At 48.3% G+C, this 242,024-nt stretch overlaps 9 protein-coding genes across 12 annotated transcripts; 5 read left to right on the top strand and 4 right to left on the bottom strand.

Annotated features, from left to right (window-relative positions):
- Window positions 1–8,567: 8,567 nt before the first annotated feature.
- On the bottom strand, window positions 8,568–13,511 carry LOC112301708 (RIMS-binding protein 3C-like). Its single transcript, XM_024557187.2, has one exon. The coding sequence runs from the start codon at window positions 13,509–13,511 to the stop codon at window positions 8,568–8,570; it is 4,944 nt and encodes a 1,647-aa protein (XP_024412955.2).
- Window positions 13,512–22,801: 9,290 nt separating this feature from the next.
- Window positions 22,802–62,938, top strand: UBE2L3 (ubiquitin conjugating enzyme E2 L3). Of its 2 annotated transcripts, XM_053927979.1 has the most exons (4): window positions 22,802–22,858; window positions 38,873–38,968; window positions 55,640–55,826; window positions 61,502–62,938. In XM_053927979.1, exons 1-4 carry the CDS (start codon window positions 22,832–22,834, stop codon window positions 61,654–61,656), a joined length of 465 nt encoding a protein of 154 aa, XP_053783954.1. In that variant the 5' UTR covers window positions 22,802–22,831; the 3' UTR covers window positions 61,657–62,938. The 2 variants fall into 2 exon arrangements, with proteins under 2 accessions (XP_053783954.1, XP_053783955.1); XM_053927980.1 differs by lacking the exon at window positions 38,873–38,968 and having other exon boundaries at window positions 22,817–22,858.
- A 3,464-nt stretch (window positions 62,939–66,402) lies between these two features.
- YDJC (YdjC chitooligosaccharide deacetylase homolog) lies at window positions 66,403–68,413 on the bottom strand. The gene is made up of 5 exons (XM_024557188.3): window positions 68,221–68,413; window positions 67,972–68,131; window positions 67,675–67,774; window positions 67,396–67,573; window positions 66,403–67,174 (listed from the first exon to the last, which is right to left on the bottom strand). The coding sequence occupies exons 1-5, from the start codon at window positions 68,382–68,384 to the stop codon at window positions 66,805–66,807; spliced, it is 972 nt and encodes a 323-aa protein (XP_024412956.1). The 5' UTR covers window positions 68,385–68,413; the 3' UTR covers window positions 66,403–66,804.
- Window positions 68,414–71,210: 2,797 nt separating this feature from the next.
- On the top strand, window positions 71,211–75,394 carry CCDC116 (coiled-coil domain containing 116). Its single transcript, XM_053928175.1, has 5 exons — window positions 71,211–71,380; window positions 72,166–72,729; window positions 72,845–73,387; window positions 74,524–74,544; window positions 74,603–75,394. Exons 1-5 carry the CDS (start codon window positions 71,309–71,311, stop codon window positions 75,392–75,394), a joined length of 1,992 nt encoding a protein of 663 aa, XP_053784150.1. The 5' UTR covers window positions 71,211–71,308.
- A 3,438-nt stretch (window positions 75,395–78,832) lies between these two features.
- On the top strand, window positions 78,833–80,924 carry SDF2L1 (stromal cell derived factor 2 like 1). Its single transcript, XM_024557349.4, has 3 exons — window positions 78,833–79,090; window positions 79,476–79,672; window positions 80,523–80,924. Exons 1-3 carry the CDS (start codon window positions 78,904–78,906, stop codon window positions 80,802–80,804), a joined length of 666 nt encoding a protein of 221 aa, XP_024413117.1. The 5' UTR covers window positions 78,833–78,903; the 3' UTR covers window positions 80,805–80,924.
- Window positions 80,925–88,704: 7,780 nt separating this feature from the next.
- On the top strand, window positions 88,705–95,917 carry LOC123479424 (uncharacterized). Its single transcript, XM_053928174.1, has 7 exons — window positions 88,705–88,910; window positions 89,161–89,572; window positions 89,785–89,908; window positions 91,825–92,039; window positions 92,673–92,743; window positions 92,987–93,091; window positions 95,743–95,917. Exons 2-7 carry the CDS (start codon window positions 89,351–89,353, stop codon window positions 95,915–95,917), a joined length of 912 nt encoding a protein of 303 aa, XP_053784149.1. The 5' UTR covers window positions 88,705–88,910; window positions 89,161–89,350.
- A 1,617-nt stretch (window positions 95,918–97,534) lies between these two features.
- PPIL2 (peptidylprolyl isomerase like 2) lies at window positions 97,535–120,958 on the top strand. 2 transcript variants are annotated; one of them, XM_024557338.3, is made up of 21 exons: window positions 97,535–97,669; window positions 99,851–99,900; window positions 103,912–103,957; window positions 106,246–106,308; window positions 107,496–107,547; window positions 109,277–109,328; window positions 110,007–110,098; window positions 110,895–110,984; window positions 111,971–112,046; window positions 112,813–112,973; window positions 114,073–114,148; window positions 114,730–114,836; window positions 115,231–115,320; window positions 115,630–115,663; window positions 116,227–116,344; window positions 117,937–117,993; window positions 118,619–118,691; window positions 118,802–118,864; window positions 118,960–119,099; window positions 119,318–119,440; window positions 120,231–120,958. In XM_024557338.3, exons 1-20 carry the CDS (start codon window positions 97,638–97,640, stop codon window positions 119,412–119,414), a joined length of 1,569 nt encoding a protein of 522 aa, XP_024413106.1. In that variant the 5' UTR covers window positions 97,535–97,637; the 3' UTR covers window positions 119,415–119,440; window positions 120,231–120,958. The 2 variants fall into 2 exon arrangements, with proteins under 2 accessions (XP_024413106.1, XP_024413105.1); XM_024557337.3 differs by lacking the exon at window positions 120,231–120,958 and having other exon boundaries at window positions 119,318–120,191.
- A 1,202-nt stretch (window positions 120,959–122,160) lies between these two features.
- On the bottom strand, window positions 122,161–141,933 carry YPEL1 (yippee like 1). 2 transcript variants are annotated; one of them, XM_053928238.1, is made up of 5 exons: window positions 141,715–141,933; window positions 128,019–128,301; window positions 126,219–126,262; window positions 125,579–125,687; window positions 122,161–124,288 (listed from the first exon to the last, which is right to left on the bottom strand). In XM_053928238.1, exons 2-5 carry the CDS (start codon window positions 128,223–128,225, stop codon window positions 124,199–124,201), a joined length of 450 nt encoding a protein of 149 aa, XP_053784213.1. In that variant the 5' UTR covers window positions 128,226–128,301; window positions 141,715–141,933; the 3' UTR covers window positions 122,161–124,198. The 2 variants fall into 2 exon arrangements, with proteins under 2 accessions (XP_053784213.1, XP_053784214.1); XM_053928239.1 differs by having other exon boundaries at window positions 128,019–128,275; window positions 141,715–141,913.
- Window positions 141,934–157,861: 15,928 nt separating this feature from the next.
- On the bottom strand, window positions 157,862–233,319 carry MAPK1 (mitogen-activated protein kinase 1). Its single transcript, XM_053927713.1, has 9 exons — window positions 232,964–233,319; window positions 199,300–199,482; window positions 196,915–197,104; window positions 186,689–186,805; window positions 180,143–180,257; window positions 177,551–177,682; window positions 166,606–166,715; window positions 164,489–164,614; window positions 157,862–159,510 (listed from the first exon to the last, which is right to left on the bottom strand). The coding sequence occupies exons 1-8, from the start codon at window positions 233,080–233,082 to the stop codon at window positions 164,498–164,500; spliced, it is 1,083 nt and encodes a 360-aa protein (XP_053783688.1). The 5' UTR covers window positions 233,083–233,319; the 3' UTR covers window positions 157,862–159,510; window positions 164,489–164,497.
- Window positions 233,320–242,024: the final 8,705 nt, after the last annotated feature.

Here is a 242,024-nt window from a genome sequence, read left to right as displayed (position 1 = left end):
CCAACATGCATATTCCCTAGAGTGAAGGCTGTGCCTTGTGATGAGGTCCCCTCCCTTAGTACCCGCCTTCCATCTCTTTGCCCATCCCATGGCCACAGGCAGAGCAAAGCCCCCTGTGCCCAAGGGAGGATGCACACTCCATTGTCGTTCAGTCAACATTTGCTGAGAACGGAAGGCGAAGAAGGGGGCACCAGGCTAGTAAACAGCACAGCAGTAGTCTCTGGCCCCTGGAAAACCACTGTCAAGGGGAGAGAGAAGAGAATACTCACAGTGGGGCTGCAGCTGGCCAGGGAGAGGTGCAGGCTAGTCTGTGGGGCCGTAACAGGATAACTGACTGCCCTGGTGTGTGGGGCCAAGGAGAGGGGCTTTGGCCATGCTGTGCTTTCTGCTTGGCATGCCATCCTTCAGCATCAGCTCCCGTGTCACTTCTGGAGTGGTTTTCTTTGACCACTCTTTCTAAGACAGCCCCCCTTCACTCTCCGTCATCACTCCCTAGTCCCGCAGTCCTTGCACCATTCTTATAGACGTACGGGTATCTGCTTCCTTGCTCACCGTCTCGCCCTCACCAGAACATGAACTCTGTCAGAGCCAGGATCATCCACTGCTCACCACTGCAGCCAGTGTCTGGGACCAGGCCGGACACCTGCATTGTCAATAGGGATTTGGTACATGCGTGAATCAGGAGGTGAGACCTGAAGGCCAAACTCAAGTGCAAGGTAAAATGAGGCCAGGCAGGGGAGCAGCATATGTAAGTTCATTCCTGAAGGGAGTTGGGGCTTTTGAGGCACCCAAAGAAAACAGGGCAGGTGCCATGCACGTGGGACCATGAGGTGTGATGAGAACCAAGGGGATGGGGGAGCACTGTCAGCCCAGGCCAGCATTGGGGCCATGTGAGGGAGCCCTGTCCACCAGGAACCCCAGAAAAGGCCTCAGGAAACACGGCTGAAGGTGGAAGCACTGTCACCAGGCAGACAGGTGAGGAAGGGTATGAACGGATTTACTGTTAGTTCAGCCCAGACGTTCTTCTAAATGGAAGAAGCGAGATGCAGAACATTATGCACAAGGTAACTCACTTATGGTGTTTAGAAATTACATCTGTTTCCATTCCTGTATCTGCTTATAGATCCCTATAAAAGGCTGAGACAGGAAGAGGGGACATGGAGAAGAGGCGAGGAGGGACTCTTCACATTCAACTATTCTTTTATTGTTGGAGTTGTTGTGTCTTTGTATTATTTTTGGTATTTTTTAGAAAAACAATTTATGAAATGAAGAAAAAACACCCTGGCACTCAATTGGTTAGAACATCATTGTAATACACCAAAGTTGTGGGTTCCATCCCTGTCAGGGCTCCCTAGCTCTCTCTTTCTCTCTCTCTCTCATTTCCTTCCTCTCTCTCTCTAAAAATCAATAAATTAAAAAAAAGAAAAAGAAAAAGAAAGGAAAGAAATCTCAGTGAGGCCTCCCTTTCTCAGGAAGCTTTGCCTGCCTCCAGTGCACTTGAAAACTCTCCCAATCCCTCCACCTTCTGCTCCTGATCAGCCCTCCACTCTCCCTTTGGTTTCCTGGCTGCCTCCACCATTACACTGGCGGAGTCTGTTCTAGGGTCTGTCTGCAGGGAGCTGCTCCTGCCCCTGCGCCAGCACAGCACCTGGCTCAGGGAAACGGGTGGATGATGGATAATGGGGGTGTCCAGCAGTGCCTCTGAGATGGGCAAGGTGGGCCTGTGTTTCTGGGGGAAGCCATGGAGAGGCCCCTGGATCTGGATCCTGGCTGTGCCGCTGACCAGCCAGCTGCCCTAGAACTGAGCTCTGTCAGCCTTAGTTTTCCCACCTGCAAAATGGGGCCAATAGCCTAACCTTCAGACCCCTCCTCATGTCTGCTTGGCGGACAGGGTCCCGGGCCACGGAAACCTCTGGAGGCTCCACTCCTGCAGTCAGAGGGTGGGAGCGGCCCCTGTGCAGCCTTGTATTTTCCAAATTCCAGTTTTCCAGTTTTCTTCCCGGAGCCTTCCCCCACCGCCAGGGCCCAGTGGGGCTTCCTGTGGCAGTGGGGGAGGGCACCGGCTCCCACATGGCCAGGATACCAGGAAGCCCCTGGGCTGAGGCAGAAGCTTCTGGCAACAGTCACGAGGGAGGCTGAGCCCAGCGGCCCTTATCTTGCCTGACCTTGTGGAGGCTGACCACTCCCTTCTTCTGGAAAATGTGACCCCCCTGTCCTTTCTGAGATCTCTTTCTCCTTAAATCCCCATGGTCCTGGGGTAGGGTCTCGGCACCCAACTCAACCCCTTGTCCACCATGCTGGGACCCTTCCACTGGCCTCAGTGCAGGGCCACCTTCCCGATGCCTCCCCTGGAGACCCTGACCCCTGACACACCCCTGACTCAGCAGGGCTATGCCCGCCCCACTCTGCCCCTCCGCCCAGCGAAGCTCCACAGAGCAGCCTGTTGCCCAAGCCCTCATTGCTAGCCACTCCCAAACCTCCCACCCTCCCCCTACCAGCTCTCCCAATTTAAATTCCTGACTCTCCCTCCCTCTGGCCTCCTCCCGAGGCCCAGGCCCTGCCTCCAGGCTAGGGCAGGGATGCTTCAGATAAGGGTGAGGGGCAAAGGGACACGCCTGGGTTCCCACCCAGCTCTGCCACCTACTTGGCTGAAAGACCTTGAATGACCTCCCCTTTCTAAGCCTGAGTTTCTCCATCTGTGCAAGGGGGAAAGAGTTACACCATCTGGGTCGGGTTGCCCTGGGCGGTACGTGAGCTAAGGCACATGCTGAGGCCTTGCAAAGGTCAGCTCTCAGTGGAAAATGCAGCCACCTAGAGCTCCAGGCCAACCCTTTCTGGGATCTTGGTCACAAGCCAGTTGGTGCCTTCCTAAGTTAGGAACAAATGTGCTGGGGCACAAACCCCAGTGCCTGCTCCACACATGGTCCACACCAAGTCCAGATACCTGCACTGAGGGTACCATGTGGAGTAAGACCCAGTATGCTGGGGGAGGCAACGCAATATGTGAGTAATTCCAGGGCCCAGGGATCATGCCTGGGGCTTGTCCTTGCACTGGAGAGAAGCTAAATCCAGAGAGGGTGGATTGGAATGGGGAAAGCTGCCCAAGACAGAAGGAAGGCACTTTTATTTATTAATCTTTTTTAAGAGAGAGAGAGAAACATCAATCGGTTGTTCCATTTATTTATGCATTCATCAGTTGCTTCTTGTATGTGCCCTGATCCCTAAACAGGAATTGAACCCCAAACCTTGGCACATTCGAACGACACTCTAACCAAATGAGCTACCCAGCCGGGCCCAAAAGGAGGGCACTTTTGAAGGACACCTTGGAGTGAGCAGGCTGAAGGGGCAGGGCATCCAACGGCCATTATCCCATTATCAGAGGAAAAAGAGATTGAGGCTGAGGGTCAAGGGACTCCCTGAGATTGCCCAACCAGGAAGTGGGTGGTCCAGGATTTGGACCCGCCCCACTCCTGCTGAGCAGGAGGGACCAAGCCTTTAGAAGGGCAACTTCTGGCCAAAGACCCTAACCAAGGGGCTGTGGCCAGTGTGGTCCCCCAAGCTGAGGTCGATGTCCTGGAGGTTCAGCTGCCAGGTGGGCACAACCAGTCAGGAGGTCAATTACTGAAGGATATAAAGGGAGTTATTCTGAAGGTCCAAGGCATAGCCAGGCACACAGTGGTAGCCAGGTATCAGTGGCCAGGAATTTTGAGAGAAGGGACCTCCAAATATAGGACATTCCAGCCCTAAACAGACCCGTTGCAGACCCCTAAGTCAGGGATAAACAGGACTGAGCCCAGAAGCTGGCTGGATGTGTAAGTGAAGCCACCATGGCCCCAGGTTCCTAGAGCTGGCTCTACGTGGCAATGCATTTGGTTTCACACACCCAGGGTTGCCCAATGTGTTCTACCTTAGGTGGAACCCCGACTTCCCACATTCCCCTACCAAGCCTTCAAATGCGGCCTCTATGGGACTGAGACAGGGAGAGGAGGTGTGACCAAAAGGTGGAATCTGAGCTTTTTATATTGGGTTTCTTGTTGTGTTCTTGTGAACACAATTCATGTAATGACTCTGAAATTCATCAGTTAACTTTATGTTTTGAAAATACACAGTGGCAGAGGTGAAGGGGGATGGAGGGGCTAGTCCCAGGGGGCTCTGGCAAGACTGGGGGGTTCCCACAGCTAAGGCCTATGGGAAGGACTAAAAGGAGCCACTTGTCTGTCTTCGTTCTGCTTTTGTGGCAGAACTTCTTCTCCTGCCACTGGGTCTCAGTGACCTGGTTCGTGAGACACGTAACGCACATCCAACGTGTGGGGAGAGAACAGAAAACAATGAGAAATGCCTGAAGCCTCTCCTCTGCTGGGGGGAGGGCTGGCGAGGTACTGAGACCTGCTTTGAGCAGAGGCCCGTGGGCAGAAGTGGACAGTGCCAGGTCAGTCTCCGTGACCCTTACTCCAGAACTCTCCAGACTCCTCGGACACCGCCCCTTCCACCACCCTTGTAGGCTCCTCTGGCCAGCTGGGCCTTCCATCCCCCTTTCTCCTGCTGGGCAGGCCTGGACAGGCTTTGGGCCTCCAGGTCATCTGGTCAGCTGGGAAGGGGCCCGTGCAGGCCGTGACCAGGCATTCACTCCTTCCCAGACTGCCCACCTTACTACACCCACGTGGGCTCTCCTTGCCCATGACCAAAGTCTTCAGCTTCTCAGGGCTCTTGGGGGTGCCCATTGGACCCAGAGCCAGCTGCTCCTGTCCCAGACTCCTGCTGCCTTCGCCCTCACCAGCTTTGTTGGTCTTGACTCCTTTGGTTCCTGACTCTGAACCAAATGCTCTACAAGTAGAATCTGCTCAAAACATCCCCCCACCCCCCCAACCCCCCACGGGTAAGGAAACTAAGGCCAGTGGCCCTGCCTTCCATAGCTCACTTGGCCTTGAGCTTCTTTATCCATTCATTCAGACTTCCCGTGGCCTCAGGGAAAGTAGGTTTTGCAGGAGTGGAGCTGCAAGAAAAATGAAGAGGGAAGCTTTCCTGTGGCTGGGACACTGCTTCTGGGTCCTCTGGGAGAACATTCCCTGGGGTACTTTGGGGAGAGGGGAGGGAGAGAACAGGGTGGGCGTGGCCTGCATCCTAAGCTTGCAGGGTCAAAGAGACATTTCCAGCTCATCTTGACACTGGGGTCAGGGCCTGAGTAAGGTAGGTGTGGGCCCAAGCTGCTCTGGCTCAGCCCAGGTACAGTCCCTAGAGAGCAACCATCAGTGTACCCAGGCTGCCCCCTAGTGGCAGGATGAGGAAAGCTCTTGAGGACTTTGGAACCCTTCCAGAAGAGGGGACCCTATCAGCTGATGGGCACCTGTCACCAATTCGTTTCTCTCTTCCTGTGCCTCTACTCCCCCAACTTCTCAAATGTGCAATCACTCATTCGCATGCCTGGGGCTTTTGCTTCTGCTATTCCCGATGCCTAGGATGCCCTCCTCCTCACCTGTTCCAGTGCCCATGGTCAGAATTAGCAAAGCCTTCCTCTGCTGCATAGGGGTCATGTCTGATTCTATTCCAGTGGATGGAGCGGCCTATGCACGGTGTGAACGACTGCAGCACAGGCCAGTGTCTGGGCCCAGCACAGGGGCCACGCACAGGGGGTAGTCAAAAACTGCTTCTTCCTTCATTCAGCAGATATTTATGGGCCAAGCCAAAGAGGCTACTTCCTTCATGGGGCTTACATTCTGATTAGGGCATGGCTATGCAGGTGGAACACAGGCAATAGAAAAACCGTTGGTAACAACCAGGTGCGGGTGAGTTCTGTGGAGAAACATATAGCAGGATTGGGGCCAAACTGGGGTCTGCAGGTGCCACTGTATAGTCGTCGATATGGACTATCTGCAGCTATTGGGAAAAAAGAGAGTGGTCTTGACCGACAGTCGGGGAAGGATGTGAAGTTAAGTCAGGGAAGGATGTAAAGTTAAGTTAAAGTGATGGAATAATGTAGCTGGCATACTTCTTGTTGGGTTGTATTTGTGGTTCTTATGGAATTAGTTACTGTATTTAACTTTGAAAGTGCACGGGTTAAAGTTTCTATTCTATTGTTAAACTGTTGTTGCTCTTCCAGCATATTTGTCTCCACCCCTTAGCCCATGGGCACCAAGACCTCCAACCCAGTGTCCAGGAGGGTTGCTCCTCATTCACAGGTTCCATTCTGGGTTGTGAGCTCAAAGGGAGATGGAAGTTGGCAAAACTGTGAAAGCTGAGGAGATGCGTGTACACCCACATTCTCAGCAGCACTATTCACAATGGCCGAAAAAGGGGAAGCCACCCAAGTCCACTGACAGGTGAATGGATGAACAGAATACGGTCCATCCACACAGTGGAATATTACTCAGCCTTGAAAAGAAATGAAAGTCTGACACGTGCTACAACATGGGTGAACCTTGAGGACATTATACTCAGTGACATGAGCCAGACATAAAAAGACAGATTCACTATAGCCGGCCCACTTACATGAGGTCTCTAGAGTAGTCAAATTCATAGAGGCAGAAAAGAGATTAGAAGCGACCAGGGGCCGAGGGGGAGGGGAAGCGGTGGTTGTTTAGTAGGTACAGAGTTTCAGTTTTGCAAGGAAGTGAAAAGAGCTCTGGAGATTGCTTGTGCAACAATGCGAGTTATGGAATTGTACACAAAAACAGTTGAGATTGTAAATATTATGTTATGTGTATTTTATCACAATTTTTTAAAAGATTGTGAGCTGGTCTGTGTCGCTTCCCCAGACCAACTACTGAGACTACTTTTTCACTATAAAAACAGGTGGTTGTGGCCCTGTGGCTCAGTGGGTTGGGCATCGTCCCGCAAAGTGAAAGGTTGAGGGTTTGATTCCCAGGCACGGCCCACGCCTGGGTTGTAGGTTCAGTCCCTCCTCCGGGTGCGTAGAGGAGGCGACTGATCAATGTTTCTCTCTCACATTGATGTTTCTCTCCCTCTCTTTCTTTATTCCTCCCTTCTCCTCTCTAAAATAAATAAATAACATAAAAAGAAAAAAAATGGATGGTTGTGAGCTTGGGAGGGGATGATTATGGCCCTCAGTGGATGGGGCGAAGTGTTTCCTTCCCGAGTCCAGCTGCGAAACATTGTGTTCACAGGTGGCGAGTGTGCACAGCACAGCTGCATCCGTTCCTGTGTTCTCTGAGGTTAAGGCAGCGGTAAGCGTGTCAGGTTGAGGCAGACCCTGGGCCTTCCCTTTCTCTGTTCCCACCTTCAGCCCAGGAACAGCGTGGTGGTGGAATCCTCTGGACCCAACTCCCGGAAGAACCTGCCCGTGCCTCCAATGCTCCTGCCCAGGACATGCTTCCGGTAATTTCCTCCTGCACTCAGGAAGGCAGTGGCCTTCCTCAGACAGCATTATTGGACTTAGGGAAAGAAAGGGTCATCAAACAGAAGCAGCCCTGTCTGGTGTGGCTCAGTGAATTGAGTGTCAGCCTGAGAACCAAATGGTTGCTGGTTCAAATCCTGATCAGGGCATGTGCCTGGGTTGCGCGGGGCAGGTCCCCTGTTGGGGGTGTGCGAGAGGCAACCAATCCACGTTTTTCTTGCACATCATTGATGTTTCTCAACCTCTTTTTCTCTCCCTTCCCCTCTCTCTAAAAGTAAAAACATAAAGTCTTAAAAAAAAGAGAGAGAGAGAGAGACGCAGGGACAGATAAAGATGACCCCTCATCCTTACTCTCCTGGAGGGGGAGCCCCAGAAGACCATGGGAGGAAGCAGCTCTCAAACCATGGGGCCTGTGGGGACTCCTTGAGCCTCATCAGCTCTTCTGTGAAGTGGAGTAAATGTGGACACGCCTTCCCAGGGAGGTTCCTCCAGAAGCAGCTGGGAAACACTTCCCACCCTCCACAAAGGGACACAAAGCCCCCAGACAGGGGTGCTCGTGGGAAAGGCTGGCTGTGCTGAGCTTTGGGGGCCCTGCTTCTCAGTACTGGCTCCTTGGCAGCCCTGCCAGAGGACTCTGAGTGGTGACCCCCTAAAGATCAAGGAGGTGCTCCCCACCTCTCCAGCTGGGAATACATGTTTGAAGTCCTTGTGCACCCCCTGAACAGAACAGAGGGAGGAGAAACAGCCTCTGTTTCCCTTGGTTGTGCTTTCACTTGTAAAATATGCTTTTTCTTTTTTCTATCAACATTTTAATAAGGGGTTGAACATCAGATAGAAAAATAACATTCTGGTCACTTTTTTTTTTTTTTAAGAGGCAGGCTTTTCTTGAGACTTTCATACACAGCAATGGATGGATAATGTTAACCTCCTAAAGGAAAGCATAATGAGCACAGAAAGGCACTTCTCCAAGTACCTGTCGTAGTTAATGACAACTCTGAACCAGCCTGCCACACTCTAGGGAATGCTTGTCCTGTTTTCTTTTGGAAACAGCTGAGTTCAGACTTCAGCTCTGCTGCTCTCAGAGGCTAGGGGACGCTAAGGAACTGCCATCGGCGCTCACGGGGGCGAGGAGGGGTGGTGGTGGAAGGGTCTGTGTGCTTGCTTCTCTGGCGGGGAGTGGGTGGCCAGAGCTCACTACCGCACTGGGTAGCCTTGCTCACTTTCCACGGAGGGACACACGATCCAGCAGGTGGGCTGGGACAAGGCCTCTGCGGCCGCCTGACTCCCCATAATAGAATCCCTTGTCATCCATTGGCCCGTAGATTGTGACCAGGTCCCCAGCCTTCAGTGACAGCTTGTCCTTCATCTTTCCATCCACTTGCCCGTCCTTGGGGTCATAGTCCACAGCTGCCACCATGGTCATTGAAGTCCACAGTGAGGGTCTCCTGGGGTTCCCTCGGGGCAGGAGAAAGGAGTCCTGGGGTCTGATGAGCCCCCCAAAGTCATCAAGGTGGGCCACAGAGGACAGGTGTCCTTGCACTGACAAATGCCACCTCCTATCAGTCCTCTCCGTGACCACTTCCACCTCAGCCACCAGGTGCCCAGGGACGTTCCCCACTCGACCATTGCACTCCCCGCAGTAGAAGCCATGGGAATCCTTAGAGCCCCACACTATCAGCAACTGCCCTTTCTGGAAGGCCAGCTCCTCCTCTGCAGCCTCAGGGTTTCTAGACATCACCAGGGGGTCATAGTCAAAGAGTGCCACAAAGACCCTCACTGGAATGTCCACTCTCGCCCCCAGCAGTGGGGGGCCTCCACTGGATATCTTAAAGACTTTGCTCGATGGAAGTAGACCAAGTGCAGAGCTGGGCTCCTGGTGCTGGTTCTCTCTCTTGTCTCCCAAAGCCTGACCTTGTCTACTCTGGGTCCTAAGCTCCCTCCTCTGCGCTCTCCTCTCTATGGCCCATGGACCAAAGCGCACTGCCTCCTCCTCCTCCTGCAAAATGTCATGGGAGTCAGACACATATCGATGGCTGGTGCCCATCTGGGGACAGGTGAACACTTGGGCATCTTGCTTTTGCCCAAGGACCTTCTCAAGGGCAGGCTTTTCCTGGCACGCTTCTTTCCTGGGCCCACACTCAGGAGACAGAGGGACAACTCCCGGGGCAGGGCTTTGGCTGTTGACCAGGTGCCGGCAGCGGTCTTCTTCCCCTTCAGACTGGCCACTGGGCAGAGGCTGCTTGTGGCTCTGGGAACTCTTCTGAAAGATCAGGTCTTTTCTGCAGACCTCCCAGGCCTCTGCAGGCCCTTGGGTTTGGATGCCAGCCCCTGCACTAAGACATTCTCCTTCTGAACTCAGATTGGGCACTGGGGAGCACCTCCTTGGGGGTCCTTCAGGAAATGCTTCAAGGAACTCGGCCAAGGGCTCTTCACAGCTCCTGGAGATGTGGGAAGTGGCCTTGGCACCCAGTGGAACTAGTGCTAGCCTCTGAGGGTAGGTGGGGAAGATGACTCTGCAGGGGGACAGGTCACCACAGGTGCAGCTAAAGGGAGAGGTCTCTGGCAATCTGTTACAGTCCAAACAGTCCTCAGGGATCTGAGCTGGCACGGAATCCAGCGACTCGCCACAAAGTGAAATGGTTCTCACCGAGACCTTCTGGCACATCAGGGGCAACTGGAGCTGGGCCAATTCCAACAGGGTGCTCCCAGCAGTGGCATCAGTGGTCTCTGCAACCTTGAGCCCATCAGCATACACAGCATAGCCAGTAACCTGCACTCCATTGGAGGACCCGGCTGAGTGGATAGTCACTGGCAGCCAGCTGACCACCAGGAAGCCTGGTGAGGTGTGATGCTCTACCAGCACGTCCAGTGGAGGGTCAGGGGGTCCTGCCAAGGGTGTGTCGAAGGTGATAGTGGAAGACATGGTTTCCCAGCGCACCTGCAGTGAGTCCCATGGCAGTTGCACCTCCACCTGTACCTGGTACCGTGTGCCAGGATGCAAGCTGTGGAAGGTGTAGCCACTCACACCCGCTGGGGTCAGGGCATGCTTATGGTCATTGAGGTATACCACGTGTGGGTGGCTGCTGCTGCTGTCGACCCAGGTGATCTCGGCTGATGTGGCTGCAATGTTCTGAAGGTGTAGTTGCTTGGGAGCTATACAAAGGACCCCTTTAGCCCCTAGAAGGGGGTTGGAGAAGTCCTGCTCCTCTGCACTCTGCAGTGAGCCCAGCCAGCCATCTTCTGTCTTGGCATCTGAGATTTCTATCGCCACTTCTGTCTCTGAGCCTGACCTCACCATCTGGCATGTCTCTGTGTCCACAGTTTGCTGAGCTTTCCCAGGCAATAAGCTGCGACCAGTGTCTTCCTTTGAAGCTTTGTCCTGTCCAGCTGGGAGCTGAGTGGGGCCAAGGTCAGGGGATTCTGGGGTCAGGCAGCCAAAGATGTCGCTGTCTAGAATCTGCTCCACCAGGTTGGAGGGTACCAGGCCCCGCCGGCCATCCTCAAGCTCCCCTTCATAGAAGCCATCCTCATCCATATCCCCAAAGATATACACATAATCCCCAGCCGTGAGGGGCAGCTCATTCTCAGGGTGCTCATTGGGCCCCTCAAATGGGTTGTAGCTATATCGAACCAGGAAGATCTTGAGCTTGGGAGTGGCAGAGGTCTCTAAGTCCTCCATTTCCAGGGTCAAGGACACACTGTCAGAATCCAGATCCTCCACCTCACTGGCTGTGTCCACATCCAGAGAAAGGCAAGATGGCACAGTGGCCCACATGGATTCCACCTCAGAGGAGGAGTTTGACTGGGAGCTGGTTTTCTTGGCCTGAGGTATGGAGTCCAGAGGCTGGCTGGCTGGGACTCTGTCTGGCACTTGGGGGACACTGGATGGATCCCCGAGGGCAAGTGGGCTCTCTCGCTGAGAGGCTTCCTTCGCCTCCTGTTTGTCTCTGCTGGGCTGTGGAGATGCTTGGTCTTCAGGCCCTGGCTGGAACTTGGTCCTTATGCTATTCCTGCCTTGGGCATCTGGGGCTGGGGGGGCCTCCCGGGGTTCCTGGGGAGGGTGACAAGGCTGACACTGCAGCACTCCCATCTCCTTCTGGGCAGCCTGGGGATCACACAAGGCCTTCCGCAGGTCATGCTGCAGCTGTTGCTGCCTGTCCTGCCCGTGCGCCGCTTGCTGCAGCAGCTGTTCTGCTTGCAAGCCGGCGGCGTCGCGCTCCTGGCACGCGCGGCCCAGCTGCCCGCGCCCGTCGTCATTCTTTGCTGCCACCTTTCGCATCCAGTCGGCTTGGGCCTGCAGCCGCGCGTTCTCCTTGGCCAGCCAGGCGCCTTCACGTAGCGCGATCTGCAGCTGTGCCTCTGCCTCCTCGCCCCGCCGCCGTGCCGCCGCCGCCTCTGCTTTCAGCTCCTCGCACTCGCGTCTCCGCGCGCCGAGCTCGAGCTCCAGAGTCTGCACCTGGCACCGCGCCTCCTCGCAGGGTACGCTCTGGCAGCCCGACTCCTTCTGGGCGCCGCCGGTGGCCTGCTGCTGCGTCAGCTGCTTCTGCAGACGCAGCACCTCCCTCTGGGACTCGCGCTGTAGCCGGTCCAAGTCGCTGACTTTGAGCCACTGGGCGCTGTCCGCGCCCCTACTAGGGTGCTGGGTGCTGCCGAGGCCCGAGGCGACGTGAGCCTGCAGCAAGTGACACTCCTGCTGCAGCTCTTCGATCTGCTTGTCCTTGGCCAACAGCGCTCTCGCCTGCTCCGATAAGTCTCGGGCGCGCTGGCGGGCAAAGGCCTGGCACAGCTCCAAGCCAACGCGGCTCTCCCCAGGCACAGGCGCGCTCACAGCCCGCAGGTTGGTTTCTTGAAGCTTGCGGGCCCGGTCCTCTAGGCGCCGAGCCAGGCCGGTTAACTCCGCGTGCTTCACCTTGAGTCGCTTCACTTTCTCCTCCGCCTTGCCCGGAAAGCCTGCGCGCCGCAATTGCATATTCTCTTCCTGCAGGCCAGAGCAGCGGCGCACTAGCACCTGCAACGCCTCGGACAGTTCTGAGTTCTGCTTCACAAGCTCATGGTAGTCCAGGCACAGCGGTGGGAGAGTCGTGGCCTCGCAGGGCTGGTTCTTGGAGTCTTCTGCTCGCCGGTCGCTAGGTCCTCTGTGCCCCGATGGTGGAGGTGGTGGCAGCAGGGGTGCTGGGGGACTCGGGGAGCCCAGGATGAAAGTGTCTGGTGAGGAGGAGTCCTGCTCCTCGGATTCGAGGGCCTTGGGACGACTCAGGGTGCTGTCGAGCAAGCAGGAACTCGCTGGTGCCAAGGAATCGAGGGAGCTTGCGCGCGTGCGGAACAGGCTGGCAGGGGAGTTGGAGCACATTGCGGGCACCACATCGAGAGAACGGGAGCGCACGGGAACGTGGGCGCTCAGGCCGTCAAGGGTTTCGAGTCGAAAGACGAACTTTGGGGGATGGCGAGAGTCACCAGAGGTGTCGGGGTGCGACTCTTTTGAAGAATGCACAGCTTGGGTATCGGGGGTACTGGACAAAACCGGGTGCCAGCGGAAGTGATCCAGGATGTACTTGAGGAAGAGCTGGCGCTCCACGTCTAGCGCCGCCTGCAGGTGGCGGATGCGCGAGGCCTGTTCGCCGTCGGTCTCCCAGCGAAGTTGCGCCAGCACTTCTTGCAGGCGACAGCGACACTGCGCGGCGGCGACTTCTGGCACCCCTGCGCGGCCGCAGTAGCCGCGGTTCACCAGCTCTGCAGCCAGCTGGCGTTGCAACTCCCGCGCCTGGCGAACGACGCCGTCGCGATCGCGGTGCAGCAGCTGCTGCAGCTGCCGCATCTCAGCTTCCTTCCAACGCAGCAGCTGCCGGATCTCGGCCTCACGCTCCCTCAGCATCTCCTCCTGCAGCTGCCGCAGCTCTCGACAGCTCTGTGCCTCCCACTTGGAGCGCAGATGGTCAACCAGTTGCTGCCGCTCCGTCTCCGCTGCCTCCCGGAGCTGGCGCGCCTGGGCCGCTGAGCGCCGCCGCTCCGTCCGCCCGCGCGCTCGCTCCGCCTCCAGCTCGACCCGCAGCTTCTCCAGCTCCCGCCTCTGCTCCTCCAGTGCCGCAGTCGTTAGGGTTGGGCCCAACTTCTTGGGTGTCGCGCGGCCGCCACCCGAAGAGTTGGGCGAGTCCTTGGTCATGGTGGCTGCTGCCCGACCAGGGACGTCCCCTGGCCGAGGCCTCTGCTCACCAACGGCTGCTGCCCCAGCAGGCCAACCGCCCCGCGCGCCCCTTCCGGCGCCCCTAAGGGGTCTCCGCGCGCCCCTTCCGCCTCTGGGTGTGTTCTCTCACCCCCATGTTACAGATGCCTAGGCCAGGGATGGGCTCTCAACATCCCTGCTCAACCCAGCCTATGTTCTTCCCGGGATTCCCCAGGGATCTCTCTGGCTCCAGGCCTCTCCCAGTTCTTAGTATGCCATGCCCTTTGTGACTGACCCGGGCGCTGTCCCAGGCTCCTTTCAGGCCAATGAGCTGGTGGAAAGTCAGGCTGCTCCTCTGGACCTGGAGAAAGGGACTCCGTGTATGAGTTAAAATCACGGATAGGGAGCAAGCAGACCCTGCCTGACCCTGCCATGGGTTTAGGTGTTTAAAAACTGCAACAGGATATCCCCAAACATTTGGGTGGGCGCTGCCCCCCCCCGCCCCCCCTCCCCCGCTAGGATAGGGTGTGTGGTGCCTGCATCCCAAATGTGCCTACCCTTTCAAGGCCCCTTGTGGTGCTAAGCACTTGCATACATTACATATTTAAAGCTCCTGTGCTTCCAGATGGGAAGTTTTGAGCTCATAGTCTGGGCACCGCACTAGCTGAGACCAAAGTCCTGACCTGGAAAATTCTGTTTCCCGTGTCCACGAGCACTCTGACTCTATCCTCCCAGCTCAGTGTTGCAGGTGTGAAGACCCTTCTTCAGCCTTGCTCCCAGGGGGGCCACATTCTGCATCTACAGAAGGAGGGAGGGTCAAGTTGAACCTAGTTCTAGAGGAAGAGTGGGAAGTGAGACAATGAGGCTGCTATAGGGGTCCAGCCTGCCCTTTGGTTTAGCCCAGGAGTGCCCAGGGCTACCTGCTTCTACAAAAGGTAAAGCCAGAGGCCACTATAGGTCCCCTACACCACCTCCTTGGAAACAGCAAGGCCAGAGAACTTTCCGTGGCTCTCCAAGGGTAGTGTGATCGATCACCTGGTTAGGGCTGGAGGACCTCAGGGGTCAAATAGTTCTTCAGTTTCTTGTGCTACTTCCATGTCCTCATCTGTAAAATTGGCCAATAATGCAGTCCCCTACTGGGCTGTGTGACCTCCCAGAGTTCCCTGACCTCTCTGAGCACCTCTTTCCTCTGATTGTGAGGTTTCAATCAGCTGAGAGCACACAGTGCCCAGTACAGAGCAAAGCTTTTGTCAGCAGCTCAGTAGTTGTCATTCAAGTCCCTTTTCAGCACTTAGAGGGCTGAGGACTGCAAGGCAGGGATTTGGCTGAGGCTGGGCAAGGCTGCCATGGTGGAAGCCGTACGTGTACTCTCTGTGCTCCCTGGGCTCACTCTGGATGCCACCTGGCAGGTGGGAACCCTCAGAGGCCTGGGTTTCCATCTAGGCTCTGCCACTTTTTGGCTGAGTAACCATGGCTGGTTACTTCACCTCTTCCAGCTTCTACACCATGGGTGTGAAAGCACCAGGGCTCTCTCAGCTGAGGGTGTACGGTAGGAACAGCCCTGAAGTTCAGGTAAGTTCTCATCTTCCCACCCAAGGCTGGGCCTGGACCCTCACGAGTTTCTCCCAGGAGTCTGAAGAGTACCCCTGGCTCAAAGACCTCTGGGCCTTTGCATATGTTCTTCCCTCTGCCTAGGATGCCAACCTTGCCTGATAAAAAAATAACAACAATATCTGTGGCAGATCAAGAACCTACTAGGTGTAATGCTAAGTAATTGTCATACATTATTTAAACCACCCAATTTATAGATGAGGAGTCTCAAGCTCCAGTGGATTAAGAGTTCTGCTCACGATAATCCAGCTGCTTGGTGGATCCCACACAACCGCTGGTTTTGTCCACTCACCTACTGCTAACCTTGTCCTGTCCTCAGCTTACTAGTTCTCCCTCCAGGAAGCCTTCCCTGACTTTGCAAGCTTGGCCTGGGCTCCCTGGGACTGTACAGCCCTCATTGCCCCACCTGGCACATCTGCTTTTGGAGCAGGGACAGGTGTGATACACGTCTGTGTCCCTGCCCAGGCTGGGCTTAGAGGAAGAGTAAGGGAAAAGTCCCTCCCCAGAAAGAATGGGTGGCAGCCCCGGGCCAGGCAGGCAGGAAGGGCATGAAGGCACTGTCTGACCCGGCCACCTCACCTGACCGGCTCCCATATCCAGGTGCTATCTGTCAGCAAGGGCTGGGGCCCCAGACTCCGTCCTAATTAATCATCAGGAGCTTGAACAGAGGACTCAGGCTGGGCGGGGAGTGAGGGCCTGGCCTCAGCAGAGATATCGGCCAGGTCCTGAGCTGCAGAACATACACACACATGCACACCCCTTCTCTTGGCCTGGCCACCTGTGGGTTGAGGTGCCCTGCTTAAATCTGGTTCCTCCCTGTCCTTCCTGCCCCAGCACCCAGTGGCTCCCAAGAATTGGAAGGATGTGGTACCTGGCCATTTGCATTTAGGCTGTAATGTCGTGGTCACATTAGAGAGCCTTTTGCTTCTCAGTCTGTGGTGTAGGCCTGGACGAGGCAGCACCTAGGGCCTCTCAAAAACTCCGGCCCTGCGGCTCTGAGGATGGCTGCCTGGCCCAAGCCTCCCACACAACCCTTCTGAGTGAATCTTCCCTCCCCCAACAGCTTCTCTTCTGTGACTAATCCTCCTGACTTGCTCTCCGGTGTAGGACAGACAGACAGGCCGCTCACTTCCACAGTCATCTCCACAGCTAGGTGGGCAGATGGTCTTGGCCCCATGTCCCAGGTGGGAAGCAAAACCCAGGCTCTGAGAAGTGGGTGCTGTGTTCATTCAGCACGTGGCCTTGTGGGCTCCCCGCTTTTTGCTGTATTCGTATTTTCCAGCCTGGTTTCCTTGAACCACTGGTGTGCCTCAGGAGATGCCTTTGGGCAGTGGTGAGCAACAAGAACACAGGGCATTAGGGCTCCAGATGTTCTCTTTGGGAGGTGAAGTGAATATGTTGTAGGGGGGTGGTAGGCAAGATGCCAGGATGGCCTTAGCTTTGAACTGGTGCTGGGCCGCTGGACGTGGTAGCTATGGAGAGGGTTCCTTCATGGAATCCTCATTACAGCTCTGACAGAGGAGGACCCGAGCCTCAGCGGGGGCAAGTGGCTCACCAGGGAACATAGGCAGCCATGGCAGAGCTGGATTGTCATTTCAGGGTGGTGGGTAGGGCTCCACAACCCAATGTCCTACCACAGCCTAGAGTGGAGCCTCCAACAGGTCAAGAGGGCAGGCTACCACCAAGGAAGAGGACTCTGGGGTGAGTCCCTGGGAGCCGCACAGTCACCATCCAGCAGCTGCTTGTGCCGGCACCACCCACGGCACGGCAGAGGCATTCTGAACATGGTCCAGCGGATGAGTAAAACCGGGGCTTCCCCAGGGCCGGGCTTCTGCCATCCCCACACTCATCGGGTTATGACATGCCTGTGACCCCAGGCCTCGGAGCTGGGGAGAACAGAAACTGGCATTAGTTCACCATGTTGCTGTGTTCTCTGGGTCGTGGGTTTTTTTTAAAAAAAGATTTTATTTACTTATTCTTAGAGATAGGGGAAGGGAGGGAGGGAGGGAGAGAGGGAGGGAGAGAGAGAAAGATAGAAAGGTCAGGCTACAACCCAGGCAGGAATCAAACTGGTGACTTTTTGCTTTGTGGGATGACACCCAGCAAGCTGAGCTACACCGGTCAGGGCAAGGCGTTGGCTTTCTTGCCTATACCACGAAAGAGATGGATTACATGGGTGGTTTTCTTTCTTTCTTTCTTTATTATCATTCAAGTCCAGTTGTCTCCATTTCCCCCCACCCCTCCCCTCCACCCCACCCATCCCCACCTCCTACCTTCAATCCTACCCGCTTTTGGCTTTGTCCATATGTCCTTTACACATGTTCCATGAGGACCCTTCCCCTTTTTTACCCCATTACCCTCTCCCCTCTGTTTATTGTCAGTTTGTTCTTTATTTCAGTGTCTCTAGTTATATTTTGCTTGCTGATTAGGTTCCACTTATAGGTGAGATCACATGGTGTCTGTCTTTCAGCCTGGCTTACTTAGCATAATGCTCTCCAGTTCCATCCATGCTGTCACGAAGGATAGGAGCTCCTTCTTTCTCTCTGCTGCATAGTATTCCATCGTGTAAATGCACCAGTTTTTTGATCCACTCATCTACTGATGGGCACTTAGGTTGCTTCCAGCACTTGGCTATGGGCAATTGTGCTGCTGTGAACATTGGTGCACCAGTGGTTTTCAAACTGGATTCCTTAGGGCTCCAGGTTCCTGGAAAATACTACAGGATTTCCAGGGTTGGAGAGGGTAACGCCAGGAGTTGGAGGGGAGACACTGTCGCTACTGCTTCAATAGTGTCCTTTATCAAATTCTAAGGAAGACTTTGGTTTAATATTGTCTTTTAAAAAAGACTTTATTTTATTAATTTTAGACAGAGAGAGAGAGGGAGAGAAATGCTGATGTGCAAGAGAAACAGATCAGTTGCCTTTCGCACGCCCCCAACCGGGGGCCTGGCCCACCGCCCAGACGTGTGTTCTGACTGGGAATCGAACCAGCAACCTTTCAGTTTGTGGGACGATGCCCAGCCCACCGAGCCACACCAATCAGGTCGACTTTGGTTCAATACTGTCCTAAAGAGATTGGCTGCTAGAAACAAATGTGCAAACCTCTGGGTTAGAGATCCTCCTGTATATTATTGGCACACCCACATGCTACCCTAACCGTCTGTGATTCCGCTGACCCTGAGAGAAGGCACATGCCCCCTTCACGTCTTGGTTCGCCCATGTCACCAGCCCTGTATCCCATGCTGCCTCTCCCCAGAGCCCCAGCTCATGACCTTTGGGCGATGTGGTCATAGGGTTTGGAATCCTTGGTAAGCTGGTTCACAGTCTCCTGTGCCAGCCTGGCTTGGCCCCATTTCAGCTCTGCCACCCAATCATCGAGCTTTGCAGAGTTTGCTTGGCCTTATGAGGGCTGTGGGCTGCATTCTGAGGGCCCATGAAAAAGATTTTTAAATTTCCTAACTTCTGCAGTTGTAGTAGTCCCAGCTGTCCACTCCGCTCCCCATCTTTTGGGGTCCATGTATTTTCTGTCTATTCTCTGGTGTTACCTCAGCATCTGCAACAGGGCTTGGCTCATGGTAGCTGCTCAATAAACACGTGACTGAAGAAGACAGAGGCAGACAGGCTAGACGTGACCTCTGTCCTCATGGAGTTCACAGTCTAAGGGAGGACACAGAGGTCAAACACAAATATAGCAAAGGAATGTGGTGAACTCAGAGCTTGGGCAAGTGCTGGGAGTGAGGGGTGTGGTGCTATTGGGGAGCAAAAGCCCACGGAGCAGGCTCCCCGAGAGAACTGAGATAACAGGGTGTGTGAGGTCTGCCCCGAGCGGAGATCAGATTTCAGGCAGAGGGACCTGCAAAGCTCTGTGTTCTGGCTGCCTGCCCTGGCCCTCTCCCATGCCCACCCCGCCCAGGTCAGGCCTACACCCCTCCGGCATGACTCTTCACAATTCCGTCATGATTCTCCTTTGCCCGAGGAGAATCTGGAGCTCAGAGAGGAAGCATCACTCAGCTGGATCCCAACCAGGCCTTCTTTCTTCAGGTCATGGGGAAGCCTGGCACCCCCAGCACTGTCCCTTCCTGGACAGGGCTGGGTACCTAGGGAAGGACTGTGCTGCTCTCTGCCTCCACTTCCTGGGCCCTGCAGCCTGCTCTGGATGGTCCACATCCTCTGGGCAGGGAGGGGCACTGTACGCCAGCTTCCAGCGCTCTGGCTGGGGCCCCTGGCCTGCTGGACTGGCCTCTCACTCTGGCAGCCCTAGCCTAGCTCTTCAGGCATGTGCCTCTGTGGGTGGCCAGCCTGCCCCCACCTGTACTTTACATACCTTGTCCCTGAGTCCTCACCGCAGCCAGGGAGGCCCGCACTCTCCTCTGCAGATAAGGAAACTGCTCAGGGTCATGCAAGGCCTTGTGCCCAGGCCTATGTGACCCTAGCCTGGGCTCTGAATTGGTGCCAGAGAACCTGGCCCACTGGCTCTGGCAGCTGGAGTGTAACTGTCCTCCCCAAGCCCACAGACAAATGGCCGCTGCTTCCCAAGGACCCTGTCGCTATTGGCAGCATCATAGTTCTCCCGCTACCAGGCTGTCAGTTTTCCGGGATGGACCTATCTTCCATCTTCTGCCATCTCCGCTTCTCTCCTCTCTGGACCTATTCTAATCACCCTCCTTTCTCTGCAGCCTGAAGCAGGAGGCCTTGCCTACCTCCCCACTAATGCCTGTGGCAATATCGTTTGTCCAGTCATTTGACCATTGTTGTGGGGCAGGAGACAGTCCTTTATCAAATGTTTGTTGAGTGCCCCACCTAATCCGGGCGGGGTGGGGCCCAGCACCACATTAACACACAGAGAACCTCCAGTGGGGTTTGCTGATGGGATTAAGGAATGAGGAAGCAAGGAAGATCGGAGAGAATTTTAGGAGGGAGAACAGGAGGATAGGAGGGAGGGAGGGAGCCTTTCCGGTCATCTGAGCCTCCCAGATCTTGGTCTACCCCTCAGAGTTCAGCTGCAGACTTGGGCTCAAGCCTCTGACCAGCTGGGTGACTGAGAAAAAGTTGATTGGTCCCTTGAGCCGTAGTTTGTTCCTCTGTAAATGGGACTGACAGCAGTTCTGACCTCAGGGGCACTGGGGTATTTGATGCTTGTGCGTTTACACTCAGCGCACCCAGGCTGTCCATTTCCCCAGGTGAGCGTGGTAAATTGAGTCCTTAAGAATGACTAGCACTTGCCAGATGGATCAGGGGGTGGTAGGGGGAGGGAATGACAAAGGCATCACAAGCTAGAGAGCAGCATGGTCAGAGGCAGAGGGTGTGGTACGCCTGCAGGACCGGTTTTGGGAAGGGAGGGATACAGGACATGAAGCTTTGGGCGAGCAGAGGGAAGTCAAGGCAGAGCCTCACCAGCATGGACCAGATTAGGGGTCTACCTCCTGGAGCCCCACTTCCAAGCTGGGTGATGCCAGCCAGGCAAGCCATTTTATCAGACCTCATCTAGGAAATGGACTATCTTAGCATTGGTCTGTGGCACCAATGTACTCAGTGGTGGGTGCAAATGTCCAGGGCCCGGGGCCAGGCACACAGTCAGGCTTATCAAGTGTGAGTGCCCATTGCCAATTTCCTGCCTTAGCAGAGGCACTTTCTTTCCCCTGCCATGTCTCTTGGCCTCTCTCTGGCTGTAAAATTCCTTCCATCCCTGGGCCCTTCACTGGCCTCTGTCAGGCCCCTCCTCTGAGCTCTACAACTCACCAAATCCTCTCACCTTCTGTTGTTTTCCTCGGTGCCTCCACAGGATGCTGCCAGCCCCTACAGGGCAAGTAGCAGCTTTGTATCCTCCTCTCTGAATCTAGCAGATGAGAGCCCAGGACCTGTGCTGATTGGAGAAAGGAGGAGCATGTGATAAGTTTGAGCAGAAGGGCCTGGAATCCAGGAGGAGGAAGACGCCACTTTTGATGGGAGGCTCTGGAGGTGGCATAAAAAGGTCATGTCTGAATGACCAAGGTTAGGTCAGTGGAGGGTGGGGTATAGCTGGTCTGACCAGAAGCCAGAGCAGGGGAGGGGCCCCAAAGACCAGGCAGCTTTCCAGGGGGACTGGATACATTTCCTGGGTGCTTATTTAACAAGGGCACTCTGCTACTCAGGGCCTCGGTTCCCCACCTGCAAAGTGGGGTACCAGGGAGCCATCTTGCAGGGCATTGGTGAGGATGCAGGAAGATGCCACAGCAAAAAGTAGTTCTCTGCACTTGGCCTCTCCTGATTGTAGCCTCTATTCCCAGTTTAGCATGTCGAGGTCAAGAGTATGCATTGTGCTTCCTCAGCTGGCTTGGAATTCTTCAGGGCAAGGATCCCATTCATTCTGCGGTTCTCCATAGGGGAAACCAGTTCCCAATGAAGCTGTGTTCTTTCTTTGACCTGGGCCAGGTAAGAACCAGGCCCAGTACACAATAGGACCATGGAGTCAGTCCCCAGGCCAGACTTCCAAGTCCCCCATGGCTCCAGGGAAGGAGCTGACAGAGTCCCTCCTACACTTGTCAAATGTTTTTTGAGGCCCCACTGTGTGCTGGCCCTGGGGGAGATAAAAGGCAGACAGAGTGCATGAGGCTTGTCATTTAGTCTCTCCCCAGCTCCCTCCCAATGTCAAGCCTGGGCTCCCAGACACTGTGTAGGAGGCCAGTCCTAATCCAGGCCATATATTTCCAGTGCCCTTTTCTTCTCTTCTTTCCTGGGAGGGAAACTGATTGCTTTTAGAATGGACAAAAGCTCCTTTACAAGGCCAAACTGTGTTCTGAAGCTGGTGCCTTCTCTTCGCCTGTTCTGCCACCTGAGGTCCAAACCACCATCATCTCTGCCTGGATGGCAGCAAGAATCTTCTAAGGGCCCCTCATCCCTTTCTTATCCTCTTACCTACTTCTGTTTTCCATTATCCAATCAGGGTACTCTCCTTAAACACCTGTACCTGACTGTTTGGTTGCTACCCACACCCATTAAAGGGCTCTCACAGCATTCAGGAGAAAAGTCAAGTCCTTCCCTTTCCTACAAGGCCCTCCACAGACCGTCACTGGCCTCCTTCCCTCGCTCTAATCCTTACTCCATTCTGGCCACCCACCGCTCAGACAGTCTCCTGGTCTTTGCCAGTGCCATTTCCCCTCCTTGAAACATTCTCCATCCCGGCCTCCCAGCTGCTCCTTCCTATCCCTCACGTCCCAGGAACAGGGAGACGTGACCTTGGGCAAATCACTGGGCTTCTCCACGCTTCTGTTTCCCGTGAAATGGGGCTGTTAATGGTAACCAATGTTAGCTATCACTACTCTTTCCTCAGTGAGGCTTTTCTGACTTCTCAATGAAAAGGAGGTCCCCACAGTCACTTTCTCATCACCCAGTTTTCTTTTTCTTTTTTAATCATTCAGTTTCCTTCTCTTCACAGCCCTTAGCAGTGTCTGAAATCATCCTTTAATGATTTTGTGCAACCAGTATTTATTGTGCACCTACTATATGCCAGGCACTGTTTGTAACTACCATCGGATCGGACACCCCACAAAGACAGGGTCTCCACTAGTCCCGTTCACCCGGGCCTACCGTGCTGCGGCCGGCACACAGTAGGCGATTTGCACCGGCGGCGCCCCGCCGCGGCCGCCCCTCCCCCGCTCCAGGAAGTGCGGGGGCTCGGGCCGCCCGGCCGGCCGTGGTGCACTCTGGGAAGGCAGCAGTACCAGATCCAAGATGGCGGCCAGCAGGAGGCTGATGAAGGTAAAAGCCATTCTCCGGCGCCGGCCGGGCGGGGGGCGGCGTCGCCGGCCCTGGGCCCCCGTGGCGGGCCGGGGCTCCTTGGGCCGCCGCCGCCTGGCCTCCCACCCTCCGTGGCCCCGCCGCCCCCCTGGGCCGTTCGCGGACTGAAGGAACTAACGGGGCCGCCTAGGCCTCAGCCTGGGCGGGAGCGCCAGGCCGCGCCGGGAGCCGTCGCTGGCCGCTCAGCCCGGCCCGGTGTGTCCACGCTCCCCTCCGCCCGCAGCCCAGCCGGTGACCCCTTCTCGCGGCGGCCGCCTCCCAGACCGGGAGCGGTGTTGATGTGGGGGCTCGGCTGGGAGGCCCCAGTCCGGTGCCTGCGGGTAAGGCCGGGGCGCTGGAGCCCCGGCCGGGAGCCCGCGCCGCGGAGCCGCCCCACCCTGGGCCCCAGCGCGCCGGCTCCGAGCCCGGCTCCTCTGGGCCGCAGCTCCGGCGGCCGCGGGGTTTAGGCTGGGGAATAAAGGAGGATGCGGGGCGACGAAAGTTAGGGCAGTTCTGGTGGGTCGCTTGAAATTGCGTTGGGTTCTAGCGAACTGTCGCCTTGTGACTGCAGAGTCACACAGCGGCAAGTTCCAACTCCGGGAAGGTCGGCCCCGACCGCGGCGCCTTCTCCTTCCCCGTCTCCTTTCCTACCCACCACTTAGTCATTCCGATCTCTTTTTCCCCGATGAGGCCAAGTGCCATTTTGGGGGTGGGGGTGGGGGCTGGCTTCAGTCGTTCGAATCAAAACCAAGCAAAGTTTATAAAAATAACTTGGTACTTTGTATCTTGAATGCAGCGGGGCGCTCTCTTGCTCATTGGCGCATTTGGGGAAGAACACAGATGCTAAACTGGCTTAATTCTTTCGCGAATGTGTTTGCCGGCGTCCTCCAGAGCAGATCTCGCCCGCGTTTGTGAGTCGGGAGCCGGGCACTGCTGCGGAGCTGCACCGGGCCGGAAAGAAGAAAGGCCCAGGAGCTGGTTTCCTGAGGGGGCACGGAGATCGGGGTTCCTCCTGGGCGGAGCGGTGCTTGGGAGAACGGGCCGTTGAATTTGGAGTCACAGCCTCTGGGCCCTCCCTCACTGAGAACGTTTCCTTTCTTTTGTTCATTACGGTCTGGACGCGACATTTAACTTAATAAAACTCGATTGGAAGTGGGCGCGCTACCACTCATCCACCCAGTCGTCCAGGAGAGAGGACTGTTATTCACTCATTTCCCTGCTCAGCTCCCCAGGTGCGGTCACCTGGTTACTGTAGAAAGATTTCTCGAGCGCCTGCTTTCCTTCCTAATCTTACTGAAATTATTTGAATTCATGCCCTTATCTCTCAGGTGCCCTCCCGAGTGCTTTCCTCTGATTACCCCTCAGGGACACCAGAGTTTTGCTTTGGTTTTTTTTCTTTCTTTTTTTCTTCTTCTAAAGCAAATGTTTGATGCTTTCACTCCTATTGAAAACCTCTGGGGCCTTATTGTCCTCAGCAGTTAATCCTAACTTCTTACTTGGCGTGCAGTGTCATTCTTAGGTTGACTGAAAGTCACTGTTTAGTCCCCCCTCCTGCCCCTTGGCTTCCCTCTACCCTTTCACCTTCACGGTCGCTACTTTCTTTTTTAAGCGTTTACTCTGCGCAGCCAGCTCTGTACTTCATATTCATGATCATGTTTAATCCCTAGGGAAATAGACAGTATTATTCCCGTTTTGTAGGTGAGATTCATTGGCTGCACAGGTTTTTCTCTTAGGAAGAAGAGAGTGAGCCGTGATCTCAGTTCTGACAGCAGAGGCCCCTGCTCTTACGCGTTGCGTCGTCTCCCTTTGCACACTGTTTACTCTCCCTGAGAAAGGCTGCCTTCCTCTTGCCTGTCCGCTTCCAGGGAAGTCCCAGGTTCCACTCCAATCCCAGCTCCCCTGTGAGGTGTGCATGGTCCCCCTTCAGCGTGAGTTGTTTCCTCTTTCCTGTGACTACAGCACTTTCTTGTTAGAGAATTTTTACGAGGTTATTTGAGCCCAAACTGACAGTTGTCAGGAAGCAAGATCTAAAAGCTCCTGCCCTACGGTTCTTCCTTTATGTCTCTGTTCACCACAGTGTGATTTGTGTCAGACTTGTCGTTCCTACTGGGTTCTGACTTCCTCAGGGGCAGGGACCTTGACCTAATTCATCCTGGTATCCCCTAGTCTAGCCCAATTGACCCAATTTGGGGATCTCGGGTTCCTAGTAGACTGAGAGGGGAGTTACTGTGGTTTTTTGTGTGTGTTTAAACAAATTGGAGCTTAGAAAAAAAATATGTAACATTAACTGAGTACCTATTAGGTGCTAGATCATTCATGTAAGTTCTTTCTTTTCAGTAACAAAGTTAGTGTATTGTCGTCTTTATTCTACAAATGAGAAAATTGTGAGGCTTAGATAGAGGTTGAGTGTTGCTTAAGGTGGAGTAGCAGACCTGAGTGGGAAGAGATGAGATGCTCAACCTCCCTCGCTCCAAATCCCAAGTTCCACGTTCCTTCTCACACTTCCTTATTTCAAGGATACATGGAGGGTGTGTTGTTTCTGGAGTTGCGGATGGAAATTCATTCAGTGTAGTAGGGGGAGTGATGGTTTCATAGTGTTGATCATTGTCTCTGAGAGTCAGTATTTAAGCCTGGTTAGTTTAAAAAAAAAAAAAAAGATTGATGCAGGTTGGGGGAAGAAATAAAAGGGACTTTCAGTGGTGAAAAAGTAAACATGTTGAGTAATCAAGTGGAGTACATCTTAAAGAACTTCAGGTTTCCTCACAAACTTCCAGGACACTCAGAATCAGGGGTTTCTTTGTAGCAATGACCGTCTGCAGATAGTGTTAAAGATAGAGTGATTTGCGTATGTATATGGAGCTGAGAAGTTATTTTAGGCAAAGTGAGTATGATAAAGTCGTGATTTAAAAAAATTTGCCTAGAGCAGCGATTTTTCAATGGGTATACCACAAGAATTTTTAAAATATGCAATGTTTGAGTATTTAGTCAGGGGCACTGACCTCTTTTCCCTTAGATTGTCAGATTTAAAAGTGACAACAGCCAATACAACCATAGCTATCCAGTGTGAATGAATCAAAATTTCACCTTTTTTTTTTGTCAGATTGGCAAAAAACATTTTTTGCTGTGCTGCAGAATTTTAGTACTTAGTTTATATGTGCCATGACATGAAAAAGGTTAAAATCGCTGGCCAAAAGGATTAGCCTTTTTTCAGAACCCTTTTTAGAAATTACAATGTTAATAAAACATAAAATACGTTTTAATTTGCAGGAAGCTAATTCAGCATTAATGGCAATAACTAGATTGTAACCATTGCTTCAGTCAGGAGGGAAATGGCTACAAAAGTGAAACCTGAAGGTGTGGCTAAGGAAATTGATTGCAGTCTCATAATTTCTTTTCAGACTCAATTGCACACAGTTCCCCTAAGCTGAGTATCTTCCCAGAAGGGCTTTCTCAGTGGGAAAATTTGTGAATTTAAGAGAGGAGCGATATTTTATTAGTTGTTGTGGTGTAACTGTTGAGAAGTGTTTGAGATTTGTTAGTAATGTTTTAGTCCTGGGTAAATGATTTTTACTCAGGACTCCATATTGGTATGCTTTCGATCCATAATCACTTGCGAATGAGTAGGAAGAGTCACTAAATTACGGTTCATTCCTTGGAATTAGTTGTACTCGGCAGTAAACTGGCTTTCTTTTGAGTACAGGTTTATAATCTGTGATACCGGGGAACTAACAATAGAGCAATGAGTGTGTCTAGTGCTGGTGTGCTGTGTGTGTCAGGGGGTGAAGGGAGTTTTACAAATGATGTTCTGTCAGTGTAAGTGTCCTGAATCCACTCGGGGTTTGGGGGAATTGAAAAAAGCTTTGCACTTTTTATCCGGAATTCATGCATCCCAGTAAATTGGGATAATTTCCGCCTCCTTTAATGATATACTTTGTAAATGTTTCTCTATTAGAAGATAATATGGACAGGCCCTGGGAAAGAATATACTAAGTTACTGCAACATTTGGACCTTTTTTTTAACGTTTATACTAGAACAAAAACATTTGTCTCCTGGTTCTTGGATCTTTTCTGATCTTGTTACAACCCTAAAGAGGCTGTTGATTGCACATTTTATTCTACCAGCACATTTGAAAATATTCTCAATTCCACTGAAAAGTATCGCTGAATGTTCGAGATATTTGTTGTGTATGTGTGTTTTGTTTTTTTAAGATTTTATTTATTTCTAGAGAGGGGGGAAGGAGGGGAGAAAGAGGGAGAGAAACGTCATGTGCCAGAGAACCATCTGTCATTTGCCCCTCACAAGCCTCCAACCTGGGACCTGGCCAGTGGCCCAGGCAGGTGCCCTGATGGGGAGTCGAACTGACAGCCTTTCCCAACCTTTCTGTTTGTGGGACAACACCCAACCTACTGAGCCACACCAGTCAGGGCAAGAGATTCTTGTTTTCTTTGCTGCGACAGGAAGGTGGGAATTCAAGCTTAGAGAACCATGAAGCCATCCATCCTGAGCTCACACTCGTTATCCAGCCGTCTTGAGAGTTTTCCTTTGAATGGTACATAGACCTGTAAGCAGTTATATTTAAACTCATCCTGCGCCCTGCACTTCTTTCTTGCTTAGGTATTGATCTACTGGTCTATTCATTCACCCAAGGAAGAACCTGAGGGAGCCTGCACGCCCTTCCCTCCCACATCTAGCTGCTTGCCAGATTCTGCTGAACTACGTGCGTCTGTTCACTGCCTGTCTTGTCCGCATCCCCACTACCACTCCCTTAGGTCAGGCTATCCCCGTTTGTGGCGGGACACCTGTATTCGATTCTTTGTTTCCTTGTATTCCACACCAGTCAGTCTGTCCTCAGTCCCGCATGATCTCTAACCAGCAGCTTGTCTGAGAGAAGCAAATGCACATGTCCAGGCCCTGCCCTCAGAGGTTGCAACCAAACTGAGTAGGTCAGGACTCTACTAAAAGTCTGCCTTCCTTACCATATTCCTTTGAGGTCAGATCTTGCCAGTCTTCTCTCCCGCTACGTGCCTGTGGAATCCCCTCACACGGCATGCTCTGCGCACCCTAGGTCTCTTGGTGGGTGTTGCTGTCTCTTCTCTGCATCAGGGTGACTTCTTATATTTTAAGACGCAGCACAATGGACACCTCTGGGCTCTGTCCTTGAGGAGCTTGGTAAGGGAGAAGAAGAGCGTGGACCCGGCACAAAGAAGTCCTGGTATATGCTCGCTGAATAATGGAGTGCAGCTGAGGGAAAGACCCGCTGACATGGAGGAGGTGGGACTCGGGCTGGCCTTTCAGAATGAGTAGGTTTCAGTAGTTGAAGAGGAGAGGGGCTGGGCAGCCGGTGAGATTGAACGGCCTCATCCCTCAGAATGGATGTGGACTGTGGCGATGAGAGATGCCCTGAGAAACTGAGTAACAATCTGCCTCCTCCCCAATACGGCTGCATACTTCTGACCTTGTGCTGTCCCCTCCTTGGGTTTTAGTTAGGCCAGCCCCTGAGGTGCTTTCCAGAAGCACTGGGGAACTGGCCTGGTTTTACCAAGGCTGACGTGTCCAGCGTCCTTGGCCCTCCAGAACCAGGCGCCCTCCCTCCTTCTGCCTTGGCAGGGATGGCTTCGCCGGCCAGCCCCTGGAAGAGCTGCCTCTCCGTGAAGGAGCATCACGGACGGGTTTAAGGACGGGTGGCAGAGAGATGCCGCAGCTTTTCTGTTGAGGGATCAGGTACATCGCCTCCTGCGACATCCGTGAGAAGCAGCAGGCCTCTCATTCGTGAGGGCTTTTGCCTACGTGTGTCTCCTCTGGCCAGCCTCGTCCTGCCTGTTCTTAAGGGCATAGAAAATTAATCCTCTTCCTAATTAGAAAAAGGGGGAGGAAAGGGTCTTTCATCCTGGGCAAACCTGTTGAGGGAGAATACAGCTCAGCGGTTAGGAGCTCGGTTCCAGAGTTTGAGTCCTGGGCCTGCAGCATCATACTCAGCGAACCTGGGCAAGTTACTTAACCTCTGTATGATTAGTCCTTTGTGTGTGAAGGTTAAATGAGTTAGTAGGTATCAAGTGCTTAGAAAGGTACTGGCACGTGTGAAGTGTGAGACACATGTGGATATTATTGGGAGTGAGGAAGACACATTCCAGGGCAGTGAGGAGAGCAACTTGGCAGGAGGGGAGGGTCTAGGGGAATGGTGGAGTGGCGCTGAGGCCAGGTAGGGGCAGGCCAACTTGACCATGACCCCACCACCGAGGCAGAGCCCATTCTCTTACCTGCGGTGCTCTCCTGCCTCTTGAAGGAACCTGTTCTTAGGGTTAGTGAAAGGGTTACCAAGACAGCTGTGTGAATATCTTTGTTTTAAAATGTTTACTTTTTCCAACAAGATCAGAAAGCTCTGGACTTCAAAATGTGTCTTTCCAGCATCTCGGAATCTCCCCCTGTGTACTTTCTCTCCCTGTTCTGGATGCGCACACAGTGCAGCGACAGTCACTGTGTCCAAAGACGGGTCCAGGCGCTGTGGAGGGCGGCAGCAGGTGCTCAGCTGGGCGTGCGGCTGGGGGGTTTGAAGGAAACTTCTGAATAAGGAGGTGCAGTCCCAGAAATACTAGTGTTGTCTTTTGTCTTCTCTTTCAGCCTTGAAGCAGAAAAGTTGAGAAAGGTTGCTTCTGGGGGCCGTTCCATTTCTCCTCCCCGTGCTCCACAGTCTCTTTAGAATTCCAGAGCTTCCAGAGGCCCCTTGGCAGGCAGGAGGCTTACAGGGGGCCACCCAGGGCTAGCACTGGAGCCAGACACACTCACTGCCCAGCTCTCCCTGCTCTCTGGTCTTGCTCCTTCTCTTCATGTGGCTGCTTCGGTGTTTAAGGAGGGACGAGGTGGAGACTAGGATTCGTTTGGGTCAGGTGGTGGTTAGGCTTTTCTATTTTTAACAGTTCGAGACTGTGTCAATTACAGCTTTCTGTGCTTCATTATCCTGTCAGATTTTGCTTCCGCTTCTTACTGGCGTAGTTCAGCAGAGGGGTGAAACGGGGGGTGTTACCCGAGTCCGTCATGGGATGAGGGAGAGGGCATAACTCAGAAGCTGATAGCCCCTGAGCCCTTTCTGTAAATGTTTACTTCATACTAGTGCACCAGTTAAGAAAAATCGGCATGTGTGAGCTGAACTTACAGAAGGATCCGCCATGTGTTTACACAAGCAGTTGCCATTCTCACTTGTCCTGTTTCAGGCTCTGTGCCACTGGGTCTGGGTCTGTTGGTAGACAGACATGAAAAGGTTGTGTCCCAGTCCCCGAGGAGCTCGCAGCCTGGTGCAGGGTGCCGGACTCCAGAGTGAGTGATGTAGGTCAAGAATGCCAGGCACACCCATGTTCAGATGGAGCCAGAAATACATTCCAGGAGAGAGGCTGATGGCTAGAGGCTGACTAGCTGGCGTGAGATCCCACCAGCTGAGGCCTGGGCGACGCTTGCCTGGAGGTGTGTGGGCAGTGCCTTCCTTGAAGCCTGTGCTGAAGTGTCATGTTCTCTTAGAATGACCTCTTGACAAGTAGCCTGCCTCCCTGGGGCGGCGTGCTGTGGTCGAGTAACAGGGACCTGAGCCCAGATCTTTATTTCTGCCTTGGACTCGTTCGCGTCTTCTCCACTCGTTCGCGTCTTCTCCTTGAGCCCGAGATCCTGGTTTCTCCAAAGGGGATAAAGAAACCTCACAGAGCTGTGAGCATAATGAAGTATATTAGTTGTGATGATAACAAAGTGTATGATCTCTAGTGTACCACCGTGGAAAGGGAAATGCGTTGGTGTGGGTCCCACCCCCTTTGCTGAGTATGAATTGGAATGGGAGGATCGCGTTTGGGGGCTCTGAAGCCTGGTGCTTAGATTTACAGTATTGAATTACCTGGAAGTTATGAGTTAGTGTCACTGATACTGGTTGCTTTGTGCAAGCTTGGAAAGTGCGTTTCTCTCAAAATTAGTCGCTTTTCTACAGTCATACAAAAGCAAGGAGTGGCTCTTGCAAATTACTAATGTCCTACCAGTTGTGTAGCTGGTATTTTGACAGTGGTCCTGTACTTAGATTTAAGGCAGATTTGTGTTATTTTTCCTTCAGACATCTGGCTCCACCCACCAGGTTTCGATGTGCCTGGCCAGAGGAGCCTAGAAGTGTCCCTCACACAACACAAGCACTTGATGGCTAACTGTGAAGGGCTAGGGCAAATACTGTGTGCGTTCATGCTTTTGTCATGAAGTCGTGGAAAGTGCTATTCCAGAGCAATCTGGGCCCTCCCAGGGGCCTGCTTCAGAAATAGGAGCCCCTGCACTGCTCGTTTCTGTGGAAGTGTTCACCACCCTAACTGCCTTGTGGCTGAGATATTTCCGAAGGAGTGATTTCTGGCTCTGGCTCTCATCTGGTCCTGCCCTGTACAAGGTTTGGGACTGGGGCTTCTCTGAACCTTGGCTTTACCATCTGTAAAATGAGGCTGATGTGCCTGATTTGCCTGTCTCAGGGGTGTTGCAAGCTTCCAATCGTACCCTGTGGGCTGGCTGTTCAGTGTAAACATCGCAGGGCGCTGTTGCAACCAACAGCTGCTTCTCACCTTTCTCTTCTTTTAGTAGTTTTTAAAAAATCTTATTTATTCATTTATATGTTTTTAAAGATTTTATTTATTCTTGGAAGAAGAGAGAGAGAGAGAGAGGGAGAGAAATATCAATGTGTGGTTGCCTGTCGCATGCCCCTCCACTGGGGACCTGGCCCACAACTCAGACCATGTGCCCTGACCGGGAATCAAACCAGTGACCCTTTGGTTCACAGGCCGGCACTCAATCCACTGAGCCACACCAGCCAGGGCAAAATTTTTATTTATTTTATCAGGAGAAAGAGAGAAACATCTATTTTTGTTCCAGTTACTTATGTATTCATTGGTTGATTCTTGTACGTGCCCTTACTGGAGATGGAACCCTCGCCCATGGCATATTGGGATGACACTCTCACCAACTGAGCCACCTGGCCAGGGCTCTTTCTCAGCGTTTTGCTGCTGCTTTTCACGTGGCTACAGGTGCGTGCCCTTGTACCAAAGGCATGAGCCTTCCCTTGCATCTCTCCATTTCTGTTCTTTGTTGGGATTTTGGAGGTGATGGCACCCTAAGCTGATGCCCTGCAGAGAGAGTGATGGTGATGTGCTGTTCGCAAGCCTCCACCTTACGTTTTGTTTTCCTTTTCTTTTTAAATTAAGATATAATCAGTCAGGCATTTCTCAAAGCTTTGCGTGACCATAAACATATTCATTTCTAATTTAAGACCCCATGAGTTCTGGTCATAGGCTGTTGATGCTCTATTATGTAGAATAGGGGATGTACAAGGTCTGTCAAGAAGGTATCCAGCCATGTACTATGAAAACCAGACATGTATTGAAGAAAATACAAGAAGCACTGTACACAGGACAATGACGTCCCCTTCAAAGTAGGCACCTTGGGACCTAACACAGTTCTCCCAGTCACCATCAGCTGCCCCACCATATTTTCCTGAATATCAGTGGTCTGAGATCTCTTCCCTTTAAAGGTGATTTTAGCTCTGGGAAAAGCCAGGAGTTGTAGGGCACCACATCTGGGCTGTAGAGGGCCCTAGTCTTCTGGGTGATTTGTTGTTTTGCCAAAAAACTGCACGGGACGTGATGCGTCAGTGGATGCGTTGTCATAATGAAGCTGCCAATCACCAGCCCATAGCTGCAGCCTTCTGGATCATCTGAATAGTTGCCACAGGGGAATGTTCAAGCTTAATGCCAAATTTGATGCAGATTCGTTGCTGTACTTTCTCAGTCATTTTGAATGCAACGGCCACATAGTACAACATGCTCAGTCAGTGGCGTGTACCACCCCCACAGACGAGTACAATGAAGTTGTCATTGTTCACACATGCATATTCTAGTCCACTCTCCTTGGCTGCCAGGTTACATCAGTGTCTCCCAAACCCTTTTCGTTATATCAACGGTGGCTGGACTTTTTTCAGACAGACCTCATATCTTGGTGCCTTGGCACCGTCTTAGGTATTAAGTGCGGTGATACAATTACAAAGGGAAGTGAAACTACCATTAATTGAGTGCCTACTGAGGTGTTAAGTGTTAAGCATTACATAATAGTTCTTGTAATTCTCATTAAGGTCCCGTGAAGTTGGTTTTCTGCATTTCTTTTTTTCTGGTAAGACTGTAGACTCCTTGAAGCTTCAGGTTGATGTGGAGGGAGGGGCCGGGAGGGTTGAGCCCAGGCCTGGCTGACCCAGAGGCGTTTGCTCTTTCTAGACCACTGAGGATTTGGCAGCTGTTGAAGCAACCATTTGCCAAATCAAAATATTTCTATTGTAATATAGAAAATAAATGTTGAAGAGAATGGTTTGGGATTGGAATATTCTGATTCTGTTGCCTAACTTAGGCCCTACGGGAATCTGCAGAACAGAGAACAAGGCTCTGGCCGGGTAGCTCACTTGGTAAGAGCACCGTCCCGTTACTCCAAGTTTGCAGGTTTGATCCTCCTGTCGGGGCACATGCAAGAATCAACCAATGTGAACGTATAAGTATGTAGAACAGCAAATAAATGTCTCTCTTTCAAAAAAAGAAAGGAAGGAAGGAAGGAAGAGAAAAGAGAAAGGGGGAAAAGTATACAGGAAAATGAGCACTATAAGCCATAATCAGCTTTCACTTAAAAAAAAAAATTCAGAACTTGCTTTGCTTCCGTGTGCCTAGTTCAGTGAGAGGTGTTAGTTATTTTAGAGCTTATTTCTCGCTGTGGAAATGACACTAAATTAATCAGGCCCTCCATGTCTTCCTCACTGGGAAGGACCAGGTTGGATGAGTATGGTGGTTCCTAAGCAGGGGTGCACCTCTTTGTCACCTGGGCATCCCCAGGCACCAGTGCTCAGCTGAGCTCAGGAGCTTCTGATTCTGCAGGTGTAGTGTGGGACCTGGGCACGAGATGGTCTTTCAGTTAGCTCTACCCTTTCTGCCCCAACTCACCCCCACCTCTCCGTGAGTGTTCACTCTCCCAGGGGCTTGGGCACATGACCCTAGTGGAGTCCCCAACCTTAGTAATCACTAATCACTCCAGCCAAACTGGGTTCCCAGCTGCTTTCCTGATGCCTCCCCCCGTGATTTCCTGTGTCTTTGTTTCCCACTCATGGACGCCTGTTCTTCCTAGAGGTTCTACATTCAAGGCCCGCCTCAGAGCCTGTCTTCCATGAAGCTGTTACCCTCTGCCTGATAGGCCTCCCCTGCTCTGACCTCAGGCTCCTCCGAGAACAGAGCTGCTCTCTCCTAACCCAGCCTCAGTGGACAGGAAGGTGGTGTTCAGCTTCACTTCCTATAGTTCTTTAGGAGCACTACACACCTTTTTCCACTATGCAAATAAAAGTTGCAGGATGATATGGAATATGCTTTTGAAAACTATAAGCACCCTTAATACTTGATGGTCCAGAGCACTGATTTGACACCTGAAGCAGCCCTGGCTTGCACAGCTGATTTTTTTTCCTCTTAAATCTGTCTGGATTTCTTAAAGAGGACCATGTCCACAAGCTAGTTAAGAATCACTAGATCCTGCCCTGGCTGCTTTGGTGCAGTGGGTTGAGCACCATGCTGTGAACTGAAAAGTCACCAGTTCGATTCCTGGTCAGGGCACATGCCTGGATTGCAGGCTGGGTCCCTGGTTGGGGGTGTACAAGAGACAGCCTATCGATGTTTCTCTTCCTCTCTTTGCCCCTCCCTTTCCCTTTCTCAAAAAACTAAATAACATCTTTTAAAGAAACAAAAAGAATCACTGGCTCTCAGGCCATGTGCAACAATTACTCTGAGAGATTTTGAACAGTTTTCCAGGCCCCATCATAGACCTCTAAAGAGGAAGAAAAGAGACTTTGTTAAATACTTTGCCTACTCCAATGGGTTGAGGCCGGCCTTCTGTGCAGGACTTGGAGCAGTGCACTCCTGCTGGGGGGAGGGCCTAGGGGAGCAGTGCACTCCTGCTGGGGCCGGGGCCATCGCACTGTTAGTGCCTGCAGAGCTGTTAGGCAGTGGTTCATTTCTGCCGCATGCCACTCTTTGGCTTGGAGTGGCATCCAGCGCTCTGCAGGTAGGGGAATGAGCTTTTTCCCCTTTGAAGAGCTGAGAAGTACACCCAGGCTCCTTCATGTTCTGCAGTACCCTGGGATCCAAGTCCGGGCTCGGAAGTAGGCCTCGTTGTGAGTGGCATTGCTCCTTCTCCCTCATCACTTACCCTGTGTTTCGGAAGTCTGCTTTCCCTCACTGGGAGAGGGAACGTGTGAGCTGCCTACTTCTGCTTTCCTTTGAGCTCTTCTCTCTTGGTTTGTCACCATTGCACCATCAGCCCAGAGCAGCTGACCAGGGACTGCTTCTTGCTGTGAGCAGAACTGAAACAAACCTTTCTGGGGTGTATTTTGTAAGTTTCCGTCATTGTTGGCTTCGGTCGTCCTAACTTGGTTCTTCTCAAGTGGGGCCTCTCACTGTTTTTTTTGTCAGGTGTTTTCCTCCAACATTTGAAATTTTAAATTTGAAGTCTGAGTTTACATTGATTTTTTTTTTTAACATTCCTTCCCCAGTTCTTCATTTTTAGGATCATCCCCAGTTGCAGAGGTGCAGTTTTGCTTGAGGGTTTGCCAGTCCTCTTGAGTCATGGTGCCCTTTTCCAGTTTCATACCTTCAGATGAACCTGTGGTTTCTCTGAATGACTTGAATCTATCTTCTCCACGTTGTTCTTGGTAGAGGTGTGATGGGCATTTTGGTTGAACAGTTCTTGTCTGTAGGACCATCTTGTGCAATACAGGACTTTCAGCGTCCTGGCCCCTGTTATTGCCAATGGTTCTCAGCAGCTGGGCTCTCAGGGACATTGGGAAATAGGGGTGGGGTGGTATCACAATGCCTGGCATCTAGTGGGTGGGGCTGGGGGTGCAGAGTCCTGCTGGATGCTGGCACCACCCTATTGTGGAACATGCTTTTAGGGGGCTGCCCAGCATTGCCTGGAGGCTGTGGACTTGCTTGCTTGTTTGTTTGTCTTGATTTCTTTCACCTTTGTCTTATAATCAGTTCTTCCTTGATGGTTAGAATGAATTATGCAAAGGAGGCTGCCTCTTCCCTCTTTGGTGAGCTAACCTGACAGTAAGGTAAGCTGACAGTTTCTCCAGTAGCTGCACTTCTGAGCCTCCCAGCCCTGCCACCATTAGTTCCTCCCTCTCTTTGGCCCCGGGGGCCTCCTCCTCCCACAGTATGGCTTTTGTCTTTGCTCATGTATCTCTTGCTATCAAAGCACCAATAAATGCCCTCCATGCACACAGTGCCCCCTCGGTCCCTTTGTCTTGAGTAAGATGCAGTGTTTTTTTTAAAGGGTTTTCTTTATTTTAAAGATTTTATTTATTTATTTATTTTTAGAGAGGGGGGAAGGGAAGGAGAAAGAGAGGGAGAGAAACATCAATATGTGGTTGCGTCTGGCACGTCCCATACTGGGGACCTGGTCTGCAACCCAGGCATGTGCCCCCAGTGGGAATCGAACCAGCAACCCCTTGATTGGCAGGCCCGCACTCAATCCACTGAGCTATACCAGCCAGGGCTTAAGATGCAGCTTTTCACAGCCATGTTACGGGAGACCCCCATCTTGCCATGTTTTTGTAATTCTTTTGGAATATATTTTCTTGTGTTTATCACCCATACTTCATGTTGTTAGTATATGGATTTCTGAAGCCATAAAATATAGTTTCGTGTTATTTTAAAATGTATTTTCTTCCATGAATATTGAATATATTCTGTAATTTCTGTTTTTGATTGTCTAATTTCAAAGTTCTATCTGGAATTTTTTCCTTGTTTGCATTTTTGATAACTTGGTAAGACTTGGCCCTTAAGGACATGATATCTTGTGTCTATTGCCAGGAATCTTTTTTTTCTTTTTCTTTTTTTAATTTTTATTATTTTGGGAATCTTTTTGTCATAATTTCCATTTTATTTATTTATTTATTTATTTATTGTTTTTTCTTATCTAGCCGGGAATCTTAACTCCAGTATCTTGAGCCAAGGACCAGAAAATTAAAATATATAGAGACCCCTTCCTATCCCAGAGCTCTTTTCCTTCCCCAAGCCCCGGCTTCCCATCTACTTATTAACTTGTCATTAAGCAAGTGTTGGACAAAGCACAACCATGAGCTTCTGAGGTTTCCCCATCTCTGTCCTCATACCTACCCTCATGGGCCAAGGTGGAGGTATGGGTGTGAGGGCTGTTCCCCTTCCTGAGTCTGCCCAGACTGTACACTCCCCAGGTGAGCGTTTCTGATGAGTCCCAGTCATTAACAGGAGGACCAAATGGCAGTTAGCAGGGTGAGTGGTCTCTCAGGTTCCATGCTTTCCCTCCTGCAGGCTCAAGTGGTGGGACGAGGCCATGTTCTACTGCAGGGGTCACAGCCATTGCTGCTGGCATCTTCCCTCACTGAAACTGAACATTGCTGGGAACTCAGTCCCTCAGTGGCAGCAGCTCTCTCATCTCACTGTAGCTTGTTAGAAATCCACGTTTTCTACTCCACCGCACGCTTGCTGGACCAGAATTTCCCAGGCTGCGGCCCAGACCTAGACAGTTGCGGTAGGCAGCTGGAGTTAACAATCAGCAGGACCCTGTGGGAAGAAGAACTTGGGCCTGTTGCCTGCCATGAAGTGCCAGTGTGTCCCAACTGCCTCTGGCATGTTCATTCGATGTGCTGTCCTCTGCCTACTCCACGCCAGACGTATTGCACATTCTCCGACCCAGAACCTGTATCACTGGCTCAGTTCCCCTTCCTTGGGAATTGTGTCCCCAGGGTGCCGTTTACACTGTCAGCTGTGTGATGGGAATGGGGGTATGGAGATCTTTTGGGGTTGATGTGGGGGCTGATTCAGAGCTTCTCTGCCATTTGTGAGCCAGAGCACCAAACAAGGAGAGGCCTCCCGGTTGTGGAGGGGTTCATGGGCTGAACCACCAAGGATGAAGCCAAGCCAGTGAGGAAGCTGTCCTTCCAGCCCAGCAGGGGAGTCAGGGCTCAGCTGGGTGGTGTTCCAGGGTTGCTAAAGAGAAGTCACTCAAAAGATGTGGAGGAGGCTGTTGTGCTGTGGATGAGAGGCCAGACGGGATCTGGGGGCAGCACGTCACTCCAGGTGTCTGAGGGTGGAGAATGGAGGGGATGTGGGCAGGCACACGATGATGGCTTGGAGTGTTAACACCTACTGGGTGTTCACTCGAGTTGTTGGGAAAGCAGCAGGAAGTGTCAGGCTGGTGCACAGCTGAAAGACAACTGAGAGATGGTTCTAGACTAAACACATCTAAGGCAGGGTCTTGAAGTAGTCAGGGCAGTCTTGCTTTTTGAATGAAGTGGATTTGCTGTGTTGACTGTGATGATAACCCCTCATATCTGCAGGGGGCTCTGCTGCTTACAGTGTGGTTTCCTCCTCGTTACCTACAGCTCTGGGTCTCACTGTCCCTGCTTTGCAGCTGAGGAAGCCGAGGCTCAGTGAAGGTTTTCTGTCCCCCTCCCATCCCAGACTGGATAGTTGTTCTCTTCGCTGTGTGCCCTCGTGGAGTCCTGAACTCGCACTTACAGTGTTGGGCAGAAAACTTTGTGGGTACGTGTGCTCTCCTGGTCCCACTTTATCTTTATGTCCTCGCCGTCTGACACAGTGCTTAGTAAGTCTGGGTTGGAAGAAGTCAGGTCTCCAGTGCCTTTCTTGTGACAGCCCATAGAGAAGATGGTGCTTCTGCAGGTGCAGTTATTGTTTCCCCCGCTGAGTACCATGGGTTCACCGGAGGTGGGGGCTTGTTTTGGTCTGGGACATGGGTTAAGGGGACCGCTGTGGCTCTGGGCCTCTTACCCAGACCAGGAATTGTCTAGCCCACACTCTGAACTTTTACCATCGGTGGTGTCGGCACTTAGTTTAATTTGAGGGAGTCAGGAGGGATCTTAATATGTGGTGCTTTCCCCTATTGACACCCCTTTATGCTTTGTCAATCAACAGGAGCTTGAAGAAATCCGCAAATGTGGGATGAAAAACTTCCGTAACATCCAGGTTGATGAAGCTAATTTATTGACTTGGCAAGGGCTTATTGTTCCTGTGAGTATTGAACACTTCGCTTCTTATCAGATTAATCTCAAGGTGATGTGTGTGCTGTTGGGCGGATCTCTGTTCCCAAGGAGACTTTGTAGTATAGGCAAACACCAGATGCACAGAGGCGGCTGTCACTCTAGGGTAATAAGGTAGGGGCCATAACCTCAGTTTCCTGAGTAGAACCCCCACTTTGTGCTGGTTTTGTAACATTCCGGGGGGTCCTGAGCTTTCCAGGTCTGTTGTTACTGACCCGGGAAAGGAGTGGCGTGTGTGTGCTCCTGGCTTCCCTGGCTTCTCTTGGCCTGGCCTCGTGCGTCTGGATGGGGCCACCTTCTCTGACCTCTCTAGGGAGATGGCAGGTGTTCCCGTCTAGATCTTCTCTTTGCTGTCACGCTTGGGCTTGCTTCTGTGTCTCTAACCCTCTGGACACCTGTGTCCTAGGCTTTATTCCTGGTGCCCTTCAGTATGTGCCTCCCATTTGTCTCAAATCCCTTTGCTTCATGGGCCACCTATTCCCTTCACCCGCTATCATTTCTGGAGCTTGTGCCTCCAGTGCCTGCCCCCCACGGCTCTACCTCCCTGTTTCACTGACTTCTGCCTTCAGACAGGCTCCAGCCTCCTCCTAAGGGCCGCTTTCCTGTGAGCTTACTGCCTTCTTGATTTACTGTCTGTTCTTTCTCCATCCTTTTGTCTCCTCACCCCTCAAGAGACTTGTTCTGCACTACCTCCAGTTTGTGCTCCCAGTTTCTCCCGCCCTCCTGAAACTGCTTCATGCCAAGCACAGGAGCTCCCCTAAGTCCTTACACCTCTGGCTCAGCAGCCCTGGGGCCGTGCACCCCACTTACCTCCTGAACCCTTGGAGCCCCCTGTGTCCCAGCCTCCTGTTCTGTAACCAGTGTGCCATTTGCTCCTGTCCTCCTGCTTCCTCTTAACTCTTAGACATGGGTCTAATTAAGTCTCTTACCTTCCTCTCATTCTGTGTTGTTTCTTGGGATCCCTGCCTCCTCCAGCATCATTGGTTACTGGCAGTTTTTACTGTGCATGAAGAAATCCCGTCCCTGCCTCCGTTCCTGCCTTCTCCCCAGAGCTATACCACCTGTCCACAAGGGGGCCTGACTTCACATTGTCTGCCTTCTAGTCTCCGCTTTCACTACTGGGACCTTCTTCTGCGTGTTCCCTTTCCTTCCTGTTCTCAAGTCCCTGGAACTTGAATGGCAAATACTGGATTTGTAGTTTATTTTCATAATCATTTGGGTAACTAAGGAAAGCTATACTTGGTAGTCTTCCAGTAAACATTCAAAAATTTTAAGTCTGGGAGTGTCCACTCTGGTTTTGAAGATGGAGTCCTTTAGATTTCTCCAGGCTTGGGAGTGGTGGGGCTGAGGCCACAGGGTGTGGATAGTGGAGAAGCCCCTGACTGGGGGGATCAGCGCTTCCCTGCCGCAGGCACCTGTTAGGTGTTGGAAGGAGGGATGGCCAGGACCATCTGACTACCTGGCCCTTTTCTTTTTTTTAAATTAATTAATTAATTGATTAATTATTTTAGAGAGAGAAAGGGTAAGAGAAAGAGAGAGAGAGAAACATGGATCATTTGCCTCTTACATGCACCCTGATGGGACAAAACCCGAAACCCAGGCATGTGCCCTGATTGGGAATTGAACCGGCGACATTTCACTTTGTGGGACAACACCCAACCAACTGAGCCATGCTGGGCAGGACCCACTTGTCCCTTTTCTTTCTTTTTTTAATTTTTTTTTCCCCGTAGAAAGCCTGTTTTCCCTCCCTCCCTCCCTTCCCTTTGATTTAGTCATCATTGTATTTTTTTTTCTCATTACCATTTCAGTCCCCTTATATCCCCCTTCCCCTGGCAATCACCATACTTGTCCATGTCCATGAGTCTTTTTTGCTTTGGCCCTTTCCTAATTGAGATTTTGTATCCTACTGATAGAAGAAGGAAACAGGCAATCCAGACCATTTGAAAACTGATAAGAATGAATGGGAAGGCATTAGGCAGTCAGGCTTGGCCGGTGATGAGCTCAGTGGCCTGAAAGACCGCAGGCTGGCTCCAAGAGTAGATGGATGTCAGGCAGGCTCTAACCCGAGTGTACGTACGCCAGGGCCTCACTCTGGTGTTATCGGTAGAGCCTGTGGAACGGTCTGAGGCCCAAGGTGGTGACTAGTTGGTAGAATCCCAGAATGCGTGAACCAAGGCTATAGGAGCCACCTTCCACTTGGGGACGCTGTGCCCAGGGACAGGCGATGGCCGGGGCTACCCTCACCCCTGCTCACACTGCCTCTTTCCATTCCTCCCTCCCTTCTCCCTGAAATCACTGCTCAGGGTCCCTGGGTTGGTGTGAGGAGAGTTTTAAGGAAGCAGTTAACCGTTGATCCCTCCAGGGTCTCCACTAGTACCTCCCACCGGGCCGCAGGTCTTCGGCCTGGCCCCAGCTCTGGAGGGGCTGGGTCAGTGTGGGGAATCTTCTGCCTGCACTCACCTGGGGTCTACCAGGCTGATACAGTCATGACACCCTAGAGCGTACCCTTAGATCCTCCTTTACATCCTCAGGGAGCTGCTTGGTAAACACACCCTAGCCGGAGTTCAGAGAGAGGGCAGAACCAGACCCCCAGGACAGGGAAGATGGGAGGTGAGGCTGGAGAGGCACTTTTTAGAGATACTTCATTTTGGCCATGGCAGTTTCGGTTTTAACCTTTAAACACGTGTTTTTATATATAATTTTTTTATTAGAAATTCAGGTGTGATGTCTCAGGAAGAAAATAATCCCATAATCCCTTCATGAAGAAATCACTCAAGCAGAAACTCTGTACCCAATTTAACAATAACTTCCCATTGCCCTGCCCCCATTCCCTGGTAACCCCAATCTTCTGTCTCTGTGAATTTGCCTATTGTAGGGAGTTTATTAAAATTAGTCATATGCGATTTGTCTTTTTTTTTATTTCAAGGTTTTATTTTTTAATTTCTAGGGAGAGAGAGAGGGAGAGAAACATCAATGTGTGGTTTCCTCTCATGTGGCCCCCATTGGGGACCTGGCTTGCAACCCAGGCGTGTGGTGTCGGTGGTGTTGACACTTGGTTTAATTTGAGGGAGTCAGGAGGGATCTTAATATGTGGTGCTTAATATGCGTGTGCCCTGGTTGGGAATTGAGCCAGCAACCCCTTGCTTTACAGGCCGGCACTCAGTCCACTGAGTCACACTGCCAGGGCTGAATTTTTTTTTTTTAAGCATATCATTTTGATTCCCTTTTTCTGTATACATAATAGTCATTTTCTTAAAGGTCACCTTGGGGATTATAATTGACATCTTAATCTTTTAACTACCTGGTTGGAATAATACCAAGTTAATTTCAGTATTGTACGAATACTCTGCTCCCATACATCTCCATTACCCACTCCCCCCTTTATATGGTTACTGTCATAAAGAGGCGTTACAAACCCAGAGTACAATAATCAATAGTACTGGTTGCTCTAGGGTCCAGCAGAAGTAACGCCTGCTTGAGCGTGGTTGGTAGGGTAATAATATGGGTTTAATAATGTGAACATTTCACCTAAAGTGACATATGGTGTGCCTGAGTGTTATGTTGCAGAATTACATGCTTATGATTTTGTCATAAAAGGGGCGTTATTTGTGCCAGACCCTGTATATTCTCCTGTGTAGTTACTTTTAACATTGCTTTTCTATTTCCTTTTTGTTTTTTAGATTTTTTTTTTAAATTTATTTTTATAGAGAGGGGAAGGAAGGGAGAGAGGGACAGAAACATCAGTGTGTGGTTACCACCAGGGACCTGGCCCACAACCCAGGCACGTGGCCTGACAGTGAATGGAACCGGCGGCCCTTTGGTGCTCAGGCCAGTGCTCAGTCCACTGAGCCACACCAGCTGGGGCTTCTCTCTCTTTCTTCATGTGGCTTCCAGTCAGTGTACAGTGTCCTTTCATTTAGCCTGAAGGACTCCCTTTTGTGTTTCTTTTAGACAAGGTCTGCTAGTGCTAGAGTCTCTCCTTTTTTGTTTATCTGGGTGTATCTTAATTTGTCCTTCATTTTTGAAGGATAGTTTTTGCTGACAGTATTTTCCTTTCAGCACTTTGAATATATCATCCCACTGCTTTCTGGTCTTCGTGGTGTAGTGAGAAATCAGTTGTTGGTCTTACTGAGGATCCTGTCCGCGTGACAAGTCATTTCTCTCCTCTTAGTGCTTTCGAGATCATTTGTTTGTCTTCCAGTGATTTGACCGTCTTGGTATAATCCGGCTTGGAGTTCGTTGAGCTTCTTGGATGTTCACCGAGTTTTTTGGATGTATAGATTCATATCTTTCATGGAATTTGGAAGTTTTTGGTCATTGTTTATTCAGATGTTCTTTCTGCCTCTTTTCTCTTCCTTCTCCTGTAGGCTGCTGCGATGTTCGCTGGTTAGCTCCAGGGTGCCCCTACGCTCCTAAGCTCTAATCGCTTTTCTTCCCTCTTTTTTCTTTCGGTTCCTTTGATCGAATCATTTTACTTGTCCTACCTTCAGGTTCACTGATGCTCTTGCTTGCTCACATCCACTGCTGAGTTGTTCTCGTGAGTTTTTCACTTCAGTGTACCGTACAGTTTGGTTCCTTTTTATAATTTCTGTCTTTTTATTGATATCTTATTTTGTTGAGACATCATTTTTCTGGTTTTGTTTAGTTCTTTGTCCATGACTTCCTTATATCTTTGAGCATGTTTGTGACAGTTGATTTTAATCTTCTGCCTAGTAAGTTGAGCGTCAGGGTTTCTGTGATTTGTTTTGTTCCTTTACGTGGGCCATGCTTTTCTGTATCTTTGTATGTTTTGTGATTTTTGTTGTTATTGAAAACTGGACATCTGAATATTGCAATATGGAAGTTAGATTTGCCCTACCCCAGGGGTTGCTGTTCCTGACTGTTGAAGGTGTTGCTTGTGTTCCACCAGTGTTTTGTTTGAAATTTTCTTGAATTCCAGGAACTTAAAAGAGGCTCAGTCTTTGCAGATTGGCTCTGTGCTGCAGAACTATAACATGTAGCCGGTCGGTTGTCGTTCCTCCTCAGCCTTCGCTTTCGGCTTGTGGCGAGCCTACAGCTAGCCAGCCAGTGGTGGAGGCTTCAGGTCTTCCCAGGTCTTTTCTGAACGTGAACCCTGTCGGAGACGTGTGTATGGCTTGCGTACGGCTTTCTCAGTTCCCCTCTATGCCTGCACAACCCTCCCCGCTTTTTTGAGGACTCACGGCTGTTCGGTGATGTCTGAAGAAGTGGTGGTCCCAGCCTTCAAGGCTAAGTAAGACAAGGAGCAAAGAAGCTGCTCTCCCCAGGTTCAATACCAGTAGACTTTCTTATGTCTCTGAGTCTCCTGGGTCCCCATCGCCTCCATCACTTCCTCTCCCAGTGTCTTCAGAAGGGGCCCACAGGTTCTTTTTAGAGCATCTGCCCACTGATGTGTCTTTGGGGCCATCAGTCCATGTTTCAGGGACAGCACCGTGTGTTAGTTCTTCGGGTACCCCAGATAGGCTAGACACACAGGCACAGTAGCGTGCATAACGTCTGCTCTGCTCCCTCTGGGAGGAAGGACCAGGGTCCCACGCTGGGAACGATGCCATCATCTTCAAGATGTGTGCTGCCCGGCCAGGAACGGGGTGGTAAAAGTGCCAAAGGTTCCCTACCATTTTTTAGTTGCCTTTCACTTGATTCTGTATTCATTTGGGTGCTGTAAACCTTTGACTGTTTTCTAGAGTTCTGACAAAGTTGGTCTGACAGTTTCTGAAATATTACTTTTTAATGTTTTTGTGGAGGAATGGGATTTTGGAGCTGCCTGCTTTGCCATTTTGCTGATGTCACTCCCTAATTTTTTTCTCCTAATCAGGAATTAGTGGATTTCATGAAAGGGCATATTACTGTCATTTCCTGCGTATCGACATTTCAGTCAGACAGTCCACATAATGAGATGTGGTCTCTAAGATTATAATGGATTTGAAACATTTTTACAGCTGAGTGAGGTCAGTCTGGGGCTCTTCCCCGTATATAGAGTGTGTCTAGAGCCCCTACCAGCAAATGGCCACTAAACTTACTATTAATAAAGTTCGGGCCCTCTGTTAACCATGGGGAGTACATTTCAGCAGATAAATTTCTTTTGGGGGGTTCACAGGTTTTTCAAGTGGCCTGTTTATTAAATCTTTCTTTTCCGGACTGACCCCTCCTCTGTCACAGTGGACACACTGTAGGCAAACCTTGTTCCATTGCGCCGTGCGCTTCACTGCAGTTTACAGATGTGCATTTGTTACAACGTGAAGGCAAGTCCCTTCACCATCAAAAAAAAAAAAAGATGACTCACTGTATTGCAATATTTGCTTTATTGCAGTGGTCTGGACCCGAACCCATAACATCTCAGAGATATGCCTGTATTTTTAAAATAATCCATTGTATTACATTTAATGGTGTTAAAACAGAAAATTTAACTTGGTAAATTTGAAGATGATTGTCTGTATTAAGCAATTCATGAATCGGTAGCATTCAGTCTAGTAACTAGAAGGGGTGTTCTGAGGACTTGTACCAAATGCAGATTGTGAGGTCCTTATAGAAAGAAGGGTGGGGCAAGGGAGCTATTAACAACAGGAAAGACAGGATTATTGTTGTAGACTGGGACACCTTTTTGGGGGGAGTGGAATGGCGAGGGCTTTTACGGTGCAGGTTGCCTCTTTCTTTGCGGGTTGTGATGATGGAGAGGGCCCGTATCACAGGTTACCTTCCTGATGCTTGACCAGAAAATTTCACGTTGCTTGATTAAGACTACATTTCTGGCCCTGGCTGGTGTGGCTCAGTGGAGTGAGTGCTGGCCTTAGAACCAAGAGGTCGCTGGTTCAATTCCCAGGCAGGGCACATGCCTGGGTTGCGGGACAGGCCCTCAGTTAGGGGCGTGCAGCCATCATTGCCGTGTCTCTGACACATCAGTGTTTCCCTCCCTCTCTTCCCCCCTCCTTTCCCCCCTCTCTAAAAGTAAATAAAAAATAAAGTCTTTTTTAGAGAAAGGGGAAGGGAGGAAGAAGGAGAGGGAGAAAAACATCGATGTGTGAGAGACACATCAATCAGTCTCCTGTTGCACGTCCCCAACTGGGAACCTGTGGGCCTGTGGTTTTTAATGTTCCTCTATATTCATAAGTGAATTTGAGTTGTGTTTTCTGTGTTAGTGGGTTTTGGTAGGTGATCATATTGGCTACATGTATCATGAAGTAGAAATTTCATTTTCTTTCTGTGTTCTGATTTGCTAATTTTTGCTTTCATGATAATCTCTGCTTTTTTAATATGCTGTCTTCTATTACCCCTGGAGTTGGATGTCTCCTGCTTTCCTTGGTGTTTCTTTGTTCTTTTCTAACTTCATGATTTAAATGCTCAGTTCTTTAAGGGGGGAACCCATCCTAGCTTGAGTTCCTTTCTTGCCTGGGCTGCCCTGGCCTATGTTACTGTCACCCTGAACTTGTGCTGCTGCTGCTGCTTTTACCTTTTTTGAGAAGGTAAGACATGTATAGGTGAACACATTCCAACAATGACAGTAAGTCTTCCTTCCACCTGCCTGTGCCTCAGTTTCTCGTTTGCAGAATGGAACTAATAAGCACCTGCCTCTTGCAGTGGTCAGGAGAACTAAATGAGTTGACGGTGCTCTGGACCTAGAGCAGAACGAGTGCAGCGTCGAGGTAATGCCCTAGTCAGCCTGCCCCTGAATTTCTTGTCTTTGGGCTTCGGAACACAGACCTGTGAGTTATCTTTGTATCCCGGGCTTTGCATGTTAGAAGCTGCCTCAATAATTGTTTTTAAAATCGACCGGAGGTTCTCTGAAAGGCCTGTGCTTCCCTGGTGTTCACCCCACCAGCCTGTTGGGGATGAAGTGGAGTCTCTGATGTTGCCACTTTCTCCGACCTCCATGCTGGCTCCTAGTGCCCCCTTCAGTGCCCGCATGCCAGGTTCTCGTGAGCCCTGTCAGAATATTTTGGGGGTGGCATTGGGTACACTAATAACATCTCATTTCAAAAACAGCAACTACCTTGGCCTCTGCGCAGGCTTTTCTGTCTCTGAGGTTCTTGGCAGCACCTCACAGAGTCGTCCTCCGGTCTCCCCTCCTGGGCTCAGGTTCCTGACTCTTGAGGAGCTCTACTCTCTCGTTCCAGGCGAATAAATACCTGTTTACTCACTGTCAGAGAGAGCTGTGCCTTTTCAGGGGCCATCACGCCTTTTCCTGCTCATGAAGCCATGTGTAAGCCTTCCACTTAGGGGCCCCGTCCCGTCCTCCCGAGTGCTGTGACGCTCCCCACCCCCTGTTCTCAGTGAGCCGTGCCCTCTCTGTGTTCTCTGAAGTCTCTCTTGACTGCAAGTAAGGAAACTCCCAACTCAGGTGAGCTTCGGACGGGGAGAGTGCCTAGATTCTGCCTGTCTCTGGTCTCTTGTCCGCAGCTCCATTCTGTTGGCTTTCTGTCCAGCTGTCAGCTGCTGCAGGAGAGGAAGCTCGAGCAGGGCAGGGTGTCCAGGGTGGGAATAGGACCTCCATTCCCCTTCCCAGCATTATTGTGTCCCCTCCATTTGGGCACTTCTAGCAGTGTGACTTTTGCTTTGCCAGATGCGTCATGGAATGTCTACCTCAATGAGTTCTAGTTTAAGCAGAGGCCTTTTTCTCTTTTCACGCCACTTCCTGTGCCTAGCACTGTGTTACACATAGTGGGTACCCCACAAATCGTTTATAAATTGAATTTGTAGTTCTAGAGCAGTGATTCTCAATTGGATTGCATTTCAAACTGCATTTTGGTGTGTGTGCGGATTATTTGTGTGGGATTGTCCCTGTTTCTTGTCCACTAGATGCCAGTAGCCACCCTTTACATTGGGACAACGTAAGGACACCCTCAGGTACTTCTGAACTTCTCCAGTAGGAACGACACTGTCCTTGGTTGAGAATCAGTGTTCCTGAGTTAGCTTTAATTTTTTTAATATAATTTTTTATAATATATATATATATATTTTTTGAAATTCACAAACCATGCATTTAAAGTGTACAGTTCAGTGGCTTTCAGTGTATTCACAGAGTTGTGCAACTATCCCCATATTTGTAGAACGTTTTTTAATATTCTCGAAAGAATCTGCCCTCAGCCATCACCCTGCATAGATTCAGCTATTTTGCAAAGTTCATGTAAGTAGATCATACAACATATGACCCTTTGTATCTGGCAGCTTGGCTGTTTTCAGGGGTCGCCCATGTTGTAGTGTATGTCAGTACTTACTCCTTTTTATTGCCAGGTAACATCCCATCGTAATGGCCGTGTCACCGTTTTCTTACTCAGTCATCAGTTCATGGTATTTCAATTAGTTCCACTTTTTGTCTATTGTAAATAATGCTGCCGTTAACATTCGTGTGCAGGTCTTTATGTGGACGTATGTTTTCATTTCTTTGGGGTATTTACTTAGGAGTGGGATTGCTGGGTCATATGGTAACCTCGTTTGACCATTTGAGGAATGCCGGACTATTGTACCAGTTACATTTCTGCCAGCAGCGCAGGAGGGTTCCGCTTTCTCCACGTGCTTGCCGAACAGTGGATGTTGTCCCTCTTTTTGATTGCAGCCCTCCTAATAGGTGCAGAGTGGCTCTTCATTGCAGTTTTGATTTCCATTTCCTTGATGGCTGAGGTGGTGAACATCTTTTCATGTGCTTCTTGGCCACTTGTGTATATTTTTTAAGGTTTATTTTCATTCGAGAGAGAGAGATGTGGGGGAAGGGAGACAGAGAAACACGATTGGCTGCATTCTGCACACGCTCCAACAGGGGACCGAGCCCGCAACCCAGGCATGTGCCCTGACCGGGAATCCAACCAGCAACCTTTTGGTTATTGGACAATGCTTCAACCAACTGAGCCACCCTGGCCAGGGCTGTATATATTTTTTGGATACCTATTCAGGTACTCTGCCCATTTTTTAACTGGCTTATTTTTTAAATTATTAAGTTGTAATTAGCTTTGATTTTTAAAAGCAGTAAGATCAGTTTTTCTTATGTAATGAAAAGTTGTTTTATTTCCATAAATGTCGTGGAAGTGAGTCCCTACGGCCTAGATTAGTGATGAGGGTCTCACACCTCCTACTTCATTGGTGGCTGTCAGCTCTGACTTATGACTGGGATACAGAGATGTGGAAACGTTTTCTCTTCTGTGTAACAACTTGCAGCCTAGTCCTAGGTCCTGGGGTCATTGTGTTCCCAGTATGCTAAGCCATTCTTCTGAGAGCCGACATCCTTGGTCATGTTCAAAAGAATAACATATGCACTGGTGTTGATGCTTTTATCATCAAGAAGAGAATCTGAGGCCCTGGCTGGGTAGCTCACTTGGTTAGAGCATTGCCCTGATGCACCACGGTTGCGGTTCAGTCCCTGTCAGGGCACGTACAAGAAGCAACCAGTGAATGCATAAATAAGTGGAACAACAAATCAGTGTTCCTCTCTCCCCCTCTCCCGCTTCCCCACCCTCCCCACCTCTCCTTCTCCCCCACTGCTGCTCTCTGTCTCTAAAATCAATAAATAAAAATGTTAAAAAAGAAAAATCTGATAGGTTGGCAATTCAGTTAGCAAATGTTTGAGGGCTGCTTTTGAGGACACCGCAGGCCCCTGCTCTCAGGCGTGTCCTGTATTAATGGAGAAGATAGGTAATCAAAATCCAGCCACCAGAATGCTGTAAGAATCCCACCAGAACGGCAAGAGACCCTTGCCGCCGTCTCACAGTACGTGTAAATCAGACCGTCGCGCTGTGCTCCTTGAACTTACACAGTGTGTGTGTCAGCTACGTCTCAACAAAACTGGGCGTAAAAAGTCTTGAAGTTAGAGGTGGTTGCACAACATTGTCAATTCACTAAATGCCACTGAATTGTACACATTAAAATAGTTAATTGTATGTTTGTGAATTTCACGTCAATTTAAAACCTTTTTCCCACTTGTAACAAAACCTGAAAAATTGCTGGAGCTAGTAGGATGTTGGAATATCTGTGAGGCAGTTTTGGTTCTCCCTCCCCACTTTTCTGTTGGCCCTGGTTATGGTGCGGTGTTCTTGACAGAAGCACTTAGCACAGTCCCAGGCACAATATAGAAGCTCCTTCAATGTTAGAGGTTATTTTTTTAGGCAAGGAAGATTTGCCTCAACTTTAGCCCAGCCTTCAGGAGTGCGTTTGAGGTTTGATTGCCTTCTTTCAACTTCTGTAGCTACATTTGTAACTCAGATCTCTCACCTTCCTTTCTGTGTTCTTCCTCATTTGTCTAGCCCATCACACCCGAAGCCCTCACTCACAAGACTCCTTCCTTCCTTCCGTGCTGCCCTTCTGGCCTTAAGGTGGAGCCACGTCCCTCTCTTGGGCCCAACACTGGCCTGGCCTGTGTTTCCTGCTTTTTGTTCATTCTTCTGAAGCTTCTTCCTTCTCCCTTTCTGTAGCTGTAATGGTTGAGGCCAAATAAGGGGAGCCCTGTTTTCTGACACAGGGCCACGTATAAAAATAATTCTTCTGCCAACCTTAGGGTACTGGGATTGTGCCTTCCTGTTGGGGGAGGCTACTGAGCTTTCACAAACCAGGCACAGGCTTTGTGAACGAAGGCCGCGAGCCACTGTGGCCTAGCAGAAGAGGGCACATCTGCATTGCAGACTGGAGGACAGTGTACCAGCAGCAATAGCAAAGTCACGAGAGAATGTAGATGGCACGCCTAGTTTTGTAGCTACCTAGGAGGAGCATGTGTAGACAGCTAGAATGAAAAGCCTTTGTGTGTGCTATCTGTGCATAGAGAACATGCATGGCCGTGCAGCGAGGGGGCTAACAGCCGTTATCCAAAGGATGGAAGGGTTAACCCTATGTTTTTGGTGTAGATGTTAATTTCTATGAAAAATAACAATAAACTAATTCAGTTCTTGAGGGGAAAGTGAATTATGCTGTGAAAGGTGCATGAGTTCAGAGGAGGGAAAGTTCCTTGTTGAATTCAGTTAATGGAGATTGTTATTTTTAAATTAGATACAATATACCCCGACTAATGTGGCTTGGTTGGTTGGGCATCGTCCCGTCTCACAAAGCTGGTTCGATTCCTTGTTAGGGCGCGTGCCTTGGTTGTGGGTTCAGTCCCTGGTTGGGGTACATATGAGAGGCAACTGATGATGTTTCTCTCCTTCTCTTTCTTCCTTCCTCTCTCTCTAAAAATAAATAAATAAAATATTTTAAAAAATAAAATTAGATATAATTCAGAGAGTAGTTTGGTCGTAAAAGGTTGGCAAACCAGTTCTAGAAATACTTATCCCTACTAATACTTACTTGCAAAGGGAATATGATGGAATTTCTTAATGTTGGAGTATTCATTGACTGTACTATGGAAAGTCCTGTGGAGCAGATTATTGAAAACAGTACAAAGAAGTCATCTTCAGAAAGCAAAATTAGCATAAGATGAATCTGCTAATTGAGCAGATTTTGTGATTCAGGCAGTCAGGAAGCTTGCTTTCTGAAAAGATAGATTATATAAATATTTAACAATTTACGAAGGGTTAGGAGATACAGTCTGTGTTCAGAAGACTCACGTGCTTGTCTCGGCTTTTGTCAAGACCCTGGAGTGGACTAGGAAGGTTTCAGAACATAAAAACCAGTCAGGGGCGACTCAGTAGGCCACCTCCCCTTGTTCCTCTGTAATGAAATGGCTGAACTCGAGGATGAGCATCCGGCTGGGCGGGCCTGTGGTAGCCTAGGTTTTGTTAACTTGCTGGGTTAAAAAGGATTAGTCGTGGGGAAGGATGCTGCCACGAAGTCGGACAGAAGTGGCACAGAGGCAGAGCTTTGTATTTATGAGTGTTGAGAATGTTTAAGATCTGTAGTGGATTTTGAAAAAGGAGTGGTGCAGAGCCTTCAGTTTGGTGCTTGGAATGAAGAAGGGACAGCATGCTCAGTAGATCCGACCAGGAGCCACCTGTCATCGTCAGCCACGAGTCTGGAACGTGATGTCAGTCACTTGTGCACGCACCATGGCACAGTTTTCCCCTCATTCTTCCCCTTCCCCCCCCCAACTGAGAACCCTCCAAATGATCTCCATATCTATGATTCTGTTCTTGTTCTGCTTGTTTGCTTAGTTTTTAAGATTTAATTGTTGATAGCTGTGAATTTATTGCCATTTTAATGTTCATAGTTTTGGTCTTTTTCTTAAATGTCCCTTTAACATTTCATGTAATAATTACTTGGTAATGGTGAACTCCTTTAGCTTTACCTTGTCTGGGAAGCACTTTGTCTGCCCTTCCGTTCTAAATGGTAGCTTTGCTGGATAGAGTCATCTTGGATGGAGGTCCTTGCGTTTTCCTCACTTTGAATACTTCTTGCCTGTCCCTTCTAGCCTGCAAAGTTTCTTTTGAGAAAACAGCTAACAGTCTTATGGGCACTCCTTTGTAAGTAACTCTCTGCTTTTCTCTTGCTGTTTTTAAGATTTTCTCTTTATCTTTAACCTTTGGCATTTTAATTATAATGTGTCTCAGCGTGGTCCTCTTTGGGTGCATCTTGTTTGGGATTCTCTGTGCTTCCTGAACTTGTATGTCTATTTCCATCACCAAATTATGGAAGTTTTCTGTCATTTTTTCAAATAAGTTTTCAATTTCTTGATCTTCTCCTTTTGGAATCCCTATGATTCAGCTGTTGGTATGTTTGGAGATGTCCCAGAGGCACCTTATACTACCTTCATTTATGTGAATTCTTTTTTTCTTCTTCTTTGTCTCCTCATTTTGGCAGCCTCCCTGTGTTTGTTTCTGTGTATTAGGTAAAGCTGCTTTGATTCCCTGTCTTAGTAGCGTGGCCTATTGTAGAAAAGTGCACCAGTAAGTTGGGTGGAACAGAGCCTTAGGTATTCACCAGGGCAGGGCAACCCATGTCACCGCCCTGTGGCTGTATGTAGGGGAGGGCTCAGAAAGGGGACAGTGCCTCTGCCTGACCTCTGTAGTTTTGTCCAAAAGGAAGCTGTCTCTCAGCACTCGCCCTGATGCCAGACACTTCAGTTTCTCCCCATATGCTAACTGTGCCCTTCAAGCTATTGCCCCGGTGCTGAAGCCCAGAGGGAGGGAGTCTGCCTAAGTCCTAAGTCTGTTGCAGGCCCGTTAAGAGGATACTCCTGAGAATCCTTCAGTTTCTTCCACCATCCCAACCCCCACTGGTGTTTACAGCCAGAAGTTACAGGGACTTATCTTCCTGGCATTGGCACCCTGGGCTGGGCGGTCTGGTGTGGGGGCAGAATTCCTTGCTCCTGGGCTTTCCTTCCTGATTTTTCTACCATACACATGGGTGTGGGACCACCAGTTCTACCTCTCCAGACATCTCTGCCCTCTGCCCCTCCTACCCGCATGGATAAATGTGGCTTCTTTAATCCCTTGGTGATTGGACTTCCATACAGCTCTATCTTCTGGCAATTCTGGGTGATACGTGTTTTGTAGTCTAGTTGTAATTTTTGCTGTGGTTGTGCTAGGAGGTGGGCCATGTTTACCTGTGCCTCCGTCTTGACCAGAGTCCCACTTCCCCTGCACCACAGCTTTTTGATCCACTCATCTTTTGGGTTGCTTGGGTTGCTTCTATGGCTTCCCTGTTGTAAATAATGCTGCAGTGAACATAGGGATGCATATATTCTTTCCAATTAGTGTTTTGGATTCTGCAGATAAATCCTCAGAAGTGGAATTGCTGAATCCTAAAGCAGTTCTATTTTTAATTTTTAGGAAGCCCCCTCACAATACTATTTTCCATAGTAGCTGCACCAAATTGCAGTCCCACCACTAGTGCATGATCCTTGCCAACACTTGTCATTTGTGGATTCATTGATGGTAGTCATTTTGATGTGTGTGAGGTGATACCTCATTGTGATTTTTATTTGCACAGGCTCTTTTTTCTTGAGGCATCTCTCAGAGGCTCTTGGGCCATTTGAGTGTCCAGGCCCTGGGAGCTAGATCTTTGAGTGGTCCTTGGGACAAAGGGATAGGGCGCGGTTCTGAACCTGCCTGGAAACCAGCTAGGGGCCAAGCTATCCAGCTGTCTGGCCCTGACGAGACCAGGCTGGCCAGGGTCTGGAGTCTGTCGGCACTCAGTGCGGTCGGGCTGGGTTGTTACCACTGGCGTGACTCTTCACATCTTGAAAAAGAGAGTTTTGTAAAGGATATTCAGTACAAGGCTGTTACCTAGAATACAGAAAGAACTCTTAAAATTCCACAATAAAACAAAGGCCGTGGTTTTTATATTATATTTCTTTATTTTTAGAGAGAGGGGAAGGGAGGGAGAAATAGAGGGAGAGAAACATCGATGTGAGAGAGAAATATTGATTGGTTGCCTCTCACACACACACCCCAACCGGGGACTACAGCGTGAGTGGAATCAAACCTATGACCCTTCACTTTGTGGATGACGCCCAAACAACTGAGCCACACCAGTCAGGGCAAAAACACCTGATTTTTAAATAGGCAAAAAAGTAAATTCCGAACAGACATCTTACCAAAGAAGATGTACAGGTGGCATATAAGCATTTGAATAGAAATTTAACATCATGTCATTAGGGAACAACCAGATACCACGACATACTTCTTAGAAGAGCAAAAGCCAGCCCTGGCTCCTGTGGCTCAGTTGGTTGGAGCATTGGTTTTCCCGTATCCCCAGTCCAGGCGTCTATGATACTGGCGCTTAGGGGAAGCAACCAATCAGTGTTTCTCTCTCCCTTCCTCTCTCTCTAAAAGCAATGAAAAAAAATGTCCTCAGTTAAGGATTTGAAAAGACGACGAAGGGAGAAACCCTAAAGCACTAACAGCACCAGAGTCTGGGAGGATGTGTCAGTGAACAACTTTCATTGCTGTTGGGAATGCAGAGTGATGCAGCTACCTGGGAAGGCAGTGGGCGGCATCTTACAAAACTAAACACACTGTCACCCTGTGACCCAGCAGTCACGTTCTTTGTATTTACCCCAAAGGAGTTGGAAGCTTATGTCCACATAGATACCCTTCTACGGATATTTATAGGAGCTTTTTCTCGTAATGGCCAAAAACTGAAAGCAACCAAGATACCTTTTAGTAGGTGAACGGATAATTAGACTATGGTACCTCCAGACAATGGTGTATTATTTAATACTAAAGGGGAATGAGCTCTCAAGCCATGAAAAGACATGGAGTAACCTTAATGCAAATTGCTAAGTAAAAGAAGCCACTCTGAAAAAGCTACATACTATATGATTCCAATTATAGTGTATGATACCTTACAAAACCTGTACGTGCAGCATCAGCAATGAACCCTAACGTAAATTACAGAGTCTGGGTGATCCGGATGTGTTACTGTGGGTTGATCGGTTGCAGCAAATACGCCTGCTGCTGCAAGACGTTGATAGTGGGGGAGGTTGTATGTGTGCAGGCCAGGGCGGTTTTGCTGTGAAACTAAAACTACTCTTAAAAATAAAGTCGGTTTAAATAAAATGCACCAGAACATCAGTCTCAGACCTTTTTGCAGCTTAGCAGACATCTTGCTCTAGAAATACTGATTGATTGTTGGTTACCCTAAAAGTGACAAAGCTTCAGTGCATATACCACTTGGAAATAAATTACTTTTCCAGTAAACCGAACACTCCTGTCTGAGCTGCAGATGGGTTCACCGTGGTGTATTCATTGTGATCTCTCCTCTTCCCCTGCAGGACAACCCTCCATATGATAAGGGGGCCTTCAGAATCGAAATCAACTTTCCAGCAGAGTACCCATTCAAACCACCGAAGATCACATTTAAAACAAAGATCTATCACCCCAACATCGATGAAAAGGGGCAGGTCTGTCTGCCAGTAATTAGTGCTGAAAACTGGAAGCCAGCAACCAAAACCGACCAAGGTAAGGCATGTTCCTATGTCCTCCTCTGACGGTGCTCTTCTGGGGAGGCTGCTGTGGGCCAGGGGTTCCTCGGTGCCTTCTAATAGCATGTCACACACAGGTCAGAGACATCCTACCTTACCACCTCCTGTACACACTCATGTGCAGCTGAGGTCCCCCCAGTCCTGTGGGCACGGCACGTCTCTGTCAAACTGGTGGCCGGCGCAGCTGTTTGAGGAGGCCCTGCCTGTGCTCACAGCCCCCTGGGGACACATGTAGACAGACCAGCCCGGTACTTGCTGCCTGAGCAGTGAGGGATGTAGGCACTGCCCGTGGCGGTTTTCATGAAGGATTATGGGGTTGCCTCAAGGGGTGGGGGAGTGGTGTTTCAGGTTCATCACTCAGCAGTCAGCGTGTGTACTCAGACACGAAGGAACAGGAGAGGTTGGAGAGCGCCTTCCAGACTACAAGAAGGGCACAAGCCAAATCGACTTGGTGGGCATCAGCAGAAAGCCAGTGCCTCAGAGTGGGTGGTGAGGGGCCGGGGGCACGGTCAGACTCAAGGGCCCAAATGAAAGTATAGTTGGTTTTAGTGGGCCTGGAACTGCCTGGCATTGGATGTTGCCCTGTGTGTCCATGTGTCTGTGTGTGTCTGTATAACATGTACGTGCTCATTTAGTGGTGGGGGGGTACTTAATTCTAATATTGATGTTGGCCTCCCTCTTGTCCCCTAGAATTTACTAGATTTTTCTAGTTTGTTTTGTTTTTTTAAAGATTTCCTTTTTTTATTATTATGATTTTTTAGAGAGAGGGGAAGGAAGGGAGAACAAGAGGGAAAGAAACATCGATGCGTGAGAGAGAAACATCGATTGGTTGCCTCTTACACACCCCCAGCTGGGGACTTGGCCTGTAACCCAGGCAGGTGCCTTGACTGGGAATCGAACTGGCGACCTTTAGGTTCACAGGCTGACAGTCAATCCACTGAGCGACACCAGCCAGGACTGATTTTGTATAATTTTTATTTCCTAATTCCAGAACTTTCTTTTGAAGTCCTCATATCTCATATTTTGGGTGGCTTTCTTGTAAGTAACCAGCCAAACCACTATAAAGTCTTTCTGTTTTATTTTATTTTTTGATTTAATCTTTGTTATATTTTTTTCCATTACCATTTAGTCCCCTTATACCCCCCTCCCCCCATAAGGTCTTTTTAGATTAAAGATAGTGGTTAAGGCTGGAATTTGCGAGGCGGCAGGTGAATGATGTAAATAGTCATTTTTCATCGGAACCCCTGAAAGATGGAGTTGAAAGGCTTTCACATTGAATGTTCAGCCTCAGGCTCAACACAGCTGAGTAACAGAAAGGAGTCAGTACCAAATGCTGAGTCAAAATAGAAAGATCCCCAGTGGACTTGGCACTTGGTTGTGTACATAGAGAGGGAGGACGGGAAAGAGAAACATCAATCTCTTGTTCCACTTATGTATTCATCGGTTGGTTTGTGCACGTGCCCTGTGGAGGATCCAGCCCCCCACATTGGCATAGTGGGACGACACTCTAACTGAGCTACCAGCTGGGGCCGACAAAGTGCACGAGCCTGAGTTTGTTTTTTCCTACACAGATTCCTAGCCCTGCCTTCCGGAATGCCTTGTCAGCCCCGCACACAACTTAGGAGCCCTTGCCGAGTTGTGTGTATTAAACACGGTGTCTGGGGAGGGGAGTCCTTCCAGGCTAGGCTACCCGGGCAGACCCCGCCCCTCAGACTTCTGGGCCACAGAGACTGCAGGGTCTCCCCCCTTCCCGAGGACTGGGGCGGTGGGGGGGGGGGTGGACTGCACAGGATGTGTCGTGACATGACCAGGCACGAAGGAGTTTGTTTTTTGGTATGTGAGTTATACCTCAATTTTTAAAAAGAAAGAAAAGCATTAAAAATTGACCAAGAATAGCATGAAAAGTCAAGAAACAAGGCACAGTTGTGTCAAACAGAAAGGCGGTAGGAGTTAGCAATAACAGTACCAGAAGAATATGATAATAAAGTCGTTCAGCCGTGTGTCTGGTTCTAGTAGGTATTTTAGCAGCAGAGCTAGATCCTAGTTTTGTGGTTTAATGGGATTTGTCATATAAAATACAGCCAGTAACAAAGCCAGCATAAGGCCAATTCTGTGTGTATTAAACATTGTAACAACAAAATTATATGGAGAAAAATAAAACAGTTATCCCCCATACACTATTATACCAGATGAAGTAGATGAAATTTATAAAAAGGACTCAAGAAGTACAGCAAACGGGAAGATTAGGTTCACGTTTTTATAATGCCTTCCATGGAAGCCGCCGTTCACATTTTGCTCTGAGAGAGTGGAGCACCCTGGATCTCCAAGAAAAGGGGGAAATTACAGACAGTGTTAACGTCCTCAGTTACAAAGTAACAGTCAACAAGAACAAAAATGAGGCAGTTCTGTAGGCTTTGTTCTCTGATCATATGCAGAGTGGGGCAAAAGTAGGTGTCCAGTTCGTATGGAAAATAATACAGTAATTAATAATACAAGAATAATCTGTGTTTTACAGATGATTCTGTGTTTCAACTGTAAACCTATGTTTGCCCCACCCCGTACAGTGAGAGAATAGGACGTAAATTTTTATTGTATTTTAGCCCCTATTTTTTTGAGATAAAAGGTACTTCTGGGGAGCATTTGGGTCAGGAAACCAGAGCCAGACACTTATGAAATAAAATGAGTGTGCTGTTCTCTATATAAGAAATGGTGGGACGAGGCCTTAGTTGGAGCTTGGCAAGCAGTCACAGCTCTCAGTGTTCGCACTATCAGGACAGGCTCGGTTGGCTTGTATTAATTACAGTTTAGCTGAGGAGATAGAAATCTGCCCAAAGGAACAGAAAAAGAACGAAATACTCATCAGAACCACTAACTAAATTTGAAAATATTTAAAGTTGATCAAATAGGTAAAAAAGCAGGTTCTTGGGAAAGAATTAATAAACATCAGACTTCCAAAGTGAATATCTTTTTAAAGACATGTCATAACAATTATCAGATGGTTTTATACTAATACATTGGGTATTAAGATCTCCACAGTAAGAAGCCAAAAAGCCTGAGTCTCCATAACGGAGAGTGAGCAGGAAAACTTGAAAACTCCTCGGGGCCCCGCCCCCACATCCGCCGGGAAGCATTCAATCCTGTGGGGTTCCTGAAATGCTAATGAAGTAGCAGTTTGCTAGGGAACCGTTTCTGACCTTGGAAAAAGACTAGAAGCCACCTGTTTATGCCTTCGAATCCAAAAAGAGTAAGATCTTTGCTAGAGGATGTATTTAAGCTCCTTATAGTCTGCAAACTGGAAACACAGCTGGGCAAAATATAGAAGTGTTTCGAGGGAGAAAGGGAAGCTGGGGCTTCTTAAAGCAAAGAGTTTGTTTCTGAGAAGAGTCAGTCCTGCATCTTAGGGTCAAGATTGGTCCAAAAAAGTGATCTTTAGATGTCTGATGCTCCAGACAATGGGACAACTTCTTCCTGAAGTTACTTGGATGGTCACCTGAAGGTTTGATGTACCTCCAGGCGTTGACACAGCAATTGATGGGCATCCAGGTGTGGGCAGAGTTCAGAAGTTTAAGCCTGGTCAAGGGGAGCCTCACACCGCAGCGTACTTTACTTTAACAATTGAGCGACGTGAGCACAGGCACTCCGTTTTGTTTCTTCGCTGTACTCTTCAGTGCTGTGAGTAGCGTGTAAGGAAAGTGGAGGAGTCTTACATCTGGATGAGGAGTGGAGAATCTTGGCGTGCTGATACACAGCGTGGCCCGTGTAGCGAGGGCAGTCAGTGTTTTGGAGAAGCTGTGAAGGTGCTGCTGGGAAGGGTGTGTGTTCAGGTGTGGTCTCTCCCCCCGGCTGGACGGGAGGCAGCCTTAGGTGCCTGTTTTACTGTCTGTCTGAGACCATCCCGCCTGGGGTGCTGTGTTCTTTTGTTGGAGCTTGCCTTCTGTCTGTGGCACGGAAAAGTTATTTTCCGGTTGAGTTACTAATGTTCACTTTCCTTTAAAATATATATTAAAAAGTGAAATTTCAAAAACTGTGTTAAGTAAATTATCGTTTTGGCTATATGTGGATATGTGATGAACAGTGGAATACCCAGTGGTTGAAGTTGAGGAAGTAGGAATAAACAAAATAGCTTTATCATCATTTCTTCTTAGGTATGTAAGAATCAAATATAGAAGGGATACATTTTGAGATAAAAGAGACAAAAATGCACTTCCACGGTGTGCTGTCTCTTAGAGATAATACAGATGGTACGCCAGGGGAGGTGGGATTGTCCGCCCCTGAGGTTAGCAGAGGTTGCGGATGGCCCTGGCCGGCAGAGACACTTCCAGGCCTTTCACCCCCGGTTGCTGCTCACAGTCCACCCTCCTTGCCCAGCCATCCTTCCTCCTTCCTCAGCCCTGCAGAGCCACCCTTCCTTGCCTTTACCCCATTGCCTCACTTGTGCCCACTGTGGTTGCAGGGACCCTTGATTGCCTCTGTCTTGCCTGGTAGCATCGGGGCGGGGGGGGGGGGGGGCACATGGTGTTTGGCCACCTGGATAGGAGCACTTTGTGCTGTTCCCCTCACTCAGCGTGGTGCTGTTCACTGGCTTTGTCTTTGTCCATGACTGAGCCAACACTGGCATTTGAATCCATTCCTCGTAATGTTGGCCTGGAAAACACGGGTCCCTGATAAAGTAATCCGTGATGTTGGCAGTCCAGAGGAGAGATGCCTTTTTACTAGGAATGTGCCAGTGGGGAGGAGTGCAGCATGCTAGAGGTACTGGTCCTGATGGGGCCAGGGGGTAAGAGGAAGTGTGTGTGAGAAGGGGTGTTGGCTGCCTGCACCCCACTTTTGAGGAGGTCTAGGACTCCGGGACCTTCCACACTTCCCTCTTTCTCCCTGCAAGGCCACACCTTCGGTTCCCTCGTGGTTCTTCTGTCCCAGGGCTCGCCTTTCAGTACATCTAGGGCTTACTGCTCTTTAGAGGATCATTGTAGAGCCCCCTCATGCCATCGGTGTGATCCGGTGTGACCTCTGCCTCTGGAATGGACAGCGTGATGCCACTGTGGGGGGGTGAACTCCCAATGGTTAGACAGGGTGGTCACATGAACCCTTCTCAGCTGGTTCAGAAACTCCTCAGGGTCTTCCAGGGTGGACTCACTGTGCACTTACACGGTGCAGGCCTGTCGCGCACCTTCATTCTCGCACTCACTGAAACTGCCCTGAACTGAGTGCAGTTGTGGGACACACCACTCAGCCCTTGCCCTGGGGAAGCTTTGGGGAAGCTTTGTGCACGCATGCGTGAGAGAGAGAGAGAGAGAGACAGAGAGACAGAGAGACAGAGACAGACACACACTGTGTGTCAGGCCCGAAGTCTCCAAAGTTCGGGGGGAGGGAGGGGAGTGACTGGGGACTGGGGTTCCCCAGGGTGTTGATTTGGGAAGGGTCGAGGAGGAGGGGGGGGGGGCATCACTCTGAGCAGTTATCCACTGTTGACTGTTTGCTGTCCGTCACTTTCTCCTGATTGTGAGTGCCGGTGGTTGGAATTCTGGGTGCATCGGAGCCCGCTTTGTCTTAGAAGCACTTAGCTGTAAACGGTGTTGGCGGCGGTGCCTGTGTTGCCCGGGCGCTCTCTGGGACTACTGTAACAGCAGTGCCTTCTCCTTTTCTTGGCAGTCATCCAGTCCCTCATAGCGCTGGTGAACGACCCCCAGCCCGAGCACCCCCTTCGGGCTGACCTAGCTGAAGAATACTCTAAGGACCGTAAAAAATTCTGTAAGAACGCTGAAGAGTTTACAAAGAAATATGGGGAAAAGCGACCTGTGGACTAAAACCTGCCGCGATTGACTCCAGCGAGTGTGAGCAGAGACCCGGGCAGTGCATTCAGACGCCTTGCAAAGCAGGGCTCTGTGGAGAATTGACACGTGCCACCGCCTGGCGTTCGCTTGTGGCAGTTACTAACTTTCTACAGTTTTCTTAATCAAAAGTGACATAGGTAACCTGTAAAGAAAGGATTAAAAATTTAAGATGTTCTAGTTCTGCTCTCTTTGTTTTAAAAATCACTGCTTCAATCTACTCTAAAAGAATGGTGTTTCTTTTCTTGGTCCAAATTTATCCAAAATCTTCAATTTACATTTAGACCTTAAGGTTTAACACAAAACGTGGTTCCCTTTCTGCCCTGCCCTTGCAACTCTCACTTTCTTGCCTTCAGTTTATTTTTCACTTACTTCCCCAGACCCCGGCCCTGTCTCCTCCACAGAGGAGGAGAGACAGCTCTGTCCAGTCTGGTGGCTTCTCTTCTCCCATGTTGCACTGCCCAGTGCGGGAGTTTGTTCAAATTCTACCGGTTCCAATTTATAACATCCTTTTTTAAAAAATTTAAAAACAAGCAAACTATCACCACCACCACCCCCCCCAAAAAAAAGCTGTGAAAAGGGAGGCCCAGCTCTTATGTAAAAACCTGGCCAATGTTCCCACAGTATCGTGGATTAAATGGCAACCCATGTCTGCGTGTGTGACTGAACTCCAGCCTGGCCCGGCCTGCCTGGGACACCCTGCAGTATCAGGTTGGCCGCCACCCAGGGGAGAGCCTGTCGGCCAGAGGGCGCTGCACTTGTGCGAGGAATTTCTCATCAGAGAGGCTCCTGAGGTCAAAGGTTGGCGCTCCTCCCTGCAGTCATTTTAGAAGATGTGTTGGTCATTGCAGACAACGCTAAAGCCAGAATGTCATTTGAAATTCCACGGTCACCTGCCAGCAAGCTCCATCCGAACGTGCCACAGAGCTCGCTCTCCAACTCCTCAGTGCAGCAGCCCCACCTCAGCCCGCCCTCAACACGGTTGGACTCTGCGGGGTCGGAACTGGCAGGACTTGGCTGTAGCCAGCAACAGTCTGGGGTCACTGGATCCCTGCTGGCCTCTTCTTTCAGAGCAGCGGGCAGGGCCAGCCCCGCCCAACCCAGGAACGAGACGGCCCTCCCTCTCCCTCGGACTCACAGCCTTTGCAGAGTCAAGCTCCACTTGAAGCTCACTCAGTGATATCCTTTACATGTGTTTTATATTGTTTTGACTGCCTTTTTTTGTAGAAATAAAAATTGACCTTAGAATTTATCCTCAGATGAACTTGTCAGGATTTGAATGTTAATGTCTTTTTCAAAGGAAGTGGGTTTGTCCCTGAAATAGTGGAGATTACATGTCACTGACACCCAGAGGGAGTCACCAGCTGCGCTTCGGCCACTGGTGGCTTCCCTTCATGGCTCTCCAGGGTACTAGATTCAGTGGAGAAATGACTAAAAGCAACTTCGCTCTGTTTTAATTTTAGTTCTAAAACTTGAGATCTCTCCAGGGCTTATGACCTGTAAGACAGCTTGGTTTTTTACCTGTGCAGAAATGGGGATGATGGGTAGGTTAGGCAGCATAACGTTGCTTAGTTTGTCCAGGTGTGTGGCCCCTGCAGCGTGTCCGTGAATTCAGCTTCTTTAGTCCTTCAAACTTGGGACAGGTTCTGGAGACTCCTGTATGCCCAGGAGAGCGGGGCCAGCATTTCCACATCTGTCTCTTCATTAGCAGAAAGGTGATGATGGACTTCATTTCACTTACACACAGATTTGTAATAAAATGCCAAATTCTATCAGAAGCTGTCCATGTAAGCCGCCATCGTTGCTTCTTTGAATCCAGAGTTATCGCCATTCTTGGAAACTGTCCCGCTGCTTCGTGTGTCTACCAGCATAGTTCTGCCTGCCTGTCCCCCTCACTTCTCTGTTCACCGCCGGAGGCACCTCTGTCAAACCGGCAGCCCTTCAGGGTACTCTCAGCCCTGGCATCGTAGCCCACCGTTTGCCCCGTTCAGGACAGGCCTGGCCCTGGGAGAGCAAGGCCATGTAGGTGGTCCCTCCCTCAGGCCTGGGTGGCTTGCTCCATCCAACCTGAAGCAGTTCGGTGGTCGCCAAGCCCTCAGGGCAGGCTTTGAGCACGCTGGCACCCTGGCAGCTCCACAGCCAACCAGTTGGGTCCTCTGGAGAAGGGGAGAGCTGTCACCACTGACCTGAGCCCACTCAGGAACTTATTCCTGCAAACCGAACCAAAGTGGGCCAGGTCCTCCCCCTCCTCCCTGCCCCCAATGGCAGAGAATAGGCTTTCTAAGATGCTGCGATCCCGTTCTGCTGCCCTTAATAAAAATGCTCTCCAACACTGATTTGGTTGTGTGGGTTTCTTCCTTGCTGGCAGTGGCAGTGCCAGGGGCCTGTGCTCTCAGAGGTGTGGGAGGGGTAGCGGGGGCCTCTGGTCTCCCACAGTTTCTGCCTGTTTCTCTCCGCACGCCCTGCCGCCAAAATTGGCGCACAGAGGCCTTCCCCGAGGGGAGCAGAAAAGGCTAAAGAGTCCCGATTTTGGGAGTCTGCAGAGGGACCCTTGGGTGTCTCAGGAGGGGCCAGCACCTCTAGGTATGTACATCACTTCAGTCCTGTCAGCTCCAAGAGAGTGATGTTGCCACACTTAGCGGAGGAGCAAACTGGCCAGTCCTGGGACTGCTGAGGGTGGTGCTAGGCCATTTTCTGGAAGGGCTCCACCCACAAACCCCGTGAGTCCCAGGAGAGCGGGCTGCTGAGGCACTGATTCAGCCCAGGACCATGATGCTATTTTTGATCTGCCAAGTTCCTTGCCTGTAAATGAAACCAGCTGAGACCAGGCCTGCAGGTTTGGGGGGGGGGGGGGGAAGGTTTTACCTGGGGTGTCCTGTTACCGGGAAGCAAGGAGCAGGCCTGGTGTCCTCTGCCCCGTCCCAGCACGATCCTCTGTAAAGCTCAGGACAACCCCACGGACACCATTATTCCTATTTTTACAGAGGAGGGAACTGGGCCTCCACGACAGCCAAGGGTACGTGGCCTGTGGTTTTACAGTCCAGCGCCCGCTGCGTTCCACCATTGGTCCCGTTGAGCCCAGGCACAGCCACATTTTGCCCTCTGCGAAGCCAGAGGCCTGCAAGACTCATTTTCCTGAACCTTGGAGCCTCCATTTTCTTGCTTTCAGTTTTAATTGTTCAGCTTGAAATATGTGCCTACTTCATCACTCCAGTGACCATTGCAGCCTGGCTTCTGTCACTCTCCAGCCCCCTGAGGTTCCTCTGGCAAGGGCCTCAGGACTTCCTCGGGGTCAGGTCATAGTCCGGTGGCCTCAGTCCTGTTCTTTGTACACTTGGCAGCACCTCCATGCCCCACCCTGCAGGGCAGCCACCTGACCCAGGGGAAGGCAAAGCCAGAGCTCTTGCAAATTCTTCCTGCCCCATCTAAATTGGCTTCTCACTTCCCTCATGCAACAAGGGGGAGTGGCAGCTACCTGAGTACCAGAGCTGAAGCTGGGACTTCAGCATAGTGCCTGGCTCAGGTGGTACTTGGTAACAGCCAGTCCTGGGTGATTGGAAGTGTTTTTGCTTGCAGACTGCTCCTGGTGTCACGGCGTGGGCTTCAAGACAATCAGACTAAAACTGACTACCAATACTGCAGAAGCCATAACCAAGGCCCAGGAAGGGGAGTCTTAAACACTGAGGGTCCATAGCACTGGACTGGACCCTCATCTGTGCTCATGCTCCTCTTCCCTCCCACGGTTTCATCTAGCGTCTACAGATTCCCAAGTATCCCTCCTGCCCACCTACGTCTGTCCTGAGCCTGAGAGCCCCACAGCCAGCTGCCTCTCCGAACAGCAGAATCCCCCTTGAGGACGGTGCTCCTCTGCCAACAGGGTATCTTCAGGTCACCCCTCCTAGCTCCAGCCAGCAGCCTGCAAGAGTGTGGCCAGACCCCAGTGGACTGAGGCAAAAAGGTGAGGGCAAGACAACAGGAGGGACCAAACTCCCAGTGACTCCAGTTTATAGCTGTGGAGGGAAGGGGCTGTACCTAGAAGAGTCAGTCTAGGAAAGGTTAAGATGGAAGATGGAGCCAGAAAAGAGGGGGCTGAAGCCACAATCAAGGATGGGGTCATGGGTGGGCGGAGGCAGAAAAGACGGAGATCCCCCCTTGAGAAAGCTGCATGAGCGTCAAGGCTGCCCAGCCCAGGGGAGAGCTCTGTTGGCACCAGATGCCATGCCTGACACAGTGCATGGCAAACACACGAACAGGTAGCTTCAAAGCCCTGCTCTGCCACTCCCACCACTAGGTCTGTTACGTGGGGACATTAGTTCCTGCACTTAAGCGGTTCTACATGAGACACGTGGTGTTCCATCTGCCTGTCCATCCCCAGAGCGGTCAGGACTCCCTGTGCTTCCAAGAACTTCCTTCCCCTTCCCTACCTGCTCCCTCCATCTGGTGCGGTCACAGGGCAACCACACATTGCCAGGTCCAGTTGGGAGCCTGACATCCTATTCCCACCGAAGACTGTCCCTCCTGGAAAAATTTAAATGAACACCGTTGAGCTTGCAGGACCTCCTCAGGCCTGTCCCCTAGGACAGCAGAGAGCTGCTGACTTGGAACAAGTGACTTATTTTTAAATAAAAATCGAGATAATATACCTCTCTAAAAATAACCAGATGAGACATTCTTCTCCCCCTACACTCCCCAAAGAAGAATAAAACTTAAGCATGAGCAAAATGAGACTGTGGAGCTTGTTTTATATATTTTTTTCTGGAATAGCGACCAGGTTTGGGCCCTGAAGTTGTTTTGCCCATTTGTTTGTCTGTAAAGGTTTTCTGGGCAATAGTAATCTCTCACCACTATACCTAAGCAAAGAAAATGTTTACATGGAAATGTGAAGAGCCCAAAATGCTTAGCAAGCCCCAGGCCAAGATGTCACAGGCTGACCTTCCTGCAGCCAAGAGGGCTTGGCAAAGCTTTGGCTGCACTCTACGAGTCACGAGGACCTGGGCATAGAGGTGGCATCGCTCTGCCCAGGGAAGTCAGAGAACCCACTCTAGGGCTTGGTTGTGGGCGGTGCCAAAGCTCAGCTTTTGCCCCCTTCCTGAGCACTAGGTCATTAGCTCTTGGCTGTCAGCGTCACAGTTGAGAGGACTCCAGGAAGGTTTCCAGAGTGGCTTCGCCAGGGACCCCTTCCCTGGGTCTCTTGGAGTCTAGGTCATGGAGGGCACAGAGCTGCACGCCGTCCTGGGCAAGCCGGCTCTGCAGTGTGGGTTCGGTGAGGACACGCAGCTCATGCAGCCGCTCCCAAGAGCATGAAAAGGCGTCAGGGCCCTCGCCGCAACCTCCAGCCGGCGGCACACTGGGGTAGCCTGGGTGGGTCATCAGCTCGGCTGTCAGACAGTGGCCTGTGGGTGTACCTTCCAGGGCCCGAGCCAGTGCCCCTGACACGCGATGAGCCGACATATGCCGGCCGCAGGTGCTCAGGCCCACAAAGATATCGGTCCACCTGTGGATACCCAGGCATCAGAGCAGGAAACCGGCAGGACAGCAATGGGCAAGGCTAGGCGGAGGGCGGACGGATCGAAGGTGGGGCCACCGCTGATGGAAGCCTGGCTCCCTTCCATGTTGATAAACAGACTCAGCTGGCCAATTGCACAGCCAGCTGGGCACCCTGGGACCTGGGCCAGGCAGGAAACAGGGCACGGCTGTGGGGGAGGGGAGGCTCACCTTAGGCCTCTGCGAGAAAAGGGACCCACAGCCGCCCGAGCATCACGCTCCACCGCGCAGGCAAAGGCACGCGCCGGCGCCTCGAGCCAAGTACAGCTGCCCAATCCGCGCTCCAGAGGCAGCCGAGTGAAGAGCACCCCGTGTGCCTGCAGCGCCTCTGCAAACACCTGGCACACGCCTGCGGGCGGGCGGGGTGCAGTCAGGGAGAAGCACGTCTCCCTGCCTGGGAGCACCTCCCACCCCACCTGGGCACGCAGCCCCCTGCCTGGGATCACCAACCTGGGAGCACGTGCACGTGCTGGTGCCCGTCCACGTGAGTGGGTTTCCTGCCCAGTAATTCCTGGAAGCGGCTCAGCTGGGCCTCCAGCTCTTCCCGCACCTGGAAAGTGAGGGCAATAGGCACCTTAAATGTCCAGAAGCAGAACTGAAGAGAACCCCTCCCTATGCCACGTGTGACTGCTCCAGAGTTGGACCCCCAAGCATCCAGCGTCCGCTCCTGCCCCTGATTGCGTCAGGGTACCCTCGGGGCGGAGCCTCGTTGAGAGGGGTCCTCCTCCTGCAGCCGCGCTTCCGCACCTGGGACAGGGCCACATCTCCCGCCGCTACAGCCTCCCGAAATCCCATCTTGCCAAGGAAGAAGCCTTCGGGCCCGAGCAGCGAGGAGGCGCTGTGGCGAGCCGGGCCCACGGGGCGGCCCTCGGACAGGTTGGCGTGGAGTCCAATGGGGATTTGGTGCCTGAGGGTGGAAGGCGAGCGGGAGTACTGGCGTCAGCGGAGCGGCGATGACCCAGGCCCTTCCTGACTCTGTAGGGGACCACTCCTCACCTGCGGGCCAGTTCCGCAGCGCTGTCCGCCGCCGCGCCGTTAACCAGTAGGGACACGCTGGTCACAGCCCCGGATAGGAAGGCTTCTACGATGCCCTCATCCCGCCGTGGGCAGTAACCAAAGTCGTCCGCGGTGACCACAAGCTGCACGCGTGGCCAGGACATCCTTTCGCTCTGCCCGCGGCTGGGGAAGTGAGGGGAGTGGACTAAACAGCCCAGGCTCCGCCCCTAAACGCTCACACAGGACACGCCAGCACTTCACCTTTGTTCTTGCCACCTAGTGGTCCCGCCGTGGCCCTGCAACGACCTCCCACCTCCACCCAGTGTGCTGGATCCAACCTAACTAGACCACGGCGCGATTTATTGCAACGCAGAACTTTCAGTGACTACAAAAATGACACTTAATATGAAAAATACAAGAAAGATAACTTGAAGAACGAAATCTCAACCTCCCCAGAGATTAGGGCTGTTAACTGTCTGGGAATAGAGTCCTTCCAGTATTTTCACTAAGCAATTAGACACACCCAATTCCTCTTCTCTCCCACCCCAGAATTTTGAGAAATAATGATTGAATCAATGTTATCTCATTCTTGTATTGTTTCATTTTTTATAGTGACTATAAACTTTTTCATGTTTTTTGTCCTCTCCCAAGGACATTTTTCCCCCCCATTACTTTTAGAGAAAGAGGAAGGGAGAGAGAGAAACATCGATTGGTTGCCTCTCATATGCACCTGGACCGGGCGGGATCAAACCTGCCACCCAGGCGCATGCCGAGGCCCGAATCAAACCCTCAAATTTGCAGCTACCAGAGGATGCTCCAACGAACTGAGCCACACTGGTCAGCGTTTTATTAGCTCTTTATGTTTCTTTTTCAAATTGCCCATCTGTCTTTTACTGATTTTTCTTTTTAATTTTTTAAAAAGATTTTATTTATTTATTTATAGAGAGATGGGGAGGGAGAGAAACATCGATGTGTGGTTGCCGCTCATGTGCCCCTTACTGAGGCCCAGGCCCACAACCCAGGCATGTGCTCTGACTGGGAATCGAGCTCGTCACCCTTTGGTTCACAGGTGGGCACTCAATCCACTGAGCCAGACCAGCCAGGGCTGTCTTTTACTGATTTTTCTAAGAGGAGTCTTTTTTTTTTTTTTTTTTTTGGTTTGTAAAAGCTCTAAACAAGAAGAAAATGAAAGAAAACATGTAATACCCATCTCTTCATTTGCAAAAGCACTAACCCCTGCTTCCATCTCTTAATTTTTACATTCAGAGACCCCTTTTTTTTCTCTGTGGGCCAGAGAAGCTTTCCCTACCTATGACTATAGAAATAGTCCCATGGTTGCCATGATGTAGCTGTCCTGATTTTCCCAAGGGACGTGCAGTATTTGTGTTCAGCCTACCACATCGGTAATGCCATTTCTGTCTACCAATCTGTTTTACAGATGAAAAAACTAAGCTGGAGAAGAGAGGTTTCTTGCCCGAAGTGACCCTGCCAGGAGTAGTGCAGCTGGGACTAGATCTGAAGCCCTGAGGCTGCATGTGGGTCTGTTCTGGTCCTTTAGGCCCTGGCTGCCCCCTAGGTCAAGGGCAGAGATGACAAAGCCAAGCTTAAGAATAACAAATAATAGCCACTCCCATGAGGGCGGTATAAGAATTGCAGGCCTCAAAGAGTACTCCAAGCTCTTGGCATAAGAATTGTTATGTTCAAACATGATTATTACATCATCGGACTTTAATCAACCATCATTCTCCGCTAGGAAGCTGATCGTGGAAAGGCCAAAGGTCCTGTCTGAAGATTGGAAGGAGAGGGTTGACGTTTATTGAGTATCTATTCTAATACTACTAGTGGTATTAGAAATATTAGAGATTAGGGGTGAGTGCCTCAGTTCCCACCCCCAAGGTGCTCCATTTGGTAGACAAATAAGTAACAACAAACGTGTGGCAGAATCTGGGATGGGATTTGAGATTGTTCTGTATGGGAAGGAGGGGTGAGCCTTTTGGGAAGGCTTCTCTGAAGAGGTGACACCTGGGAGGAGGGCTGCATGAGTTTACCAGGCAGAGGGGGAGAGGACATGCAGATATGCCGGGACGTTGTGGGGTGCTGGTGTGTGGTATGAAAGTGTAACCTTCATACTTCCACGTGGAACGACATTCAGCTCCATTTATAGAGGAGGATTAGAGAGGTTGAGTCACACAGGAGGGGAATAGAGCTAGGAATTTAAGCTAGGGCTGTGGCTTAGAGTTGGGACTCTCCACTGGGCTCAGGGAGAATGCAGAATGGGGAGGGCTCAAGACAGACCCTGGGGTTGTCCACACTGGGCGAGGGGAGGCTACTGGAAAGAAGACAGAAAGCAAGAGGCCCAGGACAACACAGAGACCAGAGAGAAGCCGACGAAGGTGCCCGTGTCTCTAGAGGAGACTGTGGCTTTGTCCCTTAGGCCCCCCTCAGGGCAGATGTGGAGGGAGGACCAGAACCTCTCCCTCTGGGCTCCGAATGTTGCGAGGCCTGAGGAAATAGGGGAGGAGCCAAAATTGGACCCGCCCACCACCTTTGTGTCGAGGGCGCTAGAGAATGAGCTCCCGTTGAGAGCCAATCAGGATGCCGCATGCAAACAAGCACGCAGGGAAGATTTGGGGCGACCCCAAGGCAAAGTGTCCCTGCCCTCTAGAGGGCGCAGATTGCACTGGCTGGCACCAAGTGATGTGCAGACTCTGGTGAGCGATGGTCTCTGGGCCAGGGGACAGATGCCAGGACGACCGGGGTCTGGGAAGGGAGAAGGTCTGAGATGGTCAGAGACAGGATGCAGACGTCCTCGGGGATCTCACCCCGACAACTCTGGACACGGATGTGTGGGCAGATGTCCAGAGGACTCTGAGCAGAAAAAGGGTCAGCCGCATGGGGCACATGGGACGGGGGGAGCAAGGAACCTGGGGACCCCCGGGCCACTGGCGCAGTGTCCAGCAGGCGGACGGAGAGTTGAACCCTGCGGAAATTCTCGCTCCATCTCCCCACCCGGCGCAGAGAGGAATCCGCAGCTGCACGCAGAACTAAAGAGAGAGGAGGCTGGCAGCGGACCTTGGGTACCCACATCATGACCAGCTGTCGCCACCACTCAGGATACCTGGCGGACGATGAAGCCGGCCACAACCCGTACCTGGCCCGGGTATGTGCCCGACAGGACCTGACTCTGGGGCCCGACCAACCCCATCGTGTTCCTCACCAGCTCCAGTGCCCCAGATTACAACCATCCCTTTATTCTTCTTTTTCTTTCTTTCTTCTTCTTCTTTTTTTTTTTTACAACATCACTTTCTCATTTCCTAGCGACTTCCTCTCTGGGCCTCTTACTGATGTCCTTACCACTCTGACCCTGGCTGGGCCCTCCACAACCTCAAATTCATCAAATGTCCCCTGACTTCCAGTGGCCTGGGAGGGGCTTAATAGACTGGGCCCCCAAGTGGGATCACGGCATCTACTCAGGGCTCGGGACTCAAGGCACAGAAGCAGCCGTGGAGTGTGCAGGGCTCAGGACTGCCGGTGGCCTGTGCAGCCCAGCAGCGCAGCAGGCTCGCCTGCTCTCCAGACAGATGAGGATCCCAAGCAGGACTCAGAGGTGTTTGTGATTACCTACTCACACCCTGAGGACAGAAGTGGGCTTGCAGGCTCCTAGGCCAGGGCTTGTGTGTGTGAAATGTACATACCAGGGAAGCTTCAGAGCAACCCCAAATGGACTCCCACTCTGCAGGCCAGGGAAAGACCTCAGGATGGGCCATTGTGCCCACAGTCACACAGGTGACAGAACCAGGGTCCAAACACAGGGCTGCCTGACTCCAAAACACATTTCCTTCCACTGCCCACTCCCAGCCCAGCTCCTGGAGCTTTAGGAGGACCCCAGGGATCCCATCCTCCTCTGGAGCATTCCTGCCCACTGTCACATCCCTGTCTACTCAGGTGCCACCACCTAAGAAGCCAGCATTCCCGAAGATGGGGCAGACCTCCAGGCTGGGCCACATGCCACACCCACCATCGACGTGTGGCCCATTGGGTAGCTCAGGGCTTCGCAGCCACCATCAGAAGTTGAGGGGCCCTCGTCCCTTTGGTAGCTTCTTGGATTTCCTCGTTGAGGGCCAGGTGCTGGACAGCCTGCAGAGGGTGGTGGAGGAAGCAACTGAACGCATGGCCACCATGAAGACAGAGACTGGGGTGCCACTAGTGGAGGTGCAGGACCCAGTGGAGGTGCCAAAGGGTGGGCGGCGGGTGCGTGCCCGGCCCAGCCTCAGCACTGTGCACCGGCACCGTGTCCGGCCCAGCCTGTGCACTGGACACCCCAACAACTACCCATCCTGCTCCAGCTCCATGTCTGACTCCCACAGCAGCATCACAGCTGGCTGTTTGGGCTCCCATAGCCAGGACAGCAACCTGAGCTACCATGGCGTGGGCCCACTGCCACCCATGAGGGACAGACTTTTGCAGGAAAAGAGTCTCAAACGGCTGCTGCGGCTGGAGAACAGAGGGGTGAGCTGTGGGGCCGTGGCCTGGGGGAGGTAGGATGGAGCCCACCCCAGAGCCCAGGTTCAAGCCTGGCTTGGCTGTTCCTGGACACCTCTGAGAATCCCCCCTCTCTCTTCAGAAAAGCCTGGGGCGGTCCTGCTCCCAGGGGGACTCCCAGCTGTGGGACTCGCTGGGCTCAAGCTCGGGCATTCCTGCAGCATCAGAGCTGGGTCCTGGAGAGAGAGAGCCGATCTTCCTCCAGAGAGAGTTCAACAAGGAGATCCAGTCCTTGCTGAGCCAGCCGGAGTCCTTCAACTTGCCTGGCTACTCTGCGCTCCGTGAGCCCCATCTGACCCTAGACTTCCTGGCCAAGAACCACCTCTTCCCTGCCCTGCAGAGTGTGGTCAATGAGGCTGTGGACAAGCTCAGTGGCGCCCGCCGCCACAACGGCTACCCTCTCTTCCCGTCAGAATGGGAGCCCAGCACAGAGCCCAATTTGGAAACTTCCAAGGAGGCCATACCCACCGAAGGGGAGCAGGAGCCCTATGTTTCTCCTCCCACCACAGCCTCCAGCTACAAGATGTTTCGAAAAAAGAGCGCCAAGTCCAGAGGATGGGGCAAGCTGAAGGAATGTGGTTCTCCTGTGTCTAGTGCCCAAGGTGTCACCCAATTCAGGCTTCAAGTGATACCCACAGAAGAGGCCAAGGTCCGCTCACCCTACCCCAGGCAGGAGGCACCTGACCAGGGCCCCAAAGAACAGATACAACCCATGTTCGCTTCTGGGCCCCTGAGCTCCAGCCAAAGGGCCCAGCCCTGGCGGAGGCTACACCTCACCCTTCCCGCCCCCGGGATCAAGGTGGAAGTGCCCAGCCAGGCCCGCCTCACCCAGGTCGCAGCTCCGCTTGCCTCCCCCTGCCCTTTCTCCTCCCACCGCGTCTCTCCGTCCACCACCTCCCCGTGTTCTCGCCACTTACCTCCTTGGAAAGAAGCTTCTCCCCATCACTCACTTCACTGTCACCGCAGACGACATCCTCACGGGTGGGATTGGGGGCATTAGGGGCAGGGATGTAAGAGAAGGGCCCCTTCAGCCACCATTCCTTGTAGCCACTTGTCATTGGCAGGTAGGTACCCATGGTTCGGGTCTCTTGCCCTGCACCGTGGAAACCACCTGAGCCACAAGGGACAAGTTGATGGGGCCCAGGAACCGTGGCCGAGTTACTGCTAGGTGTTGTCGAAGATAAATAAAGGCTACTGTTAATTCTGGGTAATTTTTTTAACATTTGCACATGAATCTTGGAGACCCTCCCATGTGGGGACAGTCCTATCGCTTGTGGACAGCAGCCTGAGCCCAGAATGCAGCCCGGCGTCCTAGGTCTAGTACCCTCTGATCCTGCTGCCGTGGCCAGGACTCCCGTGTATCCAGCCTGATGACAGGGAGTTGGCAAGGAAGGGTACAGGAGAGATGTAGGTGGCTTCACCCTGGTGGGGGTCCAGCACAGCCCCTGACCCTCTTCTCACCCAACAAGCTACAGGCACACTTCCTTTCTCTGAACCCTGGGCTGGGCAAGAACCTGCTGGAACCTAGATTGTCCAGGCTCCAGTTGGGCTCACACTGTGACTAGTTACCGGCCTCATCCTGGGCCTGACTGGTGTGGCCAGTGTGGTGGTGATAGTGTGGTAAGGGTGAGGGTTGGCTGACATGCAGAACCTGTGCTCAGCTGTTTAGGGGGACAGCAGAGCAGATGTGTCGAGGCCATACCCTTAGTGGGACGGGCGTGGTGTCCATGTGGGTGGCATGAAGGGCGCTCTGGGTGTGAGGGGCCCTGCAGGGCAGCGAGAGTGGCATGACATGTCCCCCTTTCCCTCCCTGGCTGCTGCACAGAGCCCCAATTACGAGTCCATGAAGAAGACGACACTGCCCTCCATCTCGTCCAAGTCCACGGCCCACCTGTCCAACCCCTGCTATGAGGAGCTTGTCAACTATTTGATGGAGCAGGCTGTCTCTTTGCTTGTTTGCAAGTACAAGTTTGAGACGAACCTCGCCAAGCAGCTGGGCTTCATCTCCTTTCCCATCACTGAAACGCTCATGGACCTCTTGCTGGGCTTCAAGAAGGTGAAAGGCTCCCACATCTGCCTGTCCTCGGCGGTCGACTGGAGCTGCCTGCTGCAAAAGCTGGAGGAGGCCCAGTGGGAGCGGCAGGTGTCCCAGCAAGTGCCCCAGCAGGAGTCCCAGCAGGTGCCCCAGCAAGTGCCCCAGCAGGCATCCCAGCAGGTGTCCCAGCAAGTACCCCAGCAGGCATCCCGGCAGGTGTCCCAGCAAGTGTCCCGGCAGGCATCTCAGAATGACACCTCCCATCACACTGCCTCCCGCAGGAGCACTTCCCAACACAGCAGAGGGTCCTACATCCCCTTGCTCAAGCCAGCCATCGTCATGGATCAGGAGGTAGCCAAGGGGGAGCACCTCCACTCTGAGTTGCTGAGTCCCCAGCTGCTCACCCCTCAGGAGAACAATACAGCTGATGAGCAGGAGCCCAGGAACCTCTCGGAGCCCAACTTCTCCATGTCCTACCGTGCTGGCGTGGGCTCCAAGCAGTATGAGCAAGTAGTGGCCATGGGGGAGAGCCAGAGCAGTGAGGAGGAGGAGGAAGACAAGGACGAAGAATTTGGGGGTGACGAGAGTGAGACCTAGAGAACCCTCAAGCCTCAAGTGGAGGCAGAGATCAGCCACTCCACAGATGGCCCTGGAGATTCCCCCCAAGTCCTGCTAAGCTGAACCCAGTTCTAGATTTCCTGCTCTTCCTCCCTCCTTCCTGCTTCAGGAAAACGCTGCCCCCCCAGCCAGCCCCTGCCCTGAGTGGAGGTCAGAATGGGCTAAATGCTCACAAGGAACTCTGCTCAGCCTCTCCAGAGAGCCAACAGGAAAAATAAAGCTTCCGTTGATGGAGCAGTTTTCTTGTCTGGAACTTTCAGCCTGCCTTCCATGCGCCTGCTTACCTGCCCTTGAAGAGCCCCTCTAGTGGGCCAGGTCTGGCTGCTGCTGACCTTCATGACAGCTGGCAGTCCTCTGGCCCCTGTGACCTCACATGCTCTGTTGAACACAAATCCCTGTTCAAGGCTTTTCTCTACTGTCTACTGCATCTTCCTGGCTCTTCAAGCCATCGGGATTCGTGGTTGCCCTCCATCACAGCCCCTGTGCATCAGGGCTCCTGCCTCCAGAGGGCTGCTCCTCTGCCAGGGTGGCTCCCTCCTCCCTTTGACGTGTCACACCTCACGTTGTGACTGAGGGAACACGCTTTCCTGCTGCTCCCACAGCTACCTGACTTCCTAATTTGTATTTCTCACCTCCAACTTCTGAATCTGGAGGTTCCATGCCAAGCCACGTGGGGGCTGCTGGTTGGTCAAGCACAGGATTGGCTGTCCCAGGTTGGTCACATGACTACCATTTTTGCAGTGGCCCTGGGCAGGACCACTCTCTCCAGAAGGGCCTGTGGGCACAGCAGGTATCATCTCCAAGGTTCTCCTGGGGCTTCTGGCCTTCCTGTGCCACAGCTCAGCACTCTCCTCCTGTCTGCCTTCCTAGGGGAGTCTGTTTTCTCCCCTGCTAAGGCATCTTTGCCCAGGGACCAGCTCAACCTACTCCCTCACCACCCTTTTCCCATGGCTGAGAGAACGTGGAAACACTCTACTCTGACTCACCACGTAAAAGGTAGGTCTCTCATGCCTCCCCCTGAAGCCCCCCAGGGGCAGAGAGCCCAGGACTGCTCAACCCAGCCTGAGTATGCTCAGTGGCCCACGCCTAAGGACACAGCAACTGTAGAGCTTCCTCTGGAGCCAGGCAGGGTGGACCTTCCACATAACACCCAGTCCTGCGATTCAGGGCGGAGGACTTGCTCCATTGTAAGTCAGAGGGACCAGAGTCTTAAGGTGGGGGGTCAGGGACCCATTTTTCTTCACAGAGCTTTCTTGGTAAGGCTCTTTTAGGGAACACGCTCAGCCCATAAGACCCACTGCCTGAGGACACCCACTGCTACCACCACCATAGTGTGGGGCCAGGACAGCCATTTTCATTCCCTATTGTCGTACCACTTGGCCATAGTTGCTTGGCCGTACTGGAACATCCCTAGTCCCAGCTAAGCCAGTTGGGTTCTGTCCCAGGAGCCTGCAATTGGGATGCGCAATTGGGTTCAGTTTGCACTGGGATGCATTGGGTTCAGTTTGGGACGGTGAGGAGCAGCCACTTTCCACCCCTCTTCAGAGAAACCAGAAATCTTGGTGGCAAGAGGGAGCCAAGAAAGGGAGTCCCAAGATTCTGAGAGACAGCAGCTGCTATGATACTCACCAACTTCCCAGGTCCCACTGCTAAGTCCTCAAGGGAGAACTGAATATATCCTCAGCCCAGCCTCAGAGGCACATGGTACTAGAGACACCTGACCTTAGCTCCTGTTTCAGGTGTCTGTTGCCGTGTAAGAAACCACTCTGAGACTTAAGTGACTTCAAACCATTTGTCACGATGCTGGGTTTTATTTTTTATAATCCACTTCTAGAATGGGGTATTTATTATAAACTCGCTCAGTAAAAGAACCAGAGTGCACTTTGTCTATGAGATTGCAAAACCCCCAGAAGCAGGAAAATCAGGCAGGCTGCGGTGGTAGATATATGGAGGGGAGACGGAGCGGCTTGGATTAGGGTGGTGGTGAGGGATGAAGGAGAGATGACTTACAATTGTCCTGGAGTCATAGCATTGGGCTAGATGTGAGGTAAAGAGAGGAATCAAAGATGAATCCCAAGTTCTTGGCTTCAGCAAATGGCGACTGGAGGTGCCATTCCTGGGATGTGGAAACCTGGGGGTGGGTGGTGGGGAGAGCATTTTGAGGGAAGAGAGCAGGAATTCTGTTTTGGACATATTAAGTTTGAGATGTTTGTTGGTATGTCCAACAGGAAACATCCATCGCTTCTCAGACTGTACTCTAGCCTCTCCACCCTGGATGGGAGGCCCCTCAAATGTAGGATTTGTCAAATCCAGGGCAGACTGTTAGCAATTTAGACACTCTAAGTACTGGAAAGATCAAGGTGCCCTATCCCATACGTAATTCAAAATAAAAACAATGTTAAACACAAAAACTCCAAAATAGCATGTTGCTGTAATTTAAAATGGCTCTGTTCTGAACTTTCTAAACGCAAAATTCTGGAAAAGTTCATTAACCATGAACTGTTCTGGCTTTGCTGGTGCCCCAAGTGCATGGGTATCCAGCCTGTTGGTTAATGTATCCCAGAGCCAGTTCTCCTGTGGCCTCAGCACAGGGCCTGGAGTGAAGTCAACGTGAGAACGTTCCACTAATGGATAAATAGGGATGTAAATTTTCCACCCTTGAAGACAAAACTGACAGCCCTCTGAGAAGGCGGTGAGACTGGGACCCGTGCTTGTCAGAAACCTGGGACACACAGCCACCCAGTCTTGGTTCCTACCGTCACTCGCTTGGTCTACCAAGGCTCTGGTTTCCTAAGACAGTTTTGGGGCTTTCCGGTGAGAACGTACCGTTATCCCCTACACCGCAGCTCCCTGCTGCCCTCTGCTGCCCAGTGGCAATAGTGTAATGAAAGGAGTAGGTGAGAGGTCACGTGAATTCAGAAATTCCAGGGTCTAGAGACTGAGGTGACCCAATGTCAGAGAGGGGGCAATGGCCTAGTGACGAGGGGATTATTTAATTCCAGGGTCTGGGAACTGCATGACCTGAGATCTGTCGACCACAAAACCTAGAGGTCGAGCAACCTCAAGACCTGGCAGCGGCGGATCCAGGGTCTGAGAGGAGCTGTGATTGAGGGCTCGCGGATCTAGGATGAAGCAGCTTCATGAATAGTGGGGTCAGAGGCTGCTGGGTGGGGCACCCTCAACCTAGAACTGCACCCGGGTTGCTCTCCCACCGCTTGGAACCGCACCAGCCTCACTTTGGTTTTCATTGGTGAGTCCTCGGAAGCGTGGACCAATTAAAACCCTCCTCGTGTCTCCAGTCCCCACCCTAGCGGTCGCTCTGGAAAGCTGGGGGAGGGTCCCTTCCACCGAGACCGAATGGTAGGCCAGGCGGAGCGCCGAGAAGACCGGCGACTGGCTGCCGCGCCGGTCCCTGTCAAAGCCGGATTGGCCGGCTGGGGAGAAGGAAGCGGCTCTAGGGCCCGAGCTGGCGGAGCCGGGCTGGGGCGATGTGGATCGCGAGCAGTGGACGAGCTGCGGAAGCGGCGCTTCTGGGGCTACTGCTGGCGTTCTTGGTGCCGGCCAGCGGTGCCGCCAAGACCGGCGCGGGGCTCGTGACCTGCGGGTCTGTCCTGAAGCTGTTCAACACGCAGCACAGGGTGCGGCTGCACTCGCACGACATCAAATACGGATCCGGTGCGCGGGGCTCAGGACTAGGGCATCGCTAGGGGGCATCGCTAGGGGGCGAGGCCTGGGGCTGGGAGTTTGAGGTCTGGGTGATCTTGGGCGTCTGCGGGCCAGGGGTCTGGAGGTTATCTGGCTGGAATTACTGGGGGACCTAGGGGGACAAGGATGGGAGGTTGAAGTGGGTACTCGGGATATCGGGGACAAGTATGGTCGTCTGGGAGATGTGGGCCAAAGAACTTGGAGTTCAGCGGGGGGCCAGGGGTGCGGGTTTGGGGGGAGTCGTTGGGGTCCCAGGGTTGAGGTTGTCCGGGGAAGTTCATGGTGTTCGAGCCGAGGCTCGCAAGTTCTCGGATTGACGGTGACCCCGGGGGTGGGGGTGGGGTGTCGCCGTCAGGCAGCGGCCAACAGTCTGTGACCGGCGTGGAGGCTTCTGACGACGCCAACAGCTACTGGAGGATCCGCGGCGGCCCCGAGGGCGGGTGCCCGCGAGGGTCTCCCGTGCGTTGCGGGCAGGCCGTGAGGCTGACGCACGTGCTCACTGGCAAGAACCTGCACACGCACCATTTCCCGTCTCCGCTGTCCAATAACCAGGTGAGCCCCCTCTCCCAGCCCCAGGAGAGGCTTCTGGCGTGTGTGAGGGGCTGGAGCAGAACCCACCCTTCTTCTCACCTACTCTGAGCCTCAGCTTCCTCTGTGAAAGAGGAATTTCAATTCAGTGTTTACTGAGGCCCCCTCTGGAGACACAGGTGACTCTCCAGGGCCCCTCTCAGGCCAGCGGAAAGGCGGACAAGAAAAAGGGATCTGAGCTTGCTGGATGGCTCCACTCCTGCGGGCGAGTTGGACCCAGGAGGGGGATCCATATGGCCTTGGCCTGGGAAACCTGCAAGGGAAGAGGAACTAAGGCTGAGTAGGAGTCCTGTAGGCCCCAGAGAGGAGGAGAGCATCTTTTCAGGCCTGGGGAAGAGCTAGTGCATGGAGTTCACTGGAACTGGATAGGGGAGGAAGGGTGGGAGGTTAGGGAAGGAGTAAGGTGGAACAGAGGGTGCTTTTGGAGGGTTGTCAGAAGAAAAAGCATGAGCTAAGTAGAGACCTTGACTGTCAGCCTGAGGGATTGGACTTTATATTGAAAGTCAGAGGGGTTAGGATGGGAAGAACATGGAGGGAGAGAGAGGAGGGGGCCTCGGCTCTGTGGGGGCCAGTGGTCACCACCCAGACAAGTGAGATAGGATTTGCATGCGTTTGAAGAGCCTCTGTTGGGGAGGCCCCACCCAGGACTGGGGCTGGGGCTTGTGTTGTCCCAGTTTGCAGCTGTGGAAGCTGAGGCTGAGAGACACAGGGAAGAACCGGAGGCCCAGTGCCCTAGGTGGGAGTGCTGCTGCCAGGTAAGTGACCACAGGGAAGTCAGTGTGCCCTCTGTCCCTTCTCCCCCCTGTATCCATAGGAGGTGAGCGCCTTTGGGGAAGATGGTGAGGGCGACGACCTCGACCTGTGGACGGTGCGCTGCTCAGGGCAGCACTGGGAGCGGGAGGCTACCGTGCGCTTCCAGCACGTGGGCACCTCTGTGTTCCTGTCCGTCACTGGTGACCAGTATGGCAACCCCATCCGTGGGCAGCATGAGGTGCACGGCATGCCCAGCGCCAACACACACAATACGTGGAAGGCCATGGAAGGTGTCTTCATCAAGCCCAGCGTGGACCCCTCTGCCGGTCATGATGAACTCTGAGTGCCGTGGCTGGGTGGATGGAGGGTGGCAGGATGGGGTGTCTGCATGGCCACTCTTGGAGACTTTGGGTTTGTAGGGGTTCTCAAGTGCCTTTGTTGATTAAAGAATGTTGGTCTGTGATTATTTTGGACTGAGCCTGGGGGCGATCAGGAGATGCTAGCTCACCCTGACCCCCAGTTCACCGTCTCCTTACTGCAGAGCTGCTATCTCCCACACAGCTGAGCAATTGAACCCATCCAAATCTTTTTTTTTTTTTTTAAGATTTTATTCATTTATTTTTGGAGAGGGGGAAAGGGAGGGAGAAAGAGAGGGAGAGAAACATCAATGTGTGGTTGCCTCTAGTGCACCCCCAACTGGGGACCTTGCCCACAACCCAGGCATGTGTCCTGACTGGGAATGGAAACCCCTTTGGCTTGCAGGCTGGCACTCAATCCACTAAGCCACACCAGCCAGGACCCAAATCTTTTTTTTTTTTTTAAGAGTTATTTACTTATTTTTAGAGAGGGGGAGGGAGGGAGAAAGAGAGGGAGAGAAACATCAATCAGTTGCCTCTCTTATGTCCCCAACTGGGGACCTGGGTTGCAACCAACACATGTGCCCTAATCAGGAATCAAACCAGCGACCTTTCGGTTTGTGGGAGGATGCCCAATCCACTGAGTCACACCAATCAGGGCTGACCAAGTCTTTCTGATGCTTTTCCATGCATCCCAACACTGCCCTGTCACCCTTAGACAGCCTGATGGTGACTGACCCTTGTTCTCTGACCCCTGAGCTTCATAAATCTTCCTGTTAAGGGCTGGGGCCAGGGCCTCAGCAGGATGAGTGGGGGTCCCACTGTTTCAGCAGGGATGAAGCACAAGCTCTTCAGACCGCTTACCCCTTGAGGTAGGCCCCCCATTCTCCTGGCTTCCCTCCCCTAGCAGTTGTGAAAGTCTTTACACTTGTTTTTGAGCAAGCACCAGGCCAGAACTGTGCCACCTGCCAGATATTAGCATCACAGGTTCCCTCCCTTAACATGCAAGTGGTACCCCATACACCCCAGTCTGCCCTGGCATGTGGCATCTCAGGGCCCAACTACAACTTTCCAAGGTCCCAAGGAGGTAATAAAACTTCAAAAGATATTGCATGGGAAGGTAACCTCAAAGAACTGCTCCCTGCAGAGATCTGAAAAGGCTTTCTAGAAGAAGAGGCATAATTTAGTCAGGCAAAGCATTAACTTAAAGGCAGGTACAATAGGAGGGTGCTATCGAAGGCAACAGTTAGTTCTGCTGAGTGTGGTGACCTCTAGAGGCTGTGGAAGAGATAACAGGCTTCTTGGATTTTCTAAAGACCCAGGTGGGGCTGTATAGGAGGGTAGGGGCTTAAGGTCGCTGGTAGGGGAAGAGAGTGCCATTTTCCTGAATGAGAGTAAAAGAGTCCCAGAAGAGGGGGGTAGCAACTGGTTGGAAGGAGGCTTGGAGGAGTGTGGGCAGAGCACCTTACATCTGAGAAATCAATTGACCTTATAGGGGTAGGAGAAAAGCTGTAGAAAAGCTCTAGAGGCCTGAGGGGAGGAGGGTCCTATGTAGGTGCACTGCACCCTGCCTTCTCCCCCATTAGCTCCCGCTCTGCTCAAACAGACCTCTTCCTGATCTCTCCACTGCCGAACCTCTTGGGCCTTGTGTACAAGTCCACATTCCTCTCCCATCGATCACCTGACCTGAGGCAGGAATGGAGTACAGAATGTTGGGAGGTGATCCCAGAAAACACTGGGGTAGAGGAGTGGGGCTGTGAGAGGGGAAGGGAAGGCAGCCGGTGAGGGTCGTATTGTTGAGCAAGTAACCCCTGTGGGAATGGGGAGTTCTGGGACCCAGTAATAGAACAAGCACCTAAGTATTCCCAACCAAGGGGCAGGGAGAGGGTGTTATCCAGCCAAAGCATCTGCCCTCATTGGCTGAGAGCTGATTGGTGGGTGGGGGAATTATTCTGTAGCACTTCCCACTTCCCCTGGACATTGGAAGTGTACGTGAGGGCTTTATTTTGACTAGAATAAAGCAAGTCCTCAGGAAGAGCTGCAGGTGCTGGCAGGGAGCATCCTTTCAGCAGTGTTGATTGCCAAGGGGCTGTGGGTGGGACACCAATCATGTGGACCCCACTGCCCATCCAAGGGGGGACACTCTGATCCATCCCTGGCCCCTCCTGGCTGTAAGAGTCCCCTCTGCCTCTGCCTATTACCTCCTTACCACCGTAAGTGCAGAGTGTTAATGAAGAGCAGAATCAAACAGTGCACACACGTATTATTAGAGTAGCCCTTGGGAGACCAAGGTGGGAGCAGGTAAGATGGCTCCGGGCAGAATTCAGGACAGGACCAAAAATTAAAACCGCAGCAGCAACAGAGCTCTCATTTATTGAACACGAAGTGCCTGATGCTGGGCCAACGATTTACACAGCCTCTCATTTGCTCCTGGCAGTAACCCTGTAAAGTAGGTCCAGTCATCGTCTTAATTTTGCAGAGGAGGCAACCCTGGTTCGTAAAGATTCAAACCTAGCTCTGCCTGCCTCAAAAACATTTGCTCTCAGCCATCGGGTTGAGAGAATAAAACAGGAGGGGCCCTAAGCACCCCACTCCCGGCCCCCCAACACACACATACACACACTGCAGCTATGTGAGGGCCAGTCGGTGTATATCTTTCCAGGTCATCAGCCGAGGGTAGCGCTTAATGAATGCAATCACGCAGGGGTCCAAGCCGACACTCCGTTCCCGGTACCTCTCTCAGATCCACAGGGCTCCACGGGCTCCGGGACTCGGTCCCCACAGCCGACGCCTACCCAGGTGGCTTCCAGCAAATTCCACTTGGGTCGAAGCGGTCGATGCGAGGGGGTGGTGGGTGGGTGGCGGTGAGGGCTACTGCAGGCAGAAAGCCCGCCGCAGGTGAATATCGCGTCTGGGAGGTACAGGGAGAAACATCAGCAAGGAAAACGAAGCAGACCTGCAGCTCTGCTCCACCGCGGGCTGTACCGCGTGGGTTCGGGCATTTTCCAAAGGTCTCAACCCCATCCTCCGTGGGCTCAGCCGCGCGGCTGGGGCCCCCCACCGGACTTCCAAGTGCTCTCGTCCTCGCAGCTAGAAAACTCCCCGACACCGGAGCAGAGAAAAGGCGGCAAAGTTTCTTTTGATAAGTTATGAATGGGGAGAAAGTGTTTGTAGAACTCATTGTTAAAACCACCGAGCCCTAGACTGGGCCGCAGCACCACCAATCCCAGCCCGGAGGCTATTTTGAAATCGCTCCGGTCTTAGCCAATAGCTGTGAAGGAGGCAAAGCACCGCGCCGGTGCCGGCCAATGAACGCGGCGTTATGCTAAGGTACTGGGGGTCCGGCCCCGCCGACTGTCAGCGGGTTAAAGATGGAGCCGGCGGGCAAGAGGACGCCACGAGGTGCGGGGTCGTCCTGGTGGAGACTACGGAGGCGAACGACTACCGGGACCTCTCTCCCGCTAACCTCCCGCGTCATGCATGGGCCAGAGTAGGAAGGGGTGTCCCGTCGCGTGAGTAGAAGGGTCGTACGTCGCCCGGAGCTGGCAGGGCGGCACTAACTGGCAGGTCTGTGTGGAGGGGCTCAGCCCGGACCCCAGACACCCTCTCCAGGCAGGGGACTCCAGAAGGGCGGGACTCCCCACCCCCACCCCACCCCGTTCCTCTGCCGCGCTCTGGGCCTCCGGATAGCAAATCTGTTAGGACAGAACGCGGAGTCCAAGTTGGGGGCCAGGGGCCAGGGATGGGGGCCTGGGCCGGCAGAAGAGCGTCGTCCCCAAGTGGAGCCAGCCTTCTCCCGGGAGCCGCGGGGCCAGGTCAGGGCATAGGATTATTGGGTTGTATCCACCCCCGCTTCAGGCGCGAGTGGGCGTCGGACTGCGGTGGAGCTCGGGCCCCTCTCCTTTGTGTTGTGCGCCCCTTCCTCCCCTTCGCTCCCCGCTCCTGGATTGGAGCTACCCCTCAGTTTGGGGTCTCTCGTTCACCTCTGGCTGGAGCGGGCTGAGTTAGGTCTGGGTGCCCTGGGGTCCTGAGGGCCCTGAGGACCCTGAGCACTGCAGCCTCGGTGAAATCACCCCTTCCGGCCCCGATGGGCCTCTAGCCCCATCCACCCACACTTGAGCTCCCCACGCTATGTGTATTGCTGTGGGGGGTCCCCCCCTGCTGGCCGCAGGTGCTCTGACGAGGTTGCACTACTGTGCTCTGAGAAGCAGTGCAATGATATTGTCAAAGCATCTGGGACCAACCTTGGGGACCCCCCTCCCCCACACTTCCATCTCCTCCTCCCCAGGCGGAGCCCCTGGGGCCTGCAGGTTCTCCCCTCCCCCCTGCCCTGCTGGCTCCCTTCTCCATGGAAACTTGAGATCCTGGCCAGGCCTGGGCCTCTGGGGTCAGAGGGCACCCTTCCCCCAGGCAGAAGCCCCGCCCCATTGGGCCTGCATTCCTGGTCTGAGATCCCCACCCACCGACCACCGGGACGGAGGCACTGGCAGGCCTGCCTGACACTCTTTCCCTGTTGCACTACTGTGGGCTGCTGGGAAGCAGTGCAATGATGAAAGGGCATCAGTCAGGTCCAGCCCACCACACGCCACACGCCACACCGCACCAGGGTGAGGGGGTTTTGCTGCCTCACTCCGCCTTCCAGCAGTTGGGTACAGGGGCAGAGCTGGGCTGGACTCTATCAGAGGATTGGGTGAGTGCAGAGCTGGGGGATTGCCCCTTACACTCTCCACCTGGGTCATGGCTGGACAGGCACAGGGTCAGAGGCCCTGGATTCAGAAAAGCTCTGTTTTGAAGAGGATCTTTCATACCAGCACCCTGGGTAAGACTGGAAACTCCAGGTTTGGTCAGGGTCTTGTGGAGAAATATGGGCCCACTGCTCTGCATGGAGGGTCTGTCTGAGGCAGGCTCAGACCCAGCTCACCCTTGACCACGTGGAGGTGAAATGGACCAAGCCCTCCAGAGCCTGAAGAGAATGTTTTCCTGTGTTCTCAGCAGGAGCAGCGCTATTTGGAGTGGGCAGGTGGCCTTGGGATATGAAGCCTGCAGGTGATACCCACCAACTGCACCATCTTGTTCTCTTACAGGGAGATACGCTGCCCTGAGCCTGCAGGGGGGACTATGAGGTGTCTGGCATGTCCACCCTCTCAGCCGGAATTGGGGGGATTGGTGCTGAGCTGCCAAGGAGCCTGGCCCCTGGCTCCAGGTCCACCATCAGGACCTGACGCAATGCACAAGGTTTTTACGTGGCCAATGACAGTCATTCAATCCTGTCTCCTTGAGAGGAAGCCCAGGTTCTAGTTGGGCATTTGGCTATACCCCTCAACCCTGGCTGATACCAGTTGCACCTCCACCCTGGAGGTAGAAGCCCTGGTGTCCATGCGGAGGATGAGGGGCAATGGCACATGCTTCCATGCCTCCCAGGCCTCATCTCTTGGGGTTCCTCCATCCCGAGGCCACCTGGCCTCGGCCGCCTGTCCACCGAGGGGCTACGGCCGGAGGTGGCCACCCTTACTCCTATGCAGATTCTGTACCCATCGGCAGGAGCCCTTGATGGTGGACTCCGGGGTCTGCATAAATGTTGCCTTCCAGCGGAAGCCTTATCTGGTTTCAACAGCATCCAATGTCCTTCCAGCAGAGCCTGTTAGATGGAAATATCCTCCCCATGGCTGAAGTCCTCATTAGATTGGGAACCCCTGAGGGCAGGGACCGTGTATTTATTTTGTTTTTAATCTCTTGGCAGTGCCCAGCCCAGAGAGTGCCCCGTACACCTTTTAAAAATACAAATAAACATATAGAGTGTGAAGTGATATTAGCAGAACATGGTCAGAAGGTTAATCAGTGGTCTGCTTGACCCCTCAGAGGATGCTTGTCCTGTTTATAAAAAGGCACATGTTATATATTTTATTTTTTTAAAATATGTTATTTATTTAATTTTAGAGAGAGGGTAAGGGAGGGAGAAAGAGAGGGAGAGAAACATTGACATGTGAGAGAAACATTGATCGGTTGCCTACCACGTGCCCCTAACCCAGGGACCTGGCCTGCAACCCAGGTGTGTGCCCTGACAGGGAATCATGCCGGCTCTCAATTCACTGAGCCACACCAGCCAAGGCAACGCACACTATATATTTGAAAGTAAAGTCTCATTTTGTAAGTCACAGGGGTCGGGAAGCAGAATGGATCTTTGATCCGAGGTGTATCTGCCTGCACCCCTCGGCAAATACACAGGCCAGATCTCCCTCCTTGGTTGTCTCTAAAGCAGGAGAAAGTGAGTCTTGCCGCCCGTGAGGAGAGCTGAGGCTTAGAGGGCTGGGGGTTTGGCGGTAGGAGGTGAAAAATCTCATTAGATTCTCTGGTGTGCTGGATGGTTTTCAGGGCTGATTTGGGGGCGGGGGTAGGAGGGAGATGTGCAGAGGAGACAGGGAGGCAACAGACCAGGGTGCACACCCCATGTTCGTGGCTGGGGTGGATGGTGGTGTCAGCCACTGACTAAGTAGGAGAGGGGGAAAAATAGGGTGTGCCGATCTGGACGTGTTCAGCATGAGGTGCCGAAGAAACGCCCCCAGCAGACGCTGGACATGGGTCTGGAGCCCAAGGAAGGCCTGAGTCTGAGACGCAGGTTAGGGCTGCTAAGTCGGTTCTGGGTTAGGACCAAGAAGTGAATGAGATCGTCCAGGTGGTACGGTGGAGGCAGGACCTTCTGCAATGCATGCGTTGCAGCTTGAAATGCCGGAGAAGGAACAGTGAGTATACAGCAAAGAAGTGGTTATGAAGGGGTGTGAATATCAAAACAGCACCAGACATGAGACCTCGGCTGAGTTTGACTAAGAAAGTATTCAGAGTCAAGACTCGAAAACGAGCAAAAGTTTATTTAGAAAGTCACAGGGGTAGAAGAAGTGAGCCAGCTGAGCTGTGTGGGCTCAGGAAGCAAGTTACAGAGGCAAACAAAGGGCCCTCGGAGGTTAGGAAAAAGGCAGGCAAAGAAAACGCGCCCAGTGGTAGGAGAGAGGAGAAGACACTGGCATGCTCTAGAGAGTGTGAGCACACTGGGTCCTTAGTGTAAGACCTTTTATCTGGAGGTCTGGGGCAGGTCTCAACAGAATATTTATGAGCTTTCCAGGTGTGTCTCCTCGGCGCCAAGGCCTCCAATGACTGGTCACCGAGTTGTGCTGACTTTCTGTTCCTGGAGCTGAAACGCAACTGAGGCCTGGACATTGTCTCCAGTTTGATTGAAACTGTCTGTGGTCAACAGATCCAAGTTTATTCATCGGGTTATTTGATGCGGGCTCGATGCTTAGAGGAGTAGTCGTGCAAGGGCTTGCATGGGAGTCGAACGAGGCCATTCTCCAACCCCCTTGTCCCTCTTCGAAGGGAGTCTACCACATGACTTGCAACATGCCAGGGGAGGGTCCCAGCTGCAGGGCCAGTGATGTTCTGGGAGAGGAAAGGCCACTCCGGGGGGAGGGGGGCAAGGTCCCACCCACAAATGTCCATTGCTAGGCATCCAGGACTTTCCTTCCTGGTGACCTTATGTACCTGGCTTACCATTCCTACTCTGCTCGCGTCTGCATAACTGCCTTCTATGTCAGGGGGAGAGAGGACAAGCCTGGGAAGCGTGGTTTTGATGCCAGAGAGTAAGAGGATGTTATGCAAAGAGCGGAGGTCTGAGAAAACCTTGCCCAATTCCAAAGAAATAAACAGAGGAAGCCAAAACACGTGGCTGTGAAAGACTCGGATTTGTCCTTACTGCGCACCAGGGCGGGGGGGGGGGGGGGGGGGGTTCCTAAGTACAGAAAACAAAGCAAACGGCACGCGGCGGGGTGGGGGGGAACGGGCTCCGAGGGCACAAGCCGTGTGAGATCTAAACGCTAGCTGTCCTCTGCAGTCGTTTCCAGCTCTGGCTCACCTCGAGTAGCTGCTTCTCTTTGGCGCTTTCTTGACCGAGGAGCTGGCCCGGCCCCCCAGGTCTCACAGTGCTGCCTTACAGATCCTTCATCGTATTCCCACAGGACGGGAAGGCGAGTCGGGGCTTGGGAATGGGCTCCTGCTCTCGCACACCACACAGGAAGAAGGCAAAAAGTCCCGGGCTGGAAAAGGTGGGCAGAGTAAAGTCCTTTGGCCGTTGTCTGGGAGAGAAGCAGGGCTCTGGCTGGAAGGCTGGGGGGCTACAGGCCATGAGGAGCTGGGGTACAGCTGGAATGGGGAGGGGCTGGAGGAAGCTGGGAGGTTCCGGCGCTGGCCGTGTTCTTGGGGTGGCCCTGGGCTGGGCCCGGATCAAAGCCCTGCCGCACTCTGTCGGGATCTGGCCCAGCGCGGCGGCCAGTGGCATCCGCCCTCCCCATCCAGGGCAAGAGAGCGTCCCCCCAGAGCCAGGGGCATTGTCACGTGCGGCCGGCTCTCCGGATTGGCTCGTCCGAGGAAGGGGGGCGGTGGCGTGGCGGCTGCAGGGAACAAACGCCCACCGCCCGAGACCAGCACGCAGGCCTTCCGAGGGGTCCCAATCCCCACAGCCGCTCCGCCCCGCAGCCACACCTGCATGGAGGTCCTGGACGAGTTCGACCGCGAGTTCCCTCAGAGCGTGACCTTCTGCCAGCTCATCTCCGAGGAGGACTTCGAGAGGCAGGCGACGACTTACACGGAGCGCGCACTGCGCCGCCTCTTCCGCAGCCTCGACCGCAACCCAGCGCTGGCGGAGAGGGTGGTGCGCAAGAGCAAGCAGACGGAGTGCGAGCAGCGCGGGCTTCTCTCCTTCCTCTGGGTGCGGGGCGCGGGAGCTGCTGGGGACCGGGTGGGGATCGCAGGGGCCTTTGCCGGCCCTCTAGCGCGGGGCTTGGGGATGGGGGAGGAGGGACTAGCTGGAGTTGCTGGGCTGGGCTGGGCCTTCCAGAAGCCTGAAGCGACCCAGCTTGGGGAGTGCAGTGCTGAGGGGGCTCACCGTCCAGCTCCCCGCTGACCCACCTGTTGTCGCAGGCCAAGTTCTTCTGTGCAGTCCAGGGGGAGCTGAACTGTTGCAACAGCATGGGCGCCCAAGAGATGCACCAGCGCCTGCAGCACCTGAAGAGGAGCATCCACCGCGTGCACCTCTACTCCCAGGGTGAGGCTCAACCTCTGCCTGGCCCAAGTGACCCAGCACACCCGACCCGGGACCGCATGTCCTGAAATCTTCATTATGAAAATGAACATGCACAACACTAGAGGCTACAGTGAGTGCTCACGTAGCCTGGGCAACTACCTCCATCCTGCCCTGCTTGCTGCTCTCTCTAGACCCCCCTGTGCTTTTTCTGGAGCACTTTAGGGAAACCTCAGACATCAGTGTCTTCCTGAACACTTTCAAAAGCTTCTTAATAATAATAATAATAATAATATAAAAAACAGTTTCTGACATAATCACAGTGTTAAACCTGACGTAATTGACACTAGTTCCCTAACATTTGCTGATACTTAGGCCATAATCAGACTTCCCAGAAGGTCCACAAACGTCTTTCTACCCTTGACCTGTCACGTCAGGGCCCAAGAAGGTGCCTTTTCACTAGGTGACCGTGTAATTTGTGTCCACATTGGGGCACTTGTGAGGGTGACATGAAAGGGGGCCATATTGTGACCACACAGGGATGGCAAATGAGGACATGTGGCCACTCTGCTGCTGGAGTCCCCTTTGAGGTGGGAACTCTTACTTCTTCCCACCCCCACCCCGGCTATGGACTTGAAGAACGATATGGTCCTTCGGGGAATCCCACTGTTCGGACTTGTATCTGTTGTTTTGGTCACTGGTGTGGTCTGTCTCCCTCTGCCTCTGTTTCTTGGACAGTTGCTCTAACACCTCGATTAGATTTGGGTTCAGTTTGTTTGATGTGTTTGTGTCCAGTGGGGGACTATGCTGGTCGGGCGGCCTGGATCTTGTTGGGAGGCCCAGCTCCCCTGGGTGTCACTTCCCATAATGCTGAGTGTGAGTGGCCCGAGTCACCATTTCATCTGGCAGCAGGATGCCCAGCACCTGTACCTTTTACCGCAGCCTCCTGAGGTAGCATTGATGTTATTTATCCTTGTTTTGCAGAAGAGGAAGCAGGCCCAGGGGGTCTTGGTCACACAGTAAGTCATGGGGCCCAGAGCTGAGCTCAGGTCTGGGTTGCTCAGGGGTGCAGGCTCAACCTCCAGGACAGTGCTCCCTGGCATCGGTTATCGTCATTCCAGATGAGCTGTCCTGATAGGCTGTATGAGGAGCTTGTTAACACCCTCTTCACCTTCAATTTTGAACAGTAAAAATAGGAAGATCTAACATGGAGAGAGGAGAGGGGACAGGTCCCAGGGTCCTTTCCCTCAAAATTCCCTCCTTGAGGGGAGGTGCAAGCCCACCTCCATGTGGGTTTTCTCATAGAAGGGCCCTTTGCACAACCCTAGGACAGCCCCGGGGCTGGTAATAGTCAGCGGACTCACTGTCCAGGGCCTGGATACCCAAGAGTGCTGGCAGATTCAAGAGATTTCCCTGATGCCTTGCGGCAGAGGCAGCAGACCGGCCTGCCCAGGCCAAGCCCAGCCCTCCGTAGCAGTGACACTCAATCACTTCCCATGGAATTCTGCCCTTGAAATCGGACAGCCTGGTTGTGGGTCCTGCCTATGCCTGTACAGTCGGAGTTTCCGGTTCTGCTTGTAGAGACAAAAGTGCCCTTCCCACGTGGGGCAGTTGCGGGGTCAGTGAGGTGGTGTGTGCCTGTCAACAGTGGTTCTAGGCATTGCTATGTTCACTAATGGGGACAATTTTGTAAAATAAAAATTGTATTTATTTATTTTTAGAGAGAGGGGAAGGGAGGGAGAAAAGAGAGGTGGAGAAACATCGATCTGTTGCTTCTTGCACACACCCCAACTAGGGACCGAAGCCACAGCTCAAGCACAAAGAGGGGACTGCCTCCCCTCTTTGTTGGGAAGACCGACTACCCCACACTATCATGTTTGGCTCCCACTCTACCCTGTTCTGGCTGAAGGGCAGGCACTCACTTCCACCTTTTGTCACAGATGCCAAGAAGAAGAGAAGGAAGCCTAAAATGAAGAAACCGGAACCCGTCCTCTTGCGGGACCAGTCAGCCTCCCCATGCCTGCCACCAACACTGCTGCCACCTCCGCCCTTGCCACCACCTGCCGCCACCACAGCCTCTGCGGCGGCCCCATCACCCCCTGTCTACGCTATGCCAAGGGTCTTTGGCCCCTTTCCTCCACTGCCTAGCAAGTCGGTCAGTGGGTGCATCTCCCCTCCATACAGCCCAGGGAGGGGCAGCCTCTGGCACCCTGCTGGGAACCAACAACTTTCCTGGGCCGCAGCAGTGACTCTCAGAACATTGTTTTTAAGCAGCAGAGCCCTTTTTAAGACTGCGGGCAAAGTCTTGAGTGGAACAGCAATGGATAAAGTGATGAAAGGGGGGCTGCTCTGATTGAAGTGTCGGGGAGGGGGCAAAGGCATAGAGCTCTACCTGCTTGGCCTCAGTCGAGCAAGGCACCAGCAGCATCCTGGGGCCTCCAAAGGACAGGTGGAGAACCACAGGCCCCCTTGCTGAGTCTCTCCCTGAGGGTGTCATTCTCCTGTAGTGTTCTTCCTAACCTCCTGCCCTTCCTGACTCCCACTGATCCTACAGGCTCACTCCAGCCAGTCTCCCATCCCCCAGGCTGAGTTAGGAACTTCTCATTTGGCTTCCAGCCCCCACCCTGTCCCCTATCTCCCTAATACCAAGCTCAAGATGGGCACAGAGGATGAGCCTGATATATTTGCTGAGTGAAAGTCATATCGTTCTCATAGTCCTTGTATCATGATTTAATTTTTCACGGTGAGGCCCCCAAACTTGTCCTGAGGTGACGTTTGTTTCCTGCAGATGGAGAAAATGGAAGTTTCCAGTTCTGAGGTGAAAATAAACTGGACTGGCCTGTCATCAAATCGAAAGAGGTAAAAGGAATTTATCTGGGTGTGAGGCAAGTGAAAAGGGAGCCTTTTGGGGAGCATGCTTGGTGCTCAAATCAGCGGCTATTTCCTCCCCATCTCTTAATTAATCCTCACCACAGTCCCGAGTGGTTGATCTCATTGTCCAGGGCAGGAGGCTCAAAGGTCTGTGTCCCCATGTCAGAGTGGGACTCACCGAGACTGGGGAGGCCCCCGGAGCTGACGATCCCCCTCTGCCCTGTCTTGCAGCCACATGGTTGATCTGACCCCCTTGGTCCTCAACCCTGGAGGCTTCCAGTTCTCATACGTGCCTGGAAACAGTGCCCACACACTCCATCACCCTGGCTTCCCCTGGTAAGTGTGCTTCCAAGCCTCCCCGGGGCCCAGCCCAGGCTTCGCCTCTGGCCAGCACTGTGGTGGTGTGGCCAAGGGCTGGACAAGTGTGCTTTCTGCTGGTGCCTTCCACTTCCAGGAAGGACCCTTGTGTAGTCAGGAGGGCTGGAAAAGTCACTCCCTAGTGTGTGTTAGGGGTTGTCTTTTTTTATTTTTGAGTTGTAAGACATTGATACATTGTAGACACAAGACCTTTGTATGATTTGCCAATATTTCCTCCCATTCTGTGGGTTGTTTTCCACTTTCTTGATGGTATCCTTTTAAGTACAAAAGTGTAAGGCTTAGTTCTTCTGAAAAGCAATCTGTTGCCCTGACTGGTGTGTCTCAGTTGGTTGTTCCGCAAAGCGAAAGGTTGCTGCTTTGATTCCCAGTAAGGGAACCTGCCTGGGTGGCAGGTTGCAGCTTCCGTGCTGGTTGAGGCATGTAGGAGAGGCAGCCAATCAACGTTTCTCTTTCTCTCTTCCTCCCTCCTCCTGTCTCTAAAAATTAAAAAAAAAAAAAAGCAATCTGTTAAAATATATCAGAAGCCATAGAAGTTCTCAAATTCTTTGATCTAGTCTTTTCAATCCCGGAAAATGACCCCAAGGAGATGAGTAGAGGGGGAACGTGATTGTGTATAAAAATGTTTACAGCAGCATCAGTTTGATTGTGTAGATCATGAGTTACATCTAAGTGGAAGCGTAATGGGCCATCCAGTCAGATCAGAAGGAGGTGGGGGGAGGAGGCAGGAAGGCACTGGCTGCTGGGTCACAGAGGAGGGGCGGTCAGCAAACACCATTGTCATGTTGTTACAAAGCAAAGTGAAAAAGGAAAGCATTGCTGAGCGCCATCAGGTCCTCACAGAATAGCGGAGCCGCACAGCAGGGCTGGGTCATCCACAGGGCATTCTGTCCAGGTATCTTCTAGCTTTCTCTAGGCATAGTTTTAAAAGGCTGTGGTTCAATTAGACAGTGCCTTTTAATTTATCCTGCCTTTTTCTCGTCACACGGAGGCCCTGGTGAGTTCTTCACAGCCTTTTGAACTCAGGCTTCACTGGTTGTGTAGTGAGCACGCAGTGCACGTAGGGCCGTCACTTAGGGAGATGTGGAAGGTGCTTCCAGTGTTTCCTAGGTTACTGCTGGGATGGACCCCTTTAGGTGCTAGCTGTTCCCGAGTTTCAGAGTAAGTTTCTGAAATAGAATTGCAAGAGAAAGGGTATGAAAAGGGTACCTTTTTTCAGATTCTAAAACCATATGTAAAAGAATATGGCAAATAGACAATTTGAACACTGCACAAAAAAAGACACCAATCACTCTGACGCCCACCACCAGAAATAACTGCTGTTACCATACATTCGTCCTTTGGTGTAGGCCTTTTCCGGTGGATACACGCGTTTGTATACATGCAGTAACTTGTTACATAATTGGGAACATCCTGCCTGGAAGTTTTGTAGCCAGCTCTCGAATATGTTTCCTCTCATATCATTAAAAATACCTTGAAATTCACCAATAATAATAGATGCAAAATAGTCCATTGTATGGATGAAACATCATTTACTCAATCATTTTTTAAAAGATGTTATTTATTTATTTTCAGAGAGATGGGAAGGGAGGGAGAGAAACATTGACGTGTGAGAGATACACCAACTGGTTGCCTCTCACACCCCCCCAACCAGGGACCTGGCCTGCAACCCAGGCATGTGCTCTGCCTGGGAGTCGAACTGGCAACCCTTTGGGTCACAGGCCAGCGCTCAATCCACTGAGCCACACCAGCCAGGGATGCTCAACCATACTTGTTTGTTGAAATATTTCACTAATGGGGACAATTTTGTAAAATAAAAATTGTATTTATTTATTTTTAGAGAGAGGGGAAGGGAGGGAGAAAAGAGAGGTGGAGAAACATCGATCTGTTGCTTCTTGCACACACCCCAACTAGGGACCGAAGCCACAGCTCAAGCACATGTTCTGACCGAGAATTGAACTGGCGACCTTTCACTTTGCAGGACAAAGCCCAGCCAACTGAGCCACACCGGTCAGGGCAACGGGACCAATTTTCAGGCTCCCGTTACATATTGATTTCTGAGTGAGCGGTGCTCTCAGGATGCCATCACCAAAGATGGGTTATTGTAAACTAGTTTTTAAAAACTGACAAGAGCAGAACACATTCCATGGGGAAAACTTCGCAGTACAGGAAAGCGTGCGTAAAGAGTCCCACCGCCAAGAGTTTCGTGTGGACTCTTCCAACACGCACACGCACATGTTAACTTTCTAACCAAAGCAGGATCATATTGCATGTACCTCTCAGCAACTTGCTTTTTTGCATGACTGTATCATTGGGGTGTCTTTACTTGTTGGGGTATACAGACCTCCCTCATTCCTTAAACAGCTCTAGAATAGTCCACTGCATGGCTACACTTCGGTTCCTGATAGACGTTTAGATGTTTCCAGGTTTTCACAATCACAACATTGCTACAGTGAGCATTTCCAACAAACCTCCTTGGGGGAGATTTCTGGGAATATAAATGCATCTGGAGCCATCCCACAGCCCCGGGGCGGGCTTGTCATGAGTATCTCGGAGGGCCCTGTGTGCTGGTGTCTGACTTCATGGACATGTCTTGGCTGTCTTCTGCACAGGACCTCCTCCTGTAGCGACCCCCCCAACACCGAGGAGACACCAGCCCCTCCTGTGAAGGCCTCCATTTTCACTCCACCTGTCCTGCTCAAGTTCCAGCCTGTGTCCAGACGTAAAGATGACTCAGAGAATGACCGTGGCAGTGCAGAGTCTGTGCCCCCAAAGAAGGGCCCATAACCTCTTCCGTACACACCATTGCGGAGGCGTGAATAAAGTTCTCTTAGAGGTGCCTTTCTCCTTCTGGGGTCCCTAGGGCTGTGCAATCCCATGGGCTCCCTGTAGCCCGAAGAGGTTGTCAGTCTAGGGCCATCCTGAGGCCCTGAGGCCTGAGCTTGCATATAGCAGGAGGTTAGGTCAGGGCTACTGTGAAGTCCCCTTACTTGCAATCTAACACGGGGATCCAGCCCTGCGCACTTTGAAAGAGAAATGAGTGAGGAGACAGTGCCGCCCTTTCCTTCAGGGACTGTGTTTCCCCTACATGACCCCACTGAGCTGTAAGTGTACCTTTTTTTTCTACACCCGGCCCCTAAACGCAAGACTCATCTGGGTGCAAGTTTACAAACAGTGATCTGTTCCCTCCTTAGAGGAAAATGAGCTGGTGTGTCAGTTTTCAACTTGGCACTTCCCTAAGGAATTTCAAAGATAGTGACTCAAGTTGTTGCCTCACACACTGACCTTAGAATCAAACCTGCGTGTGAGATGTGAGTCCTCAGAAAATACTTGATGACTGCTGGACATTAGCAGACATTCACTGAGCCACTGCGTATGCCCCACGATTTACTCGGGACTGGAGATAGTAAACCAAGCCGTGGGGCCCCTTCCCTTAAGGACCTCACATCCCATCCTCGTGTGTGTGTGTGTGTGTGTGTGTGTGTGGGGGGGTAAACCAGTATATAGCTCAAATTAATATAGGATTACAAGATGTGAAAAGCCTTACGGAGCTGAAATGGGGATGTACAGGGTGGATGGGTGGTCAGGGAAAGTGTCTCAGAGGAGATGACATTTATATTGAAACCTAGAAATGAGAAGGAGCCAGCGTGAGATGAGATGAGAAAGGCAAGGACATCTGGCTTTGGGTGACTAGGTAGGTCGTGTTATAGTGGAGGAGAGCGGAGGGAGGCTGGGGGTTGGGGGGTGAGAGATGGAGAATTCTGCGTTGAGATATGTTAAACTTGAGATCAGCGGATACCCAAGGAGAGATCAGGAGTCTGGAGCACTGGCAATTTAGTGTTGGGAGTCAGGGGTTACAAGTGGTACTTAAAGCCATGATCACCCAGTGCTCGAGTGTTGACCGAAGTCCAGGGTTTAGGCTGGGACACACGAACGGGAGTTGGTCGAGGAAGAGACCAGAGGGATCAGTGAGGGCTTTGGACTTTCAGGTTTAGGCCACTCAGAAGAGGGTCCAGGATGCCGTGGGGACCAAATGGGTGGAGCAAATGGGAAGTGAACGCGTACACAGCAAATATGGACGTCGCTTTGGAGGCATCTGTCACTGAGGGGGAGCAGAGATGGGGCAGAGGCTGGTGGGACCTTAGGTTCCCGGCAGACTATTTAAAAGGCCTGAGAACACAGGTCAAACCAGGACGGGTTTGAGTAGGAAGGCACTGAGTCGAGGCTGGGCGGGGAGGCGAGGTGCTCCGGAGAAGAGTGGGACTCGAGGCAGAGGCAGCTCAGCTCCGATAGAACCGATCTGTACTGACAACTCGGCCTGCCCACCAGCTGCGCCCAAGGACTGACGTGCTTGCCTCGGGTGACCACAGTTCCCGGCAAGCCCAGCGCCCACTTCCGGGGGCGGGACCCGGAAGTAGTTACAGGGGTGGGCCGAGACGCGGTGGTCCGGGTTGTATGTTGAAGATCTTTCGCGCTCGCTAGTCCTGCCACTGCCACCTCTGCCACTATGGGGAAGCGACAGCACCAGAAGGACAAGATGTAAGTTGAGCCGCAGCCAGGAGTTCTGGGCTCTGCTTGAGCCCCGCCCTGCCTCAGTCCCCCGCCTGTCCCACACGCTGCCGGTTTCCCCTTCCGGTTTTTCAGAGCTGGTCCCCAGATCCCCTTTCGGAAGTCGCTTCTTCCCAGAAATTTCCGCCGCCCTCCCCGGGCGGGGTAATCCCCCCCCCCCCCCCCCCCCACCAGCCACCAAGCCCTCCCGGAATCCCGCCTTTGGAGGCGTTTGCCCTAATAGACGATAGGTGCCATCCCCTGGGCGCGGCCTTCCCACCGCCCCAGCGCCGCTCAGACACAGCCCCTTCGACTTCGCTTTTGCCCTGGGCCGCCCCCCTGTCCACTCGCGGGCTCTGCTTGTGGCTTAGCCCTTCTCTCTTCTGCATCTCCTGTCTTTCCCAGTGTGCTGGTTTATGCCCATCAGCCGACACAGATGCTACAGAATCAATTTAAAACCAACCTCGTCCGTGTCCCTCTCCAGGTGACACGGTGTATCTAACGTGGAAGCGCTGTGCCTGCTCGCTGTTTTCTGCTGCCTCTTGAAAGCACTGCCTGAGGGTTTTGACCTTCAGCACTGCTCTTGTCAGGGTCCCAGTAACTCCCTCGTTGCTAAATCTAGTGGTCAATTCTCAGCCCTCACTTTTTGGGCTTCTCAGCAGCGTAGGACACAATCGACCACGTCTCTCCTTCTGAAGCCCTTCTTTGGTATTTGGGACACCACATGCTATTTATTTTCCGTCTACCTCATTGGCTTCTCTTTTCTCATCTTTTCTCAGCCTCTTTTGTTGGATCCTCCTCCCCATCTTCCAGGCCTCATAGGTTGACATCCCCTAGGTTTCTGCTTGTTTACATTCTCCGTGGGTGACCGCTTGCAATAGCCAGCTGCTTACTCGGAGCTCCACTTGGAGGTCCAGTAGACATCTCAAAGTTAATACACCCCAGACGGAACGCTTCTTTTTCAGTGCCTGAGCTACTCCTCCTCCGTTTTCCCTATCTCAGTTTGCTCAGGTCAGAAGCCTGGGAGTTAGCCTTGGTGCTTCTTTCCCCTCCAGTTCACCAGGAAGTCCTGTTAACTCTTCCAGGGACTGACCACTGTCTGTCGCCCACCAACTCCCTCTCTCCCCACCAACTCCCACATAGGCAGGGGTTGTTTTTTGTTTTTAAAGATTTTATTTATTTTTAGACAGAGGGGAAGGGAGAGAAACATCAATGTGTGGTTGCCTCTCGCGCCCCCTACTGGGGACCTGGCCCACAACCCAGGCATGTGCCCTGACTGGGAATTGAACCAGTGACCCATTGGTTCTCAGGCACTGAGCCACACCAGCCAGGGCTAGGCAGAGTTTGTTTCAACTCCTTCTTGGACCTTTGTAGTCATCTCCTGATTGGATTTCTGCTCCCTCTCTTATTTTATTTTTAAAGGTTTTATTTATTTTTAGAGAGAGGGGAAGGGAGGGAGAAAGACAGGGAGAGAATCATTGGCCTGCAACCCAGCATGCACCCTGACTGGGAATTGAACCTGTGACCTTTTGGTTTGCAGGTTAATGCTCAATCCACTGAGCCACACCAGCCAGGGATCTGCTCCCTCTCTTGCTTGTCCCTCTACACGCAGCAGCCAGAGTGGTGCTGTGAGGACTTATATTACATCACGTCAGGCCCTGCCTGCTCCAAACCTTCCAACAACTTTCCATCCAGCTTACAGCAAATCCAGGTCCTCACGTGGCCTGCAGGGCCTCTCACGATCTCACCACCATTTGTGTCTCCTTCCTCTCCTGTCACATGCCCCCACCCACACTGTTTATCAGTGACTTCACCCTTCTTTGGTAACACAACAGCTTTTCGTGCCTCATGGCTTTTATATATGACACATCTGCTTCACCCTTCTGCCTGGAGAGCCCGTGCCCCACATAATTCACATGGCAAGCTCCTGCTCATCATCAAGCCTTCTGCTAAATTCAGTTCATTTTCTCCAGATCAAAGCTGAACTGTTTATATTTGCTTACTTATTTGTCTGTCGCCTGCCTATTGTGTTTATCATTATGTGCCTGCCACAGAGTAGGTGTTTAGTAAACACTTGCTGAATGAGTGAAATGATTCAGTCAGCCATTACTTCCGGAGACTCTGCCCTCTTTACAGAGGGGGCGGAAGTAAGACTCTCTCTCTCTCCCTCAGGTACATTACGTGTGCTGAGTACACGCACTTCTATGGTGGCAAGAAACCAGGTAAGGCATGAAATCCTTCTGTTCCCCTTGGTGTGTGTGGGGTGTAATTAAGGGATGATGTCTTCACTGTACGAGCCTGTTAAAATGAACAATTAGCCCTGGTCGGATAGCTCAGTTATGCCAAGGTTGTGGGTTCGATTCCCAGTCAGGGCACACACAAGAACCCGTCAGTGAGTGCATAAATAAGTGAAGCAACAAATCAATGTTTCTCTCCCTTTGTCTCCCCTCCTTCCTCTCTCTCTAAAAATCAATAAATGAAAATCAAAAAAGTTAACAACAAGAACATGGAAGCTACAGTAGACAAATGGGCTGAGGACAGGCCGTTCAGAAAAGAGAAAGTACACTAAAAATGTGGGAAAATGTTTAGTCTTGGTTTCGTTTTTTAAATGTAGGTTAAAATAATATTCCCTAGCAAGTTAACAGAGGCAGGCACACCTCGTTTTGCTGTACTTTGCTTGGCTGCGCTTTGCAGGTGTCGTGGTTTGAGCAGGTCTAGGTGCGGTTTCCCAACAGCATTTGCGAGCCGTGTGTGTGTGTGTGTGTGTGTGTGTGTGTGTGTCCATCGGGTTGCTCTCACAGCACTTCCGGCTTTTCATCGTCATGTGTGTTTGGTGGTCTGTGTGTGGTCTTTGATGCTGCTATTGTAATTGTTTTGAGGCATCGTGAACCATGCCCGGGGAAGACAGCACACTCAAGCAATAAATGTGTATTCTGACTACTCCATTGACTGGCTAGTCCCTATCTCCCGCCCTCTCCCTGGGCCTCCCTATTCCCTGAGATACAACAATACAGGAATTAGGCCAGTTAATAACCCTACAGTGGCCTCTAAGAGTTCACGTGAAAGGAAGAGCTGCCGGTCTTGCACTTTAAATCAAAAGCTAGACATAATTAAGTTAGAAAGGCACGTGGAAAGCTGAGCTAGGCTGAAAGCTAGGTAGACCTCTTGCACCAGTTAGCCAAGTTGTGAATGCAGCAAATAGTTCTTGAAGGAAATTAAAAGTGCTACTCCAGTGAACACACACATGATGTGAAAGCAAAACAGCCTATTGCTGATGTGGAGAAAGTTTCAGTGGCCTGGCTGGAAGATCAAACCAGCCACAACGTTACTTAAGCCGAAGCCTAATTCAGAGCGAGGCCCTAACTCTATTCAGTGCTATGAAGGCTGGGAGAAGCGCGGAGGCTACAGAAGAAGAGCTTGAAGGTAGCAGATGTCCGTTCATGAGATTTAAGGAAAGAAGCCCTCTCCATAACGTGGAAGTGCAAGGTGAAGCAGCAATTGCTGATGTAGAAGCTGCAGCAAATTATCCAGAAGATCTAGCTAAGATAATGAAGGTGGCAACAGTAAACAGAAGATTTTTGATGTAGATGTAACAGGCTTAGATTGGAAAAAGCTGCCATGTAGGACTTGCACAGCTAGAGAGGTGACGTCAGTGCTGGGCTTCACACTTCAGAGGACAGGCTGACTCCTTTGTTAGGGACTAATGCAGCTGGTGACTTGAAGTTGAAGCCGGTGCTCACCTACCATTCTGAAAATCCTAGGGTCCTTAAGAATTATGCTACATTGACATCTGAGCTTCTGGCCAAGATGGAGGCGTAGGTAGACACACTGTGCCTCCTCGCACAACCAAAAGAAGGACAACAACAATTTAAAAGTAAAAAACAACCAGAACTGACAGAAAAATCGAACTCTATGGAAGTCCCACAACCAAGGAGATAAAGAAGAAACATTTGTCCAGACCTGTAGGAGGGTGGAGACGACTTGCGGCAAGGCGGCGGCTAGCGGGGAACAGGGCAGGCAGTGCGGCAGCTAGCAGACCCCGTGGCCCCACATTTGCACACAGTTAAACCAGGAGGAACAGAGGGAGAGCGAAACAGACCGCGCAACCCAGGGCTCCAGCTCAGGGAAATAAAGCCTCAAACCTCTGATTGAAAACACCCGTGGGAGTTGAGGCGGCAGTGGGAGAAACTCCCAGCCTCACAGGAGAGTTCACTGGGGAGACCCACAGGGGCCTAGAGCGTGCACAGGCCCACCCACTCGGGAATCAGCACCAGAGGAGCCCAGTTTCGTTGTGGGTAGTGGAGGGAGTGACTGAAAACCAGCAGAGAACGGAGCAAGCACCATTGCTCCCTCTCGGCCCCTCCCCCACATATAGCATCACCCCGTTCCAGTGAACACCTAAGGCTCTGCCACTTGACATAACAGGCGAGCCAAGACAAAAAAAATGGCCCAAATGAAAGAACAGATCAAAGCTCCAGAAATAATACAACTAAGCAACAAAGAGATAGCCAACCTATCAGATGCACAGTTCAAAACACTGGTAATCAGGATGCTCACAGAATTGGTTGAATTTGGTTGCAAATTAGATGAAAAAATGAAGACTATGCTAAGAGAAACAAAGGAAAGTGTACAGGGAACCAATAATGATGGGAAGGAAACTGGGACTCAAATCAATGGTGTGGACCAGGAGGAAGAAAGAAACATCCAACCAGAAAAGAATGAAGAAACAAGAATTCAAAACAATGAGGAGAGGCTTAGGAACCTCCAGGACTTCTTTAAACGTCCCAACATCCGAATTATAGGGGTGCCAGAAGGAGAAGAGGAAGAGCAAAAAATTGAAAACTTATTTGAACAAATAATGAAGGAGAACTTCCCTAATCTGGCAAAGGAAATAGACTTCCAGGAAGTCCAGGAAGCTCAAGAGAGTCCCAAAGAAGCTGGACCCCAGGAAGAACACACCAAGGCACATCATCATTACATTAGCCAAGATTACATAGAAGGAGAGAATCTTAGAAGCAGCAGAGAAAAGGACACAGTTACCTACAAAGAAGTTCCCATAAGACTGTCAGCTGATTTCTCAAAAGAGACCTTACAGGCAAGAAGGGGCTGGAAAGAAGTATTCCAAGTCATGCAAGGCAAGGACCTACATCCAAGATTGCTCTGTCCAGCAAAACTTTCACTTAGAATGGAAGGTCAGATAAGTGCTTCCCAGATAAGGTCAAGTTAAAGGAGTTCATCATCACCAAACCCTTATTATATGAAATGTTAAAGGGATTTATCTAAGAAAAAGAAGATAAAAACTATGAACAGTAAAAATGACAGCAAACTCACAGTATTAACAACCACACCTAAAACAAAACCAAAAGCAAACTAAGCAAACAAGTAGAACAGTAACAGAACCATGGAAATGGAGATCACATGGAGGGTTATCAACAGGGGAGGGGGAGGGGAAGAGAGGGGGAAAGGTACAGAGAATAAGTAGCATAAATGGTAGGTAGAAAATAGACAGGGGAGGGTAGTATAGGAAATGTAGAAGCCAAAGAACTTATATGTATGACCCATGGACATGAACTATAGGGGGGGAATGTGGGAGGGAGGGGGTGGGCAGGATGGATTGAAGGGGGGGAAATGGGACAACTGTAATAGCGTAATCAATAAATATATTTAAAAAAAAAAGAATTGTGCTACATCTACCCTGCCTGTGCTGGTAAATGGCTCAGTGAGGCCGTGATGACGGCCATCTGTTTACACAACGGTGTGCTGACTATTTAAAGCCCGCTGTTGTGATCCACCGCTCAGAAAAAAAATGCCTTTCAAAATATTACTGCTCATTGACAATGACCCTGGTTACTCAGGAGGTCTGATGGAGATGTACAATGGAGTTAATGTTATTTTATTTTATTTTCATTTTTTTAAAAGATGTTATTTATTTTTAGAGAGAGGGGAAGGGATGGAGAAGGAGAGGGCGAGAAACATCTGTGTGTAAGAAATACATCGATCAGTTGCCTCTCACACACCCCCAACTAGGGTCTGGCCCACAACCCAGACATGTGCCCTGGCTGGGAATCGAACCAACGACCTTTAAGTTCACAGGCCGGCACTCAATCCACTGAGCCACACCAGCCAGGGCACATGAATTTTTTCTTAAAATGTAATTGAATTGTTGGTAGGAATACATACGTGAAATTTTTTACAGAAAAAAATGTTCTGTCTCTTATTTTTGTTTTAAACAGATATCCCACAAACAAATTTTCGTCGTTTACCTTTTGACCACTGCAGGTAAGAGAGTCGAAGGTTTGATCTTCCCATAGTAATCGCGCTCTGATGCGCAGTTGTCCGGTAGCGAGTCTGATCCTGGGAGGTGCAGATAGGGGCCTGTGTGTGCTCCTCCACCCAGATCTTCCCGGGAGTGGGAGAAGATGACCCAGTCAGAACCAGTGATTATTTCCTTCTTATTCTGTGTCTGTGTTTGCGAGTTTGCTCTCTGCAGCTCATTCCAAGGTGGGTAGACTCTGTCATTAAGCCTGTTTCACTTCGCTTGGAGGAGCGAAGTCCCTCGCCTCGCATCCTGGACGTGTCGCCACTGAGGCGCGAAGCCCGTGGTCTGCTGCGGGCGGGTGCCTTTCCCGCTTTACTTTCCGTCAGAGTCTGAGTAGCAATAGCAGCAGCAATAGTCTGATGCCGTGAGCCCCTTCCCTGGGAACGCAGGCCACCTGTGGGGGTGGGAAGGAACCCACTTTGAAGCCCCTCAAATGCTTCTTCCCACCCCTGTCGGTATGTGTATAAACAGAAGCCGCGTCTGCTGGAAAAGTGGGACTAGGACTCTTGAACCTCAGGACACTGGGGGCTGTGGGGTGCGCGGGTCTGGTGGTCCCCTTGGGCCTGATATTCCTACATTTGAGCCAGGGTCGCCTCTGCCCTGTACACATGCGTGTCTGCACAGCACTCCTCCCCACCCCCAAGTTCTGACTCCATAGGTCAGGGTGAGCCTTGAGAGCTGACAGAACTCTCCTGCTGACCCCAGTACCCCAGCCAAGGCAGGTCAGCTGCATACCGCAGGGTGGCGAGGGGGCAGGGAAGGCCACTGGATCTGCCCGGGGCGTCCAGGAGGCTCCGTGCAGCAGTGGCGAGTGAGGGCTTTCCCTGCTCGTAGCACTCACTGCGGGGGTTTGGGGGGGTGGTGAACAAATGAGACACAGGCGTCTTTGGCTGGGTTTCTCCCCACCCCCATCAGGTCTTATCATCAGCCTTGTGAGAACATCTCACTCAGGTTGGGTAGGAATAGATCGTATGGAGATACTTCACCTTTGGTTCCCATTTTCTCCAAGAAGTCTCTGATCTGCTTCTCACCCATTTTTTAACTACACTGGGTTCTGGGTCAAAATGTGCTTTGAGAATGTGCCCTTTAGGTCCCGTTTGGGGGAAGGTATGAACATGTCTTGCTGCTTGGAGCTTGACTTGGCTGCGGGCTGGTTGGTCCCCAGCAGCACTAGCGGCACCGCTGGGTTAGCGTAGACTTTCGGGCCAGAGAGAGGGCTTCCTGGGGCAGCATCCAGGGAGGGGCCCCCCATGCTGCCAGGCTTTCTGGGTTCCAGGGACTGACCTGTGCTGACCAGACTCAGGTATCCGATGTATAAACAAGCCAGGTCAGCCCGGGCTCTTGATGGCTAGTGACAGAAATACCACACGAGAAAAAAGGGTGCTGGTGCAAGGAAGTCCAGCAGGAAGCCCTCCTGTGTAGGCTCTGCTTTTCTTTTTCTTTAAATGATTTTAGAGAGAGGGGAAACATTGATTTGTTGCTCTACTTAGTCATGCATTCATTGGTTGATTCTTGTATGTGTCCTGACCAGGGATTGAACCCACAACCTTGGCGTATTGGGACGACACTCTAACCACCTGAGCCACCTGGGCAGGCTCTGCTTTTCCGAAGGAGACCCTTCATGAGGTGGCCAATGACCTGTGGTGGTCTGGGCCTCTGTAGGTCCCTCCGCCCCCACACCCATGTATGAGAACTTACCCTGGGCTCCTGGGCCCTCGGGTCTTGCCTGAGTCATGTGTTTGCCCCAGGGACACGTGGGGAGAACTGTGTGCCCACTCTGTGGGCAGAAGCCCCACCAGAGTTTCTTGGGATGGGCGAGGGCAGTTCTCAGTACAAAACCGCGGCCTGCCTGTGCTTGCTGAGTGAGGCGTCGGAGGGTGTATTCCAGTCCTGCCTGTCCCAGGCCACCTCCAGGGTCCTCTTTGGGGATTGACTGTGATCCCATGTGTATTGTATGTCACAGCGCAGGGTGTGGAGAGGTTGTCCCTAAGCCCCCTCACCACCTCCTGGAACCCTTGCCTTGTACTTACCGGTTTGTGCTGGGTGCTGCTGAGGGGCAGGGGTGTGGGGGTCACCGCTGTGCCGGCACCCCTCCCAGGCTGTGCAGGGTGCACCAGAATTGTTGGAGGACTGGCTGAAGGAGGGAGGGGCAGAGGGACAAATCATAGGAGGCACGTGGCAGCGGCCTGGCCAGTCCGTGGCGTGGCCAGGAGTGACCGTGTCCAGGAGTGACCGTGTCCTTTTTCAGTCTCTCTCTGCAGCCCTTCAGCTACCCGGTCTGCACTCCTGAAGGCGTCGTCTTCGACTTGCTGTGAGTTTTGTCTTGACTTCTGAGCTAACAGCCAGGGTGAGATCGGTGACACCCACTCAGGAAGGGGACGTGGGGCCAGCTGGAGGGCTTGTGGTTCCAGGCAGTGCCAAGCTAGGCCACGCTGAGGTCCTGGCGGCCTTGGGAGCCCGGGGGGGCCTCTTGGGGACCCAGGAGGGACTGCCAGAGCCTCCGAGATGAAGCCACAGTGCTGCTGTGCCCCTGGCAGGCAGCTTTGCTGGCAGGTGCTAGTGTCTCTTTTTGGAGTGGCACTGACCTCCCCCAGGTGGGCCCTCCCCCAGGTGTTCTTGTTTTGGGATGTTAATGAACTAAATATTTTTCACTTAATGAAAGAGTCACGATTGGGTGCGTACTCTTCCAGTGCTGTAGTTTGAAGCATTGTGCTGTTTTGCGTTCCCACATAAGCCAGCTTACATAATTTTCTCACGTTTCAGACTTATTTTAGAGAAATTGGAAGATATCCCAAAGGGAAAATTTACCATAATCACACTATCTGGGAGAACCACTTCAATATTTGTACTTGTCTTTTTCTGGGAGCTTATTGGTGGTAGCGTGACTGAGATAATACCATGAAGATGGTTCTGGATCCATTCTTTGTTTTCTTTTTTTAAAGATTTTATTTATTTATTTTTAGAGAGAGAGGAAGGGAGGGAGAAAGAGAGGGAGAGAGACATCAGTGTGTGGCTGCCTCTCATGCACCCCCACTGGGGACCGGGCCCACAACCCAGGCGCGTGTCCCCACGGTACTCGAACCAGCGACCCCTTGGTTCACAGCCCCCGCTCAATCCACTGAGCCACGCCAGCCAGGGCCGGATCCTTTCTTTATTCAGTCGATGAGAGCTTTCCCCGTGTTATTCAGAATTCTCTGGAAGTTAACATTTTGATGATGGTCCGTAATCTCATTTTATGGATATGTCAACACTTGTGTACGTCTTATTTTGCTAGTTTTTGTTGTTTATACATAACTGTAACAGGAACCCAGAACATACTTTGAAACCACGTTTCCAGAAACGTCCTGCGCTTCCTCTTGTGAGGCAAGGCGCTCCTCTCTTGGCTTCTGCCAGCTGAAGTGAAGCGGAACAACGCCCTCCACAGCTGTCCCCAGAAGCAGCCTCTGGGACTGTGCTGCCCTGCCCCCCACCTGATGCTGTCTGTCCTCTCCCCTTCAGGAACATCCTCCCTTGGCTTAAGAAGTATGGGACCAACCCCAGCAACGGCGAGGTAGGGGCTGCGCCGGAGTTCAGGTGCTGCGGGTGGATGCTGCCCTGTTGCCTGTCCTTTGCTCTGTGGTTTCCGTGTACACTCAGGAGTGGTAGGGGACCATTCGTGGGGCACAGTGAGGGGGCTGTTTTCTCTGCACGCATTCCTTTCCAGAAATGTTTCTGGAGTGCGCACGTGTGTGTGCACGGCCTACATCTTTCCTTGGGCCGTGGGCGTGAGCACTTGCCGGAATTCCTCTGTGCCTCGCTTTTGCATCCCGCAGTGTGTCGGGGATCTGAGCGTGTCATGCCTAAAGCCCTGCCTTGTCCTCTGGTGGCTGTGTGTGCCCTCGTGCGGGGGCACCGCAGAGGATTTGAAGTCGCCTGCTGTTGCGAGCAGTGGTCTGGGACACGCGTGTGCTCGCCTGCTTGGGCTCCCCCGAGAGCGTGCCGGGAGCACTGGGTCTCGCGGTGGGTGCGCTTTCTGTGTTGGCAGCTGCTGGCGAATTTCCTTCTCGAGTCGCACCACTTTAAACTCCGAACAGCGGTGTGTGGGAGAAAATGCCCATTTCCCTGCACCCTCAGCAGCACTGGATGTCATGTTTCTTTGATTGTGTTTGCTACATAAGGGCAAAGGTCTTTTTGATTTGGACTTCTGTTGTGAGGTAGCGCCTGACGCGTCGCATGCGCAGGCCCACTGTCGTGAACCCCGTGCGCTGGGAAGGGACTCCCCAGGGTCAGGTGCCAGCTCATTCTCCTCCGCCGCACCCACCGCGTACCTTCTTCGTAACCCACGGTGTGTCCACATCCTAGTCACCCTCTCTGTTCTCCTGGTCCCTTATCTCTCAGAGAACTCTCGCTGCCCCCACGCAGCTGGCGCCCATTTCTTCATTTATTCAGTTGCCTTCTTTCAGCAGGAAGGTGTTAGCCTGTGCGTGTGCGGGGCTGGAGCTGTGAGCAGAGCAGAGGCAGCGGGAGGTGGAGATGCTCACAGAGAGGGGACAGAGAGGGGCGTGAGACAGGAGGGAGGGCACGTGGGCTTGGGGAGGGTCTCTGGAACAGTGCCGTTTAAACTAAGACCTGGGGATAAAGGGAGATGGGGGCAGATGGGTCCATATCTGGGGCACCTCGAAGGCCCTGGAGGGAGCTGGGTTTGTCCTGGGTGGGCTAGAAGTCTGGCGTGTATTAACCTCTGTTTGATTTATTTTTTAAAGATTGTATTTATTTTAGAGAGATAGAAAGGGAGGGAGAAAGAGAGGGAGAGAAACATCAATGTATGGTTGCCTCTCATGCACCCCCACTGGGGACCTGGCCTGCAACCCAGGCATGTGCCCTAACTAGGAATCGAACCAGTGACCCTTGGTTCACAGCCCACGCTCAACCCACTGAGCTACACCAGCTAGGGCTACATTCACTTTTTAATTTCAGAAATAATCAGTGCTTGCCACAAAACTGCCTGAACGTCACAGAGCATAAGCAAGCCTCCCCCTCGGCCTCCACCCTGGATGTCAACCCCTGTGCTTGGGGTCGACTTGCTGGCTCAGAGGCTGGGGTTCCACTGTGCAGTGCCCTGTCTGGATTAAGTGCTGTGTCCTGGGTTCCCCGGGTCAGCACCCATGCCTGTGCCCGCTGTGAAGGTGTGGACCGTCAGAGACTTCTCTAGTCTGCCTGTGTCGCCCAGCTGCCGCATTATCAGCCTTCACGTCAGCCACTTAGTCTTTATTATTAATTCCGGATTCTACTTCTTTCAGAAACTGGACGGGCGGTCCCTGCTCAAGCTGAACTTTGCGAAGAACAGCGAAGGTAAGGGGCCACTTTTACAGCCGACTCTGGGGCCGGCCCGCAGGGCACAGCCGCCTCTCCCCAAGTCTCTGCAGAACTGGTCGCTCCTCTCTGGTCAGCTGGCTCTTGCTCTTTATTTCTCAGAGATGCAACATAATTCCTTCTTAAAGATCCCGGTAGTTTTTAAAGCTGAGATGGAGGGCTGCAACTTTGGGTTTTGGTTATTTCTTCCCACAAAGGCAGTCGGGCCCTGTGGGCCTCTGGTGGGTGGCCTTTGTGGCACAGCTGGGCCATGTGGCTCTGGTCTGCCATAGCAGGAGGCAGAAGCCGTGGAGACTGGGCAGTGATGAGGGAGTCTAACAGACTGGCTGGGTGGCTCTTGTGCTGGGCTTCTCTGCACCACTGGTCATAAAGCCCAAGCCCAGCTGGGGTCCTCCTGCTTTATATCCCTGCCCACCCTGTCACTGGCCAGATGCCCTATCTGAGGCATCTGGAGGAGGCTGGGGGCTGATGGAGCAGACACCTCCGAGGAAGGCCATGTGGGGCTGGGTCTTGCAGGATGCACAGGAGTTTCCTGGTGGCGTTGGAGGAGGGGCTGGAGTAGCTGGCTATGCCTCTGGGCCCGGTCTGGGCATGCTGATGCAGGGTTCTGCCCCCCACCTTTCTCTGACTGGTCTGCCTGTGCACGCCTCTCCCCAGGCAAGTACCACTGCCCGGTGCTGTTCACCGTGTTCACCAACAACAGCCACATCGTGGCCGTCAGGACCACCGGCAACGTCTATGCCTATGAGGTAGGTTCTCAGGAACTGTGGCACCTACAGGCTCTCCAGGTGTGTGCTCCTGGGAACCCTCGTCTGGGCTCTGGGGTTGCCCTGGGCACAGCGTGTCCCTGTGGGGCCACCAGCACAGCCAAGGAAAGTCCGGGCCTCCCTGCAGCCTCTGGGCCCGAAACCCAGGTGGTTCTTTTGTACCCAGGGGTCCTCCCCACAGTCGTCTTCAGGGAAGACTCTCAGGCCCTGGAGGGGCCCTGTGCTCTGAGGGGAGTCTTCAGAGCTTTGAGGAGAGTCCGGAGCCCCCCAGTTCCTGGCGGAATCCCTGAGAGGGGTAGATGTGGACTGGTGGGTGGGGGTGGGAAGGGGAGACCCTGGTTTCCACACAGGTCCTTCTCTGGGTGTGCCATCAGAGGTGTGGGCCCCTCGCTGTGGGGCAGCCCTCTCTGAGCTGTTTTCACACCTGTCCCTGGCCATTGGCAGCATCCAGGTGGCCAGCGCTGCCCCCGGGACTCTGGGGATGACACCTTGCCCAAGTGTGTATGGATGTGGGGGACTTGGTACAGATGGGTGCCTTGTTGAGCCTGTCTGCTGATGTGTGAGACGTGGGTCACAGAGCGCCCTGTGAGGAACCTTGCTTAGGGGTTTCTGGGGCTCAACAAGTCTCCCTCGGGGTGGCAGGGCCATGGCCGTGAGCTCACGGTGGGCACATGGTAGTCCTGTCCTTTGTCTCTCTGCTGGAACGGTGCCGGGCTGTAAGCTCCCAGTGCCAGGCTGGGGCCAAGCACCGTTGCAGCTGCATTCCTCCTGGCTGCAGGCCGTGGAGCAGCTAAACATCAAGGCCAAGAACTTCCGAGACCTGCTGACCGATGAGCCCTTCTCCCGGCAGGACATCATTACCCTCCAGGTGTGTGTCCCTTCCCCCTGTTGTTCTCAGGAGGGACCACCCGAGAGCCTTGGCTCGGCTCCCCTCGGCCACCCCACCTCTCCACCCAGCCTCGGGGGCTTTCTCCCTGCCACCTATCTGGTTGCGGTGCCCCAGCTGTTACCGACAGTGCTCCTGCCTCCTGCCTCCTTCCACTGGGTCGCATGGGCCTTTGCACACACTGCTTCCCCAGCCTGGTCCTCGCATATCCCCCTTTGCAGCCTGTCCCTGCTGTGTCAGGGCCCCTCCTCTCTGTCCCTGGAGCCATCTCGGCATCTGAGTGGCCTCTTTTCAGGCCTGGCTCTCCTCCCACCCTCTTGAGAGTGGGAGTGGGTGTGTGCTCTGCACCCCAGTGTTGGGCACAGGACACCCCTGAAGGTGTCAGAGAACCCTGGGTGAGTTAATAAAAACACAGACTTAGAAAATGAGTGACTTACACGGGGACAGTCCTTCTGTGCCTTGTCCCTAATTGGAGGTTAGTACTCCCTCCAAGGGGGCGGGCTGGCTGTCCCCAGGACTTGAGAACCTGTGGGGTCTGTATCTGGTCACCAGGCTGAAGGGAGGGGGTACGGGGCAGCCTGTGGGAGGCCTGGAGGTGGGCACGCTGTGTCTGCCCACATTCCCTCAAGAATACTCTATCTGTCCTGTGACTGCCGAACAGCAAGGGACGCTGGTCAACCGTGTGCCGGGGAGGTGGCTGCGGCTTGGTGAGCAGCCAGCCATCTGAGCCGGTCTCCACGCCACCCCTGCTTGTGGCCCTACCTGGGGCGGTGCCCTCTCCCAGTCCTGGCGCCCCTGTTCCATGCTCCACCCGCCAGGCCTCCCTGCAGCCGCCAGCATGTCCCCTCCTGGCCCCAGGACCCTCGTACCACCCAACCCTCCTTTGCAGCAGGGGCAGGCACGTGGCCACAGCCTGGGGCCTGGCTGCCGTGCTGGGCGCTCGGCTGCACGTGTTCTTTTTGCCACAGGACCCCACCAATTTGGACAAATTCAACGTCTCCAACTTCTTTCACGTTAAGAACAACATGAAAATGACAGACCCAGGTACGAGCAGCCAGGGGTGGTCTGGATGCTGGGGGCTGTTGGGGAATGGGAGGGAGCACCCTGGGCAGAGCCCCTGCCTCCTGGGGCCAGAGTTGTGATCAAGCTGAGACAGGCCTGGCACTTCCCGAGGTGACGTTCAGCTTCTCCTGTGCGGAGACCAGCAGGACGGCCCTGGCCTACGCTGCCCTTAGGGGGCCCGATGTGGAGGGTGCCAGCCAGGCCCTTATGTCTTAGTGCCCACAGCCTCATGTGGGACAGGTCCGGACACCTTGTCCTCCCCAGTCCGGACTGCTCCAGGGCCCCTCAGGGCTGCTTCCTCGGCCAGGCCCTCAGGTCCTGCGTGGGGCCCTGCCTGCTCCTTAGAGACCGCATCTGCTATCGCTGCAGGTACAGGTGGTTAGGCAGGCTGGTGGGTCCTGTGGGGGCTGGTGAGTGTGGGGACTGCTCAGCTGGCCGGGCACCACCCCCGGGGCTGTTGGTGAACACCGTCGGGGTCAGGGTCGGGCTGGGGACAGAGACCAAAGCTGACTCCAGCCGAAGCCTTGGCGGGTAAACCACTGCCCTTCTGGACTGTTCCCTCATCCTCTCCCCACACACGCCTTCCTAGGTTTGTGGCTGCTACAAAGTGTCACCCTGGTGGAGGCTCGGCCTATGTTCTAGTCTGGGCTTCCGCTGGTATTGTCACCTCTGGCCTCTTGTCCTTGGCATGTGCATCTGGGGACATTCCTGGGAGCTCAGCTGCTCAGGCCGCCTTGCTGTTCTGCAGATGAAGAAAAGGCCAAGCAGGACCCATCTTACTATTTGAAAAACACGAACGCCGAGACCCGGGAGACACTGCAGGAGCTCTACAAGGAGTTCAAAGGGGACGAGGTCCTGGCGGCCACCATGAAAGCCCCAGAGAAGAAGAAAGTGGACAAGCTGAATGCTGTGAGTAGGCGGAGGGCCACCGAGCTGCCAGCTTAAGCACCGCCCCGGTCATAGCCCCTTGGAGTGGGATACATTTGGAGGGGAAGCAGCTGGATCCCAGAGCTGAGGTGCCCTTGGGGGCCCAGAGGACAGCTGCACTGAGGAGGCCGGGGTGACGTGGGTGTGCTGGGTCCTCGCAGGGAAGGAAGGCAGCCTCCAGCCATGAAGGGCCTACATCATGCTCTGGTCCAGGCTGGGGAGGCTGGGACAGACGTGCTAGGTGGCTAGCTGCCAGGTGGCTTTGGTGGTACTGCGTGACACAGTGGCCTCAGGCTTGCAGGTCTGTGGGAGGGGGTGTCCCATGGGGTGTGGAGTCACCGCTCTACACAGCTAGTCATGTGGTGCCCAGAGCAAAGCCAGGGAGAGGTGGTGGGGCGTTTTGGGGTGCTGTGGTGTGGAGGGGAGGGAGCAGTGGTGCTTGGTGGCCGCCCCTCCTGGGTGGTCAGGCTCACCTCTCACAGCACCCGCAGTTGGCCCTGAGGCCCTCAGTCAGCAGCGATGCGCCAGGACCCATGCCCTGGTCTGCCGGGCCCAGAGCTGGCCCTTCCCTGCTTCGGCCTGGCGAGCTGGGCGGTGGGGATGGGCGGTGGGGCTCTGAGGCTCCCTCCTCAGAGAAGTATTCAGGAAGATTTGCAAAAGGAAACAAGTTTGTTGTTCTTCATTCCATCACTCTAACACGAGCTCTTAGCATGTTGGTGTTCTTGCTTGTGATGGGGCCGAATCCTTTTATTTTTTCCCTCTGCCAAGGATGAAGAAATATTTCTATTGCTCATGTCCCTGATTAAAAATGTACTGTGCTTAATTGTAGAAACCAAAAATTTTCAAAAAAACCCCCTAGAGTCCCTCCTTCCTTGGGGCCTTAGGGAAAGCCAATTTGGGCTGGGCCATCCTGTCCCCAAGGAGGTAGTTCCTGGTGGTATCTTTGTGTGGTGGTCAGGGACGCTATCCTAGAGGGGAGGCGTTGAGGAGGGGCCTGAACATGGGAACAGCTGGGTCCCGTGTCCCTGGTCCACCAGCCTCCCAGGGCGCAGCTGACGTGCCTACGTGGTTCTCTTGGCAGGCCCACTACTCCACTGGGAAGGTTAGCGCCTCCTTCACCTCCACTGCCATGGTGCCAGAGACCACACATGAAGCAGGTAGCTGCCTCCGCTCCTCCGTCGCCAGGGTGTTGCTGAATGGCGGCCCAGGCGGGTGCCTTGCCCCCGTCCTCACACGGCTGCCTTGTGTCTGGGCTTTGTGGGCTCTTAGCTCAGAAAGAGTCGGGGAGGGGGGGGCCCTTTTGGAGCTGTGATCGTGTCTGCAATGGGGGAGGCTGTAGCAAGGGCTAGGCAAGGGGCAGGAGGCCCTCCCCGTGCCACGTCCTGCCTGCTGGGGTCCCCCGCTCTGGCCTCTTCCCAGGCTGCCCATGGGCACCTTAGCCCTGCACGAAGGCTGCTATTATCATCGTCCCCAAGCCCGCTTCCTCTTGGGTTTTAGGCCTGTCAGGTCCCCAACTCTCCCTTCCCCACTCCCCGCCCCTCTCCACCCCGCTCCCATCCTGGTTGGGCCTTCCCAGCACCCCACCTTAGCTGCTGAGCCCTCTGTGCCCTGTCCTGTGCTCAGCCAGGGTGGGCCCCTGGGCTTCCCTGGGGCTGGGGCCCGAGTTCAGGCCTTCATGGAGTGGGGTGTGGCTGTCTTTGGCTTGAGGGAAGGCACAGAGCTCCGTCTCTGCTTGCAGCCGCCATTGACGAGGATGTGCTGCGCTATCGGTTTGTGAAGAAGAAGGGCTACGTGCGGCTGCACACCAGCAAGGGCGACCTCAACCTGGAGCTGCACTGTGACATGGTGGGTGTGGCGGCCGGGCCATCCCCAGCCCAGAGTAGTTTCCAGGGCCTTAAAACAAGGAGCAGCACTCAGGATGGGCTTGCAGTAGAAAATCAGTACGTCCTCTAGGGGGCGTGGAGGCCCCCACGTCGCCCTCAGAAGTGATCCTGCCAGCCTCAAGCTGTGTTTCCTCCGTCTGCGTCAGGGGAACGAATGTACATGGGACTCACACCCACTGCCCTGCAGCCCTTGCCCGTGGGCTTGGCGGCTACAAGTTTGTGTAGCGTCATGGGTGCTTACCGTGGCACCCACGGGAAGCTCATCCTCTCCCGCTGCACGATCGGGGCTTGGGTGGCATTTGTGACCCTCCCTCGGCTGCTTCACGCCTCACAGAAGTGTCTGGGTTATTTTGCAGACACCGAAAACCTGCGAGAACTTCATCAAGCTCTGCAAGAAGCAGTACTACGATGGCACCGTCTTCCACAGGTCCATTCGGAACTTCGTGGTGAGTGACGTGGGCCAGCACCGGCCTCACAGGGCTACACGGATCCTGGAGGGGACCACTGTCACTCGCGGGAGCCTCTTCTCCCCAGGCAGGGAACCTGTCCCTTGAATATGCAGCCTGGCTGCACAGGGGTTATGCAGAGACGGGGCTGGGAGGGCGTCTGTCCTCATCAAGAGCTCAGACGCCTTGGGGCCCATCTGGCAGGAGGGGAATTGCTTCCGCCAGTGGGCATCGGGTAGCTGCCAAAGGGCCTGCAGGGCCTCGGGCTCACAGGGCGTGGCTTCTCACTGGCTTTGGTTTTTCCTGCAGATCCAGGGCGGTGACCCCACTGGCACAGGCACAGGTAGGTACTGGTGCCGGGGCTCCCTGGGCAGCCATGGCCGCCCCAAAAGCCGTGAGGGGGTAGGTGGGCAGGGGCAGGGCTGAGAGTTCCACATGTGGGCACGGGTAGACCAGCTAGCAGGGTGCTGTGTGACCTTGGGCACGTCTGTTTCCTCGCTGTGAAACGGCCATAAGGCCTAGACGATAGATGAAAGTGGGAGCATGTTGCCTGCACAGGGCTCCAGGGTGCCCACCTTTGTCAGTGGGCCAAGGGATGCTTCAGGCAGCCCACAGCAGAGGGAGGCTGCGCACTGGGCCAGATGTCTGGCTGTCCTCCCACTGCCTCCCAAAGCCCCCCCGCCCCCCCAACTTGCCTGCTGCTTGGGCCCGGGCCTACACCCTCACCCACGTGGGTAAGCAATAATGTGTGACCTTCACCCTTCACTCCGTCCTCAGGGCCAGGGCTGCCTTCCAAGTGCCCCTCGAGACTCGGTGTAGGTTTCTGGAGCCAGGCTGCATCCTGCTGGCTGCACCCAGCTAGGACCCGGTGGTCCTCGCTGCCAGCCGTACTCCTTTCTGTTCCAGGTGGGGAGTCGTACTGGGGAAAACCCTTCAGAGATGAGTTCCGGCCTAACCTCTCACACACGGGCCGAGGCATCCTCAGCATGGCCAACTCGGGGCCCAACACCAACAAGTCTCAGTTGTGAGTTGCTGGGCAGCTGTGGGATGGGCCTGGGGAGGAGGCGCAGGGCTTCGTGCAGGGTCCCCGTCAGCCTTGCAGCGAAGGCTGTGCTCGACCCGAACCCAGTCAAAGCATGCAGCACCCCTGGAGAGGTGGGTGACTCAACAGGTGACACAGCCCAGACCTGCCGAGCGCAGGCACGTGCACTTACGTGTAGAGGTCAGCAGGCAGCACTGCAGCCTGGGGCACGTGCCCGTGAAGGACCAGGTGGCAGGAGTCCCCAGGAGATTCGGAAAGGACTCCTGGAGAAGGCACCCCATGAAGCGCATGTGGGCGTGGGCACGGGTGCTCAGGCAGGGAGGGGCAGCCTGAGTGTGGGAGAGGCTGGCGTCGAGGTCTGGCCTGAGCAGCCATTGGCTGGGGCACATCTATGGCAGCTCAGGTGCCTGGTGAGGGGATGAGATTCTGCTGTGAACGCTTTGTCCGTGCCCGGGGCACCCACCTTGTTCTCAGTGGGTGTAAGTGTTGGTGCCGAGAGGGCGCAGATGGGCCAGAAGTACAGGCCTGGGGGGGCCCACCAGGAGCAATAGTGGGGAGAGGGGCAGTTGGACCCAACCTGGTGCAGGTGGACCCAGCCTGGTGCAGGTGGAGGGGTGTCTTCGAGGCCAAGAGAGGCTCCTGGCTCCTTCCCTCCCCCTCCGCAGTCACATATTCCATTTCTGTGTGAACTGGGGTCTCATTCTGGACTCTGTGCTGCTCTCTGCTTGTTATTCCTGCACCGACATTACCCTCACTTGGTTCCGAAGAAGCCACAGGCTGTGGACTGAGGGGGGCAGGGGAGATTGGTTTGGGAGCCGAGGCGGCCCAGGCTGGCGCCACCAGGGTGGTTTGGGTGGCGGCTTTCTGGGATGTTTGACGGGGTTCACTGACTCGGCTTTCTGGGAGGACTTTGTGGGGAGGGCTCCGTGTAGTTGGGGGTCTGTTTCTCTCAGTTGGCACTCGTCACCCTTCCCTAGGCGCTTCAGGGTTTATGCACTTCATTATTTACAGTTTTAAAACCCTTAACTCCTACTTTTGTGAACTCTGTGCTCACTTTTTATTAGGTGGTTTGTATTTTTCTGGCTAAGATCTTTTTAGATGTCACCTATATTCCAAATGACATTTTAAAATATTATGTATTTAAATTTCTTTGGAGGCAGGCAGGTTTTGTTTTTTGTATTACATATTTGTTATTTTTGTATGTGAATGTGCACAAAGCAAGTTCATTTTCTCCCAGTTGCGCTAGCATCACTTACAGAGAAACCCTTCCTTCTTCTGGCTAAATGGCCGCCTTGCTGTCGACTGCAGGGAGAGCACTCATCTGAGCTCTCACCTCTGTCCAGTGTGACTGGCCAGCCCCCAGCCTCATGGGCACAGGGCAAAAGCAAGGAGGGGCTGGGACAGCTTGGGGCTCCGGGCCTCTCCCTTGGGGCATCCCTACAGGGCAGAACCCTTTTATACCAAGGGTCCCCTAGCTTAGAGGTGACTAGTTTGTGCCCAGCTGTCTTGGAGGACAAGGCAGGCCGGGGTGGGGTAAGTTCTCATGCCCTTCCTAACCCTCCTGTCCTCCCCAGCTTCATCACCTTCCGCTCCTGTGCGTACCTTGACAAGAAGCACACCATCTTCGGACGGTAAGAGAAGCCGCTGCACGAGGCCCAGGGTCTCAGCAAGGGCAGGCTCCTGCCCCGGCAGGGGCCTCTCACTACCTCTTCCCTAGGCCTGGCCCTACATAAGCAGGGACTTGGTCCTTCTCTGTTGGGGCAGGGGACCTTTGGCTAAGTCTAGTGGGTGTCCTCCAGCCCTGCCTGGTGGGTGTCCTGCTCAGAGTCAGCCAGCCCCTCAGTTTGCCTTTGGATGATCCCAAATCACCTGTCTGGGCCACCTCCTTTCTCCCCATTCTCCCATTCTGGGGTCAGCAGACCTTCCCTGTGAAGGCCCAGGGGTGTTTCCAGCTTTGTGGCTTCATGGCCCGTGCCTCACTCCTTAGCTCTGTGGCTGTGCGTAAAAGCAGCTGCAGACAGTGCAGGAGCAATGGGCCGCCGGCCCGGCCTCTCAGGTTGCCCTTCTCCCGGCCTGCGGTCCTGCCCTGGCCCATGGGCCTCTCTGAACCCAGTCCGTCTGCACCCTTGTCTGTGTGGGGCCTTCATGGGCCCTCAGCTCAGACTGTTCCCAGCCCTTCTTCCTGCCACGCCAGGACCTGGCCTCTGGGGGTGCCCTGAGCCGGGCTTATTAGGAGGCTGCCCCCCTCTGCTACAGGGTTGTCGGGGGCTTTGACACACTGACTGCCATGGAGAATGTGGAGAGCGACCCAAAAACCGACCGCCCCAAGGTACATGCCCTGGGAGAACAGAGGGGCCACTCTGTAGGCTCGGACAGGCAGGCATTGGGGCCCTGGTGCCTCCTGCCAGCCCTGCTCACTGGCCCCCCACCCTGCTGCAGGAGGAGATCCGCATTGACTCCACCACGGTGTTTGTGGACCCCTACGAGGAGGCAGACGTCCAGGTGTGGAGGGTGCAGCTGCCACACGGGGAGGGACTTGGGGGAGCCCTGTCCAGCCCAAGGGGCTGTGGGCCAGCCATGACCATGCTCCACCACAGATCGCCGAGGAGCGGAAGAAGACACAGCTGGAGGAGGCAGCCCCAGAGAGCACAGTGAAGAAAAGCCAGCCCAAGTCGGGGAGCCAGGGCCCCCCGACGTACCGCCAGGGGGTGGGCAAGTACATCAACCCAGCAGCCACGTGAGTGCGGTGGGAGCCAGCGTCTATTCCCATTCTACTCTACATGCTCACTGCCGCCACAGGCCGGAGCCTGCTGGGGGCGAGCTGGTGCAGGGAGGCCTCTGGCAGGCTGAAGGGATCTCACTGGGGGGGCGGGGGAGCGGTGATGTGGAGACACGTGGCTCACACCTCGGGGCCTGGCCCCCACAGCAGCCGGAGTTTGGCTGTTCTCTTCCCAGGAAACGTGTAGCAGATGAGGAACCATCAACCAGTGCAGCTGTCCCTGTGGCCAAGAAAAAGCCCAGCCGAGGTTTCACGGACTTCAGCTCATGGTAGCGGCAGGCCTGCTGCTCTGGATCCCGGTAGGGACGCAGCACTGGGGCTCCTGTTCCGTGTCCTCGAGGTTTCCGTCCTCATGGGCCTGCCCTTTGAGCTGCGGCTCAGTGGAGCTCTTGCCTATTGCCTGGGTCTCCTCTCATGGCCCCGGGAGCCCCTGGGCCTCCTCCCCTCTCACCCAGGGCTGTGCCCTGGCTGTTTGCAGGCCTGTTGTCTTTTGACCCCAGTTTTCTTACTGCCATTACTACCACCCACGTCCATCCCCTTGTGGGGGATGTTGGCTCCGTGTGGTCCCCAACCAGTGGCGTCAACTGGAATCTTGTCAGATTCTCAGACCCCAGGCCTTAGGACCCAGAGGCTACGGTGGGGGTTTGAGGACCCTGGACTAGAACCTTGATGTTATTTCCAAAAAGCTTTTCTGCCACCTCTTGCTTGGGTTTGTTGAGTCCACCCCAGCAAGGCCCATGGGAGGTCACAGCCTGGCTCTGCTGCCCGCGCCTGCACTGGCCCGCCCGGCTCCAGGTTCTACCTCAGGAGCCCTTGCCCACCTCTGTGCCTCAGGACGGTGAGGGGACCACATGTGGTGAAGACAGCTGGCTCCTGCTGCTCCCAATGGACTTGCAGAAGGCCCCGGGGAGCCCCCCTCACCCCACCCTCAGGGCCCACCCTGTGCTCAACACTGAGTCTCAGCCATGGCTCTTAGGGCTATCGGGCCAGCTGTACCAGCATTTGCTAACTTAAAGATCCCTGATCTTATAAATGTCTTCAAAACACTGACTCCTGCCTGCCTGTCCTTGTTTTCCCTTCACTCTGCAGCCTGCTTTCCCTTCTCCTGCCCCTGCTACCTCAGCTCTCCTGAAGTGCCTCTGCAGAAGCGTGGCGACAGCTGCCTCCTCCCAGGCCCACGTCTCTAGCACGTCTCTAGCCCTGGGGCTCCCAAAGGGTCACTGCTCGTCTCTCATGCCCTCAATGCATGTGGCACAGGCCACCACCCCACCCTGTTCGTCACACTGAAACTGACTCGGCTCCACTCCTACGTTTTCTTTTCCCTCCTCATCCAAAACCTCAGCTCCACCAGTAAGTTTCAACCACTTACTTCCAGAATGCACCTTGGTCCTTTCCCAGCCCTCATGCTGAACACCAGGTCTGAGGGCTCTCAGCAGCCTGTCTCGGCCCCTCGTCCACATCCACACAGGTGCCGAGCCGCCTTCCCAGAGCTCACCGGCCTCGTCTTGCCTCAGGACAGAGACCGGCTCTACCCTGTGCTGAGAACAAGTTCTGTGCCCCACCTAGGGCCCGTCCCTCTGCAGTCTCCCTGCCCCCCAACGCCCGGACGGGCAACAGGGGAGCTGGACTCTGCAGAGTGAGTGCCTAGCGCCTCTGCAACTTTAGCCAGACACGACCCCTCTCAAGACTACAGACAGACAGACAGCTAGCTGAGCTCTCACTTGTGAGAGGCTGTCTGCACCAGCTCTGGCCCCAGGAGCCTGGCTCACACAGGAAGAGGGCAGGCAGGATGGGGTGAAGACACGGGGGGGGGGGGGGGGGGGTTGGTGACCCGCGTGGTACAGCACACCAGCGTCTCCTGGACTCCTTGGGGGAGGCGGCTAGCCCTTCTACAGTTAAGAAGCAAGTGCTGAGTGCGGCTTAGCCGAAGCCCTGTAACTACGTAGTGAGGCTTTCTCAGGCCCTGCTCACAGGCCCCGAACAGGTGGTGAGCCCGGCAGCCAGCACCCCAAAGGCTCTCTCTGCATGTGACAGCACAGGACGGGACCTGCCTACGGAAAGGACACCAGGCCCCTTTGCTCGGCGGGAGCTGCACAGCACCAAAGCCGTGTCCCTCAGCATCAGAGCAGAGCACCCAGGACACACGTGCTACTGAGAAGGAGACACGGGACGCGGGAGCTTTATTTTTCAACCTCACAGACACAGAGGACCGAGGGCTGGACACAGGGAGGCTGGGAGGGGCGGGGGGGCTTGTGTGCTCAGGCTCGGCAGTCCTGCTCCAAGGGGCCGACCTGGGGGCTAGCTGGGCCGCAGCCCCATGGCGCCACCCCACAGCGGGGGGACAGGCCGGCCCAGGACTCTTCACTTTAGGCTTTCCATTTCTGTAGGTGGTTTTGGAGCTGACGTTGTAGTCCAGAAATTAAAACCACTTGGATTTTTTAAGTACCTGGTGAGGTCACCAGGTAAATTAAAGGACTTTTGAAAAATTCCTATTTCTGATCCTTGCTAATAATATCTGACAGATGCCATCAAGATTAAGTGTTAAGGTATAAAAATACTATATTTATGTATATATAAAATGGCAACAAAACTAAACCACATTTCTAAAGCAAGTGTACTGTGCCAGAGGACATGGCATAGTTTTATGTTAAATGCATTTATAATCTTAGCATCACCTCCCACTCTTCTCAATATTTTAAATAACTTAAATAAAAGTCAGGGATGATGTTTAGGATTTTAAGAGGGTGGAACATTCCAGCACTTCACCAGCATGTCTAGTTGTGGTTTCGTGGGTGTCCTTCCCTGAAGCCAGCTCATGGTCAGTTCATTTGGTTTCAAAAGGAGCTTGGATTTTGTAGAAGACAGACAAAAAAAGTGGTAAGAGTATTTGTATCAATTGCGAAAAAGAAGACACCAATGTCATAACTCCACTGGGAAAAAGGGCTCGGTGCCATCACGAGACACGGTACAAAAACCAAAGTGTGCAAATGGAAGGGGCAGGAAATTCGCCCAGAACATATAAAAGCTTCAGATACAAGTTTAGTATGTACAAAACCGATCGGAAGAACTTCAGAAAGAGTCTTCAGTCTGAGTGAAGACCTCGTGGAGAAGCGCTCAGGAGCAGCGCCCTCGGGCCCGCGGTGGGGTGTCAGCCCCTGCCCTGCTTCCCTGGTCCGAGGTGGCTCCAGGGGCAGCACGCAGGCTCGGAGAGGGACCAGACCAAGCAGGGGAACGTCAGTGTAGGCCAAGTTTTCAACAGTTAGTACTCACTCCTCAAGGAAGGCTTCCTCCGCGTTTCACCGAGGACCCAGCCGCAGGTGTGGGGCGTTTCCCGTGCCAGTGCAGCAGGGAGGCATCTTCGGGTTTCGGATCAGGGCCGCGATGGGAGGGACCATGCCCTGGAGGCCTCATGGGAAGCGCCAGGACAGCCCAGATCTTTGGGGACAGCAGTTTGGGGAAGCAGCAGCCAGCGGGAGCGCCAGCTAGTGCAGAGACCCCCACAGCTGTACAAAGATCTTCCTTCACAGCCGAAGATGTGCATCAGAGGCTCCTCCGTGCGCCGACTCGCCCGGAGGTCCCCGCGCCCAGGGCCGCAGCATTTCCCGTGTTGCACGGCGTTGAGACTCAGGCAGAGGTGGTGCCGAAAGGGAAGCTCCAGGTGAGCAGCTGAACCAGAACCGGGCAGGGAGCCCAGAGCCCGTGCGGGCCATGGCTCGGGGCTCAGGGGGGCTGTAGGCGGGGAAGGGGCGCAGGCTTGCTGCCCCTGGACTAACCTCATCTGAGGGCAGGTTCGGAGCCGTCTTACAGGCTGAGAAACATCGGGGCACACTGCTCTCCTCTCTCCCTGCCTCCCCTGGGCCCTTTTCGGGTTCAAACAGTAAAAAACCAAAACTTATTTGGGAATGTTTTCTGGCCCCCATTTTCTGCAAATTGGACCAAACCCCTGCATAGTGCCCGTTCCCTGCAGAAGCATGGCTGTGCAGGGTCTCACCACAGACAGCGGCAAGTCAGGGCTTAGGAGACAGCCCAGGTCCCTCTGTGTCACCCACAGGACAGAACCAGACAAGCAGGGTGACCCGGCAAGCGAACCAACACCTCGTTCATAAAGTTTACACCTGTCTTGCAACTTTAACCTTTTCTGAAAACATTAAAACGACCTACCAAATCTCAAGTTTGAAAGTTTATCCTGTTAGTTCTGGCCTCTTTCCTATGCAAAAATAATTAGTTTTCTTCAAGTACATCAGAGTAGAAGGGAAATCCAATTCACTCAGTCCAGTGTGTTGAACTATTATTACTCCATGGACCGGCCACCCCGGGCCTGACTCACATGTGAACCCCACCTCGGGAGCCCTGTGTCCAGGACTGTGCCCCTGGGACAGTCTTTGCTAGCGACTAGTGCGCTTGCTTTCTAGATGAGAAAGCGACTGGCTTAAATAAACAAGATGTTCCATCAGACACTTCTCCCTCTTTATAACTGCTCTGAAACGTTATCAGTGGAGCCCTCTGTCTCTGAACAAGGCTGAAGAACAAAAGCGCTCTTGGTGCGTACAATACATCAGTTGACTGCCTCTGGGAAACTCTGAAACGAATGCGATGACTTAACAGCTCCTTCACAAGCAAAGTAACCAACCTGTAATCTTGCAAATTTGGAAAACGGTGGGCTAAAAAACCTTCCCTCTGAACGACAGGGGTCGTGACCCTGCTCTCTGAGGAGACCCTGCCCCTGTGGTCCGCAGAGGTCTGGTTTGGTTTCCCGCGTGGGAGAGCACAGCCTAGCTCTACCTTAAAGGCATAGGTCAGACAAGGTATTAACTAGACAGCTAAGCCATCAGTTGGTTAATTCTTTTTCTAGAACTTGAGACATTAGAAACATTTCCGAAACGACCATGTACATGAAGAGGATGCAGACCGGATGGAGCCTTACCCATGCGGACAGCCAGGAGAGGCTGGCCAGCAAGGTTCAAGAAAATATTGTCATCCAGGATGCTCTTACGTTCTCATTACGATACGGTCTCTTTCACAACGTGGTGTCCGGAAGGAAACAGGAAGTCTTCACTTCACTCCCAGCCGTTGTCTTTGATCATATGGGCCAGCTCGATGATAAATTTTCCCTCCTTGTATTTCTGACTGCTCTCAAACGCATGCTCCTTGGGGTAAAAAAAAAAGGAGAGACAGAGAAGGTTTCAGGACAAACGGTTTCATTTTTCAACTGTATTGCACTCTGAGCAAAGAAAATGAGCCTGTATGTACATGTTTCCCCAGATGTTCCCCACACCAGGCTCGTGGCCAGGAGGGGTCTGTCGGGGGTGACAAGCCCACTGAGGGCGGTGCAGGCCTACCGTGCACCTGTTGTCAAGTTATGGTTAAACTTACAGGGAAATACGATTTCAAATTTGTTACTGAGCACTGACCATGCGCAGGGCAACTTGGGAGGTAGGACGAGGAGCATCTTGCTCCTCCTCGGGACTGCAGATAAAGGAAAATGGCGGGGACTTCACCGAGAGCCCCAGGCACAGTTCAAAGATGCTGCGGGGAGGGGAGGCCCTTCGTCGGGCAGCATTCAGGGGTGGTATGGAAGTGGGCCAGGCCAGCAAAGGCCTGGGGAAGCAAGCAGACCTCACTAAGGCTGTCTCCGTGCTGGGGACTGTGTCCCCTTACATCTGATGGGGACATGGGACACCAGCAACGATCAAGAATTCGAGGAGGGAGAGCGAGTGGCCCTGACAAAGAAAACCAGAACGGCTGCAGAAGGCAACCACCAGGAAGGCCGACGCCACACCAGACGGGACTGCCAAGTCGGGGTGGGAGCGCACATGAGATGGCCGGGGCACGGGCTGGGGCAGGAGGACAAGTTTGGGAGTTGTCAACAGAAAAGAGGTCAAAACAAGCTGAGATCAGAGAGAACAGGGAGGGAAGAGGAGAGATTTGCCAAAGCCAAACCCTTAGAGAACAGAGACAGGCCAGGCCTCTGTGGGGAAGGCGCCGCCTGTGCCTTCAGGAAGCTCAGGCGGAGCGGAGGGGCGGAGAGAAGCCGACAGAGTTTGGCTGGAGATGCGGCAAGTGGGCGCTGTGCAGCTCGGGTGCCGGGAGAAAGAAGGGGCTGAAAATAAGAGCAGTGGGCAGAGGGGATTCTAGGTATACAAGGCGCCAAGTAGGGCAGAGGGGTTGCTGTAACCCCCACCAGCCAGTGAGTGTCCGCCAGTGAACAGCCACCCTCCGCGTGTCTCGTGGGACACCAGACAGCATGGGGTCTGTACGCCCAGACATCTTTAACAGGCTCGAAGGGAATTCTCTCAAAGCACGAACCCCCTGACCGACAGGGTCGCACTTCCGGGGGCGGGCACACGCCTCTGCGGGTTTTGTTTTCCTGTGTAAACGTTTTATCTGTTAGGGTAAGTCTGCGTGTCTCTGAGGTGTCCAAACGAGGCGGCACTCACGTATTTCCACCCGAGTGTGGTCTTGCAGTTCTCGCAGTAGATGTCCGCCACGGCATGCAGGCCAGTGAGGAGGACTCTCTCCTCTGCGGGACCGCAGCCCACGTTCACCCTGCGGGGGAGAGGAAGCAGGTGCTGGAGACCCCGTCCCCTGGGGGTCCCCGGGCTGGCAGTGCACGTCCACCCCCGCCTGGCTCCCATCCTGGGTGGTAACTTCTTGAGGCAAATGGTCACCAGAAACGTGGCATTGTTTCTTCTTAACTCCCTGCCTCCCCCAGGGCCTGCCCACCACCACCTCTTACGAGAAGGAACGACTTTTTATTTTCCCATGAGAACCCCGGGAACGGCTCTGGGGTGGTGACCACAGTTCTGCGGCAGCAAAAAGCAAAACTGACCACAAATGGCAAACAGACCATGGCGCGTGTGCGGGGCCAATTCCTCGGTTACGAGCCTCATGCTTCCCCAAACTCTCAAGACCATAGGGGGGAATTCTTTTAAGATCACGTGAGAGACGCTGGGTAATTTCAGACCACGGTGAACATGACTTATCTATCCCAGCTTTGAGGAGTCACATGGACGGAGCGACAGATATGGCCTAAGAGCGACCACGGCGTCTGCGAGGCTGTGCGGCAGCGGTACTCACACAGAATTGAAGAGGTAGGCGCGCCCCTGACTTCCCTGAAAGGACTGCAAAGAAGAAAAAAAGTTTCAGAAGGTTTGCTGTGAGAGGGCAAAAAGTGGCGTGAGTTTGGCAGTTTGGAATGGAAGTGGAGAAGCCGAGTCTCGGGTCACGCGGGCACCTGGCGGAGCGCGAGGGGTGGCGCCCAGGGCCTCAGAGAGGACGCCCAGGCGTTCTCACCCGCTCCGCCAGCACAGGATGCCCCTGACTGTCAGATGTTAGGAGCAAGGGGATGTTTTCCTGCTTTTCCATTGAAATAAAAACAAAGTCACAGCCCAAGGTGGCCCCTTCCCTGCAGCAAAGGACAGCTCGCCCCAGGAAAGTGTTATAAAGCTAAGAGTTAGCTCGTAGCGTGTTTATATATTCTAAGATACAGACTTAGGAGGCAGAATGGGGTATTAGGGGCCCTGACACAATCGGGTCACTCCCAGCCTGAGCTCCCACAACCCTCACCTCCTGGGCACAAGGGGACACCGGTGGGGGGTGCTGGCGCCGGGCTCCAGGGACCAGCTGGAACAGACGACTGCAAAGTCACCAGTGAAACGCAAACCAGATCAAGAACACTGGCTTGGTTTCTCTGCCTGTCGCGTAGCCCAAATTCAGAAGGCCACGAGGAAGGGCGAGGGGAGCTCAGGCTGACAATACCAACAACCTGTGCAAGGTACACGCTGAACGGCCCAGCAACCCCACGTCTAAGAACCGAGTGTAAAGAACAAACCGGCGTGCACACCCAAGGAAATGTGACAAGTGGCCGTTAGTGTCTGTAATCACGGAAAACATGACAGACCCGCCAAGAAGCGAGCAGACAAGTGGAGCCATTTCCCCTCGGGACTCATGCGGACACTGAAAGGGACACAGGGACAGATCGCTGTGAGTGCGTGTGGAAAGACAGGCGTAACGTGATGTTCGGTGAAGAACGCTAGCTGCAAAATGACAAGTCGTGAGCCGTTTATCTAAAGTGAAAATGGCCCTGGCTTGTGTGGCTCAGTGGATTGAGCGCTGGCCTAAGAACCGAAGGGTCGCTGGTTCGATGCCCAGTCGGGGCACATGCCTGGGTTGCGGGCCAGGTCCCCAGTTGGGGGCAGGCGCGAGGAAACTGATCAATGTGTCTCTTACACATCAATGTTTTCCTTTCTTTCTCCCTCCCTTTTCCTCTCTCTAAAAATAAATGAATAAAATCTTAAAAAAAAAAAAAAAAAAAAAGCCCACAAGAGGGTGATTCTAAGCATTACATCCTGCTAATAAAGAGTTCTTCCCAGTAAGAAAGGAAAGGGCTATTCTCGTCACACCTACCAGGCAGCAAAGAGGGCCCAGCGCTTCCCTCCTGGGCATCTTCCTGAAAGATCCCATTCTCTAGCCTCTTTTCTTAACCATTCTAAGTTGTAAAAAAGTCTTAATTCCCTTCTCCTTACACTATTTCCCCACATTTTCTAGACCACCTCTGTTCCTTCTGTGGGTCTGGTTTCACATGACCTTTTCTGCTCGGGCAGATAACCTACTCGGCTTGCTCCTCGGGACCGTGGGCATCCCATCGCCCCGGCCTGCCAAACCCAGCCACCCCAGAAAGATCACGACCGCGCGGTGTAGCCACACGTAATCACGCACAGAACTTTCATCAGCGCTGCCCAGGAGGCTCTGGACTTTCAGGACACAGCAAACCCAGGCGGCCATGTGATGCTTCACTACCTGTCTCCTCCACCTGCTAACCAGGGACGATGATCATTGTTAAGGAATCTCATCCATTTCTAAGCACAAACCACTTGCCTTGGAGATCAGCTCGTCGTGATTGGCCAGGTGGGCTCTGCAGTGGACACAGCTGTACGTTCGGTGACAGTCTGGCAGATAAGCTTGGAAGGTTTTGGATTTTGTCATCTTCACCATCTCCGCCGGGCACGCGTCGCTCAGCTCAGGGCTGGCACCGGAAGAACCGCGGCTGTGCTGGGCTCTCTGCCAGAAGCAGCACTGGAGCATGCACGCAAGAGCCGTCGCCGCTCCGAGGGCGTGTGGCGCCGTCCACACAGCTGGGGCGAGAGAAAAGCGTCACAACCTGTCGATAAGTCAAGACGAACAGTGAGTCACGGAGAGAAGGAAACACACCGAGAAGGCGTGTCTAGGATGCATGCAGGTGAGGGATGGCGGCCAGGTGGGACTCTGGTGAAAGAGCCAGTCCTTTCACATTAACTGCACACAAAAAAACACTTAACCACTGTTTAACCATCCTAAGCGCAGTTGAACGTGGCAGATGAACTACTTTTACATTCAAATAACTTGAGAAAAACATCTGATCAAATATGCCTGACACGGTGTGTGGCTTCGGAAAACAGCGGCCACCCCATCTCAGTGGGGTCGACGGCAGCACGAGATTCCACTTGTCCCAAGTCACGTAATTAACGACTCAAAGCACCATGACATGTATGAATACAAATGATGGACCCACTATTAATTAATCTTCAAGAAATTGTGTAGCAGTACAGAGATAAACCCTTGGATACGGTCAAATGATTTTTGAGAAGGGTGTCTGGGGCCACTTGGTGGGGGAAGGACGCTCCTCGAACGCCGCCGGGACCGCGGGATGTCCACGTGCAAATGGACAGAGGTGGACCCCTACCCACGCCATAAACCAAAACAACTCAGACTGGACCACAGACCTAGATGTAAGAGCTAAAAGTGCAAAACTTTTAGAATAAAACATAACAAAAATTTATGACACTGGACTTGGCAGTGACTTCCTGGATGGCACCCAAAGTACAGACACGCGCAGATTCACAGAACAAGAAGTGCGGAGAAAATGGGGCAGAGGCGATACAAGTGTGAGGATTTTCCACAATCAAAGACAGACACCAATCCACAGGCCTCAGACGTCCAGTAATTACAAGTAGAAAAAATAAAAATAAAGTCACACCCGGCCACTTAAAACTGCAGAAAACCAAAGAAAAAGGAAAAAAAAAGCCTTATAAGTATCCAGAAGGGAAGGAAAAATTACCTTTCAACAGAAAAACTTCCCAAGGAAAACAAGAGGCAGCAGTGAAGGAACCTTTAAGGTTCTGAAAGATAGTAACTGCTATCCCAGAACTCCATATCCAGAGAAAATATCTTTTGAGGATTTGGGAAATGATATCTTCAGGCAACTAGAAAGTGTGACCTCAGAAAAATATCACCAAAGAAGCTCAAGGATGTGCTTCGGACAGAAGAAAAACACCACTAGATAAAGTCCAAACTTCAGACTCTAAAAGGAATAGTGAACAAAGAAAATGGTACATACATGGGTAGTAAACAGAACCTGTAGAGCTTTAAAAAGATACAATTAGCCCTGGCTGGTTTGGCTCAGTGGATTGAGCACCGGCCTGGGAACCAAGGGGTCAGGTTGCCAGTTTGATTCCCAGCCAGGGCACATGCCTGGGTTGCGGGCTGGGTCCCCACTAGGGGGCGGGCGAGAGGGTAGGAGTGTTGTCTTGGGCCACACATTCAATACACAAACACTACCGAAAACTGATGAGAAAAAAAAAAATGTTTTAAGTAAATTTACAATTTTGTGTTGGGCCGCGTTCATGGCCTGTGGGCCAAGGGCTGGACACCCCTGCAAGGGAGGCAAGAAAGGAGAGGGAAAGAAGTAGGACAGAAACAGGAAGCACGGAGGCAGGAGGACTTACACCGAATGGAGCGCTGCTTATGTGAAATGTACATGGACTAAATGTTAGAGTTCAAGGTTCCAGACTGAGCAGAGAACAAAACTCCTCTAGATGCTACTTACAGGAGACACATCCTAAACACGAAGACCTTTGTGAAAGGGTTGCCAAGGCCAGGACGCGGGGTGGCGCCCCGCACAGGCATGGTCTGCAGTTGTTTGCTGGCAGTCCATTTTCCAAGAGTATTTCTCGTGTCTGTGTGATTCACAATAAAGAAGCTGGAGCAGGCAAAGCAGAGGAAAGATCCACGGGGTGGGGCAAAGCAGGGTTACAGTCGTGAGTACATAAAGCAGTTTATTCTTGTATTATTTAGTGTACTATTTTCTATACGAACAACTGTAAACCCACTTTTGCCCCACCCTGTCACATGCAGATAATAAAGCTTTACTAGACAGGGAGATGGGTTACTTCATAGTGAAAACAGCAGGAGATAGACAGCAAGTGCATATAGTGACAGCCTCAAAATACAGAATTCAAAAATCGGCAGAACTACCAGCCTCTTGCACTGTTCTGTCTCCCAAATAAACTACTGAAATCGAACTGCAAAAAAACCCCAAAAAAAACAAAAAACAAAACAAAAAAAAACTACCAAAAGAAATACGTAACTCAGTAATCGGAACAGAATTACTATAGTATACAAAGTATACTAAAGTATGTTTCATGTACTTAGCGTGTATTTATAGCATACACACTCAGTATACACAAGTATACAGCACATGTTAATGTGTATGTATGTATATAGGACATGCTATGTAAACACACACTATGAAATACATTTACATTTCACTGTATCTTTTCAGTAGCTGACAGAGCAGACAAACAGATGAGCGCAGGTCTGCAGAGCCTGCACAGCGCCGGAGAAACGGCACCTGAAGGCCCCGAGGAAGACTGAACAGCAAAACCCACACTTGTTCAAAGCACACTCGCACGTACAAACCCGACCCCACAGTAAGTCTCCGCAGGTCCCCAAGGACCGAACTCACAGTATATTCTCTGACCACAATACAATCACGGTAGAAATCAGTAATGAAATAGAACTAGAAAAATACTCGTGTTCAGAAATTAAGAAATGTACTTTTTACATACCCATGGGTCTAAGAATAATGGAAATCAGAAGTTATGTTGGACAATAAAATAATTACTTCCTGCTACTCAAAAGGAAATGTATGACCTTACAGGGTGTGTATTAGACAGTAAGAGATGAAATTAAGGAGCTCAACACACATCTTTAAAAAAAATCCTCACCGGAGAATACATTAATTTTAGAGAGAGAAAGAGCCCTAGCTGGTGGCTCAGTGGATTCAGTGCCCGCCTGTGAACTGGAAGTTCACTGGTTCAATCCCCAGTCAGGGCACGTGCCTGGGATTCGGCCAGGTCTCCAGCTAGGAGCACGTGAGAGGCGACTGGCCATCGTCTCTCTCCCACACTGGTGTTTCTCTCCCTCCCTTCTCCTCTCTCTAAATATAAATTTTAAAAATCTTAAAAAACAAAGAACAAAACTTGAACACACTAGGGAGGTAACAGAGCCAAAGTCCTTGCAAAAACCAAGTAAAATTGACAAACCTCTGGTGAGACTTATCAGGGAGAGATGGGGAGAGATCAAATAGAAATGGAAATGGGATGTCACACTTTTGGATAAGATTCATGGATAATAGGATCAATTATAGGGTCAATTGATAACAGGATCAATTGATAATAGGATCAATTTAAGTCAATATAATTAAAATGGAAACCACGGACTTCCGTCATGATGGCAGCGCAGGCAGACATGGTCGCCTCTTGGCAACCACAGCAAAATTACAACTAAAATAGAGAACCACCATCACTCAGAACCAAAAATTGGGGTGAATGGAAGTCTGATAACTACGAAATTAAAGAAACCACATCCATCCAAACTGGTAGGAGGGGCACAGATGTGGAACAGGCTGGTCCCACATCCACGTGTGGTGGATACAAATTCGGGGGGACATCTCAGGAGTGAGGAGTCCCAGACCCACACCAAGCCCCTCAGCCCAGCGTTCCAGTGCCAGGAAGATAAATCCCCACAACTTCTGGCTGCAAAAACCAGCAGGGATTGAGTCGGAGGAAGAAACTGCTGGAGTCACAAGCATTTCCCCTTGAAGAACCCGCACACTGACTCACCTACTCAGACTCACTCGCTCTGGGCTCCAGCACCTGGGAGAAACTGAAGTGTCTGGCATCAAGGTGAGCAGAGGCTACTGTCTCTTTTCTAAACCCTTCACCCACAGCTTGGCTAATACTATTTTGACCTGCCTGGGAGATCCCCAGAGACTCCGCCCCACCCAATTTACTGGCCCACCCAAGCTGCTTTTCCATATGAATGGCTGGACTTGGCCCCTCCTGAACAACTACCTAAATCTTATCAAACAAGCAGCAGCCAGCCTAGATTTACAGCTTGGCTTTGCCTGGGAATCTCCAAGCCCAGCATAAGCAGCAGCCATCTCAGATTGCTCAGGCAGGGTGGCCCCGGGCAAAATACAGGTTGGGTCTGACCTTGGCCTGCGAGGCCTGGGAAACCCCAGGGCCAGAGCACCAGTGGACAGCTACAGACCATGTAGGAGCGCCACCATCCTGCCCCCGCACAGCTGACTCTCCACAGAGGGTGGAGGCTGGTGGTCAGTGGTTACAGCCAGTCCTTGCAGCTGACTGGCCTGGGTAAGTCCCTCCCATTCATCTGGCAACAGCAACCAAGGCTCAACTACAAGAGGAGGGTGTACTCAGCCCACACAAACGGCACACCTCGAGTACCCAGCGTGGGTGATAGGGGACACTGTGCCACTGGACCCTATAGGACACCTATTAGAATTAGTCCATACTACCAAGACACAGAGTCAAAGCAGCTCTACCTAATACCCAGAAGCAAACACAGGGAGGCTGCCAAAACAAGAAGAAAGAGAAACATGGCCCAAATGAAAAGACAGATCAAAACTCCAGAAATAGAGCTGAACGAAATGGAGATAAGCAATCCATCAGATGCAGAGTTCAAATCACTGGCTTCAAGAAGCTCAAGGAACTCAGGGAGGACCTCAGCAGCACAAACAAGACCCAGTCAGAAACGAAGGATACACTCATTGAAACAAAGAACAATTTACAGGGAAACAATAGTAGAGTGGATGAAGCCAAGAATCAAATCAATGATTTGGAACATAAGGAAGCAAAACATAACCAATCAGAACAACAAGAAAAGAGAACCCCCCAAAAACAACGAGGACAGGGTGAGCTGCCTGTGGGAGAATGTGATCAATCCCACATCTGCTTCACGGGGCCGGAAGGAGTGGAGAAACAGCAAAATACTGGAAGTCTGTTTGAAAAAAATGAAAGAAACTTCCCTAATCTGGTGAAGGAAGTAGACATGCAAGTCCAGGACGCACAGAGAGTCCCCAGCAATATGGACACAAAGAGGCCCACCCCAGGCCACATTGTCATTAAAATGCCAAAGGTTGAAGGAAATGCAATGGGAGGGGGGTGGGGGCGAATGGGTGAGAGGTGAGGGGATCAGGAAGTACGAATTGGTAGTTACAGAATAGCGGTGGGGATGTAAAATACAGTATAGGAAAGGGAGAAGCCAAAGAACTTATATGCATGACCCATGGACATGAACAAGGGTGTGGGGATTGCCTGAGGGAGTGGGAGGTGCTGGGTGGAGCTGGGTGGAGGGAGGCAAAGGGGGGAAAATTAGGACAAATAGCAAAATTAATAAAATATAATTAAAAAATAAAATGGAGCCCTGGCTGGTGTGGCTCAGTGAACTGAGCACAGGCTACGAAGCAAAGCATCACCGGTTCAATTCCCAGTCAGGGCACATGCCTAAGTTGCGGGCCAAATTCCCAGTAGGGGGCGTGCAAGAGGCAACCACACATTGATATTTCCCTCCCTCTCCCTTTCTCCTTCCCTTCCTCTGTCTAAAAATAAATGAATAAAATCTTTAAAAAAAAAATAAAATGGAAACCACAAAGACAAATCTTTAGAAAAAATACAACTTTTCAAAATGGACTCAAGAATAATCCTATTAACTAAAAGAAGAGGAATCACCGCTAAAACCGCCCCTCCCCCAGCACACGCACACAGAAATAAAAACACCCTGAAAGGCCTAGAGGACATCACGGATAATTCTACCGAGTAACCCTGACCTGCCACAAACTCTTCTAGAAAATGAAGGTTAACCTGCTACCAACCTCAATCACAGCAGTACAAGAATAAAGTTCACTATAACTTTCTTTCTTTTCTTAAATAAGGATTTTATTTATTTATTTGTAGAGAGAGGGGGAGGGAGAAAGAGAGGGAGAGAAACATCAGTGTGTGGTTGCCTCTTGCATGCCCCCTACTGGGGACCTGGCCCACAACCCAGGCATGTGCCCTGTGAATCAAACCAGCGACCCTTCGCTTGGCAGGCTGGCACTGAATCCACTGAGGGACACCAGCCAGGACCAAAGTAATTTTTAAGTTAAATGTAATTCAAATCAAAATCCAGGAAGGTGTGTTGGTGTGTGTGAACCAGGGACTCCAAGAAAGGAAAAGAGAGGCAGAGAGACAGACAGTCACTTGGTTCTAAAACTTACCCTGTAAGTGTCTGTAGGGAAGGAAAAAGTCTTCCTTGACCCTCTAAGGGTCCCTGGCTGGGTGTGAAAGTTAAACCAACAGAGACAGGGGGACAGGAGGAAAGCATACACATTTCACTGAACTTACACCACAGGGGCTTTCGCAAAAGAATGAAGCCCTACAGAAGTAACCGGAGCAGGAACCTTTTACACGTTTTAGACAAAGAATCCACACATTTGTGAAGAACTGACCGGGAAGAGGGGTTGGGACTGGGGTTGGGCTAGTCCATGGCGAAGAAATAACTAGAAAAATAAAGGTTAGCTTAACTGGATTTGCGTACACCGACTTCTTGGCCCCAGATTCCCTGTCCCTGGTGATAAGAACGTCTTTGCCCCTCCTGGCACAGGGGGGCACCCCCACAGGAGAGGTTGACGGACTGTTTGAGGATGTAAGAGCCAGGCGGAGAGGTCACACTGACCGTCGGCTTCTGCTGTGTTCTCACACTCTGTCGGCCTAAGATCTTCCGTCTCAGGCCCCACATTCTGAGGTAGCGAGTCCCGAACCCCACCGTGTCAAAGGCCCAAACTGGAGAGGAGCCAGATGGGAGCGTGTTCTCTTCCAGAGTTTGCCGGAGAGCCGGTCCTGTCACTCTCCACCAGTCATGCAGAGTGTGACACTGGCTCAGGACAAAAACAGGCCCGTGTGACATGAAAGCGGCCCGCAAACAGACCTACGCCCATCACAGATGGACACCAGCTATAGCAAAAGTGACACTGTGGCCCGCTGGGAACGAGCGGTTTAAACAAACACTGTCTAGGAGGAGAAAAAGTCGGCTCCCACTTCACCCCGTAAACAGAAATTTATAGCCCTTATCACACTTCCCAACAGAGAGAACCAGCAGCCAGCCTGCAGCGTCCGCACACGCCCGTGTGCCCACAGCCACACATCCGCCCTCTCCAACGAAGCCCCTCTCCTTCCCCAGTCCGGGGTCTTTACAAGCGTCAGGGTATTTCTCAGCAAGCCTGACTGCATTGGGTAATCGCAGTTACTGGTTCCCAAAACACACCTCCTTCCCCATTAGCTACCATTAAATCATGTGTCCATCCGCAATTTTTCCCTTGGGGTTCTTTGGAATCAAGGACAACTTGTTACCAAATTCAAGGGGTTCATTGCTTGGGGTGCTCTGTCAAGAAGGAGACCTGGTTGTCGCAATGTAGTTTCATTTACTCAGAGCAAGTAAAGGGCACAGAATTCATATCCCAAGCTGTGTCCCCAAGGGAGGCCTAGCCATTGCTTCTGTAACCTATTTGGTTAACTACACATTGATTTCTTAGTTGCAGTTGCTACATTAATCTGCTGGGTTCCTGTCAAGCTGATCCTGTCTTACGGCTGGTCTGCAAAATACTCTGCTACATTAAAATACTGTGCTACATTTTAACACTTAGCAAGAGTAACGTTTAGTAGTAACATTCAGAACTGCCCCCACCGAGACCCTTACCCTCTCTAACAAAGCTTGACCCCTAAAACATTTAATCAGACTTTACCTGTTGTTCCAGCCTGCTGGGCCCTTTATGAATTTGAACCCTGGCCTCCCTCCCATCTTCGATAAGCTCACTGACATGCCCCAGGGAGGTCACAAAAGTGTCAACTCGGACACCACGTGCCTCAGCCCAGCTGGCGATGCCCAAGCCCTTGCCCTTCCCCAGCTTCGTCTCGTCTCCACTCCCCTCCCTCCCATCCCACACGCTCCACTGGTCAGTAATGACCGATAAGGAAGGAGTAAACTTGTTCTGACTTCACTTCGCACTGAACTCAAGTCGAGTCTGTTTTAGTATCTTCACCCAACCTTTTTTTCTTTAATTGAAAGGAGCCTTAAATTAGTAACTTCTGTTTTATCCCTTCTCTCCTTTCTCTGAACTGCCTTCTAAACTAAGGCATCCTGTAAGCAGCCGAGAGGCATCCTGGATTATACGAAGGCTGGTTGTTCAGGTCTTCAGAGGTCTCGGTCCCCTTCAGCGGCGAAAGCGCTGCTCCCTGCGACCTGAGTGGAAACCTGTGGAAAGTGCCCCATGTTTTGGTCATGGCTTTTACACAAGGGGTCATCATTTGTATTCATAATTAGAATGGGGGGCACGCCTCACTTTTTATTTCAAAAAGATTTTGTTTATTCCTTTTTAGAAAGGGGGAGGGAGAAAGAGGGAGAGAAACATCAATGTGTGGGTGTCTCTCTAGTGCCCCCTACTGGGGACTTGGCCTGCAACCCAGGAATGTGCCCTGACTGGAAATCAAACCGGAGACCCTTTGGTTCACAGGCCCACACTCAATCCACCGAAGTATACCAGCCAGGGCAACCAGGGTTCATTCTTTAAACTTTGAATGGGACAACATCTTTAAAAGTGGCAACTTGCCAAGGATTTATTTTCAATTTCTCAATGCCACGTATGCCTGCCAGTTTACTGAGGCCTCCAATGGACAGCGCCCCCCGCCCCCCCCCCCCCCCCCCCCCCGGCATCTTCTACCTGAGGAGCCACCAGTGGTCCGGACGGCTCCTTCCCTCAGGGTGGCCCTGCTCACGGCTCTGTCATGCCTAGGAGCCCGGTCCATTCTCTGCGTTCATGGTCAGCCCTCCCAAGGCCGTGTGGGCTGTTTTGTCATCCCCACCCTGGTCCCACCTCGAAGGGGGTCCAGCAGAGCAGTGGTCAGGCTTGGTTTGGAACCGCCTTTGAGTGACTAAAAAGCAAATGTATCAAGCGAACCACGTCCTCTACTGGACGTTAGGTCTCCAGGCGGGGGCGGGGGGAGGTGCAGCTACCATCCCCCTAAAAGAGATGAGTGTGAGGTAATTTTTAGAGCAAAAACAGTACCCTGGATTCCAGAAGATTCTCTCCTGAAATAGGCACGCACACTTATTTTAGGAGCGCGCGAACCAGGCCTTCATCCATATGGCACCATTACCGCGCTTCTAAAGACAGAAGCGGGGGAAACGCGCCTTGAAGACTTCTGACACTCACAGAGCAGAAGGAGGCCGTCCAAGGGCCGAGGCCCCTCCCTCTCTCTACAGCACCCTGCTGGGTCCTCACTCCCCCCCCCCCCCCAGATCCTAGACTCCCCTTGCTCTCTGCTCCCCACACCATTTGCTTTTCCTCCCAGCCTTCCCACTACCTGGCAGGTGAGCCCCAGTCCCAGGCCTCCACCTCGCCATGGAGAGGAAGGAGGCGCCAGGCAGCCAAGCAGCGGGCTTGTCAGTGTGGGAGCGAACTGGGCTCCCCCTGTCACGGGGTGCTGGTGAACAGAGCTCCAGGGGAGCTTGGGAAGAAACACAGCTCAAAACGACGCGGTAGGTACGCGCTCACATGGCCTGCTGTGTCCAGCGGAGTTCACAGAGAAAGCAGGACCCCAGGCCGGCAGCGTGCGCAGGGACGTCTCAGACGTCATGGTCACGGACACGCAGACTCTCCCAGGGCCGCACGGCCAAAGCCAGCATTTGAAGCAGCTGACTATGAAAATCAAATGAATTAAGAGCAGCCTTAAGAGATGCGTGCTCTTATCAGTCCCACTCTGCAGACAGGGAAACTGAGGCCCAGAGAGGCTCACCAATCTGCCAGTGTTACACAGTAACATTGGGCTGGATTCGAAGTCAGGGGGTCTGCACTCTGGACCACAGTGCCTGTAGACAGATAGACAGGCGTGAACTTTACTATTATACTCATCTACGCAAGTTCAAGGCACACCGATACCTGCCTTACAATCTAGCAGGTTGGCAAGATTCTGAGAAAGTCGGTACCACCACTGCGGAGAGCAGGCTGCGATGCAGTCATATGCTAAGACCCATCAGGGCTCGCGGACCAGGGTCCACGCCAGGCACTTAGCTGCCGACTCACTTGCACAGCAAGGTAACTGCATACTGGTTGTTACAACGTTGCCTATACTAACAAAAGAGTAGAAAGCTCCTCAAGTCTAACCCAGAGACTGGACAAACACTTCCATACACATGAAGCAGTGTGACCTCAGGCTGGGGACAGGAAGGACAGGGAAGGTGACTAAAAGCAGTGTGTTTGCCTTCTTGGTAACTTTTGATTTTGATACCAAGTGTATGTACTGACAATTCACACTCACACGGGCATGGAAAGGCCTGGAAGGGTTTACTTACATCAGAGGGTGGCGGCAGGGTACTGTGGGCCGTTGGCAGTACCAGATCCCCTCACACCCACAAAATCCCTTCCTACGCCAGTTAGAGGAAGAAAAGCTTTTCTCCACATTTCAGAACCTGCAGCCTCTGCGGACCCCTGAGCCAATGGGAGGGGAGAGAAGACAGTCCTCCCCCTGCATGGCTATCCTCAGACAAAGCGCCCTCAGCTCTCTATGCACCCCACCGCCCTGCCTCTCTGGGCTCTGGGTTCCTGCATCACCTGGTGGCTGGGGCACCTCTGTCCCCAGCTCTCCTCCCACTAGTGGTCAGGTCCTGTTTCCTCATCTCCCGCGAGACTACTGATTAATGCATTTTCACTGATCCTTTCTTTCGGAAGAAAGGTCAACACGTTCTTCTTTAATTCTCCCACTAGTAACAAAGTTTCTCATCATGGCCTTGAGACATTCTAGCAAAGGTTGCTTGCTCCCTTGCTAACAGCGGGAAAGACACAGAACTACAATGCACCCCCAAAGCCGCCCTTCTCTCCAGGTGAGACGGGGGGACTAGACTTAGAAGACTGAATTGAAGCAAGAGGAAAGAAGTTGGTCATCTTAAACTATTGGTCACATGCTAAATAAAACATAAGCAAACATTCAAAGTCCTGTGTTGTGCAAGGGAAGGGAAAAAACCCAAAACGCAAAGAGGAATGGAAAAGGGGGCCAGTGTGCTCGAGGAAGTGGGGGCGGGGAGTATGCTGGGGCTGGGAAGACAGGTGGCTGCATGAGGAGCCAGCAGGTGAGGTCTGGCAAGAGACAGGCTGCCCAGGGTGGGGGGTGGGGACAAGGGTGAAAGAAGGCTCCACTCAAACTGCCATGGACTTGGTGGCCACGCTGTCACCTTATCTGTAAAACGGGGGGTAATGTGCAGTGTACACGGTGGTCCAGGGGACCATACAAGAGGACATGTCGCTGTAGTACGGCCGAGTTAGCAAGCTCGTCTCAACACCTCACAAGACCCACGGGGCACCCCGGTCCTGGCTCCTCGGCTCGGCAGGCGCCAGAGTAGGGGTCCCTTTCCGGGGCGCGGGGCCGGCTGGCTGCAGGACTTCTACTCTGCTCTCAGCAGCACAGGTTTTCTGCAGCACCCTGACTCTGTCACAGTGCCACCCCGCTGGCCAAGTCCATCTCATCCTCTTGACTTCTCTCCAGAAATTAACTCACACTGCCCTTCCCACAACCCTTGGCCTCCAGTGACTTGGCTGTTTGTTACTTTCTCCAACCTCTGCTGAGATCTCTTGTCAAAATCCCCACTCCCTGGAGGTTTTGCTGATGAACAGATCGAACTCCTTTTCTAAAAATTCAAAGCCAAACGAATGAGCAATGCAAAGTGTCAGAGAACGGCTTCAAAGCAGGCAGACTTCTATCGCTGCTTCATGTTCCCGACTACGCTCCTTTCATCAGTCCTCTGGGGAGGAACATGCGTGACAACGACATTCTAGTCCCTTGCCCTCTGTACTCCCGCCCCTGTCCCTTGTCCCAGGGTCCGAGTGGAACTCAGTGAGGACTGGTGGAACCACAGACAGACACTGAATGTTCTCCACATACAAGAGCTTTATACATTTTAGTGCTTCAAAACAGCAAGACTGTGTGTCTAGAACTCACTTAAAGGAATGTACCCGTGTCAGCTGCTAATTCTGGCACGTGAACCATGGCAATGTAGGGTGGGAACAAAGAGAAAGGTAATACTGAGCATAGGGCATATTGGGATGGCCTGTACTATGTTCTGCAATTTGTATGTAAACTTACAATTATTCCAAAATAAGGGCTTCATTTAAAAAGCAGAAAGACTGTTGCTCAGATTAGTATTTAAGACCAGTCATTTTTTTAAGTGTCCCAAACAGGCCAGACCCTGTGCTGCGTGGTTGTTTTAAGACTTGAGTTTGCCCTGGTCCTGGCTCTGAGGGTTCCCACCAGCAGAACACACTCGCACCCTGACCCTGCGAACTGCGAGGGGAGGGCACAGGAAGGCCTAGGAGGGCCTCGCTTCAGCCCTCTTCACATGTGCCACTGCTGCCACTCAATAGCCCACAGCCGGGGTAGGGAGACCAGCGCGGGACTGTGAAACCGCACAACAGTGGGGTGGAGCAGAGCTCCTGGCACAGGGCACTCTCCTCCACTAGAACTGAGCAGAGGCGGAAGGGTGCGCAGGTGACGGGAGAGGGGCGGCTTGCTCATGGGAAGCACCTGAAAGGGTTTCCCAGAGGAGGCAAGCCTTGTCTTGAGGCTTGGGTAATTGAGGAGAGTGAGGGACTCTGGTTGGTGGGAAAAAATAACATTCTTGGCAAAGAAATGGACAGGTTAAGGTGTGTATGTGTTGGATACAAAGAGAAGGAAGAAATGCAACAGAACAGAAAAGGCTTGGGGGTGGGGAAATTGGTATCATCCAAGGCCGCTATCTACCTAAAACAGAATTCAGCATTCTTTCTATCCTAAAGCCCAGCACACAATTTGGACATCAAATATGCCAATCACAGGCAAGGCTGGGGGAGGGGGACCCTGCTCAGCAGGTTTCCAAAGCGAAGGCATTTGCAAGCTCTGCTTTAATTGAGCCAGTTGCCACAAGTGGGGAACTAACACGGAGGGCGGAGGGCAATTCATTTGAGTCACGATCTTCACGTGGGCAACTTGAAAACGTTTCCCCCTTTTCTTAATTATTCCTAGGAGACCTTTTTTGGCCTAATTTCCCTCCCCCAAGGCGAGTTATTTTTTTTAAAGAGGGAAAACCCTATATTATGTAGTTCATTCCCTCTGTACATTTTTTTCATGGCGTGGGTGGGAGGAGGAGGGAGGGAAGGGGGGGGACAAATGTTAGGCTTTCTGGTCTGCTCCAAACGGAGGGAACCAAATACCAACAAATCAAAGAAGCAAATCAGAAGGAAAACATCGACAGGTGCGGCCCGCTCGCGCCCCGCCCGCCCGCTTGGACGCCCAACAGGTGCCTCCGGACCCCGCCCGCAGCCGCAGGCTCCTTGGGTCGCGACAAAGTAGCCGCCCGCGCAACAGTGTCCAGGCCCGCCCGTACTCACGGCCGCTCGGCGGTCCGCGCCCCGGCCCGCAGCGCCCATCCGTCCCGGGCCTCGGTCAGCGCGGGCTCGGTTCTCAAGCGGCCCGGGCGCGACCCGGGACGCGCTGCGGCCGTTGTCGCCTCCGCAGGGCGCGAGGCATCCTCCCGCCGCCGCCCCGCGGGCCGCCAGCCCTTTGTTTTGGAGCCGCGGCCCCGCCGCGCCGCCGTTAACGGCCTCGGAACGCAGTGCCGGCCAATCAGCATCCAGCACTGCCCGCGCCCCGCCCGCGCCCCGCCCGCGCCCCGCCTCGCCCGCGCGCCCCCGCCCTGCGCGCTCCGCGCCCGGGAGCTCGGCCGGCACGCACTCGGCCCGGCTGGGCAGGGGCGCACGTGCCGCGGGGCCGCGCCGCGCTTCCATTGGCCGGCCCTCTGAGCGCGGCCTCGGAGCCAGCCAGTGCGGGCCGAGGGGCGCAGGGGCGGGGCCGCGCGGGGTTGGGGCCGTGCTCGGTGCAGAGGGCCGCGCGCAGGCGCGGGTTGGTCCGGGCTGGTCACTTTCCACGCACGATTCTCTTGAGGGGAACCAGCGCCCCGAGAAGGCCGCGGGGCACCTACTCTCTCCGCACACGTGGATTGGCCGTGGATATGCTGGGCTCACAGTCCTGTGGCGGAGGTGGGGCGTGCGGGTTTACCTGGCCAGACCCTCCTTGACCCTGCCCGCAGAGTACCGGGTCTTGTGCGCTCACCCACTCCGCCCACCCTCCCTGAGCTCTCCAAGCCGTTCCGAGAACCTCTGGATCTGCCCCTGGCCACCGGCTCCGCTCTGGAAGCCCCAAATCGGGCCGATGGCGCGCCCGGCCCCCCCCAGGCAGCCCGCCCCCTTTCGTTGGCCACACTTTGTGCCCCACTCGTCTCCTGTCATCATTTTGTTGGTTCCATAGCCTTTCTCTATAGATTGTTTTTTTTTTTAATTACATAATTTTTAAAACCCATAAAGTTGAGGTTACATTGTATGTAATGTTTCTATAGGTTAGCATTCTTCAGGTCTCGTCTCTTTCGTGCAATGCACTGTACAGGTCTCCGCGTCTTCGGGTGTCACCCGACTTACTACTTAGAAAGCAGCTGGCTGTTGCCTCTTAAATATCTGTGGGAGCTTGGCCATTCTCCTAGCTCTGTCTCCAGCTCTCTGCTCCCACGAACCTGGTTGCAAAGTGGGAACTCAGGATGATTTTAAGATGCCTTTTTCAGATGTGTTAGCCTCTCTTCCTTAACTGTTAAGCCTTTCAGGGATTTTTCAATTTCTTAAATTTCTTAAACATTACACTTTTGTTGTTTTTGCTATTGCAAGTATCTTTTCTCAACCACTGCTTTGTTGAAAACAAATTGTACTTCTGGTATGATCCACAATTTATATAATTTTGTATTCTGCTTTTTGGTGGGGCATTTTTGTTATTGCAGCTTTTTTAATGCTCACTGGAGGACACGCCCATTGCTTTTAGAGAGGAAGGGAGACAGAGAAGGAGAGAAACATCTATTGGTTGCCTTTTCATAAGCACCCAGGCTGGCAATGGAACCTGCGACCCAGGCATGGGTTCTGACTGGCGATCGAACCAGCAACCTCTTTTTACGGGATGTCGCTCCAACCAACCCAGCCACCGGCACGGCTATTATTGCAGCTTCTTACAAATGTTTTTAGTGGCTGCACAATATTAAACTTAACAGATACCTACCTACATATTTAACTATGTATGGTGGTTGGGCACTTCGATGATTTCTGCTCTATGTATGCAGACCCCTTTGTTCTTTGAAAATTGGCACCGGACTCACTATTGTTCTTTGCAACAGTTCCCAGCTTCATTCTTGGAGGCGCAGCTTTCTGTTAGAATCTGAGCGACTGCAGTGTGTGTGTGTGAGTTGTAGGTCATCCTCCCGGCACCCTGACCATCAGCTCGCTGGCCCCTCTCCCGCAAGGACCTTGTCCTCCGCATGGCCCGAATACAACCCCCATGCTGACCACTCGCCAGGGCCTTTTGAACGTTGTTAACTGTGACCACAGTGAGACGTTTCATGGATATGAAGTTTCTGTTTGGGATAACGGTAACTTTGGGGACGGTGGGGACGGCTGCACAGCAATGTGAGTACCTAATGCCACTGAATCACACACTTAAAAATGGCTTAAATGGCAAGTTTTGTTATTGTTTCACCACAGTAAAAATAGTAAAAGTACAGATGCCTCATTATGACCCAGTACACACACACGTGAGGCAAAGTTTCACCATTTACTACGTACTTATTCTGTGCAGTGCCCTAACACTTTCTATACTTTTCCATGTTTGTTAACGACTCTGTGATTTCACAAGGCACCCGTGGGCCACAGCCACGGCCTGGTCTGCCACCCATCCCGTCATTACCACCCTCCCACCTCAATTTTGGGTGGCTCACCCTAGGACACTGCCATGCTCTCTGGACCCCTCCCGTCAGTGGTGTGGTCACAGCCACCTACATTAGGGGCCACAGTGCCCTGTCCCGTCCACCCACCTGCTGGCTGCCCTCTTCCCTTATGTGCTCGCCTCCTCCCTTAGCCCTTTCTCACACCACACACTTGCCCCGCAGACCCGTCCTAGAGAAAGGAGACTGCGTGGCTGGAGCAATGCTTTCCTCACGGAGACTAGTTTGTAGGGCAGTGCAGTCCGCCTGGCAACCCTATACCCGCTCTGCCTTTCGGGTCCATTCAGGCTCCCACGTTCCTGGGAGATGATCCTACACCTCCTGCTCCCACCACTGACCTTCCTGCAGCAACCGCCCCACCGCGAGTAGGTCACCTATGTCCTCTCCAAGACCTCGCAAGTAGCACTAGTCCACTCGGTCCGCCCCGTGCATGCTGAAGGGCCAGCTCAGCCACCATACCCTCTTCCTCTGGCTTCCTCAATCCCCTTTACCAGGTTGTTCCATTGGAAGGAGGCAGCTGTCATTTCCACATCCCCGTCACTGCCACCCTGCTTCCTACAACTGTTCTGAGCAAGATCACTCAGGGGCAGTGAAGCCAGGCTCCTCCATTCTCAGGTTTTGCTCCCAACCACTTGACCTGTGATCTAGTGCCAAACCTCACGTCTGGCCTCAGCCAAGCCTCACTGGACGGTCCAAGCAGCATCTCGCTCCTCCACCTCTCACTTCCTACTCCTGTCCCTGCACGCAGTCAGTCAGCGTCTAGGGGACCCCCTCGCTTCTGACGCCAACTGCAGGTTTGAGGCTCCCCACGATAGCTCTTCAGCTGCGTAATTTCCTAGAAGAACCATGGAAAGCAGTTACACTCACCGTTGTAGTTTACGAGAGAGAGAGAGGATACGGGTTAGAATCAGCCACTGGGAAACACAAACACTAAAAGGTCTAGGGAACTTCCAAACACGGAGCCTCCGGGTGTCCTCGCCCCATGGAGTCACCAACAGCCGCCTCTCCTGGCTTCGAGGAGTGACGACACGCACAGAGTCCAGCCAAGCAGGGGAGCTCGCAGAGCCTGGGGGTTCAGAGCTTTTACTGGGGCTCCTTCACACAGGCAGGATGGATCCATTGATTGAGTGCTCCCGGATCCCACGGTACATGTGACCCAAAACACCCACCCCAAATCCCGTGGTGGGTGTTCCCACTTGAAACCACAGTTAGACCATCCGAGAGGACACAGCCCCCGGGCATTCATTCATTCCTATCAGGGCTTACAGACTGCCTCCCAGAGCAGAGGGCAAGGCCAGACTCCTGAGGATGGGCTGAAATCTGTCCTATGCAGTCCCCTTGCTTACCTCTCTCCAGACACCTGGCTGCTCCTCCTCAGCAACCCTGTACTTGCTGTCCCCTCCCCTGGAAGGCCCCTCTTGCTTCAGGATTGTCCCTTGAATGTGTCCCCCGCACAGAAGCCACCTGCTCTGGGCTCCAGGGACCAGCAGCCCTCACCCATCTCTCACTCTCTGCCCCCAACCAGCTTTTCTTTTTCTCCTTACACCCTTCCCCATCCCAGAGTCTGCATTTTCATTTGTTTGGTGTATCATCTGGGTCCCTTCACCAGGATGCGAGTCTCCTGATGGCCCAGGCTTGGTTTGCTCTCAGCTGTGTCCCCACCACTTAGAAAATTGGCTGAATGAGTGAGTCCTGCAGGACCGAAGATTCAATGAGCTCCAAGACGCCGGCCCAGGCAACATCAGCATCCCCCCAGCTCTTTCCTCGCAGGACGCCCAGAGCACTGGGAGCAGCGGGTGCCAGTGTTCAGTGGTGTCATAAAACAGCGACCAGCGAGCCTTCCTTGTGACGGGTACTCAAGCCCAGCGCAGGGGGATGGATTTTGAAAGTGGACGAGAATGTGGAGCCCACGACATTGCAGGTGCCCTGTGGGGTGGGGACCGTCCAGCACATGCACAGCCTATGGCACGTGCTGGTTGGGTGGGACGGGCTGAGTTGTGTTTCCCCGAATGTGGCTGTTTTGGAGATGGTGGTCTTTATTTATTTCATTAAAATTGACTGATTGGTTGGTTGATTTTATAGGGAGAGGAAGGGAGAAAGAAAGGTGTTGCCCCACCCACCCACACATTTATTCTTGTTCATTCTTGCGTGCACACGCTCTGACCGGGGATCCAACCTGCAACCTCGGACAATGCTCTAGCCGACTGAGCTACCCGGCCAGGGCTGGAGAAGGTGGGGTGGTCTTTAAAGGGGGTGATTAACTTAAAAGGAGGCTGGTAGCGTGGGCCCTAATCCAGTCTGACTGGTGTCCTCATGAGAAAAGACACACAGAGAGATGGCCATGTGAGGACCCAGGGAGAAGGTGGGTGCTGCAAGCCGAGGAGAGAGGCCTCAGGAGAAATCAAACCTGCTGATGTCGTGATCTTGGACTCTCGGCCCGCAGCACTGTAAGGAAAAACATCTGTTAAGCTACCCAGCTTGGGATACTTTGTTATGAAAGGCCTGGCAAGCTAATACTCTGGGCTTTAGTTTAGGTTGAGAATCACATCAAAGATATGGAACATAAGGAAAAAAAAAAAAAACCCAACCACCAATCAGCCCTGGCTGGTGTGGTTCAGTGGATTGAGCGCTGGTCTGTGAACCAAAGGGTCACCGGTTTGATTCCCAGTCAGGGCGCATGCCTGGGTTGTAGGCCAGGTCCCCAGTGGGAGGACACATGAGAGGCAACCACACATTGATGTTTCTCTCTCTCTTTCTCCCATCCTTCCCCTCTTAAAAACAACAACAACAAAAACCAAAAAAACAAACCACCAATCAGAACAAGAAGAAAAAAGAATAAAAAAATACCTGGGGACAATGTCAAGAAGTCCAACATTCATATCATATCATAGGGGTGCCAGAAGAAGAAAGAGCAAGAAATTGCAAACCTATTTGAAAGAATAATGAAATAAAACTTCCCTAATTTGGCGAAGGAAACAGACATGCAAGTCCAGGAAGCACAGAGAGTCCCAAACAAGATGGATGCAAAGAGGCCCACTCCAAGACACATCATAATTAAAATGCCAAAGGTTAAAGAGAGAGAGAAACAGCAAGAGAAATGCAGCAAGAGAAAAAAAGTTCCCCACAGGGGAGTTCCCATAAGACTGTCAGCTGATTTCTCAAAAGAAACTTGCAGGCTATAAGGGATCGGCAAGAAATATTCAAAGTCATGAAAAGCAGGGACCTACAGCCAAGGTTGCTGCTCTACCCAGCAAAACTATCACTTAGAATCAAAGTGCAGATAAAGAGCTTCCCAGTCAAGAAAAAACTGAAGGAGTCCATCATCATCAAACCATTATTATATGAAATGTTAAAGGGACTTATTTAAGGAAGAGAAGATGAAAACTATGAATAAAAAGGCAAACATCCTTATCAACAACTGAATCTAAAAAACAAATTAAGCGAACAAGGAGAGACAGAATCACGGACACAGAGAGCACTGTGATGGCTGCCAGATGGGAGGGGCACAGGGGGGAACGGGTGAAGAGGTGAGGGGATCGGGAAGTACAAATAGAGTAGCCGTGGGGATGCGAAGTACAGTACAGGAAATGGAGAAGCCAAAGAACTCACATGCGTGAGCCATGGACATGAACGATGGTGAGGGGATTGTCTGAGGGAGTGGGGGGTGCTGGGTGGGGGTGGGGCAAAGGGGGGATATCAGGCCAACTATAATAGCATAATAAATAAAATGTAATAAAAGAAAATTTCCAGCTTCAGGATTAAGGAGGGAAAGATGTAAAAGCAGAGATGAAATTGAGTTACTGACAGAAGTGGTTGCCATGGCATCATACTGTCCTTGCAGCCTGCCAGCTGCCACTGTGATTTCTTCCTGCTTCCTACAAACGAAGGGCTCCATGAGGAAAAAATGGGGAGAAAAATAAAATGTGTCTGAATTAGGAATAGCCACCAATGACAGGAATTTATGTTTTAAGAGTATATATCAACACACAGGGTTTCTCAAAATTTAAACAGGTCACTTGACATCTTGTTAAAGTGCTCATGTTGAATGTAGTATGTCTGGGTGGGCGCCTGAGATTCTGCATTTTTTTAATTGTGAAAAAGTTTACATAAAACGTACCACCTCGAACCACAGACGCCATGTTTTTAATGGGCTCTGGGGTGATGCTGGTGCAGGGGGTCCACGGTCCACATTCTGTGCATCAGGCTTTAATAGAGCCTTTCTTTGTACTGCAGCCCAAGGTCGGTGGCAGGCAAACCAAAATGAGCCAGCCACACAGTGTGCTTTCCAGGAAGTCCCTGGCAGGGAGACAAGAGAAGGGGCAATGTCACTTCAGAGTGGCCAGAAAGCTGCCTGACTTAGAAGTGAGGCTGGGATTTGCATGTTGGGAGGATCAGAGCCTGGAGGAGGTCACTTGAAGACACTTCAAATTCGGTCTTTGTGCCCTGGCTGGTGTGGCTCAGTGGACTGAGCACCACCCTGTGAACTGGGGGGGTTGGTTTGATTCCCAGTCAGGACACATGCCTGGGTTGCAGGACAGGTCCCCTTTCGGGGGGCACACAAGAAGGAACCACACATTGATGTTTCTGCCCCTCCCTTTCCCCTCTCTAAAAACAAATAAAACTTAAAAAATCTTAAAAAAAATGCTGTCATTGCCGTACTGACTTGCAAGGTAGCCCGGCCATGCCCTAATGCTGGGTATTGGAGACTGCTTACTTTCTCTTCTTCTTCATCCTCATCCAAGGACGTATTTATTGATATTTTAGAGAGAGAAAAATCGATTTGCCTCTTGTATGTCCCCCAACCATGGATCAAACCTGCAACCTAGGTATGTACCCTGCGCGGAGATCAAACTCTCGACCTTGTGGTGTATGGGATGACGCTCCAACCAACTGAGCAAACTGGCCCGGGCTGCTTTACCTTCTTCTTGCCATTACAAGTAATGCTGGTGCCAATGCCTTTGTGCATGTGACTGTTTTCTCTACAATTACTGTCTAGGGAAGAAAAAACCCCAGTAATGGAATTACTGAGTCCAAACACACCTTTCCCTTCTAATTGGCTCCAGTCTCTGCCAGATTCCACCGTGTTCATTCTCAGTACTGTTAGCAATGTCAAAGTTTACATACTCCTTACAACTTCACCTCTGGCTTTTATAATTTTTCCTTTCCTGAAAAACCAGAAAGTAGGATGTGCACAAAATGCCCCCAAATCATCAGTTTAATTTGCATTTCCTGTTTACTAAAGGCCCTGAATGTTCTTCCTCACGTAAGCAGACAACATTCTTTAATTGGCTATTAGTTGGGAACAAGGCAAATCTGTACTCTCGTGACTCATTTTGTGTTTTGGAAAATAGACTTTTATTATTGGCCGCCATGGCAGGTGTGCCGCTGGCTCCTGTGCCTGCCCCTCACTCCCCGGGTGCCCATGCTGGTCTGTGTTGAAAGCAGACGCGGAGACAGTTCTCTCCAGCTCTCCAGTGTGTCCAAGTCACCGGACGTACTGGTTTTCTCCAACCACTAGTACCGAAGGAGCGCCCTGCTCTCCCAGACGCATTTGGTAGGAGAGGTACGGGCAGACGGTGCGACTTATTTTAGTGCCAAGATGTAGAGCTTCAAAGTCTTCACTCCTGCCCCCCCACAAAAAAGCCCAAATGAAAATCAGTGATGTCCCGGACCCATCAGAGAAGGGAGGTCCCAGGACACCCTCACCCCCACCCCCCAAAACTGTAGAGACATGCAGACAGAAAACCACACGGCTCACCCGCAGCAGAAGTCACTGGTGCCAGGAACTTGAAGGACACTCAAAATGGCCCCTTAAATGGTAAGGTTGATGAAAGTTGGATGCTGAGTGTGGACTAATTTGAGAGTTCAAAACTCACGGGGACCCAGTCTAGGGGGCCCCACAGTTTCATGGGTTTACCTTCAGGGAGCGCCAACAGGTGCTCACAGGGAAGACTGGAGCAACGTCCCCTTGGTTTTGATTACGGGGAAGGCAGAGCATCCATTTGAAATATGCCCAGTTGTCTGTTCTCCATCACGAAGGCCAGCCAGCAAGGGAGATGGCTTTCTCAGAGCCTCAGCCGACAGGGGAAAGGGATCCACCTAACTCCAGCCCCTCTACCCAGGGAGGCAGAAAGTCCCTGAGGAGCACCCATAGAGGCCACAGCCCAGGGTCATATGCCCACCAGAAGACTGAGATCCATCCGTCTGATTACCAAGGCTGTCCACTCCCCCAAGCCTTTGCATCCCATTGACAGAGCTCTGGTCCACTCCAAAGGGCTGCAGCTGAAAGAATGGCAAGTCGCTGGTTCTATTTGAGGAGGAGTCTCTTGCGGTAAACCCAAACACAACAGGGAGACAAAAGCAAGGGTGCCAGAGAAATTTCAGCCTCTGACACCTACGGCCGAGCAAGCTCAGCCTAATTCCTAGCCAGACAAACATAACTTCACACTTAGGGCCTGTCTACCTCAGTTCCATGACCCAGTATGTCTGGCTTTCAACAGAAAAATCATCATCGTCCTAGAAGAAAAGAAAAAACACAGTCTGAAGAGCAAAGCACGCACTAGGACCAGACTCAGAGACGGCAGAGATATCGGAACGACTGCACTGGGAACTTAAAACAACTGTGAGTAATATGCCAAAGCTCTAAAGGGAAGAGTGGACATCATGCAAGAACAGATGGGTAATGTAAGCAGAGACATGGAAACTCTAAGAAAGTATCAAAAGAAAATGCTAGAAAAACAAAACAAAGCTATAAGTGGAGAATGCCGATGACGGGTTCATCAAAAGACTGGGCACCACCGAGGGAAGAATCAGTGAGCCAGAACGTGTTGTCGGTGACCTCTGTACTGCTGACCCGTGCCCAGGTCCTCCGTGGAGGTGTTCAGTCACCTGTGGCTTGGTGATCTTTCGCCTGCTCTTTGGCGGCTGGCACTTGCTCTTCTGTGATCATTCCTGGGTTCTTCTAGGGCAGAAGCATCACGCTGTTCTGTGGGAGGAGATAGGTGGGGTCCTGGGCTGCCCCACCCCCGTTTATGCAGAGCACGTGAACTTCTACTGATTTCATTTCATAAAAGGGCCTCGGCGATAAAAATATTTGAAAACTTGAAAACCACTGTTGTGTGGGAACTGTACATGCAGCAAACACTTTCAGAGGCAATTAAAAAAAACAATTATTTAAAAGGATCAGCATTGGCTTTCCAGTGCCGTCTTCACTTGTCCTCATCATGGGCCTCTTCCTGTGGTTCTGCATCTCCACCTCCACCTCCCTGGGGAGTTGGCTCAATCTCAGAATGCCCACATTTTTCCTGCCTATGAAGTCAGTCAGTTCCTGATGCTCACAGAATGGGAATTCTTGAGTGTGGAAGTCAGGGCAACTCTGGGAAGGAAGTAAAAGGGCTGTTTGGGCCTCAGAGGGAACAAAGAAGGGGACACAGATTACTGGCAAAGATGATGTGGCCACTGGTCCTTGCCTGACTCCCCAAACTGCCTCAGGGTCAGCTCAGCGGCCCTCTGCAAGCAGACAGCCAGCTCCTGTGCCTGCACTTGCTGTCTGCAGACCTCCCTCCGGTGCTGGCGCGTGAAACCTTTGGCCCTGGTGCCCCAGGTCCCTGCACACCCCCTGCCCACTGAGCAATGTGCCTCCCCCATCCTCCCGCCATCTCCACAGCTGACAGCAGGTTTCTGTTACCTTTTGGTCTTACTAAAAAAAAAAAGAGGCATTGGCTTCCCTGCTCCTCTGGTCAAGAAGTTCAAGAGTAATCTTTCCTAACTCCTACCCAAGTAGGTGCTCCCCTTCCCTAATGTTTTTATTCCCCATTTCTTTCTCTAGCCAGTGAGCCACAGCATGGTCGTTCAGGGTTTATCAAGCTTGACTAGCTGGGCTTTCTGCCCTCGGACACAGCCCAGCTCATCATGGGCTGCTGTCCTAAACCAGTTGTCGGGTCACAGCACCTCACTCTGGTCAGCCGAGTCGAAAAGCATCTCTACAGCCAGCACATGAATGCAGGACATCGTTACATAGAGACTTCTCTCTAGACTCAGTTTTAGAAATTAGGAAATGGATGATGGAGGGGAAGAAAGAAATAGGATATAATTCTTCCAGGCACTGGTGATTTAAAATGCCTTTCATTTCAAAACGAAGAGATCCTTGCCTGTTTCCTATGTGTACCCACAGCGCTGTGGAGGCTCACGAGGCCCACGTGAGGGGGTGACAATGTTTTATAGGGTCTTTCCGATCCTTTCAGAAAGAGATAAAACTTTGCTTCTAAATGAGAACTACTTTTCCGTATCTCTGTTGTAATCATTCACCTTTTGAGTCCACACCCTTACGGACCTCACACAGACTTACTGCAAAACCAGCGGACGTAGCTCTTGGCTTTTTACAGTTGTAAGGTTTCCTCCCCTCCTTCAGAGATCTGAAGATCAGGGATTCCCTGAAGGACAGCGGAGGGCTGGCTCTGCAGCAGCACACAGCAGGCACATATGCTGAGATGCCCTGGGAGCTGACTTAGTAAGTCAGCATCAAGTCAAGTTATAGGAAACCCACACAACTGCTTCCTTCCACTGGGGACTGGCAACTGAAAGCAGACAAGGTCTCTTCCTTCCCCGCTGCTACTGACGTCTCATGTCACAGGAAAAACCAACAGCATGATGAAGCCCACTGCGGGCAGCACAGTTGTCACCCTACTCCGGGGACTTTCTGCTCCCCACAGGTTAACCCCCAGCTTGTCATGTTGGGAGTGCATGTGTGATAATAGAAAAACTTGTATTGATCTCTGCCCCTGGTTCCTGACATAGGGCTTTTGAAACCCCTGTCATTTCCTGGGCAACAGGGCACCAGGAGCATCTTCTGTTCTAATTGGTCTTTGACCTGGTTCCTGACGCTGGGCTTCTGCAAACCTTACGGTTTCCTGAGTGAGGGCTGGTCACTGGAAACCCATAATCAGAAGCTTGGAAATTTCAGTCCCGCCCCTCATTCTCTTGAGAAGGGCAAGGGCTGAAAATGGAGTTAATGATCTCTCACACCTATGTGAAGCCTCCATAAAGTCCCAAAGTACGGGGTTCAAGGAACTTCCACACTTTGGGAGGTTAATGCACCCCAACTCAATGAGGACAGAAACTCCTATGCTTGCTGGGGACCCTCCCAGACCTTGCTCTACGCATCTTATCTGGCTGTTCATCAGTCGTCATATCCATTAATAAACTGGCAAACCAAGCTCTGTGAGATGCTCTAGTAAATTAACTGACCCCAAGGAGAGTGTTGTGGGAACCTCCAATCTATAGCTAGTTGGTCAGAAGCCCAGGTCACAACCTGGGCCTGTGACTGGCATCTGAAGTAGACAGGGGTGGGAGGTAGGAAGAAAGTAGTCTCATGGGATTGAGCCCTTAACCTGTGGGATCTGATGCTATATCTCTGGGTAGAGGGCGTCATAATAAAGTTGAATTCTTGGATATCCAGTTGTCCTAAGAATTGCTTCGTATTGTATGGAAAACCCCATACCAGCGCTGGAAACTTGGGTACCAGAACCCATACAGCTTCATTTTCAAAGAACAGGATGGGAATCTGAACACTGCTTTCTACATTTCCACATCTCCCACCACATCCCCTGCATGCCAGGCTCCCCTCTCACAACTGCATGCTAGTCCTCGTGCTCAGTCACCTCTCCCTGTCCCTGTAGTCCCCTCAGGCCACTGCTTTATATCCAGCTAATGACATCGCTGCCAGAGAAAACCCTGTGGCTCCACAGGTCTACTTCACTCCATACAGACTCAGGAGTGTTGCCTCAGTCAGGCCCCCACAGTGCTGAGCATCCCTATTTCTGATTCTCTTGGTGGCGCTTCCTCATTCTCCATAGACTGTTGCCCACCTCACCTGAAAAAAAACATGTCATGGGGTACAACCTCACTCCATTTCTTCCTCTCCACCTAGAAAATAACCTTTTGTTTTCAGCCCCCTCACCCCACACTAGATTCAGAAAGATCCCCCCCATCCCATGCCCACCTAGGCCCTCCCTTTACCTGCCCTCAGTCCTGCAAGGCCCAGCTCCATCGTCCCCTCTGTCCTTCCTCACTTAAGACTTAAGACAGTCAAGCCTGTCCACCATGAAAACCCATCCTTTCTCTGCTCCCCTGTAGACATACACACCCTCTCTTCCACCTACTTCGAAAGCCCCAAGGTCTGGGTGTGGCTTCTGCACTTGTCAGAGGACTGCTCTACAGTCACGAGTCAGCTCTGAGCAGCCTGGTTCTGATTAAACCCAACAAACTGGACTTCCCAGGGCGCTGGTCCACCACCGATTAGAATGTCTGCGTTCGTGCCCAGGCAAAGAGCTCATTGCAATTACAGTGGGAAAGAATGATTATTAGATTTCTGTGTGGAATAAGGAAGATGACTGTTTTAATCACCATCTATAGGATTTAGACAACAAAGTGTTAATCTGTCAAAGGGGAATCTGTACAAATGCCATACTCCCATGGCTGTTTCAAAAAGTCATTACAAACTCCCAGTTTAGGGGAGATCAGCTCAGTTTCCTGCACGAAGTTGTAGACAGGTTTTCCTCTCTCAGACTAGCAGAAAGCAGTTAGTTAGATTAGCAGACATTTTAGCATCACCTTAACAATAAAATTTTAAAAAGCGTTTAGGAAGATTTGCTACTTACTGAGCACTTGTTTTGAAATTTTTATGTTTTGATTTTTTGAGAGAGAGGAAGAGAGAGAGAGACACTGATTTGTTGTTGCACTTGTTTACGCATTCATTGGTTGATTCTTTTTACGCGCTCTGACGGATCGACCCCACAGCTGTGGAGAATGGGATGATGCTCTAACCAGCTGAGCTCCCTGGCTAGGGTCCGAGTACTTACTTGTTCTGAGGCCCTGTACTAGACAGCTGACATTCATCTTCACAACCCTCACCACAGCCAAGAGAAGGATCCTGGTTCCGTTTTACAGGGAGGGACCAAAGCTCAGAGCAGCACAACAATCTGCTGAGAGACAGCTGCAGCTGTAAGCACAGGGCTGGTTTTGAACCCAGTTTTATGGGCCCCAAACCTGTGCTCTTTCTATACTACCACACAAGAAACATTTCCAATATTTTGTCTTGTAAATACCTCACCGTATGATGCCCAGTACCGACAAGAACCACGTGTCCCAGAGTCCCCAGTACAGTCATGATTTCTTGGTCTGACAGAGGCTGCCAATGCCACCAGCCCTGGTGGCAGAGTTGCTGGAGTTCGGGAAAGTAAGTAAGAGATGCACGTGAGCACTGCCTCACGACTCCCAGCACCGCCTCCCTCCCTCCCCTCAGCCAGCGTGTCTAAAGAACCAACTGGAAGACCCGATGGAGCACTAAAACCCCAATGAACTCCAGCGCACCAGCTTATGGTTGTATCACTTATAAGCAAAGTCAAATTAGGAAGATTCACTTATTTCAGAAACATTCTAATAAAGGACTAGATGAGTTCATATTTTTGCACATAAAATTCCAATTAAAATGTACATGCACAGTACCATGTTATTTTGGTAACACAGGGACACAATTTAATGATTCTAATTTCTTTGTAGTTTTTTTACAAGTCAGGTGCCATAACATTCAAATAATCCATCTTTTAAAAAGCACGTTTACAACATCAAAAGAATTAAGATGAAATATAAACCTTTCTACTTACAGTTTTTATACAGATTAACCAAATCACAGATACCACAAATAAATGTTAAATTGTAACAATATAATGAATAAACATTCAGATTCTTAATAAAATCTTCCTTTAACTTTTTTTAAACTTACCATTATACTAAAGAATCTAGGCAGAGATTTGGGGTACAATACCAAGAAGGCACCAACAGTACAAAGCAGGTACAAAGCAGTTTCGGAACTCTCTCGAGCGCTCTACATGGAGAAACAGCACAAAACGGGCAACGAGCTTTAGGTAAACCTGGTGCAGCCCTACAGAATTCCCTCTGCACGCTCAGTCGTTTCTGAGCCATCCTGCCGAGCTGGGTTACAGGAGAGAACCCACAAATTTACTCTACTGCTACCTGCGTCTCGTCTGCACTATGGGAGTATCATATTTCAAACACCAGCGTAACAATTTTAAAGCACAAATGCTTTAAAAATGTATAAGCAAAAGGATTGCTCAGATTTTCAAAACCACTACATTTACAAAAATATTTCCCTTAAACTTGGGATTACTCCAAAACATTGATTTACAAATATAAAAGTATTATGGAAGGACCCAAAGCATGTGTGCATGTGTGTGTGTATTAACATACTGTTACCACACTATATAAAAGTTACCAATTTAAAAACTGTATTAACATATAAGCAAATAAAGGTAAAACAGTCGCCTTTGAATGGTCTGAATATTACGTGGCACGCGGCGTGGGCAGTATACCAGTGACTCTTTAGAAATAACCACCAATGAACCACGCGTGGCTCCTGAAAGCGAACAGGTGCCGCCACACCTACGCCCGCAGCAGAAGGAATCACTGCAAACACACCGAGCACTCTGCACCGCACAAAGACATGACGACGGTCTTCGCCCCACGCGTCACAATGGCCTGCGTGTCTCCACCACCAGCTCTGAGACCTGTGTCGGCACAGGGCCGCTGTGAGTTCTCTCAAACCCACTGCACTGGCTGGGTAGGCATTTTATTTCACGCTAAATGAAAGGATTGGAATGTTTCAACATGAGTTTTTTTGCTTACATTTTAGACACCAAAAAAGCCATTAGTCTAAATGCTTACGTGAGCTTATGTTCGGTATCACCAACATAAATTTATGAACTAATCTGTACAGTTTTAGAGATGTTAAGAAGATCCAAATGATGAGTCTTTCACACGTAACAGCTGGTACTTTCTCACAGGTACCTTGGTTATGACGATTCTCTGACCTAATCAGGTTTAGCATGATTAGTAAGAAGCACACAACACATGGTTACCATGATTCTAGAATGAGGTTAGTGATTTCATGCCATTCTGACTCCAGGGTACCAGCAAGGAGGATGAAAGAGAGCCCAGTCCCCAAGGATTAGTAACCAAGGCTATGGCTTTCTATGTAGAGAACTGCAGATTGACCTCCTAATAATACTAACATACCATCTAAAAACAAAGAAACAAGAGTAATAAAACCATCAATGCTCCTTTTAAAGTGAAAACTGACTTATCAGAGTATCGAGTTAACAGTCAAATCTGCATCCTGTCAATGCTGTGTGGACCTGGACATGGCAGCTCCGAGCATGGAGGTGACGCTCATGTATTTTAGAGCAAGAATGTGATTCAGATTTCTGAGGATGAGTCAGCTATCCTCGTTTAGCCTGTGAGGCATGAGCATCAGCACCCTGGGCTGAGGCGGGTGGGCCGAGGGATGCTGAGCAGCCCTTCCGAGTGCTCAGCTGTGCCTAGCAACAGCGCTGGGGCACACAGGCAAGCCCTCTTTAGAAAGAACAGAGAATCCAACCTGAGACGTTTGGGCTTCTTCACCAGAGTTTGACAATATTCTAGACCTATGATATGAATAAAGAAACAGGTAAGAACTGATTTCTCTGCTGTGCAAGGAAGAAAAGGGAAAAAATGCTTTCTAAATCATCTCGTGTAACCCAGTGTTGGGGCAGTGCCTGGGTGGGAAGGCGAGGCCCGTGAGCACTTCTGTTCTAAGCACAAACTGAACCTGACTGTCCATTCAGACACGCTGATCCAGAGGAAATCAACACTGAATCTTAACATGAATATGAAGATAGAAGATGTACATTTATTTCCATGAATTACAAGTGCATTTCTGTTCATATTAGCAGGCAGTCTTTATATAACCCATTTTTCATTGCTGTCAAAAATCAAACAAGAAGAGAAATGAAAAGCTAAAAATAGAATTATTCCTAAGTGATTTGCTGAATAGCATTTTCCGTGGAACACAACTCAGAGGTAACAATAGATTTTTCGTTTCAATCATAGGCATGTGGCACTTGGACAGTCATCTCCGCACAGAAAGCTGTAACAGTCATGCGAGGGTACAGTAATTATTGAACAAGGCAAACTTCTCACCACAGAGAGCAGTGGGGGAGTCAAGAGGAGGCACCGCACTGGGACAGAACACCGAGTCAACGCCACAGTGTGCAGTGGCAGGAACAAATACTTAAAGAGATCAGGAAAGTAAGGGACTGAGCTCCGAATATGACTTAGTGCTAGCTTTTTCTGATGGGCTTAGCTCAGCAGTATCAGAAACGTCTGAGAGCACTGGATGACAGAACAGTGCTTCATGTCATGAGCTCGTGAAGGCTTTATTACAAACTGTTATATCGTAGGTTGAAAAATGAACTTGAGATGCTGACATGCTGTAGGAGGAAAAGAATCGTACACTTTCTCATTTAAAGACGCAGTGTTTACCCTCTGCTGAATCCCCAGGCATTGAATGCGGTTACACTGAATGTGGCACACCATGTGAAGCAGCTTGGGGTAAGGGAACCCCTGGGACAGGGCTCCGCCCAGCGGTATCAGGCAGCCTGCTGGCTACTTTCCTCAGCGCCCTGCCGTGACCTTCGTTTCTCACTGAATCCCCAGTGAAGCTGCCAATTTAAAGCTTTTTGCATAAGTCTTGCAAACACTCTGTTCTGCATATAACACATTTTGGCAAGTGTTATACCTCTATAAATGGTACAAGTAACCAAAGTAAATCTACAGAGTGAAGTTGCTGAGTGCAGTACATCATTCTTTTATTTAGAAAAATGACTGAGTTTTCTAAAAGCTGGGCAAACAGCACATACCTTAAAGGTTAGTGGCTACCATGATATGAGAAAAGAGGCTGACAAGTGCCCCCAAGATCCCCAGGATGGGAGCACTTGCTGCAGGCTGCAACGTCATCCCAGGTGTTTCCACGAGTTCCTGCTCTGGGGAAACAATTATGGTGAAAAGGTGAAGTGCAAATAAGGGGCTGTCACTGACTTAAAGTGCCCAAGGTAGTAGCCTTCCCTATCATAAAGTGAGATGCCAGTGACGAGAGCCAACGTGGAAAATGATCTCTGTTGCGACGACGGCATGGGTCAGCAGGGCGTCATGTAAGCAAGGATTCGGGAGAGAGAGGAACCACTGCATCTTTCAAACCAGAAAGCGGTTAGTGACTAAAGCAACGGTAAGCAGTAGGTGCACTGAAAGCACATACTGCCACAGGTCACCAGTGGGTGACCCACACAGGGGTGCCAGGAACAGTTCTCTGGACTGAAGGAGTTCTTTGAAAGCATAAAAGCCACAACTACCAGAAACCGCTCCTCCGAATGGCTCAAAGGAGTCAAGGTGGGTAAGCTGAGACAGGCTGGAGACAGGACCAGGGTCAAGAACTGGGAAGAACACCGATGTCTGAGCGCGTCCAGTCCTCTGAGCCCTTGCCCTATTGAAAAATAAACAAACCTATGAGTTAAGAATGAATCACATTAAAACGTCAGCAGCAGCATTAGGAAAATGTTCAAATGTAAAGAATGAACCATATTAGAGCATCACCAACACCACCATGAAAAACAAAAAGCGAAAAAGAAAAAAAAAGAAAAAAAAACCCAACCCTGTGACAAGGTCATTTTACTTGAAACCACTTCAGGTGTAACATGGCAGTTGTGAAGGGGAAGGGCTGTCTTCACTTTGAAGGCACTTCTCAGACATTTGTTAGAGGATGTTTCGTTAACACTTAGAGGACACACGCTCGCTCACAGGCTGGCTGGCGCCACTGTGCCCAGGACACCTTTTATTAACCACCTACCCACACGCTAATGTGCAAATCAGAGTCTGAGGGTCTCTGTAATATAATACAAAGTAAAAACCTCTTCTCCCTCCTATTCCTAGTAAGTCTCTTTCTCTCTGGATGACCAGGTAGGGCAAGATCAACTACATGGTAGCAGAAGGTGTGTTGTTATTAATGCTCAAGTTTTCTCTGACTGATACAGAAGAACAGCAAAACAAAGTGCTGGTTGAAAGAGTGAGGCTAAACCAGAGACACTGAAGTTAAGAAAAATCTAACAATGGTCAGGGGGGAGTGGGGAGGGGACAGTGAGGAGAGGGGATTACAGGAACTACTATAAAGGACACATGGACAAAATCAAGGGGGAGGGTGGAGGTAGGGGAGGGAGGGGGGTTCAGCTGGGTTGGAGTGGAGGGATGGGGAAAAAAGGCACACAACTGTAATTGAATAACAATAAAAAATTAAAATTATAAAAAGAAAGGAAGAAAGAAAGAGTAAAGCTGGTGGGCCCAGATTCCAGAAAGGCAGGGAACTGTGCCATAGTCCCCACTGGCAGGAGAGGGTTCTGATCACCCAGGCCAGAGGTGATCTGACCTCCAAGACAGTGCCCTGAAAGGCAGCAGGCGGTAACTTGCTGACAGCCTTCACTCATTGCCTACATGTGACAGGGTGTGCCTGGCTCTCCAGGTGTTTGTAAATGGGCCACCTCCAAGAGGTCCACCAGGAGTGTCACTCCATTGAAGTGTAAGAAGCACTTTCCCCCTTCATTATTCTAACGTCTCTATTTTACTTGGAGAAATTACATTCTAAGTCAGATCTACTCTAACCATGTAATAGGCTCATGGTTCTCAACTGTGAGGTCAGCCGCTGGAGGGCCAGTTAAGACAGACTGCTGAGGCGTGGGGTGTAGACAGACCACACTTTTGAGAACCACTGCCTAAGGCATCCAACTGTATGTAATGAATTAACTTCACCCCTAGGTCTCTCTTAGTTTTGTATCATCCTTGGGAGACACGAAAACACTGCCCCTCAAACATGTTCTATGCTGTTGGTTCTGATGAGGAAGCATGGCTGAGATGGCCAGGAAGGTAACCAAATCTGTCAAAATGCAAACGAGAGATTTTCTCCTTTGAGACCCTTACTGGTGTGAAAGGTTGGCTATTATGATGACGTAGCAAAATGTCACTATGCTATTTCACAAGTGCTTTCAGATGGATGACTTTTGTCTGCCACTCAAAATTCAGGACAGGAAGGGTGGATGTTACGGCCCAAGTGTGTGATGAGGAGACAGGCTCAGATATGGGACAAGACCTCCACCTAGAAGTACGCCATTTGGAACTGCAGCCAAACACAATGACTGTAAGTCAGTTGAGATCTTGGAAACTTCCTTTCAGATACATGAAAAAAATAAGATGGGTCAAACAGATGAACAGTTATATGAGAAAATAAGCAAAGTAAAACATTAATCATAGAATCTAGGTGGTAGAAATATGGGTATTTACAGTACAATTTTCAACCTTTCAGAAGCTTAAAATTGTCATTTAAAAAACACTGGGAAAAAAAATCAGGCTATAGGCATGTACTGTGCCTTCTGTGACTCTGGAGGAAGTGACCTAAACACAGAGAGACAGCCTTTAGAACTGGGGTGGACCCTGGGTGGGGCCTTGGTCCTTGTCTGTTAATTGGGACTTCAGGAGGCATCTAGACAGCAGCCATGTCCTGTGGCCCCAGAGACACCCTTGCCTTCATCTTGCTCCCTGTGTTTACTGCACTGCTTCTCCAGCAGCCTGGCCAGTTGCCCCATGGGTTCCTGCTCTCCGTGTTTCCCAATACCTTATTGCCCCAAGTCACCTGCCCTAATGCTTCAGGACCTGAAACTACGTTCAGGGGAAAGGCAGGCCTCTTGGAAAGCCTGGGCTTCAGCCTCTTCATTGCCTGGCTTTTGTGGGGCTCCCATGACGGCCTGTCTCCCTGGCTCTATAATGCATGTCCCACCAGCAGAGTGCCCCCTTTGCAGCACTGTGATGTTGGCCCACCTCAATCTTTGCAGCCCGTACCCACCCATGATACAGCATTCAGCTCCTTGTTGTCTCCCATGTCCAGCCATCAAACTTTGGGAAAGCAAAGCCTGGGTCTTACTTGTACTCCTCTTCCATTTCCCTAACCTGGCTCCAGAAAGTGCTCAATGGTGATTAAACGAATGAAGACGAACTGATAACTATGTCAACCCAAGATGCTCTTTTACACTAAAAACATGCATGACAGTTCTGCCCCTCCTAGACCGTGTGATCTTTTGAGGTCATGTTCAAGTCTCACTTGTTATGCTCAGTCGGGTATCTAACACAATCTGGCTCAGAGTAAGCTGTCTGCATGTGTGCACTGAAACAAGAAGTCGGGGAAAAACGGAGGCCACCAGCTGGCTTCAGTGAAATGGCCTGTGAAAAGGACTGTGAATGAAGCAAGTCAACGGGCACTGCTCAGGTCAATTTTCTAGGCGGGGGGTCAGCGAACCTGCTCTGTAAAAGGCCAGGTAAAACTTTACTCACAAGACCCAGTGGTAGCCGATCTGAGTGCAGGCAGTCTGACCTTGTGCAGACATGGGGAGGGAAGAGCAGACTCTTGGGAAATCTTGAGACTGTTCATCCTACTGTGAGCACCGAGCAGAGGGGCCAGGAAGGAAGCCCCATGGGGACTGACTTTCTATCAGCAAGTGACTGTGTAGACTGTTATACGTAACAAATGCGTCAACAGGTTGCCATACCTGTGAGCGGTGCAAATGTAAATGAATTCAGCTCTCACTAGGCTCTCCTGTCCTCAGCCCCCTGCTAACCTCTCCTTCCTTCTCATTCAGACTCTCCCAAGGGCAAGTTTATCCGAGCACAACTGTTGCCCTTAGGTAAGCATGGGTTTCCTCAACCCTTCACGTGCTCTGAGTGTGTCTTTTAGGGTGTGTCCAGTGGTAACATAGGCTAAGAAAGGGCCTAACAGTGCCAGCATCACTCCCTCCAACCCCTGGCTGCTAGGTTTAGAAAATTCGGAGTCTTTCAGACCTTTCCTCCATTCTCCTGAATTCACTACTTCTCTCCACACAGCCCTAGTCTGAGCCTAGTCATTTGGTCTGTTTTGACCTCATCTCCCACCCAGACTTCTCTCCCAACCCTCCCTGCTTTGGTGTCAGCCTTCTGGAAGTACCATTTTCCATCCCCCAAACTAGCAGAGTCCATACCCCGCCTGTTCCCGGCCCTCTTACTCTGCACGGCTCTCTGAGGTTGAGCTGGCCATGTCTGTTCTCAGCTCTTTTCTACCCTTTCCTTGCTTGTCCTGTCCTTAATGATGGGGCTGGAAATCTGTCAACTGCACTGCTGGAATTCCTTGGTGGCTGGCCTCTGGGGAGATTCTGCCAGTGCAGGCAATGAAAGAAAAAAGCCATGCTTCCTTTCCCTTTCTGCTCCTAATGACACATGGCTTTTTAGGAGGAGTGGCTTCTGGGTTTTAGAAGCATTGGCTGGTGATGGTTTCAGGTCCTCAAGCTCCCTCAAGTCAGTGGTCATACAGGCTCCTGACCCCTCTTCAGTGATAGTGATGCTCTAGCAGACGCAGTGGCAGCAGGTGCCTAGCACCCTGCCTTGTGTGGTGATCAGAGCTCCCGGATAACACCACTTTCCTTCTTGCTCCTTTCGCTGAAGACTCGGGACAGCTTTTGACAGTTACCAATCTGCAGGTCACCCCACCTCCCTCTTTTTGCTCTCCAACCATTCAAATGCCTTCTGACTAGTCCCATGCCCTCTGTTTAAAACACCTCAACCCTGATTGGTGTGGCTCAGTGGATTGAGTGCTGGCCTGTAAACCAAAGGGTCACCGGTTGGATTCCTAGTCAGGACACACAGGCATGTGGGTTGTGGGCCAAGGCCCTAGTAGGGGGTGTGTGAGAGGCAACCACACACTGATGTTTCTTTCTCCCTCTTTCCCCCTTTCTCTAAAAATAAATAAATAAAACACCTCAAGCACCTTCTGCTTTCGAGCCTGGATGCGGCCCAACAGAAATCAACCAGGGATCAACCCTCAGCCTGAGCCACTGCCCCCAGGCCTCATTATATCAAAATGAAAGGGACAGGGCACGAGAAAATGGAACAGAGATCCAGCTACGACACTCCCAAACGCAGACCTCTGCAGAATCCGCTGTTCCATCACGTCACCAGGGTGGGTGGCTTCCTATTCCAATACAAGCACAGGACCCCTGGGCCGCTTGTCTGCACTCTGCACAAGATGCCACTGCCTGCCACAGGACACCTCCAGTCCCTCCATGCCAGACTGTCTGAAGCATTTCCCCAGCAAATGTTTCAACTCTTGGTTGTAATTCTTTACTTCACTGTTCTCTTCTACAGAGTTCTATCATAAGCTCTACTCCCTTTCCTCTTCCATATATTCTCTAAAATCAAGATTTGCATTTAATTTTTTTAAGAACTTATTTTTTTAAAAACCTACCAATACCCCTGTATTGTCCATCACATCTTCCAATCTAACCTTATGAAGCTTCCATGAAGGCCCATGGATATCCCTCTTTCTTTTAAATAACTTTTAATTTGTATACTTGCTCCGTCACTAGCACTTATTATACAGTCAAAGCTCCAGGTACCTGACAACTTTAAGATCTGTATCCTGGCTGGAATCTAGCAGTCTCTTCAAAAATGAGTTCTTTGAGCTTCTCCTTAGGCAAGTCATCCAATTCCATGTCAAACTTGAATGGTGCTTCAGCGATGGGCTTTAAGAGAAAACAAAATGTTTAGTAGACAGCAGTTGTTATGGCTAAGGAAATTGTTTATTGATTCTTAAAATGACTATGGCTTAGAAATTTATACAAGACTGATGTCTACTAAAGACTGAGAACTACGGTAAGTATCTGGGTACTTGTGCCCCAGATGCCGGAGAGTGCACTTCCTGTGAGTTCTTAATAAATGGGCTGGGAGCAACTGAATAGTGTATTCATCTAACCTTGTCCCAGAATAATTTTCAAATGTTTTAAGGCACTGAAAGTTAAAAATCACAGAAATTTGATGCCGTAGGGGTAGTGGTGATGGTATCTTTATAGAATCAAAACCCATGCTAATCATGGATGCATTTGATTAAATACATCACAGTATCTTTATATGTAGAAACATTATGGAACTGTTAAACATGCAGCTGAAAGAATGATTAATATCACAGAGAAATGCCCATGTTTGTGTTAAGCAGGATGAACCCTATTTTATTTTAAATTTAGATATAGAAATATAAGACTGGGTGGGACAAACTCCAAAATTTTAGTAATAGTAACTGTAACAAAACTACAAAGTGATCTTCCTTGTATTTTTCCTGCAATTTTTTTAGTGCTCTCTATAAATAACCAGAAAACTTTTTAAGTATAGATTTGAACTATTTGTCAAAGAACCCCTAATCACTTACAAAAAAATGAAGTTAGTCAATATTATGTATATTTTGATTTTTAATTAACCTCCAAATAATGCTACGTTATAGAACTAACCTAACAATGATACCAGTTGTTGATCACTGGATGCCTAGTAGTTATTCATGTATTTCTCATACCAGAGCGTTAGGGGACAGAAACGTGGACTCCAAACTCTGTACTAACCTTTGGCCTCTTGAAAGGGAGAAAAGGATTCGTGTCCGTTAGAGAAAATCAAATGGCCAGCCCTCCCTAACGGATGACTCTGGGTGGGATCACACTAAGTGTCCCACCTACGCCATCCTTCTAATCCTCCCAACCTCCAATATCCAGGATTGGGGTACTACCCAATCTTGGATATTGGGTAGCACCCCAGCTTGTGATTAGAACACAGGGCCTTTGGAAATCTCTAGCTCATAGGGCTAACAAGGGCTCCAAAAGGTATACTCTCAACTAGTTCGCTGTTATTTACTATGTTGTAGGTGTCTTTGCAAAATGCCTTAATTATTTCTGGATGGGATAAAGGTGGAAGGGGAACCTGATTAATGAATACTTCCTTCCTTCTGATTTCTTCTTTCTCTTTCATTCATCAGCTGTTGGCTTTTATAGTTTTTCCTCTCCTCTTCCATTTTCCCCTTTAATTTTAATAAATTCCTTTTGGCTCTCCCTCTTTTTAAAATAGGAGTGTGAAGGCTTGTTTTCTACACATAGGATCCTCTACTAGAAACATCTCAACTTTGGTTCACAATTGCATTTTTCTCTGCTATCTTTATAGCTGGATGTCCAGAAGGTCTGGAGAGCTGTCACACTGACCTCTAAATTCATCATTTCTAACCACAATAGGCTCTAGTGTCCCCATCTTCAGGGAGGCACACCAGACAAGAAGTCACCAAGCTACAGCGGGAACTGTGCAGGCTGACCTCCCAACCCCTCCCTCTGTGACAGCCTCTCCTCAGGGCTGGCACTTTGGTTCAGGAGTTTCTTCCTGCCACAGATTACAATTGTCTCTAGTACTGAACCCCTTCCTTATCTGTGCCTCCCTTTATCCATCCCCGCCCCACCTCTGCTGCAGGGGGCCTGGAAGAAGTGTTTGAAAGTAAAAGGGCCTTAAGAGAATGGGGAGAAGTTTCAAGCTGTGCTCACACAGCTAGGCCTCCAGGCTGAGGATGATGGCATGGTGGGAGGACCAGATAAGTCACCCATAGCACCTCTCAGGATAATTTAAGCGTGACACCTGGGCCCCTCCTGATTGGGCCTGCTGCTGGCTCAGACATGTCCCTGCAGAAGCAGCTAGGAAGACAGGCTCTTACCTCATCACTTGGGTCATAATACTGCTCCAGATATGGGTGGGCCAGCGCCTGTTCCACCTCAATCCTCTTGTGAGGGTTAAAGGTCAACATTTTGTCCAGTAAATCCAGAGCTACAAAGACAAAGGTTTTGCAGTGGTGAGAAGCCAAAGGAATAAAAACTGAAATACTTTCCATTTCCTGTTTAAGTAAAATGACCCCGAAACAGTTGAGCTAAGCATTGCCTTAGGGAGAAGAGTCAGCACACTGGGTGCCTATTATATTTCTGAGCTCCTTGAGTATGTGACCATCAGACAACTGCAGACCCAGACCCAGAAAGGTGATCAGCCAAGGACTGAAAGTGTCAGAACAAAATTCAAACCCAAGTCTGCCTACTACACCTGGACTTTTTCCTAAATCACTACTCTGCTTCGTAGGTGTCAAAGCAATAACTTCATGTATGTCCTTCTTTCAAGTCAACTCCAAAGTGACTTCTGCAATGGTCAGTTTATCTTTCAACACACAAAGATCTCCAAGGTTACAGAAGAAAATAGTCACTTGTTCTCCTAGGTGCTTTTAGCCTCCTCTGCCCAGGTCCTGGCTGAGAGTCACGTGTGAAGCACAGGTACCGGGTCTACTTTGCAGCTTGGCGTCTTTCTCCAGGGCCCCAAACTAAGCGTATTCTCTTGATCTGACCAAAGGCAGCAGCTGAACATTTCTTTCATGTTGAGAGTGTAGCAGTGGGAAGCATGTGTGGCAATAGGAATGAGACAAGGGATGCGTGGCTAATGAACAGTTTATCCCGGTGGACTCCATACCCAGTGTCTAGGGACCACCTCAAGCCATGAGGGTAGCCAAAGGGCATGGCTAACTGCAGCTGGGACAAGGACTACAGGAAATGTGATAGAATACTTCCTGTTTTTAGTATCAGGAGTAGACTTCAATGAGAAACACTTATTGTTCTGGTAAACAGGTAGCAAAGGGGGGATTCTTTTTAAAATGTCTTTTATTTAATGATGCTCAGACCAGTGGTTTCAATTTAAGCAGCATGTCCTTTCTTTAAATCCTAAAAGGAGCCCCAAGACAGGAAGTAGACAAAAAGTTACCTAAGCCTCTCGTAAGTCCTAGCTCACAGCCCTGAGACACCCCTGAAAAACCCAAGGGCCTCGAGGATCAAGTCTGAAAGTCTACTGCAAGTTTGAAAAACAATACATATTTTTAGAAAATGCAGTGATAACAACAACAACGACAAAAACAGTCAGATGCATCAACCAATGAAACAGTGATAATTAGGTTATCAACTGCATCCACGTGCAAATCAGCACATGCCAATGAGTTCTAAGAGTAGAATGGTAAAGGAAAATCATTTTACTCATTCAGTCACTAAAAGTATTTTCAGCCCTGGCTGGTGTGGCCCAGTGGATTGAGCGCCAGCCTATGAACCAAAGGGTTGCTGGTTTGATCCCAAGTCAGGGCACATGCATGGGTTGCAGGCCGGGTGTTTGGTTCGGGGCATGCAAGAGGCAACCCGTAATGTTTCTCTCAAACGTCGATGCATCCATCCCTTTGTCCCTCCCTTCCCATCTCTCTAAAAATAAATAAATAAATAAAAATCTTAAAAAAAAAATTTTTCAATCCTTGAGAGCAGCAGGCCAGTACACCTTCTGAAGTGGCTGCTGATGTGCCAGTAAGACAACCTCAAGAGAGCAGGTGGAGGGCTGAGGAGGCACCTAACTGCCTGACTTCACTCAACGGAGTGTGTATGTGCGTGTGCATGCTTTTGCACGCTCACTTCTGACTCCAACTTGTGACTTCCCTTGTTGCATGTTACCCTTCTTGATCTTCAAGACAATTAAAAAGATAACAATGTGGTAAACCACATGGTTGGACATAAGAAATTCCACATAATAAGGAATTTTTCTCATGTTCATAAAATGAACTTTAAGTTTTTTTTTTAAACCACATAAAATGAATTTTTGCCTCTACCAATAATCTTTTGAACACACACAAGTGTACCTTAGAAAATCAGGCAACAACAACATTTTGCTCTACAGGCTAGAAGACTTTTCAGAGCAGAGGAGGCTCTCGGGAATCCGCACATTTCGGGCTTTGACTGAAACAGTGGGCAGCAGCAGAAGAGGTGTTCATTCCTGCAGCTGCGACGTGGGGTCTGGGGCCCACAACCAGCCTGCATTTCCGAGGAGGCTCTATTGAGGGTCAGGACAGTGCAGCACAATGGTCAAGAACTCAGGCATATATATCTTGCTCAAATCTGAGTCCCATGGAATACCAGGTAGCTATGTGAACACATGACACACCCTTTGCTGAGTAAGTTTTAGAGTCTTATCTGTAACACAGGCAATGAGATCTAACCTCATTTCCTGTGACCAACCACCCCTCCTCCAAAAGGGCTCATAGACATTTCTCCAAGCACTGTGCTGAGATTAGAAGTCATTTGCCCTTATGCCCAATTAGACACCATCTGTGTTAGGAAAAGTCCAGGTGGCCACAGTCCAATTCTAACAGCATTATTTCTACATGGTGGGGGTGGAGGGGGGAGTACTTTCCCACTTCAAGGCACCTAGATAATTGCCGTTTAAGCATTTCTAAAACAGATCTGTAAGGGTTTTTTTAAAATTTTCTTTTCTTTAAAAGATTTTATTTATTTTTAGAGAGGAGAAGGGAGGACGAACGAGAGGGAGAGAAACATCAATGCGTGGTTGCCTCTCGCATGCCGCCCACTGTGGACCTGGCCCACAACCCAGGCATGTGCCCTAACTGGGAATTGAACCAGCAACCCTTTGGTTTGCTAGCTAGCGCTCGATCCACTGAGTCACACCAGCCAGGGCTGTTAGTGTCATTAAATTAAAGAATTCTAGGCCCTTAATCTTCCAGGTACAATTTCAAAAAATAAATTTTTTTGGCTACTAGAAAAATAACTGAATCTCTAGCCTCCTTGTACTCCAAGTACCATTTCTGAATTATTCACAACTACAGAAGGGGAAAAGGAGAGAAATGGGAAGCAGCTGGCAGGTGCCAATGCCAGTTAGAGAGGCCTCCCTTCTCCCACGCCACACAGCAATCCATTGGCACCACTCAGATGGCATGAATCACACTGCCTGTGTGTACATGTCCTTGGATACAGGTTTTATTTCTCCTAAAAGACCTAAGTCCCTCCAAGGCTGACCATGATCTCTGACTCTCCCTGGTGCCCTCAGAATCACACCTTCTCTTTAGCTTCAGTGGGTGCTTAGCAACATAACCCCACCCTTCTGGCCCATCAGGCTTTTTTCTTCCCCGAGTAGCCCAGACCCCACAGCGGGTCACCTGACTGGCTCTCTACTGCCAGGCTTTGAGTCCACCTCACCTATCCTGCACAACCGATCCTGGATCAAGGCTGCAATCTGTCACTTCCAGCCTCAACACAAGTTTCTTAATGGAGCCCAAGAAAAAGACTTAGCTGTGCAAACTGTGTCACCACCACTTTCTGACCACAGAATCCTACTCATAAATGACTGTTGATAATCAACTTCAAAAGGCAGCTATTTCAGCTCCTTAATTCAAACTGCACCAGCACTTTCCTTGAGAAGACCACAGCGTTCATGTGGCAGACAAGTTCTATGTGTACTTCACATTTTGTCATATAGAACATTAATAAGACATGTGTGAAGAATGGGGTTCAATAAAGCAGTACTGCTCCAACGAGGACATTCTTACTGGCTGGCTTGGTTTTTGGCTGTGAGGGCATGGCATTCCCACCACCTTGCCCTGTGCTGAGGGCCGGCAGTCTTGCTCACCACTGCTTCTGCACCAAGAGTGCAGATGGCAGCACAGAGAAAAGGGTAACAAATACCTTGGTGTTATTATAAAAATAGTGTCGTCCTCACAGACACCCTAAAAAGCCCTGGAGACTTTTTTTTTGAAACCTCATGAAGGCCACCAACAGCTCTAGGAAATCTCTAGCAGCCTGTTCTCCATTCTAAGATTCTTCTCAACTCGCGTGTGCGGCTCAAATCATGACGTTCCTGTCTCCAGGCCCTCATTACTCTCAGATCTTACTGAGGGTGCTAATGATAAAACTGAGACCCCCGGGAGTGACCTTCCGGGATGTCCCTCAACCCAGATCCGCACACATACTCACTGTGGAAAGAGGAGATCCTCTTGCTAATTAAAGCCAATCTCTGCAATGTGTGGCCTTGTCACAACCAGTGCCCCTCACCTAAACCACTCATTTCTGCCTCCACTTTCCATTTCAAACTTCCTACATACGCTAATGTTGGATCTACTGCTATGTGGTCACCAACGACCTCTTAATTGGAAGCCTCTCTGCTGCATGGAGACTACTGAACATGTCCTCTTGACTGTAATGCCATCTTCTACTTCTGTGAAATATTTATTGTACTAGTTATTTTTTTGTTCATTTTCTACAGCCTTCAAGAGTTGCTAGTCCACTGCCCACTGAAGGTTCGTGTATCTAGCTTTTTATACATCTCCTTCTATCCTCTCAGCATCTTGCATGATTTCAAATGCCATGTGTTAAATAACTCCCAAATCTATCGTTAGCCTAGAACTCTCACCAAGCTTCAAATTAATAACCCTCCATGGGTAATTAAAAAGGATATAGCTTATGATTACATTTACAACATACATTTATAGGGACAATAACAGTCTAGAAGCTTTTCAAACAGTAGGTTATATGAGAAATGGAGAGACCTCCTATATAGACTACATTGTTTTTAAATAAAAAAAAATAAATATAGGTGAAGGAATAAGAACAGAATTCCGCAACTTTTTTTCATGCAGAATCCCTTGTCTCTTTTCATCTGTTGGCTTTGCTTGCCAGTGTCCACTGCCCTCTGACCACACGGAGATGCACTTGACATGGGGGGCCCTCAAGCTTGACCACACTCCTCAGCTGTGCTGTGGGAATGGTAACGCTGGCTTGGCCAGTCACCTGGGTGGGTACAAACAGGCAGTGAGTACTGGCCCATACTTGGCCTGAAATGACCAGGAAATCTGTCAGTGGAGCTGCTGGTGGCCATCCTGTGACCCTAAGAAAGAGATTAATAGGAAAGAGCACAGAGGAAGGCAATCCTGAAAGAAAGAGTCCAGGTTCCAGTCAAAGTGACTGTTTCTAGGAATCCCAACATTATTGGGCTTGTCAGTTATGACAGCCAGTAAAGTCCTTCTTCAGGCCCAAGTCAGTTAGCAGTAGGTTCTCGTTATGTGGAACTGAGGACTCAAATGGCTGCCCCTTGAATCTATGTCACCCCGGCTCCCTCAGCCCCATCAATCGATGGTAACCACTGCTAATCTTTTGACATGTTGTGTAGACTTTTCCATGTGTTTTCTTGTACATAATTGAGATCAGAGCATATATTATAAATGCTGTATTATTTACCCAGTAAATATTGATCATTAGTATTTTCCCATGTTATAAAAAACTTTTTACAAAAAGTCACTTTGACTTTTAATATTCCTTTCAGTGTATGCATCATAATTCACTCAACCATTCAGTAAGTATTTGTTATTTAGTTTGTTTCTACTGCCTAACAGGTGGCTTAAATTTAACAAGGCACAAACTAAATTCTCAAATGCTACCCCTCAAGCTGCTCCTCCTATAGTTTTCCTCATCTCGTGAGAAGAGAAATACCAATGTGTAGCTGCCTCTCATGTGTTCCCTACTGGGGACCTGGCCCATAACCCAGGCATGTGCCGTGACTGGGAGTCGAACTGGCAACCCCTTGGTTCACAGGCCAGCACTCAAACCACTGAGCCACACCAGTCAGGGATCATCTTGGAATTTATTATGATTCTGTAAATTTCTTAATTGGTGTAATTTCTATAATTGTGTTCTTGTCCCTGCTCATTTATTTATCCAATGAAGTCTTAAGATTTCTCTCAGCTCTTTATACACTAATTATTAATGATAGTTCTAACATTAATTACTGGTAATTCACTTAACCCTCCCAAATTATGCAATCTGTCCCAATTTGAGATGAGGAAATTGTGAAACAGAGAGGTTAATTAACTTTTCAAAAGTGTGAAACCAATTCTAGTGCACACAGCTTAACCACTATGCTGTGTGCCTTCGAAACGACAGGATAGGACTCCTTTAAAATCTTATTCAATTTAGAACATTTTATATCTGTTGTCCACACCTGATCTATCTAATCTATTTTAAGTTTTAAAACTTTTATGTAATCACATCCACCATGTTTGTTTGTTTTCTTTGTTTTTAAACTTTACAGGAATATAGTCGTTCTCCATGCAGAGATTAGAAAAACACTGAATGTTCCATTAATACTGTTAGTTTTTAACAGTATAATTTTTTAAATGTATTTAATCATTATTCTTTTGGATTTATTTTTGATGTGAGTAATAATTTAAATTGATTTTCTTCCAAATAGCTATTCAACTAGCCCAGCACCATCTGCTGAATAATAATCATTTCTTCCCCCTCAAGACTTTAGAGAGAATCTTAAGCTAGACTCGACTCCTTTGAAGAAAAATCTATACTGCTACTGGTTCTAGGGACTCAGCAATCAGAAATTCCCAACAAACATGAAAAAATATTCATTCCCACTCTTAATTAAAGAAAAAACAAATTAAAACACCACCTCTCTCCCATTTGGCTGGCAGACCCAAAAGTTCAATACCCAGCCAGAATTGCTGGAACAAAAGACATGTGATGGAATTGCCAAACTGTCCTCCAGAGAGAGTCGACCAATTTACACTCCACCAGCTGGCTCTGAGAACATCCGTTTCCCCACAGCCTCGACCACACAGTGGGTTATCAAACTTACTGATGCTTGCTACTATGATGAGTGGGGGGAAAAAAATGACTTTTCAAAGTTCATATCTTATATGATGAGTAAAAATGAGTACTATTCTATATATATGAGACATTTACACTTCCTTTTCTGTGAACTGTCATTAACCAAACTTAAGTGCACTAATATTTCAGCTTGAAAAGTTTTAATTTCTTGAGTTCCCTGAGGTCTCCATTCATTTCTTTACGTCATTTTCATATAAATCTAGACTGAGTTCCCTGTAGGCAGGCTCTTAATCTGTCTTACTGCTATTGTTTTATGTCCAAGGCTTAAAACCCTTGATGGCATAAAACAGACACTCAGATCTATTTATTAAGCAAACAAGTGCATGTATGTAATAATAAAAAACAAAACAAAAAAACTAGAAACAACCCGGAGGCAGATTAAATGTGGCCACAAATTCTTTAAAGCTCCTCTCATCAACGGGTGAATTTATTTCCTCACTTCTTAAATCTGGAGTGAACTTGTGATTTGCTCTGATCGAGAGAATGTGGCAGAAGTGTCTGCTGTTCTGAGACCTGGCCTTGAGAGATCTCGCAGCTTCTGCTCTGGCTCCTTCGGAATATTTCTGCCATCATGAAAGGCCCAGGCTGCGCTTGTGTAGGGTGAGAGGTGAATCAATTGCAAGACACTGTGAGGCCACCTTAGATCATGCAACTTGAGGTGAGCACAGCAGACCCACCCAACTGCGTACAGCCTAATGGTCTTATGAACAAATATGCAGTGGCCGTCTTGAGGCCTCGAGTTGTAGTGTGGAGTGGTTTGTTATGCAGCAATAGATAACTGATGTAAACTTTTATGTCCAATATAAGACTGGCTAAAGACATTATGGGTCATCCCTATTAGGAAACACTGTGGTCATTCTTTATAACTACAGAGTGGAAGGATGTCCAAGATACATGAATGAAAAAGTTTCAGTTTTGTGAGATCTCAGATCTAGAACCACAAATGCCAGTGATAAAACCCTGTGATACAGGTTCTGTACCTCACAACTCTGTGGTACATGTACTATTAGGAACCCTACTTTATAAATGGAAAAAATCGAGTCCCAGAGAGGTTAGTCTGTTCAAAGTTCACATAGTTAAGTTGCTGAGCTATGAATGAATGAAACCAGGCAGTCTGGCTGCAAAGCCTGTGCTCCTAACACATGATGCTCTACTGTTCGCTCTAGCACCACCAATGCCGTTTCTCCACTTTAATCTATTTATAGTCCTTCCCTGCTTCATTGTATTCATCCAAAACCTACATTTCAAAATTAACTTTCTGGATTTTAGTGGTGTTCATTATTATCTGAATAGAGCAATCTCAAAGTTCATAACCTTAACATAAGGAAAGTAAGCTTTAAAAAGCCTTATAAATAGTCTTATACAAAACTCATGACTAACTACAGAAAACAGTAAGAAAACAAGCAGGAGGAAAGCCTGGAAGGTCTACTTATCACGATGTCTTAATTATGCAGTTTTGATACATACACACCTTTTTAAAAAGGCAAGTCAGGAAACAAAATTTAGTTAGCATGCTTGGGGCAATGTAATAGTCACATGCTGCACGATGACATTTCAGGCAACAAAGGACCACACGCGCAATGGGGCGTACCTTCCGTACAGCCTAGCTGTGTACTGCACCATCCAGGTGTGTATGCAAACACACTTCATGATGCTCACACAATGACAAGAAATCACCTCATGATACACTTCTCAGAATGTGTCCTTGTCATTAATGGGCACATACTGTGTACAAGTCATGTATCAGTAACATGCACAATTATGTGAAGTTCCAAGTTTTAAAATCCGACAATTTCTAACTAGGCAGAGGCTATGCACACATTGGTACAGCAAAATGTTACAGGTTATGTTGGGATTCTGGTAATTAAAGAGTATTTTTTATCCTCTTACCTATTCTTTCTAAACTTTCACACTGACTACCATGATAATATACTACCTTTCTATCAGAGATTTTATTTATTTATTTTTTAAAGATTTCATTTACTTATGTTTAGACAGGGGGAAGGGAGGGAGAGAGAGAGGGAGAGAAACATCAATGTGTGGTTGCCTCTTGCACGCCCCTAACTGGGGACCTGGCCTGCAACCCGGGCAAGTGCCCTGACTGGGAATTGAATCAGCGCCCCTTTGGTGTGCAGGCCGGTGCTCAATCCACTGAGCCACACCAGCCAGGGCTGTATCAGAGATTTTTAAAGGATAGTTCCTTCTACATCTAGAAGAAATTCAATTTTAAACACCAAGTGTTTCTGAACCTTAATTCAGTTTAACACAGGAAACAAATTCAGTATCTAAGCAGACCAGTTGTTAAAATTGAAAAAATACACACATGAGCTGGCTGGTTGTGGCTCATTTGGTTGAGCAGTTGTCCTGCAAACTGAAAGGTCGTCAGTTCAATTCCCTTTCAGGGCATGTATGCAAGGCAGACAACTGATGTTTCTCACAGCAATGTTTCTCTCCCTCTCTTTCTCCCTCCCTTTCCCTCTAAGAAAAAATAAAAAATCAAAATAAAATAAAATGTTCTATTTCTAAATACTGAAAATATTAAAAAAAATACACATACATAAAATAACAAAAATTAGAAAAAGCTACTTTCAACAGAAGACTGGATGAAAATATTATAAAATCATTAAAGATAAACTAGATGTATATACTGACATGGAACAATACTCAAGACAATTCCATTAACAATGACCTCTAGGAATAATTACTTAGGGAAAAATACACAGATGTATGGAGATAAAGAAAAATATGGAAGGACAAGTGCAAGGTACAAGCAAGCCACTCTCTCTCTCTCTGGTTCCCTTTTCTGATTCTCTCTTTCCACTTTTAAGGACTGTCGTAATGACATTAGGCCCACCTAGATAATCCAGTATGATCTCCCTATCTTAAAGTCAGCTGAATTCCCCTTTGCCAGGTAGTCTAACATATTCAAAACTTGGCAATTAGGATGCAGACGACATTGGGGGTGGGGTTATTATTCTGCCTACTACAGCTTTATATAATAGTATGAAGTTAAAAAAAAATAGCTAATATATTTAACAAATACATGTTAAGTAAGAATAAAGTATAATACAATTATTAAACAAAGTTAACTTAAAAATATCAAAGAATAAAATCTAATGTATTGCTTTTTCTTTGAAGAGAGAGGGGAAGGGAGAGAAAGAGAGAGAAAAATCGATGCATGTGCCCCAACTGGGACTGAACCCACAACCCAGAAGTGTGTCCTGACTGGGGATCAAACTCGCAGTCTTCCAGTTTATAGGATAACACTCCAATCAACTGAGCCACACTGGCCAGGGCTAATATATTACTTTTTTCTTTTATAAATCATGCTGTTGGAAGCCTATCTGAGAAATCTTCATGTAACCTAGGGTCTTGAAGATCGTCCTGTTTTCTTCACAAAGCTTAATAGTTTCAGTAGGTTTTTGTTCCTTTTTCCCTTTTTGCACATAGATGTCTAATTATTCCAGTACCATTTGTTGGACAGGCTGACACAAACAACACACATAAATCTTAAGTGGAAGAACCTAGGCATAAAAGGCTACATTCTGCATAACTGAATTTATATTATATTCTCTAAGAGACAAAACTATATAGGGACAGAAATGAGATCAGAAATTGCCAAGGACTAGGGGAGGGAGCTGAGTACAGAAGAGCACAAGGCAACTTTTGGGGTTGAAGTAACTACTTCAGTATCTTTATTGTGGTGGTGGTAACATTACTGTATACATTTGTCAAAATTCAAAGAACTGCATCATTAAAAAGCATTAATTTTCATCTACAGAAATTATTTTTCAATAAACCTGACTATAAAAATTAAATGATAAGATGAAAAAAAAAGTAGTTTGTTTTGCAGTATCCTAGACTTTCTGTACCCTAAAAAAGTGAATGTGATCCAAGTTACAAAGTAGCAAAGAAACTGTAAGGCAGAAAACTAGATGGTCACTCTGAGACTTTTACTCTACCGCCACTGCTCCTAAATAAAAGACAGCAGTAACAGTGAGCAATAAACAGTCATTATCTAACAGCCATAGGCTAACTTTTCAGGCTACTGACTTAATGATTTAACAAGTAAAACAAACATGCAAACAAGAAGCTAAGCCTAAGAAAAATAATCAACACAATAATATTTACCTTTGGAGTCAGCATTTGGGAACAGCCTGTTCCATGGCACCTTATTTTTGTGTGGGAGAGAAAGCAAATAGTTTCTAGCTTTTAAATTGATTATGCAGTTCAGATCTTCCTGTGATGGGGATCCAAGAATACCTATCAGATAAAATAATTAGTTGTTAATTATCAAGACCAAAGTAAAGTGACCACACACTATCAGCTGTATGGGAGAATGGATCTTGATAATTAATGTTTTCTCCCAATGCTTAATTTTCTTAACAATTTTTTAAAGTATATTTTATTGATCATGCTATCACATTGTCCCATTTGTTTTCTTCTCTTTATTCCCTTCTACCCTGCAACCACCCTCCCACCAGCATACCCCCACCTTAGTTCATGCCCATGGATTGTACATGTAAATTCTTTGGCTTCTCCATTTCCTATGCTATTCTTAAACTGTCCCTGACTATTTTGTACCTACTATTTGTGCTTCTTATTCCCTGAACCTTTCCCCCCATTCTCCCCGCTGATAACCCTCCATGTGACCCATTTTTGTGATTCTGTTCCTGTTCTAGTTGTTTGCTTAGTTTTGGGTGTTTTTTTTTTTTTTTTAGGTTCAGGTGTTTATAGTTTAGAGTTTGTTGTCATTTTACTGTTCATATTTTTTATCATCTTTTTTCTTAGGTAAGTCTCTTTAACATTTCACATAATAAAGGCTTGGTAATGATAAACTCCTTTAACTTGACCTTATCTGGGAAGCATGTTATCTGCCCTCCAATTCTAAAAGATGGCTTTGCTGGATAGAGTAATGTTGGATGTAGGTCTTTGCCTTTCATGACTTTGAATACTTCTTGCCAGCCCCTTCTTACCTACAAGGTTTGAGAAACAGAAAGGTTTCTTTCAAGCTGATAGTCTTATGGGAACTCCTTTGTAGGCAACTATCTCCTTTTCCCTTACTGCTTTTAAGATTCTCTCCTTATCTTCAATCTTGAGTAATGTAATTATGATGTGCCTTGGTGTGTGCTTCCTTGGGTCCAACTTCTTTGGGACTCTCTGAGCTTCCTGGACTTCCTGGGAGTCTATTACCTTTTCCAGATTGGGGAAGTTCCCCTTCATTATTTTTTCAAGTGAGTTCATTTCTTGCTCTTCCTCTTCTTCTTCTGGCACCCCTATGATTCAGATACTGGAACGTTTAAAGTTGTCCCAGAGGTTCCTCAGCCTCTCCTCATTTTTTTGAATTCTTGTTTCTTCATTCTGTTCTGGTTGAATGTTTCTTTCTTCCTTCTGCTCCAAATTACTGACTTGAGTCCCAATTCCTGTCCCTTCACTGTTGGTTCCCTGTATATTTTTCTTTATTTCACTTTGCATAGCCTTCACCTTTTCCTCTATTTTGTGACCATGCTCAACCATTTCTGTGAGCATCCTGATACCAGTGTTTTGAACTCTGCATCTGATAGGTTGGCTATTTCTCCATTGCTTAGTTCTATTTTTGGAGTTTTGGTCTATTCTTTCATTTGGGCCATATTTCTTTGTCTTGTCGCACCTGTTACATTCTAAGAGGCAGAGCCTTAGGTATGTCCCAGGGCGGGGCAACCCACCTCACTGTATTGTGGCACTGTATGTGGGAGAGGGGTCAGAGAGGGAACAATGCCCGTTGCTTGGCTCTTGGCTGGCCTTTAGTCACTGCCCTTGCACCCCACAAGCAGATTGGGCCCTTCTGGTGCTGATTCCCGGGTGGTTATGTTTGTGTACATTCTAGGCCCCTGTGGGTCTCTGCAATGAACTCTCCTGGAAGGCTGGGAGTTTCTTCCACCACCGCAACCCCCACAGGTTTTTACAGTCAGAGATTTTGAGACTTTCTTTTCGCACATTGGAACCCTGTGTTGCGCAGTCTGTCTCGCTTCCCAGTTGTTCCTCTTGGTTAATCCACTAGCAAATGTGGGACCACCTGGTCCACCAGCAGCCACCCTATGCCCCCCTGCACTCCCCCATACCCTCTAGCTACCACCTTGCCATGCATCCTCTCTGCCCAGCTGCTGGTCTCTGCCCCTCCTACCAGTCTGAATGAATGTTTCTTCTTTAACTCCTTGGTTGTTGGATTTCCATATAGTTCGATTTTCTGGCAGGTCTGGTTATTTTTGTTTTTAAATTTGTTGTTGTCCTTATTTTGGTCATGCAAGGAGGCAAAGTGTATCTACCTATATTTCCATCTTGGCCAGAAGTCTTACTAACAAATTTTTACAAGGGTCCTTAACATTTATTATTTTTAATCCCCACCTGAGGACATTTTTTCATTGCTTTTTTAGAGTGAGAAGAAGGGAGAGACAGACATCAATGGTTTGCCTCCCATATGCGCCCAGACTGGGGATCGTGCACACCCGGACCAGGGATCGAACCTGCAACCCTTTGGTTATAGGATGACAATCCAACCCACTGAGCAACACCAGCCAGGGGAGCAAGGGTCCCTGACATTTTCAATCAAGGAAGGGTTAAAAACTCGTATCTGTCATAGGTTAAAGAGTTGTTAGAACTCTTAATTTAATGAAATGACTTTGATGTAAACTGTGGGTAGATGAACTGGGTAAATCTAGCCCCTAATGTGCTCAGGAACCTTACCCAGAATGTGGTTCAGCTGGTCGAGATAATGCTTCCCCGGGAAGATGGGCCTGTTGGAGAGCATCTCTGCCAGAATGCAGCCTACAGACCAAATATCAATGGACTTGGTATAGCCCTGCAGTAGAAAGCGAGAAAAAAGAGAAAGATATCTGGTGTTATGTGACACAATGAGATTTTCCTATGTGACAGGCACATGACTGTCAGGAGTTTTACCTTCTCCTTTGGTTCTGTAACTCATAAATAATTGAAAAGAGATGGAGAAACCAGTAATAATTTGGCTTTCTTAAAAGATGCTGAACAACTAAAACTACTTAATTTTTCTTCAAACTTGATTAACATTATTAAATCAAAATTTCTAAAGTATATTTCACTTCTTTTTTTAAAATAATTTGAGAGAAAGACTTAGAATCCTTATACATGAACCTGTAAACAAGAAAAAGCAGTAACACCCACTGCTTTGTGGCCTATTCCCTCATTCTGGAAACCTGGAAACCAACTCAAAAGAAGAGGCTCTGTTACACTTCCAATGTATTTTTATCCATTTTGCAAATCATTTTTTAAAAAATCAAGCTGAAAACTCTTAATCTCTCTCTCAAAAAAAAAGTTTGTTCTGGTTCTATCATATTTTACCAATCCCTATTTCTTGTCTTCTTTTTCTATTAATTTTTCACATATAATCTTTCTTTTCAAGAAATTCTATGAAAAGACAAGGAAGAATTATCTAAGTCATACAACAGTTCAAAAAAAAAAGCTGAATTGTATGGAAAATGCTAGGTATAGTGATAAATGGAAAAAGAAATATGAAAAACAGAAAAGAATTCTGCTAAATAGTAAAGTTTAGGGAAACAGAGCAACATTTTTTTTTTGAAAAATCAAAGAATTAATGATCAAAAATACAGCTATGGGGCTGAATTTCAAGACAATTCTTTCTGAAATTCTTGTAATCCAGAATAACTTTTGTTTTGGGACAAAACTACATAAAAAGGAACATCTAAAACACAAAAAATAACTAATTAAAAGGAACCAGGGCTCCCTGGAGAAATGGCCACTCCAAGTCCGGGACAGGGAAAGTAGTATAAAGTAAACCTGGAGCATCTGGTGCCAAAGAAGTAGTACGTACAGGGGAACATGTCAAAATGGCTCCCACTGAAAAATCTGAGACCGTCTGAGCATCAAAGTGCAGAATGGTAGATACAGATTATAAGCCACTGAATAAAATAACCATGAATTAATAAATGGAGAGGACTAAAATAGAGCAAGAATGATAGAGTTTTGAAATTATCAGTGAATAGTAAAACTAGTGGCTGAAAGTTTGATGAAGATAACTTATATAGTCTGAAAGTATTTCCCCACAAATTCCTATTAATTATGAGCTTATTAATAATTATGGTTAATGTACTTAACCATAAAAACAGTAGAGACCTGGAGGACACCATCGTAACCAAAAGATCAACAAACACTCCACTAATATTGACATAAACCAGCTGTGATCTCCGATATGATGCCCTAAGAAAACATTGTTTCTGTGGTCTTTGTGACTAAAATACGTAACATAAGTTGAGGACCATTCTGTAAAATAGCTGACTTGCACCCTTCAAAAATGTCAAGAAAGGCCGAGGAACTATTTCAGATTAAAGGAGACTAAAGAAACACAGCATTGTGTGAGCCTGGATGGTGGGCGGGAGACAAAAGTATAAAGATTATACTGGAAAAATACCCAAAATTCGAATATAAACTGTGCATTAGAAAGTGGATCGGGGTTAAATGAACTACTGTTTACTGTACTATGGTCATATTAGAGAATATCCTTCTTCTAAGGCACAGTTTCTCACGCTTGGCGCCACTGACATTTTGTGGCTCTGTAATGCACAGGGCATGTGCACTGTAAGGTGTTTAGGAGCACCTCTGATACAAACCACTCAATGCCAGTAGCACTTCCCTCTCAGTTGTGAAAACCAAAAATGTCCCCACACACTGCTAAGTGTCCTAGGGGAAGACTGGAAACTCCTATTCTAAGGAAATAAACACTGAAATGAGCACACGTACAAATTATTCTCAAATGACTCAGAAAAAAAAAATACACAGAATGGAAAAGCAAATGGGACAAAGGACAAAGACCCGGTGAGTTTGAATCTAGAGAGAAGGGTATGCAGGAATTCTACCCAGCAGCTGTCCAAGGGTGCTCCAGAGGCCAATATGGCTTCCCTCCAAGGATGAGAGCGGCCACTACTTTCACACCACTACTGTGATGTTTTCTTTCCACTCATCTCTCGCTAAGTCAAATCTCTTACAAGAAAATTTTCAGAGGCTTAATGACATGTGATTTTATACATGAAATGCGGTAACATTCAGAAAACCTGCCTAACTCAGTGAACCATTATTTTTCAAACACCTGATAATACAAAATCGTGAATGGGCATGTGTAAGATAGACCAGTGGATTTTAATAAAACAATACCAAAAGTTCCAGATTCCACATTGCAACTAACCACTCATTGGCTGAGTTGTGGTGTAGTACCAAAGAATAGCTACAAGTAGCTGAAGACTAGTACTGTATGAAGACTTTTCTTCACAACTTAAACCAAAACAACATATTTGACAGTCTAATTGCAGAACCAGATGAGAATCCAGCAGCATTCTATTAAGCCAGACACTGAAGAGATTTGCAGAAATGAAGATGCCACTCTTCTCATAAATTTTCTAGAACAAAAATATCTAATATGTGTCTACATGTAGATTTATTGTTATTTAAAAACCGATAGTTTTTGAAGATGGACTTAAAATTAGTCCTGCCATCTTCTCAAGCTAGTCCTTCTTGATCAATAAACCTTTTCTTGCTCCAAACTTTCATCTATTGAGTACTGGCCTTTCTTTTGAAGCATCAGCACATGAACCTTGGGACTGTCACAAACGGTGAGCCAGCCAAGAGCTAGTGGCCATGGCAGATTAGCCCCCAACTGGAGGGTCCCCAGCATGTGAGTTCTCAGCAGCTGCCAGGGCTCTTTTGCCTTGAGGACTCAGGAGGGGGTCCTTCTGGGTGCCTCTCACCCTTGGCACATCACCTTTGGAGTAAGAAAATATCTTTTGGACCTTGGTCAGCTGTCTGTGGGATTCAGAGGAGTTTCCATATCTGGACTCAGATCAGTGGGGGTCAATGGACCAATAGGGAACAAAGAAATTGAGAAATTTTGCACTCTTTTTTGGGTCCCTTTTGACACCTACCTGTCTACGGCCAGCAAACACCCCTTGCCTCACCCCTCCTCCCTTCCCTTAACAGTACATCATGCCTGGATTCCAGGTTCTTTTTAGATGGTTTGAAAACTAGTCCTCTCACCTTCTTGAGCAAGGCCCTCTTGATCAACAAAACTTTCTTTGCTCGAAAAAAACCAAAACAAAACACACAAACCCAACTTTTTAAGTTTCAGTTTTAATTTCCATATAGTAAATATTGATAGCTAGAACTCATAACCAAAACCTGCCTGGGATCTTAGACATTTTTTTTTTTTTAAAGAAACCTGACCAGGAATTGAACATGCAACCCTGCGATTAACACTCCAACCAACTGAGCCACGCCAGAGCTAAGAGACTGAAGGGGTCTTGAGGCTAGAGTGTTTGAGAACCACTGCCTTATACTTTTCTTAAACATTTCTGCAAGATGAGAATTCTATCAAAAATGAAATATTACAAATTCATACACACCCACACAGTACTCTAGCTTGCCCAAACTGGGACAATGTAAATATTAAAAAAAAAAAAAAAGAAAAGAAAAGAAAAGAAAGGAAAAGAAAAGAAAAGAAAGGAAGGAAGAAAGAAAGAAGATAATGGACAGCACACTAAAAAAATATCCATGAATCCATAACAACATTTTAAAAACAAAAAATAAAAAAAACAAATGTGGAAGAGAGAGGAGAAAAAAGAGAAAGCTCTTCTTTACAAAAAAATGCCAGCTAATAAATGTAAAAGGAAAAATAAATTTAGGAAAAACACCATTTTACAAACCCAGTACAGAGAGTGATAAAGGCAAGGGTCACCAGAGATAAACCACCGTGGAAATGCTGCTGGGAAACAGAAGATCCACATATATGGTTTCCATGAACCTGTGGGGTTTGTGACCAAAAGGTGTGACCTAAACCTAACCATGAGGAACATGTCTGAAAGATTCAGATAGCGAACCATTATGCAAAACAACTCATCTGTACTCTGCAAAGTATCGGACTGTCATGAAGACGGAAAGGGGGGGAGAGGGTTCTAGACCGAGCACAATGCATGAAACTTGATTAAATCATGGACGAAAAACAAAAAGTGTAAAGAACTCTTTTATCACTGGGGATGGGGAGCCACACACACACAACTGGGATGTCACTAAATTAATGCTGATTGTCTTAGGTATACTAAGGGTATTGTGGCTATGGGGGGAAGCACCCGTCCTTTTAAGAAACATTAGTATGGCCCCAAGAGTCTAGGAATAAAGTGTCAGTTTATGTTGGTGAAATGTCAGAGGGTTTGACATAAGAGAAGAGAGAGGAGAAGGGAGTAGTAAAATGTTAACAGCTGGTGAACCTAAGTTAGGTTGTTGGTCTATGGGTGTTCACTGTACTCTCAATTCTTCTACAGGTTTGAGAATGTTCTAAATTAATAAAAAATAAAAGTGTGAATATATTGGTAGAAGTAAAGATTCTCAGGCTGCAAATAAAAAATAATTTCACTATAGTTGACTCTGCAAGGAGGAGAGAGACCTAGTCGGGCATCTCGCAGAACAGAAGCCACCCTCCCTGTCTACTGCCCCCTACATGGTGACTGAGAAATGAAGAAAGTGGAGGCATCTCAAGCTGGGATGGAGGCTGTAAGACCATGAAGCTACGAGTATAAAAAGCATACTGACAGCTCTCCTTTATAACCAGCAGGCACCAAACACGTGCATGGAAAGGCTGTCACGTGGCCACTCCAAATAGAGAACCCGGTATGTAGGATTATTTGTAATACAAAATTATAAGAGAATCACATAGTTTTTTCTTCTTTAAAACATGTTATATCAAATCCTTCTTTATAATTCAATTTAATGGACTTTTACTTTTAAAACTGAACGGAATAAATGTATGGTATCAAGAATAACTGCTTTAAACAAATTCATTCCCTCACAAAAGCAATGTAATGTTCATCCCAAACTCTTCTATTGTATTACTCGTAATGGATGAAGGAAGAGAATACAATTTATGGTTCCTGGATCTGAGACACGAGATCCAATGTCTGTTTTTATTGCTTTTCTTCATGTTTCTCTCTTTTTTAAAAAAACAATCTTATTTATTTATTTTTAGAAATGGGAAGGGAGGGAGAAAGAAAGAAAGAAAAGAAAGAGAGAAAGAAAGAAAGAAAAGGGGAGAAACATCATTGTGTGGTTGCCTCTCGCACACCCCCTACTAGGGACCTGGCCTGCAAACCAGGCATGCACCCTAGACTGGGAATCGAACCAGTGACCCCTGGGCTCACAGGTGGGCACTCAGTCCAATGAGCCATACCAGTCAGGGCTCTTTCTTAAAATATAACCTTCATTATCTTTTTTCCCATTACCATTGAGCTCCTTTATACCCCCTCCCCCAAGCAATCACCACAATGTTGTCCATGATTTTTTTCCATGTTTCTTAATGTTACATTATGGAAAATAAAATTAAGTTCAAGAATCTCATAATTTTGAGATATTAGATACAGGAAGTGTGTCAGGCCTACTTAAGTTTTCCAAGTTTATTATTATTCATATACTATTTGCAAATTATACATTAAAAATACTGAATCTCAATCTCCAAAGAAGTCCTCAATACTTGCCATTTGTTTCATAAGCATACTATACCATACTATACTAAGATACCATACTTCACTTTTTCTTGCTTTTATACATTTATTCAATTATTTTACCTAAGATTCAAACCTCATTAGAAGAGTCTGCCTACAAACTACATGCACTCTTCACTGCCACGTGGAGATCAGATGAACATGTCATTTGGAAGTAAGATTATCATATAATTTTGGAACAATCCATAGCATTTCTATTCTTTCCATACCTACGTTTTCTCCAAATTATAATTTTGCTGGAGACATTCTTATCATGAGATAAATCTGACTTTTATGGAACAGCCCTAGTCCATGTTCACAGAAAGACACACTATTGGATAACCTCTGTTAGAGGTTAACACCAACTCAGCCTGCACCCAGCAGTGGCAGCAGCAGGTGTAAAAGTTGCCACAGGTAAAACCTCAGCAGAGGTGGCCAAAGGCAAAGACCATTTATTGTAACGGTGACCAAGGAGACAGGCACACCCTCCCATGCTGAACATGTCAGCACTACTCCAGCTGAGGTGCAGAGGCCAAAAGCCAGGGCCCAGAGCTCAATGCTGAACAGGAAATTATGACAAGGAAATTATGACCATGGTTCTGGCCAAACAGGCCATACTAAACCCAAGTGGAACAGGCTCACTGAGAGGGAAGCCTACTGTGGCACATGTCTGAGGGTCTTTTGCTTCCTGGTTTTATTTTTATGTAAACTTGCTCCTTACCTTGGAATTCAACATAATTTCTGGAGCCCTGTACCAACGGGTAGCTACATACTCCGTCAGGAAACCTGTGTGATCATGGTCTGGATCTGCAACGCGGGCCAAGCCAAAATCACATATCTAAGGGAAGAAGAAAAAAAAAGTATGTCTTAGAGATTCTAACCAATTTATTAAAACATCCTAAGAATAAAAAACACAAGACCTCCAGTCAAGATGGCAGCATAGGCAGACATGGTTGCCTCTTTGCACAACCAAATCAAAATTACAACTAAAATATACATCATTCATCATTCAGAACCATCAGAAATCGAGCTGAATGGAAGTCTGGCACCTGTGGCATTAATGAAACACATCCGTCCAAACTGGTAGGAGGGGCACAGACACGGAACTGGCTGGTCCCATACACACCTGTGGTCAACAAAAACGTGGGAGCGATATCTCAGGAGTGAGGAGTCCCAGACCCACACGAGGCCCCCCAGCCGAACATTCCAGTGCCAGGAAGATAAGTCCACACAACTTTTGGCTGCAAGAGTCAGCTGGGATTAAGTTGGTGGAAGAAACTGCTGGAGCCCCAAGTAGTTCCTCTTAAAAACCCACACTTGGACTCACCTAGTCAGACTCATACCCTCTGAGCTCTAGCACAAGGGTAGCAGCTTGAAAGGCACCAGTGGTACACAGAGAGGGACTGATGTGTCTGGCATCAAGGCAAGCAGAGGCCATTGTTCCATTTCTAAAATCCTTTCCCCCATAGAGCCAGCAAGCTGGTGCCATATCCGACACTCCATCAATCTGGCTAACACTATTTGACCTGCCTGTGTGTTCCCCAGAGACTCTGCCCCACCCAACTAACAGGACCACCCAAGCTGCTTTTCCGTATGAATGGCTGGTCTTGGCTCATGCTTCACAACTTCCTCAATCCTATCAAACAAGCAACAGCTGGCCTCAGTGAGCCCCAGTCCCACCACTGGCAGCAGGACGCTGAGATTCACAGCCTGACATTGCCTGGGAATCTCCAAACACAGCACAAGTAGCAGTCATCTCAGATTGCTTTAGGCAGGGTGCCCTGGGCAAAACATAGGTCGGGGCTGACCTTGCCCTGAACCACCAGGGAAACCCCAGGGCCAGCTCACCCAGTAGCCAGCTATGGACCATGTAGGAGCACCACAACCCTGCCCCTTTCACAGACGATCTTCCACTGAGGGCAGAGGTTGGTGGTCAGTGGTCACAGCCAATCCATACAGTTAACTGGCCTGGCTAAATCCCTCCCATTCATCTGCCAACAGTAACCAAAGCTCAACTATAAGAGGAGGGTGTACTTAGTTGACACAAAGGGCGGCACCTCAAGTACCTGGCTTGGGTGATAGGGGATGCTATGACACTGGACCCTACAGGACACCTACTACATCAGGCCACACTACCAAGACACAGAGTCAAAGCAAGCAGCTCTACCCGTGTTTGTACACGGAAACAAACACAAGGAGGGTGCTAAATGAGGGGACAAAGAAACATGGCCCAAATGAAAGAACAGATCAAAACTACAAAGAAGAGCTTAACGAAATGGAGATAAGCAATCTATCAGATGCAGAGTTCAAAACACTGGTTTCAAGGACACTCAAGGAACTTAGTGAGGACCTCAGCAGCATAAACAAGATCCAGTCAGAAATGAAGGATACACTAATTGAAATAAAGAACAATTTACAGGGAAACAACAGCAGAATGGATGAAGCTGAGAATCAAATCAGTGATATGGAACATAAGGAAGAAAAAAATCAACCAATCAGAATAACAAGAAGAAAAAAAGGATCCAAAAAAAAAAAAATGAGGATAGTATAAGCAGCCTCTGGGACAACTCCAAGACGTCCAACATTTGCATCACTGGGGTGCCAGAAGAAGAGAAAGAGCAAGAAATTGGAAATGTATTTGAAAAAGTAACGAAAGAAATCTTCCCTAATTTGGTAAAGGAAATACACAAGCAAGTCCAGGAAGCAAAGAGAGTCCCAAACAAGATAGATGCAAACAGGCCCACTACAAGACACATTGTAATTAAAATACTAAAGGTCAAGAGAAAGAGATAGAGAAAGATAGAGAGAAAATCTAAAAAGCAGCAAGAGAAAAGAAGTTAGTTCCCCACAGGGGAGTTCCCATAAGACTGTCGGCTGATTTCTCAAAAGAAATTTTGCAGAGAAGGGATCGGCAAGAAATATTCAAAGTCATGAAAAGCAGGGACCTACAGCCAAGGTTGCTCTACCCAGAAGAGCTATCATTTAGAATCGATGGGCAGATAAAGAACTTCCCAGGCAAGAAAAAACTAAAGGAGTTCATCATCACCAAACCATTACTATATGAAATGTTAAAAGGGACTTATTTTAGAAAAAGAAGATCAAAACTAGGATCAATATTATGGCAAAAATACTTATCTACCAACAACTGAATCTAAAAAACAAACTAAGCAAACAAGAGACAGAATCACGGATATAGACCGTTTTGATGGTTGCCAGATGGGAGGGGCACAGGGGAGAATGGGTAAAGAGGTGAGGGGATCAGGAAGTACAAATAGGTAGTTATAGAATAGCCGTGGGGATGTAAAGTACAGTATAGGAAATGGAGAAGCCAAAGAACTCACATGCATGAGCCATGGACATGAACATTTCCATGTCCAATGGTGGGGGGACTGCCTGAGAGAGTGTAGGGTGCTGGGTGGAAGAGGGTGAGGGGGGAAAATCAGGACAACCTGTAACACCATTATCAATATGATATAAAAAAAGGGCAATAGCAATAATGATGGTAATACGTAGTTGCGACTAAACTGTTCTTTATAAAAATAAAGTTACCAAAAGCCACAGAGGATCCTTTCTAGGGCCCCCTCCTCCTGGCACTCCCAGTATCATCACTGTTTAGATCAGCTCCTCAACCCACACTTCTGCTTCTCGCACTTCACTTCCTGCTGTTCTTCCAACTGTTCCACGAATGTAGTTATTTCCAAAGATTCTTTCCACTTTCTTCTTCCCTCCTTGTAGTCAAATTCACTCCTAGAGCTTTAAAAGAGGTTTCATATACTGAAGACAAATTTTTTTTCCTTTAATACCGAGCTTCTAATTTCTACTGACTCACAAAAGTACTGCTGGCCTCCATCATACTTGGCCATCCCATACTTTGATGCTACTCCAGATTCTAATGTGCATAAAACATAATTGTAATATAGTTAGTCCAGTGCAACTGCAGGATGTTTTAAATCCTTGGTCTCTGGGGAACGAACCTGAGAAAAAGAGAAGCATGTCAACAAAGACGGACCAGAGTATAGAAAGCGGCTCGGAAAGCGGAGACTAGTTTGGAAAACAGAGATGTTTATTACGTCTAAGTGCACAACCACAATCTGTGATGCTTGTGCATATCCCTTTCTCCCAAGCTGGAATGTAAGTTGCTAGAAAAAGGCAATACATAACTTACTTTTTATTCCTAAGTGTCCTATACATAGTGAACACTCAACATTTGGTGAACAAATGCCGTACTTTAGATGTTTTAGGAAGCATGACAACTGGTATGAATTAACTGGCAGACATTCTAGATCAGTAGGTCCTTGAATAACATCATTTCATCCATTGGGGTTTTGTTATAATGTCGATAAGAAACTCAACTTTTGCTTGTATCAATTAGCCTATGTAAAACAGGTTGCTTTATGCCATTTTGCATAAAGTTGAAGAACCTATCAATGATGTTAAGTTAGGATTTACTATATTTTCACAATATCGAAGTACTGATAAGCTCTTAAAAATAATCAGGGTAGATGTTACCAGTCTAAAATATGACAATAATCATGTTAATAAAATTACATTATTCAAAGTGGCAATATTAAGGAAGAAAAAAAATTAAAATTTGGAATTAGTAGCATTCCTTCCCAGGAAAGACAACTGCACCTATCAGTTTAAATGCTGTAATACATCTGTTTCTTTAGAGTTAAAACTAAGGGTACAGTTGCTCTTCCTCATTCTCTCCTTCCAGGAAATCTAGTCTAGAAGCTATTAGATGGGATCATGTAACCTAAGGGTCTCTGTGCAGTGGGGAGAACCACAGCAGCCCAGTGGGGTATGTGGCATCCAAGTACAGTTGAGAGTAGGCTCCAGATCAAGACCCGGTCTAGGTGTGAGGTGAAGAGGAAGTCCATGTGGGGAGGCGTGGCCGCCGACCCAGGGGACTAGTCCGAGCAGGGCTAACAGGGTCCATGGATTGTACTGCACAAATCAATTATTTCATTGGAGGTTGCAAAATGATAATTTTCTAATTTCATGACTCCTTCTGCATTTATTAACTGACATTCTTTTTAAGGAAGAGCTGCCCTGGCTGGGTAGCTCAGTTGGTTAGAACGTCATCTTGATACACCAAGGTTACAGGTTTGATCCCTGGTCGGGGCGTGTGCAAGGATCAGCCAATGGATGCATAAATAAGCAGAACAACAATGTTTCTCTCTTTCTTTCCCTTACATCGATGTTTCTCTCTCTTTCTTTCTCCCTCCCTCTCTAAAAATAAATAAAAAATTTTTTAAAAAGAAAGAAAAATAAAGAGCAGCTCTTTTTATCAACAAGAGCAATTTGTTTATCCCGATACACAGATTTTACTAGAAAGACAGGAAAAATGTTTAATTCTTTCCCTTTAGTTATCAATTTTTACAACAGTGAGTTGATGTAAGTGGTATCATGTGTTGTTCGTATACCCCACACCTAGTACAGGGCAGAGAGATCAGTAGGTTCTCAAAATTTAGGGGATGGGGGGGTGTGGTGGGCGGAAGTGGAGACAACTGTACTTGAACAACAAAAAATGTGAATAAAATAAATATACAAAAATTTATTAATTAGAATTTAAAAAATAAAGAGGAAAATATGAGTTTAGACCTTTAAAAGATTTCACAGCTCCACATGTGGTCATCAGTGGAAAGCTCGTTTGATTTTTTAAAACAAAAGTTCCCTTAACATTACAATACAGAAGTTTAACCAAATTTATATGGCATTAACCAGAAAACTTTTAAGACTACAAAATAAAAAAAGCAATACTATTTATTGTAATTTCTTATGAAAGAAGATAAAACAACTAGGATATAATATAAGGAACATAAAATAACCTATAGCACTCCAGTTGACTACTTTTAGGTCTGTATAAATTCAAATTTTCAGAGTCCTCTTTCCCAGGCATACCTAGAACCACATGTTCTGTGACCCTGGCACCCCAGGACTTCTATGGGTTCAGTCTAGTAAACAGTAAGGACACAGTCTAGAAACCATACCCCCCCCCCCGATAGCTCCACTAAAAATATGCCAGCCAATTAAATCTCCAATTAGAGTTTATATCCCTTATTTCTGTGGCCCTGAGAAATAAAGAGAAAGTCTATAAGAGAAGGTCCCAGAGGGGTCCCAAGAGGCCAACATCTGCTGGGTCTCAGGCCTTCAGATAACAAGTGCAAGCGTGTTTATGGAAACCAAAAAGAAACCTTATTGCTGTTGGCCTTGACTGGTACAGCCAAAAGTCTAAGGTATTGAAAGGTGGTATCTTAAGGGCTCAAGAGTAGGAAACACTGTAGTAATACAGAAGCCAATGGGAAAAGGAAGAAATGGTAAAATTACCTATTTGAAAATTCCTAACAAGAAGTAAGGCCATAAACTTCCTAAACACAGAGAGGCCTGTGGGACAAGCAGCAAGATCACCCCAAGGTACTGAGGATGTGATGGGTGTGCAGTGACTCCAGAGCGCAAGCGGGAGACTTCTCATCGGTGCTCTGCCATCCCTCATGTATGTACCTGAACTGCCGCCATACTGTGACCTGCTTTTTGGACACACACTACAACAAATCAGTGACTTAGTGACATAACCATACTCATCTTTGGAATGAGATTCTCCCCTGAGTACTCACGCAATGTAAATGAAGCACTGCCCGTATTTACCTTTTTTAAATGTGGGTGAATTCTATTGCTGTAAATATTTAAAACATTCTATTGTGTTTTTGAGTCTCTGTGTTAAAGTGGGTTTTGGAAACAATGCTTGGATTACGCAGATGGAGTAGTGAATAAAATGGCCGCAGGGAAGACCAGTCCACAAACAGTGAAGAGACAAGTGGTTCTGTCTGTCTTGTTAAGGATGAGCACTTTCAAGCAAAAGTAAAAGCCGCTTTTTTCCCAGAAATATTACATACTTACAATATTGATTAAGCATGTTTCTCCAAAAACAAACAGAAGCAATCTGCCATAATAGGGTTGTGATAAGAAAGAAAGAAACAAACAAAAAGCACTAGCAGACATAAAAATATCCACTGTAGTTTTTTAAAAAAATCACCAGGAGCCAACAAAGTATGGCCATTCCTTAAAGAAGGTTCATTCCTTTTGTGCCCACCTGGCTTTTAACTGCACAGACCCAAGGGAAAGGATCTGGTTACATACCACGTGAGAAGCACAAGAAACTAACTCGGAAGACTCCTCAAAGGTGATGGAGTCAACCCAACAGTTTCTGATGAGGGAAGTGCCTTCCACAACACCGCATGGATGTCAGCCATCCTGTTTTAAACTTTCAGTGACTGCAAGTAAGTTGACCACCTGATGACAGAACCCAATGTCTTTTTTATAGTTACAGAAGGCTCTCCATGATTTACTACCAACCAACCTCTCTAGCTTAGTGTCAATGACTCTGTATTACTCACACAAAGCTGCAGCCACACAGAACAGGTCTCAAGTGTTTATGCACTAGGTCCCTTACTCTTCTTTCTTTTATTTCTGTTGTCCCTTCTATCTACAATACCCTATGCCCAACCTACCACTGGTTTACTAAAAGCATGTCCATCTTTAAAGGAATACCACTTTCTTCCTGATGCCTCTCATAGCCCCAGCTAAAACCAACCTACCTCTCTTACGTGCATTTGTTTGTATACCATTCTTTTCACTATTTCAGTTATAGCAGATATCATTACAATCATATATTGTTTCGTCTTTCTGGGACAGACATTCATCTCCCTTGCCAGGTACACCTTATAAAACTTTTCACAGGAAATGTCTGTTGAACTGAAGTACAAGAAATTACCATTGCTATACATCTATATGTACTTTTTAAACAGTTTTATTACAACCTACCCATTTAAAATATGCAATTCAATGATTCTGGATTATAATCACAAGGTTATACAACCATTACCACCATCCAATTTTAGAGCATTTTTATAACTGCACAAAGAAACCTGGTATTCATTAGCAGTCCCTTTCTATTGCACTAGTCCCAGGCAACTACTAACCTCTCTGTCTCTATAGATTTTTCTGTTCTAGACATTTCCTATAAATGGAAATATACAACATGCGGTCTATTATGATTGGTTCCTTTCATTTACATATGTTGCAAGACTCAACTGTGTTGTGGCATGTATCGGTACTTCATTCCTTTTTATTCCATTGTATGAGTCTATCGCATTTTACTTTTCCATCATCATTTGGACATTTGAACTGTTTCTACCTTTACTACTATAAATATTTGTATATTTTTTGTGTGGTCATGTTTCATGTCACTTAGGTATACACATAGGAATGAAATCCTCACCAATATTTATCACTTGACTTTTTGATTACAGCTGTCCTACTTTGTATGGAGTGGTATCTCATTGTGGTTTTTACTTGCATTTCCCTACTGACTAATGTACTTACTGGATATTTGTGTAGCATCTTTAGAGAGATGTCTACTCATACTTTTTCCCATTTTTAAATTGGGTTATTTATCTTTTAATTGTTGAGTTGTACAAGTTTTTTACATAGTTCAGATATGCCTTGTCAGATATTTGGTTTATAAACATTTCCTCTCATTCTGTGGGTTTTCTTTTCACTTTTTTGATGGTTTACTTTGTGGCACAAGTCCCTAATCTTAATGAAATCCAGTTTTCTCTCTCCTGTGGCTTGTGCATTTGGTGTCATGTCTGAGCAGCTCTGCCTAACACGAGACTGCAAAGATTTACTTCTGTATTTTCTAAGTGCATTCTGGTTTTAGCTCTTAAATTTAGGTCTTTAATCCATTTTGAGTTAATTTTTGCACATGACGTGAGGGGGGACCCAATCTCATTCTTCTGTGTATGGCTATCCAATTGTTCTAGGACCATTTGTTTAAAAGACTATGAAATAAATAGTGTTTTCAACAAATGGTCAAGAATAATGAATGATCTTGGCATTTGTATTGAAAATCAGTTATCATAAACACATGGATTTAATGACTCTCAATTCTATTCCACTGACCTATAAGCCTACTCTTATGCCAACATCACAGCCTCGATTACTATAGCTTTGTAGTAAGTTTGAAATCAGGAAGTGTCCTCTAACTTTAGTCTTTTGTAAGATTGTTTTTGACTATTCTGGGTCTCTTGAATTTCCACATGCATTTCAGGAACAGCCTGTCCATTTCTATAAAAAAGCCACGTGGGGCTTTAATAGGGACTGCATTAAATCTGTAGACCAATTTGGGAGTACTACCATTTTAACAATACTAAGTCTTCCAATCTATGAACATGGGATATCTTTCTATTTTTCTTCTTCTTGTTTTCTCTCTTTTTTTGCCAGTAGGAAACACCTTTATTAATGGCCTTGATTTGTTCATTATGTAGTGTCCAATGTGAATTGCATATCCAGGAGCCATCTGGCACACTCAACTCTTTCCCAGCTGTGGCTGCCCCTGCAGTCCAGATACCAGGCCTCTGTCCATCACACCAAGGAAGCCAACCCTACCTTCCCAGGAGCTCCTGGGGCACTAAGGGACAAGACTGTCCAAGGATTAAAACCTCAGTCTCTACCATCTTGGCCAGTGCTTCTGGGAAGGACAAGGCAGGGAGCCTGGATGACCAGTTACTTTTTGGTTTCATGATCATTTAAAAACCAGAAAAGACAAGCATTCCATTAAAAAAAACAGGAGTCTGAGGAGAGAGGCTGTGGTCCTTCATCTGGGGAATCCCCCCTGAGGCCCAAGCAGCCGTGCCCCTTGAGTTCTGCAGACCAAGCTGCAGTGCTCTGGGTGTCCTGTCCAGTCACTGGTCTGAGCTATAGGGCCAGTTGACGTTCTTTCTTCCAAAGGCAGCCTGTTTTGGATCAGTGATGTGATGGGCATCCTGCCCACCAGGCACATAAAGAACAAGGGGAGATGAGAGAGACTAGGGCAGTGTGCAGGGTGGAAAGCTACAGAAACAGGTGCTGGAGGTACTGGGCTGGGACAGCTACTGAGGGCTACCTGCACCTTCTCCTGCAGGCTCTCCACATGCACTGGATCCAGAGAGGTCACAGGCATTGAGTATGAAAAGCCTGATGGCCTCGAGGCAAGGGTACTTGGCTGGGTCTACTTGCATGCGGCCCAGCTTGTGCTCCTGGAAGGTGCACGTCCAGTCCATGAAGCCCACAGCAGCCATGGGCGCAGCATGCAAACCACTGACAGCCAGCAGCTGTGCCGTGTGCAGGTGCAGCTTGGCCTAGGACAAATTCAGCATGAGGCGCTCACTTTAGCTCAGGTGTAGCAGCGCCACCTGGTGGGCCGCTGGCAGGTCAGGGGAAGAAGGGCCCATGGTCCCACCTAACTCCACCTGGCTGAATAGTAGCTGTGCCAACAGCTCTCACATGTTGTAATGTCCTGAGCCCGCTACACAGCTGCTGGTTCTGAAGCACACAGCCAGGACTCAGGCCTGACACCAGCTGCCTGGGGAAAAGGTTCATGCCTGCCCCAACTGCCACCAGCAAGGAGCCCAGGGGGGCTGGTGAGTATAGCTAGGTCTTCTTGAAGTGCACATCCTTTCATCTTATCGAAGACTTCGGTAGTTCTACCTGTTTACTGGGAATGCCTTATTTGGGTATTAAGTCACTGAGGTTTTTTGAGTGTTCTTTTTCTAAAATGTATTGAAGAAAAAGGTCACCAATGAGAGAGATGATTGTTTTAACTTACATGTAATGCACATGATTCTATATTTATATATAAGTATAAAGTACACATTATGTAATAGCACAGAAAAGGTTTGGAAGAAAATACACCAATTTGTTATAGTGGTTACCTCTGAAGAGGAGGAAGCAATATGATGGAGAAGAAGAGAACTAGTACTCTTTACTTGCAGTATTTTTTTTTGCAATAAAAGTGTTTTCATGTATTTCTGGTATAATTTTAATATGAGTAACGATAAATCTAAATATGCGCCACTACAAGTTTTTTCAATAGAAATCACCCTAAAAGTAAATAACCTGGCTGACCTTGAGATCGCAGGTGGTATTGAGCAGCAGGTTGGAAGGTTTGAGGTCACGGTGCAGTACGTTTGCTGAATGGATGTATTTCAACCCTCTGAGGATCTGGTAAAGAAAATAGCAGATATGGTCGTTGCTGAGGTGTTGTGTCTTCAAGAGCTTGTAGAGATCTGTTTCCATGAGGTCCTGTACTATATATCTGTTTGGACAGGTTAAGGAAGCACACCAAATAGCTGTTCACACTTAGTAACGCACAGAAAACAAATGAACCCCCTCCCCAAATGGTTCATTCTTACATCATGAGGACCATGAGGGAAATGAGAAACTGATGAAAACTTGGTATTTCTTTATGGAAGGAATCTGAAGTAGTTAACTCCTTATCAGGTCCTGTGAGACAAACAGGCATTATGCCTGCTTGATATGACCCATTGCTGGCCTAGACGATGACCTGAAACAGGCTGTTATGAAAACAATGGCCAATCTTGAAACCCCAACCTTTCTGTTCTCCATGTGGTCTACCATCAAAAAGCCCCTCCAAGGCTTTGCAGGAGAGAGACTGGGCGAGGGTGGTACCAGCAAGTATCACATACTCCCTTCCCTCCTTTCTTTGGCCCAGCAACAACTTGTAATGTCACTATTCTTTTACCTCCTCCTCCCTTCTTGTTATTGTCTTCTTAAAAATCAACCATAAGCCCTGGCTGGTGTGGCTCAGTGGACTGAGTGCCAGTCCACAAACCAAAAGGTCACCAGTTTGAAACCCAGTCAGGGCACATGCCTGGGTTTCGGGCCAGGTCTCCAGCAGGGGGGCGAGTGAGAGATAGCCAACTGATGTTTCTCTCCCTCTCTTTCTCCCTCCTTTCCCCTCCCTCTAAAAATAAACAAATAAAATATTTTTTAAAAATCAACTATAAAAGTTTTAGAAATACAGGCCTAAAACACATTGCTATTAAATTCAACCCTCAGTGTATCTGCTTGACTCTTCAATTAATGTTAAGATCTTAAATAAATAACTACAAGGAAGTCATACAATAAGGATCTTGTGCTAGTTTTGCTCCTCTTGCTTTCTTGCCATGTTATCTAAGCATCTAGAATTTTAGCTATGGCTAGCTCCTTTCTTACAGATATTAAATTATAAAAGCCTTTAGCTTTTAACTTCACCGTAGTATTATTTCATTAGCAAAGCTTTTAAATTTCTTGTATTCATTTGTGTTAATATCATTGTATGTCTCCTCTATATTCATGGTAGATGAAACACGGTATGGATTCAACTGAAACTGACCTGAAAACTTGTCATCTAAATCAAGATTTGATTTTTAAAAAGTAAAGCAGGACAACAGGTGGTAGGGGCAGGGGCAGGCGGCATTTCACTTAAAATATCACTACAACTTAGTGACAGATGTATTTAAAAATGGAAAGGGCTGCCTAGAGATAGTGAACTACCTCTCCCTGGAGAGGCAGAATGCAAATTAAGCGAACTGGTAGGAATACTGCACTAACCAAAATTTAACTTTTTCCTGGCAGATCCTCTTCAGTATATTTAGTATCCTTATCTTTCAAGTGTAGTCTTCACCCAGGCTGCATCCTCTGGACCTGCTTAGTCCAGATTTCTAAACATTAGTCATGATTAGTAACATAATTTAGAGGTGAGTCACCTTAAAGATCATGAGGGATAGTACCTTAATTTTAAAGATGAGAAAGTTGGCCCTGGCTGGTGTGGCTCAGTGGATTGGGCGCCAGCCTATGAACCAAAGGGTGGCCAGATCAATTCCCAGTCAGGACACCTGCCTGGGTTGCAGGTCAGGTCCCCAATAGGGGGCACACAAGAGGCAACCACACAATGATGTTTCTCTCCCTCCTTTCCCCCATCTCTCTAATGACTTTGTCCAAGACTAGAACAGCCTGGATTTGGTCAGGTGATATCCAGGGTACTCTCTCTTTCTTATACCCTCTCCTTCTCCTTCTTAGTGTACGGTTCTTTCTTTTCCTTTTCACCATAAAAACAAACTGTATCTTGAATGGAGAAAAAGCATGACTGGAAATGGCATTACTACACTTAAAGGAAATCTTTGCTGAAATTGACAAGAAAGAACACTGGATTTATTAAAAAGACACTAAAAATAGTTAGAACTGATAAAATGAATCAGAGAAAAAATTTACATAATGCGAGTATGACAATAAATGGCAAACATATTACAATTTCCCCTTAAATGTGCTTTATATCAGAGAAAAAATTTACATAATGTGAGTATGACAATAAATGGCAAACATATTACAATTTCCCCTTAAACGTGCTTTATATACTTCTCCTTTCCTCTGGTCAGTCCATTAACACTTCCAATTACATTTAGTCAACAAGGTGACCAAGCAGTGGAGTCCGCTGCATGCAAAGGATACACATCTTTCATTTGCTCAATGGTTGGCGCTCGAATGATATCATTGATACCAATGATGTTCTCGTGTCTGAAGCGCAGTAAGATTTTTATCTCCCTCAGGGTTCTCTGGCAGTAGGTCTGGTGCTCAAAAGGACTGATTTTCTTGATAGCTACTCGAACTTTGTTGACATTATCATAAGCAGAGCTAAAAAAAGAAAAAGGAGGAGGGAAGAGATTATATTAAAAACAGTCCTCAGAATTATCTTGGTAGAAAGAATACAAACTGGTAAAGTATTAAGTGTTTATTGGCACTCTGGTTAAATACTTGTGTACTACATGTGAAGGCAGCATGTACATTATCCACAAAAAGGCCTCAGGCTGGGGAAGATGCAGCTGGAACAATGCAGCAGAGGGCCTGGCCCTGGTAACTGTGACTGCCCATTTTAATAAACCCAGCAACACGGATTTATGCCACACACACACAAAAATGTTTTTCTACTGTTTTTAACAATAGCTGCATTCTAGTAAGAATAATCATTTCTGCCTCCAAAACAACTTTCTACTGTTGTATTGGATTCCCCTGACTCAGGAGAAACATTCAAATGACGATCAATCATATCTTCATCCCTAACAAAAATGGACCCAAGAGGACACACCTTGAATGCTTGTTATCAACTGTTTGTCTTACTTGCAAAATGACACGACTTTCTCTCCTCCCAACCCCCCTGAAGAAATTTAAGCAAGATGTCTGGGTAGTCTTATAACAAAAACTGTAATGTATTCTTCAAAAAATACTTTCACAGCCCCAACAAAGGCCCAGTTCTTTCCAAGCTGTCATTAAGATCTGATATAATAGAAATCCAAGCAGGAACAATAATAATTATTCTGTATCTTTAATTTTATGATAAATTTGAATCTTGAATGTTACTTCTATCTTTATGATCAGTATTCTATTGATGCTTTTTGTATTAATAAATATTAACATCTGGCCCATTAATGGAAGCAATGAAATAACACTGACAGGCAATTAAGACATTACTTCTTGTTTCCTCAGGGTAAGTACTAGAAGGATAAAACAGTAAAATAAGTTTACTTTTAGTTTATGCTTCTTTAATGATATTGATCAGTCTACTTATTCTGAAAATTATTTGATGTATTTGACTATCACAAACTATGCTATAGGAGGGACCTCATCTTATTCGGTTTCAATTCTCCCACAATATAGTTAATATCCATTAATATAGTGAACATGGATAACCCCAGTACTTTAAAATGAAATGCATTTCCTTAAATACAAGAATCATTACTCAAATCTTAACCACTGATTCGCAGGTAGGCAGGCAAAAGGATATGTTAAACAAGCTTATTCAATATTGGGAATAAATAATTTCAGAAATTAAACTCTTTTGGGGTAATTCAAATCAGACAGCATGAGTTCAACAAAAGGGAACATTGGTTAAAAGAGTTGTAAAAGACTGGTTTAAACTCAACACTATAAAATTCTGGTTTTACCGAGACATGGTAATTAGACATGGCCATGACCATAAATTTGCTTTCAAGAACAAGACTGGCCAGGTGGCCCTGACTGGTGTGCCTCAGTGGGTTGGGTATTGTCCCGCAAAGTGAAAGGTCATCAGTTCAGTTCTGGTCAGGGCATAAGCCTGTGCTGAGGGCCATGTCCTCGTTTGGGGGCGTGCAACTGACTGATGTTTCTCTCTCACATGGATGTTTCTCTCCCTCTTCCCCTCTCTCTATAAATGAATGGAAGGAAGGAAGGAAGGAAGGAAGGAAGGAAGGAAGGACGGACGGGAGGGAGGGATGGATCTTAAAAGACTGTTGGGGGCAGGGGTTTATGGTCAGCTTACTCCTTCAACTGTATCAACACTCAGTGATAAAATTAAAAACCTGTTTTAAGTGAGAAGGCATGAGATTATTCTCATTGGTTCCTACTTGAAAAGAAGGTGTGACCCTATCAATGGAGCTGGGTCTGATTTTGGCGGTTCTACTACTCCATTTTGCTCATTTTTTGGTTCACACTATCTGCTGCAGAAATGGCCACAAAGAGTTTATACTCTTCCCCAATAACTCCGTATTTGCTCATTTCTCCTTGAATTTCTCAGTTTTGTTTTATATTTTTATCATTCTGATACTTGGCAAATATATTTTATTGGTATCTCTTTTACAATAGATTATTTGGTGTCTCTTAATACTGTTTTAAAGAGGGAAAAGGAAGAGAGAAACATCCATCTGTTGCCTTTCTATGTGCCCCAACCAGGGGACAGAACTGCAACCCAGGCATGTGCTCTGACCAGGAATCAAACCAGTGACCTTTTGCTTTGTGGGACAACGCCCAACTGGCTGAGCCACACAGGTCAGGACAATGCAGCATTTGTTTTAAAGCTACTCTGATGTTACCAACCCCATTTTCTTTTTTTTTCTCTGAGAAGTTAATCTGCTTATCTCCCTTCTCCCAACTTTTGCCATGCTACCGTTTTTTGCTTTAAATGTGAGCCCTGGAAACAATCTATGGTTGCAGTTTGGGACCTAAATCCAATCTGTGACTACACTGTCTTTGGGTGGATTAATTTTAGATAATCACATTTTTCTTTTAGCTGATGGACTTGCTCTTTTCAAAAATAAAAATTCAAGGTTAAATAAACTGTTCAAGGTTAGGAGAATGAAGATTTTCCTGACTCATCCCTGTAATGTGAATAATCACTGTAAATAAAAAAAAAAGACTTCCAGTCCAAAATGGCAGCATGGGAAGACCCTGAACTCACCTCTTCCCACAAACACATCATATTCACGCTTACAAACAGATCAATGATCCCTGAAGAAGAAATGAGGGCAGATTGAACAGCTTCTGTACAACGGACCAGAGAGAGAGACCATACAGAAACAGGCAGGAGAGATGGACACATGGCACCACGGGAACCACATTCCCAAAGCACTGGCCTTCAATAGGGAGGAATCACTAAAGGGCCTATGCGCATACTTGCCTGCCCTGATGTACAATGAATAAATGGTGGTTTAAAGGGCACCTAGACTATACCAGAAGGACATCCAGTTACTAACCCTAGAGTTATCTGCCAAGGGTACAGTTTCAGTCTCTCAAGATGGAAAAGTTCTACAAATCTGTCACACAATAATATTAATATACTGAGAACTACTCAACTGTATTCTCTTAAATGGTTAAAATGGTAAATTTCACATTACATCTTTTTTTTTTTAACACCAAAAAATTTTTAAAGTTTTAAGGGAGAAATTAAACATTTCAATAGAGGTCAAAAAAGAATGGTAGTGGTTTCATGAACTTATGTACATGATAAAACTGCACACAACTAAACACACATCAAATAAGTGCTTATAAAACTAGTGACATATGAATGAGCTCTGCAAAACTTACCAGTGTCAATCTCTCAGCTATGACATTATACTATAATTATGCAAAATGTTACCAATGGGGGAAACTGAGGTATCTCTGTATTATTTCTCACAACTGCATGTGACTCTACAATTATATCAAAATAAAACACTTAATTTAGGAAGAGATCTATCAAAAGGAAGTGGGTATCCACACAGTGGAGTACTATGCAACTAAAAAAAAAAAAAAGGAATGCCATGAATAGCCCTTCAAGAACTATTCAATGGAAAAAAGCAGCAAGGTTTAGCAGTAGATACTACTCTATCTTTCTTCTAATAAGGAATGAAAATAAAATATATATTAACATTTGCTTGTGTTTATATAAAGGAAGTCTAGAAAGTTACAAAAGGAAGTAATATGAGTGGTGATGGAGGGAAGGACAGAATACCAGGCTAGAGTGGGACAGATAGGGGAGGAAAACATTTCATTGTATTCCTCTTTATATTGCTTTTTAAAAAAGATCTTATTTACTTATTTTTAGAGAGAGGGGAAGGGAGGGTGAGAGAGAGGAAGAGAAACATTGATCAGCTGCTGCTTGCACGCCTCCCAACTGGTGACCTGGAATCCAACCAGCAACCTTTTAGATTGAGGGATGACGCCCAACCCACTGAGCCACACCAGTCAGAGGGCTACATTGTTTTGGATTAAGGAGCCATGTCAGTGTCTTTTAAGATATATTTAAATGTTTTTAATTAGAAAAAGAAACAAAGGAATATAAATACTAGTGGACTACTGGGATACCCTTTAAAGGAGAAAACAATTATTTTAGAGTTTATGACCAATACAAAAATATTAGAAAAATAAAGATTATTGGGTAAAGGTACAAAATATCTTAATCTCATTCCTAACTGAGAGAATAATCCTTCAAGGTGGAACTGGTATATTATTTAAAATAGACACATACACACACCTGATATAAAGGGGGAAACTTACCCAGCACTGGGTTAGTACCTTCTATGTACTGAGGACTATTCTGACAGGATAGAAAGGTTATAAACAATGCTCTGCCCTTCGACGAGCTTAAGCTATTGAGATCACCCAGTCACCTTACATATATGCAGCCTCAAGTCCCAGGTGAATTCTATACTGAGACCCATAAATTGAGGGGAATTGGAAGGAGTCAAGGACATTACACTCAATTATCAAAACAGATTCCTACTATTTGTCAACAAAACAGAATAAACAACACAGATGAACCCTAAAATAATTATACCGAGGGAAGCCAGACCAAAAGCAAAGTACTTCCATTCATATAAAACGCAAACTAATCGATGGGGACAGAAAGCAAATTGGTAGGGTTGCCTACGGCTGGTGGGAGGGAGGGACTAGGTAAATGGAAACTAGTAACTTTCAGAGGTGATGAGAATGTTCACTGTCTTGACTGTGTCAACAGTTTCATGTGAATGTATGTCAAACATATTAAACAGTATATGTATAGAAGAGACTGCATGTATTTAAAGTATTTCAATGACTTTTTCAGAGAGCAGTTAAAAAAGGAACCAGGGTTCCTTGGATGTGCGGTTTATTCCTGGGCCTGGGTGGTTGGGAACAGAGAGATTCCAGAAATGTATTTGACCAGTAAATGTGGAAGTAGAAGCCCACACAATTCTGCAGTAGATTATTTAACAGATGTTCTGCGATCACTTATGAAGAAAGAGGAACCAGAATGAGTCAATTATGAACAAGTCATGCTAAATTAACTCCATTTCCTGTTTTGATAGGGTTACCACAACAGCATGCGAGTGATGCCAGAGTTGTGGTGGACTCAAACCTCACTTGTCAAGCACTTCCCATTTGTGAGACTTCATGTTAGGACTGGTGGCAAAAACAAATAATGATCCCACTCTTCAGAAACTGCCTTTATCATAGTAAAGCACATCTGAAACACAAGGATAAACTGGGTAGATTAAGTCCAAATAAGGGTTTTAAGGATAGGATTAAAAGATGAGGCCTATAGAAACCACATCATGAAGGATGAGCAGGCTTTCAAGAGGAGCAAGGCTTCGAAGAAAGGCAAGAGCTAACACGGGAGAGGAAAATGAGCAGAACAGCCCTAGCCAGGTTGCTCAGTTGGTTGGAGTGACATCCCATACACCAAAAGGCTGTGGGTTTAATCCCTGGTCATGGTGCATATGGCAGCTATGCAACTGATCAATGTTTTTCTCTCTCTCTCTGCCCCTCCTTCCCCTCTCTCTAAAAACCAGTAAATATATTCTCGAGTGAGGATTAAAAAAAAAGGAAAGAAAGAAAATGAGCAGAATATTATGGGAACAACTGGCCTTCATCTGGCCAAGCTCCTTCTCGTAAGGTTTATGAGGTCCAAGGAAGAGGAAAACCAGGAGCTCCAGAATCCCCGTCTCCTGAGTCTGCTTCCAACCCTGTGTCTCCTGCACAGTGGCTCTGCTGAGAGCAGAATGCTCCTCCAGTGTGTGCACAAGGGGCAGCATTTGCAGGTGTGTACTGCACCTGAAATATCAGGCCGGGTGTATGTACACAAGTTCAAGCTCAGGATGGGGATCACTGGGGCTGGGAAGAGAAGAGGGCTATGCTAGAGGCTTGCTCTCCTTCAACTGCTGGCAACAAACTAAATAGGCCAAAAATTTTCTATTTGAACCTGACCTTCTTGGTCTTTAAGGTTTACTGGTCACAGTAGGAAGGGAGAATATATATTTAATGTTTCTTAGTTTGATGTATATGTTTGTGGGGCTCCACTGTAGTCTTGATCCAGTCCTTGCAAACATTAGGGGCAAGCCTAGATTTGGGAGGTACAAATGGAGATGAGGGGCTGGGGACAACAAGGACAGTCTTGAACTTCCCGATTTAGTGATCTAAGGATGCCTGTGGATGATTCAGATGGAGGAAATGAAGGCCCTGTGCTTCTGACATCAGTATAGGAAATGGAGAAGCCAAAGAACTTTTATGCATGACCCATGGACATGAACAGTGGGGGGTGAGGGGGGGATTGTCCGAGGGAGTGGGGGATGCTGGGTGGAAGGGGGCTAAGGAGGAAAAATCAGGACAACTGTAACAGCATAATCAATTAAAAAAAAGAACTTTTGTTATTAGTCATTTTACAGATTCAGTGGAAATGGCAGACAGAAAACTAGTACAGAAGTTTGTATTCAAGAGAAAGAAATGTCAGTTTGGGATCTTGAAGGAGGCAATACTGAATGACTTTAAAAACATTTAAATGTTAAAATCAATTTTATTTATCAAGTATTTATTAATCATCTACATTGTATTGGGTGCTATAAATATAACAGTATAAAAATACAAAGCTTACTGCTCTTAAACTTTATATAACATGGGAAAATACAAAGAAACATAGTATCTATTACAAATATATAAAGTATAATGGATGCTAAGAAACAATGCAAATTATGTAATCAATGTAATCATGGATAACCAGAGAACTTGTTTTAATTAGGGACTTAGGGAAGGCTTTTCCTCTCTAAGGAAATGTCATTTAAAACAGAGACCTGAAGGATGGGCAGAAATTAGCCAGGTGGAGGGATGGCAGAGAAGGTAAGTATTCTATCGAGCAGGGAGGAGTTAAGCCTGAGTCTTTGTGGACTCAAAAGAAGGCCTTTGTGGCTGAAGTGGACCAAGCAGAGAGAGAATGGCTCAGGATGAGGCTGAAGAAATAGGCAGTAACCTGGCAGTTGTACTAAGAATTTAAGATTTCTCTTAAGTGCACTTCCACTTTAAGCTGGGCACTAGAAGTGCCCACTTATATTTTTAAATAATCTCTCCAGCTGTGATATGAAGAATAAACTATAAAAAGGAAAAAGTAAAAAAAGGAAACCATCTGAAGTATTGCAATAGTGAGAGATGGCAGTGGCTTAGACTAAGCAACAAGCACGTAACTGGCAGTTTAAGCAGGTCAGTTTACTGTGTCAAACCATGCCACCCACTGCAGGACACCTAACAGCTCATGCCAAAGGGCACTAGGAACCAGCACTCTCAGTAAAATAATTGAAAGGTGCTGAGCAGGATCTTGTGAATGAGGCAGACGAACAGGCCAGAAAATGCCATCGAGGCTGAAAATGAGCTGTGTGGACTGCAGAAAAATTGCAATATGTAGGACTCGTATTTAGAATATATAAAGAAAACTCTTACAACCTTCAAAATAAGGAGATAACACAGTATTTAAAATAAGCCAAAGATTACAGACACTTCTGTGAGATAATAAACACATGAAAAGAGGACCAGTGAGTCATAAGGGAAATGCTAATTAAAACCACATACCCATTAGAGAACAGTTAGAATAAAAAAGACTGACCACACCTACTGCCAAGGATGTAGAAAAGCTTGAACTCACATACTCCACAGTGGGAACTGCAAAACAGCAGAACTGCTATGGAAAAGTTTGGCAGTGTCTGATAGGGTATAAACTTACCACATAACCTGGCAATTCCACTCCTAAGTATCTACTCAAGAAATGAAAATACATTATCTACAGAGACTTGCATACAAATGTTTGTAGGAGCTTTATTCATAATAGCCACAAACTCGGAACAACCCAAATACCCATCCACAAGGGAAGGGTAAACAAACTGTGCCAACAATACAATGAAGAGCACTCAGCAACAGAAAGGAAAATAGCTACTGATATATGTAACAAGGATGATTTTGAAAAACTCCTATGGTAAGTGAAAGAAGCCAGACATAAAACGAGTATAGACTTTTTAATTCCATTTGTATAAAATTTTAGAGAAGTTGAAGCTGATCTACAGTGACAGCTGATCCATGGTTACCTGAGGTGAAGACTGAATGCAAAGGGACACAAGAGAACTTTCTGGCATTATGTAACATTTGTATCTTCATTGTGGTAGCAGTTACACAAGTATGTACATTTGCCAAGGTTCATTGAACTGTGCACATAGAAAAGGTGTTATTTTACTGTATGTAACAATGCCTCACCCTGACTAGTGTGGCTCAGTGGATTGAGCGCAGGCCCGCAAACCAAAAGGTCACAGGTTTGATTCCCATCAAGGGCACACGCCTGGGTTGCAGGCAGGGTCCCTAGCTAGGGCTGTGCTGAGAGGCAACCAATTGATGTTTCTCTTGTACATCAACATTTCCCTCCCTCTCGTTCCCTCTCTCTGAAAATAAATAAAATATTTTAAAAAAATTAAAAAATCACCCTGGCTGGTGTGGCTCAGGGGATTGAGTGCTGGCCTGCACACCAAAAGGTAGATGTTTCAATTCCCGGTCAGGGCACATGCCTGGGTTGCAGGCCGATTGATGTAGCTCTCACACATCAATGTTTCTCTCTCTCTCCTTCTCTTTCTCTCTCTCTCCTCCCTTCTCCCTCTCTCCCCCTTCCCTTTCCCCTCTCTCTATAAATAATAAATAAAATGTTTAAAAGATTAAATAATAAACAATGCCTCAAAAGGTGACTTAAAAAAACTAAGCTATGCTGTAAAATTATGAGGTTGATTTTCTTTTACAATTCATACAGTATTATTTATTAATTACTGTATTATTTTCCATACAAAGAACCCACTTTTGCCCCACCCTGTATGCTCATATCGGAGGCAATTGCAAGGGAAATGTTCCAAATCGGTTTTGAGCAATGTCAGTATTATTAGAATAAATGCCCAGCCATCCACAGTCATTTTCTAAGGCTCTGATATAAATATAAAAATTATGGTATGTTCAGATTTTCTCCCTAGCCCCTGCCCCCCCTCCCCCCACCTCCTCTCATTCCTAGTCATTTCATAGCAGAGACTCAATAATATTTGTGGAAAATAAAGTCTGTCTAAATAAAGTAGAAATGCACAAGCACCACATACTGTACCCAGTGTTAAGCAACTAAAATGCCACCTATCAACTGTGAATGGGTTATTTTTAGAGAAAGCTATTAAGCTGTTCTCTAAGCTACCCATTTGGGTGAACTTTAATTATCTGAACACAAAACTACAGTACTTCGTTTCACAGATAAAAATTAACTTGTCTTCAGATGCTAAGTAAGTTAGACTGATCCAAATTAATGTTCCAAAAATAAGTAGGTAGATAATACAGATGACTGCTTTAAAAGAAAATACATTCCTTACTTGAGTTTGATTCTCTCGTCATTTACTAACCAAGAAAGCCAGTGCAAAGGTTTTAAGAGGGTGCGAAAAATTATGTGAGCAAATAGAAGCTAGTCTAAAGTCATTTTAGCTCTAAAGTCATCATAATTTTAAAGTATTTTAAGAATGAATGCTCCAACAAACTATAAATATCGTAGCTTAACATCTGATGTCATAACGTGCATAAAACCTCTCTAGAAAAGGTGCAGACACCGCAGAGCTTCAACAAGTTCATCTACATAAGCATTCTTTAACCTCTTCAGAGATAAAACAGGCCCAGCAGTCAGAGGATTTGCAGCTCTGGCCCTCATCCCTCACTAGCTGAGACACTGCTGAGTTATCTACCATCTCTGAGCAACCATTTGCTTGGCTCAACAATGAGGGAAGCAAAAAAAGAAAAAAGGGGGGGGAGGAAAAAGAGAAAAAAAAAAAAGCAAAGCTCAAGGGTTGCGAAGAGTACAGAAATAGCAGATATAAAGACTGAAAGACATTAGGCCTTCCAAAAAAAAGTGGTATAGCCATTTTTATTAATTTATTATTATTATTATTATTAATTACATTTATCACATGATATCCTAAAAGGGAAGTAACATCAGACCTCAAATCAGGAGGTATGAATTTTAGTCCTAACTTGGGTCTACCCTACACATCTGCTCGGATAGTGCTGGCCAACTTACAAAAAAAGAGGCTTCGTTATTCTGTGTCAGGCTTCTTCTAAACATCAGAAGTACAAAATAAAACAAACAAACAAATAAAATGTAATATTTATACAAGAGAATGGGAAAAACCCCTCACACCTAGTTATGTGTTCAAATATGTATGCATAGATACAAACATAGAAAAATGAAGACTTGGAGCGAGTGACTCAGTAAAGGTTCCACAAAGTTTTTGGTGGAATGAAGTATACAAATTATTATTTTTTAAGTATAAAAAACTTAACATTTATCTCCTTACAAATAGGAAAAATTAGTCTATTGTACTAGATCTAAGATTCATTATCAGGACTTAGCACTATGACTATCACTATCCTAAAAACCCACAACCAAGAAAGTTTGTTTTATTTGAAGCACGCTAGGGTAGCACAAAGTCAGAGTTAGTATTCTCTGCCACAGAAATTCTCAAATCCAAAGCAGTTCACTTAGAAGTGACCTCTGTAATTCAACTGTGCTCTGAACTTGTCATGAGAGACCTTGATGGAGGAGATGGGTTAATCACTTTTTGATCATTCTGCTACATTTCCTTTCTCCTCAATTATTCCCTCTCATCTTCACTGGGCAAGAATTTTGGAAAGGTCCAGGTCAGGCTGGCTAGTAGTGAGCTATGGTAACAGCTACAGATAATCAACAAAGACTAAGAGCATCAAGTCTCCACTGATGCCAAGTATTCAAGGTAGCAGCACAGGCAGCTCCAGCTCCATGTGCCTCTGAAACTGAAGTAGAGTAAAAAATGAGAAAGGACCTCATTAACCCTAAGGACATAGTTTACTGAGCACTTAGCACAGAGCTTTAGAAAAATCCATACATACTGTCTTCACCAGAACCCTATGAACCATAAATCCCTGTTTTATAGATGAACAAACTGAGACAGAGGGGAGGAATCACTTAACTTGTCTATGATTACATAACTAGTAGTTGACAGAACCAGGATTCAAACCCAGGTGTGCTGACCTCTGAAACCCATGTTCTCGGCCACTACACCATAGAAGGGCCAATGGACCCTTCACTGGCCATGCTCTCTTGGTGGTGATGAACCGAGGTTAGGTTCATAATTGAGCCAGATTCTGAAAGGACAGCTGAAAAGTAGTTGAGGAAGGCAGAGTGTGATGACAAAAAAAATAATCATAATGACTATGATACAGAAAATGTGCTTCACAAAGCTATATATATAGATCATCTTCCTCAAAATGAGCCGAAATCTGTCTCCCCTGAAACTAGAGGCAAATATGTGCTGTCAAGGAGGTATGGGAAAGGAGGTTTGAAGGCAGAAGACGTAAAGGCAAACCACACACAAGGGAGGTAAGAAAGGGACCTGAATGAGGACAAGTAACAAAGATCATGTTGAACACCAGAGGAAATTAGTATCCACGTATTTTTAGTGATGCCAATCATGACAATTAAGTGATTTTCTCCAGCATATATTGTCAGGCTGTGAGCAAGATTAGACAAAATAAAGTTGGGTTCTTGTAGAATAGGAGTGGAGGTATCAAGAGAAAGTGAGAATCTGCTCTGAGGTCATCAGACAGAATCCAGGCCAGACAGGATCAGCACACTGGGAAAACCGTAAAGGTGAGGGTCTTAAGTCAGGAGGTGCAGGGGAGAAAGGGCAGGAGGGTAGGGAGCTACAGTCTGAAAAGAGGATGAGTTACTTCACAGCACCCCTTTGAAGCTGTATGCAAACAGGTCAGGGGGGAGGCTCAGATGACTGTCCTCATTACTGAAATGTAAAGTAGTCAAGAAATTTGTCTCTTACGAACTGCCTCATTGTTAGAAATACTAAACACCTGCCTCAGACGTGTGGAAAATGACCCCTTAATAAGATGAGGAAAATGGTTAAACTTGAGGCACACATTATTACCTAAACGCAGAAGAGCTGCCTGCACAATTAAGCAGGTGGTGAGATATTACATAACAGATGCTAAACTAGGTGAAGTAGAAAGATGTAACATATAATTATAACTCTAAAATGCCAGGAAAAAATCTCCAGTCAGCTCTGAAAAACTATTTTTACTTCTTCCCATTAAAAAGTTTCTGCAGTGAAAGTTTTTTCTTTTGCAAACCATCATTACAGAAGAGGAAGTAAGCAAGGAAAAGAACAAAATCTGAGAATCATTCACATGTATGTGAAGTTTCAAAACATATACAAGTAGCTCTCATATACTGCTGGTGGGAATGCATATTATGCAATCCTTCTAGAGGGTAATTTGGCCATACTCAATGCAATTATGTATCTGTGTACCTATCTTTTGATCCAGCAATCCCACCCCTAGGAATCTACTCTGAAGAAAAACACCAACATGAAAACACATATGTACAAGGTTATTCACTGTAGGATTATCTGTAATTGCAAAATACTGGAAACAACATAAATGCCCATACACTGGAGGGAGGCTGAATAAGCTACAGTACATCCATACGATGGAGTACTATGCAGCTGTAAAAGTAAATGAGAAAAATCTCTAAGAACCACTATGGAGTGACTTCCAAAATACAAGATTTATACTGTTATTCTTCAAATAAAAGGGGTAATAAGAAAATATACATGTATCTGCTTATATGTACAATAGAAATTTAGAAAAGACAACGACAGAAACTAAAGAAGTTGGCTACCTGTAGGGAGTAGGTAGTGAAGGGGTTGAGGGTAGAATGGGAACAAGGTGGTAGGGATGAGGATCAAGTGATACTTCTCTGAGTACCCCTTGTATATAGCTCATATCAATGTATCACATACTCCCAAAATTAAATGAAAATTAAACCCAACCAGGATGTGGGAAGACTATAAAATGCAACACAAACACTAACAAATGATCCTAACAACAAATGAGTAACATAACCGGCCTAAGTAACTTTAGAAAACAGTACTTTGCCCTGGCTGGTGTGGCTTTAGTGGATTGAGTGCTTGCTGTTCTGCGAACCCGAGGGTTGCCAGTTCAATTCTCAGTCTGGGGCGCTTGCCTGGGTTGTAGGCTGGGTCCCCAGTGGGAGGCACACAAGAGGCAACCACACATTGATGTTTCTCTCCCTCTCTTTCTCTCTCCCTTCTCCTCTCTAAAAATAAATAAATTAAAAAATTAAAACAAAACAGTATTTTAACTGGATACTGTAAAGCTAACATCACAGAGAACTACAGATACATGCTGTAATACAGTTAGTAAATTTGCTTCTCACAAGGATATTTGGTTAGCAATTCTGAAACTACTTTATATACAGAACAGGACTGAATAAATATATAAACAAATGGAAGATAACAGCCAGGATGGTAACAGAATCATAAGTAAGAAGAAGGCTAGCCCTGGCTAGTGTGGCTCAGTGGACTGAGCACCAGCCTGCAGACCAAAAGATTGCTGGTTGGATTCCCAGTCAGAGCATATACTGGGGTTGCCTGCCAGATCCTCTGGTGGGGGCGTGCGAGAGGCAACTGATTGCTGTATCTATCACACATCATGTATCTCCCTCTCTTTCTCCCTCCTTTCCCCCCTCTCTAAAAATAAATAAATAAAATCTTAAAAAAAAAAAAAAAGGGAAGGAAGGCTAAATAAACCACATGGTGTTGGATCAGAATCAAGATATTATCAGTATAAACTCATGTTTTAACATATACACAGATAGATACAGAAATAAATACAGATCTGTGTGTAAGCATGCGTTGGTATACATACATCTATTTTCCTAGCTCTATTTCAGGGGTGTCAAACTCATTTTCATGAGGGGTCACACATCAGCCTCGCGGTTGCCTTCAAAGGTCCGAATATAATTTTAGGACTGTATAAGTGTAACTACTCCTTAACTGTTAAGGAGTTGAAATACCTATAGAATAAAACAACTATCCATGAGTTCGTACTGATATAAATAACTGAATAAATAGATGGGGGAGGGGGGCAGTTCTCTTACAAAAGCACTGCAATTAGTAAATATGGAAGGAATGAGGAAAATAGAAAAATCATCATTCAGCAAATACCAGAATAATTTTTTCAGACATGATCCATGGATACCTGCCTAAATTAGTGAGTGAAAATCTGAGAAGACCCAGGATATATATGCCCAGTCTTAAAGTACCTGGCTACAACACACTGGAATGACCTGTGAAGCTTTTAAAAATTGCCTAATCACATCCAGAAATTCATTGAGTCAGTCTAGGATACAGTCTGGGCACTGGGATCCCCCCCAAGGACCCCAGGTGATTCTAATGTATGACTAATGAGAATCACTGTTCTAAACCTCACAGTGCACTTTGTCCTGGGTGTGTATCTCGTGGTTTTAAGTCTACTGCAGAAGAGCTCTCCCTACAGAAAGAACAGAAAATCTACAGAGAGAGAACACAAAATTTTCACTTTCCCTTTGCAGTCTATCCCCTTCCTCTCCGGCCTACAAGTGTTGATTTCTACAGAATTATGCTGATAAGGAAAAATGAATTACATTCGAACAATTAATACCAAAAATTAGTAACAGAAACAGGGTGACACACCTCAGTTATCTTCAATTATTTTTAAATGAGGGTGTTGTTTTCTAATTGTTAGGCTAAAGCATTTCTTTAAATTTTTAAGAGGACTAAAAAATATATTTCAAAAGAGGTATCTTGCTCCCATCCCTGTATTCATCCATCCCTCTCCCATAAGCATTTTATTAGTTTCTTATTTACCCTTCCCTTATTTTCTTTTTCCCCCCCATTATTTTCTTATGTGGATACAGATTGATTTATTTACATGTATTTGAGAAAAGTAACTTCCAAATCTGAGCAGGCATCAGAATCATTGTGGAGCTTTTAAAAGTGTCTAGGCATCCAGCCCTGCCTGGTGTGGCTCAGTGGACTGAGTACCAGCCTGCATATCAAAGGGTTGCTGGTTCCATTCCCAGTCAGGGCACATGTCTGGGTTGGGGGCGTATGAGAGGTGACCACACATTAATGTTTCTCTCCTCTTTCTCCCTCCCTTCCCCTCTCTCTAAAAATAAATTAAATTAATTAAAAAAAAAAAAGTGTGAGCACCCAGTTTCTATTCCATACCGATAGAATGAACAAAACCTCTGGGGAACAGACCCTGGAACTCTTTTCGCAAAGTTCCCCAGGTGACTTTCTGTGACAGGCACCATGTGGGTACCTGTCCAGTCTACATCACATTTACTCAGAGAAATCTGCTCCTTCGCCTTCTCTGTGCCCCTTGAGACTACTGCTCCTGACCATGGCTGATGAATTAACGCCCAGCACAGCAAGCACCCACCCAAAGCCCGAGCTGAATCAATTAAGCTTCTCTTCTCAGAGAACATGGAGCTGGGACAGAGACTCAAGGACACCCGAAGGTCCAAGCTAGTACAGGAATGTTTGGAGGGCTGAGAATGCTAGGATGGGCCACATACCCACAGTTAATTTGCACAGGAATATGAAACAGACACAGCTTCAGAAACTGGGTCTGCTGCTCCAGAGAGCACAATGCGGTACTGCCTTGATTCTTGATGACTTCCCAATTCATCCCACAGGTCATGGCCTGAGTTTCTGTGTTACAATTATCTGACAGCGTACACAAAAAGTTTCCAAAGGACTTCAGAGATCTACAAGAATTCCGTGGGATACTGGCCAGCAGAATGGTGATTTTTTGTGAAATAACTCAAATTTTTTTTGGCTCAAGTTACTGAGGAAATCTTATCTCAAATCAATTCCTTTTCTTTTCCCCTCACTTTTACCCTTGAGCAATAAATAAATCTGTTACCAAATACAATCAGACACCTAGACAGAGAAGTACTGCCAGAGACAGTGGCTGCCCCAAGTAACTCACAACAATGACCAGTACAAAGCACATTCAGAATTACATGATTTCCAGGACAAGTGCTGAAATTCATGCCTTTTACTCATTCCAGAAAACCTACTGAAGTGATAGGATGACACATAATGAAATCATAACCTTAAAGCTTATTTTGAGTCAAGTGACAAAGTTCTAATCCTCAAAGTCCTTGAAATCTGAATTCAAGTTCTTACATACTGTCACAACTCTGTGCTTATAACCTTGGGCAATTCTCTTAATCTTGCTGAACCTCAGCATCTTCCTCTGCAAAATGGAAAGACTATCTCTCACATACAGGGTTATCTGGAAGAATACGTATGTGCAAACTCACATCATAAATCCAACACAAATGCAAACATCATCATTGCTACCTGGAAGGAAATAATTTTACCAGGGCCTCAGCCCCGTCAATCTCATATTTTACTTTATCATTTAAAAAATTTTATCAATTTTCTACTGATTGCTGTAAATGCATTATTTTAATGTTCCTTATATTTTTACTACATATAGAAATTACGCTAATTTTTAACAATACCAAAACTATATAAAACTTTTAAAAGAGTTCACGTCCTGCCACAGAGTCTAAGTGATTTAGCCAAAGCCACTCAATGAGAGGGCGTGGATCAACTCTCTTGGTCTTTTCTCTGAAATCTGTGTTCTTTCCATTATACAAGAATGTGCCCAGAAAGTCTTATTCAACAGAACTTTGGGAAACTTTAAGTGAGAAATGATACAGAATGCCTCCTCTTTCAAAACCCAACAAAATAAAGAAACATGTTATAAACAAAGAACAAAGATAAACTCAACTGAAGGAACACAGCAAGCAAATTTTAAAGGGCAACCGAGGAGCTGGGAGTGGTAACTAAGGCCCACGAGAAAAAAAGCAGGCTTAGCATACAGAGTCAAGCCTGTAAGCATGGAGATAAAGACGGAACAGAGCTCACTAACAACATTGAAAGTGTTATATGTAAAGGGAATGCTGACAAGAACATATGTTGTAGGACCATACATATTACAAAAGACTTTAAAACAAAAAAAGACGTCTGTGAATAGCAAAAACAGAATTAAAAAAAGAAAAAAAGAATAAGCCAAGCAGAATGTCAATTATAATAATTTACAATGAAATAGTGACAGAAATGAGGCAGTTAAATAGAAGACAATGCAGGTGAAACTATCAGAGCTGGAAAACATAAAAAAAAAAAGAAATAAAAAGAATTAATCTACAATGATAGAGGTCCACAGAAAGAGTTAAGATTATCTATTCGGAAATCACTAAGAGGCCCTGGTTGGGGTGGCTCAGTGGATTGAGCACAGGCCTGCGAACCAAAGGATCGCGGGTAATTCCCAGCCAGGGCACATGCCTGGGTTGCAGGCCAGGTCCCCAACAAGGGGCACAGGAGAGGCAACCACACACTGATGTTTCTTTCCCTCTTTTTCTCCCTCCCTTCCCCACTCTGAAATAAAATCTTAAAAAAAAAAAAAAAAAAAAGAAAGAAAGAAAAGAAAGCAGGGTCTTGAAGAGATATTTGTGTGTCTATGTTTATAACAACATTATTTAAAATAATCAAGAGGTAGAAGCTATCCAAATGTCCACTTATCACAAAGAAGGAATTCCTATATTTGCAACAACATGGAGGAACCTTGAGGACATTGTACTTATTTGATATGAGGTGCTCAGAGTGGTCAAATACATAGAAAGTAAAATGGTTGTTGCCAGGGGCTGAGAGGAGGGGAGAATGGAGAGTTTAAGGGAGACAGTGTTTCAGTTTTACAGGATTAAAAGTTCTACAGGTCTGCTGTATAATAACGTGAATATACTTTACATAACTGTATACTCAAAGATAGTTAAAGGTCATGGCCAGGTAGCTGGTTAGAGAGTCATCCTGATATGCCAAGGTTGTGGGTTCAATTTCTGGCCACAGCACATACAACAAGCAACCAATGAATGCACAAGTAAGTGGAACAACAAATCGATGTTTCTCTAAAATCAATAATTTTTTTTTTAAATGGTCAAGACGTTAACTTTTACGTCATGTACATTTTACCTCAATTTAAAAATAATTTTGCCCGGCTGGTGTAGCTCAGTGGATTGAGTGCAGGCCTACGAACCAAGGAATTGCTGGTTCGATTCTCAGTCAGTGCACATGCCTGGGTTGCGGCCGGGTCCCTGGTAAGGGGGCATGTGAGAAGAAACCACACATTGATGTTTCTCTCCTTCTCTTTCTCCCTCCCTTTCACTCTGAAAATAAATAAAATCTTTCTTTAAAAAAAAACAACACACAAAAAACTCTGGGAAGTTAAATGACATGCTCTAAGCCACCCAGCTATTAGTGCCAGAACTGAGATTTTAAATAGTTTTTAAATTGATAAATGAGACATGTGTGGAACTTATTTCTTCCTTCATTCAGGTATTCAAATATTATAGGGAAGTGAATACAAATATGACAAGAAGGTGAAAACTATGAAGACAGCACAGAGCTAGCCAGCCAAATGTACTGATAGTATATTTGGCTGATCCAACAAATATATTTGCTGAGCACCTACTGGGTGAAATATGTACTAGGTGGTGGGGATACAGCAGGAAACAAAGTCCTTACTTACAAGAAGAGGAGCAGTCCTTTGATTCATCTCTAGTTAACTTCCAAGCACACAACAGCTGTTCCAAACTTTCCAAGCCTCTGATCCTTCATGCAATGCACTCTTGACAGACGCCTGATCTTACCTCCTCCTTGACTCCAAAGTTAAGGCCACCAGGCAAAAAAATCCCTCACATCCATTCAGTCTGGCATGGTTTCCACAGAATCTTTCTACAGCACCCTTACTTTCTACAACACCCTTACTTTCTTCTCTTGAGCTCAGGGGGAAGAAGGACCTACTCTATGCTTCCCAACTGTAATCTCACCACATGTACAACGGCTCCAGAGACACTAGAAGTGTATGCAATACAGCTAAAAGCCTCCTCCTTCCTTTACTGGGATTTCCTCCCATGAATATCCCTTCTTCTAACACCACCAATCTAGATGACAAGATGAAGGTCAATAAATTATAAAATAGAAACTATAAAATAAAATCAGAGATTCCATTAAGAGCATGAAAAGGCAAGTCTCAGAATGGAGAAGATATTTCCAATACATAAATCTAAAAATACACTCATGTCCAGGATCTATACATGATACCCATTACTTAATAAAAGATACCTAATAGAAAAAAAATATGCAAAATCCTTAATACTTCTGGGAAATGTAAACAAAACCCACAATGTATATATCAATTCATACCCACCAGAATAGCTAAAAATGAAGATAGAAAAATACCAAGTGCTGCAAATATGAAGCAGTCTGAACTCTACACAGGTACTGGGTGTGAATGATTTAACCACTTTGGAAAACTGTTTGGTAACATCTCCTGAAGTGGGACCTAAGCATACCATGATGCAGCCATTCTGCTCCTACATATACGGAGCGGGTAAAAGTAGATTTACAGTTGTAGTCGAAAGAAGTGATACAATAATTAGTAAGTAATAAAACAAGAATAAACTGTGTTCCATATACTCATAACTGTAAACCTACTGTTGACCACACCTGTATACGCAACAGGAATGTGCGCACACCTTCTCCAAAACACAAGCACTAGAATGTTCATGGTGGCGCCATTCATAATGGTCCAAAAGTGGGAACAATCCAAACGTGTATGAACAGCAGGGTGGATAATGTGTGGTATAGTCACACCATAAAATACTAATAGCACAGTAAGAGGGAACAATCCACAACCACACAAGCATGATGGTGAGTAAGAGAAGCCAAATACAAGAGAAGAAACATGGTTCTATTTATGTGAAGTATAAAACGAAATGAATCTGTGCTATCAGATGTCAGGGTAGAGGTTACCTCTGGAGAAAGATGACTGGGAGTACAAAGGGAGACTCTGAGGTGCTGGGGTTCTGATTGTTTATCTGGACGCTGGGTGTCTTAGTTTGCAAAAATTCATCAAGCTGTAATCTTATGATATGTACTTTTCTGTATGCATATTATATTCAATGACAGTAAAAAATAAAGAGAGGAGAGGGCCCTGGCTGGCGTGGCTCAGTGGATTGAGCGCCAGCCTGCAAACCAAAGGGTCACCAGTTTGATTCCCAGGTGGGGCACATGCCTGGGTTTCGGGCTGGGTCCCCACGTCAGGCGCGCGAGAGGCAGCCACACATTGGTGTTTCTCTCCCTCTCTCTCCACCTCCCTTCTCCTCTCTCTAAAGGTAAATAAATAAAACCTTTTAAAAAAAGAGAGAAGAGGCCAAAAAGCACATCTGTAAGGTTGTGACAATGTTCTATTTTATAATTTGTACAATAATTACATGTATTTAACATTAAACAATACATATGTTTACACGTCTGAAAACTTCAAAATAAAAGGGGCAAGAAAATGATGCTCCAATAAATGTAGAAGAAACAAATTACTAGAAAAACATAAATTATCAAAAAGAATTAGAAAATGGAAAGTCATATAACCATTTTTAAAAGAATCTGAATCAGCAGTTTAACATGTTCCCAATATAAACAAACACCAAAACGAAGCAAAACATAAAACTACCCAGGTCCAGACTGCTTTACAGGCAAGTTCTACCAAACTTTCAAAGAATTAATCATTCTAATTTTACAGAACTACAAACAGGAGAGAAAAAGAAGAAACACTTCCCAACTAATTTTATAACAGTGGTCTAATTTTGATACCAAAACCGGAGAACACGATGAAGAAAGAATTACAGGCCAATTTCATTTAAAGATTTCATTTATTTTTTCAAGAAAGAGGGAAGAGAAGGAGAGAAACATCAATCGGTTACCATTCAGACACCCCCAACTGGGAACCTGGCCCACAACCCAGTCAAGTGCCCTGACCAGGAATCACCCAGCAACCTTTCGATTCGCAGGCTGGCACTCAATCCACTGAGCCATATCAGCCAGGGCCAGGCTAATTTCACTAATAAACATGATGATAAAACCCTGATTAGTTAGTAGCAAACCAAATTATGACAGTTTTATCACTTTGCATTATTTCCAGCAATATGTAATGATAACACATCATGACTAAGCTGGGCTTAATCGAGGAATGAAAAACTGCTTCAGTATTAGAAAAATTTATTATTATACAGCTGTAATTTAAAATTTGTAACAGATTAAAGGAGAAAAAGCACAAAAAGTCTACAGATGTGGTAAAAAAGCAGTTGTGGAAATTCAACAATCATTTAGGATAAAAAGAAAAACAAAATTGTCTAACCTAAAAATAAAAGGCCCTTTAAAAGAAGTGAAAGGCAACAAGCATTTATGAGATCAATAAGAACAGCTATTCCGAGGCATAGATTCAGGCAGTAGCCCAAATAGTGTTCCAATTAGGAGACAAAAGCAATGGTTATTTATGAGAAAGGGAAGGGAAACAATTACATCAATAGAAGGCATTTCTATGGTGCTGATAATGCAGTGATGCTAACTCTAAACATTTGTTTTTAATTTTCAGTCTGCAAAGTCATCCATCCTTCCACGAGTCATAATATCTACTTTCTTCTTATCGTTGCAAATAGTTTTCTTTCAGGGTAGAAGGTTGCTTTAGTCCCAGTCCAAAGGTTATTTTGACCTGTTTTAACATTCCAAAGATTTGAGGCATAAAACGCAAGGCAATTCCTCTGGCATGGCAGCTCCGGCTCCATTTTAAAGTGGCTCCTTTTTTTTTTTTTTGTGACAACTCTGAAAAAACTTGAAAAAGAAAACCTAATAAGGAAAACTACATTAAAACTGACAGCCCCTCCATTCAATTAGAGCTTTTCTTTTAACGAGTCAGTGATGCTCACTATCACCACTGCTCTTAAGATAGAAGAAATCTAAGTAATGCAAAGAAATAAAATTGTCAAAATTTTCAGATGATATGCTTGTGCAAAAAGAATTTAAACACAAAATAATGGAATAAGACTTTAGCTAGATTGTGGGACATAAAAATCAATAAAACTCTAATGCATTTCCATAAACCAGCTACAAACAGATTCAAATTACAACAGCAAAAACAAATGTAAGGCACTAAGGAATAATTTACCAAAAGGTGTACAAGAATAATAGCACAAAACTGGACTGGCAAAACTACTTAGGAAACAACAAGGCACTACCTAGTGAACATGCACGTGTGTCCTACCACCCAGCAACTCTATTTCTAGGGATGTGTCTAAACAAACTCTTGTATTATCAGGAGAGATGTCGAAGTGATTCTCAGAATCACTGTAATAACAAGAAACAATACAATGTCCATTAATACTAGAATGGATAAATTGTGTTATACTTATACATGGTATTTATAAAGCAGTGAAAATGTATAACTATACTCAAAAAAATGAGTAAAAAAGTTGAAGAATAAGTTACAGTATGATTCCACTTACATAAAATTCAAAACCAGGGAACATTAAGTACTACACTGTTTAAGAATCATCACATGTAAGGATAATAACACATGAAGATGCTCAATGGGTAATACGCTCTCAAAGAAACAGTAGGTGGTGGTTGTGGAGAATCACCTGGAGGGGAAAGAGAATGTCAGCAGAGATCAGACAGAAACCAAAACGGAAGGAAACATAAAAAAGCACCAGGCCAATGGTGTCACAGGGAAATTCTATCACTTAAAGACAGGGTAGTCCCAGTGCTATCTCAGAACACAGAAGAAGAAAATTTCCAAATTCACTTTATGAAGTGTAACAGTAAACCCCAAACCTGACAAAGGTTACAGAGAAAAAATATACTACGAACTAACATCACTTGTGTATATCAACACAAACCCTTCAAACAGAATCCAACGGCACATTATAAAAAAGAATACAACATAACCAAGCAGAATTTATTCCAAGAATGTAAAGGAAGTTCAATGTAAGGAAATCCATTAATATGACCCTCCTATTAATAATGATAAAGAGATAAAAATCATACAATCACCTCCATGGAGGCAGAAAATACATTTGACAAAATTCACTCTTTTATGTTAAAACAACCAAAGTAGGAAGTGATGGATACTTCCTTGAGTAAATAAAATACACTTCAGCCCAATGCTAGCTAGAATCTAGCATTTTCCAACTTACAGGTAAGCATTACATTCTAAGGCACTAGACAAACATTTACCAGTTCTTTTTAAAAAAAAATGTTTAATTTACTTATTTCTAGAGAGAAGGGAGGGGAGGGAGAGAAACATCAACGTGAGAAACATTCACTGGTTGCCTCCTCACACACCTCCAGCCAGGGACCTGGGCCACCACCCAGGGATGTGCCCCGACTGGGAATCAAACTGATGACCCTTTGGTTCACAGGCTGGCGCTCAATCCACTGAGGCATTCAATCCACTAAGCCACACCAGCCAGGGCCATTTACCAGTTCCTAAATGGCACATTTGGCCTGCTGGGATAAGCATTTTTTTTAAAAAAATTTAATCTAATTTTTTTAAATCCTCACCTGAGGACATGCTTATTGATTTTAGAGAGAAGGGAAGGGAGGGGGAGAGGGAGAGAAACATCCACATGAGAAACATCAATCGGTTGCCTCCCATATAGCCCCCAACTGGGGACCAAGTCATGTGCCCTGGCAGGGAATCGAACCCAAGACCTTTTGGGTTTACAGGATGATACTCTGACCAACTGAGCCACACGGGCCAGGGCAACCAAAAGCAATCTTAAAGTCTCTAAAAACTTTGGCCTTCTTATGACTATTTCTGTCTTACACTTCCTTGGCAGCAGGAAATACGTGTAAATGGCTCTCCCTAGCAGTTGTATCAGGGTGGGCAGATAATCACAAATGTCTTTTCTTTCTGTCTCCCTTTGGACTAAAGAAAGAATTCACAACACCCCTAAAGAATATCACTTTTATTATCACTTGAATAGTAAGGGATCAGAGTGGCCCTGAAAGGATTCTTCAAAACATTAACAAAACATGACAGGCAGAATGGCTCAATAAGGAGATGAGGGTTCCTGGTAACAGTCTTAGATTAATCTAGCATTACTATTCACTGGTTTTTCAGTGGTCTGAAAGGTAACATCAAGTATTTTTATACACCTATATTGTCCTGCAGTAAAAATTAACTTATGGGAAAAGATTATACTGATTCTCAAAAAAAGAGAAAAAAAGGCATCTGCTTCAACCATGGAAACAAAGATGATTTAATGGGGAAATATAGGTTTATTTGAGGATAGATTCAGCATTGCTAGATTGAAAATAGGAAGAAATTTTTCCAATAAGCCCTCAAACTAAACATTTTCACATTTCTATTAAAGCAATAAGTAACAGTATCCTGAACTTAGTTACTGACTCAAGACATATTTTTGTGACCAAGGTAAACTCTGTAGGTTTTACTTTCTGCTGTGTAAGCCTGACCTGTGTTCAGTGGCAATTCAGATATTAATTGGGTAAATATATTGTTTATTTTCTTTAGCTGTGCAGCTAAAACTATTTCTTCTATAAATAAGACTGTACCAAGTTATTTTTTTCAGAATTACTTTTAATCAGTTCTATTTTAAAACAGGTTTTGTAATTTATTAATTTTAGAGAGAGGGAGGGACGGAGGGAGGGGGAAGGAGAGAAAGAGAGAGAAACATCGATTTGCTGTTCCACTTATTCACGCATTCACTCATTGATTCTTGCATGTGCCCTGACTGGGAATCAAACCAGCGACCCTTTGGTTCACAGGCCAGCGCTCAATCCATTGAGCCACACCAGCCAGGGCCATTTTAACTTTCTTCATACCACTTACCAGCAAGCGAAACACTGAGTACCTGTGACAGTTTCTCTTCACTGAAAAATGAGCCTCCTTAGGGCAGGCACCATGTTTGTTCACCTCTCTACTCTCAATGCCTGAAACAGTAGCCGGTACATAAGGTATTTATATTTGTTCAATAAATTAATCTAGTTTTATTACGGTTAAAAGTAAAATTATCTTACCATCCCCACCCCCTCTAAAACACACACACATCACTTATGACCCAGCAACTTCACTCCCAAGTATCCAAGAGAAATGAAAACATTATGTCCACAAAAGAACTTACAAATGAATGTTCATAGCAGCACCATTAATAATAGAGAAGAAACTGGAAACATTCCAAATGCCCATAATCTGGTATAGCCATCCAAATTAATCACTACTTGATGACAAAAAGATACAAGCTACTAACCCTAGCAACGACACAGATGAACCTCAAAACACTTTAAGTGAAGAAAACACCAGATTAAAAAAAAAAACAAACAAAAAAAACCCAACCACCTGTATCTTGCATGATTCCATTTTCATGAAATTTCTAGAACTGGCAAAACAGAGAGCAGATCAGGGATGCCTGGGGGTGGGAGTGGGAGTGACTACAAATGACAAGAGGAAACTTTTTGGAATGATGGAAACATTCTAAAACTGGATTGTGGTGATGGTTGCACAATTATGTAAATTTACTAAAAATATTATTGAACCAAACATTTAAAATTTTATAAATTTTATAGTATGTCCATATAGCTGTTTTAAAATAAAAGGTAGAAAGCCACAGACAACCTCACTTTGCTTGCTGTTTGGTTAATTTTTTAAAAAATCAGTCTAGTATAAAGGGGTTAATGAGGCTTCACCCTATAAGGGGAACGAGCATTTAAAAATAATTTGTTAATCCAAATTAAGGTCCAAACTGCAAATTGTAGGACCCTGAAATTGGCAGGAGCTGCTGTCTTCATATTCTCTCTATCTGCCTGGCACAGAAGATGCTCTCTGACTGTTAGATCGAAGAATGAAAGTGAGCTGCCCAAGGTCACACAACCGGAACTCTACACACAACCTGTGTGACCCAAAGTCTATTATTTTTATTCCTGCACGTTCTACTTTACACTCCAAGAGGATATTCTGAGAGACTGAGGACCAGGTCTTGCCAAGCCCATTTACTTCAAGGGAGTAACAACAGAGCGTTAACCAGAGGTTGTGTGGTCCGTACTTCACCTACATGTCTCACTGAATCCTCACAACACTGAGGTGTGTATCACTATCGCCTTACTACAGGTGAGGAAAACAAGGTTCGAGTCACATATATACAGTCAAAGCCCATGCTTACACCCACTCCACTACACAGATTCCAAGAAAGAAGACAGAACTCCGGGGTAAGGACTGTGGCCAGGCTTCAGAATGCTGGTGTCAGTCAATCTAGTCAAGAAGTCACTCGCTGGGTGGTGACGTCTTAAGCACTTATTGTTAGGTTGCATAACTCATATATATATGTCTCTCTCTATATATATCACGTTATATATGTATATACATATAAAATAAAATTTAAAGATGCCACCCCCATGTTGCCAGAGACAGGAAGGCAGAAGAGCCCTAAAAGCAGCCGAAAGCCCTCCTCCTGCCTTAATTACTCACTCTCTTCTCCACTTCCCTACAGGTTCCAACGGCAGGGAATGGCTCCAGGCTGGAGAAAAGCAGGGGAAGCAGCACCAAGAACTTTAACCTGTCAAGCCAGTAATCAACAGGAGACATCTTCTGAACCACCCAACCTCCATGGCTCATGCCTCAGAAATGTCCAGTCTTATCAAATGACCCTACTCTGGGCCTCAGTTGACTGGAAGTGGACACTATCCCAAGCTGGATCAGACTCTCTCCCCCTAGGCATCGGATTCAGAAAACTAAAAACATACTATGGGAAGCTTAGGTCAGCTCTCTTATGATAAGTACATGGAGAAGTAGCAAAAAACCAACCAACAAAAACCAACAAACAAAACCCACCAGTTGTGCAGAGATACAGGGTACAGGAAGATTTTGTAAATGTAAAGAGAAAGAGGGGTACGTGCCTTGATCTATTTTCTAGTTCCTGGTTGCATCTTACCTGAAGCTTTAACTACACTTCCTTTTCCTTCAGTACCATGAGAAAGACCCCTGGATCTTCATCACACTCAATATCTACAAGGTAGTGCCTGAAACACTCCAGCATTTCCAGGTCCCAGCTTAAAACAACTTCCTCCAGGAAATCCTCCCAGACTATTCCTCAAACTACCTTAGTCTACCTTCTACATTCTCCGGTAGCACTCTCTGTACCTCATCACAGTCAGTAAATGTTACTGTTTTCCTGTTGGACTGTAAGTACCAGAGTAAAACCCACTTGCGTTCGCCACTTTGATCCTACCACCTAGCACATAAATCAGGTACATGCTTAATGATGTTAGTAAATGAATGAAAATAAAAAAACTAGTAGAGGCAAGTAGGAAGAGTGAGAAGAAATCAACACTACCCTCCTGATAAAAAACTAAGTTGCTTTGATTTAACAGCCCTTCCAGTTATCCAGTTTTTCCTTCTTCCCCCTCAACAGGCTCAAGTCAACTATGACGATCATCATTTTATAATTTGGTGCCAATGGAGGAACAAAGGCTGTATGTAGGAAGCATGTTTCCAGATAATTTGGTATAACAGAGAAAAACCTATACTAGCTAAAGAAAAAAAGTTACACATTTGAGGACCTAAACAAATTTCAGTTCTGCTATGTATTTATCGGCTATGGATCTTGGACAAGTTACTAAAGACCTGGTTTCCTTACCTGTAAAGTGAAAAAAATACCTGAAAGATGAGGATGAAAATGAATTTCACACCATGACACCTAAAGCAAGGCAGGCCTGTGACAAATGATTGTTGGTCACAGAATATCTCACGTAGACCCCCACCTTTCCACACCACTCCCTAGATCCTATGGGCCATAGAGTTAGAACCCAGAGCCTGCCCTACATAGGAACCCTCAGGCACCCTATATTCCTGCCATCCCAAACAACTTGTGGTTTTCCTTCCCTGGTGTGCTGTTGTCAAACTTCTAGGCCTTTGCATGTACATTTCCTCTACCTAGAATGCACTTCTCAAAGCAAACTCCTAGTAATAATACATCAACACCCAGCTCAAGTCTGTGAAGCCATATGAAGACAGCCCCATGCCACACAGGCCGTCTTTTTCTGTCACAGAACTTCACACATTCCTTCTTTATGGCTTCTGTGTACCTTCTGGTATAGTCTGTGTTACTGCCCAACTCCGCCCCACGGTCTGGAGTACGAGCTACTAAAGGGCAGGGACCGTGTGAATCCTGGCACATAAAAAGGTACTCGATAAATGTTTTGAGTGAATGACCTTGCATGAAAGGTTTTTAAAAAGACTAAAATGCGATACAAGCAAAAGCAGACAATAGCTATACTGTTATTGAAAGCGTGTATCTTTGCAACTCTGATCTTTGGTTGAGTGTCACTTAGGTACCTGAAGGACTGCAATGATGTATCAGTTCCTAACTGGGTGTCCTTGGGCAAGTTAACCTTTCAGTGTCCCATTTCCTCACTTACAAAGTAACCACCTTTGCAGTGTGGTTATGAGGATTAACTGATTAACTAATGTATATTTAAAAAAACAAAACAACAGCCCTGACCTGTGTGGCTCAGTGGCTGGGCGCCACCCCACAAAGTGAAAGGTCACCAGTTCCATTCACGGTCAGGACACGTGCCTGGGTTGTGGATCCGGTCTCTGGTCAAGAGGCAACGAATCAGTGTTTCTCTCTCACATCGATGTTTCCCTCTCTTTCTCCCTCCCTTCCCTCTCTCTAAAAATAAACAAAATCTTAAAAAAAAAAAAAAACCCAAACCAACAACAACAGAAAGTGCTGACTAAATGGTAGTTCTACTACTTTGTCATAATCACAAAAACCTTACTGGAAGAGGATATTGTATTAGACTGGCCAAAAAGTCCGTTTAGTTTTTCCCATAAAATAAAAGACACATTTTTCATTTTCACCAATAACTTTACTGATTTGGACATTTTGAGTATGTTGGCTATTTCCCTTTATTGGCGTCTAGTGGGTAGAGGCTAGGGGTACTGCTAAACATCTTCCAATGCGTAAGATAGCCCCAAAGCAAAGAATTATTTGGCCAAAATGTCAATAGTACCAAGAAACTTCACAAACCACTTTTGACTCATTAAATCAGCCACAGCACCTTCTCCATACACTGCACAAATCTTTTTTCGTGTTCCACTTGCCTTTTTACGTTTCTTTAAATAATAAAGCATACTACGCTGAAAATGTTGCCTATCTTCCATCTTCAATATTAAAATGGCTGCACAAAAAAATCACCAATTTTAGTAAGTTTTTTTTAAATGCACACTGATAGCCCTGGCTGGTGTGGCTCAGTCCTGGGTGGACTGTAAAGCAAAGAGTCACTTGTTCAATTCCCAGTTAGGGCACATGCCTGGGTTGCAGGCCTGGTCCCCAGTAGGGGGCACAAGAGAGGCAACCACACATTGATGTTTCTCTCCCTTGCTTTCTCCCTCCCTTCCCCCCTCTTTAAAAATAAATAAATAAACTCTTTTTAAAAATAAATAAATAAATGCACACTGATATAAAAACTGTCACAACACAATCTAACAAAATTGTTTTGAACGATGTTAAAGACAACCAAGCACAACTAAGCACCATACGGAAAAAAATGTAACAACTTTTTGGCCAACCCAATACCATCAGGAATGTGACCACAATGAAATTCTGGTTGGAACCGTCTGTTTTTGAGGGGAGAGGTGAAAGTCAACAAATCCAACAGCTTTGTCCTCAGGCTGCTTTGTTTGTCCTATATGCGTATCCAATACCAATCCCCGTGACCCCGATCTTCCTTGGCTCCTTTGATAACAGGCACTCAGGGTTCTCTGGTCTCTCTGACCACACTTCCTCTGTCCTCTCCTGTAACTTGCCCTCAGGCTCCATTCTCACATTTTTCTTCATCTTGTCCACTCTCAAGGCTTGTTAGTCTCTCCATGGAGATGACCCTATAACCTCTCAGTCATATTCAGAAAGTGTTTCAAATTTAACTTACCCAAAGTAGGTCTTTCTTATCTTAATTAGATGGTCAAAAATACAGCTTCAATTTTTCTTCTCATATCCTTTCTTTTTTTCCTGATTCTCATACATCTTACCAGTCCTCAGGTTCCTCCTCTTTTGCCTACCTCCTCTTAAAGTGTTTACTGGAGTTACCTCCTCAGTCTTTCTATTCTACCTCACTGGCTCTTAACCTTTCAGGGATAATGGACCCCTCTGAAAATCTACTGAATGCTACGGATTGTTTACTAGACAGATGAACATACCCAACATCTGCACGCAATTTCACCTAACCGATGACCTCAAGTAAGAATCTGTGCCCATCCACACAAGACTAAATTTTATACAAATTTTCATCTTCAGGTTCTGCTTCCCTGTTACAAATTTCAAGATGCCTTATGGATATCGCCTAAATAGCCAACAGGCACCACAAACTTAACCCAAACCACAGCTCATTATTTCTTAACAAACCTGCTCTACCTATGCTATTCCTTCTGGGATAATAGCACCACCATCCCGCGCCCCTCTGGCCCCCAACTCCCAGGCTCGAAGGGGTGGAATTAACAACTATGCCCAAACTCAGTTAATCACCATTTGTCTTAGAAATCCCTCTCAAATCCAAATCCCACCTCTCTCAGACTCTTAAAGATCTCATCATCATGTGTTTCTTCCCATACTTGCCATGATTAAGTCTTTCTACCACTCTTCTAAAAAGAGCCCGTTACTCTTTCAATTTTTATAAGATCGCTCATCTCCATCTTGGAAGGATCGCTATCTTCCAAGGCATTACACTATTTCACCTCTAGATAGTTACAATACCCTAACTGATTCCCCCACCTCAGTTTTTTTCTTATTATTTCCACCACTGTTCATTTTCCTCTGAAATTGACGATGTGACTGACCCTTTTCAAAAACACTGATGCTTCTCCATTGCTTAAATATACAAACTCAGTTTTGCCTTTGGAGTCCTCTACAATTTGCCACCTTAGTAGTCATCCAGGATTAGATTCCACTGCTCACACGGTTGCTTGTGCCTATTATCTATCAAAACCACACCCACTCTTAAAGGCCCAATTCAAACTCCATTCACTCTTCATCTTTGTATTCTCCACATAACGATTAGGAAAGAGCTCTGCACAGAAAAGGTAAAATTCCTAAAAAACTGATTCAGGAAATTTTTTTTTTTTTTTTAAATTTATTTATTGTTATTTAATTGCTTGAAAATCCTTAAAACTTTCTGGAACCATTACTTTAAAAAAAAAAAATCGCTATTTAAGTATTAACATTTCAATCAAGAAGCCCTCCATAACCTCAGCACTGTTAATCAACACCTATTAAATGCTAATAATGTGCAACACAGATTAAAGTCTTACTAGTGTCTATCATCAACCTAAAGGTAAAAAGCTACAATCTGGACGCAGGATTTTAATTCAATTTTATTCATATTTGTATTTTACTTAGCAAAGGAAAATTACAGAAATAGGACTTGGCATTTCACCTGATAGAGACTTAGAAGTCTCTACAGCAGTGAGAGAAATAGTTAATAGACCTAAGTGATTTTCAGACTAGTAAAAATCTGATTAGATTGGGGGGCAGGGCAGGGAGAATAACCCTTTCAATTAAAATGTCCTGAACTTAGGCCTGGCCACAGAGGTCAGTCGGTTACAGTACTGTTCTGATACACCAAGGTTGAAGGTTCAATCCCCAGTTAGGGAACATTCAAGAATCAACCAGTGAATGCATAAATAAGTGAAACAACAAATCGATGTTTCTCTCCCCTTTCCTTTCTCTTTAAAAAAAAAAAAAAAGTTCTAAAGATTTTTTTTCAGCCCTTATTTTAGAAACTGATTTTTTAAAAAGGGGCCAAAAGGCATGATGGGCAGTTCTGAGCCTCTCATAACGAGACGTTTAGTGGCATACTTACCAGCAGGTGCAACAGCAATCAGATCTACGACAGAGAAGTGATGCTGCAGGCAGTACTTTGTTACTTTCTAGTGCCTTATTTCTTGTACGCCTGACCTAATTTAATTTCCCTTTTGGCTCCTAAGCCTCTGAGTTCATGTCAATTTCCACAGTTGTATACTGTGAAGAATTTTGCTCCTGAAGAGAATGAGAATATTCAATATTGAATTAAAACTTTTTTTTTTAATATAAGAATTTTAGCCCTGGCTGGTATGGCTCAGTGGATTGAGTGCTGGCCTGCAAACCAGAGGGTCGCTGGTTCGGTTCCCCGCCAGGGCACATGCCTGGGTTGTGGGCCAGGTCCCCACTTGAGGATGTGCGGGAGGCAACCACACACTGATGTTTCTCTCCCTCTCTTTCTCCCTCCCATCCCCTCTCTCTAAAGATAAACAAATAAAAAATAAAAATAAAAAAGTTAACATTTATTTTTAAAAAAGAATTTTAGCCCTGGCTGGTAAGGCTCAGTAGATTGAGTGCTGGCCTGTGGACCAAAGAGTCACTGGTTCTACTTAACTAATCTGTCTAGCTAACATACTTGGTAAAACATGCCCTCTGTGACATTTCTAAAATTATGATCATTCAAATGTGAATGAAATAGAGTTGCTTATAATAGTAAAATATGCTAAAATTCTAAAATTATTAGTAATACTACTTAAGGATACCAGGGTACAATGGGAAGAGCTGCAACATTTGAAACAGGATCTCAGTCTATAATTTCAAGTCTGATTCTTTGGTTGTACGACCTTAAGAACTGGCTTCACATGGAAATACTTTCTCACCTGAAAGAGGAATATTACCACCTTTCCCTCCTTTGAGGTGGCTGTTCCAATAAAATGATGTCTGGTACGTGCCATGAAATGTTCAATAAACATTAGCTTGCTTCCTTTCTTCAACACAACACACAGTCACAAGAAGTCTTAGGTGACAGGGAGTCTACACTTCCACAAGCCTTCATCAGCATAAAACACCACAGTTAGTTGGTTCTATCAAAAACAACACCGTCACCCTTATTCCACCCTTTCTGAGGGATCTGGATTAAGATGAGGGAGCCTGCATATGACTCTGCAAGAACTCCATTAAGGCTGCATGTATATTTGCCATTAAAACGTTACCAGTAAAAGTCCACGGTAATTGTGCTATAACGTGGGGATGCGTTTATGCTGGTAAGAAAGCTCACTTGGGGGTAAAGAAAAAGAGTCATATTAGGCCCAACTCCAAATGACTCTTTAATAAGTCAAGAGAGCGATGCTGACTTATTTTTCCCGAAACGACAACAGTAGGATATTAAAATCCATTTAAAAACTTCAACATTGAAATATTCCACAACCAACCCTGGTGCCACTAATGCTTTTTAGAAAGCATGCGCAGGAGAGCACCATTAGCACCACTGAAGATATTTAATGAAAGCCGTTCACAGAAAACACAGGCAAACAAGAAAACAGATTATCATTTCGATGTTCTGCACACAAGGCGAGGCAAACAGACGAGCATCTGGCGGAATTTCCGGCTTTACAATCGGGATGTCAAAAAGAAGACCACTAGGTTGGCAAACTGGAAGTTTGGGGTTGGGTCCCGTTCCCTTCCTGAGATCCTGGATCTAAAATCCGCGATTGCAACAGAGTTCGTAGGAGCCGAGGTCCTGGCCTCCGCCCCCCGGCGCCCTTCTCAGAGCCGAGCGAGGGCCGGCTGGCGAACCGCCGCGAGCAACACTCAAACCTCCACTGACCCCAAGGCACCGCCCGAAGCCCCAGGGCGCGGACCGCGACGCAGCTCGGGGTCGGGGGCGCGGTGGCGCGGGAGGCCCAGGCGCGGACGAGGCCGCAGCCGCGTCCGCTGCGGCCCCGAGTGGTGGTGTGGGCGGATGTGGACACTCACCACACCATGCCGTAGGCGCCCTCGCCAATGTAAGAGAGGTTGGTGTAGCGCGGCCCCACGTCGAACACCTGCCCGCGGACCATCTCCGGGCCCGCGCCCGCCGCCGCCGCCGCCGCCATGTTGGCTGCCGGGCCGCTGCCGCCTCCGCCTCCGCCGCGCTGGGCTTGACGCTCCGCGGCCGTCCCTCGGCCCACGCCGCGCCTCCCGAAGGGACCGCGCCGCCGCCGGTGCAGCCGCCGCCGCCGACCGAGAAGGAGCAGAGGGGGCTCGCTCAGGAATGCTGCAGAGACCAAGGGCTGCTCGGACCGACTGCCTGCCTGCCTGCCTGACTGACGGGCGGGCCGGCGGGCGGAGGGAGGGGCGCACGCTGAGGAGGGCGATTGGGCGGGGCCAAGAAACGTGCTTGCGGATTGGTTCTCCGCGACTTTGGGGCGTGGCCATGTTGGTCGGCGGAAGCGGAGAACTCTGGGCGGAGCTGGGCCGCTGGGGCGGCACCGGCACCGCCCTACATGGTCACGTGTGTTGGCGGCGGAGTCTGCTCGAGGGTGGCTGTTGAGACGCGGGAGGTCTCCTAGGCGTCGGGAAAGAACCGCCAGGACTGATGCCGAGGGACGGCCGGGGGCAGGGAAGTTCCCGGAGTGTGGTCATGACTGAGCCAGAGAGCGAGCCGGTACAGCGCGTGAGGGACGGCGAAGCTCCGCACAGGAGCTGCGGACCTGGGGCAGGTCTGGAGAGCCTGTGGCTCACCACACAAACTTAAGAGCTCCTGACAGCAGAGCTAAAACCAAAAGGCCTGACCGTGACCGAGAAAAACATTTACATACTGAGAAAGTGTGAAACACAAAAGGTGGGGGGGATCCTCCAATCAGACAGAGGTTCAACAAGTGTGTTGAGCACCTACCAAGTTCCTGGACATACACCTCCTAGAAGTTGCTTTATACAGGGAGGAGATGGACAAATCAATATGTGTAATGCTCAAGTTGTGATAAGTACCTCGAAGAAATATAAAGCTGAGTAAAAGGTTAGGGAGTACAGTAAGCCCCCAACATTTCGGAAAGTCTCTGGGCCCTCAAGTGAAAGGGGTATAAGGAGACCAGTGTTACCACAGGCTAATTGATACTAAACAAGAAGTTCCTAAAGCGTCTCATCAATCATTACAACCAATCCACCTTGTTTGAAAACGTGCTCAAGTAGGTTGAGGCACTAGAGAAATACACTGGGATTCAGAGACGGAAACCTACAGTGATACAGATGGATAGAAACTTAGAGGACATACTGACATATAAACACTAAGATGGTGCCCTGGCTGGTGGTGTGGCTCAGTGGATTGAGCGCTGGCCTGTGAACCGAAAGTTTGCTGGTTCGATTCCCAGTCAGGGCACATGCCTGGGTTGCATGCTAGGTCCCCAGCTGGGGGCGTGTGAGGGGCAACTGATCCATGCATCTCTCGCACATTGATGTTTCTCCCCTTCTCTTTCTTCCTCCCTTCCCCTCTCTCTAAAAGTAAATAAATGAAATTTAAAAAAAAATGGAAATCCTCAACCAAAGCATCAAGAATCAAGATCTAGAGAAAACGAGAAATACACACTGAGGGTCAGAAATGGTCACAAATAAACAGAAGTTGAAAAATAAAAATTGGACTGAAGCAGGTGAGTGCTAACATGAGACAGAGCTGATCCAGCCACTGCTTCTGAGCCATTTCACACGCCATCTTTAGACGGGAGTGAGAATGGAACACCCTGCATCCTGATTGCGCAACACTGTGAGCTCGAAAGCAGTCAACTCTGGACCTGCAGACATCTGCAGAGATCTACCAGTCAATCTCAAAGACGAATAAACAACTTTTTAAAAAGCCCTGTGGGAAAAACAAGTGGCACATGAGAAAAGAAAGTGCTAGAGCCAAAAATTACTCCTTTGAAATATATTTAGTCCATGAAGCAGAATCCGGTTTTAGAAAACACCTAATTCTTATTCTTGGTTATAAGAGGACATTGCGTCTTTTAAAAACAGGCCAAGGTAAATGGAGAGTACTATGAAATGAAAACCACAATAACCAAAGTAAAATTCATTGATCAAAGTGGTAAAATGCAGATTTGACAAGAAGAGCAAGTCAGCAATACGGAAGATAGACAATTGAGTGACGAAATTCTTTAAGAGAGGAGAAAATGGACAGGAGAACATCGTGGAGATTGAAACTATAGGCATCCCCCAAAGGAGATAGAGTTAATCAATCAGAGGCTATAATTAAAATTATAATAAAAAGAAAACTTTCCTTGGGTCTAAAAAGATCTGAGGTGTAGGTGGAAAATTGAGTGAGTTCACTGGGATCCAGAAAAATTAATAATTACAGACCAAGACATAATCTAGAAAAATTCTTAAATTTCAGGGATAAAGAAAAAACACTAACATCCAATCAGAAAAAAATTATAAGGCTAAAAACTTTTTTTCAGATTCCTCCTCTGTCATAATTAAATGCCCAAAGGAATATAGAACAAGACAGAACTCTGAGGGGTGAGGTTGTAATCTCAAATGGTTTCATTCCCTCCAATGCCTTAATTCTTCCCAGATTTTTAATCATTGCTCAGAATCACGCTCCTGAACTCCATCCAGTTCAACATGTACCCCTGGACAGCTCAATGTGACATCCCATAGGTGCTTCAACTCAACACATCCAAACTGCCAACGGTTAACTCTACATATTCTGCACTCGCACTGCCAGAGGGTTCGAATCTTGGTTGCTCCACTTTCTACCAGTATGACCTTACCTTCGGTTTCCTCATTCTTCAGATCCTACGTTTGTTGTACAGAGTATATAGAACAACGTAAGTAAAGAGCCTGGCACGTAGTAAGTACTGAAGATACGTTATCTGTTGTTACAATCTACCCCACCCAGACCTGTTCTTCACCTTGGATCTGTGGATAGCATCCCTTTCACCCAGATACTCAAGCTGGAAGCTGGGGTATGGTCCGTAACAACTTACTTTACGTCCCTACCAACCCCTCCCCCACCCAACCAATCACAAACTCCTGTAAATTCTGTTTCTGTAACACTTCTGAAATCGTTGCTACTCAATACATGGTCTCCAGACCAGCAACATTAGCATTATGTGGAAGTTCGTTAGAAATACAGCACCTTAGGCCCCACCTCAGACCCACTGAACCAAGATCTGCACTCTAACAAGATCCAGGTGGTTCTCACTAAGCTTTAAAAGTCGCTGTTTTAGGTGTACCCTCTTTACGTCCCCTGTCATTCTGCTGCTTCAAGCCCGCTGCACCAGCTCCCTTCCTTCCTTCGGCTACCACAATAGCCTTAACTGTTCTGCTCTCAGTGTTGCCTCTCTCCAAAGACTTCGCCTTATTTATATGCAGTCAGTCTTTCCATAACAGAATTGACCATGTAATTCCCTTTCTTAAAGAAGTCGGTGGCTCCCAAAGCTCTCAGAGGGAGACTGTGGCTGACTATCCCTCTACTCCAACTCCTTTTACTCTGCCCTTCCGTGCTCCAGCCAGACTGGACTACTCTCAGTTCTCTCTTTGTCTTTCTGTCTTAGCACAGACCGATCTCTCTCCATTCTCCCAGCATTTGCGGACATTTTAAAGCCACCACGCTATCATGGCATGATGCACCCGACCACTGATTTTCTCCAGAGAACTTCTCTTCCCTGGATGCGTGGGAAGTAAACGACCTTGTAATTAGAGTTTGGCTTCACTTGTGGTTTACTGCCAGGGAAAGTACACGGACCAGAGGACAACCCTATTCAGGTCCTGCGGCAACTGTTGTTCATTCTAAGAAGGGTATTAGTTATACATCAGCCTCTGCTGAATCAGATTAGCATGAGCCAGGCCCAGAGGGAAAAATTTTCTGGCCACGGTGACAATGACAACTTTCTGGAGGCACAAAGGTGACAACAAGGCTCTGGAATGCAGACACCAAACTAAGCCACTATGAAAGAAAGAGAACCTACTTGGATGGCTAGCTGGACACCGGAATGTCTTCCTTATTGTCTTTCTAGGGTGGTGAGAGCTCACAAGTTAATAGAATCTTAGAAAACAATGGACATCTGTTATTTTTGCCCGTACAGCATTGACTCTTCCTATCTCTGGTGGCACTGGTGACCTGTCTTTTCTACATTCTTGTAAGCCTGTGACCCAGGGCTCCCCAGGTAGAGTCACAGACATTAGTTTAAAGGATGGGCGTGTGACCTGATCCAGGACAATGACACACAGCCCAGACTTTTTAAGAAATGATTGGGGAAGGGGGTGCTCCCTTTCTGGGGGGGGGGGTGCTAGGGCAGTGATTCCGAGTCTGGAGCCAACCATACCATGACGTGAGACATAGTCTCTGAGAATGAAGATGATACAGGAAAAGCAGAGTCCAGATTTGGAGATAACTTTCTGCTGACATAGTTTCAGACTATATTCAGCTGAGCCTGGAATTCACTGGCTCAGCTGAATATATTATTATTATTTTTACTGAAGTCAACTTGACTCAGTTTTCTGTCACTTGAAACCACAGTATTTCTGACTAATACATACCCAATTAACTCCCTTTTCTGCAAAAATTGCTCAGAATTGTACAATAAATCACCAAGACATGAATCAGAAACTCATGAATGATGAAATGAGAGGAAAGGACTGGCAACGAGCCTTGAAACTTAGCTAAAGATAGAGAGATAACTGAATAAAAACACCACTCAGTATAGACTGTTTGATGCTGAGAGGGTGAAATAATTGTTGCTATGGTAACAAATAAAATGCAAACGAAAATTTGCGAAAGAGGATTTTTTTTTTTTAAATAGCAGGGTTTTTAACCTTAGATTAATGCAATGAAAACCAGAGAGAGAGAGAGAGGAGAGGAAGGAGGTAGTTTTAAAAAGCAAGGCACCCTAGGTCTTGTTGTGCATAAAAGAAAGATAAAAGTTTTTTTTAAATAATATAATTTTATATGGTTTTTTAGTTTAAAACATTTTCCATGGCTTAAAAATCTCCCTATCTACCTTATAAATTATGACAAAAGATAAAGGGGAAGATGTAATTCATATAGCAAAAGTCAAGTCCGGTACCAAGAAATGTACTAGACACTTTCCTCATAGGATAAATGGAAAACAAATGGCAAAGAATCATAAAAACAGTATCAAACCACCAAAAAAATTAGACGATGGAAAGCTAGACTAGGTGTAACAGATAAGGCAAATGTAAGTAAGAAACTGTGAATAACTAAAATTCCCATGTAAAAATATGAAAATCTCAGGTCAAAGGGCCAACTCTAAAAATGTATTTTTGTTAAAAAAAAAAAAAGACGTGATGCAAGAAATCAAATGCATCAAATAACACAGCAGCACAAACCAGTGTTTAGAAATACAATACGACCAATAGAAACAGTTACAGTAAAACACATTACCACTATCAGACTGTGATACATAAACAAAAATAAAGATGAGTTAAACAACAGGATTAATAAGACGTAAAAATACATGCTGAGTTCTACCACCTGCATAAAATACAAAAAGTATCCTATACTGGACCACAAAAAGTTTTAATAAATTCAAATAAGCAAATGTTGTTTTAAGTCAAATCCTCTGATTGCGATTTAACACATAATCACACAGACTTAAATTTCAACATCCCCAACCAGTGGGAAATGAACAAGCATTCCACATGGCATTTCAGTCAGGGAGGAAATGTGAGTACAGTAACTACCCTCGAAAATCATGAAAATAAGATGACAACTGTTGCAAGCTAGAAAGGCAATTTCTTTACTATCAGGTTGAAGGCTGGGCTGGTTGCTGGTACAATTATTGTGTAACATCACTCTAACCCAAACAGAGCAGCTGGTTTTCATCTCCAAGTCTAGGTTCCTCTTCTCCGTCCATTCCTTACATTTCAGTGTCTTCCACTTGCCTGTTAGCAGCTTTCGGATGTAGGTCCAGAAAACCTTGCGTCGAACCGGACCAGGACTAGGATGTGAGGCCAGTAAGGGAGGCACCTAGGTTGCAACATTGAAGGAAACACTCACTCTCAGGGTTATGTAATTGTAGCATCACCATCTGAGAGCAAGCACTTCCCTAAATATTGCATCCGAGGCGCCTCAGATGCCTCACCCTAATCCTGTCCCTGCCCAACCAAATTGGTATAAACAGTTAGAACCCATACTTTCTTATCTAACAAAATCCCCACAGGTAAGGCTCTTGCTCCTCTTTTCTGCCTTTCTAGGATCTGTCCTATTCTGGGCATCATACTCAGGCAAGTAGGGCGATGGCTGCAGCAGTTCCAGAACATACATGGTGCCACACTATTCACAGGCAGAAAGGCATTGTAGCCTTTTTGGGAGTCTTCTTAGGAGTGAGGAACCTCTTCAGAAGCCACTCAGTAAACTTCCCCTCATGATTCACTGGCAGACTGGGTCACATGCCTATCCCATCTACTCCTCAACAAGAACAGTGAGACCACCTCATGGTGTCTTAGGCCAATCAAGATTTACCCTTTGGAACCTTGGAGAGGATGACTACCTTAGTCACATGGGGGAGGGGCGCACATCCCAATAAAATTAGGGCTCTGGCATCCAGGAAGAAAGAAGAAATGGACCGGCAACCCACATGCCTGTCCCACTTTTCTCATACGACCCACTCCTCCCAGGGTAGCTCATCATCTTCACCTCCCAGGTGCCCAGGTCTCGCTCTCCAGCCCAAGTCTCACGCATCAGCTCCACACTCAAGTGCACGGTCCCTCATTACAAATCTCCACGGAACTCCTCACCTGCCCGCTATTTCCTGTCTCACCCAGGATCCCCTCCACCTCCCTTGTTCCCAAGCCAAACAGTAAACATAGTCCCCAACCTCATTCTTTACGTCAGTTGACCCCAACTTCTAATTCACGCCCAAATCCTGCTCACTGAACCGCATAGATATTTTTTAGATTTACAGAAAAATCACAAAGATAGTACAGCTAGTTCTCAGTACCCCACACCAGGTTTCCCCTATTATTAACATCTCAAATTCGTCTGAACAATTAATGAGCCAATATGGATGCATTATTAACTAAAGTTCATACTTTATTCAGATTCCCTTGGTTTTTACCTAGGGTCCTTTTTCTGTTCCAGGACCCCACATCACACTTAGTCACCCCTAGGCTCCTCTTCATCTTGACCTTTTCTCAGACGTTCTGTTTTTGCTGCGTTCTGGGGAGACCTGGTCAACTATTTTGTACACTGTCCCCCAGTTGGGATCCGTCTAATGATTTTGTCATAAAGATCTGGGTATGTGGATGTGGGGGAGGAAGACCGTAGAGTTAAAGTGCTATTTTTATCACATAGCATATCAAGGCTACTTAATATTAACGTGACATCACCGTTGAAGTTGATCTTGATCCCCCGGCTGAGGTAGGGTCTGTCAGGTTTTTCCCTGCAGAGTTACTCTTTTCCCCCTTTCCATACTGTACTCTTTGGGAGGAAGTCACTATGCAACACTCATTCTTTTTTTTTTTTTATTGCAATACTCATTCTTAATGAGTGGGGAGTTACGGTTCTTCTCCTTGAGGGTGGTGTATGTACAGAAATTATTTGGAATTTTTCTGCATGGGACATCTATCTGTAATATGATTTGACTTTTATAGTTCATCATGAAATAATATCACACTTCAAAGTGGCAAGAAGAGTATAAAAACTCATATATGTCTCTATACATTTATGCGTATGATAGACGTACATATATATATTCATATGTAAATATATATGATTGTTGTTGTAATTCTTTTTTGAACTATTTGAGGGAAAGTTAAAGAGTTGATGCCCCATCATGCCTAATACCCCTATAGGAGTTTCCCCAAGCAAGGCATCTCCTACACGGCCACAGCTCAGTCATCAGAATCAGGAGCTCAGCACTGGCAGAACACTGTCATCCAATCCACAGCCTCCCTGCAGATTTCACCCACTGCGGCGCAGTGTCTCGTACTTTTCCGGTCCGGGATTCTATCCAGGACCATGCATTGCATTTAGCTTTTGTGTCTTTTTAATCTTCTTCAGCTTTGGTTCTTTCAGCCTTCTTCAACTTCCTTGGTTTTCCCCCATCTTTCATGACCATGTGTTTTTGTTTTCTTTGTGCCTTTTGTAAACTGTTTTTAAATTTATTTTTAAAATCACACAGTCACGCCCTGGCCGGGTAGCTCAGTGGGTTAGAGCACCGTCCTGATACGCCAAGATCGCGGGTTTGATCCTCAGTCAGGGCACATATAAGAATCAACCAATGAATGCATAAATAAGCAGAACAATAAATTGATATTTCTCTCTCTCTCTCACACGCACTCTCACTCTTCTCCTTCTATCAATACATTAAAAAGAATCAATACATTAAAAAAAAACCCACTATTGTCCCACTTCCTCTGGCCTCATGGTTTCTGATGAGAAATCTGTTGTCATTTGTATTGTTCCCCTTTAAGTAATGCATCTTTTTCTCTAGCCGTTTTCAAGATTTTTTATCTGTCTTTAGTTTTTAGCAGTCTGCTTATGATGCATCCGAGCACGAGTTTATTTGGGGTTATTCTATTTTGGGTTCACTGAGCTTCTTGAATCTGTAGTTTATATCTTTCACCAAATTTGGGAAATTTTCAAACTATTATACACATTTTTTTTTCTGTACTACATGCTTTCTCTTCTCCTTGTAGAACTTTAGTAACAAATATTAGACCTCTCAGTTTTGTCCCCTGGGTCTCTGACTCTTTTTATTTATTTTTAAGTCTTTTTTCTCTCTGTGGTTATGATTGTATAATTTTATTGTTCTGTTTTCAAGTTTTGCTCTCATCTCCATTCCCTTATTATAATCACCCAATGAGATTATTTTCATTATTGTAGTTTTCAATTTCACTTTCCATTTGGCTCCTTATTATGTTTTTGCTGAGATATCCTGTCCTTCCTTGTTTCAATAGTGTTTGCCCTTACTTTTTAAAGCATTTTTTTAGTAGCTGCCCTTAAAGTCTTTGTCAGACAATCCCAGCATCTCTGTCACATCAGCATTGACATCTGTTGATTGACTAGGTGAGCTGACATTTCATTCTGTAAGATATTCCC

This window comes from Desmodus rotundus, chromosome 7 (assembly GCF_022682495.2).
Source record: "Desmodus rotundus isolate HL8 chromosome 7, HLdesRot8A.1, whole genome shotgun sequence".
Classification (NCBI taxonomy): Eukaryota; Metazoa; Chordata; class Mammalia; order Chiroptera; family Phyllostomidae; genus Desmodus; species Desmodus rotundus.
The sequence above is the reverse complement of the archived record's forward strand: the minus strand, read 5'-3'. Positions and strand labels throughout refer to the sequence as shown.

What these genes read in the sequence shown, in the direction of transcription:
- UBE2L3 (XM_053927979.1), top strand. Translation starts at nt 22,832, where the DNA reads ATGGCGGCCAGCAGGAGGCTGATGAAG. An exon ending in CCAGCAGGAGGCTGATGAAG is followed by an intron (nt 22,859 to 38,872) that starts GTAAAAGCCATT and finishes GTCAATCAACAG; the next exon opens with GAGCTTGAAGAAATCCGCAA. An exon ending in GGCAAGGGCTTATTGTTCCT is followed by an intron (nt 38,969 to 55,639) that starts GTGAGTATTGAA and finishes CTTCCCCTGCAG; the next exon opens with GACAACCCTCCATATGATAA.
- PPIL2 (XM_024557338.3), top strand. Translation starts at nt 97,638, where the DNA reads ATGGGGAAGCGACAGCACCAGAAGGACAAGAT. An exon ending in CTATGGTGGCAAGAAACCAG is followed by an intron (nt 99,901 to 103,911) that starts GTAAGGCATGAA and finishes TGTTTTAAACAG; the next exon opens with ATATCCCACAAACAAATTTT. An exon ending in AAGCACACCATCTTCGGACG is followed by an intron (nt 117,994 to 118,618) that starts GTAAGAGAAGCC and finishes CCTCTGCTACAG; the next exon opens with GGTTGTCGGGGGCTTTGACA.
- SDF2L1 (XM_024557349.4), top strand. Translation starts at nt 78,904, where the DNA reads ATGTGGATCGCGAGCAGTGGACGAGCTGCGGAAGCGGCGCTTCTGGGG. An exon ending in CGACATCAAATACGGATCCG is followed by an intron (nt 79,091 to 79,475) that starts GTGCGCGGGGCT and finishes TGTCGCCGTCAG; the next exon opens with GCAGCGGCCAACAGTCTGTG. An exon ending in CTCCGCTGTCCAATAACCAG is followed by an intron (nt 79,673 to 80,522) that starts GTGAGCCCCCTC and finishes CTGTATCCATAG; the next exon opens with GAGGTGAGCGCCTTTGGGGA.
- MAPK1 (XM_053927713.1), bottom strand. Translation starts at nt 233,082, where the DNA reads ATGGCGGCGGCGGCGGCGGCGGGCGCGGGCCCGGAGATGGTCCGCGGG. An exon ending in GGCGCCTACGGCATGGTGTG is followed by an intron (nt 199,483 to 232,963) that starts GTGAGTGTCCAC and finishes TTCTTTTTTTAG; the next exon opens with CTCTGCTTATGATAATGTCA. An exon ending in AAATTATGTTGAATTCCAAG is followed by an intron (nt 180,258 to 186,688) that starts GTAAGGAGCAAG and finishes TTTCTACTGCAG; the next exon opens with GGCTATACCAAGTCCATTGA.
- LOC112301708 (XM_024557187.2), bottom strand. Translation starts at nt 13,511, where the DNA reads ATGACCAAGGACTCGCCCAACTCTTCGGGTGGCGGCCGCGCGACACCC.
- CCDC116 (XM_053928175.1), top strand. Translation starts at nt 71,309, where the DNA reads ATGACCAGCTGTCGCCACCACTCAGGATACCTGGCGGACGATGAAGCC. An exon ending in TCACCCAATTCAGGCTTCAA is followed by an intron (nt 73,388 to 74,523) that starts GTGATACCCACA and finishes TCTGGGTGTGAG; the next exon opens with GGGCCCTGCAGGGCAGCGAG. An exon ending in GGCCCTGCAGGGCAGCGAGA is followed by an intron (nt 74,545 to 74,602) that starts GTGGCATGACAT and finishes CCCAATTACGAG; the next exon opens with TCCATGAAGAAGACGACACT.
- YPEL1 (XM_053928238.1), bottom strand. Translation starts at nt 128,225, where the DNA reads ATGCTCCAGTGCTGCTTCTGGCAGAGAGCCCAGCACAGCCGCGGTTCT. An exon ending in ACGACGAGCTGATCTCCAAG is followed by an intron (nt 126,263 to 128,018) that starts GCAAGTGGTTTG and finishes TCTTCTTTGCAG; the next exon opens with TCCTTTCAGGGAAGTCAGGG. An exon ending in CCACACTCGGGTGGAAATAC is followed by an intron (nt 124,289 to 125,578) that starts GTGAGTGCCGCC and finishes TTTTACCCCAAG; the next exon opens with GAGCATGCGTTTGAGAGCAG.
- LOC123479424 (XM_053928174.1), top strand. Translation starts at nt 89,351, where the DNA reads ATGGAGGTCCTGGACGAGTTCGACCGCGAGTTCCCTCAGAGCGTGACC. An exon ending in CGTGCACCTCTACTCCCAGG is followed by an intron (nt 89,909 to 91,824) that starts GTGAGGCTCAAC and finishes CTTTTGTCACAG; the next exon opens with ATGCCAAGAAGAAGAGAAGG. An exon ending in CATCACCCTGGCTTCCCCTG is followed by an intron (nt 93,092 to 95,742) that starts GTAAGTGTGCTT and finishes TCTTCTGCACAG; the next exon opens with GACCTCCTCCTGTAGCGACC.
- YDJC (XM_024557188.3), bottom strand. Translation starts at nt 68,384, where the DNA reads ATGTCCTGGCCACGCGTGCAGCTTGTGGTCACCGCGGACGACTTTGGT. An exon ending in GCTGCGGAACTGGCCCGCAG is followed by an intron (nt 68,132 to 68,220) that starts GTGAGGAGTGGT and finishes TTCCACCCTCAG; the next exon opens with GCACCAAATCCCCATTGGAC. An exon ending in TTTTCTCGCAGAGGCCTAAG is followed by an intron (nt 67,175 to 67,395) that starts GTGAGCCTCCCC and finishes GGGTATCCACAG; the next exon opens with GTGGACCGATATCTTTGTGG.